At 47.2% G+C, this 282,502-nt stretch overlaps 10 protein-coding genes and 1 long non-coding RNA gene across 17 annotated transcripts; 6 read left to right on the plus strand and 5 right to left on the minus strand.

Annotated features, from left to right (window-relative positions):
* Nucleotides 1-7,415: 7,415 nt before the first annotated feature.
* On the minus strand, nt 7,416-14,418 carry LOC133206597 (tudor domain-containing protein 7-like). The gene is made up of 3 exons (XM_061342701.1): nt 13,919-14,418; nt 12,962-13,175; nt 7,416-7,626 (listed from the first exon to the last, which is right to left on the minus strand). The coding sequence occupies exons 1-3, from the start codon at nt 14,112-14,114 to the stop codon at nt 7,587-7,589; spliced, it is 450 nt and encodes a 149-aa protein (XP_061198685.1). The 5' UTR covers nt 14,115-14,418; the 3' UTR covers nt 7,416-7,586.
* A 12,384-nt stretch (nt 14,419-26,802) lies between these two features.
* Nucleotides 26,803-59,997, plus strand: LOC133206627 (tudor domain-containing protein 7-like). Its single transcript, XM_061342744.1, has 16 exons — nt 26,803-27,009; nt 31,558-31,699; nt 32,431-32,644; nt 36,403-36,488; nt 37,584-37,801; nt 45,240-45,820; nt 49,715-49,901; nt 51,271-51,382; nt 52,301-52,503; nt 52,643-52,777; nt 54,383-54,466; nt 54,626-54,760; nt 55,097-55,207; nt 56,294-56,784; nt 57,114-57,274; nt 59,512-59,997. Exons 1-16 carry the CDS (start codon nt 26,803-26,805, stop codon nt 59,730-59,732), a joined length of 3,288 nt encoding a protein of 1,095 aa, XP_061198728.1. The 3' UTR covers nt 59,733-59,997.
* TMOD1 (tropomodulin 1) lies at nt 57,139-95,046 on the plus strand. 3 transcript variants are annotated; one of them, XM_061342743.1, is made up of 10 exons: nt 57,139-57,274; nt 76,933-77,096; nt 78,959-79,115; nt 82,420-82,539; nt 86,429-86,518; nt 86,858-86,988; nt 88,942-89,049; nt 90,509-90,652; nt 91,379-91,523; nt 93,542-95,046. In XM_061342743.1, the coding sequence occupies exons 2-10, from the start codon at nt 76,977-76,979 to the stop codon at nt 93,604-93,606; spliced, it is 1,080 nt and encodes a 359-aa protein (XP_061198727.1). In that variant the 5' UTR covers nt 57,139-57,274; nt 76,933-76,976; the 3' UTR covers nt 93,607-95,046. The 3 variants fall into 3 exon arrangements, with proteins under 3 accessions (XP_061198727.1, XP_061198725.1, XP_061198726.1); XM_061342741.1 differs by lacking the exon at nt 57,139-57,274 and adding an exon at nt 65,060-65,172; XM_061342742.1 differs by lacking the exon at nt 57,139-57,274 and adding an exon at nt 65,067-65,167.
* TSTD2 (thiosulfate sulfurtransferase like domain containing 2) lies at nt 93,961-109,158 on the minus strand. 3 transcript variants are annotated; one of them, XM_061342740.1, is made up of 9 exons: nt 109,048-109,158; nt 108,621-108,922; nt 106,638-106,746; nt 104,395-104,520; nt 103,256-103,361; nt 101,687-101,805; nt 100,899-101,057; nt 99,772-99,910; nt 93,961-98,504 (listed from the first exon to the last, which is right to left on the minus strand). In XM_061342740.1, the coding sequence occupies exons 1-9, from the start codon at nt 109,135-109,137 to the stop codon at nt 98,245-98,247; spliced, it is 1,410 nt and encodes a 469-aa protein (XP_061198724.1). In that variant the 5' UTR covers nt 109,138-109,158; the 3' UTR covers nt 93,961-98,244. The 3 variants fall into 3 exon arrangements, with proteins under 3 accessions (XP_061198724.1, XP_061198721.1, XP_061198722.1); XM_061342737.1 differs by having other exon boundaries at nt 98,368-99,028; XM_061342738.1 differs by having other exon boundaries at nt 98,371-98,504; nt 99,757-99,910.
* Nucleotides 109,159-109,332: 174 nt separating this feature from the next.
* NCBP1 (nuclear cap binding protein subunit 1) lies at nt 109,333-143,514 on the plus strand. 3 transcript variants are annotated; one of them, XM_061342734.1, is made up of 23 exons: nt 109,333-109,441; nt 109,603-109,688; nt 110,496-110,596; nt 113,817-113,973; nt 115,886-115,993; nt 116,529-116,650; nt 117,138-117,207; nt 118,682-118,897; nt 119,906-120,003; nt 121,366-121,429; nt 125,316-125,426; nt 126,647-126,711; nt 127,426-127,488; nt 128,907-128,981; nt 130,349-130,452; nt 131,282-131,404; nt 132,773-132,875; nt 134,164-134,257; nt 136,933-137,036; nt 137,670-137,784; nt 140,095-140,238; nt 140,664-140,777; nt 141,628-143,514. In XM_061342734.1, exons 1-23 carry the CDS (start codon nt 109,408-109,410, stop codon nt 141,739-141,741), a joined length of 2,385 nt encoding a protein of 794 aa, XP_061198718.1. In that variant the 5' UTR covers nt 109,333-109,407; the 3' UTR covers nt 141,742-143,514. The 3 variants fall into 3 exon arrangements, with proteins under 3 accessions (XP_061198718.1, XP_061198719.1, XP_061198720.1); XM_061342735.1 differs by lacking the exons at nt 109,333-109,441; nt 109,603-109,688; nt 110,496-110,596; nt 113,817-113,973 and having other exon boundaries at nt 116,511-116,650; XM_061342736.1 differs by lacking the exons at nt 109,333-109,441; nt 109,603-109,688; nt 110,496-110,596; ... (4 more) ...; nt 118,682-118,897; nt 121,366-121,429 and having other exon boundaries at nt 119,467-120,003.
* Nucleotides 143,515-145,219: 1,705 nt separating this feature from the next.
* Nucleotides 145,220-152,480, minus strand: XPA (XPA, DNA damage recognition and repair factor). The gene is made up of 6 exons (XM_061342725.1): nt 152,139-152,480; nt 151,581-151,709; nt 149,397-149,502; nt 147,649-147,814; nt 146,872-146,989; nt 145,220-145,447 (listed from the first exon to the last, which is right to left on the minus strand). The coding sequence occupies exons 1-6, from the start codon at nt 152,335-152,337 to the stop codon at nt 145,299-145,301; spliced, it is 867 nt and encodes a 288-aa protein (XP_061198709.1). The 5' UTR covers nt 152,338-152,480; the 3' UTR covers nt 145,220-145,298.
* Nucleotides 152,367-154,389, plus strand: LOC133206607 (collagen alpha-1(III) chain-like). Its single transcript, XM_061342710.1, has 3 exons — nt 152,367-152,377; nt 152,416-153,562; nt 153,784-154,389. Exons 1-2 carry the CDS (start codon nt 152,367-152,369, stop codon nt 153,329-153,331), a joined length of 927 nt encoding a protein of 308 aa, XP_061198694.1. The 3' UTR covers nt 153,332-153,562; nt 153,784-154,389.
* Nucleotides 154,390-209,101: 54,712 nt separating this feature from the next.
* FOXE1 (forkhead box E1) lies at nt 209,102-211,472 on the plus strand. Its single transcript, XM_061342705.1, has one exon. It carries the CDS (start codon nt 209,102-209,104, stop codon nt 210,008-210,010), a length of 909 nt encoding a protein of 302 aa, XP_061198689.1. The 3' UTR covers nt 210,011-211,472.
* A 12,262-nt stretch (nt 211,473-223,734) lies between these two features.
* LOC133206595 (uncharacterized) lies at nt 223,735-228,931 on the minus strand. Its single transcript, XM_061342699.1, has 4 exons — nt 227,666-228,931; nt 225,567-225,660; nt 224,793-225,139; nt 223,735-224,089 (listed from the first exon to the last, which is right to left on the minus strand). Exons 1-4 carry the CDS (start codon nt 227,745-227,747, stop codon nt 223,983-223,985), a joined length of 630 nt encoding a protein of 209 aa, XP_061198683.1. The 5' UTR covers nt 227,748-228,931; the 3' UTR covers nt 223,735-223,982.
* Nucleotides 228,932-233,883: 4,952 nt separating this feature from the next.
* LOC133206629 (uncharacterized) lies at nt 233,884-236,047 on the minus strand. The gene is made up of 2 exons (XR_009723822.1): nt 235,240-236,047; nt 233,884-234,044 (listed from the first exon to the last, which is right to left on the minus strand). It is a non-coding gene; the product is annotated as an uncharacterized LOC133206629 (long non-coding RNA).
* Nucleotides 236,048-248,650: 12,603 nt separating this feature from the next.
* B4GALT1 (beta-1,4-galactosyltransferase 1) lies at nt 248,651-276,920 on the plus strand. Its single transcript, XM_061342719.1, has 6 exons — nt 248,651-248,948; nt 262,480-262,715; nt 269,743-269,930; nt 271,281-271,403; nt 272,979-273,083; nt 273,666-276,920. The coding sequence occupies exons 1-6, from the start codon at nt 248,684-248,686 to the stop codon at nt 273,799-273,801; spliced, it is 1,053 nt and encodes a 350-aa protein (XP_061198703.1). The 5' UTR covers nt 248,651-248,683; the 3' UTR covers nt 273,802-276,920.
* The last annotated feature ends 5,582 nt before the right edge of the window (nt 276,921-282,502 follow it).

A 282,502-nucleotide genomic window follows, 5' to 3' on the forward strand; every position in this document is an offset into this window, starting at 1 on the left:
AGGTGTTGTTATCAGTGTGGGCCCAGGGACACAGTGACTGTCTTTTCTCGCTTCGTGTGTGTGTGCTTCCCAGAGGCCATTCTTCTGTCAGGTCCTGTGAGATAACCTCTCTGTGCTTACCATTTGCTGAAGATGTGGGGATCAGGTACTTCTTTTTTGTGGGGATCTAGAACAGCTTCCTGCTAGAGACTGGCATTAGAGTAGACATGCTGATATGTCATTCACTATTACATACCTGCTGTCTGTGGCCATAGTTTTGTTGGCCTTCACTCGCATCTCTGCTGGTCTCATCTCACTGTGGTTCTCTAGTGACTGAACCTGTCACTTCAGGTCAGCATCATACACAAGCAGCCCTCTGAGCCAGTTGTGCTGCTTGATTTTGCCACATGTGTGCATCTGCTGCTTGGAGCTACTTAAGCTATGTTGCCAAAACCCCATTCACTAACCAGTGGGCTTACTTGTCCTCTATAACTAATTTATCTATGGATGGTATGAATTGATCACTCAAGCTTTAGGAGCATTCCTCTTGCCAGTGCCTCTAGGAAAACATCTCCAGCTGCTTCAGGGGACTGCAGTATAACTCTGAAATACGCAAAAGCTGTTCTGTGTTGGAGCCAGTCACATGCTGAGGCAGTTCTTGGTGGGTCTTGCTCAGTACTCTAAGCACTGTGCCAGTTTCATCTACATATGATCAGTACCTGTGCTTTCTGCTTTCCAGTCACAGTGCAGACAAGTGTGTCGATGTACGTGCTGCAAGACAGTTATCTATAGCAACAGAATGATACAGCTAAAGCTATAAACAAACAGCCATGCAAAAATGATATCTGCCTGCAGCTTCTCCGTCGTGTTCAGTGATTCCTTCTGTTCTCAGTGTTCTAGTTGAGATGCATTTAGAGGACTGACTCCTGTTTTCGGTGAAGGGTATTAATTGTTAAAATTGTTCATTTAATTTTTAGGATGTTTTTCATGTTCACCATGTGGATTACATGTTATCTGTTTATACAGCATGCAAACTAGAGTCATGATATGAAGGAGATAGTGTGGATAGTATAGAGCTAATATCCTCACCTCCTTGTCATTAAACACAGAGTTGTCTCTGCTTCAGAGCCTGGGCATGAAGGATCAGCTGGAGCTCTTCTGGCATCCTGGTACCAGCATTACAAATAAGAAGGGTAAACTGTTGTATTTCAGGGTATGCTCTCTCAGGATGAAGCTCACAAATTAGAGAGGAAATGTGAAATTGATTGCTGCTTGTAATTGTCCAAAAAGCTAGAGAAATTGCTTTGTGTCCTCAGGGCAGGAGAAAGAATGCATGGTCTTTTTTCCAGTGACTGACTCAGTAATGGAGAGGAAGACTTGACTTTCTGTTACAGAAAGCATGTGTAAGCTTTCAGCTTTCTGGTACTGACCATTTTCTGCAGCCTAAGTAAATCAACCTGTCTTACTGTTTTTCCAGACATACAGAAGCCTGCAGCAGACCATGTTTCATGTTCTTGGCTCATTAAGGACCTTGCTCTCTCTCCCTTTTGCTCAGTATCTGTTATCTGAAATAACATGAAACTTTTGGGTCACGGTATTTTAATCAGAGGGCCCCTTACTGTGGCATGTCCTTCCATGGGGGTTTTCCAGGTCTGGAACACTGCACCAGCATTGGGTCAGGTAGTGTCGTCATAGCAAGGTGACAGAATGGGTTCCCCACATGTTGTTTCAGCAGATGCCACACTGGAATGAAAACATGTCTTAAGAAAAATACACTTAGCATTTAAGGTCTCTGTGCATCATAAAATAATGCCTGGTATGTTTTGAAGACAAAACAGATTCCTGGGCAGTTTAGACAGAAAAGCTGCTGTAAAGCTTTTAAAAATGAGAAACTCAATATTTAACCCCTCTATTAAGATGTTCCTGTTTCAGGTAGTGTAAAGGCCTGTATACCAAGGTATATTTTTTTCTTACATTTTCATCACATACAGTATCTGAGAAGGTCTAGTATTTTCCTCCATAGTATGTTAGACTTCCTTGAAGAGAGGAGGTAACTCTTTGCAGTTAATATGAAAACATCTTGACTTATCCTTTACATTGAGCAAAACAGTGCCATATAATTTATGTGATAGCGGGCAGATAACTTGATTCTTAGCACTGAATCTTTGAGTAACATCGTGTGAGAACCTAGCAGTAACTTGTCCAAGTGCTTTAAATAATACAGTAACAAAAGTGCTGGGAAGAGGCTTGATTCTGTCAAGATTAAGTGTCAATCAGCACCAGGGACACAGGACCAGGAACCATAGTCTACAGACAAGGATGAGACACAGGGCTATTGCTGTTCTCAGCACACTCTCTGCACTGCCGTGCCCTTTACTTTTCATGTAAACTGTGGCAGGCACAAGACAGCACAGCTAGCATCTCCTACTGAGATACGAGCTCCAGACCTTTTGCTAGTGTCCTATAATTCTTTGCTAGCATGCGGGAGAGAAGGGTCCTGAAAACCATGCTGCATTTCAGATAGCCCACTACTGCAAAGAGAAGGTGGTCAGCTGGTTAAAATCTGTTTCAATGGGTAAACACATTACCTCTGTCTTGAATCAGAGCCCAAATTCGAAAGTTCATTACCAGGATACAGGGGCTACTTCAGAACATTTGCTGCTTTTGCACCATGGCTTTCACACTTTATTTGTATAGTTAAAATTGATACTTTTAATTGCATTGATTTTGAAATTAAACTGTTGTTACTTTGCAAAAAACTTTTTCATGTGCACATGAAACACACCCTTTAAAAATAAGCCTTATTGTATTTCCTTTCACAGTGCCTACCTGTACAGCTTTTGCTGCATTACAGCATTCTGATAGCACTTACTTCTGGATCTTTCTCTCACTAGTTTTGAACAGGAGGCAGAGCTTGCTCTCTTCCTGCTCCCACTGAGGTTCCCAGCACATATTTCTAATGAGCATGTGCTTTACAATAAGACATGATGCCAATATAGTGAAAGCACAACTGTGTTTATAGTAGAGTCTCTGCACGTGCACTGTTTGAGCTCTTCTTGCTCTTTTAGATTTTGATCAAGTCTCTGCATGTCTAATGGCAATGGCTAGAAGAAGCTGTAGCATAATTCACTGCAAGACTTAAGAGAGAAACCTAAATGAACTGGTATAGACAATTGTTCATTAATATTCAGTTACCCTCTTACAGGTATTGTACAGATTGCATTTATTTTTATTTCAAGAGCAAATATACAATATACTCACTTTCAAAATATCAGCTGTTTGGAATTGCTAAGCATTTACGCATGCACGTTAGTCTGCAATCTGTTGGCATATAAATGTGACATTATGAAATGAAGCCTCATTTTGTGGGAGAAGGTAAGAGGAGCTGTTGTGACACTTTAAAAGGACTTATGTCACTCAACAGATTTAGCTGCATAGGTGTTTTGTAACGTACTGACTGTGCGCAGATACACCCTGTGCAGCACAGCCAGCAATCCATACGCCAGCAATCCATACACCAGCACTGATACTGGGGATGTGCTGGAGGTGTGCACTTGAACGACCTGGCATTTGATACTCTTTTCAGTCTGAGTGTGTCTCATATCTCTTCCTTACAACCTTCACAGTAGCTGTGCTTTTCATCTTCTGCTAGGCTGACTCCCTGTCCTTTTGGCCCAGCCTTCATACTGAAACTGGTAACAAAGGCGGGAGTCTGTGGTGGTGAACGTGCGTGGAGAGCAGGGGAATGGACATCCTGCTCCAGAATATGGCCCTGGTGTTGGGCTTAGATTGTTGGTTAGTTTCTCCTTCAGCTTCTACTTCAGCCATTTAATAGCTCTGCAGCAAAGACTCAGCAACTATTGAACTACCTTGGATTCCTAGTGACAAGCATTGCCTCATTTTCAGGCTTTGATCTTATCTGCACCAGGGAACGTGTCACTTCCTACAGGTTTTGCACTTAACAGAAAATGCAGGTTAGATAGGCTTAAGGTGTGGCAAAATTGCAGTGTTTGTATTTTTTTGTAGATATGGGGATGATTCTACAGATACAAAGATGCACTTTCAGGTAAGGATGAAAACACATTTGTAGAATGCAGCTGTTTAGGACTTTGACTGCAGCATTCCTTGCTTTATATCGTGTCCTCCTTGAAAGCCTGCTTGGGAATGAGAGATGGTATCTTCCTCCCATCGCAGTATATATTTATAACTGACTGACTGAAAATTCATATATATATTTAAACAGTTGCAATTGGCTGCTACTCGTAAGATTTACTTTTATTAGACTGATATTATAATGCATAAAAGCAATGTTAAAGTTTTATATATAATGTCAACATATACTGATTTGACACTTGGCTTGCAGGAGTGATCCAGCTTAAAGCCTTCATTCTTTTTTGCTAGTTAATGTAATTAACAGTGTAGCTGTTGTATGTGTGCAGTGAAATGAGTGCAAATTACTAATCTTACCCTGCAGTTAGACCAGCAGTTTCAATGTTTACAGGAGAGTGACTATTGATTGTAAGTAAACCCATACATGCTTATTGAAACAGTACGGTCTCTCAGTGTTTTGGAAGCATTGTTTGTGCTTCCCATGACAATTAATGAAAAAATTGCCTTCTGGTTTAGATTCCTGGTTATATCCCTTTGGAGAGATTTAAATGGGGATTATGACTTTTCTGCCACCCAAAGGACAGAATTTCTACTGACACAAGAGTTGTACTGAACATGTTTTCTGAAAGATTGCCTTTTTTTTTTTTTGTGAAGATAATTTATGAGCATTCAGTGTTGCTGAAGAAGTTGGTCTGAAGTCTTGAAATAAACGTGTAGATATTAAACATTTATCCCAAAGCAAACTATTTTTTAATTGGGCACAGTTACTGGTGCGGGTTATCCCTGTGATCTCTCCTAGCAACACACCCACGGGAGTGTGCAGAGCTCCTGTGTGTTACTTAAGAGATGACTTGATTGCAGAAGATGTGGGTTCATTTACATTGTGTGTGTCCCGTATCACTCCTCTGGCAGCAACTCCTAATTACAGACATGGGGTGTAGAACGCAGAACCTCTTCCCCATGCACATCACCGCAAGTGAAAGAGCAGAGAGGCCGCCTGTGTGCCTGGCCACAGGGCTGTCTGGCACTTGCAGTCCTCTCCCTGTCCACACGAAGGGTGCGCCATGCATTAGTCAGTCCTTTTGCTTTCGGATGGAAGGAAGTTGCAAATCAACATGTTGCCCATGTGATCAGTTACCAGCTTGCCTCGCTGTGGAATCCCTTTCTTTGTGCTGCTGACCTTGCCAAACTGGGTAGGCAAGAGGTGCTTGAAGAGTTACTATTTATTGTGTATTTTTTAGGTGCTTATAAAGCCTTCACTGCTATTTTAAAGCAAAAATCGGGGGATCTGTAGCACAGCAATAGCTTTATAACTCCAGCTTTCTGAACATGCCAAAAGCAAGTTATCCTTAGGATACTTTAATTAGCAATGGTGCACATAGTAGTAATCATTACCTTGAAGCTGTACGTTCTGATTACTGAAAGAGAGCATCTCTGCTTTGAATGTAAAGCATCACAGAGTTTATAAATCACTGTAACATCCTGCATACCCATACATCACCCATCACATCTTAAGTCTTCTCAAGCTGCAGCTGCAATATTGCTTAAATAACTGTGTTTCTCACTGCTGATTATTTAAATAGCCCAACTTTAATAAGATACTGTGTCTTAAAGCATTTCCTGTGAATGTTCTAATACATTGGTAATAAGTCGTGTTGGCCCAAAGAGATAAGCTGACCATAGAACAGTTCAGTTATTGTCCAGTGCTTTTTCTTTGTGCATCTGCCTAATAATTCTCAGAAAAAAAAAAAGAAAAAAAAAAGCCTAAGTACAAGCATTAAAGTGAAAACTGTTTCCATATTGTGTGCCTCAAACCAGTAATGCATTATCACATGTGTTTACTTGGGGACTGGTCTCAGAAACAGGCTTTTAATGATGTAACTTGTTTCTTAATGTCTGCCTTGCAAATGAGACACATCACTATGCTGTGGTAACTTGTCTACAAATAACATACTGAGTGTACTAATTGGTTTAAAAAAAAGTAATTTATAAAAGATGAATTTTTCTCTTCTATTTAAACATCTGTTTGTCCTTGGGTTATGTTCTTAGCACAATTCTGTATATATTTTGCAATACGTGTGTTGTGTTTGATTGTACATTTTGCACTTGAAATTCTGTATTCTAAGTAATATTTACAAGCTCCAGAGATCTGTAACTAGAGTTTGTGTGTGAAAAATACAACATCTCTTCTATCCTGGATGTCTCTGGAATAGTCGTGCTATAAAAAACAGTGAAATACACTTCTGCAGAGACAAACATCTGTCAGCTGAGCACTACATTTATCAGTATTCTGTAGCCTTGACGTTCGAGACCATGTCATGCTTCCTGAGAGGAGCATGTGTTACTTTATAGGTTTTCATTTTTAAGATGACTTCTACACACTAAGTTTGACCCTTACAAGATTCAAACACTTCTTGAACCCTTATTTCTGTGGGTAGCGCTTATGGTAACTGGTAAAATCTGTAATAGCACTGTAGTGTGTTTTGGTTTGTGAGTTACTCTAATGATGATACAGATTTTCCAAGGTAGTTTTGTGCAATTGCTTGCCTTATTTGCACTCCTGTGTGGAAACACGTGGCCTTGTGTTTTCAGGCTGTTTTCAGGGAACAGCACCATGCATGTTCCCCACTGTGCTTGGCTCAACTGAGCAGTGGTGGGCCTCGCCTGCACAACCCAAGGACCAGGGCCTGTGAACCTTGGAGGGAGTCAGCTGGGGCAAGAGGAATGGCTGTCTACAGAGCTGAGCCCAGATGGAAGCTCAGCCCCACTGGGGGTGGACATCCCATCCCTCCCTGGAGGGCAAGACCCATCAGTTCCTGCTCTGCCTCTCAAGGCTGATGGGTCCATCAGCTTGACACCTCCATGTGGTATATCTCTGCTGCAGAAACCCTTCTGCCTTGCAGCAATTGTTTTTTCCCCACCCTGTTAACAATCGATTGCAGAACAGGGACGGGTTTGTTTTTGTCCTAGCATCTCGGAGTACATTACTGTTCCGTGCTGGGCTGCAAATCAAGAAGTTCCGAAGCAGCTATAACTACATTTAAAAAAGATACATAGAAAACCACTTCAAGACTGCTGTTCTGGGAGAAAAGGGGAAGCAGAGGGGAAAAAATGCTCCGCACAATAGATCCAAACCTTGAAGTGTTCATGATTTAACAAAGCTATAGGTGTACTAGCTTGCCTTAAAAATGGAAGAAAAGTTGCCCTTTCTTTGTTAACTGGGAAAAGCAAAGTGGCACTTACACTTTTTCAGGTCCTAGTGGTGGTACATGCTGCTCCTCACATTGCATGCACTTCAACTGTCACATGTGCAATCCAACACTGTTTCAACTAAAGCAATTACAGGACCCAGCCAGGCTGTCCAGTGGGTAAAACACTGCAGGTCTTGGGTTCACTGTGCGTGCAGATTGTGGTGAAATCCTCCCAGTGCTGCAGGTGGGCTTGTGGTGCATCTTTGCAAGACAATAGCATGCAGTGCAATAGGTAAACTTTGTTTTTCAAGCTGCATGACCAAGACATTCATCCTTGGACACAGTCCTAAAAGAGGAAGAGAGTGTGATCTAATTCTCCATACCTGGGAGGAAGCAGGCAGTGATGAAGTGATCCTCCTCTTTAGCAGAGCACTGCTAGAGGCTCTAGCATTGACATCTCGAAGTGGCATGCTGCCCCACAACCTGCCCCCAGGAGGCAGCCAGTAGCCATACGCTGTGGGGCAGGTGCCATGTGAAGCTTCCTGTAAAGTTGCTTAGTGAACATAAAGGCACATCCTCAATCCTACCCATCTCAGGGAGTCCTCAAAGCCTTTACTCAAGCCTAAATGAGAGTGCTCTGTCAACGGGAAGAGGAAAAGAAGGAGAGGAAATGCAAATGGAGGAGCTTCCTAGCTGAGGCTCCAGAAATTCACTGTGGGAGGGATTCAGGGAACAAGGGATTGTTTGAGCAGCCAGAGGGTTGCATCCCATGTTTAAGTACACTTGAAGTGGCCTGTGGTGGAAAAAGTACCAGGTGAAGTAACCTGACATCTCAGGGTGAGGCACCATAGGCTTCAGTTGAGGATTAGTATCTTCATAGTTCAATATGCATCCAGGAACTCAGGTGCTTTCAGGATGCCATGATGTTCTGCCTATACTGATGATGACTGGCCAGGGAATTTTATGCCTGCCCTCCTCTGAGCTTGAGAGAACAGCAAGGATCTGGTTTGCAGGCAGAGTGGATGATTTCCAGCAGTCCCTTCCCTCCTGCTCTTGGAGGCTTGTGCCTTGCAATGTGGCCATGCCACATTCCCATCAAGGGGAACCAGTGTTTCCGGGAAAGTACTGGCCCCACAACAAATCCCAGTTTGACTTTCAAGCCGATTCAGTCACCAGCTAGACAAATACACTTTGAAGCACAGCTAAGCAAAAAACCTCTTAGACCAATGATTGAGTCAGTAAACTGAGAGACATCTGGGGGCATTCTGGACATCAGATTGGCCATCAGAGGACAACTTTGGCCCTCTGAAACAGATGTGTTCTTGTGAAGAACTGGTGGGCAGTAGCATAGAGGGGATTCCTCCCGCTGGGGCTGCATGACCAAGTGCTGGGACACATGGTGGCAATGGCTGTGTTTCCTCATTCCCAGGACCAGCCTGTTGCAAACAACCCAGACATACAGCAGCCTTTGCAGACGCTCACATACAGGCAAAAGCAGCATCAACATGAATAATACAAATGGGCCAACCCTGTGCCTTCTCACCAACTAATGAGGTTCAAAATTCACTACTGAATTAATCTTTGTTCCTCTCAATTTTCCCAGGCCTCTCTTGTAACTGGCACTATACTCTTGGTGCAGACGAAAACCAGCTTAAAATTCTGCTAGGGGATCACAGAGAGAGAAGGAAAATGAACAAAAAACCAGTTATAGACAGAGTTTAATGAGGTAGAACAGCCTGCAAGGATCAGGCACAGAGTCTGGCCAGACAAATGCTCTGACCAGGAGCCTGCTGATTTGTAAATACAAGCCTGCCTTTGTAGTAAGAGGGGGTCAGGGCAGGAGCCAGAAAACACACCCAGAAAAACTGCACACAGACAGCACCTCAAACCAGACTGGGACATGGGATAGGGACAAACTTTGTCCCCTCTGGGTTTCCCTCACCCACCCTGTGCAGGCAATCAAATTGGTTACTTACCACAAGCAGCTACTCTCACATCAAGTGCTGGCCCTGCTGCTGGAGCAGTGCCCCGGCTCTTTGATGGCCACCCACAAAGCTGGTGTGAGCCCACCATTCCCAGGGATGCTGCTCACACCTCCGCTCATCTGCACACTGCTTTGAGGTCAGGACCTCATGGCTCAAAGTGGCCTTTCCCTCCTGCAATGCCCAAAGCACAGGCAACTACAGCAGCTCTGGGAGCACAAAATAACCCCAGCAGCAAGGACATGAGCCATGGGTCTTGACAGTCCTGCTTCAAACTGGTAAGTTGAAATAAACTAACCCATTTTCATGTGCCACTACACAACCTGATGTTGAAGGCCCTGTTCACACAGCTATCTGTCACAACAGGATGGCTTGGCATCCTCTCATCCGCAAATATAAACCATGGAGCAGAGCTGGTACTAGGTGTCCTACAACTCTCATAAGCCACAGTCCCCACAGCTGCACCCTGATATCTCTGGTCCAAGCAGAACTCCTGGACACCGAGGAAGCTGTCTGACAGCGTCTCAGCACATCTGCAACCAAAGTGTGAAAACAGACCTCAGTAGGAGATGCCAGAACTGAAGAGCCTCCGTCAGAGCCTCCCTGTTACACAAGGGAGACTGCTTCAGTCAACTGGGAGATGCCTTTTCTCCTGCATTCTTCCACCTCAGCTTCCCAACCTTTGATTCCCACTGAAGGACTTCCATGCTCCTCCTAACTCCTTGTCACCCATTCCCTTTCCACTCCTATGTCACCACTGTGTATGGCTTGCCACGTTTGCTATCCTCCAGCAACATTTAACCCTTCCCCTTCCCCCCCCCCGAGTTTTTTGGGGTTTATATGAACCCTGTGTGGATTTTTTTGCAATCTCTTCAAGTTTTTAGCTGTGCTGTGTCAGCAGCTCAGGTCATAAACTTCAAACTGCAACCTGCTAAAAGGTGTCCAAAGTCTGTGTTACATCTGCCTGTTTGTTATAGGGAGCTGCTTTAGTTTCTGTTAATTATAAATATCTTTCGGGATGTTTGCCAAGTTTCATGCTAAGTGCTGGCACAAAACAAATCCGTGCCATTGAACTACTAAAACAGGGACCTGCACTCTGGCAGTTGTTTTTTATATACGAACAAAGCTATTCCCTGCTGAGCATAGCTTTGTGATTTTGCTGTCAACTGCACTCGCTGCTAAACTGGAGGTTGCTGCCCTCTTGCTTTCAGACTGAGGATAGCAAAACCCACCTCTGAACCAGGAAAGGCTTTCAGGAGCCCCTGCCCAGTTGCTCGATGTGCCACTGCTGCAGGTTAAAAATTATTGTAAGAGAAATTGTGTGCTGTAGTTATGCAAAAATGCTTATGCTATAACTGGTTCACTGACAAAAAACCTTGTTCTGTTTCTTTAAAATCATCCTCTTCCAAAACTATCATCAGTTCTGGGAGGACAAGAAAGGCAGTAAAGGTGGGGTGCTGAGGGCACAGGTTTCTGTAGCTCCTCTCTCAGCGTCTCCAAAGCTTTCTTTGATGGTCCCTCATGCTGCCTTCTCCACAGTACCTTTCTCCATCCGCACCACAGGGTGTTTCCCTGCACCAGGACATGTTGTTGAACCCAGACACCCACCACACATGTTGGGAGCAGCAGTGGTGCCATGCCATGCTGCAGTGTGGAGAGCGTGGGGCAGCCAGCTGCTTCTGCTCCTACCCAAGAAGGAAGCGGGCAACAGGGCTGTCCCTAATGGAGACAGAAAGCTGAGCCTCCTCCCAGCAGTGTCCCCAGAGGCTCCTGCTTTGTCCTGCCCTGCCAAGAACTGTTGCTGCAGGAGCAGCAGGAAGGTGTGGGTACCATTCCCCTCTGGAAGGGGGCACAAATACTGGGGAAGCATTGGCAAGCTCTGCCCTGGGGGTGACCCACATGTCCATGTGTCCACACAGAAAAGGGAACAAGGAACATAGTCCCTGGTGGGGCATGGGGAATTTGTCTCTGAAACCTGCCTGCAAAGGGACACAGGGCACTCCAAGGCATGGCCCAGCAGCCAGGGCCATGGTGCTGAGCTTGAGGTGAGCTGGAGGAACAATGTGCCACACAGCAAAAGGGTCCAGACTGCACAGCATTCAGCACATGGAGATCATGGCGTGTCACAGCGTAAGGACCAAGCATAGCAGCCAGCAGTGGGGAACAAAGACCTCAACAGACCAAGAGCCAGGTCCCAGGGGCAGAGTCAGCACCATCTCAGCAATCAGTCTCACAGTGCTTGGCTTGAAGGGGACCTGGAAGGATCTGTGGAACAAATCTCTCCTGCACAGCTGGAAACGTGGCCCTTCTCCCCTCTGCACAGCAGCCTCCTCAGCCAAGGAGGGCACAGAGCTGCTGACAAGTTCCTCCCCTGCAGCCTCACCCAGCTCACCCAGGAGCAACAGAACGGGGGCAGCTCAGTCCAAACTCACGTCATTAGACCTGTGCTGCACACAGAGAGGCCCATCTGGAGCCTCCAGACAACTCCTGGGTGCATCGCTCCCCTCACCTGCCACATGCAGCACATCTCTCTTCCCTGGCCTCTGCCTCCGAACCCTCTACTCTTCATAGGTCCATTGCCAGCTCCTCTGGCTTCCTCCCCTCTGCCACTGCTCCCCTCTCACCCATCTCAGCTCCACAGCCTGTGGCTCAGGCAGAGAACAGCCACAGCAAAGGGCACTTTGGGGAGCAGCAGGAGGGCACAAGGCCGTGCTACCAGCCAACAATAAACCGAAACCTGACATGGCTGCTGCTCCCACGAGAGCTCTGAGCACATCCTCATCTCCCCCCTGGCACCCAGAGCCCTGGCGCACACAGGGCACATGAAGGCAACGGGCACAGGACACGTCTGCTTTTTGGGGTTGTTCCAGAACAAGGGGCACCGCAGCAGGATTAACCCATCCCTCTGCTCCGTGCCCCTGCACAGCTCCACCATGGTTCCCATTCAAGGCAAAGCTGGAGGCTGGCTCACAACCCAGCCTGGTGACCAGCACAGGATTACTGCCACAATCACGGCTCCAGCGCACTCAGCGCAGCCACAATGAGGGAGCAGCAAACGCTTTCTCACCACCATCAGCTGATGGCCCTGGGCGGCCCAGAACAACAGAGCAGAAAGCTGATGGGGCAGCACTGGCTAAGCCCCCCCGGATTAGACAGACTCAAAGGGGCTGAAAGCAGCGTGTACCACTAACCCAGCACAACGGCAGCTCCAGCCCTCGCCTCTTCCACCCAGACACAGGCAGGCAGCTGCTGGCTTCCAGCACCCCAAGAAGGGTCCCAAACACCAACGCTGCCAACAAGAAGTGGAGAGGTAAAGAGCAGCCACCTGCAGACAGCCCCAACCCTCAACACTCTGCATCGCTCGTCACTACACACAAACCTCCTCCCGCGCTCCATTGCACTGGCCACAGCAGCCCACTCCTGAGCCTGGGGATCAGCAACCTCACCCCTCCCTTGGAGTGCCACCTTTGCCCACGCTGCTCCCCAGAAGACACGGGAGCAGCCAAGAGCATAGGGTGGCTATGGCAGCATCCCAAAGGCAAGGGGCACCCACCTCCCTCTTGCCTTCTGACCCACAGTCCAACTTCAACTTCTGCAAGGCAGGTGCCTCGATTCCCATGTTTCAAAACACACTGTGGGCATGGCACCGTCCAGAGTCCACCACACTTCCTTTCACCTCACGCACACACATACACTGACCTGTTGACCACAGTAATGTGTCTCTGCATGGGCATTTCTTTAGGTGGTCCACTCCCAGCAGCTGGTGACAAGGCGAGACGGGCACTCTCCACAGTGGCTTTCACCACGCCACCCGCCACTCCTCTGCTTCGTGCCAAGCGAGGAACAGGCCTCTTGCTGCCTTCTTCTGGCACGCTCAAAGACCTGGGCTGTCTCAAAGTTCCTTTGGGCTTCCCTAAGGAGTTTGCAGATGTAGCTGTGAGTTCATGCCCTCCTCCACCCAACCCAAACAGACTTCAAGCACAGCAGGTAACTCTCCCACAGAATCCATTCTTCTCCAAAACACAGGTAGAAAGGATGCTCTCAACCACGGTTTTGGGTCTCCTTGATTCAGCACCATGGCTCACACCCAAGGACTTACAATCTCCATCACTGCACTGCAGCATGGAAAGAGACTGCAGACACATCTCCCCTTACACTCTCAGAAAAGACACTTACTGTGAGATGCCACATCCTTTCACCTTCCAGGTGTGACCATGGTCAGGCTGCTCTTTCCCACCCCTTTCCTTCTGGAAGGAAGCGAACCCCTCCTTACACACAAGAACAGGGGAACACAAACAAACTATGAGGCCCACTGCTGCTGCCAGCAATGCTGCCTACTCGCAAGCAGATGGGCCTTGTCTGGGCCTGATGCTGGGAGATGCCACTGGCAGCAACACAACAGCAGGGAGCGAAAGACCCAGAGGCTCTGGGAACACACCGCTGCAGCATCTTACTTGCTCAAGAAGGGCTTCCTACCCATCAGGGCTTGCAAGCACAAGCGCCCTCATCAACAACACTCCCTGCTCCCAGGATCTCTTCACCAGGACCACACAATTCCTGGCCATTACTGACACAGCCTCATGGGGAAGACTTCTGCTCCAGCAGCTGCACACCCCTTTCACAAAGGCAGACCCTTCACTGCTGCCTGCAGCTCACCTGCCAGCTTGACTGGAGACGTGTTCTTCAGCCTCATCTGGCAGTTCACTTGCCGTCCCGTCTTCCTCTTGGAACTCCTCTGCCGGGCCACCAGCTGAGCAATTGGCTCAGTCTCGCTGCAAGCAACAGCATGGCAAATGACCTGGGGGAGCAGGAAGAGGACAGAGGGAAAGCAGTCAGTAAGGCACAGGCTCATCCACAGCCTGCACAAGGATTTCCAGCCACTTCCATGCCTCAAACTGCTGCATCATGCCAGCCAAGGCTTCAGCTGACAACGAAGACTTGGAGACCTCTCTTGGAGACCTCCCTCTCCTTTTGCAGCAGAGATCAGCAGAGCAGCCAGCAGAGCCTCTCGGTCACCTTCCCACAGGAGCTAGGGCCCCACCAACAAACAGCCTGCTCTCTCACTCCCATCCCACAGCCTGACCATCTTGCTTTACAACACTGGCAAGCCTTTCAGCCTTTCGCTTTGCCATTGCTCCTCCTGCAAAGGCTCACCAGGGCCCTGGCACGGCCCTGACCCTGAAGGGGGGCCTCTGCCCCACTGACCCAAGAAACAGCACAGTACCTCTGGCTGCACAGATTGTCCCACAGTCACTGCGCTGGGCCCCAACAACAGCCCAACCTTGGGCATGCCCATGGCCACCTCCCTGGTCTCCTTCATGGTCTCTTGCCTCAACCTCCCCTCACTGCGGCCCAGCATTGCTGCCACAGGCCATCCACTGAATGGATGCAGGAACCCTGCATTGGCAACCCCCCAGAACACACACACAGTGTGCAGTTTACCTCACAGAGGAGATGTGAGCCCAAGCTTTTGAGCCATTCAACTGGCAACAGCCTGTAAGGGAAGCTGGATGCATTTTCCTCCAGGGCTCCAAGGACACAGGCAGACACACAAAAATCCCTGAGTAAAAAATGAGAGACTGTGGTCTCAGGGACTCTCCATGTGGGCCTCGGCCATGCACAGTGGTGGCGGTACCGGCTGGAAAGGGGGCCCTCAGGTACAGCACTGTTACCCTCATCACCATGGACCCCAACAGGCACAAGGGTTGACAGCTCAGCGCAGGACAAACTCAGGCACCTGGCCAGCACCAAACAGCAGCAACAATCTTTGCTCTCAGGGCAACCAAAGCAGAAAAAGCAAGTGCCAAGAAAAAAGCAAGCAATTGCTAAGCAGCAACCACTTGCTTCGGAGCTATCCTCAGTTTTCAGGCTGACCCAAACAGCCCCGGGAATTATGGGCAAGGGATGACAAACTTCAGCAACAACTCTTGCCCCCCAGCAGTGCTCATCCTTTCCCTCCTCTTACTCCTCTGCACACCCAGCATCTGCACTGGGCTGGCTCAACATACAGCCACTGGAGGGAGGCCCTCTCCTTGCGAGGAACAGCTCTGCAGCCCGAGGAGCTCCTGCTTAGGAATCAGACAGCCTATGTGCCGTGCAGTCAACACCTATGCAAAAAGCCTGCCAGTGGTGTCAGAGCTTGGATGGGCAGTCTTGCCTGTTCTTAAATGCAAATCGGCACATAGCAGATATGTAACATCACCTGGGGAGCCAAGAGCCCCTCTTCTGTCTCAGTGATTCACAGAGATGCTCCAGACATGCCTAGGAGCAGTCTCAGGCTGTGACAGCCCACAATTTCACTCACCAGCCCTGCTCAGTGTCCGCCCCTCCGCACTCCTTCAGCATGTGTTTCAGTAGGAAAAGGCCTTGGCATATCTGAGACTGTTGTCTAAAGATCCCCTCAGACAGGAAGATGCTGTGTGTGTGATCCTGTAGCACATCCTCAGACAAGGGGACATGGTTTGGTGTGACCCTCCTGTGTACAGACCACACTTGTCTGCCATGCAGGCCTTTTGCCCTGCTGAGCAGTTCTGTATCTGTCAGATCCCATATAGCCATATGCACCAAGAGATTCACAACAAAATGCAGAGTATCATGTCTATTATTCAAAACTAATAGCTTCAGCAGCCATTTTATCACTGCCATCCTGCTGCTCTGGGCCCCAAAATAATAATGGTCTGAGCTGAAAAGCTCTGCAACACCCATCACTCATACTGATCCACTTGCTCTTTCTACAGGAGCTCTGATACCTCAAGGCATAGGATTGCAGTCTGTCCCCAAAGCCTTGCAGTAATTGTTGTCTAACAGGACAGTCTTGATGTTGTCCCCACGCACATGCCTATGCCTTTTTTATGGTCATCTCAGCGAGTTTTGTAGTCCTCAGGCACATCCCAAATTCTCTGTGCCACCTTTTAGGTGGTCCCCAGACCCAACAGGCCAATACTTTTCATGCAGCCATGAAAAGTGGAGGGCCTGAACCTGCATTTTACTTTTCTTAATTACATTTTATCGACTTTTAATTATCCATTCCATTACCTCAAAAAAGTCTGGTCTCTATATTTTACACCTATTTTACAGTTGTATTTAATTTATATACCCCTGTAAGAATGTATCAACACATCTATATATAAATAAAAATGCATATTACTCTACTCCTTCACACACATATTTCTAACTATATACATATTGTGTGCATTGTATATAAATGTATATATTTTTGTATCTGACCGCTTCTTGGTACCAAGAAAGAAAGGTTGCAACACTGAACAAAATGGCAGCTACCTCACACAGAATGGTGGCATTTACCTGCCAGGAGGTGAACAGAGCTGCAGAGAGTGAGAAGAAGTAGTGGTTAGAAGAAAAAGACTCAGGAAGTCCACTGCACCTGTGTGGACCCACTCACTGTGGATATATTATGTGCTGGACAAATGTACACATCTCAACTCAGTATTAAAGGTTTGATACTAAAAGCATTCAAAGTCCTCTTCTGCATTTGTGTGCCCATCACCCGTGCTGCAGTAGTGAGAGCACCTCATGAACACTGCAGCATTAAGGGAAGTGTGCCAACCATCACTGCCCTGCTGCTGACAGCAGTGTTGGGTACCTGCCCTGCTCTAGGCACGGGGTTTAGCCCTGTGTGCTCCAGTGAACGTCAGGAGTTATGGGGCTGGGGAAAGGAGCTGCTCCCACAGCTGTGTCGAGTGCCCTTCCCACAGCAGGAACCTCCTGTCAGAGGAAGGTGGTGTACCTGATTACCAAAGTACGTAAGGGCACTGTTGCAAAATGTGTTTGGTCCAGGTTTCTGTCTCAGTCCCGGAGATGTGAGAGACTGCTCCCTGGGTGAACTTGTGCATACACCTGCTCGCACTGACAGAGGGCCACTGCAGCCTTTGCAAATCAAACCTTACCTTAACCTCCAGGCATTTACTGATTTTCTTGGGTGTGTTTACTGAGAACTGTGAAAACATTTCAATGTTGTGGGCAAATACAGGGCCCTGTATACTGTGTAGTAGTGCTCGATACTACCCAAGATGGTGAGATCTCCCCCAGGTTTCCATTGCTCTTCCGCTGTCTGCACAGGGCTAAGGAACATACAAAGTGTAACTAAATCACTGTGAGCAAGTAACTGTTTGTATTTGTTCCCCATTTTAGGCTTGGTCTCCAGCAAGAGCATGCTGCACAGCTGAGGGACTTGCACAAACAGATGTATTCCCAGAGTTCAGTAGAGCAAGACAGCTCACCAAGCTGCCCCTGCCTACCCCCAATTATCCCAGCCACCAGACCATGGTTCAGGCGAGGCTGAAGGCAAGCTTTCCCAACTCTGTGTCTCGTTTACCAACAGCTGAGAAGTGTCCAGGAACACTTTCCTGAACTGCCTCTCAGCTGCTGAGGTTTGCATATTGCAAGCATCCTCTGCAGTCTGCCTGAGTTACTCCCCATCTCATGCTCATCTTCTAGGAAAGCACTGGGAACAGGAGGTGAAAGTGTCAAGCTTCTGCTCCATGCCCAGGGCTTCACTACCATAACTGTGTAGACATGCCCAGAAGAAACAGAAACAATTACTGGGCTGCCTGGTGTGACTCACAAAGAAGCAGCTCTGTTCCCAGCAGCAGTCCAGGTTTTATCTCCTCATGTTCATCAGGATAGCAAACTTCAGGAAAAGTTTAAAGAACGACCTTAAGCAGATCAGTATAGCCCTAACTACTGTAACTGTTAAAATAATGCAGCTTGTGAGCTTGTGCATGCATTAGCTCTGTTTAATGCTATCACCATATGATTTCTGTAACAGGTATTTAGCTTATTTTGCACTTTCCTGTAGAGCCATGTCATTTTCTTAGCATAGGACTTTGCATGCTGTGGCTCCATCTACCTGGTGCAAACACCACAAACCGAGGCAAATGACAGGAGCTGAGCTACCTGTCCTGCCAGAAGAACCTCTCTCCACAGTGGTTTTACCTTCAAGTTCCATGTATGTATGGCTCACTTTGCCAGGCCCATAAAGTGAGACAGGAGTAAAGAACTTCCCCACCATGGTGCCTGTCGGACAGGTCTCTTTAGCTGCATGTGTTCGTGGCTTGGCTCTACTCCTTATCATAGTAAATTTACAAGTATAAGAGTTCTGTGATTTAAATGATATATGTGAAGCACTTAGCAAGTGATGGCTCAACTTTACACTGACTTTACAAGGCCTCAGCCTGGGGGCTGTGAAGTCTGCTCTGTGTGAACTTTTCTTGGCCTGCCTGCAAATGTATTTGTTTTTGCTGTGACAACTAGATGTATATGGTTGATAAGGCTGCTTGTTTTATCTTTCCTTATCTTTGTCCAGCGTGACCATAATTTATAAACAGAACAGTTGGAACCACTTGTTCTATGTCAAATGAGATATTTGCTGCACTAGCACAATGATTTCATGAGAGACGTACAGGCCTGGTGTGATACTGAACCACTTGAGAAGTTACAGCAAGAAGCATAGAGTACAGGCAGAAGGTGGGAAGAGATAGGACATAGAGTTCTTATTGCAGACTCCATGGCAATAAACTCAAGCAGACCAGCATAGGGAGACTGTATGTGCCTTATTGCAACAGTAAGTACAAAAATGCCAAAAGCAATGAACAAAGGACCTCTTTACAGAGAGAGCTCCAGGCTTCAGCTGACTGCAGCCCACAATTAGGAACAGCCAGTGTTGTGACAATTAACCTGTTCTACAGACCAGTAATAAGATTCACAACTGTACTGTAATTCCACAGTATACTGGAAATGCAATAGTCTGCAAACGTAATGTGTATTTATATTGTGATTACTGTATCATCCTACTAAATGACACCCCCTGAAAATGCAAATAGTCTCAAAGAAGTAAACTGCACTAAACACTGGACCATCTTGAAAAGCCTGGTCAGAGAATACTGGACTTTTGCAGGTTGTTCTGAACCCTGGAGGCTGTCACAGCTTGTGGCTGTCACCAAGTCTTTGTGGCAGGCATCACTGGGAACCTTTTCCAGGCACACCCAAAGTAACGTTAAGCGTCCCCACCTCAGCATGTGCCCTTACAGTCTCCCTCTGGATTGTAGTCTTCCCTCCCATTGTAGTCTTGGCTTTGGCAGCCCTCCATCTATCCACAATCAGACAGCTTGACCTGATGCTGCCTCCAGTCTGGCTCTCAGAAGTCGACATCTGCAGAACAGATGCTGCAAGTAAGCTGCAGGATGGCAGGGCACCCCGATGGCAGGATGGTGAGGGTCTTTCCACTGCTGGCAATGGGTAATGGAGCAGACTTCGTAAGGCCTGATGGCATATGGCTGGTGACCATCTTCTGCCCCTGTGCGTGGGACACTCATCAGCCACAATGGAGGCCAAACCTCTGGGATTCAAAGGTCTCAATTATGCAGCACTGTCTGAGGTGCCCACACAAATACTGTGCCTCTGGAGCTCCGCAGCTGCCTGGGTATAGGTTGCAGCAGGCAGAGCCCCACCAAGAGGCTGACATGAAGCCAAGGACACCTGCGCACCCACCAGTCTCTCCTCAACAGAGAGTGCGCCTGTGTTTTGGTTTTGTAGAGACGTCAGTAGAGAGATCATAGAAGTAAATTCAGTTTTCAGTGTTCAGAAATTGAGGGAATTAAGTGAATTAATTAAAAACCTGTGTTCTCTGCAGAAGAGACACACTTAACTGTCATTACTTAGTCTGTCACTCAAGCAGGTAACTTTAGCAGCTGCCTTACAGCAGGACCGAGATCAGAGTATTGCCGCAAAAGACTCAAAGAAACTCTGTAAGACTCGGTTTGGTGTTTTAGAAAGCAGACATCCTTTATTGCAGTGCTGGGTACACATGCAAATCATTTCACAAAGGTGAGTGCGCCTCGAGCCTGTAACAAACATGCCCATTTGGAATCATAGAATCATAGAATACTTAGGGTTGGAACGGGCCTTAAGATCATCTAGTTCCAACCCCACTGCCATGGGCAGGGACACTTCACACTAAACCATGTCACCCAAGGCTCTGTCCAACCTGGCCTTGAACACCGCCAGGGATGGAGCATTCACAACCTCCCTGGGCAACCCATCCCAGTGCCTCACCACCCTGACAGTAAAGAACTTCCTCCTTATATCCAATCTAAACTTCCCCTGTTTAAGTTTTAACCCATTACCCCTTCTCCTGTCACTACAGTCCTTAATGGAGAGTCCCTCCCCAGCATCCTTATAGGCCCCCTTCAGATACTGAAAGGCTGCTATGAGGTCTCCACGCAGCCTTCTCTTCTCCAGGCTGAACAGCCCCAACTTTCTCAGCCGATCTTCATATGGGAGGTGCTCCAGTCCCCTGATCATCCTCGTGGCCCTCCTCTGGACTTGTTCCATCAGTTCCATGTCCTTTTTATGTTTAGGACACCAGAACTGCACACAATACTCCAAGTGAGGTCTCACGAGAGCAGAATAAAGGGGCAGGATCACCTCCTTCGACCTGCTGGTCACGCGCCTTCTGATGCAGCCAAAGATACAGTTGGCTTTCTGGGCTGCAAGCGCACACTGAAGCCGGCTTATGTTAAGTTTTTCATTGACCAACACCCCCAAGTCCTTCTCCTCAGGGCTGCTCTGAATCTCTTCTCTGCCCAGCCTGTATCTGTGCCTGGGATTGCTCCGACCCAGGTGTAGGACCTTGCAATTGGCATGGTTAAACTTCATAAGGTTGGCATAAGCCCACCTCACAAGCGTGTTAAGGTCCCTCTGGATGGCATTCCTTCGCTTGAGTGTATCAACTGCACCACACAGCTTGGTGTCATCAGCAAACTTGCTGAGGGCGCACTCAATCCCACTGTCCATGTCACCGACAAAGATGTTGAACAAGACCGGTCCCAACACTGATCCCTGAGGGACACCACTTGTTACTGGTCTCCAGCCGGGCATTGAGCCGTTGACCACAGCTCTTTGCGTGCGGCCATCCAGACAGTTCTTATCCACCGAGTGGTCCATTCATCAAACTGATGTCTCTCCAATTTAGAGACAAGGATCTCATGTGGGAGAGTGTCAAACGCTTTGCACAAGTCCAGGTAGATGACATCAACTGTTCTACCCCTGTCCGTCAGTTCCGTAGCCCACCACAGAAGGCCACCAAATTGGTCAGGCAGGATTTCCCCTTACTGAAGCCATGCTGGCTGTCACCAAGCACCTTGTTGTTTTTCATGTGCCTCAGCATGCCTTCCAGGAGAATCTGCTCCAAGATTTTGCCAGACACAGAGGTGAGACTGACTGGTCTGTAATTCCCCAGGTCATCCATTTTCCCCTTCTTGCAAATGAGGGCTATATTTCCCTTTTTCCAGTCGTCAGGAACCCGGCTGCCATGATTTTTCAAGTACGATGAACAGTGGCTGGGCAACTTCATTTGCCAGCTCCTTCAGGACCCACGAATGGATTTCATCAAGCCCCATGGACTTGTGCACTTTCAGGTTAAGATGGTATCGAACCACATCCTCTCCTACAGCGGGCGTAAGGTCTTCATTCTCACAGTCCCTGCATCTGCCTTCCAAGACTTGGGTGGTGTGGTCAGAGCCTTTGCCAGTAAAGGCTGAGGCAAAGAAGTCATTCAAGAAGCTCAGTCTTCTCCAAATCCAGGGTAGCCAGTTCTGATAGCTCCTGGAGAGGGCTCACATTGTCCCTAGTCTGTCTTATTTGCAATGTAACTATAGAATCTCTTCCTGTTATCTTTCACATCCCTACCCAAGTTTCAATGTAACTGGGCCTTAGCTTTCCCAACCTGGTCCCTAGATTCTTGGATAACAACCCTCTATTCTTCCAGACCACCTGTCCTTGCTTCCACCTTTTGTAAGACCCTTTTTTCCCCTCAAATTTTCCTCAGCAGCTCCTTATCTATCCATGGAGGTCTCCTGGCCCTTCTGCTGCACTCCCTAAAATTTTCCCAAGAGGAGATGCACACACACTGCAGCACCTTCAGGTCTTATCCCAGCTCTGAAGCACTGCAGTGGGGCCAGGAGAGCGTCCCTGCTCTTCCCATGGGTAAGGAAATGATGTTCTCCCACCCACCCTCTGCACCAACACCTAGAAACCTGAACAGAGACAGGCAGTGACTACCAGAAACAAGGGATTTACGTTTCCAAGTAGAAAACCTCTCCCACAACTCTTTAAAAAACAGGTGTATTTTAGGTTCTACAACTGAAGTTTCTTTAGGAAGTGAATGATCTGTGCTGTGAGGATGCTCTGGAGTATCTCCTGCTGCTATTTTACCCCCCAACAAAAAGATTAAAGAAAATAAAATATAAAATAAAATAATTAGAAGAAAATAAAGTTCTCCAGACAAGTTCTTCAGCTACGTATCACCTGGCCCTTGCTCTTTACAACCTTTCTGGGAAATGTTTCACATATTCATTAGACTTCCCACAACTAATTGTAGTATTTGCATTTTTTAATTACACATGCGCTGAGTGGCGGTCTCAAGAAGTCACTGATGGTGGCTGACAGCCTTCCTCACTGTGTGCACTGACTGACCTCTGTGCTTGTGCAGATGACTCCTATGAATTGCTTAACAATGATGTCTGTGGTTTAGGTCAGTTTGTTCTGGTTTGTCCCTCATCTTGAAGAACCGGCCCAGGCTGTCTTGGTCACTCCTTTCTTATCTTCATACCCGGTTGTCTCCGGAGGGGTGAACCTCCCCATCTGTCACGGTTACTCCTGCCCTATCGGCAAAGGCTACCCTTGCTTTACACATGCCCCAAGGCGGCATCAGCCCTCCTTGCTCTCACAGAGCGGTCCCAAGTTACAACTCAGCATTTAGCTCATAGAAAACCACGGCGACACCGGCCCGGGGAAGGGTCCGCCATCCCCACCCGGTGCCCTAGCACAGCTCCCATGGGTCCCGGACCCCTACGCCTTCGGCTTGCCGCAGGCCGCACTGCTGTGGGAGCGGCGCATGCGCCGACAGCTGGCTCGGGCGGGGAGGGGGGGCGGGGGGCTCGGCGCATGCGTGCGGTGAGGGGTGGGCGGCTGGAGGCGGGAGGGCGGTCCGGGGGGGGGGGGGCGTTGGAAAAGGAGTGAGTGTTGGTGGTGAGGCCGCAGCTCTGCGGAGGGTGCTGGTGCCGGCCCTCGGGTTGGCTCTGGCCCGCGGCGGCTGCGACGAGGCGTTGGTTGGTGACTGAGAGCCGCCGGGGTGAGGTGGTGGTAAGGAAACAGGGCTTAAGCCGTGCCGTGCTGGGGGGAGAGGCAGTGCGGAGGGCCGGCTTTGCCCGTCAGAGGGAGGCTGCTACTCCTTGTGAGAAAGTGTCCCGTCTTCAGTTGGGTTCGTGACTGCGCTTTCCGAGGGGACTTGCGTCCCAGAGGACTGTGCTTGTAGCCTTTTAGAAGTACAATTATTAGGGAATTCATCCCTGTCAGCAGGAAAACTGTCCTCGCTTCCTTTTCTGTCTGTTAGACGGAGTAATGATCTGCAACACGGAGGCCGTTCTGGTCATCGGCTTTAACATACCTAAAAACTTTGAGTTCTGATGCCGGAACGGACTGGTTGGATGTGCCCTGCATTGCTGGTAGAGGCTGCCTGGGCTGTGTTTCAACTGCAGTGTCCTCTGGTCTGGAGACAGCCAGCCGCTGGGTGAGAGCCGTAGCTGCTGAATGGTCTAACCTTACATCAGCTGGCAACAGAAACGTGTAAAAAAGGCTTCATGAGCCACTCCGAGCTGTGAAGGTTTCTGCTAATGTATCAGTGACTTACTGTCACCGTTACTGCACTCCAAGCGTTCTGCATTATTGCTAGCTGTAGGAATCGGAACGTCATTAAGGTGTAAGCTGAAGACTGCATTCAGTTTAACCTTTGTACCGTAGTTACCTGTCGTCTCGTTTAACTGAGTGAATAGCCATCATGACTGCTCCTTGTTATGTAACTTAGGAGGATATATTTTATGGTATCCTGCTTGCGCTTTCTGATCTAACTCAGTTCTTTAGTATTGGTGTGCTACAGAGCTACCTGATTGTGGGTTGATTGATGTTGTCCCCCCATGTTTCTACCTTTTTATTAATGTTTCTTCTCTTGAATCAACTTTTTTAATTGCCTTCCCAGGTTATTGTAAGTTTTCTTCATGGTCACTTTTGCCCAGCTGTAATGTCTATTGTGTTAAATTCTCCTGAGCAGTTAACTTTAGGTAGTTCAGGTAGGACTTTCGAGAGCAGTATTAAGTAAGAATTTAAGTATATTACTTAAAAGAAAGACCAGAGAAAAAGGCCCCCAAACTTGTTCTAATTGAATTTTCCATGTCTCTTGTATGTCTCTGGCTTGGAACACAACTGCAGACAAAACTGCATTTTTTGGTTTGCTTTTCAGTGTTCAAGTGTCTGTGTTTTTAACATGATCAAAACTTTAAACCAATTACACATTTATTCAGCAGATGATGTCACATGACACTGAGTGGATATGGGCTTCCTGGGTCTTCCTGTTCTGGCAGGTGACCACCAGCTCCTCCCACTCTTTGCAGCTCTCTTCAGCAACTGATAAGTTTCTAAAAGGAAGAGGGAAGAATCCATATACCCAGCATAGCTTCTGCCCATTGCTGTCTGAAGGTGTGCAAGTACATGTGTTCAGTATGTGCTTCTTCTCCTGGATGCAGTAACGGTGTGGGCTGTAGTTAAGCAAGGGGTGCTGTGAAACCAGCTATGCTAAAGGTTGTTCCAAAGTCAGTCAGTGAAACACACAGCACGGGGAGGGCAAAAATTGCTGAGTCAGTGTAACATGCATGTGTAAATACACGTATACGCAGTGTACAGGTGTAGGTATGTGGGTGTACCTGTGGGAGATACACATGTACGCACAGATATGGTCAGGTTAGTAAAGTCCTGTGTGTGTGTAAAGTAAAACTGCTCGAGGAACCGTGAAGAATAGGACTTAATGCTGTGCCTACTTGCCTGGAACCTGAGCTGGGCTCTTGTGAAGTTGGATGCAGGAAGGTAGAAACACTGTTACTGTATGTGTATGGACTGAAACGTGTTGAACGGGTCTGAAATGGTCAGGATTGGAACTTCTATTGTTTTTGAACTTTGTATGTTGCCCAGGGTGATTTCGCTTAAAAAAAGGTAGGAAGATGGGAGACAGATTCATCAGCAGGGAGCAGCAGAGGCTAACTTCATGTGGAGTCTGGCATAGCAGTCCTGCATTTTTAGGCAGCTCTCTGGTGCTGCTGCCATTTGGAGTGGCAGTTCCTGGCCTTCATGTGCTTGGTGGTGAGGGATTTTGCTGCTGTGTCTGAGCTAGAGAGGATTGAGGAGGACAAGATCACTTTGTCCTGATCTACTGATTCCACTCATGTTGTACACTAGCTGCTGGAGTGTTCAGATGAGGTGAAGATGAGGTGTTTCAGGCACATGAGCATGCTCAGTGTTAGAACTTACACCACTGGCTTTGACAGCAGCAGGGTTGGTCTCGCGTTGTCCGAGAGCTGTCAGGCTTAGGTCCGCAGTCGTAGTGGAGAGGTTTCTGTGGTGGAACTGTCGCTGCGATGAGTGAGCATCTGTGAGAGGAGCGCCTGCCCAGGAGCACAGACGCTGCCGGCAGCACTCCGGCTTCCCAGCATTCTGTGAGCATAGCTGGCAGGCCCTGGAGAAGCACTGGGTGTGCGCACACCTGTGAGCTGAGAGGTGGGAGGGCTTTAGGTAGCTCTGGCACCCGCCTTGAAACCGCCTCCTGCCATGCGCTGCCTGGCTTTCCCAGGCAGGAGCCCTTGCTGGCAGGTAAATCTTCTGAAGCATCGCTCCAGCGCCTTGTCAGCCTCTGGCACTGTGAAACGTGCTGTCAGAGATGAAGCAGCAGGCTGCTTGCACCTTTGCCGTGGTGGTGGGCAGCATTTCTCAGGATGGGGCAGTGTCAGCACTGGCTCTGCGACACTCCTGCTGTGTGCAGTCCCACTTCTCGGCTGTGGGTTTCACTTCTGTTGGGTTTTTTCTTTGAAGAGGCATCCGTGGAGGTGAGGCATCATGCACCTGTGGTAAGATGTGGCATGGCCTGTGTGCATGTGGTTTCTATTGAAGAGCTGACATGTCCCCATGGTCACTGGCGCAGAGATGTTAGTTTGTGTGAGAGAAGAGCTCACTGCCAGTTTGTGGTGGTGAGTCACCCGGCATCACTGTGGGGCACCAGTGGAGGGAGCTGGGCACCAGGATGGGGTGGCGGGTCCCTGACCCACTTCTGGTAGCAGTCTTGGCCCTGCAGGCAGTGAGGTTGGCTAGTTGCCTTGTAGCCCTTCTCCCCTTCTGGCCACATGGTCTGTTTTGACTGGCCAGCAGGGCCAGCCCATGCACAGGGGCTGGTGCTCCTTCAGCTGCTTTTTCCACCCATGGCATGCCCCATATGTCTCATACCACCCTATGCTTGCATGGCAGGACCAGGATTCTGCAAGTCTACCCCAGAAGTATCAAAGCCTGCAGATGAGTCACTGAACTGCTGAACCCTTGCTTGTCTGGGGAGGGAGGTTGTGTAGTAAAAGTCAGTATTTTTTAGTCTGTCTAAAAATGCCTTCCTTTTTTTCCTTTTGGGGTGGAGAGGCCTATATATGAAGATGCAGGAGGCTGAGCTTATTGCAAAAACACTGCGAGCTGTTCTTCATCCCTTTAAAAATGGCGTACCTTTGTCAGAGCTTCAGGGTGAATACAAATCGCTGACTGGTGAGTGGATTCCCTTCAGGCACCTAGGATATGGCACATTGGAAGGCTACTTGGAAAGCATCCCAGGAGTGGTCAGAATGGAAGGGAGCAAAATGGGAGAGGTAAGAATCAGTAACAGTTCAGAATTGGCTTTTGTGTGTGTAAAGTGTGCATGGTTCATAACTTTTTCTCTGCTCGTGCCATTTCTGGAAAAAAGTACTGTGGCATGTGTGTGGTGCACTCATCCTGGGGGAAGAGAAAGCTGTGGCATAGACCAAGTGCCTCTTATTTTCCTGCTTCTTTATGCCAGCCATGAAGTTGTGCTTGCAAAAGGTAGAAGGTTGCAAGGCATTTCCTGGAAACATGAATTGTTGCCGGAAAGGTGGTTTTGGGATGCTGTAGAACTCTGTTCCATCTCTCAGCATTTCTAATTCTGGAGGGGATGTTTATGGATTGGTCTGGGATGTGAAAGGTTAACTTGTATGTGTCTTGATCAGCTCTTCAGGGTGGGGTTTAAGCATCACCTTTTTCTTACCATGAAACTGTTGTGAGTACATTTTATAAACCTGACAGCTCTTGCTTTGGTTTTAGCAGTCTAGTTTGTCATGAGTTTCAGTGCCACAGAACTGAAGACTTGCCAGCATGAGGAAGAGCCCATGCAAGAGAAGTGCCTTGTTTCAAGAGTTGCAATGCTGGAGCTTAACAAGTGTGCATGGGACAAGGAGTCAGTACAGAGGTCAAGGAGGAGGTGGAGCATTGCTCAGCAGAGAGTATTAGTGTGGGGGAGAGTTTTCTCTTATCTGTTGGCCTTGCTGATGTAGCCTTTATCTCCTGGTGGCTACCAGCTTGGAAGCAGCTTGCCAAGACCATGTTCTTCCTTGTCCAGTAGCGGTTTAGTTCCTGATTTTGAGTCAGAGCCATTCTCTTGATGTTTGGTGTAGCTGTGTGGCCCGTAGATAATCTGAGTAGAGAGCTTGGAGCCTCTCCCTCGCTGAAGTTCCTCGTCTGAGTTCCTGAAGTCTATATAGACCATGAGAAAGGAGAAAGCTAGCAGGTATTTGGCACAATGTATGACTGTCACAGCAGGTCTGGAGAGGCAGGACTTAAGGCTGAGCTCCCTTGCTGGCTCAGCTGAATTGGGGTGGCTTCTGGGAACTCAGAACTAGGACTTCTGTTTGGCTGTGAGGAGCGTGATGAGGGTGTCCAGGGTTTTGTGCTGATGTCTGGAAGCGCAGCTGCTTTTAAGCAAGAAATTCCTGTGCTGCATTTCTACAACTGTCAAAATTTGCTCTTTTGCAGCCTGTGTGGAAGTTTGGGGTTCTTTTTCACTTGTCAGCTGCAGCTACACCAGTAACATGAGCGCAGATATCTGGGAGTATTTGTGATGCTGCAATTTTATGCTTCGTTGTACTGGGGTTCTGGCAGGTAGCCATCTCTTTCTAAGGCCCTGCAGGGTGTAATCTGGTATCTTATTGCCTTGAGAGATTTGATTATCCTCTTAATGCAGTGTGTGCTGAGAGCCTTGGGTGGCTGTAGAGATGGAGTCTTGGGTGGCAGTAGAGGTGGTAGTTTCCCTGTGGCAGGTATAAAGAGAGAGCAAAACGTGCCTTTAGGAGGTGGAAGAGAGCTACTAAACAGGAGTTCGAGGTAGCTGAAGAGGGCTTGCTTCAGTTTAGCAGTGCTAACTATGCTGTTTGACTGAAGCAACTGAGAGCAATCACCCAGCAAACCTCGGGGGGGCAGGAGAGTCTTAAAGATATTTTTAGTGGTGGATTTGGCAGTGCTAGGTTAACATTCGGACTTGATTATCTTAAAGTTTTTTCCAACTTAGATGATTCTGTGAAAGCATCGCTGTTTGGTGACCCTCCTGTTGCTGCGGTTCAGAGCCCGCTGGGTAGACAGCCAAGAGTGGCAGTGTGGTTGTGCACGGGTGTGGGCTGGTAACTACCTGGGCTTTCCTTATTGCTAAGGCAGCCACCCAAAACATACCACCAAAAAATACATTCAACAAGCAATCCTGTAAAGTGGCCAGTAAATAATACAAATTGATTCCAGAGTGCTGAATGTTAGAGGCTCCTTGAAGGATTTGTGTGAGATGGGTATTGCCTGATGCTGAAGAGTCTGGTTGTCTTGGGAAGGCAATGATATAAATTGTCCCCTGTTCTTCTTACTACTGAACACTAATTTAGCCTTCTTGAATATAAGAAAGATGAACACTGACAGTTATTCATTAACACAACAGATATGTTGTCTAGTTTCCACAAACTATAAGGATTAATTTCATTGTACAGAAAACACTGCAGGGGGTCTAGAACTGAAACACTGTGCACGTGCAAGAGATGCTCATGTCATTTCAAGGAAGCCTGCTTTGCTTCACAATCAGTTACAAGCAGCATACAGTTGCACCTTTCTCTAAGAAAACTTTGACTTCTGCTTGAATAACTAAGCCTCTGCAAAAAGAGGAGTTTGAAGACTGCTTTGCTCTGGTGCAAATGAATTCATCCACCTCATCTCTTTTTCCTTCAAACTCAAACCATCATTTTCGCTAAAGTCATTATGATGTGAAAACAGTGGGAAAAAATGGTGAAAATAATTTACATTAGTGACAAGAAAAACCTGAAGTGTACAGAAGACGTTAAAATGTGCATCTATGAAACTGATAAACTATGAACCAAAAATCTTTTATGTTGAGGTCTTGAGAAAAGAGAAGGGTTGCAGGTAGTCCATCCTTCATGGACGTGCAGCCATGTTATAATCAGGGAAATGCCAGTTAGCCAGGAAATACGAGGAAAGGTCTCATACCTTTCTCTGGAAATGGGCATAGCTAGGCACCTCTCTGTTGTGACAGCTTACACAACTGGTGTGCTGCTGTGAGTAGATGGCTGCTGAGGAATGCTGGGCTGGAACAGAAAGGGAGGTGGCAGTTTCTGTGAGCCCCTCCAAGTGTGAGAGCAATGGTGACACTCAGAGCTCTCCCTTGGGATGGATGATGCCACATGAAGAGCTTGCAGCTTATGGGTAGTGGACAAACCAGTATATGGGCAGCATGGTGGCTGGCTCTTACACACACCCTTATCAGGAAGAAGTGGTAAATAAAGCAGATGATGTCTTCAACAAGCCTCACATTTGCAAGCTTTGATCCTCGTGGAGGACTTGAGCCACTGCCATACCTGCTGGAGGGACAAGACAGCCAAGCATGAGCAATCCAGGATGTTTCTGGGGTGTGCTGATGACAGCGTCCTGACACAAGTGAGGAGTTGATGAAGGGAGATGGTCTACTGGACCAGATTATTACAAACAAGGAAGAACTGCTTGGGAATGTAAAGGCTGGGGACAGCCCTGGCTGCAGGGATCATGAAAAGGTGGTGTTCAGGAGCCTGAAAGGAGAGGAATAAAGCAAATAGCAGTATCAACAAGCCAGAACATCAGGAGAGCAGGCTTTGTTCTCTTCAGGAATCTGCTTGGAACTCTCATGGGATACAGTTCTGGAGGTAAGAGTGGTCCAGGAGAGGTAGTGGATTTTCAAGGATTGCCTCCTCTAATCTCAATAATGGACCATCTCAACAATTGGGGCTGGGGGGAAGGCAAGGTTGTAGAAGGCACGCATGGATGATCAAGGAGTTCCTGGCTTACCTCTGCAATTAGAGCCTTGTGCATAAGAGGAGGAAGCAGAGTTGCATGAGGTGGAAGCAATGTAGAGATGCTGTCCAAACATGCAGGAATGGGGTTAGGAAAACTAAAGCCTACGTGGACCAAATTCTGGGAAGGAACATGAAGGGCAGCAGGGAAGATTTCTACAAGTACATCATCAGCAAAAGGATGACTAGGGAAAACGTATGTCTCCTGAGAAATGATAACAGGGACTTGGTCTTAAAGGACATCGGGAAGGCTGAGGCACTGACTGCCTTTTTGCCTTGCTCTTTACAGGTAAGACCAGCTGCGAGTAATGTCAAGGCTACTGAAACCAATGGAAGAGTGCAGGGCAAGGAAGACTAACCTCGGTGTGGCAAGATTAGTTAAGGGAACATTTCAAAGAACGGGAAGTGCACAAGTCCAGGGGTCTCTTGCAGAGTGTCTCAATGAGCTGGCTGATGTTGTTACAAGACCACACTTGATTATACTGGAAAGGTCATGGTGGTTTCTGGGAGGCCTGAAAGGGAGCAGGTTATCTCCCTTACTTGCCCAAGGTTGGGCTGTTGTTGGGGCCCAGCGCAGTGACTGTAGGACAATCTGTGCGGCCAGAGGTACTGTGCTGTTTCTTGGGTCAGTGGGGCAGAGGCCCCCCCTCAGGGTCAGGGCCGTGCCGGGGCCCTGGTGAGCCTTTGCAGGAGGAGCAATGGCAAAGCGAAAGGCTGAAAGGCTTGCCAGTGTTGTAAAGCAAGATGGTCAGGCTGTGGGATGGGAGTGAGAGAGCAGGCTGTTTGTTGGTGGGGCCCTAGCTCCTGTGGGAAGGTGACCGAGAGGCTCTGCTGGCTGCTCTGCTGATCTCTGCTGCAAAAGGAGAGGGAGGTCTCCAAGAGAGGTCTCCAAGTCTTCGTTGTCAGCTGAAGCCTTGGCTGGCATGATGCAGCAGTTTGAGGCATGGAAGTGGCTGGAAATCCTTGTGCAGGCTGTGGATGAGCTTGTGCCTTACTGACTGCTTTCCCTCTGTCCTCTTCCTGCTCCCCCAGGTCATTTGCCATGCTGTTGCTTGCAGCGAGACTGAGCCAATTGCTCAGCTGGTGGCCCGGCAGAGGAGTTCCAAGAGGAAGACGGGACGGCAAGTGAACTGCCAGATGAGGCTGAAGAACACGTCTCCAGTCAAGCTGGCAGGTGAGCTGCAGGCAGCAGTGAAGGGTCTGCCTTTGTGAAAGGGGTGTGCAGCTGCTGGAGCAGAAGTCTTCCCCATGAGGCTGTGTCAGTAATGGCCAGGAATTGTGTGGTCCTGGTGAAGAGTTCCTGGGAGCAGGGAATGTTGTTGATGAGGGCGCTTGTGCTTGCAAGCCCTGATGGGTAGGAAGCCCTTCTTGAGCAAGTAAGATGCTGCAGCGGTGTGTTCCCAGAGCCTCTGGGTCTTTCGCTCCCTGCTGTTGTGTTGCTGCCAGTGGCATCTCCCAGCATCAGGCCCAGACAAGGCCCATCTGCTTGCGAGTAGGCAGCATTGCTGGCAGCAGCAGTGGGCCTCATAGTTTGTTTGTGTTCCCCTGTTGTGTGTAAAGAGGGGTTCGCTTCCTTACAGAAGGAAAGGGGTGGGAAAGAGCAGCCTGACACCTGAAAGGTGAAAGGATGTGGCATCTCACAGTATGTGTCTTTTCTGAGAGTGTAAGGGGAGATGTGTCTGCAGTCTCTTTCCATGCTGCAGTGCAGTGATGGAGATTGTAAGTCCTTGGGTGTGAGCCATGGTGCTGAATCAAGGAGACCCAAAACCGTGGTTGAGAGCATCCTTTCTACCTGTGTTTTGGAGAAGAATGGATTCTGTGGGAGAGTTACCTGCTGTGCTTGAAGTCTGTTTGGGTTGGGTGGAGGAGGGCATGAACTCACAGCTACATCTGCAAACTCCTTAGGGAAGCCCAAAGGAACTTTGAGACAGCCCAGGTCTTTGAGCGTGCCAGAAGAAGGCAGCAAGAGGCCTGCTCCTCGCTTGGCACGAAGCAGAGGAGTGGCGGGTGGCGTGGTGAAACCCACTGTGGAGAGTGCCCGTCTCGCCTTGTCACCAGCTGCTGGGAGTGGACCACCTAAAGAAATGCCCATGCAGAGACACATTACTGTGGTCAACAGGTCAGTGTATGTGTGTGCGTGAGGTGAAAGGAAGTGTGGTGGACTCTGGACGGTGCCATGCCCACAGTGTGTTTTGAAACATGGGAATCGAGGCACCTGCCTTGCAGAAGTTGAAGTTGGACTGTGGGTCAGAAGGCAAGAGGGAGGTGGGTGCCCCTTGCCTTTGGGATGCTGCCATAGCCACCCTATGCTCTTGGCTGCTCCCGTGTCTTCTGGGGAGCAGCGTGGGGAAAGGTGGCACTCCAAGGGAGGGGTGAGGTTGCTGTTCCCCAGGCTCAGGAGGGGGCTGCTGTGGCCAGTGCAGTGGAGCGTGGGAGGAGGTTTGTGTGTAGTGACGAGCGATGCAGAGTGTTGAGGGTTGGGGCTGTCTGCAGGTGGCTGCTCTTTACCTCTCCACTTCTTGTTGGCAGCGTTGGTGTTTGGGACCCTTCTTGGGGCTCTGGAAGCCAGCAGCTGCCTGCCTGTGTCTGGGTGGAAGAGGCGAGGGCTGGAGCTGCCGTTGTGCTGGGTTAGTGGTACACGCTGCTTTCAGCCCCTTTGAGTCTGTCTAATCCGGGGGGGCTTAGCCAGTGCTGCCCCATCAGCTTTCTGCTCTGTTGTTCTGGGCCGCCCAGGGCCATCAGCTGATGGTGGTGAGAAAGCGTTTGCTGCTCCCTCATTGTGGCTGCGCTGAGTGCGCTGGAGCCGTGATTGTGGCAGTAATCCTGTGCTGGTCACCGGGCTGGGTTGTGAGCCAGCCTCCAGCTTTGCCTTGAATGGGAACCATGGTGGAGCTGTGCAGGGGCACGGAGCAGAGGGATGGGTTAATCCTGCTGCGGTGCCCCTTGTTCTGGAACACCCCCAAAAAGCAGACGTGTCCTGTGCCCGTTGCCTGCATGTGCCCTGTGTGCACCAGGGCTCTGGGTGCCAGGGGGGAGATGAGGATGTGCTCAGAGCTCTCGTGGGAGCAGCAGCCATGTCAGGTTTCGGTTATTGTTGGCTGGTAGCACGGCCTTGTGCCCTCCTGCTGCTCCCCAAAGTGCCCTTTGCTGTGGCTGTTCTCTGCTTGAGCCACAGGCTGTGGAGCTGAGATGGGGGAGAGGTAGCAGTGGCAGAGGGGAGGAAGCCAGAGGAGCCGGCAATGGACCTATGAAGAGTAGAGGGCTCGGAGGCAGAGGCCAGGGAAGAGAGATGTGCTGCATGTGGCAGGTGAGGGGAGCGATGCACCCAGGAGTTGTCTGGAGGCTCCAGATGGGCCTCTCTGTGTGCAGCACAGGTCTAATGACGTGAGTGTGGACTGAGCTGCCCCCGTTCTGTTGCTCCTGGGTGAGCTGGGTGAGGCTGCAGGGGAGAAACTTGTCAGCAGCTCTGTGCCCTCCTTGGCTGAGGAGGCTGCTGTGCAGAGGGGAGAAGGGCCAAGCTGTCCAGCTGTGCAGGAGAGATTTGTTCCACAGATCCTTTCACCTCAGGTCCCCTTCAAGCCAAGCACTGTGAGACTAATTGCTGAGATGGTGCTGACTCTGCCCCTCTTACTTCCCTATGTCTGAGCACCCTGGGACCTGGCTCTTGGTCTGTTGAGGTCTTTGTTCCCCACTGCTGACTGCTAGGCTTGGTCCTTACTGAGACTTCAGAGGGTTTGTGGCAGCAATCACTTGGTTAAGTTCATTTCATGAGCATGTTCTCTTATTGCTGCTGTGGACAGGATGCCTTCTGCTGGGAGCCGTTTCTAGGAGCTGAGAAATTTGAGGCAGCTGAGTTGTCCATACCTTCATGCTGGGGAGAAGTTTGCTGGGGTGGCCACTGCCTGTGTTCCGTCCCATCTTTGGAGAGATAAGACCACCATGGTCTATATGAGCAAGCAGTGTGTCACAGGATTCTTGCCTGATTGCAGGGCTGAAAGCTGGTGATAACTGAGCTCACTGGTAATGTATCACTGCTTTGTTCTATGGGGAGCTGTTGAGCCACAGTAGGAAACATAGGAAGGTACCTCATGATGTCTCTTAATACTGAAAGTATCCCAAATCCAGTTAGCTTTCACATTCAACATAAGAGAATCATCAGTCCTCTGCTACAAGTTTGTTTCTGAGGTGTTCCAGATAGCATGGCTAGAAAGGGAACATTTGCCTTCTTCCTCACTGAAACCTTGGTGCAGTTGCAGGCTTACCCTGCACTCATAGCATCCACATCACGAGTGGTAAGGTGGTATAAATGGTATGTGGACACTGAAGACTAGAGCACAGCTATAGTATTCCTACCGGAAAGCAGCAGTAGCAGAACAGTCTCCATTAGCTAGCTCATGGGATTGTTTCATTTGCTGCCTAGCAAACAAAACCGGTGGTAGACTCTTTTGAGTGTGTGTCCCTTAAGGGGACTTTCTTGTTGGGTACCTGTCCAGCTTAGAGTTGTCCATACTGGTAAATACATGTATAGGGAGGTGGGATCCTGGATTTCTTATAAGGTCTGCATGGCAGTCACATCACACTTTCTAAGAGGAGGTTGTTATGCTGCTTTGTGTGGAGATCTGAGTTGAGGCCCAGGAGGTAGAGGGTTTTCCTGTGAGGCAGGTTGAAGAGTCTTTCCAGATACCCAACAAGTGCAAGGTGTGAATGAGTATTTGGGGTTTGTGTGGATGAATTTTGTACTTTCCGAGTCTCATCACATTTGTTTTTCATAAATGTGCTTGTTGTTGATTTTCTGCTCAGTATTTCTGGGCATGCTTCTCCTGCTTTGGAAAATGCTGTCCTAGGCAGTGGCTGTCATCACTGCTATGGCAGTGGGACACGGCGCAGATAAGAAGTATGATTTTTGGTATGAATGATGCCCCATAGCTGATGAAGGAGCAGTAGTTTCTTCTTGCAGCAAAAAAAAAGCAAGGGAGACAAGTTCACAGCAGCCTGCTATGCTTCTGTGGAGAGCTGTTCTTGAACATTTGCCATCCTGACTTCTCCACTGCAGTTCTTCCTTGAGTGTGTCTTTGAGAGGTGCTTTGTCCTGGTCTTTGAACTCTTCTATCCAACTCTTGTTCCCTTACACTTGCAGTGTATGTAATTATTCCACAGCTTATTGTTTCATTTGCCATGTAGGTAATTATTCCATCGCTTACTGTTTCCAAAACTCGTAGTGAGCTACACACTGCTGTGACTTCTTCATTGTCAGGAGCTAACTGTGCTGCATGTGCTCCCTGTATAAGCAACTCCTCTCTGAGGGAGCTCAAAAGAACACCTGCAAACGTGAGATTTGTGTCCTTTCTATGGGTGACCACTTAAGAGGGGAATCTGTTGAACAGTGTAACAACAGCATCCACAAAAATACCTTGGGTTCCTGTGTAGTTTAGGTATTCCTCTGATTTCTGAAGCCACATGCTTTCAGAAGACTCTGTCATGATGCCCAAGAAGGTAAGCATAGTCATGTTCAACAGCAAGACTGGGATGCCATCCAGACTAACAGCCAGGAAGTGAGGCTGAATGTATCAACTGTAAGACCATCAACTGTTTTATTAGACCTAGGTGCTTTCCTTTTGCTAATGTCTCGTTACTGTGTGTTTCGTTTCCTGCAATAATTGGGAGAATAAGAAAATATTAGAAACCACCTGTTGATCTGTCTTGTTACTGCTAGTCAGATTGTCTTCTAAGCCAGGACATTGTGAGTACTGATCTTGTGCAGGGAGCTTGCTAGAAGCTTGTGAAATAAATTTTATTTCATGTACAGGTCTTGGAAGCAAATGGAATGCTGTTCAGAGGCAGGAGAATGATTTAAAGCAATTTTATTTCCAATTGTAGGCCTGAGAAAAGACTAACTGTCCCACCACGGTTTCAAAAGGAGTTGCAAGTCCACCTGTCCAGAAGCTCTTCTGTAGATTCAAATGGTATGTTTGCCCATTAAGAAAATTTTTGTCACCTATTCACATTAGATTGGGTGCAACCTTAAGAAAAAAAATCCATCTTGATACTTAGGTTTGGGTGAGAAACCAAGTTCTGTGAGTGAACCTTCTCACTCTGGATTTCATGGTGCTGGGGAAAAGTGTGTGTGTACTTGTCTGCCTCTGTCTTCTAGGAAAATCCTTGTGTATTGAGTGTCAAAGCTAATCACAAAGCTCGTGTGAGTAGCTTGGGAACAGGAGGAATATGCTTAACTTCACCCAGGGTAGGGGTCTGGTATACGGGAGTGAAATCCTGGCTTTTAGGTGTAAGCAACACATTTCTGGACCTACCTGTCCAGAAGATACTACTCTGTGCGCCTGGTTCCCAGAAGTTGTGCAGTTGCTTTCTTTGAGACCTGTGAGGCTGATCTGTGAAGCTTCAAGTCTGGTAGCAATTATATGCCTCAAAGGGAGGAGAGGAGTACTGATGAGGGAGCAGTGATACGAACTTCCAGCTGGGATAATGACTGCCCTACTCCTACACACAATGTTATACAGCTGTCCAAAGCAGCTGAATAGTTGCTGTCTCTTTCCTTGCTCGCCTGGCAGGTTTCCTTGGGTGCAGTAGCACAGGTCTGGGTCCTGGGTTCAAACTTTTCTTCAGGACATATATCTTAGAATGAAAGCCAAGTCTTTGGTCTGTTTTGTATCTCTGTCTGAATTTAGAGCAACATCCTTGGATGTTTGCCTGTGTCTTTGCTATGGTGTTTGTACTCATAATGATATTATCTTAATTCCCTCGTGGGATGATGCCTCAGTGAAGTCTCTCAGCAACAGCATGAATGAGAGTTCTGTAACCTCTTCCAGGATCCCATCAGAAGAAAATAACTACAGTGATTTGAAAATTCAGCTTCAGGTCAATTACTAAATATCTCAGGTTTCCATGGCTCTTTCCAATAGAAAGTGACTGGGAGGGAGAGATGTGTTTTGGTGTTACACTGGGAGCTCCCATGGTTTATTTTTAAGTAGGTAGGGAATCATCTGTATTACTCTCTGCTGATGAGTCTGTGTTTACTTCAAGGCTGTGCTTTTGTTTACCAGATAACTTGAATACATCCGCTGCGGAGACACATACTGTTGCCTCTGGCCCTTCTGCTGCTCCTGTCAATGAAGTTCAAGGTCGCATAAAGGAGATTCTGAGCAAGTGCGGCAGCGGTGTCTGGGTGTCGAAGATGCCACAGATCTACCGGGAAACATACTGGGAGGAGCTCAGCACAGCAGTACTCCGTCAGCTTGAGAACTGGCCTCACGTGTGCACAGTAAGTATTGGTAGTTTCTCCTTCCCACACCATTGTGTTTTGTGCTTTTCATTGTTAGTGGGTTTATCTCCTCTTAAATCTATAAGCTGCCAGTAAGTCCTGCACGAACAGTCTTATGTCTGTCTGCATGTAGACTTTTCCACAGGTTTTTATCACATCTTAGGTCAAGGTTATGGAATTTGCTGTGCAAGTTAGGCTTATGATATAATAGATGAGATGTGATAATGCTGGGGGGAGGGATTACAGCTCGAAAACCTCCGGCCACCCCCACCCCCAATGTCTGTTACCTTGTCTGTTGTCTGATCATCAGAAGTGTTTTGGTCCTTCATATTAAGAGCTGTGCTTTTACATCTTTTTCTGCATTTAAGGCATAATGCAACTTTGCATCAAGGCTTTGTTTAGCCTTATTTTAATAGGACATTTGTATCAATGGACACTTCATCAGCATCTGTCAAACTGTGGCAACAGAAGGATAGTGAAGTAATGAGAGTATCTGTCTTCTTGAAGTGACTTTTCATGTACATAAAAATACTTGTAATATTATGTAATAACTTTAAATGCCAAAAAAATTTCACTGTGATTAAGTAATTGCTCTTCAGCAATAACAGCATTTGCATGTGTGTATGGTATTGTGCATGTGTATGATATTCTAGCACATACATAAAAGGTGCCTGTGACATGTGACATCTTACTACGAATATAGAATCATAGAACAGTTAGGGTTGGGAAGGACCTTAAGATCATCAAGTTCCAATATCCCTGCCATGGGCAGGAACCCTTCACACTAAACCATATCATGCAAGGCTTTGTCCAACCTGGTCTTGAACACTGCCAGGAATGGAGCATTCACAGCCTCCCTGGGTACAGTAATGTGTGCAGACAGCAGTACTTTGTTTTGATGGTTGATGAGCTATTCCTGTGTTATCCACAGAGCAAGCTATTATGTTTTCAGTTACTTAATTCATGCAGCAAATTTTAGTCTTTTTTGTAGCTCCTGTTGCAGACAAAGCGTTGCTGTTAATCCAGAATCTTTGGTCTGTGTTCATTGTCCATTTGCTTATTATCTGTTGGGTGTACCTCTTCTTTCTAGCAAGCAAATAGTCATTTTAGTGCAAATAAGCAGTCCTTAAACCTTTGGAAACATTGTAATAGAGCAGGCACAGCACAACAATAATTAGAATGATCAAGTTGTCTTGACACAGCCAGTCTTATTGTAGAGAACTGTTAATGAGCCCGTAAGGGCCACCATCTTTTTCTGACTTGCGTAAACTGTAGTCATGGCCCTGGCATAGAGAAGTTTGAACAGGGACCCAGGCCTTCTTGTATGAAGGCTATCATATGTCTCTTAAATATAATCAGTATTTATTTCAGGTTCAAGCATATTGTCTGCAGGTGCACAGCTGTCTGCAGGTGCACAGCTCTGTAGATCCTTTGAAATGCCAGAGGGCAGACTACTGATACTGAAAGTATCAGTAAAGATGCTTCCATGATTAATATTTGACTTATTTCTGTCTTGATGGGTACTTACATGGGAGTAGCTGCCAGCCTCAGAACAGGAAAAATGCCTGGTGTTTCTCTCAGTACCTTCTTAATGAGACAGCATTGAATGCATGCTCATCAGTAGTAGCTTAGCTCCAAGCCAGCAGTCAGTAAACCTTGCAATATGCCTTTAGCATTGCCAAGCCAGTCATTTGAGGATTCTCCTTTGGACAGTCATGTCTTGAATAACTTGCATCCCTAAACTTTTCTCTGAAAAAAATGTTATTGTTTTACATCTGGGAAATTATAATTTCTGTGTTTAGGTTACAATCATCAGCAATGGAAACTTTTCCTATCTACTCAGCTGGAGGGAGAGAGAATATTATAGCAGAGATATGAAAGCTGAGAGGAATGCAGACTTGTAAACAAACAAGGTTTTTTGGTGAGGATAACAGTCTGAAATCTGTACTAAGCTACTCAAGTTATCTGGTGACATGTCTAATTTGGGCCCGAGCCAGGCAGCAACTTCCCTGAAAAGACAGTCCAATCTCTATTCTTATTAATGCAGAAGAAGAGGGCAAACACTGCACCACTGGAGAAACATGTCAAAATCGGGTGTGCTCCTCCCATCTTTATTCAGAAAGTACACAAACAAAAACTGAGAGATCAAGCAGAGTGAAATGGTGATTCAGAAGGTGATGGGTAAAGATAAGTAATGGATTCTGTATGGGCCACAATAAGTTAAATTATTTAAATGGGGAAAGATAGAGATATGGGGTATAAAATAATAGAGACCTGGAGAACGTAAATGGAGAAATATCATCATCTTGAATTCAGAAGAAATACTTTCACTGATGAATGGATGATCTCTGGCTTCAGTCATCAGGATCTTCTTTCCAAGGAAACTGTCACTAACTGATAGTGTCTGAAGTATGGAGTGTCCAGCATGGGAGGAAGAGGTACCACTACATTTGTCTTACCCACTATGCTTTTTCCTAGGCACCTGCTGTTGTCAAAGAGGATGTCAGGCTAGGAGCATCTGTGTTCTGACCAAGTACAGCTCTTCTAATGTGCTGATTGGAGCTGCCTGTAATTATTCCACAGGTGATTCTTTCTCACCAGTCTTGGTGCTCTCTTCGTTCTAATAGTAGCCTTTTAAATGCTTGTACATCAATATGGGAAGACAACAAAATCTGTCAGTCCTGTGTTTGTCAGGTGAAGCCGTCTTCTATTCTCATTTTCTCCATTTGTCTTCCCAAGTTCCTTCTTGTAGTTAGAAGAAAGAGAAAATAAGAGGCAAACATCTTTTAAGTGGCAGAAAGAACAGATCCATTCTTCCAGAGTTTTATTGTAGTAATGGCTGTCTTGTTCCTTCTGATTTCTCAAGGCGCTGGTAGAAAAATGAAACTCCCATTCTGAATTGGGAATTTTCAGTTATGCTAGAGGAAATGTACTAGCTTTTCAGCAGTTCTAGAACAAAGAATCCTACTGCCTCTGGCTTTCAATCAGCTTAGACATTGTCTGGTGTTATCAGAGGCCAGTTTCATCTCCAGTAATCCACTATTCCTCAGTCAGTTGTCTTAATGCTTTTTAATAAGCATATGGCTAAAAAATATGTAATACCTAAGCATATTCTTTACCACTCAGGGTCACCATGAGCAGCTTGCCCAGGGCTGTATCCAGTTATGTTTTAAAAACACTCTACAACCTTTCTGGACAACATATTCCAGTCCTGTTCCTGTCCTGTTCCAGCTTCCCATATGACAGAAGGTTTGGCTGAAGACAAGACTTTTAGTGTGTCCTTTTGGTGTTTGGGGTAAGAAGTTAGATGGTGTAGCTTCCCATGCAAAACAGCTGATTGTGTATTGGACTAGAAGCTGTAAAAGCTGAAGTGTGAAGGATAAGACTGGCAAAAACAGTGGGACTGGGAGTTCTGGTGATCACCTCTGACAGGGAAAAGACAGTCAGCCAACTTTATAGGTGCAAGATTCTGCTGATCAAGGCCAGGAATGTCTTCCTTGCTGGTTTGAGTTCCAGCTTGCTGGGAGTTGAACTTCAGGTACTATTGAGGAAAGTCAGAAAGATGAAAGCTGCCTTCACACTGAAGCATTTGTCTAAGGTACCTCAGCAAAATGTGCCTGTATGCAGTCTATGTATGTATGCCATGATAGCTAGCTTCTGTGTTGCATATTTAAATCAGATCTGAAAGAGTTAACACATCACACGTCTGGTGAATTATTCTTGCTGAATCACAGTGATAGTTCTGATCAGTGTGTTCTGGAGCAGTTGTTGAAGAGCCATTTGATACCAAGAATCCTTAAGCCAGACTTCTCCTGCTTGCCACATACGGTGATACTCTGTCACTGACATTCAATACTAACTTCCACTGTGTGTTTCCTTTCCCTACCTTGCTGAAGAATGGCAGAAAATAGCTGCATATGTTAGTTGTGAATGTAACGGCGAAAATGAAGGACACCTTTTCTGACTAGAAACACTAATTGCAAGGAGTTGTCTTCTCTACCCCCTTCCTGGAAGATACTGATGCTGTAGGAGTTTTCCAGTGTATCTGCTCTTTCATCATCACTGTACACACAATTAGGCAGGACTTTGCTCATTCTGGCATCACAAAGTGGATTCTCTCTTTGATTATATATATTAGTGTAGTGGTTTACTTGTACATCGTCAAGCACACATATACAAAACTGCTGTCTTAACACACACAGGATCATGTCTGCATTTGTCCTCTCCATATATGTATGCCAAAAAGAGAAAACTTGCTCTCTACTTGCATTCCACTGGATTTAATCAGTTGCAGCATCAGTGTTTATCTTGGGAGTATTTTTTCACTTGAAGCTTTACTTTTTCTGGGCTCCACATTTTTAAGAGCTCATTCTGTTACTCAGACCCAGAACAAATGTGTTTTTCTTCTGCGTAGAACAACATAAGTCTGTATTGCTTTGGTAATACATTCTGACAGCTGTGGACTTCGCTTTGTCCTCTGTAATGGAGAGGTGACAGTAGGCATGTTGTCATGGAACATTGGAACATGGAACAGCAGACATGCCAGCCACACTAATGGGAAGAACCTTGCAGGCAAATCTGTAAACCCAACTGGAAACCAACTTGAGACATTTGTACTAAAAAAGGGTGCCTGCTTTGAAGTACTGCTCACAAGTGAAACTCTTTGCTTCTAATTAAAAGTTTCTGTAGTGTTGTGCGTCTTCGAAGGTGTCTTGGCCATAGCACTGTTTGGAGGAGTCTGTTGCATCTTGAACATTAACTTCTATGGAAGAAACAGTAGCATAATGATGTACATCTGAGCTTATTTGTGCCTAAGCACAATGTACTGAAACCCTGTACTGAAAGCATTTTGCTGTCTCTAAACAGTTTGCTCAGTCAGCGTCTACAGTCTCTTCTAAACAGAGCTTCAGTGCCTGAAAAACCTCAGAGCTATTATTGGAATTAAGAGGTTTAAAGGTCTGTAAGGATCTTCTTTCTTTATTCTGCTGCTAGTCTTAGTGTGTGAGGTTTAATACTCCTGTCAGCTAAAATTTATTCATCTCTGTTGCAGCACTAGTTAAAAAGCTATGTAAGGGAAAAGGTACATAAAGGTAGACCTCTGCTTGTTTCAGGATGAACTGTGATACATTCCAACACAACCTTCTCAAACAGATTTTTGTCCTTATAATGACAGTATTTTCTGAAGCTAAACGTTTCCTTGGCTGGTGATTTAAACAAGTTCCTCAGTCTTGTATATGGACACTTGGGACATCCTTATCAGTTCCTCTGTATCTAGGATGTCATTACCTGCCAAGGAGTTGTGGACTGATTTTTTTTCTCTGAGCCACATGGTATGCTTTGGTCTCTTGACTGTGTATCAAAGCACATGTAAGGCCTTGATAAGTTTTTGTTTGTTTTTACCAAGCTCCTTTGTCTGTGCTTCAGGAGGCACAGTAATATTTCTTATACCACAGGGTACAAATGTAGGTTCTTCATGTCATAAATCATTGAAGACTTTTTGGTCCTTCTAAGTTGAATGGCCAGATATGTTTTGTCACCTCTTGTATCAAACTGATTAGCAGAGATGCTTGAGAACTTGGTGAATGTACATTGAAGTCCTTTATATGATTTGTTTATATTTTGTCCTATAGTAGATATGTATCCTTTAGTACATGGATGTCTGTAATGCACTATCTCTCCCCTCCCCCCAGTTAAGAAGAATGTCTCCTTGGTTTAGTGAGCCTACTTGGAAAAACTGAGTCTTTAAGCTTGTGGAATCTTTCACATGAATTCAGGGAGTTGAGGGTTGTTAGATATGTTTGTTTGCTTTCTAATGTCTTATTCTTGCAGAAAATATCATTACTTTAGTTTTCACTGATAAGGAAGGATTCAGACATGCCACCATGAATACATGACAATTTTTTAATGTGGCTAGAATTTTTTTTATCTATGAAAACTGTTCCCTTTGTCTGTATTTTAGATAGCACATATGCTAGTGTTCATGATAGTTGACCAAGACCTGTTGCCAAGAACCGTTTGATAGTCTTTTTCTGCACCAGTAGACAGTGTAGTGAACAAGTGTATGGATGTGCACTTGTGTCGTAACACTTAGGTGGTTTTGCTGACTCTCTAAACTCGGATAATCATGTGGCAGTTTGGGATGAGTGTAAGGAGATGCACATAGGAAAAAGTATGTGGCTCTTGACACAATAATGACCTTCCCCCCTCCCATTTTTTCAATGTCTTGTAACTAAATATACTTGTCTCTTTTGTGTTATCTTGATAATGAGTTACATGTATTAGTCTTGTTATGTAAGATAGTAATCTTCTTTGTTACACTTCCATTGTATGCTGCTAAGACAGAACAGCATAGAATGGCTTTAGTAACCTTTATAAAGTTCTGATGGATATGGACATCAAATATTGTAAGGTAAATGCTACCCCTGAGCAGTAGCAAGTAATTCAGCTAGTAAGTGTTTTTTTCAGTGGTCTGCCTCAGAAAAGGACTTTGGTGTGACGTACATCCAGGAAACTGACAAGAATTGTTTCTTCTCAGGAACATCAAGGTGGAGCTGCTTAAACCTTAATAACCTTATTGCAGGACTTGTTCTTGCTTTGGAACCAATATGGAAACACTGAGAGCTTTTGTTATCTCAATTCTACATAGATACTCCTGCTAACTTACAGTTAGGTCGATCTAGGTTGAAACTGCATAGCTTTAGGAACTTGAATTTATTGTAAGTTTATTTCTACAGTTCTCAAATGGTTCTTTTAAGGATGTACAGAAGTTAAGGAAGACTTCCGATCATGTGAAATGCCTGCTGAACTTTGCAAAGGGTAGAAACATGGACTGGCAAAACATAGGGACCTGGGGGGAGGCTGTGGGTATAGTTCAAAGTGGCCTAATCAAATTTATAACAAAATTTATTATGAAATTTATTACTTAATTTCAGAACCATTTGAAAGAAAAGAAATTCCATGAGCATGTCAGCAGATAGGCTTTCAACACTGCCTGACATGTGTCCTCTTGTTTCGGAAGGATACCATCAAACCCCCTTTCCCCTCAGTAAGATGAGACAGAAACTTTCATTTATGATCTGTTTACCTGTATGGATGACCAGGATAGGGGGCTGCTAATGTGCAAAAGACCTAAGTTTGTGGAGTGTGTCATCATCTTCTTGTCCTTCTAGGAGAAAAGAGAGATGAGACATCTTTGGAAGCAAGTCTTGAGTTGTATTACGTAGCTCAGATATTTGCCCTGTACTGATGTGGTCATATGCGTTTGGTATCCTTCAAAATGGAGGTGAAGCATTGCAAGAAATACTAAGCTGTAGTAACTACCTCAAGCTTACTTTCCCCTTGGATACCCACTTCAAAGTCTGTGATGTAAAATGTAACTAGCAAAATGGATTACCCTTAGAGATGCAACTGATTATTGACTATATTTTTTGTTCCCAAGGTGGAGAAAGTACACAGAGGTGATCAGGTGGATGGGCTTCTTTATCCTGCTGAGAAAATAACACCGATAGCAAAAAGTGATACAGAGCAACACAAAGCATCTCAGAATGTTACATCTTCAAAAGCAGACCCTTTGTTAAAATCAAGTATGGAGAACACGCCTGCATCACTTAGTAGTGACTTCAAGGAGAAAATAGTCAACATTTTGCTGAAGTATTCTAGCGGTCTTTGGGCTAATGCACTTCCTAAATTGTACCAGGACACCTACCAAGTAAAATTTCCAGAAGACATTCTAAATAATCTAGAGCTGCTCTCAGATATATGTATCGTGGACTATGTATCTGAAGTCCCCAAAAAGGCCATCCTCTATGCAAAACCCCAAAGATTCATTGACTCAAATCTGAATGTCACTGAGAGAGTCCAGAGGCATTGTGGCATGAAAGCTACAGCTGAACAACAGTATGAAGAATCCAAGGACCATTATCCAGAAAACATAACTGTTCCTCCTTTAACCATTCCATCGGAAGGATCTGTGTCCATCATGGTGTTGGAACTCAAAAACACTAATGAGGTTCTGATTAGGCAAGTCTGTACTTCAGAAACTCTTTTTTTTTCTTTATTTATGAATTCACATATTAATATTGTGCAGGTCTGCTGTAAGAGGACAGATGAACAGGAGGTTGCAGGACTTTATTTACTTATTTTGATAATGGAAATTAATCCTTTTGTTTGGGTGCTTAAATGAAAATTTTCTGTAACCTTCTCTGCTGATCTGTTCTATCATTTGCTTGTCTGAGAATCAAAGCAGATTTAACTTGCCATTGGAGACTTTTTAAAATAACCCAATTATAACACATAGTAGTATTCAGATATTGCTGCAATACTCATATTTTTTATTTCAGTAACTAACTTACTACTGACTAAGCATGACTTGAATGTATTCAGATTACACTGCAGTTTTCATTTCTGGGGACAGATGAGTTTCCATCCAACAATAAACTACTAGTGATTTTTGATTTGGTTGCTAATCAGCCCAGTCTTAGAGGACTGTATAAATGTAAGTCGTTGTGGCTGTCGTATGTTACTGTACTGTTTAAGAAAATACTATGATAAGCTCTCTATACGTCATTGCTGGGATAAAACACACAAATCCTAGCAGTTCTTTAAAACTAAAAAAACCCCAAGCAATCAAACAAGAAAAAGTCCCACAAAGGTTTTTTTATAGAAGATACTCCTTTTTGAAAATCATTTACATTGGGCCTAACCTTAAAAAGTTCTATATGTCACCTCAAAGATGAACTGAGCAACTGTGTGGTAATACACTGTATTGACAGCAGTCTGTTTTTTCCTGCTAGTCTTTGCAGTTTCAACGTTCATTAGGTAGTTTCAATCATTCAGAGGTCCTGGTTAGGATCAAAATAAGTATGTGTGGAGTTTAGTTACAGATCCTTTCATTATGAAACTAATACCCTGTTGTTTATTAGTCGTTGACAGTATTCAACACACAGGCCTTGAGGCTGAAATTTAGATATCCTTTTTCCCTCTAGCTATGAGTAATGTATTGGAATATTCAACCTTGAACTTTCTTTATGTGCTATTCCATTGTTCTAGTTCCCAGTAGTGATAATCTGTAGTGAAAATCCCCATATTTGGGGCTTATGAGAGACATTCTCATTTGAGAATGTTGCCATCTTTGTTTTAGCTCCTAACAATATTCCTATTTTGTGCTTTTTCTCAGATAAGCTTTTTTTGTACATTGCATATACATTGATTTTGTATACTGGCCTAAAAAAATCATAATTTAAGGCAAGATTCCTCATCCATCATTAACATGTGTACTGTCTCTGGCTGGATGAGTCAACCATTTTAGCAAAGAAGACACAGCTGAAGTTTGTGAGTGAGCCTAAACTTAAAAAAAAAAAAGAAATCATAGGAACTACATTAAAGAAAAGAGAGGCTTTATGTGTTTTGTTGTTCCTGTGAGAGTTCTGTTTGAATTTAGTCAAACACATGGAACATAATGAAGAGTAATAGTGCCAGGAAAGACAGCCAATTTAAAACACGTAGTTATCTATACTTAGAGATACAGAAGTAGACATGATGCGTATTGCATGTTTTGCATTGGGAAGAGCAGGAACAAATTATCTGGGTATTAATTCTGCAAAATTTTTTCCTTCTTACTATACACCTTTTAATCCTGGCAGCATTGATGACTTGCTCTATATGTGAAGTAATGAATGTTAGCTTAATAATGTTATTTTAAGGATGTTTCCACTAATTATCTGGGGAAATGGTTCAAGTCTCATGGATTAAAATACCATGTGACACAGATCAGATGAGGTTGATTATGTTAAAATTTCTCTAAATCAGCAGTTCCCAAATTTTGGACCAGGGTTCTTAGACAATATTAAAGTTTCTGAATTTGTCAGCACTGGGTTAGGTATGTGTTGGTGATTAGTGGTTTCTTGGCACTAGATACAGAAGTGACTTTTTAGGGTTATGTATGTACTACATGGGGAAGGTCATTTATCTTCAAGATGAAACTATCCCTGAACTGAGTAGTTCACAAGAAAATGTTCATGTGGGTATGTAGGAAGGAAACAATGCATGGACTCATCTTTCCTGTGCATGAAAGGCCCTGAAGGTGACATGCAGTCACCTTCTCATGATCCACACAAGAATGGTGTAGCTGGTTTTTTGTAGGATCAGTAAACTCAAGATTGTTCTTTTTGTCTTGGGGATGGAGCAGTATCTCTTTATTTTTTTGGTATGCAGCTAAGCATTGTTTGGCTGAAACCTTTCAACTGCAGCACTAATTAAGATGAAGTTGGAAGATTTGGTGCTATTTCAGTTTTGAGGCAGTACAGTTCTATAAGAATTCTGATGTCAGAAAGAGAGGAAATAAAACACTCCTAGATGTTTGCTGTATATCTACAACAGTGTGATTGCAGGAAAAGATGATAAGTAGGTGCTACATTTGAATTCTCACAAGAATTTGCTATAAGCTTTTATTCTCAACTGCCTTGAACTTCTGTGCTACAGTTCAGATGCTTTTTTTCTCTTTTTACGTTTTTGAATAGACAGAATTTTATAGCTTGTTTCACTATGGAAGCATACCCCTCTGTTCCCTTCACAGTGAAGCTGCAAGCCTTACTTGATATGTGAATCGGTTCCAGTTTAAGGGTAAGAGTGGTGCTGAATGCACACTTGCAGTATCTGGCCAACTGCACACCTGCTTAGTCTTTCACATATTTTTTTTATGTTGCTTTCGAAGATTATTTTCCAAAGAATCTGAACAATATTTTTTTCAGTTGGTTTTGAGAGGCTGAAAGCTTTTTCAGTGCAATGCTCAGGTATTATCAGAAAATAGCTAGTGAGGCAGGAAATTCTGAACGATTATACTACTTTCTGTTAAGATACTCCTACTATCTGTTAAGTGTATCCATAAAACAGATGTTAGGAGATAAATTTTTAAGTAGCACACAAGTGATTGTTGCCCCACTCCATGTCCATTATGAAGCAGATGAGTGCTTACATAGAAGGACAAGGGCTGTTATTCTGAAAAGCGATATATAATTGGATGGTGAGTAGTAGGCTGTGTTTAGGAGAATGAGGATTCCCTGGAATATGATCAAATTTAAGTTAATCTTTATAATAAAGTTAGCATAATATGTCATAGTACAGTATCTGCACTAATCTTGGGCATATAGCAAACCTTCAGAATAAACCCAGATTTTTATAGGATGATAATCTATGTGGGAGACGTGAGCAGTATTAATCACTCTATGAGCAAGTTAAAATAGTAGCTACTAATACAAATTTGGGATTAAGTTTTCCTTTTGTCTGATTTAATCTGACTTCTTTCTGAAGCATTCATCTTCCTAGTTAGAGTTTTCAGTAATTTTATGTACTTTATTAAAGAAGATCTATGCAACACAAACTGCTTCAGTATGAACCATTAGGTAGCTTACTATCAGGATTGTTCTGAAGGTGAAGAGTAAACAGCACATGGTTTGACAGCTGATGGTAAAGTTATTTTAGAGGTTTTGATCAACCTTAGTGATAATCAGATTAAGCTGGAGTTTGTATATGACAGAGTAACTTCAGAGATGAAATATTAGTCCTTTTATACTTGGTCCCAGGTACTACTGTGCTCTTGTGGTCAAGTTGCTCTATATGATTGTAATAATCAAGTAAGACCTCTTAGTAAAAATCTAGTGTAGCATGTTGGATTCTGAAGTGCTGAACCACATTTATCTGTCAACAAAAGTACTGAATTTTATGTCAGTTACTTTTCAATAGCCCTGTTAATGGGAAAAGAGTTTGGATACCTGTGTGCTTAGATTATATATCCATAATTTACTCATTTTCAAATATGCATATATATGTTCTTAGGTTTTTATTCAGCTTTTTGAAGTTGCATCCTAACTCTTGTGGTGGTTTGTTTTGGTTTTTTTGTTTTGTAAAATACTGTAGGTATGTGGGCAAAGATTATTCTTCTGCCCAGGAGCAAATGGAAGATGACATGAAAGCATACTATAGTCAGAATAGTAAAGTGTCACTAGCTCAATCTTTGAGCGTTGGGCAACTTGTTGCAGTACATGCTGAAGAAGATGCCTGGTTGCGTGCTCGGATAATTTCTCTAGAAGACAACAGAATAAAGGCAAGCAATTACTTCTTTTGGCACTTGGATAAAGACTTGGAACAATCTTGGCTTTTAGATATACAGTCAATTCTAAATTTGCTGCTCTTAGGGTTTTAATATGGGGCTTAGCCTTACAGCACTTGTGTGCTGAAATGTACCTCTAATAAGTCTTGCACGGAATGGATGTAATAGCACTATTTGGAGTGGTACAGAGGAAGGAAAAGGAAAGAACAGAATCCACTTGCTGGTAGATGTTGTTTGAAGTCTTACACTGAAGTTATCTATTACATGCACTAGATAGCAAGACAATTAGAAACATACTTGTGTTCCCTTCTGTGTGGATCTTGCAGCTCTGGGAGTTATAGGTAGATTATGTAACTCTTGTGTTACACTTTCCTGGGCCAAATAGACTGTACTTGCCGTTTGCAATGAAACCTGACCATACAATAGAACTTTCAAACTCATCAGTTATTTCTTGCTAGTCAGACATTTAATGATAACTTTTCATATTTTGTTTCTTCCCCGAGTTACATGACTTTTTACTCAGGTCTGCTTAATGTACTTCTAAAGTTGATCCAGTTCATAAATATTTAAATAGCACATGTATTAGAATGGACAGTTTTCTAAAGATTAGTGTGATACCCTTCAGCTGGAACTTGGAGGGGAGTGTCAGAACTCAGTTCTGTGAAACATTGTTGGATTTAGAGAAGTGTCAAGGACAATTGGTAGTATGTCTGCCTCCAATTTCTCTCTAGCTAGAACTGTCAGCCAAAAGAAAGCTACTGCTTTATTGCAGCGTTTGCTGATTATCCTCTGATGCAGTGTTCAGGCTCCCTTTTCAAGTTTGTTATGCATGATACAGTTTAGAAAAAAAGTTGTAAAAAGCCCTGTCAAAGCCTTCTTTCACTTCAGCTCTAATTATTTGCTGCCAATCAGCAGTTTCCTTACTGGTTTCCTGCATTGGCTATGGTATTTTTATCAAAGTTACTGTAAGCATAAATCAAAATTATTGTCTTTATAGTGTAAAAGCAAAATGCAGAACGTAAAATGGCACTTAAGTGGTGCTTGACTTTTCAACACTTTCAACAGTTTACAAATTACTTGAGGTAATTTGTGCTGTTCCAGTACTGTTCCTACTAAAAGCTGAGATTCCATGGAGCAGTTGGAGAGGATGATTTTTCAGAGATCTTGAGAACAGAGATCCCTGAAAATACAAAACATTCAAGCAGTGAAATAAATGTGAGCTAAATGGTGTTGCATAGTAACAAAGTGATTTGCTTGTGGCTGCACAGAGAATGTGGTAACTGAGTACATTTCCCCTGGACTCAAGAAAACATCTTCAATTGTATTTGTGATCTTACGCTTTTATTCCCTTTTTCATTATCAGGTATGCTATGTTGATCATGGCTTCAGTGACTTTGTTGAAAGCAGCAGTGTGTACAAACTACAGAAACAGTTCCATTCACTTCCATTTCAAGCTGCAAAATGTAAACTGGCAGGTAAGAGAAAGCCAGTGTTGACTATAGAGCTTCCTGCTGCACAATTTACAGATTGAAACACCTGGGAGTTATGATCCTTGTTCGTAATACCTCTATATATGTTAGATTTTGTTCAAGACAGCTAGTCTAAACAGATGCAGGTTGGCATGGAAAGGAAGGCAAAATAAGGAAGAAAGGAAGGAAAATTAAGAAAGGAAGGAGGGAAAGTAAGGAAGGAAGAAAGGAGGAAAGGAAGCGAAAGGAAGAAAGGAACGTTTTATAGAGAAACCTTGATGTTAGAATACATGTATTTCTGTAATAGAGCTTAGTTGTTTCTGCACTTGGCTTGGATGTCTTTTATCTGTGTAATATATGCGAGAAAAATAAGGAAATGGTTGCTGTTATGTGAAGCAATATATTAGCACAACTCCTTTTTTGCACAAACGAGGCGTATCTGTTGTAGCCAGGTCAGGCAGTACTCCTAAATATGATCCTATTGTAGAGTGATCCTTATCTTTTTAGTACTTGCATATTTGCAGACTTCCTAGACTCTACTGGAAATTATTTAGCTTCCTAAAGCTGGTAGGCATTTCTGATTTTTTAGAAATATTTTATTTTAAATATATAAAATTGCCATGAATTAGCTTGGATTTTGTTTGTTTGTTTTAATATTTGGATGCATTCCTTTTTTCCCTGCACATTTGCTTTGACTCTTTCTGAAGAGGGTCTTTTTCTTTTTTTTTTTTTTTTTTTTTTTATTCCCTGGAGGTGGCTTTCTGTCTTAAAAGGGTGTAAACTGAGCAGAATACAAGTAGCGGTGCAGTACAACTGTCCTGCTACATCCTGATTCTTGAAAAGATTCCTGTTGTGAGTACAGACCTGATCATTATTTTTCCTTTTTAGTAAAGTGATACATAGAAAGTGCTGTGTGTTTTACAGGACTGGAAGTCTTCTGTGATGATCCTGTCTTAGTGAAGGCTGTGGAATTGCAGACATGCTCCAAGATATTTGCTGTGGAAATACTGGAAAAGAGTGACATTCCTCTTCTTGTTCTCTATGACACTTCTGGAGAAGATGATGTCAACATCAATGCTACTTGTCTGAAGTCATTGTATGACAAGTCTCTTGAATTCCACCTACAGGTACCATTTTCCTGTTTCCTTCTAAATTCATTAAAAATCATTGACTGCTAAGGTCTTGAATGGACAAAACACTCAGAAATTTGCTGTCTGTGTATGCGGTTTGCCCCCCAACTTTCTTGTCAAAATCTTACCGTTGCAGGTAGATGCACTGTATAGACATGTCAGAGTAACCAGCGTTTTCTCTGATGGAAGCCTGTATTGCCAAGTGCCATCTAAAGGCATGTCTAGACTTTCTGAAATCTTGCAGAAACTGGAAGACTATTTCCGTTACAAGGTAGGTTCTATGGTGAGAGAAGTGGCAAAGTCATGTAGCCTTTCTTCAGAGTGTACCAGTAATTTTCCTTGCAGGTAAGTTGTACTGAGGTAGCAATGGACTATTTTAAAAGGCTACAGATTCTCTTTATATTTTTTTGGGAGAGCATCCATCAGTTTAAAAGGTGTCTTTTGATAATGTTCACAAGCTGTCTTCAAGGCTTGAGTAACTTTATGACTTCCCCTGAATACTTAGAACAGTAACAATATGGCTCGTAATGGGAAACTCCCAGTGGAAACTGCATCAGATTTCTACAAAGCCTGTGGAGACCCTGCTATGTTTTTTTCTGGAAGTTTTACTTAATGTGGTAGGGTTAAGGCACATAACCAGCCTGGCCCACAGCACAGCGTGCAAAGTGACAATAAAAGCAATGTAACCAAGGTCTGTCCTCTTTGGCCTGGCTTCCTTGGAGATTCAGTAGCTTTGATCTGATCTGTTGCATACCTTGTCTTTGTACCTTAGCTTTTGAATGTTCTGATTAATTTCAACTAGAACAGATGCATAGGAGTCATTTTTAAAAGTCTTAAGTTGCTTTAAGATAGGCATGTGTCAGAGAAGTATGACATTCTACCAGCCATTTACAGACACATACAACAAACCCTAGTGGACTCAAGAGACTTTATACAAAAGAGAAGAGAATCTAATTTGTTCAACATGCAGCTGAGCCATGAAATGCAGAGCTTTAAAGGTCTGTTAGAACTGCTGCTTGTAAAACCAGGTATAGAAGTTGAGCTTTAGACCTGTTGTGGAGCACACACCATCTGGAAATACTTTGTTGAACGTGCCTAAGTTATCAAGATACAGTTTCTAGTAAGCTAAACGCTTAAGGAGGGTGTAGAGAGTTCTGATTGTGTTGAACAACACAAAGGTAGGCAGCCAATTAGGTATTTCAGAAGCTCAGTTTTCTGGACAGAGTGTATGTTAGGCTCTTGTTGCTATTAAAGAGAGAACTTGACTCAGAATCTTTAATATCTATCTCTCTATGAGGGTGAAAAAAGCAATCTTAACATTGCAGCTTGTCACGAGGGGTTTTATCTTGCCTGAGAATTTAAGCAAACTAAGGTATTCATGGGTCTTCATATGGAGTTTATTCATGTTTTGTGTAGTGTAACTATTCTCATGTTATTTAGGAACACTGTGGTGAATGTCACCCCCATAAGACTTTCATTTGAGTTGGTATTAAATATCTCAACAAATGTGTTCCAGAATACAAGGTAGGAGTTTTTCCTGTTGTTTATCGCAGCTCTGAGCTGCTCTTGCTTTTTGGAACACTGAAGTCATGGTCAGTAATTTTGTATTTTGTGTTTCCAAATCTGGCTTGTTTTCCCTGACGGTATATATTTTCTTAGTTTCTCAGTGTAAGACACAGCTTGGAGTGAAAGCTTTATTGACTGGGGAAGCTTAAAACATGCTAAGAAATGCTTCTGAGGATGGAAGGAGACTTTATATTTGAAACAGTTTTTGCTTTACAGAACAGTTTATTCCATGTGTGGCTTTAGAAATGGTTAGTGGAATGTCAGATAGTAATAGCTCCATGCTTTTTATCTTCTGTTTTTATATTTGCAGCAGACATCTGAGTTTAATGTATCGCTTCCTTTCTGTGGCAAAATCTGCTTGTTTCCTTCTAAAGGAAAATGGGCACGTGTAGAGGTAAGAAGTATTCAAAGAACAGCTACAGTTTTCTCACATACAGGTGGCTCTTCTTTTCGTTCAGTTAAATCTGAACCCTTAGTTTCCATGAAATTTCCTATTGTGTATGTGTCCTTGTGTTTTTAGCCTCAAGATTATACTCTTGCTTTCTTCTTTCAGATAAGAATTATTCACACTAGACGGGCACTTGATGTGCAGTTCATGGATACTGGAACAGTTGCAACTGTAAAAGTATCAGAGCTTAGAGAAATCCCACCACAATTCCTGAGAGAAGTAATTGCAATACCTCCTCAGGTATAAAGGCGTCTTAAAGCTAACCTGTGCTGGATCTCTTTGCAATGTTTGTAGTGCAGCTTCTTTAAGGTTTATGAAATTAAATTTTGTTTTGTTTAATAGCATTCAACATTGGGGTGTATTTAGTTGTGCATCTTTGCCTGAAATACATCATAATGTAGTCCTGTGTATTAACAGAATGCTGTGTATGTGTAATGGTAATGGTTTTGCATGTTTCTCTGTCTCTGTCAATATATTATTGAATCTGTCAGAATTAATGAAGTTTATGTGAAAAAAAATGTGTGGACTAGTTTCCTATTACTAAATTTTACTTTCTGTACTTAACTCTGTTCTTAGGCTTTAAAATGCTGCCTAGCAGATTTACCTCCTAACACTGGCATGTGGACTCCAGATGCTGTACTGTGGCTGAGAGACGCTGTAATGAATTGTCCTGAATTTAGCATGAAGGTAAACAGTCAAAGGGCATGTGTGACTTGAAATCCATAAGCATGTGGAAAGAGAATTGAAAGAACAACTCCAGAAGTTTAACCAATCATCAATTAATTTTGTTGTAGAAGTTAAAAAGTTTATAGTGAGCTCCTGGACATAAATTCTATACCAAGTCCTTTTCTTAGGACATTTGGAAGAAAATTTACTTGCTTAAGCCTGCTAAAAGCTTCTCTTTCCCCTCTTTTCACATTATCCTTTCACATTTTGCTGTCCCAGTCCAAATACACAGCTACAGTTATTTTGCCAGCTGGTAAGAAGGAAACACATTTGGTAATGTTTCACCACGGAAAAACATACAGCTGTTGAGTTAATCGTATTTTTATGCCTCCTGTGACATAGCTTTTTCTCCTTCTGGTCTTGGAAAGCAGCTTTATTCTTTGTTTGGTTTTTTTCTAATCCAGTGTGATTTAGTATACGCTATTGTATACATAGAATTCCTGAAATTATCCTTGAGATAAAATTATTTCTGCTTGCAATGTATCCTATCAGTTTAATTAACTGTAAACACCCTTCTAAAGGAAATCTGTTAGTAGCTACAGACTAAACAAAGCTAATTTCCTCTTAAAAATCTGATTCTAAATACTGTCACAGCACTTTGAAAAGTTTTGTAGCTCTCACTACCTTTTTGCTTGCTTTAACACTGGAGACCATGTAGTTAAAACATTGCTCCTCTAATCTGGGATTTACGACTGTTGCATCTGGCTTTTCTAAACATACTCTTCCAAGATCATTTGGGTTTGTTACTAATTTTTGCTTGATTAAATAATAGACAACAGTTGTATGGTTAAATTATGGAAAGTTTTTATTCCTGGCTGGGAAAATCAACAGAATAATCTGTATAGCTGCAAATGCTGTTTTTTAGCTGTTGCTTATTATCCTACAACTTCATTAACATACTTGAGACAACCTTGAAAATACTTCTGTACATGTAGAATGCATTGAAGTATTGCCACTTTTCTGTTAAAGGCTTTAGTCTTCTGTACAAAATCAGACATGCATTTAATAGTTATTAACTGGAAGTTAAACTGTATTTTGTTTTCCAAGGTGGTTAAACAGGATGGTTCAAAGGGAATTGCACACGTTTACTTGTTTGCTCCAGAGAATTTCCCAGAGGTGGATCATAGCATAAATCGACAGATCAAAACTGCAGACTTGTGGAGGCATCAGAAAGATGTTTTCTTGAGTGTTACACCCAGTGGCACTAGCTCCCCCAAAATGACAAGTGATGCTGTTTCAGCTCTACGGGTAACTAGTGGGAGGCTGGAGAAGAGTTTCTCAGATTCACACAGAGAACCCAGCAGTGCAGTGTCCATGACTGATATGCCCCCACCTCTACCTTTGTTAAAGACTGGTGAGCTCATGGATGTCTATGTCTCAGTGGCCTGCCATCCAGGTCACTTTATTATCCAGCCTTGGAAGGAGCTACATAATCTGGAAGCCCTAATGGAAGAGATGCTCTTGTACTACAGCCGGGCAGAAGAGAAACCTGTGAACATTGAAAAAAACAAGCTATATGCAGCTAAAATTGAAAATCAGTAAGTAGATACTTACATTAAAAACAAAATCTTTGAAGGAAAGCTTACCTCTTCTAAGCTACACAAGCCTAGCTCTGCTTTGTCCACACTGTTAGCAAGATGACCGATGTTCAGTGATACTGAGGGATTATGGGAGTAAATGAGGTTGCAGTCTCTTCCATGCTTCCAGATTTTAACTGGAATGGTTGACTCTGATTCAGATGATACCAGATCTGAGAAGCCTCAGACATATTGGTTAAGATCTTTTGGTCATGTGTTATTTTTTCTGGTGCCTTGATAGTGTGTGAATATGAATTCAAATTGTCTGTTCCTGTTCTCTCCCTTTTTAGGTGGTACAGGGTTGTAATAAAAGGAATTCTTAGGAATGGGTTTTTGTCGGTGTATGAGCTGGACTATGGTAAACATGAGTTTGTCAGCGCAGAGAAAGTACGGCCACTTGTGGATACATTCAGAAAGCTACCTTTCCAAGCTATAACAGCTCAGCTCGCAGGTAGGTAGTAAGCATTGACAACTTTTTTTTTTTATTTTTAATTAAAGTCTTAACATCAGTGGGGATACCAAATGAACAGAAATGTTCAAGTGGACAAAGCCAAAGGTTAGTGATGAACCTGGGGTTTTTTTGCTAAAGTAAGAAAAGAACTTACTTTCAAAGACATGCTTAATGAATACGTTTGTCATTAAAGTAGCTCTGCTTTTCTTCCTGACATGCGTGGTGATGATTATTACTTGTTTACTTAAATGCAGCAGTTTTAGTTACCATGAATAAAACTGAAGATTTCTTTAACAGCAGCTGCTTTTCATTGTCATAAATACTTATTGCTTATTGTGTGTGATTTCTAATATGCAAGGGACACAGGGACATCAAAACTAAATGTTACTTGGATCCTTAAACATAACCTATTACAAAGTGTGAAAGTTATGATACACCTGTAGATAAGAACTTAGGTTCTTATTATCTTAATCTACATAAATTTAGGAACAGGATGCTGAGTTTCTGGAGAAGTTTTTCCTATGTATCTTGCCCCTATTGTAATTTACTGTTTTCCAGTGCATATTTGGAATCCAAAATATATTGGTATTCTCAAACAAACAAGCAAAAAATTCCACATGGGGGTGAGGGCCTTCAACAGACTTAAGTAAGATTAATTTCCTTGAGAATGTGGGGCACAGAGAGTGTGCAGACATCTGATAGAATTAAAAAAAAAAACAAAACTTGATCTCTGTTTCATGTCCTTTCCTTCTTTTTCTAAATTTTTCTTTCATTTCTGCATTGCTTTCAGTTGTATTTCAGAATGTCTCTCATTGCTGCTTTCTGCCACTGTTTGGTCAGCGCTAGTTTAGTCTTCAGTTACAGTATAAGCTTGCCTGAAGTGATAGGCCACAGGGCTGGTGCTCTGATTTAGGTTCCTTTCTGTGGATCTGCTTTCCTGCATAGCCTCTGGTGTGACCTTGAGAGGTTTTTAAACTAGTGACAATGGATGTGTTACCAACAGGCTGGGGTCCTAGGAATGCATTGCTGAAATGAAGCTGATTTCTAGCTGTATCTGTCTACTGAGCTAGTACAGGATCCATCTGAGCAAGCCTGCAGGTCATCCAGTTTACCTGCTTCACAGAATTCCAGGTAGCTAGTTAAGTTGGCCTCTGAGCTGATTCATATTACCAAAGCACGCCAGCTAAGTCTGGAAGACTGGTAACTATTATCTTGCTATTCTTTCACTTTTTTCTCTTTTTTTTTTTTTTTTTTTCTTCATGTCTGCTACTTCTCAGTCTCTGGTCAGTTTCCTTGTAAAATACCATAAGCTTCTCCACCAGCCTTTTCTAGCACTAATTATGCTTACTTAACTGTTGACTTCTCATTCCTCCTGTAACCTGCAAGGAGCTGTGTGCCTGTGTTGCCCTGTCCTATCAGCAGCAAGCTGCTGCTAACAGTAAAAGGGAAGTGTTGTCACTTTGCTATTTTGCTTCTTTTACCTTAAGTTACTGCTTGAGTATCCACGCACAATATTTGAGTGCCTTTGTGTCTAGATGCTGCACACCAGCAGTGGTCTGGGTAGACTGAATTTCATGTCTGCAGGAGCCACTTCTTTCTTGGTGGATTTCAGCCCTATTAAAAAACCTGTTTGGGTTCTAACATTACATTCCTTAACAGAATTGACCTTGTGGAGTGCTTCTTTCAGAACAAAAAAGTAGCAGCAGTTGTGAGGCATTTAGGTGGCACTTCTCTTTGTTTCTGCTCCCTTCAGATCTAGTTTGGTACTTGATGGTTTAGCAGATGTTTTTATAGCTGATGCTGCTTTGAGGTAAAGAAAACTTCATCTAAAGCAAGGCCAACAGAACAAATAATTTCAGCACCGTCAGGCAGAAGACAAATTGTTTGTTTTGAAAGGACCTTTAGTTTCCTCTGTGTCTTATTTCCTGATGTGCCTTGATCATGAATGACAGCTGATATACATTGGATTACTCAGTGCGTCAGTGCATTTGCCTTTCAGTTCTGCAAACCTGTCCACATCTTCAGACTTCAAGAAAAAATTCTAGTCTGTGTAATAGATCAACTTGTTTGTGCGGGAGACAAGTGAGTTTGTATTTCTTTTTGGAAGCTAAGCTGCATTTAGTACTGCTTGAACACCTGTTTTCTCAAGTATTTAAACTCCCCCCACTTACTTACGAAGTTAATCATTCAGATTGGTTCGGTTCATAAACGGTCTCTTTTGCTTATTTTTGTCTTAGGAGTGAAAAGCCAGCAGTGGTCAGAAGAGGCATCAATAGTGTTTCGGAATCTTGTAGAGAAGAAACCCTTGGTGGCACAAATACAGGCAGTTAACGAAAGCACTAACTCTTGGGATCGAAAGATAGTGACTTTTCTTGTGGACACATCTCTTCCGGATACTGATATTTGGATTCATGATTTTGTGTCTGAAAGTCTTGTGGAATTTTCAAAGGATGATTAATCATCACTTCTGAAATGTAGCAGCTCAGATTCGTTAGCAATAAAATAAATAACAGGCTTTGAAGAGAAATATAACTATTATATGGCCTTGAAGACATGAAGGTGATGAAAATTAAAAATCTGTGTTCTGTGAAAATGGTTCAAGTTTAGGTTCTTTTGACTTCAGCCGCCTTTCTGACAATTTGCACTTTGTTTACCATTGTAATGCTAGAATGTTTGGGTGAAAATATTAAAAAGTTATTTATCAATAAAAGAATGTTGACTTTTGTTCATGTGACCTTTCCCTAAATGGGGGAGGGAGATGTTTTTTATCTCATAGCTATTACTCAGAGTAATTACAGGGTACTCCTCCCTTCTACTTTAACTAGCATTTTTATTACTTGGCAAACATGGAAGCAGTCCTTGGTATTTCTAAATTTAGTGTCTGAGGCACGCATTGGTGCATTTCTCCTCCTTCCTTAACTTTTCATAAGAGTTGAACAGTTGAAAGTGCCTTGTTTGCTAGACTGCATTAATGGGGCTTAACCTCCACAGAAGGGTATGCACTTTGTGTGTTTACTAGTCTGCTTGCTGTTCTTTAGCAATGATGCCACTTTTCTGAATTCTTCACTTCCCTCCTCACCCCACTCCCCCATCCAGGTGCTAAATTAAGGCATTCCTTTCCTTCCTTTTTGATAGCTCATTTTCATGTATACTTCTGAGAAACTTTCCAGGACCACTGCTCCCTGGAGACAGGCGCAAGCAATGTCCTTTGAGCATGTGGATCGGTGCTTAAAGTGCTCTGAACATGGTATTTTCGGCCTACTTTAGGGCCTACTTTATTTTTGGCCTTAGAAAAATTTAGAGGAGGTGTAGACATGATTATGTTTCATAGTCTGCTGCCTAGATTTGAGTTTATTTGCCATAGTCCCTTAAAATTGTTAGAGTATTAAAGCTTTAGACAGTGAATGCCAGCAGAAGGAATTTTTCTTCACAGCTCTATGATCATAGCTATATGATCTTTCCAGTAATACATAAGCTGAGCTAAGAAATTCTGCTGGCATGCTGTCTGCATGGGTAAAGGGGGCTAGGTGGAAAGGGAACTGGAAGGTGCAGACCGTATGTAACATTAGAATGAGAGAAGTTCATGCAAGTACTCTAAGTAAACAAGCTGCGTAAGCACAGAAGACTTAGATTCGCACCCTCATGGACTAATTCTGGTGTAGTTCTGGAGATGCTCTGAGGTCATCAGCAAGGAGTCCTCCTGGAAGCCTGGCAGGTGTCTCTCTGCGTGGACTGTACACAGGATATAGCAGAGCCCTTGTGAATATACCAGCCAGCGATAAACTAAGAAACTGCTAATCTAAAGGAATTTGGTAGTTAACATGGTCCTGTCCACATTTAAGTGTGCTGAGGTGAGACATTCAAGTGTACTTTTTGAGAGAGATTACATTAATGCCCAAAATACCAGTATTATTCCATTTTAATGAATTTCTCCTTCCTCAGCTGAAGGTGAAGCATGAAGGCAAAGGAATCAATGTGACGATGAACTGCTGTAGGATAAATTTCCATGCAGAAGCTTCCTTCTGTGTAGGACTGCTTCAGAGCCTGAAGATCTGAATAGTGGAGGTCATTAGGATGAAGTAACCTGGGAACAGACAGAGCAGGTTTTGGGACCCTACACCTGCAGTGTTAGGGGAAGGACCCTCACAGATGCTCAGGGTGGTTTTTGAGCTTGTCTGCTCTTTCTGAAGTATGCCTCACCCCCCCTCCCCTTGGTTGTCCGTGGCTGCTTCAGAGTCTAAAACACCCCAGTGAGAATCAAAGACAATATTCATACAGTCTCAGGCATTTGCACAGCTCAGTACTGGAGTTCACGTAGGCAGCTTTGTGTGGGGGTAAAACAGTGCACCATCTCCATGTGGTGAGTCATTTTATGCACGCATTGAGCATACATCCAACCCCAAGTTAGTAACACAAGGCTGCGTTCAGTTCACATGCTGTATCCAGAGGCTGCATTGTCTCCCTGTCCTCACACCCACTACCCCCTACCACCCCTGTTCTAACTAGCTCCATTACTAGTGCATTACACTACAGGTGCTGTGCTGCTAGTTACTGACTGTCCTGGTTCCTGCTAGGGTATTGTTAATAAACTGTTTCAGCCCAAACTAGCACATTTAGCTACTGTCTCCTTACCCCCTCTGGGATTTTAGTTGGAGAGCTATGCTTTTACACCTGCTTTTAACGTTGGTTTCTCACCTGGTTGACCAGCCTGTAAGTTTCTGATAGATTTGTTACCTGCTAGGGCTGTTTGAGTATATTTTGTGCTCTGGCTTTGAAAAAATGTGCAGAGAGTGTTGGCTGTACACCAGTATTAACACTTTGACTTTGTTGAGGTTCGTGATCCATGAAGTAGTTAGCATAATTAGTAGTGCTAGGAGGCATTAGACCTGCCTGCTCTGTGCAAGCTGTGAATTCACACAGAATGCTGTGTGGTTTTTAACTTCAGTTTTAATGTTTTTGGGGTTGGTTGTGAACAGTTTCTCTGCTGTCATGAATGCATGGGTGCTTCTAGTGTCTCAGTTACGGCTTCATGTGATCTTTCCATTTCAACAGCTATTAGAAAGGCCTCCCCAGGAACCCTGCATGCAGTTCTGTGTGCTGTCATACAAGAAAGATGTGGATTAATTTTAGAGAGTCCAAATGAAAGCAAGAACAATGAAATTCTAGAAAACCTCTCTTAAATTAAATGATTTTGGGTAGAAGGCTAAGGAGAGTAACACAAAAGTTTTCACTCAAAAAGAATCTGCATTTGTATGTAGGGAAAATAGGACACCTAAGGGTTTGAGTTGCCTGGAAATTCACTGGAACTCCAGTTTCATTATAAATGCCAAAACCAGGTAGGATATATCTGTAGAAACCTCCCTTGGCTGTGGAGACGGAATCTGTAATCGTTGGAACCCCATCCAAGATAGGAGAAGGCAGCATTGTTAGATGTGTCTTGTGGATCACTGTGAATTTTATAAACTGGAAAATAAGCATGTGTTACCTAGGGGAAACAGACAACACTGACATAGTTGAAAAGCCTAAGCAGATCTCTTACATTCCCAAGGCTGTGGAGAATAGGCTCTTTCAAACCACCTCTTTTCTGTTTATTCTGCCTCAGCTGTATTTGTTAGGATTACAAAGGTCACCAGTTTTCATCTCCAGTGTTTTTATGCCACATCAGTTGAAGAGCTCTGTCAGAGAACACAATCACAGAATTGTTGTGGTTGGAAGGGATCTCTGGATAAATGCAAGAATGCTCTTTTCCATCCCAAAATGAGTTCCTATCTCCAACGTTTCCACTCCTGGACTACTCTTTTCCCATTTTGGTAGACTTTTGTTGCAAAGCTCTCTTGTATGTGTGTCCTTTGTTCTCACAGTAGCTGTGCATCAGGCAAAACTTCTAGAGCCTAGATTCTCATGTGGTGATCGTGTTAGACAAGGGAAGTCAAAAAGAATCATGCAGTAAAGCCCCCTTACTTTAAATGTTCACCATGACTGAAAGCTTCATTCTGTGTTCATTTGTTCATGGCGGTATTTTCGGACTGGAAGTCTTGAACAGAAGCTGTCCTGCTCTGTGAGGTTAAACATGGCATGGGCAGGGGAGTTTTCTGACCTGAGCGGGCACGTTTCCAGTGTGCTGAGCTGATGCACTCTAGTGTGTCTCGAGAGCTGTTTTGAAGAGAGGCTTAGGTGTAGTTGGAGTTAGCAGTACTAAGTGTCTTGTGAACAGGGCTGCAAGGTGTGTTACTTGCAGTATTCATAACTACCATGTGTTATGGCAGGCAGATAGAAAAGAAGGATCACTGATACTTACACTGAAAACAAATGTGCTGAGAACCTGGGTTAATGTCTTGCTTAATGGAGACAGGCTCAGTGCGTCCTAAGGGGAGTGCAGCACCCACCTTGGATGAGATTCTTGTGCCCACAAAGCTAGACCTGAGCAGCAGACAGATGGGATAAAAATGAAGTGTCTTGTGCATACCTCAGAGAGCAGTGCCAACATGGGCATGTAGGGAAGCTTGGTGGTGCTAGTGAAACCCTTCCAGAGCTGGTCACAGCTTCCACATCCTTGAGAAAGACAGTTGGCAAGCAGGTAGTGTAGATAGTGGCATCTGGGTTTATCTGATCTGGTATCCATTGAGCTGCTTCAGCTTTAAGTGACTTAGACATTTGTGCCAGGCAATGGGTGAATTGGGTGGCTCCAAGTGCCCTTTTCACTGCTGCTGGAAGCTGGGATGATGCCAGCATCTAGGGCCATAATCCTGCTCATATCTGCCAGGCATGCACCGAACCCAGTGCTCAGCAGGGTTCCCATTTCTATCCTTCATTTGGCCCAGCTGTGAGTGGTTTTCCAGGGTTAACCACATGTTGTTCTCCAGACACCACAGACAAGGAATCTCAGTGCCGGGCAGATCAGCGGTATGACAAGATGTGGAAAAAAAAGCCAGGTACCATCTCATGGAGACTGGGGCCATTTCAGATGAAGGGCATTACTGGACCTGGGAAGTGAGAAGTGTTAATGGGGACTGACAGGCCTGGGACCCTCTCTGCTATTGGTGTGTGGCTGCTGGTGGAGAACAGACAGCAGAGAGAAGGAGAAGCTTGGGACTGACACTTTATGGGAGAGTTATTAAAAAAGATTGTAGGACAAATCCAGGAGGCTTTATGGTGACTCAAAGGTGAGAGAGGGGACAGGAGATTTAGCAGCAACGCTGTTAAAACTGTTGGCACCATGAGGCTGGAAGGCTGACGGCAGGCTTGGAGTTGCCCTAGCGGGTGGCTGTCACTAGACGTATGGGGCAAACTGACAGGGAGTTAAAGTAGGATGTGGAATTAGTAGGTGCATTGATACAGATGGCATCTGTGGGATAAAGTGCCCATGCAGCCCCAGTCCCCCAGCAGCGTGTGTGGCTGGGCTTGGTGTGGCTGAGCTCCGAGACCCCAGTGCTGCGAGGAAGGAGCCTCACGGTGCTCCCAGCAGCCCGTCCCCACGAACGGAGGCGCGCACGCCTTAAGGCGCTTTGCAGAGAGAGGCACCTGGCTCGGCGCTCCGAAGGAAGTTTGCTGCGGGACAAGGGGCAGGCGGCGGCGTTAGCCCCGTTAACAGCAGGGCAGACCCTCTGGAAGCTAACTAACCCTGCCTGCGCCGTGCGGGGTCGCCTGCGCGCACCGCGCCCGTCGCTCCGAGAGCGCTGTGCAGGCGCGGGGTCAGCACCCGCGGCGGGGGCCGAGACGGGCACAGCTGTCGGCGGCCGGGAGGGGCGGCGGGGCCGGGCCCCGCTGAGTGACGGCCGGGACGGGGCTGGGGCTGGGGCCGCGGCCGGCCCCCCGCCCCCATCAGCGGCGCAGCCGGCGCGGGCAGGACGCGCCGCCCGGGCTCGGCTCGGCTCGGCTCGGCTCTGCTCACGGGTGCGGTAAGCGGGCGGAGGGGTGTCGGGTCCAGCCCGGCCCTTATCTGGGCACAGTAATTTGGCCGGCAGCGGACTGCACCGGCTCGACATAAATATGGGCCGCCTCCGCGCTGCGAGCGACCGGCAGCGCGCACGGTGTCCGGCTGCCCTGCCTGCTGGTCCGTCGGGCCGCGTATTCTGTCTGCCTGCCGGGTGGCCGTGCCCGCAAGCGTCGGGGCGCTGCGTTGCGCCGGGATGCGCGGAGCCGCCGGTGCGGCTGTGCCCCGGTGCAGCCTCCGGCACCCCGCCGGGACGCGATCACTTGTATCCGCGGCGGAGCGGGTCGGGGGGACCGCGGGCAGCGCCGGGAGGTGCGGGGCGGCCCGGAGCGTGTTGCGGAGGGCGCCGGTAGTTGCGTTTTGTTGCTGTTGCGTTTGTAACCCTGTGAGCCCTGGTGGGAAGTAGTTCTCCAGGGCACGGATCAGTAGAAAGCTGCGCTGCTTGTGTACGGGAAAAGTGGACATTAGCGCGGAGGGGGAAAGATTCCTTGAGTCCTTGTGGCGTGTTTTCCATGGGTCGGGCTCTGTCGGTCTTGAGTTAGTCACGGACTTGCTTTGGAAGGTGCTGCCTTATCTCAAAGATAACTTGCCTTCACTCTGCTGGACGCAGTGTGTGCCCCCACTCACAAACCGTCCTCATGTACTCATCTGCTGGCTTCTGCTTCTGAAGCCGTCCTGCATAGTTTGTGGGGCAGAACCCGTTGCCCACTGCCCCCTGCTCTGGACGCCTGGGCAGCGGTCCTGTCTCTCGTTGCTTTACATCTTTCCTTGAGAATCGGGCTTTGAGCCAGAAAGGTGCTCAGCCACGTGGCTGCAGCTATTTTTAGGTCAGTATAAAACCCCGTCCTGGTGTGTGACTCGCCAGCTCACGTGGGAATGAATTCCTCACTTCTCATCAAAGAGACAAGATCTGTGCCGAGAGGTGGCACCTGCTTTCACTCTGACAGGGGAACAAATGGTGAACAACCTTCTGAGCAAGCCAGCCGTGCTTCAGGTTATGGTAGAGAGCCCCTCGTCGTTGTCTGCTTGGAAGAACGAGCTGGGACACAACATTAAAGCCAGTCATTGTCTTGCCAGCACCCTGGTGCCCAGAGTCCAATGCCTTTAGCAGTGGTGTAGAAGAGCCTGCACTGTTGGCTCTTGCAGGCTTTCTACCTATTGTACCGTAGTGTACATGTATTTGGGCATTCCGACAGGCATGCTGTGTTGTACACTCACTGCTGCTCATTTCAAGGTCTCTGTTTTTCTCCTGTCAGAGCTCTCTTCTTGTGCTACTGCTACTTTTCCCCTTTCAGCATTGCTTTGTTTTGCAGCCTGGCTTGTCTTGCTCTTTTCTCCATAGAAGAGTCTGCTGGCTTTTCTCCAGGTAACACGGTTTTGCACAATATTAGGCATATATTGCTGCCTCCCCTCCTGCTTGTTGATTTGGGAAGATCAAACAGATGTGGAGAGAGCCTGATCTGCCTCATTCCTGATTTCCTTTGCTCGTGTTTTACTTTCATTCACCATAAGGATAGTTTGATTTACGTTTTGAGGTGATCCTGAATGATCCCTTTGTGAGAAGCATCTGTCCTGTTGCCTGGTGTGTAACTGCACCCCGCAGAGTGATGTGCTGCTGAACGCAGTGTTTGCGGATGGATTGTTTTTACTTTCCTGTTTGCTGCTTCACTGTTTTCCAGACATGTGAAGTTGTTGTGAAAGCCCGAGGGGAGGAGGAGGCTGGGATCTGCTTTCTGACTTTCTTCCTCTGTAGTTGATGACCATTTGTGAATTGTGAATGAGGAAGACTCTGTCTTCACCTCTTTATTCCAGGCGGGGCCTTGTAGTCAAAGTTTACTTTGACTCTTGGAAGAAACAGGCGATAAAGATTGTGTTCCGCAGCTCCATGTTCCTAAGCGGCCACATGTGTTTTGTCACAGAACCGCATTGCTGCTGGTGGCTCAGTGGTTCTCCGGTCCATCTGCAGCTCACAGTAGATCTCTCCTCAGCCATGGAGGTTGTGGCTTCATATGGCCTATGCTTAGAAACCCACAGAGGTGGAAACCCCATTTCCCCGGTGCCCTGTCTCAGAGCTGCATGGCCCTCCTGGAGGGAGTTCTTCCTACTTGTTCTTGGTGAATGAGATAAACACGTATCAGAGGCTGTCCTGGGTCAGACCAAAGTGGGTCCAGTCCAGGATACTCTCTGGCTGGCAGCAGTGGGTAACAGACGTGCTGGGAGAAGTGTGGAAAAGCAGGAATGCCTTCCCAGAGCTCTGTCCCATCCCAGCACTGTGCTGTTTATTAGCTTTCATAGCTGGAGGTGGTATCTTTGTTTCTTCAAGCCTTGGAGGGCTGAGTAAGGGTCCCACCTCTTTTAAATGTCTCATTCAGATTTGGTGCTCGGTATATACCACACAGTCATTGCTGCTGGAACAGTACTTGTTTGGTTCCAGTGTTCATTAAGCATCATCGTATCTCGGGTTTATTAGTGGCACCTTGAGGGAGCATTTCACTTTCAATTCCCCTGCCTCAGCCACATTAGCAGTGAGGTGGGATCAGGAATATGCAGATGTAGGTGTGTTACGAACAGCTCATAGTGCTTTGCTTCGGGCTGTCTGTCAGGGCCTTTGATTTACAGGACATTGCCATTGCCTGTGGAAGTGTCCAGGTGCCTGCTCGGTGCAAGACAGAAGCCTTTCTGCCCCTGTGTTCACATGGCATCCTTACGTTCAGCTGCTCCCTTCAGCTGGAGCGTGCCAAAGAGGCAGGAGTCCATCTGAGGAGTAACAGAAGTTCAGGCAAGGAACCCAAGGATCCCTTTTCAGAGAAGGCTGGCTGTGAAGTTTCCAAGTGGAAGGGATCAGTTACAGAGCAGGAACTGGTGTCACTAATGACTCAAGTGTACCCGCACGCCTTTCATAGGGATTAGTAGTTAATCGAGTAAGTACATGCCAGCTGCATCAAGAGAACCTCACCCCCAATAGGAGAACCCATAACTGTGTTTACAAGTGGGTCCTTTAAAAGTATGTACGCATTTCTAAATGGAAGGTGCAGCTGGGATGGCTTGTGTTTGTGTTTGTGCAGGGTTTGACACCATTATGTGTGGCCTGGTCACCAGACATCCGGGTGATTTTCTGGGTGGCCCTGATAAGATAGACCATGTGGTAAGAGTAGCATTGAATTGTGTGACCTGCAGGCTGCAGGGGTGTTGAGGATAGCAGGGCCAGGAGAGTGCAACCAGTGTAAGACCTCCCTTGGCACCAGAGGATGAAGGGAGAGGTCACAGAATCATTAGGGTTGGAAGGGACCTCTGGAGACCATTTAGTCCAATCCCCATCAAGGCAGTGCCAAGCCACTTTGGTCAAGCACAGGGAGCTTTCCCTACTGCACGCGTGACCTCAGAGAACAACCTGTTCTGTGTGGGACTGGCAAGTGCAAGAATGGGAATGTCCACACTGGCATAGGAATGAAGCTGCAGCATCAGTAAGTGTTGCCCACAGCATATTGATCATTGTTTTAGGCTTCAGTGGTGACAGTGACTCCAGATAGCATTATGTGTTTTGCGTGACTAACGTCACCTAGAGAGGCAGAAGTCACAGTGTGCTTTGATAACATCCAAGATGTCTCCTTTGAGACGTTTCTTTTCAAATAGAAATTCCACTGTGTCTTAGGTTGCTGGTTGTGAGGGTTTTAACAAACCAGAGTAAATCCAGATCTACCTTGGAAAAGTCCTGAGTTTCCTGAAGGGACAAAGGATTCCCTGTGAGAATTCTCTAGGTAGGAGCCTCTTGCAAGGAGCTGAGACAGCCTCAGTCTTTCTAGTTGATGGCTGGCTTGCCTGGTGCAATGAGGATGACTGCCGAGCTCTGTTTTCTGCATCTGATGTCAGAGCTTCTCACTGTTTGGAGCATTCTTTTCTCTGTCCCCTCTTCTCATCCAGGGCATGAAAGTGCTGCCACTGCCCAGCTCTGCAGGGAAAGGCTGAGGGACAAAGGTACGCCTGATGGACACTGCTTGCTGAGCAGAGGATGGGGACATCAGCCACCTCCTGTGCTCTGTTGTATTGATGCTTGTCTATTCCACAAGCTGCACAAGGGCTTCTCAGTGCGAGAAAACTGCAGAGCAAGGTGCTGTCTTGGTCTGGAGGTTGCGCGACTCACTCTCATGCTGCAAAAGCAAGGGGCTTAGCCAAGGTGACCTTCAACTGTATCTGAGCTCATGATGCTTCAACAACAGTTTGCTTCAGGGGAAGGCAGTTAAACCCCATTGTGTTGAACTATAATCAGGATTCAAACTTGAATCACAGCAGTGAGGATTTTGCTTCAGTTGGGTAAGTGAAGTGAGTGCGGAAAGCAAGTGGTTTTGAAATGTAGGGGATCAGCTTGGAGCCAGTTCCCATCCTGTGAAATCACCTCCAGGCATTCATGCCAGTTGGACAGACACGTGCGTTCTTCTGGGACCACATCACGTAAAGTTTAGATAGGCAAAGGACCTCCGGAAGTTTGTGATCCAGCACTGTCCTGTGAGCAGGAGGAGAACCTGACCCAGCCCCAGAGCTAGGTCAGGTTGCCTGGTGCCCTGTCCAGTTGAGCATCAAACACAAAGGATGGAGATTCCACCACCTCTGTGGCCCCTGTACCACAGTTACACCGCTCTCACAGAAGGCGGTTTTCCTGTTGCCACAGCTTGCTCCTGTTGCCCATTCCCTTCCCCAATGCACCTCTGAGGAAAGCCTGGTTCTGTCTTGTCTCAAAATCCTTTCCCTTTAGGCAGTGGGTAACTGCAATTAGATCCCACTGCATCCTTCTTCAGGCTGAAGAAGTCCACTTGCCTCCATTTCTCCTTGCAATTTCTGTGTCCCTGCCTCCTTGCCCATCCTGACATCCCTACACCGGAGCCTCTTCAGCTTTGTCAAGACGTCTTCTTCTGCGGGGGCATCAAACTGGACTTCAGTGCTGCTAAGCAGAGGGGCATGCCCTCTGTGGACCTCCTGGCTATATGCTTTCTAGTGTAGCTCAGACTGCGAATCCAGTGCAGCGTCTGTAGGATGTCTCTTGCGGCTTTAACAAGACATTTCAACATCTCGTACATTCAAGGTGGTGATGCAGAGTGCAAGTAGACTAGTGGTGCTTGACACTGCAGCCTGGTCTGTGTTGACGGCTTGTAAAAAAGACTATTTCCTCTCTGGCTGAGAAAATGAGATCAGCCTAAAAATCTACAAAAAAATGAGCAGGAGAGCATTCCTTTAAAAGGACTGTGTTTAGCTATTTATCTTCCTTTCATTTCTTCAAGCCGAAGTCTCGACATCCAGCAAGAGCAAAGTGTTCATTTGGAGTGGGGTAAACTTATGAATGCCTGTACTGCAGGTATGGGGCACGTGGTCACCTGCAAGGCTCCTGCTGGGCTCTGGGTTGTGTCTTCAGAGAAGGGACCACTGGCTCCAGTGTGGTGCTTGTGCCTGTGTGCTGGGAGGGGAGCATTCCTTTACCAGCATACCTACATTTGCTTTCCTTGTGACCAGGGGAACTAGCGGTAAGAAGCACCCAGCAGTTAAGCCTTTGGATGTGTAAGGCTGTGTGATGACACTGGGGACAGATTTAGGTCTTCCTGTACCCTGCTCTGGTTTCCTACTGAGTTTTGCAGAACTGGTGTAGACTCACATGTTTAGATACGGTCGCAGAAGGAGCCAATGCACAGCTTTCCCTCTGTTGTCGTTGGATCTGCCTGTAGTTTGTTGCTCCCTTCCTGGAACTTCTGGCAGCTGGGGATGTTGGAGTGCTCAGTGACATCAGGGCAGCTGTGGAGAGCTCAGGCTCTTGCACACCAGCACCCAGATACGCTGGGGTGTGAGCCCAGGGTTTGCAAGTTGTCCCATGAGCAGCAGAACCACCAGAGGCTCACTTTTTGGTGTATTAATGTCCTTCAGCCCTACATCCCCACTGTATCTGCCCCAGCACTAACACTTGCAGTGAATATCCCTTCTGCAGGTGCTTCTCGTACTCCTTGCCTGTACAGCTTCCTGCATTCACTGTCAGATAAAGGAGATGCTTAGGCTTGCTCCACATCACACCTCTGCTGACGAACCCTTTGCACACGTGTGCCCCTTGACAAGAAATCAGGGTTTGAGTCCTGCGTCAGATTTTATTGGAGTTAGCTGATGGCTCTGAGGTTTATCAGAGGACTGAGAGGCCATGCAAAAATACAGTCTTCGTTCAAGAAACCAGCTGCAGCTGATTTGCTCCTCTTACCTGCACAGCATGTGTCTCGGATTTACACCTGAGTGATTCACTGTGGTCTGAGTGTATGCACAGAAAGTCCTTAACTTCTCTTGAGCTAACAGGAGATGGTCACTTGAGGGATGGGTAGTTTCTCAAAAAAAGCCCTGGTGTTTGTCTTAGAAGTAAAAGAAAAAAATAAAAAGACACTGTGCAACGGCAGAGGGGTTGATAGAAATCAGTTTGTTATTTTCATCCTGTAAAATAATAGCTCTGAACTTTGATTGAGATTTATACTTCAGCTATGAAAAAATCTCATACATAAATCTCATAAATCAAAACCCTGCATGAGTCAAATAGGAACTCTTTTTGAGCCAGGATATTCTCACGAGGTTAACTTCTGCATCTGAGGCTGCTGAAGGACAGCTTCCATCCTGAATGCCTTTTTGTCATCAGACTTGGCAGAAGAATCACCGATACCTGTGCTGGTGACGCTGCTTGGCTGCCTCATTGTCTGAGACACCAAGCCCTCAGCTTGCTTTCCAAATTAAATGCACTTAAAAAGTTTCCCAGTGGATTTGAGGGTTGGCTGAGGCTGGGGATGTGCATTTATTTTGCTGTGGCTTTCACTGGGGGCAGAGTACACAGAGTTCCTGTCCTTTATGCCTTTTGCTGGTGATTCAGTGTGGCCGGTGTCTTGGGATGCAGCAAGCCCTCCTGATGCTGAAGCCTGCTGCAAAACACTGAAATTAGGGGCTGGCTTGGACTATAACAGAATTTATCACCAAAAAACCCCTGTATCTTGGCTGAGGTTTGTTGCTCTTCCTCCCTCTGCATGTATGGAAGGGGCTTTGTGTAGTTTCTGTGCTGGTGCACATGGGAGGTTGTGCAGGGTGGGCTTCCCAGCAGGAACACGTGTGAATCCACCATCACCACATTACGCAGCACCAAGGGGAAATCAGCCTTCACGTTTCCTCTGTGACACCTTTGTGTTTCCTTGGACTCTTACCTTGCTTGCTGCTGTTCCTGTTGCTTTACCCAGTTCTGCTTTCTTGTTTGTTCCTTTTCCTGGGGTTGCCAGAGCACGGGGGGGATGATCCTGCCCATCCCCTGACTCAGCAATACCTGTGAAGCTCTGCAGCCTCCCCAGGCAGCCTCTTGCAGCCTGAGCCCGTTGCTGCCCTGTGCTGGCCCTCCCTGCCTGCACACCTGAGAACCATGAGCATGGACACGAGGAAAAACTTCCTTACAAAGGGGGTGGTGAAACACCATCAGTGGTTGCCCAGAGAGGTGGTGGATGTGCCATCCCTGGGGACATTCAAGGCCAGGCTGGACGTGGTTCTGGGCAACCTGTTCTAGTTGAAGATGTCCCTGCTCACTTCAGGGGAGTTGGACTAGATGGGCTTTGAAGGTCTCTTCCAGACCAAACCATTCCATGATTCTATGACCATGGCCCTGTGCCTGCTCTATGCTCTGGATGGGACACTCTGATCCCATGTGGATCACCTTCCCAGGTCTCCACTGGTTCTCTGCAGGGGGGTCAGCGCTACTCTCAGGGTCCCATAAAGGCATAGTGCTGTAGGGGGCTGTACAGCTGTAGAGCAGTGAAAGGAGTATTTCCAGTGTCATATGGGATGCCTTTCATTGTCACTTGTTCTACAGCACTCATTTGTTCAGTGGGTTTGGATCCTTCAGAAAGAAACTGTCCCATCCCCGTCATAATCACAAATGTTGTCTTTTTTTTTTTTTTGCTGTTGATTTATTTTGTCTTCCTATATTCATGATAGGAAGAGTCTTCCGTGTGGTCTGTGTTCATCTCCCACATGATTTAATTTTCCTCCTTGAGCATTTTTATTGGTCTTCATGTGTACCAACTTGTGTGCTCTTCAGTCTCACCAAGTGCAAGTGCTTGGGCTGTCTTCTCATGTGTCTGATGAATACTTTGGACAACGAGACCTAATACCTTGCTGTCTTTGTAGTCAATATGAATTTCAATTTTTGGAGGGGTTAAAGTTGTAATAACATCTGCGGCTCCTGTATGCTACATATATATTTTGCTGTGACGCTTCCTTCATTGATTGAATTAAAAATGTAGTGGTAGGTTTAATGAAAATAGCACGAAATACAAGCTGCTGTCTCACAAAGGCATTGATAGTAGACTTGATGGAACAGATTTGTGGTGACTTAGGGTTGACTCTTTTGTGGATGTCCTGGATTTCACATTTGGATATGATATTGAGTTGCGCCGGAGGTTTTGGGTTGTTTTGGAGTGCAGGTGTGGGACAACCTGTGTTAAACAATGTCTGAACCTTAGCAGGGGTCAGGGAGAGCTGTTTGTGGCAGTGGCTGTTCCAGCATGTTGTATAAGTGAGAACAGTTATGCTTAGACAGAATTTACCCCCTTTATTATTTCCAGCAGTACAAAGCCCTCTGGCCATTTACAGCAGATCATAGAATAGCAGAATACCAAGTTGGAAGGGACCTCAAGGATCATCTAGTTCAAGCTTTCTTGGCAAAACACAGCCTGCACAAGATAGCCCAGCAGCCTTTCCCGCTAAACCTTAGAAGCACTCAACGAGAAATCCACCACTTCCCTGTGGAGATTATTCCAATGGTGGATTGTTTTCATTGTGACACATTTCCAAGGTAAAGACTAGACTATTTTGCTGACAAAAACTAGAACAGGAGTAGAACTTTCACATGAAAGATGGGCTATTTTGTGTTTTCTCCCAGCACTCCTTTACACGAGAGGGTAGGAGAGGCCGGGGATGTGGAGGTAAGGGGGAGCAAGTGAACATGCTGATGCTGGAGGCTGCAGCCAGCAGGGTTGGTCCAGTGGCATGGAGCGGTACCCAGTACCCTGCACCATGTCATGGTGTGCTCACTGCGGCAGCTCTGGGGTTGTTGGCGCTGCGTGGCTGCACCAGTGAGGCTAAGAACCCTGTCCCATCCCAGCAGCTCTGCTTGGGTTACATAGGAAACAGAACTCTCCCCATGGGGATTTGGGCCATGCTTCAGCAGGCTCTGCACCTGTCCTCACCCCTCAGGGCCTTTGCTATATGCAGCCCCAGCTTTGTATCTCTGCAGGATGCTTTGAAACCCGAAGCGCTTTCCAGAAGCGTCCCCTGTGCGCACTGACATCCGACGTCTGTGCCGCCTTTCACCTCTCGGTGCTGACAATCTCTGTCCTTCTGGCAGGAGGCGACAAGGTCAGCGCTGCCGAGCTCCGTCCCAGCCCAGCCGCCACGGCTAGAAAGCGGCTGGGACTTCTTCAGGAGTGGCTGTCCACACGTCACCAAGATGGAGGTTGCCATATGCATGGCAGCTGTGGGTATTTTAAGTCATTACAGGGGATTTATCAGCACAGGGTGGGTTATCCGCTGCCATCCTGCCTGCTCTTAGCTCTGGCTGCTTCTACAGCAAAGGGGTCAAAACTAAGACTTGAATATGAAATACAGGCTAGTAGTGGTTTGTGTGCTTTAAGCTAAGGTTGCAGTGGGATGGCACGTCTCCAGATCTAGGTCCAGGCTGCTTTTCTAGGCTCTCCCACATCAGAATAATGAATTGCTGTAATGACAAGTGTTTGTCCTTCATAGAATCATAGAATGGTTTGGATTGGAAAGGACCTTAAGATCATCCAGTTCCAACACCCCTGCCATTGGCAGGGACACCTTCCACTCGACCATGTTGCTCAAAGCCCCATCTAACCTGGCCTGGCCTCGCTGGGTGATCGTGATAAAGGCTCTGCTTTTTAATATGCCAACCAGAAGGGCAGCCCTGCTGGGGCTGAGCTGCCGGATGTGGCTCCTAGCCTGACCCATGCAGGGTTGCATGGCTGCTGCACATCAGTCTTGCAGCTCGAGGTGCCTTGCACTGACTGCTGCAGGGATTGGTAAAACGCAGGAGTGCTGGAGTCCCCACTGCCTTGCTTACCCAAACCCACCATTCCTCCTGCTTCCTCCTTCACCCTCTGCTACCCTTGACGCTGGTGCCTGCAGGTTGACTGTATGGAATAAACCATCCACAAAAAGCTGGTTTTTACCCTCTGCAGGAGCCTCAGGGGCCATTCCTCCCATCCAGGAGACTACATTTCCTGGCGCTCCACCTCCTAAGTGGTGAGTGGTAGGAATGCGAGTGATGCAAGAATTGCCATCACACCAGCGGGACACCAAAGGTCTGACCAGATGACAGCTCTAAATTTAAGGGCTTGCTGGCAGGCCATGTGTGTGTTAGTGTGCCCTTTTGTGACCAAGCTAAAGATAATTCTCCTATCTGGACCAGCAGCTGCGCTGTAAGTGGCATAAAGAGACTTCTCTATTAATGAAGAGTGATCATGAAAACATGATCTGCCCTAAGAGTATGGGCAAAGCTGGAGAGATGTGACTTGGGGTAGGGCCCTGACACTCTGCGGAATCTGAAAAGAGGCCATTTATCGAAACTCAGTTTGGCTCCTTGAGAAAATGAGCAGGCCTTGCTGTTATTTTAATGTAAATGCCACTTGAGTGAATAACAGGACTTCTTTAACTGGTAGGAAAAGCCAGTTTAAATTACCCAGAGTTCAATACCCTCTGCAAAAATGGAGCCAAAGACCCCTATATGTGCAAACTGTTCTATGGAAATTTCAGCAAAAAAGCAGAATTGAACATGGTTTTGTGTGTTGTAGGGAGTGTATGTTTAACCCATTTGTATATTTTAAACACATCGACCTTTGTAGGTCTACTACAGTCTTTTAGAGCTGGCAGAGGTCCAGTTACGTGCGTGTGATTGCGTATGGCAATTTATAGTAGGAGACGTGGGATGAACCCCTGGGTCAGAAGGGCTTATCCAGATAGGTCAGTTAGTACATTACTGCTGCTACTTGTCTGGAAGGATTGGTTTAGGTGTGCAGTAACGCTCGGGTCAGCTGCTTCGCTTATAGCAGCACAAACACGTGTTCTGTTGGGGAAGGTGGGTCACTAAACAGCACGTTCAACTGGCAGCTTCCTGCACACAAGTGGATAATACCTCCTGATCTCCTTCTGGCCTTAAAACATGAGGAGGAGTGCTGCACTGCAGCCTTGTGGAGGCTTGCAGGGCTCAGGGGTACTCAGTGATGCCACAAATCTGTTTTCCCATCTGGTGACTATGTTATCTGGAGTGCCATGTGCAGAGAGGTGTTACTGAGGGCTTGTAAGGGCGTGAGAACTGCAGTCTATGGTTTCTCATTTGTTGTCTTTCAAGGAAATAAATGCCCAGGACACTTTGTTAATATCTGGTATCATTTGACATCTGTAGCCAGGGTCCTGTACAGAGTACTTCCTCAGTGCTGCCCTGTAAGCCTGGGGCAATGTGCTAGTGAAGTTGTGCCACTCTCAGAAGCATGGGCATGTAGGATATGGACGGGGGAGTCTGAGCAATCCTGGCTTTGAAGTCAGCCACGCTTAAGACATAAATCTTCTGCAGTTCTGTGGTATTTGGCATTCCCCAGCCAGATGGGCCACCATGTCGTGTTTCATGTCCTCAGTGTTATGCTTCTTGTTTCCTTTTCAGGTCCTCTTTCAGCATAAAAGTGAGATTCACGAGACTCCTCTAAGATGTCTTACAGAAAGGAGCTAGAAAAGTACCGAGACCTGGATGAAGACAAGATCCTTGGAGCTCTGACAGAGGAGGAGCTCAGGAAGTTAGAGGATGAACTGGAAGAGCTGGATCCTGATGTAAATAATTTTTACATGGGATTTCTAGGTGGTACATCTCTGTATTTGTAGGGGAATGGGCTGAACTAATAATCTGTATCTAAGTGGGATTCTGTGCAGAGCCTGTACTCAGTGCAAGGATGGAGGAGGCTGGCCACAGGTGAGCAGCAGTTTTGCTATCACAAGCACGGGCTACACGTGGGACTTTGTTTCTGTGATACTGCTCTGCCCTGGCCCCAGTGTGCACACTCTGCTGTGATTTAGAGCACCAGTGTAAACCAGTACCAGTGCAGCATGGTAAACCTGCAGCAACAGGATCTCTTGCTTCTGATCAGGCCACCTTGGAAGGAATGTTTTGGGATTTGTGGATTGTTTGGAGGTTATTTTCATAGCAAACTTCAAACACTGTATTTTTCTCCATTTAGGCAGAAATCCAAATCCCAGAGTTTTGCGAAAAGGGACAACTGCTTTTTAGCAATCTCCCAGTATTAGCAAGAGCTGCACATATGCAAACACTGGGCCTGCTGATGCCAAGCAATGAAAGCTCTTTGAAGGCAGCAGTCCTGTGGCCCCAGCAGGGGATGCACAGAGCCAACTGGCAGGTCCCTGCATTACGGCAACATTAGATGATGAGGCTGAGCACTGCCAAGTGAGAGATTGTTCCTGCCACAAGCAGTTAGTGTTCCTGGGGGAAATGATGGACAGTGGTGGTTGCATCATCAGTATTTTTAATTGCAACACAGGAAAATAATTAAGAGGAGCAGGCTGGCTCTTGGGACTAAGTATATGCATGGGCTGATGGGCTGGTTACGGCTGACTTGGAAGACGCAGAGCCAGGCAGTGTGCAGCAAAGGGTGCGTAAAGGTAAAAACATCTGCCACTGCAGGTGCAGCCTGAGTACAGGAGTTAAAGCACAGGTATTGCATGCTCATCCCTCGCAGCATGAAGCCTGAGGAAGCAAGCTGTTTCCTACACCTCCTTCCTTGTGCATTAGCGCAGTTCTCCTCTCTTGTTTCCCAAAGTTACACAAGCCTAAATTGCTTCCTATTAGTCATTGTCCTTCCCAGGATTTTCACTGATAAAAATTCTAATTATAATGAGTTACTTTTATTAGGCAGGCATGGAAAGATCAGTGTGGTGTTCAAAATCACCTTGGATGTCTTAAAAAGTAAATGTTGACTTCTATCCAGCAAAGCTTTAAAGAACATGCTTAGTGCCAAATCTGGGAATAGTCTTACTTACTGCATTAAGGCTGTTCTATATTTACACATAAGCAGGTGCTTACGTGCTGCATGTGTCAAGCACAAAGCAACTTCCCATGGTGGCTAATGTGACTGAATAATGAGGCATTTGCAGAAGGGCTGAGGTTTGCAGGGGTTTTATTCTGAATGGAGTGACCTTCTCTGGAGTTCTGTGATGGACATGAAGGAGAGGAGACCACCTCAGCTCTCTGCTTTGCTCTGTGAAAGACCATGGATTTCCCTGAACTGTTTTTTGTTTGGACACACGTGGCCCCTTTGGCATGCACGTATAGGGAGAAGACCACTCGAGTTCAGCAGCTTGGTTCTGGTGCTGTAACTGTTGTGAAGAGGCAGCAGAAATGGTGAGGGTGGGGAAGAGGCTAGGAATAGCAGGAGGTGATGACTGAGAGCTCCCAGAGAAAGCTGCTGTTGTGGAGAAACGCCCACTTGGCAGCATGGAGATCTTTCAGTGGAGTCAGAATTTGAAATGGTAGGGGGAAGGAGCATTACATGTCTTAAATTATGTGGGAATTGGTTAGATCAAGGTGACCTTCTACAGAAGGACAAGGAAATTGGAGAGGGGAGATGGTTGGATGGATGAGGCCTGCAAAGATAACCTGTGTTTCTCCCCTCTCTGCCCAGAACGCGCTGCTGCCGGCGGGGCTCAGGCAGCGGGATCAGACACGAAAGCCGCCAACTGGCCCGTTCAAAAGGGAGGAACTCATGGCCCACCTAGAAAAGCAGGCAAAGGATGTTAAAGACAGAGAAGACTTGGTTCCGTTCACGGGTGAAAAGAGAGGTACGGTCATCCTTTGCACCACACTACGTGTGTTGTGATGAAGGGACAGCACGTGCACAACAAAAGGGCTGTGCCTGACCGGCACTGATAAGCACGACTTCATTTTGACACCACTGGGGTGGTGGATCTGCTGTCTAGCTCCAGCCCGTGTTGGCTGATAAGCTGGGGTGTGCCCAAGAGGTTGATGTGCTTGCTAATTTGGGTACCATCTGGTAAGTGATGGACAAAGGCTGTTACCACTGTGCAGCTTCTTTCCATCCCCATCCCCCTGCAACTGTATCAAGCTCTGGGGTAGACATCGTCTTCTGTCTTCTCTTGTTCCTCCTCTGCCCTGTGAGCTCTGGAGGCTGCACTCTGTCTTCCAACACTACCTTTCATCCCCCATCCTTATGTTCTGAACTTCATCTTGTTATAGAGAAACCCCACAGCTCCCCTCAGCTGTGATGATCCCAACAGTTCCTATCTAGTCTTCATCACCCCTTCACAACCGCAGCCCCATTTCCCAGTGTTCTGCAGTTTGCTTGTTTCCATCTCCCTGAACCTCTACTCTGTGATCCTGGGGCTTTTGAGAAAATGGTTTGCTCTGCCTCTTCTCTTGCCTCTTCTTCTGGCATCTCTTTCTGTTACCCTGGGACATGTTGTACTGTCCAAAGGACTTTCCTGATCCTGTTAGCCCTCTGAATATCATCTAATGTGAGACATGGTCCAGTCTAATCCTTGCCTCTGGGTTCCAGGAGCTTCTCAGCAGCTTTTTTCTGGTGTTGTCTCCCCTTGTACCGTGATCTCCCTGCAGCAGATTTGGTTGCATGCTGCTCTCACTACTAGCTGCCCCATGTCAAAAAGAGGTGCATGAAAATTTAAGCATGTGAGCATGCTTCCAAGTTGTGGTGTTTCTCAAAGCTGCCTCCTTACTGATCCACATAGCTTGCTGTGAAAGAGCTTGTGTTAAATCTGTCCATTTAATAAAACTGGAGGTCGTAATTGTAGGAAAAAAAGGCAAGAAAAAAAAAAAAAAAAAAGAAAAGCTCTTTCCTTGAAAGAAGTAATTGAAAAGAGTAAATTGAGTGCTATCAGGAAGAGCGATTTAGCAACTTCAAGCGTACCCTAGCCCAGCAGGTAATAGTAGCGCTCAGCAGGAGGTGAAGGTATTTCAGGCATTTTCAGCCTCCAGCTCCTGGCCTGAGCTAATCATATTTCAATCTGATATGATCTCAAACACATTAAATATATTTTACTTGTAACACACCGTTGAGTGAAGACCTTACTTACAGTGGCTGTGAGACAGAGGTAGCAAATTATATGTTCACAGCTGTGGAAATAAATCACCGCATTTGCAGTTCAGAGGGTGATTTACTAGCTTGCCATGGGAGGTGCTCTGCCTGGCCGTGCTGCTGGACAGGGTAGGAGTTGGCGCGTGCATACACGCTGCAATATGGTATATAACTCTGTGTTTGAATGCACCTATTAATTTAAAGTTCAAACTCGTAATGAAGCATGACTGAGATATGAGACTTTCTACAATTAAACCCCGTAAGTTTCAATGGTGCAGAGGTGTCAAGAGGAGTTGCTCTGTGATGGCAGAATTAAGCTGCCCTGTTTTTCCTGTTCCCTGCTGAACTGACCAGATGGTGTGCAGTTTGCTGAGCCACATGTCCAGTGGGACAGTGGCTCCAGGTGCCCACACCATGGCAGAGCTGAGGGTAACAGCCCTCCACAGGCAGGGTACCAAGAAAGTGCCTGGCGGTGCAGGCACACATGACACTGCCTATTTTTGTGAGAGCAGCTATGTCCCAGGAGGCAGATTCCTGCCCTCTTCATCAGGGTGGCAGTGTGCAGGCAGGAGATGGGCTGTTTTGGATAAGGCTCTTTATAGCAGCCTCTATTTCAAACCAGGGGAGCCTGAAGCACAGTTGCTTCTTCCTTGAGGCTAAATTTAGCCCCTTCTCTTTCTGCACATCCCTGAGCAGCAGGATCTTTTTTTCTCCCCTTTGGTGCTGCTGACTCTGGTTTCAGAGGGTGACAAAAATAGTCCTGGCTGGTATGCCAGGCTGAGAGCTTTGCGCTCGCTATCTCTCTGCAGTGATCCTGGATTATCTCAGGGGAGGGGACTGCTCTGGGATCCCTCCTCCCACCCTGCAGCAGCGATGGGTTTACCCAACAGACTGCTCCCTGTTGTGGTGGTATGAAACACCACAAGCTTCATCCTGTGTGTTCTTCAGTGGCAGCACGGGCAGGCGCAGGTAGGTGCCCCGCTGTGAAATCTCAGACCTTCACAAACAGATCTGCCCACCCGCTGGCACTGTGAACAGTGAGAGCTGGGAGCATTGCATGCAGTGCTGTGAGCCCTACCCACTGCCCCACAACTCCTTGGGATGCAGCCAGCTTTGGCAGAGAAAGCGTTGTGGCTTCCCTGGTGATCATCCTGGGCATGGGGTCTGACAGGAGCCCACGGCATTCAGAGCTGGACTGGAGCTGTGCCACTTGCTGCACAGCCGCTTATCCAGATGGGCAGGCCTTCATAGGAAAGGGCCTCAAACAAGCATCTGAGATGGCAGCTTTATGTTAAAAGCTGTACCTGTCGCTTTGCACCTCTGACCTGTTACTGGCCTGGGAGATAGCGCATGGAGGTCTCCATCTGGCATGCCCTCTGTGTCTCTCTCCCCTCCTGCCCTAATGTTGAGCTCAATCAACTGCCCCAAACCTGCTTCTCTTTGCACCCCGTGTGCTTGCCAGGCTGCCATCCCTGCCTGCTGCCAAACACACTCCACTACCTCTTTTCCACCCTCTTCTGGCTGATGTACCATCTGCCCAGTCACCATGTGTTTGGAGTTAGCAGCAGGAGCTGTCTCCCTGGCAGGACCGATGCTACAGAGTGCTGGCCCCAGGCCCCTGGCCTCTCTGGTCCATGTGAGAGCTGGCAGATCTCCATCCCTTTCCTGCAGCCTTCAAAGAGGTGAAGTCCAGGGTGGGGCTGTGCGTGGCTTTCTGACTGCTGTGTGTTGAACCATCATAGTCCTGTACAAACGGACTGCCGGGCTTTTGTAGGTGCAGCTTCTGTGCTGGTGAGAGAGTCCAGCCCCACGGCTGGAGGTGTCTGGCACGTGCCTCTTGGCTCACACCGCAGCACGGCTCAGGCCAGCCTAATGGGAAGGGATTCAGCATCTGCTCCAGTTTTTCTCTAGGTCTTTGTGCTCCCTCTGTCCTTTCCACTATGCAGATCTCACCCACGGAAATGCATCTGCATGGCTAATTGTAAGACAGGTGCTGTAGCTATACTGAGAGTGACCTTGTTTTGCGTTTATAGGAAAAGCTTGGATCCCCAAGCAGAAGCCGATGGATCCTGTTTTGGAAAGTGTGACCCTGGAGCCGGAGCTGGAGGAAGCCCTTGCTAATGCCTCTGATGCAGAGCTCTGTGACATTGCTGGTAAAATAGCTTCACTTGAGTCGAAAAGTTGATTGACTACTAGTTTCTTTTTGTTTGTTCTTTCGTGGTAAATGAGCCATTGAACGTTTTGCCATTAATCTGAATGCCGGCAAGTTTGGACAGGATTTATTTCTTCGTTAAAAAAAGAGAAGCGTGTGTTTAAAGTTACTCTCAGATCTTGTAATTTAATCAGCAGCATAGACCAAAGCTGAGGAGAGAGAAGAATCGTAGAATCAGCAAGGTTGGAAAAGATCTTTAGTATCATTCAGTCCAACCATTACCCCAGCACTGCCAAGTCCCCCACTAAACCATGCCACTGAGGGCCTCATCTACACGGTTTTTGAACGCTTCCAGGGACAGTGACACCACCACTGCCCTGGGCAGCCTGTTCCAATGCCTGATCAACCTCTCTGTGAAGAAATGTTTCCTAATATCCAATCTAAACCTCCCCTGGTGCAGCTTGAGGCCGTTACCTCTTGTCCTATCGCTTGTTACCTGGGAGTAGAGACTGATCCCCACCCCACTACAACCTCCTTTCAGGCAGTTGCAGAAAGCTGTAAGGTCCCCCATGAGTCCTCTCCAGGCAGGCCATCCAACCAATTTCCAACCCAGTAAAGCTTAGAAAGAGTCCTCCTATCCAGGCCGTGAGCAGCCAATTTCTCCAGAAGAACGCTGTGGGAGACAAGTGTCAAATGCGTTACTGAAGTCCAAGCAGACAATGTCCACAGCCTTCCCCTCATCAACCAGGCATTTATCAAGGGAACAGAGTGTGTTCTTTATCTCCTTTGCTGACTGTGCCACTGAATCTTGCAAATTGCAGCCTGTCACCTTCAGGAGTGTAGCTTTTTTTGAGCCAAATCTCTGGGAAACAGTCAAGCAGACCCAGTGAGAATGTGGATTTCTTGTGTAACCTATTATAAGAGCTGTCCAGGTAGAGTCAATCTGCAATGGATGCTCAGGGATGTGATTTGTTAAGAAGCTTTTCCAGCTCATTGTAAAGACGTGTTTTTATTGTGATTTGTGCGGTCGGTCAGTTTTGTGAGTGTTAGTTCACAGGTGGGAGAATCCAGCATTGAAAGGTTGGTGCACTTGACAGCTGCGAAGCAGGTTGAAATGCACAGCAAGCTGGAGATGGTGGCAGAGCAATTTCAGGCGCCCGTTCAAGCCCTGACAGTGAGCTGTCCCACCAGAAGGCTCAATGAGCTGAGGATGGGCATGGTCCCTACCTACCTGAGGGGCTTACACCTCCATGCTAGGCAGGTTCAAGCAGTGTCCCATTGCTGCTTTTCTAGCACTGTTGTCTGAATGGAGGTGACCTCCTGCAAGCTTCTTTGCTCTGCCACTTCAGAGATGACAGTATTGGTATCTTGCCGCAGCCAGCAGTGTGGACTTAGCTCTGTGACTGGGATCGTATATGTCTTGGCCAAAGGAGCATGTGAACACCCCTGTCGTGGTTCAGCATTACTCTCAGACTAACGCCAAAGCACAGCACTGTACCAGCTGCTAGGGAGAAAATGAACTCTGTCCCAGCCAAGACCAGGACAACCTCCTGTTGCTTTACTGAGCTCACACGTCCCTGCTGGTGTAGCAGTCAATGAGTATTTCGGTGCTACTGGTTCTTCTTCCAGTTCCATTTCCTTCAGACTTCCATACTCCCTAGCAGTATCCTCCTTGCCGGAAGTCTGTAAGATAGCCTGTAGAGTAACCAACCCAGCTAGACATCTTCTACATAATAACAGCACATTCTGCCTTAGAAATGTGCCTCTGCATTAAGGCATACAACATACATACCCTGGCCACGCACTGCATCTCTGGCTTTTGCTCTGTACTTCTAGAGCACTATGAAGCCCTGCCTATAAAATCTGCCTTTCTAAACTCCGTATCTGTGCAGCACTTATTTTCACAGAGAAACGCTGTTTTGGGGCACCTTGTTCTACAGTTGTTGGGAGAATGCACTTGAAGTGGCAGCAGAACTGATGAGATATAAGCTGTGCTGAAATCTCAGTATTGACAGTGGCAGTGTTGTTCCTGCCTGTTTAGCAAGGCTCACTTACAGGAGCTCGTTTTGCTCCTGCCTATTTAGCAGGGCTCATTGTCAGCCATGATGTGTTGGATCCCTTCCTTGGCAAGGCCAGTCAGATAGCTCTTGTGGGTGGCTCCCATCAGGACCTGGAAGGTCTCCTGGGTCTTTAGTCAGCTGGAGAAGGCAGAAATTCTCCCCGAGCTCTTTTGGATAATACACAGCAAACACCAGACTTTCAAACAGCAGGTCCCGTTTGTCTACCAGCACAAGTTCTAGCCCACAAAACCCTGCATGGTCATAGCAGCAGATCCTTCCCTCTCTTCACAGTCCTGGCTGGTGGAGAGATTCTGTTGTCAGAACAAGCTGTGTTTGGGGCATATGTGTGTTCCCAAAATGCTGAGCCTGCAAATGATTTCTGTGGGCTCTTTTGCACTCTTGAAAGCTTCATCTGTTGGAACGTGGCAGAGAAGGGGTCCAGCTAAAATACAAACAACAAACCCAATCTGCCCAGCCTCACTCAAACTTTGAGACAGAGGCTGCTGGGCTCTGTGAAATCCAGTCAGGGATGTGCTAGGGAATGGATGGTGGTGTTTGTTCGTGTCCTTTGCTGCAGACTGTTCTGCTTGTGCAATCCAGACCTGGACATACAGCGAGCTGACACCATACCAGACGTCATTCATGTTATGGGCCTCAAGAATAGCCTTCTCCTGCAACTCCTGGCCCTTCTTGGCCAAGCATTGAGGAAATGGTGATAGACTGATGCCAACCAAGTATAAGAGGAGCAGCTCATGGGAAAGCAAAGTGCCTTTGTGGTAGCATGTTTGAATTTTAGGGAGTTATGTCCTGTATTTATTTTAGCCACTGTGAGCATCTGGAGGCCAAGATTTCTTCAAATGTGTCTGTTTATAGCAAGTGTTCACATCTCTGCATTTTTCTTTAGAAAGTCATGTAGCTGTAAAAGAAAGGTTGATTAAAAAGCCAGTTTATTTCCAAACATGAGCTTCCTGTGAGTAGCAGAACTATTTTTAAAACAGACCCTTTGCTCAAACGCTCCTAAGCTTCCCACTGCTCATTTGCAGCTGGTATGAATGTCAGCAGATCCCCTTGTGCATTTGCATATTGGTTTTGCAGCTATGAGCCTGAGGTGCACAAACTGGCAGAAGTTCAGCTTTTGGTCTCCTACAGCCTTTGACTTTTGTTCATACCATCACTTTCTGCATTGTGTCTGAGCCAGCAGAGCTTTAGCTTCTTACACTGTCAACTTCCAAGCGTACACAGATCAGTTCAAAGCACACCACCACCACTGCCCTGCTCATTGTTGAGTAAAAACATAGAGTGCATTGCTGTGCTTCGGGTGGCAGTCACCACCTTGTACGTTGCTGCCTGAGGGGTCGGTTTGGCTCTGCGTGGGAAGCAGCACATCTCACACACTGACTGTCACAGTGAGTGGCACGTGCCCATGGGAGACGAGGATGCGTGGGCTCCTGCTGGACTGGACCCCTTAGGTTAAATCCTACCAATGGCAATTTTAGTGTTTTATTGTCTTCCCTTCACTATTTTTGTGTGATGCTGAATCAAGTTGGCTGCTGAGAAGCCTTGGCTGTTTGTCTGTTGGTTGTTCACAAGATGATGGTCCTCTTCTTCTATGAATTGTGCTACACTGGAATAAACAAGGAAGCATATCTGATCCCTGTTGTGTATTTATGACAGCTGGAAGGCTTGGTCCCTCCTTTGTATGTTGTCCTGTGGTTGTCCAGGGAAAGGTGATGTGCTACAGACCTTCATCCCGGGAAGCACAGCATGTATGCATCTCTTCCTGGCTTTGGAGCCCGTAGTAACTCATGTTCTCCTTCTCTTTTTCTGTAGCCATCCTTGGTATGCACACCTTGATGAGTAATCAGCAGTACTATGAGGCACTGGGAAGCACCACCATTGTGAACAAAGAGGGGCTCAACAGTAAGTGGTTTAGAGTGTCAGCAGGCTGCAGCATTTGGCTTTGAAGCTGCTAGCAGAGACAAAGTGGGAGTTATTTTAGGCTGAGTGCCCTCCATTACCCGGGTTTGGACCCGGAGAGCACTTAGCAGCAGGCACCCTGTCCTGTACCAGTTGGCCCCAGTGATAGGCAGCATTGGTGTATATACACGAGCACAGGTGGAGCTGATGAATGCTTGTTCAGTCTCTCATTTTGCATCTGTGTGTCCAGTCACGCTTCCCTTTCCCAGCACTGCTTCTGGAAGAGACAATGCTGCTGCTCAGGGTGCTCTCTGTTTCACATGTCTTGCTCATTACTTGCAGGTGTGATTAAGCCCACACAGTACAAACCAGTTCCTGATGAGGAACCAAACTCAACAGATGTGGAAGAAACTCTGAAAAGAATACAGAGCAATGATCCTGACCTTGAGGAAGTCAACCTTAATAATATTATGGTATTTGTTCCTTTCTACTCTCCTTAGTAACAGAACCAAATACTTGATACACAGAAGGCAGAAACCAAGCCTATTTTGCTGCACAGTGATACCGTAACACTGTATCTAGCCAGCCAAGGAATGCCAGTGCTTCCTATCTCTGTTCTGGGCAACAGGGATTGTTACCTGCTGTGGGGCAATGGTGTGGGGTTGGTAGCAGGAGGACTCCTGTAGGTGCCTGAAAGAGACAAGCTGTGTTTAGGGTAGTCTGTGAGACTCACCTCCAGCCTGTCTGGTTAAAAGCATTCTAGGTTGCTTTAGCGGTTTAGTCAGGCACATTTTGGGGGCAGGGGGCTGTTAAGATAAAATGGTGTGAGGAAGAAGGAAAAAATCCCAACACTTGCAATGACAATATGAAGAAACCTCCTTTCTTGCAGATAGCCCCATCCGTCTCCCACCCATCCCTTCTCTGGGACGCCTTTACTACTTGCAGAAAGCAAATCAGGGCACCCATTCTTAGTTGGCTCTGGGACACATACACATGCTCAAAAATACAGTTTCCACCTGTCCCGCCTGACTCCAAGACCCCCATCCCATGGGCTCTCTTGAATGGTGATGACATATTCAAATAGCAAGAACGTGGTTAATTGCACAGGCACATTAAAAATACTTGTGCCATGCCACCTGCACCTTCCTATAAGGAAAAGATTTTTACTTTTGTGTACTGGATTGTGGCTAGTGACCCTGAAGGCCCCTTGAGGACAGCAGGTTGAGGATCTGGCAGGCAGGCACTTTTGTGTGTGTTGGACTCATCACTTTGGGACACGGTTCGGAGAATCGGGTAGGCGTAGGGATGGTAAACTGCTGCCCTCTGTGTTACGGCTTTGACTATAGGTGATTCCACACAGTGAGATCCCGATGGTGTGGCAAGAACTCCAAGGTGAGGATACCACTTAAAATTGTAGACAGGGGAAAATTTGTGCATCCGAAAAGGGCATCTGGAGTGCTGGATAAGTGAAAAATACTCACTTTGCAGGAACCAGAACAAACAGCGTAGATACATTAGCCTGAAAGAAGTTGTGTAAAGCAATCAGTCAGAGGTGTCTGTGGTTTGTACTACAAGGAGATGGTTTCATATCTTTCTGGATCGAGCACCGTAAGTGGAAATTTTCCCGAACATGACATTAATATTGCTCAGTGCTGTCATTTGTTTTAAACGTGCAGGAGCAGCACTTTGTAGGCTCATGGATCTTAGTTACACACATCTCCGCAGCACCTGTGCTCCTAAGTAGGTGAGTTTCTGGGAGATTAAATTAAACAGCAGGGACACTGTAGCTTCAAATGAAAGCAGTGAGCTATCAGCAGAGTGGGAAATTGAACTGTCGAATCACAGGATGGTTTGGGTTGGAAAGGGCCTTAAATCTCATCCAGTTCCAACCCCCTACCATGGGCAGGGACACCTTCCACTAGACCAGGTTGCTCAAAGGCCCGTCCAACCTGGCCTTGGACACTGCCAGGGATGGGGCAGCCACAGCTGCTCTGGGCAGCCTGTGCCGGTGCCTCAGCACCCTCACAGGGAAGAACTTCTGCCTAAGAGCTCATCTCAATCTCCTCTCTGTCAGTTTAAAGTCATCCCCCCCTGTGCTGTCACTACAGGCCCTTGTAAAAAGTCCCCTGTCAGATTTCTTATCAGCCCCTTTAGGCACTGGGAGTTGCTCTAAGGCATCCCTGGGGCCTTCTCCTCTCCTGGCTGAACAAGCCCAACTCTCTCAGCCTTTTTTCGTTGGAGAGATGAGGAAGTTGCCATGCTCCTTAGGCAACACTGATTATAGCAACAGAACTTGTAAGAACATTTATCGACCCCTTCTTAAATTACTTCTGTGCATTTGGTGATTTGACTTGGGTAAGTAACGTAAAGTATCTAAGTGTATCACGTTTCTTGGCCTAACAGGTTTTCTGTACTTCTTTTCACAGAATATTCCCATACCAACCCTAAAAGCTTTTGCAGAAGCACTGAAAAATAACACCTATGTGAAGAAGTTCAGCATAGTTGGGACACGGAGCAACGATCCTGTTGCTTTCGTAAGTACCGTTGGCTCATCGTCTTAACGTTGTGACAGGAGCTGTTCCTGGGCAAGGTATTTTTGGAGTTACTGAGTGATTGCTTCTGCACCTCACGTCACGTTTGGCATGTCCCGTGCCTCTGATGTTTGGTGCTAGTGAAAGCGAGCGACAGACAGGACATTTGTGGAGATCTGGGACAGACACGTGGAGGTTTCAGGACGCAATTCTTTAATCCCATTCGGTCTCGTGTTTGTCCTCAAGGATCTCCCAGAAGGCAGGTGGGAGACAAAAACTGACTTCCTAGCAGCACTTTGTAAAAGCAGTGTGTCTCTTATCCTACACCAGGGCCACCCCTATGGTTTCTGTTGGTACAAAGCCATACACTGGTGTGTGCACACCATCCCCCCCCTCACACATGTCTACTCCAGCTCTTTCATATATTCCTTAGTGCAGACCTGTGCAGAAGCAGGACTGCATTTCTTCTGGGGGTGATAAAAGGGTCTTTCTGGCTGCTGCAAGTGGTCTTTCTTAAATATCAGTAGGGATGCAGGGCGGTGCTCACCTTTCTGCCTGTCCCTCTTGCTGCCTTCCAAGCTGCATCCTTGCACATGCCTCTAGCACCACTGCAGCTGATTTTTGCTCTTCTTCACCTGCCTACCTCCACACACATATGTGCACACAAGTTGCCTGTTAGGAAAAAACCTTCTTTTCGGAAGGCAGGTGTAGCCCTTGCAGTATTTCAGGCACTCTGGACTGGGGAAGGAGCTTGTGCAGGCAGTACTGATGCTGTTGAGGGCCCTTGGAACACTATGCAGGAGCCAAGTGCTGTGTGAATATGTACAGGCTAGCCCAGCTACGTGGACATTACCTGCTGGTCCTTCTGCTTCATGGCATAGATGGGTGCTCCCATGCATCTTACGAAATGAGATTGTCAGATCAGAATAGGGGGGTGGGGGGAAGGGTTGGAAGGTGCTAGCCCTCTTCTGGTCTTACCTACTGAGGGAGCAGAAGTGATTAATATGGTTGTGATGCTACTTGGGAAGATACCTTGGGTGTGTGGAATCCCTTGTTGCTCAAGAAAGATGCTCTTCTCTGTGCCTGCTGTGATAGGAAATATCTCAGCCCCACACAGAATGAGCAGTGAAGAAAGGAGGCAGGGATGAAGCTGGACAGCATCCCTGCCATCACTATGCTGGCTTTAGAGAGGTGAAGCTGTCACAGGGCATTCATAGGTGTGGACTGCTGCTTTTTGGGGTGGCCCTAAGGGTTTTTCCATACAAGGTTTCGCTGTGGCCTTCCACATGCTCATGTTCAGGAATCCCTTTCACCCTACACAGAGCTCTCCCATCTGGTGATGGTGAAACTGCACAGTATGCGGGGTCATCACAATGCCCTCTGGAGGCAAGGTGAGCTGAACCCCTGCTGCTGAACCCCTGAACTCTCACTGCCAGCTCTTCCTGCTCCCCTCTGCCCGCAGGCACTGGCAGAAATGCTGAAGGTCAACAACACACTGAAGAGCTTGAACGTGGAATCCAACTTCATTTCTGGGTCCGGGATCCTGGCTGTTGTGGAAGCGCTCCAGGGCAACACCTCTCTGGTAGAGCTGCGCATCGACAACCAGGTAAAGCCTGTGCCAGCAGGAACTGTGACCAAATGAATGTGTCCTGGGTGCTGGCTTGTCAAGGTGTAGGGTGGCAGCCACCATCACTGCCAGGCTGCATTGAAGATATTTCAGCCCCTGCAGTTCCTGGGCAGTATCTGCTACTACACACAGTTATCAGCTTCCCATGGTGCTTGCGTTGCCCTGGAGAGTGGTAATGCAGCTGTCCACACCTCTCCAGTATCACACCTTGCTCTGAGCTCTTGCAGAGACTTTAATAATGTCTCTTTAGTAAAACGGAAATGTACAATGGAAAGAGAGCTCCAGTGTGTGCAGTGAGCAGGTGCTGTGGAACGTTTAGGTCCCCCAGGGACTATGGGGTGGTAGTAAACCCATGGGGTTTAAAAAAAAGGCAAAAAAACCCCCAACAAAAGCAGCTGAGCTACAGGGAGCTCAGGGGCAGGTGATGGTGACAGGGAGTTCAAAATCAGTTTCTCCAGACATCTCTTAGCTGCAGATCTGTCCATGTCTTCGGGCAAGAGGACTTATGGGAATGTCTGCTGTGGCAGTTGGAGCCACTTGGTTGCGCAAAGAATAGGCCAGTGGTTTGTTTCACCAGCTCCAAGTCAGGAATGCCAGGTGGACCAACAGGTCTGAAGAGGGAGGGAAAGGATGGAGATGGCAGGTAAAAGTGCTCATTCTGAATCGCCCTCTGACCTGACGAGCTTGCTTTTCTGTTTTCTAAAGAGCCAGCCCTTGGGCAACAAAGTAGAAATGGAGATTGCGAGCATGTTGGAAAAGAACACCTCCCTGCTGAAGTTTGGGTACCATTTCACTCAGCAAGGTCCCCGGCTCCGCGCCTCCAATGCCATGATGAATAACAATGACTTAGGTGAGTTGGGGGCACAGGAAGGTCCTGTGGGCAGTTCCTGGTGGGAGAAGGGCAGAACTACTTGCTTGAAAGCTCTGGTGGATGCGCTTGAATCAGGAACCACCTCTTGAAGGGTGTGACGATGCCTTGCCTCTCGAGAAGGAAAGCAGCCTTCGCTGGCTGGTTCCCTAATGCAGCTGCTGTTGGAAAGGGTTGTGATCCAAACCTGGGGACACTGGACAGCTAGATCTCCCAGAGGCAGCATTTCTGGCAGTAACAGTGGGTCTTGTTGGGAAGGAGTGAGAGCTGCTAACATGCTTCGGCACAGCACATGATACAGCATATGGCACAGGGATTATAAGCTGCCAGCACTTGTGATTCCTGCCAACTGCTTGTCTTCCTGTAGCTTCATTCCCACTTTAACAAGGAGATGAAAAGTAGTAGAGTTGAACTTTGACGGTAGCGGGCGTTGGCCTGTCCCCTTCGGCAAAACAAATTGGAAGTGTTTCTAAGGAGAGGTGGGAAGCCGCATGGCTTTGAGTTATCTTTATACCCTCAATGAAGTGATGGGAACTGCTTATGAAGCAAAACGTGGGCAAGTCTGCAAACTGCCGTTTCAGCCAATGCATGCAGCAGGGGCTTCCTACTGCTTGGCTACAAGCTGCTGTAGAGCGCTGGGAATCAGTCCCACAGAGCAGTACTGAATGCAGCCAACACTCGGTACCAGACATACTGCTTACAGGCTTGACAGCACCAAACTCCTTCTGAGCAGCGGCAGACAATGTACCTGGGAGAAATAAGCAGAAGTTTGGAGGTATCCTTTTTGTACATGAGGAAGAATTGGGCTCCTAGGAAGCATGGCCAAACATAGGAGTATGTGCCAGTTCTTCAGGGACCACACTGAATACTCAGTATTATGATTCACTGCACATTTATTCTGCCTATGGCTGCATTCCTGGCCACTAGAGAGCTGCACCAGGAAAGGCTGACTGTTTTTTGTCCGTTTGAAGAGAGCAAGGTTTTTAATGACTCTGCAGCACCTGGCATTCAAAGTAATCAGCTATAAGATTTGAATCCAGTTCCTGCTGTTTACTGTTTTATTGTTCCTACTGTTAAAGGGAAGAATTCACAGGCTGCCTTCCAGGTAACAGTTGTGAAATTTGCCTTTATTTTTATTAAGATCTGCATTTTTTTGTCTAATCTAGTTCTTATTTGCAGCTCGTACTCATTGGTCAGATGGTGTCTGGCAATAGCATCTCAGCTCTACAACCGGACAATGTATAAGTATAGAAAAACTTTATTTTCCTCCCTATCATCAATAGGTCTCTGCTTGTGCTCCACTCCAGTGCTCTTGCTTACGGTCACCTGACGCTGGCAGAACTTGGGTTTTGGTCTCACAGCGTTTGTTCTCTAAGATGCTCTGTATGAACCAACTGTGAAGGCTTTTACATTTATCCTCATGAGCTAGCTTCTCCATCCCTTTATACCTTTTTTTCGCCTTTTTTCCTTACACATTTCTTGAAGAGTGAGTGTAGCTGTCAGAGCTGTACATCAGCTTTAGAAGTAGACAGGCTGCTGTGACTGTGTTAACCATGATCAGAGGGCTGGAGGCTGAAGGCTTAGGATAAGAAAAGAAGGTATTTTTTTTTTAATTTGAAAGGGCAATTGAGAAAAACTAGCAAAGGAAAAACTGTGACATCAATTTCTTGCTTTTACATCAGTTAGCATCAGGTGATGCTTTGGCCAAAGCCACATAACAAACAGTGTGAACTACAATTGGCTATAGAATAAGGGAGGTAAGGCTGAAAGTAGCTTCTGGCCCTAAGAATTTGCAGGGATGGAAACTTCATCTTACCTTCCTTGATTTTAAACTGTGTAAGGCTGTGTCTGCTGCTTAATGCAGGAATTCAGAAGCTGATGCTATCCTGTTTCTTTCTTGGCAGAAAGTAGGTCTCTCGGCTCCTTTCCACAGTGGGTAAGCCAAGCCTGCCATCCATGTCTTCCCGTTGTCATGACTGATTCCTCTTCTTCTTTTTCAGTGAGGAAGAGAAGACTTGCAGAGTTGAACGGGCCTATTTTTCCCAAGTGCAGAACTGGAGTGTAATTCCTGGCTGTGGAGGTCATTCCCGGTGATCTGTTCTACACTGTGGAAATTTAAAGGCAATAAGTGCCTTGACAGAGTATTTGTGGTGCCTCGGTTCTGTTTCATGCACTATCAATCAGTTTAAATTAACTAGTGGCTGTAGTTGAAGATTTTACCCAGTAGGACTGTTGATGTTTTCTGTAGAGTTCAAACTGTTCAAGCCAATTTTATGCAGTCTCAGTTTTGAGTACATCCCAGTGCAAAAGTGATTCTTAATTAACGTCGGACTTAATTTTTCTATGAACTTCCTGCACAGTGTTTCACACAGTCAGGATGTGGTATGCATGAGTGAAAGAAACAACTACTCCACACAAATTACAGAAGTGTTAAAAAAATACTTTATTTTTCTTCCCCCAAATTGATCTCGAGCAACTATGGAGGAACAATTAGTTTAACAAACACTTCTACTACCTGGAAACATGGCTAATTTAAAGAATTGTGAACTACAGGTTTTTACTGACCTTTGCTGAGGCGATTTGTTGGAGGTGCTGTTTCAAGCATATCCTCATGTTTCATTTTCTCCACCCCCTAATTATAAGGAACTTAAGGCCACCAATTATAAAACAAAAGTCTCAAAAATTGAGTGGTTTAGGATTGGCTAATAACTCTTCTATCCTATCCATGTCTTCTACCCTATCCATGCCTGAAGAAAACAGTCACCTTTAGAGAAGTGACGCAAATCCTAAGCGCACAGAGATGGCCAAACTAATTATCTAATCCTTACTCGTTCAGTTTCCTAATGTTAAAAGTGCGTGTCCAAATACTCAACTGGAAACAAGTCACATTCTTTCTCTTTGCTGTTTTGTCTGGATGACCATGTCCACTAATTAAATTTTGTTCTGATGGGGATTTTTCTTTTACTGCCATTCCTAATGTCTGCATAAGTGCAACAATAAATGTGCCCTAGAAAAGCTGGTCAATGAAATAGCCCAATTCTGAACTTGCACTGCATACAGTCTGATAGCTTTCTGTCAGACAGTCTACCACCCACCATCTAGCCTGGAATTCCCCATAGGCTTGTGTAGCTCCCAGACATGCAGTGGACCCAGCCCTATCCCATCCAAAACTGCTATTAACCTGGGTGGGATCCTGCTCTGTAGAAAGAGTCTCCTGTTAGAAGCACTGCCATACGAAAGCCTTATTCCTGGCCTGATGACACATCCTAGAAAATGTTTTCACTTGCTAGATATCTGTCTGTACGCATCTGTTAAGAGTGAAGTTTTGCAGCCTTTGATGCATACCCCTGCAAAGTCCCACAGATTCCTTTACAGCTTGTGCACAAATACCACCTGTGATTTAGCTCTGACCAGTGAAACAGAGCAACACTGTACTTTCAGCAGTGTGGGAAATGTGTTTGTTGCTCTTCAAAGCTTAATAAATGCACCCATGGTGTCAAATAAAGTGCTTCACTGTAGCTTCTTCCCCCTACCCTGAAAGTTCCTATCAGAAAATGAATACAACAGAAAAATACTTGAAAACATATTGAAGAAGAAAAAAAAAAAAAAAGAAAATAAACTGGCAGACAGCCTCTTTCTTCCGTATGTACTACAAAGACTTCAAAACGGTCAACTAAATCATCAAACCCAAGCCACAGTTTCAGTGGAGCCGTCCGCTCAGATCTGCATGCTACAGGCTCAGCTCTTCCATGGGCTTCCAACAAATATAAATGCACCTTATCCTGGGAAATCCTGACAGTGCTAAGACATTCAAGGAGACTCATCTGCAGAGCAAGGAGCACTACATGGATACTACAACAGCATTTTTTCCTAAGTGAAAAAACCCTTGAGAAGGAAAAAAAAGGCAAAAAAAAAAAAGCAAGAACCTTGTCCTATGTTTCACTATAGCAGCACCTAAATTAACCATGCAGCCCAAACCTATACTAAGGTGGCAGGACTCCTCAGCTGATTGATTCTTATAGAGCTGCTTTGCTGAAGAATGCATGCGAGAGCTGTGCGGAGATGGGCTGTGCTGAGAGGCATCAGGTTTTGTGGTGAAAGGCATCAAGCTGTGCAGTGATGGAGCTACAAAATGGTGATGCTTGGGAGCAAATGGGTCACTGAGCCATGAGCTCTCCAAGAAAAGGGAAAAGAAGCATCTTGCTGACTGCAGTATCTGGCAGTGACAGCCAATGCTTCTTAACTCTCACCTCTCCTGGAGCTGATGTGCCTTCTCTCAGGCACTACCCCTAAGTTGCCTGACATCCACCACACAGCATTTCACATGGCAAGTTCTTATTTGTATTAATCTGACAAAACTAACTAATCCAGAAGCACGACAGAGAAGCTGCTCATGGGCTAACTTGCAAGAGGGAAGCTAGGGATTTCTCTTACCCCACTTCTCCCCTCTCTGCAGCAGAGGGAACCTGGCTTTACGGGTCTCCATCTGCACACCTCAAACCATTCTCCTCCCTTGCCTTAGTGCAGCAAGGACCAGAAGAGGTCCCATGGCTCCCCTCTGACTTTGAGGTAGAATCTACAGCTGCCAGGAACTCTCAGAATTGTATCTTATAGCCAGGCCTACCACATGGCAGACCGCTAGCTAGGTTTCAGCATTTATTTCTGCAAAATTAAGCATCTCCAACATACCAGTTGAAATATGTTTGTGCAGTACTTTAAAAATTACAGTGGAAGCACTAAAGGTTATTTATCATCACAGGAGTTTACATATAAAATATAGTTGTTGCCATTCTGTACTGACAAGTGGTATACAAACAGCCTTCCAAATAGATTACAGTGTTCCAGCCTTGCTGACAGACTGAGTTATAATCTTGTGTTCTTTTCAGCCTACTACATGAACAGAGTACAGTATGCAAGCCGGGAACTCCCAGCAGTGCTCTAGACCAGGCCTGCATGTATAGTTTGCATATTTTTCCACAAGTATTCCAGTCCTCGAAAACACAGAGGTTAACTGGCCAGCAAAGCCTGGCAAGGAAGATAGATCCAAGGGGACCTGCTTAGACTTCTGCTGAAGGTGTCTACTGATGGGAATTTTCCAGTTTCTTCTCCAATATGGCTTGTGCACACATTTACTATTAAATACCATCCTGGAAAGCTCTCCAAAGGAGATATTCATAAGTTTCAGCTTTGCTTCATGAAGGGAAGGGTCATAAAAACAGTTGCTGAACCACTGATTTCATGGTAACAATACTGGAAGTCTGAAGAAATGCTTGCTATGGCTTTAATGGAACCAATGCCCTGTCTCTAAGTTGCCAGTCGAGCCAACAAATGAGACTGAATTAATAGCACTGAGGGAAGGTTACAGTCTGCATGAAAATAACCTTGCCCTAATTGTCATTAAGGACTGCAGAAACCTGAGTAAACTGTTTTCTTGCTCTGAAAAGCAGCTGCAAGTAAAAAACCCCCCCAAAAACCCAGCAGTGTGACTTCACTTCCTAGTGACTAACTACTATTCAGTACCATGAATGACAGTAAGTTTCTAAGAAATTTTTTAGTCCAGACATATCTTCTAAACTATTAATAAAACCTTTCTGTACATTCTACGGCATGAGGCACACAAAGCAGCAGGTGGACAAGTACTCTGAGCTCATGTGCTGTGGATCCCTTCAAAGACAACTTCTTCACTCACAGGAGCTGGGAATCGCAGACATCTCTACGGGCTGAGTTTTTTCAAAAGCTTAATCACAAAGCACAGATGCTCCCCAAATCTTGAATTATTTAACTTGAATAAGGGATCCTGTATTCTCCTTATAGTCGCTACTGACATTTATGCACACGTCAACATCACTTCCAGTGTCACAGTGCTGGTATTTTGACAGTCTCTGTGCTCCCTTCTCTGTGTGTCTCAGTTCCAACATGCTTCAAGCTGTTGTGTTTTTTTTAATGCAAGCAGAGCTGAGCCCTGGATATTCGATGTACAGAGAAGTTAAGGAATACAACAATTCCTGGGGAAACAGAACACTGGAATGAGGGTTGCTTTTGCTGCTCATCCTACAGGTCACACCCAAGAAGTATGTTGGGACAAGACATGTGGGCCTTTGCTCCAGTTACCAGAAGTATCCTTACTCTGCCTTCAGCCAGTTTTAGGCGGGAGTCGTCAAGTCAGACTTCGTGTAACTACTCCTTGCTTCTCACTGGTATAAACCAAGTGAGGCAGGCAGATGGCATGTACATGGAAATATCTTCAGCTCCAATCCAGTCACGTACCCACACCAAACTGAAGCATCTGCTGTTTTCACACCCTAACTGCTGAAGCAAATGCACGATCAATGGAGAGGCTGGACAGATCAGTCTCCATGCAGGAGGAAAAGAATGGAATTCTTCTTACGTCCTTTCAGTTTCTTTTGAATTGTGAACATCTGTGTCCCATCACACAAACTCCGCTCCAAAATTCCCATGATAGAGGCCACACTACAAGACCCAAGAAAGGGAATCCTGTAGTGCTAGTGGTGGGTTGGGCACACTGGTAATTTATGGTCAAGTAATGGATGGTTTCAGCACATTCTCTAAGTTTAAAGGCAGCACATGAACAAGACTTTCAAAGCCAACACATTTCCATGATTTCCAAACCTAACCGAGCAACAGGAATCTGGTTATTGAAGCCCTTTGCATTAACACGTGTCAGATTAGCTAATGAAATGGCTTAATTTTTTCCTGCCACCAGCGTCCTTTGCGAGACATCTTCAATAGGTACCCTTAGCCTTCTCCTTGTACAATCACATTCCTCCTTAAGTATCTGTCCTGAAGCCCTTGAAGTCAATTTGAGCTCTTTATCTTGACAAACAGGACAGCAGGCTGTAAGACCTTTGTTGCGACAATTCGGACATGCCAGGACAAGCTGCCGGCAGTGCTGGCTGGAACAAAGCTTATACTGGTCCCACAGCTCCCCACAATATCTGCATGCTGGAGGGAGGAGGAAAAGAATAAGTTAACACCCACACTGCCCTATCTGTCCCCCTTACAGGGGGTTCTACATGGCACACGGGGCTGCCAACTCTCATTTGAGTAGTTATCTATTGTCTTCCAGGCTTTTAATTCCTCGTGAGCTTGATCTTCTAGAACCTAGCTCATTTTTAGACTTCTGATTTTGTTGTAAGGTCCTTGTTGCCAAGAAAAATATACTGGTGGTAATTAAGCCAGCATGGAGGAATGTTGCCTCCTTGGGAAGGCAGTGCCATGGGACTTTCTTCCACCTAAAAGCAATGGGTTGTGCAAATGTGGTGTCATTTGCAGTCCTGGTAGTATCCTTCCAAAACGTCACAGGTTTTAAGGCTTTCACTGAAAGCTACAGCCCAGTTTAGCTGTACCATCAAGAAGGTGCCTACCCCAACACTTCCCCTTGAATTTTCCGTAGGGATGGCTGTGATGTATGCAGAGAACATTCTGTTTCTACACCAAGCCAGGCACCTTCAAGATATATATGGTAACTGCAGAGGAGGAATAGGAGGTTAGGCTCAAGAAGCTACCCACTCAAAGGAAAAACAGCACTGCTTTATAAAAGGGGCTGGGGCAAATTCCATCTACTTGTACATGGCAACTGAGAAGAAAAAAACCAGGTAATTCATTTGCAGTATCTGGAAAGCGACCCCAGCCAGAAGTCCAGGCAAAGATCTTAACAGCTTCAACTAGAGGTCACTGAAATTCTACAGGGTACAGAAACTTTTAAAACATGAAAATAAAGTGCTGTAGAGCTTAGTGCCCCCAATCCTGAAGTGCCTGGCAATCAGTGCTGATGTTCAGTAGATTACAGAGAACAGAGGAGCAGAAAACAGCTGACACCAGGAGAACTATTTAACGCTTCAGTCACTCAGCCAACCACAGGCTGATCAGCACTGTGGGCAACAAGTGGGTAACAACAGTAGTAGTGCTTGATGTACGTCTCCATTGCTGCAGACGGCTTGTTACAGCACCTGTTCTGCAGGGGATGCTTCCTTTTACTGCTCCAGTTTTAGGGAACTCTGTTTAGTGACCCCCTTTTCTCTCATTTCTGTTTTAAGTGTTAAAGCCATAGAGTTGGTAACTATAATGAAAAGAGATAGTACTAAAACAAGAAAGCAAGTATCAAGAAAAACCATACAGGCTACTACTACAGGCTGTCCCATCCTGGACATCAATGTGGGAACCACTGACATAGCTTCCCGCCTTCCACACTTACATTATCTAGTCCTACCTGAGATTATATCTTCATTGGAACAGATAGCATAACGATCATCAAATACGAACAGCTTCCCCCTGTAGAATCCATCTGGGAACTCTTCCAGGTATTTGTGAATTCCACCTTTCAGCTGGTAAACCTCTCTGCACACTGCCTGTTTAAAGCATATTAGCAGAAAAGCTGAAGAACAGGTCACTGGTGCTGTGCTACCACTCCCAGAGCAAATGCTTTAAATGCCAGGATCAACCAAAAGCAGCAGCTTCTCAGTGATCATCAGATGATCTGTACCACATGCACCCACAGCTCTAGGCAGTGCTACCAGAGATTACATGGCAGCTCCACAATGCTGAATTGTTCACATGAACCCAAATCTGCATGTAATGTTACAGTCCAAAAAACGCCTGTAACCTCCTCAGCTGAGGGAGGTTTAATGCATCACAGATCAAATGCTTTTGAAACTCTGTGAACCTCTACTTATTCTGCTTTTACATGGCAAGCTGACAGCTGGGGCAGGATTTCTCAGAGTTCATACTGATGCAGCAGAATAAAAAAAGAAAAAAAAAAAAAAAGGAAAAAATCAAGGTTTAAATCTCTGGACAACATTGGAACAGTCTCTGGAGCTGTTCCCTTGCTCCTTGAGGGAACGATCCAGGAGAAGAGTGGGACGTAAAGCGCAATTAGAACAATGTAATGTGCTGGATTTAGTTCCACAGCACTGCAAAAGCACTAACTGGCTGATTTTCACCACTCTGAGGTGCTCAAGCTGTGCAGTAATGACCACAGAGCATAACTGCATAAGACAGAGCTTGTGGAAGCACTGCAGAATGCTCTCAAGCTCCCCTAAAACACCGCTACAATAGTTAGGGCAGACTTAACGTCTTCTCACCAAATGGGTTACATAATTATTTTCACAGAGCAATCACTGCTGTGACACTAGTCCATGCAAACTATCCTGAGCTGCATTAAGCTGCCCATGTCCTTGAGAGACAGCATGAAGCAAGTGTGCGTCAGAGACATTTATCTCCCCACCTGCTCATTGAGCAGTTTGTGCACATTAAGAATTTACCAGCAAAAACGAAAGACAGCTGCTCTTAGAGCAGTCTCAACTACTTGACCCTTGTGCCCGCAGAACAGCTTCTCACCTTGCTTCGTAGATAAGCAGAGCCTCTTTCACAACGAATCCCTCCCGTGCAGTACATCAGGACACGCTTGTCTTTAAAAAGCTCCAGGTTTTCATCTACATAGCTGGGAAAATAGCTGAACTTCCTGATATCTGGAGCCAGGCAGCCCTGAAAATGCCCCTGCAATAACAACAGATGGCCGCGTGAGTGGTTATAAAGCAGGCTTGCATGGTAAGGTCTATGCCTTGAACTAGAGGAAGTAACAAACATTTGGGCCACAACACTTGGCTCACTGCAGGTACTTTAGGCTGCATTCACGCATAAAAATACCTGTTGAATCTCTAAAAGGATTCCAGGGACAGCATGTCTCCTCATTCAAACATAAAAGAGGGTGCTAAGCAGAGCAGAACTGTCAGAGAGAGGATAAGCCACAACACTGCAAGAAGGTTGGTGGGTGCGAGAGCAGGATGCCCCTATTCTTTTTGACATGCGGGACAAGACAAAAATGCTGGGAAACATCCTTACATGTTATTCTACTTTTAGTTCAAACTATATGGTATTCACTGCTCATGCTGTATATACTGCTTTGTCTTCTTCCAGCCCCAAGCTGTGTAAGCCCTTAGCCAGGCAATCTCTGTAATGAGTTGCTGAGCAGGTCCTCTGCTGTTTGTATCAAATATTCATTACTGAACTGAACTTTGCACATATTACAGTCAATCTGGAATCCAGTAAGGTTGCACCCCCACAATGTGAAATGCTTCTCACCAGCCCCTGTAACACACTGCAAGAAGCAGGCAAACAACACTTACTATTTTACTTTCATAGAAGTTCCTACAGTCCAGCAAGATGGTATCGCTTTGTCCTAGACTGGCCTGAGACAAATAATGTTCAACTTCTTTATGAAATTCCTGAGGGGATAAATGGATTCCTTAAAAAAAGGAAAAGAAAAAGGGGGAGGAAGGAAGGAAGAGAAAAGGATGTGAGAAGCTGAACTACAAAACAGTTATGTACGATCTAGCTGATACAGATTCTCCTCAGATTTCCAAACAAAATTTTCTATGACAGTTCACAGGCTTTTCATCCCAACTCAACAAGCCAAGTATATCCATCTTTGGCTTCCTATTGGCAAATGAAAGAAAACACAACATTGCTCCACATTACAGAAGCAGCAGCAGACAGGCGCTTGTCTTTATGATCTTTGTTACATCCCCTTGGCAACTCTTACAGTTGCAAGAGTGAAAAATGTCTCCCTTCCCTTTGCTCATCTTTCATTACATTTGGAGGCACAGAAGCATACAGAAATGCAATTTTTTTAAAGAAACCCTGTTGATAAAAATAGAAAATTTCCATAACAATGTATTAAAGTTTCTCAGCTATCAGGATGCTTAGACTTAAAACTCCCAACCTACTGAAAACCAAAAAACCTCACCCACCAAATCCTGACAGAGTAAAGGGAACCATCTCCATAAACCACTCTAAAATAAGAGGAAAAAAGGAAAAAAAAAAAAAATCTAAACATACATCCCACAAACTGCCAAAAAAAGGGGGGGAAAAATAGTCCTCTGTTAAAAACACAGAAAGATACTGTAGAAATTTACCACCAACAAAACGTGTTGGTAGAAAAAAGGACAAAACTGCTCTGTTAATTGCTGTTTGCTGTGCTCCCGCTTACCACCTACGTAAGTGCCCTCATAGCATACCCAGTAACATCTTACTGAGCATAATCCATACTAAGCGGCTACAGGTAGCAGAAAACAAATGTGGCTTGTGTTAGGGGGATAGCATGAACCTGACACAGGAGGTCAAGTTCCTTTTTACTCTGAAAGGCAGGAGCATGGCTGTTAACTCCAACACAAGTAAAGCAGTCAAGTCAGCCATAACATGTTATGTCCCTAACATATGAACATGGATCCACTGTAAGACTCCAAGGAAAGCTCTTCCTATACAACTTGGTTTTCACAGCAGCGTAACAATGAAAGAGCATTGAGGCTCTTTATATGGTGTCACTTCTGAGCAGTCTAAGCACCCACAGAATGCTTAAAATAAATACAAATATATTCAAGCATTGAAACGTCTTTCCTAAGCATCACAGTTTCACTTTACATCTTGCCTTTAGCAAGAGCCCGATAACTTACTCCCTGACAAGGTATGTCCCTATCCCAAAACGAAGTAACTGCTTGACATATATTAAAACTATTACTGTTTTCCACAAAATAGAAAGTTAATTCTAACATTTTTCATGGCAGCTCGCTTGGCAAACCAAAACCTAGGCCAGTGTCCTGACCACTGCAGAAGGCAATGTCTCTGATGAAGGTACTTTATTCTTCATTTACCTCTCACTTGGATGAGAGGCTTTATTTTTCATTAAATGAACTTACCAGTTTCTTTATAAGACACTATCTTTGGATCAATGCCCATAGGTACAATTTCTTTGAATACTCCAACTCGAAGGTCTGTGAAGCAGTGAGCTCCTCCTGCACTGCTCTAAGAAATTAAACACAAAAATAATCCACCAAACCTTGTCAGGTGTTAAGATTAAAATTACCCATTCATTTAACTTCTAAAGCTCACTAGAACATGAGTGTGTCTTGGTAGCTGAGGGCAAGAAATGTCTCTCCTGCTGAAATCCACATTCTAAATGCTGAGGTTCAGGCAATGGACCCCTACCACAGACTGCAGACAGCTGTCTTGGGCTATACTGCAGGTGAGACAGGCACCATTTGGCATGAGGTGCAGACTTACTGTGGAGTGGGAAGGAGGAGAGATCTTAGTCAGAAACAATGTCACAAGCACTGTCACGAAGACAGTCAAGGCCCCTGCAGAGCATGCTGCAAATAGAAATGTGTGGAGAAGGAAAATGCTGTAAGACCAGAGACCAGTACCTAACAATGCTGAGGCAGCAAAAGCCTACCAGAATGCCATATGGTGCCAGCCACAGCTGCCATCACCATCTGAAGACAGCAGTATACACATATGTTTAGGCTTAAGCAGAAGTTAGCACTTCTCCCTCCAGTCAGGCACTGCAAAACTCTTGACTCTGCCTGTGTATTTTCTCTAGAAGGCGTCCAATTCATGAACTCCTAAGTGTACACCAAGGCCCGCAAGAACTTAAAGCAGTAGGCTTCTAGGCAAGCATCTCAAAATAGGGCAAAGAGGAAATAGTGGAAATCTTTTGTGCAGGTAAGCATACATTGTGATGGTTTTGGTAGTCAAGCTGGAGTAAATGTCTGTTGAAGAATGATGGAGATGAAGGACACTCCCTCATTCACCTGTATGGGGGCTTTGCAGCTGCACCCATAGCTGCCAAAGCTTGTAGCTGGTGCTATCACTGGTCATGCTACCTGCTACTGCTGGTGAAAACTGGCAAAGATACCTAAATTAAGCAATATTAGGAGCCCCAGACTTAGATCAGTGCTGGGAGATCAAAGTACAAGGCTATTGTGAAGCAATGTGCTTATTCATCAAAAATTAAATGTCCTACATTAACAGTGCCTATGTAGGAATTACTTTTTCGTACCTTGAAATCCTCTTGGCACAAAATGTCTTTGAACAGAGGATGGGAAAGCATAGCTTCAACGTAGAGATTAGTAGCTGCTTTGCTTCCACCAACTGTCCCATTAATCCCTTCCGAAGCAACTCGTACCTGGGAGGCAAGAGGAGAAGCTGTCGCTAAGGCTTGGTAACAGCAAAAAGGGATCACAGTGAAATTAGGAAAATATGCCTGAGTGACAAAAGGCAGACATAGAAGTATGTTCCAAAAGGACACTACGGGGGGGGGGGGAGATGGTTTTACTGGAGCTGAACATAAAAAAAGACAGTAAATAAAACAAGAATATAAACTTAGTAATCACTTTTGAGCTGTTTCAAAAGAATCACATTAAGACAGCCAGAAGAGCTTGTGCCATAAACAGCTAAATGCTAACCGGCTGACAGGCAAATCCTGCAGTCAGCATGAAAATCCCCACTGGAGGTCTGCCTCAGGAAGAACAATAGGATTGTGCCCAATGACTCACACAGCTCACAGGAAAATGTGAATATGCATAATATCGCATGTAATATTAAATTTCAGTGAGTCATTTTATCTCCTGCACTGAAAAATGCACAAAAACTCCGAAGTGGTAAAAAACCCAAAAAGATTGAATATAAAAGGCAAGCTAAAAACCAACTGGTTGATCAGGCAAATGCTGTACCAGTCTTGGAGATGAGAAAAATACCAACCACCAGACAACACAGCCGAGCAGAAATACAGAAGTGAATGAGTCAAGACACTTCACCCTCAGACTTGTGCTAGTATAGAACAGGGTATGTGTCTACTGTTGGTAGAGAATAAAAACCGCTTAGGAAGACAAGTCAAAGATAAAACTGATCTCCTGCTTTTGAGTTGCCCCTGAAAAAAAATCCTCCCTTCCACTGACAGCCTTGTGAGGCTGAAATTTACCTTTGCACACATCTTCAAAATGCCAGCTAGATGGAGCCAACTACCTTCTTTAGACTAGTCTGCCAGAAAAGAACAGACTGTGAGGGATGAGCACTGCTATCCTACAGTGTGGTCTTAGGTGTCAGCTGATTTTCTCTTGTTCCTGAGAATACGGATTACAGCTTGGTGTAGCAATTCTGACTGGAAGACGCACTGAGGAGCTATTGATACACACAACAGTTAGTCACAGCCAGCCCAGACTTGTGCTGTATGGCACTGCACCTTCAGCTTGACCTTCAGGCTGCACTGTGCTGCACATATCCTTAAGCCACAGGACAAACCCAGCCCAATAATCCTAACAAAGACATATGCACACATCTCCCTGTTGATACAGTGGTGATTATGCCACCTGTGTGCCCTTGCTTTTATCTGAAAGTGCATCAAGACATTCTCTTGTGTATGTCCTTCCTGTTTTCACAGTACAAATGATGTTTAAAAAGTAAGTCTGACAGTTTGAACTATGGAAATGGGATAACAATTGCAAGGAGAGGCCTGCACGATGTCCTGGATGTGGATCAGAGGTTCACTCAGTGCTGCACAACCTGGGGCTCCCAGCATCAAAAGGGATCACAGAATCATAGAATTATTTGCGTTGTTAAAAGCTCATCCAGTTCCAACCCTCCTGCCACAGGCAGGGGCACCTTCCACTAGGCCAGGTTGCTCTAAGCCCCGTCCAACCTGGCCCTGAACACTGCCAGGGATGGGGCAGCCACAGCTTCTCTGGGCAGCCTGTGCCGGGGCCTCACCAGCCTCACAGGGAAGAATTTTTTCCTAACACCTCATCTAAATCTCCCCTGTCAGTTTAAAGCCATTTCCCCTTGTTCTGTCACTACAAGCTTTTGTAAAAAATCCCTCTCCAGATTTCTTGCAGGCCCCTACAGACACTGGAAGCTGCTCTAAGGTGTCCCTGGAGCCTTCTCTTCTCTAGGCTCAACAAGCCCAACTCTCTCAGCCTGTCTCCACAGGAGACGTGCTTCAGTCCCCTGATCATCTTCATGGTCCCCTTTGGGATTGCTCTTACAGGTCCATGTCCCTCTTGTGTTGGGCACCCCAGGGCTAGACACAGTAAGACTGTGTGTACTACTTTATCTCTGTAGCACTAGCTCTTAAATAAATAATAGCATAATCTTAAATTATACTTTACATAGCCTCAGTGCCTTTCTTAATGGATCCTAACAGACCAACACCTTCTCCTGCAAATACTTTGCTCTCCACATCACACTGCCCTGCACTCTGCAAAGATGTTTCTTTAATAAGAACATAACTGTTGCTTAAAACCTTACCTTTCCAGTGAGATGCAGATGCTGGCACAGAGCCTTTTGCCAAGCACAGAGTTCCTCTGGATTCTTCACCTCACAGTAACAGTAGTACAGAAGTACTTCTCCCACCTTGCTGTCCACAGCATGGCAAAGATGAACAAATAGAAAAAAGGATGTTAGTGTTGAAAACCACAAAAATATACTATTAGCAGTAACCATTAAAAAAAACCCAAACAGTTTTCTTCTAGCAGACAGAAGGAGAAAAAGCACTATGTAAACATCAGAGGAATTAGTTCTGCTGGGTTTGATTCTGGGACTGGTTACAAAATTAAGTCATCACGGCCAGTGGCCTACTCAAGTTTCTCTCAACACAGGACACAAGAACTGCTTGTCTTCTGTGTTCACAAGTGTCCCATTAAATGCTTAATTTGTCCAACTTGCAACTGACAATTTAAGCGCTTGCACTACCTGGCTTTAAAACCTCAAAACTTTTAGAGCTCATGATTCTGAGCAGCACAAACTGAATTCTCTCACAGTCAGAAACATCGTTGTGAACCTGCTTGTAAGTAACAAATGAGCTCTGAAAGCACTTCGGTGAGGGACCTGCAATTCTGCTCTTTTCTGTTATGGTCCTTCCTTATCGATAGACCCTAAGCCATCAAGTAACCTGCACAAGTCTGCTGTAAGAATAGGGGATGATATGGCTCTGGTAACTCATTCCTCTGAAGTTCCTGCCTTTACCCATTTCCCATGAAAAGAAAAATACAGTGTATCTACTTCTTTATGAGCACAGCAGTAATTTGTATGTTTTGTACAGGACTGAGTAGTTGGTTGTGGTTTAAGCCCAGCTGGTAACTCAGCACCACGCTGCCACTCCCTTCCCTGTTCCCCTATACCCCCCTAGCCCAGGTGGGATGTGGATGAGAATCAAAAGAATGTAAACTCCACAGGTTGAGATAAGAACAGTCCAGTAGCTAAAGTATAATACAAAACTACGACTGCTACTACTACTAAGGGAAATAACAAGGGGAGAGAATATAAAACGGGAAAGAAAAAAAATACAACAAAAAAACAATAAACACAAGTGATGGATACACAGTACAATTGCTCACCACCCACCGACTGATCCCCAGCCCAACCAGAGCAGCGATCTGCCCTTCTGGGTGACTCCCCCCAGTTTATATACTGGGCATGATGTGCTGTGGTATGGAATAGCCCTTTGGTTAGCTTGTGTCAAGGCTCCCTCCTGGCTTTTTCTGCTCCTCCTCACTGGCAGAGCATGAGACTGAAAAGTCCTCGGTCAGAGTAACCACCACTTAACAGAAACCAGAACACCTGCATGCTATCAGCATTATTCTCAGATTGAAGCCAAAGCACTGTGCCACCTACTAGGAAGGAGAAAAATTACTGTTACAGCTGAATCCCGGACAGCAGGTGTGAAATGAATTCAAATAAGCCAAGCGACTCCTAGAGTCACCTACACCTGCTCATCTAAAGAAGTATCTCAGGAATGTAGCCAGAACATATGCTGATCTAAAGGAGTATCAGGGAAGACTCAAACTGAACTTTGTAAAAGGTAGTTCTGGCAGAAGATCACATAAAGGTCTCTACAGCTGCCTGAAAGGAGGTTGTAGTGAGATGGGGACTGTTCTCCCAGGTAACAAGCGACAGAACAAGAGGCAACAACCTCAAGCTGCACCACAAGAGGTTTAGATTGGAGATTAAGAACAACCTCTTCACAGACAGGGAATCGGGTATTGGCACAGGCTGCCCGGGGAAGTAAGTGGTGGAGTCACCGTGCCTGGAAGTGCTTCAAACTCGTGTAGATGAGGCCCTCAGTGACATGGTTTAGTGGTGGTCTCAGCAGTCCCGGGTTTAACTCGATCACCTTACAGCTCTTTGCCAACCTAGCTGATTCTGCGACTGACGCTCTGATTTTAAAGCGTAAGCAGCGCAATATCCCGCTACCGGCCGTACCCGACTCCAAACGGCGGAGGTCTTTTTTACCTCGTCAGATCATCGTGGCCAACGTGGCTGGTGTCTGGCAGCGCCCAGGCGATCTCGGGCGCTCCCCGGCAGTGCACCTGTGTCCCGTCCACCCTGGCCGCGGGGTCCGCGGGGTCCGCGGGGCTCCCTTCAGCCGCTGATTCCTGCCCGACGTCCCCGCCATGCTGCAGAGCCACATGCCGGTGAATACCAGACAGCTCCTCAAAGCCCTGCCGACAGCACCACCACTGCACGCCCTCTCCGCCGGCGGCACACCGGGCTGCGACCGGCACCTCCTTCGCTTTGACGAACAGGGAGAACGCCTGGAACGCACCGCAAGCGGAAAGCGCCGGTTAACAGCTCTGCCCGACACCTCCCCGCCGCCGCCGCCGCCGCCGCCGCCACGGCCCCAGCCCCGGCCCCGCGTGTCCCACGGGGGATGACCCACCTTCCTGCGGGCGAACGCGCGCTGCTTCCTGGCGGCAGCGCCGTCGGGCGGAGCGGCGGAGCCGACCGCCGGGGCCTCGAGCGGCACCATCTCCGCCTCGGGAGAGGGGGGAGGCGGTACCCCGCCGGACGGGAGCCGCCCGCGAACTTTCTGGTTCGCACCGCCCCAACCCCCCCGGAAGTCCCGCGGCCTAGCGCGCGCACCGCCGCGCGGCCCTGGTCCCGGAAGAAGAGGGGCGGTGGGCCGGAAGCGGGCGGTGCGAGGGGAGCGTGCTGGAAGCCGCCCGCGCGTGGTGTCCCGCGCCGCGCCGCTCCGCTCCGCTCCGCTTGTCCTGTCTCCTCGCGTCCCCCGCCAGCCGCCATGTCGCGGCGGCGGCACAGCGATGATAGCGATGGTGAGCGCCGCCGCAGTGCCGCCAGCCCCGTTTGAGGCGGCGGGGGCGACGCGGGTTGGGCAGGGCCGTCCCGCCTTGGGAGCGGGCTGTTGGGCGGGATGGAGGGCGGCAGGGAATGGGGGCTCTCCGGCCATAATGGTGTGCTCGGTGTATTGGAGCAGGGCAGCCGCACAAAAGGCGGAGGACGTCTGAGCCATCAGAGATCGAGGAGAGGCTCGAGTCACTCATCTGCAGGGTCGGGGAGAAGGTAGGTGGGCTGGGTAGGGGCCAAGAGGCAGGCAGAGTTAAAGTGGCTTTGGGGTGGGTATTTTGGCGCGGAGGTACGGCTGGTGGTGTGTCGTAGTCGTCATGCTGTGTGTGTATTCTTCCACCCCCCACCCCCCTCCGCCCCGTTTGTTCCGTGCGGGCGATTTAAGTACTCACCGCCCAGAATTAAAAGAATTGTGTTATAAGATCGTTGGAACGTTATCAACTCTTACAAAAATGTGCGTTAAAGCGGACACTTTCGTAGTGTTATCTGGCGAACAGCGATAAACGGCCAGCGAATAGTTATTGTTTCGCGTCTGCAGTATATTGGAGCTCCTTGTAGCGTACCAGAGACATGGAGGAGTTAAACTTAAGACTGCATGCGCTTCGCGGTTCCAGCGCTGGCGGGATCTGAGGCTAGTACAAAGGGCATTAAATGCATGATGACAAAAATGATGGAGTGCTGAAAAACAAACGGCAGAAGTGCTTTGTTTCGTTCATTGAGTCTCGGTCACCTTACCGTGGTGACCTTAAGGTATTGTTAGATCTTGAATCCCGGGAGCGCGCTGGGAGCGCAGGGAGCTGGGTGATCGGGTGCAGCTCGTCACAGGAGTGGCTGCTGCTTCTTTCCGGCACGCCAGCACAGTTCTTACCTGCTAACAGAACTGAATCGTCGCTCTGAAAAAGGTGACATAAAAGGATGCTCTTGCTCAACTCCCTTGTTTTCCACGCGAGAGTCAGGGGCTGTTTTTTACTGCCTGGGGGATTATGAAAATTCGTTTTAATATCTTTTATTTTATTATTTTAGAGTAATTCATCATTGGAGAGCAACTTGGAGGGTCTAGCTGGTGTTTTGGAAGCTGATCTGCCAAATTACAAAAGCAAGATACTAAGAATACTATGTACTGTGTACGTATGCAGGGTCTGGGCATGTGGGAGGTGCTTTTTTGTTCTGTGCATAAGTTTGAGTGTTTAAGGTATTTAAATGCCAGGAATGGCTTTAGTTCCTGAGGGTTATTATAGGGTAAAGTTTATTTTACTACAGACGAAAAAAGAGAGGAAAAAGGTTTATTACGTAGCAGATGTAATTGAAGAAAATACTTCTTTGCATCATTTTGACTTGAAATGTATACAAAGGCTCAAAGCAGGTAGAAGAAATTTAGAGCTGCTCTTCAGTAACAGTGAGAGTGCAGTGGTGCTGGGCAATATCCTGTTTCCCAATGAGATGCATAAGAACACCAAAGCTATTGCTGCTAACACTTACTTAGTCTTGCCTGTGCTATATTCCTTGCCTGTTCCTCTTCTCTGGCATGGAGATGATCTTGTCTTATGAGCCCACTGGCTCAGGGAGGGGAGCTGGGAACACAAAGATCTGAAAGCAGGCTCTGGCAGCTGACAGCTTTCCTTCCTCCCTAGCAAAGTGCAGGAGCAGAGGTGCCCTGTGTCTGGGTCACTGAGCGGTGTCTGAGGGAGGGATTGTGCAGGCAGTAGGGACGAGAGGTGTGAAGAAGTGGTGTGGTGAAGAGGGAGAGTGTTCCAGCCCTGTCCTGTGCCATGGTTTTGCACATTCTTTAAATCTATTTTGTAGCAATGTTTAATGTAACACAAATAGTATGGGGTTACAGTAAGATACTTCTGAAATTTTAGGGTTAGCTTATATGCATGCAGAAATGGTAGTTTAATATTAAGTGTTTATAGCAGGACCTGGCCTTTCCTACACTGTGCTTAAAATCAGTTACTTTGACTTGAGAAACGTGGAGTCAAAATTAGTAGTCTAAAATGTGTGTGCCTTTTGTATGATTTCCTGATGCTGTATAATAAACGTATTTCTAAATTATGGACTTAAAGCAACTTTTTGCATCCTTGCCTAAGTTCTGTCAGTTACTATTCGGTCAACCCTCTGAAATACTCAGCAGTTAGGTATAAATAAAAAGCAAATACCTTAAATGTACTTGAAAGTGGCACCTGCCACTTCTAAATTACTGTAGTTAGCAAACAAAAAATTGTCTGTAAAATATTAACCACAGGGCAGAACTTTAAGATCACATTAGCAATTTTTTTCTTAACTTCCTCATGAGGCAGGTTTAACTTAGTAGAATCATAGGATGGTTTGGGTTGGAAGGGACTTTAAAGCTCATCCAGTTCCAACCCCCTGCCATAGGCAGGGACACCTTCCACTAGAGCAGGTTGCTCCAAGCCCCGTCCAACCTGGCCTTGGACACTGCCAGGGATGAGGCAGCCACAGCTTCTCTGAGCAACCCACGCCAGTGCCTCAACACCCTCACAGTGAAGAATTTCTCCTTCGTATCTGATCTAAATCTATCCTTTTTCAGCTTAAAGGCATTCCCCCATGTCCTATCACTCCATGCTCTTGTAAAAAGTCCATTTCCAGATCTCTTGTAGCCCCCCGTTAGGTACTGGTGGCTGCTGTAAGGTCTCCCTGGAGCCTTCTCCAGGTTAAACAATCCCAGATCTCTCAGCCTGCCTTCATAGCGGAGGTGCTCCAGCTCTCTGACCATCTTTGTGCCTGTGTATGTATATGCTTTTGGTGTATATATATATATATTTATATATGTATATGCTGTGTGAACTAATACATTCTTTGCTCTTCTCTCCTGCAGAGTAAATTTCAGATGCTAGCTATGCTGTCATTTATTATGACCTAGGGATTTTCCTTAAAATTTTGGCAATTTTGGCCACTACACTGTTACAGCAACTGTCTTGCTATAACTGTCTTGCTGTTCCATTTCATTAAGAGTTACCAACAGAAACGCAGTTGCTCTCTGACGGCACTACACCCCACACCCCCTCCAATGCAGCACAGGCTTCATTCCCCCACTTAGGGAATTCTTTTTTCTTTAAATACTTTACACACTTTTAGTATTTCCTTCATATCACGAAAACTCCTTATTGCAGATTTTTTCAGCAAAGTTAATGCAAGCTGCCCCATAATTAGAAATATTACCTATGTTTTATTCACTGCGTTTGCATTGTCAATGGGATTTTTTTCTGGCTGGGGGTTGGAGAGATGGGGTCTAGAATATTGAATATATTTGGAAAATTAACCATTCCTTTGGTTCCTTGTCAGTCTGGCTTCTACCACAAAAAAAAAAATACCCTTTTTCCTTGTTTTTTGTGATTTGTGGTTTTTGTTTTGTTTTGGTTTTTTTTTTTTTTTTAGCAAAAGATGTTACTGGGTTTCCTACTGGTACTGCTATCTCCCTAAAATGATTTAAAACAGTACTGTGTTAGTTCAGCTCTATTACAAATCATAGAATAGAATCACAGAATGGTTTCTGTTGGAAAGGACCTTAAGATCAAGTTCCAGCCCCTCTGCCATGGGCAGGGACACCTCACACTAAAGCATGTCACCCAAGGCTCTGTCCAGCCTGGCCTTGAGCGCCACCAGGAATGGAGCATTCACAGCTTCTGTGGGAAACCCATTCCAGTGCCTCACCACCCTTACAGTAAAGAATTTCCTTATATCCAATCTAAACTTCCCCTGTTTTAAGTTTTAACCTGTTACCTCTTATCCTACCACTACAGTCCCTAATGAAGGGTCCATCCCCAGCATCCTTATAGGCCCCTTTCAGGTACTGGAAGGCTGCTATGAGGTCTCCACGCAGCCTTCTCTTCTCCAGGCTAAACAGCCCCAACTTTCTCAGCCGATCTTCATATGGGATGTGCCCCAGTCCCCTGATCATCCTGGTGACCCTCCTCTTCACTTGCTTCAACAGCTCCATGTCTTTTTTCTGTTGAGGACACCAGAACTGCACACAATACTCCAAGTGAGGTCTCACGAGAGCAGAATAAAGGGGCAGGATCACCTCCTTCGACCTGCTGGTCACTCTCCTTTTGATGCAGCCCAGGATACGGTTGGCTTTCTGGGCTGCAAGCGCACACTGAAGCCGGCTCATGTTCAGTTTCTCATTGCCCAGCACCCCCAAGTCCTTCTCCTCAGGGCTGCTCTGAATTTCTTCTCCACCCAACCTGTAGCTGTGCCTGGGATTGCTGCAACCCAGGTGTAGGACCTTGCACTTGGCTTGGTTGAACTTAAAGTATGCAGATTCAAAGATGCCAAATAATGTGATGAAAAAACTAACACCGTGTCTTTTTCTTTCTGTGTCAGCGCACGTCTGTTACCAGAAAAGCTTACTGTTTACACGACACTGGTTGGGTTGCTGAATGCCAGGAACTACAATTTTGGTGGAGAGTTTGTAGAAGCCATGATTCGTCAGCTTAAAGAATGTCTGAAAGTCAATATGTATAACCAAGCTGTGCATTTAGTAAGTGTTTTTTTGTTTCTTTGATTGTTTTGCATTTTTCCTTTTTCTCTTACTACTTTCATCACTTCTTCCATCTTTTTGTTCTGGAAGAGCTGTGCCTGTCAGTGTGTATTACAGCCCCTTTTGGCATCACCTGCACTGCGATGTAGATACACCAAGAGGAAATGTGTGTTACGTGAGCAGTATTTATTTCCTCGGGGGAGAGAAATCATATTACATTTGCAAAATTGACTTCCAATGGTGTATTTTCCCAATGATGAATTAAATCTGCAGTAAACTGGCTGTCCTACAGTCATGTAAAAGACAGACGAAAGTCGTGCACTTCTGTTGTGTTCAGAGGTGTATGATCTTCTGGCTCCCTTGGGGGAAAAATACAAAATAATAATAAAAAAAGAACAACCTGGTTCTTAAAAGCTATTTTTGATGGCTCTTATCAGGCCTGTGTTTTCAGCCTGCTAAGGAGGGATGGAGATCAAGCAGGCAGTTTTAAGTGCTGCCTGTCTTTGAAATCATTTTTGCAGCTCTCACTGCTTACAGATTTTGTTTGTAAAAATGTGTTAAGGCTTCAGAGGTGTCTGATTTTGAAGCCCAGTGCCAACATCCTCAGCTTCTTTTGAAGCCCACTGGTGAAAGTTAAGATTGTAACATTTCAGCGTATTTTGTCAAGAGAATGCTGTTCAGCTGTGGGATGCTTTACTATTAAAATCCTCAGTAGAACTGTTGAGTGTGCTGTCCCTTGTCTTTAGTTTCACCTTTGGTCACGCTTATATACACATGACTTGTGAGAGCAACAGCTAAGGGAGTGGCAGTGGAAATCCTTGCTCAGCTTTGTCTGACTTTTCAGAGGCTCTTCACAGCAATGAACATCTGGAGTTTTTTGCTTTTCTCTACTACAGTTGCTCTTTGAGCACTGAGCTGTCTGCTTAGCCCAAATTACTTTCCCAAGACTTCTTCCCAATGATCTGCCTTCAGATCAAAAAATACCTTTGTTGGTTTTTTGGAATACTTTTGATGAAGGTACCCTTAAAAAGAAAAGAGCCTTTAAGAAACAATATGCAATATTTTAATTGCTAAGATTTCAGCCTATGTTGTCTGTTAAGGCTGTGGTGATACTGGGAAAGCTTGGGTCCTACTAGCACCTTGTTTAAGTCTGAAGGCAGAATATAAATCAAAACAGAGGGGAGAAAAAAAGGGCACCTGCTTTTCCCCAGGTGTTTTCTACTTAAATTCCCATTTCTGTCAGTCTGCATTTCTTACTAGAGTGCAGTCAAATCAAAGATATATTCCTGTCATGGAGATTTCCTTCTTTCCAGGAGAATAAGGCCATTTGATTCCCAGCATGCCATCAGTCTGTCACATTTCTGAAACCTGAAAAAGCCAGCAGTTTTTAGATAAGCTCTCTGTATAAATAAGTATTTATGGATAAATAATTACAGAAATTAATCATTGTAATTGCATACAGATTTGGCACCGCTGTTTCCTGGTGTACATCTGGACTCATGAAGCAATGGATCAGTCCATCTTCAGCCTGAGGAAGTTTTTTCCATCCACTTCTGTACTTTTGTGTAGATAGAAGCACAAGGTTTTTTCTGTAGTATCAGTTCACATGTCTTTGAATCCATACTGGTGTTTCCCACCCTTCCTTAATTAGAAATATTATCCTTGCAGTGTTAATGCAAGGAAACAGACTACAGGCATTATAACTAATAAGTTAGGCAACACTTGTGACACTTGTTTCCCAGGGTTGGAAAGCGGATCTGTACCAGTGTGCAGTATTTTTCCCTTTGGAGTACTGAATGAATATCATGCTCATATTGATGATTAGTTTTTGTTATTAAAGTAATGCTTACTTGTTCCTGTGCGGTCAGTTTAAAAAGTATCTATTTAAACATTTTTTTCTTGACCTTTTTAGGTTCGTTTTCTATCTGATCTTGTGAACTGTCATGTAATAGCTGCACCTTCAATGGTGGCTATGTTTGAGAACTTCGTGAGCGTGACACAGGAGGAAGATGTACCCCAAGTAAGGCAAAGATCTGTAGACTTTTCTAGTGCTGTTTTCACTGTTGTTCTGTACCGTTACTCCTGTATTTATGCTTAGAACAGGGAAGCTTTAGATAGAGCCAACTAAATGGACTGTCATCTGTGGTTTCCTTAATGTGAGTAAAAGTAGCCTGTGGCAGTTAGAAAAAAAACATGCATACACCAAGAAAATGCCATCTTTTTATACTGAGGTAGCTGAAGTGGATATATTTTACTTTACTTTGGCAAGTGCATAGTGCCTGGTTTGTTCTGCTGTATCAATAATCTGCAGAAGGACTGTGAAAGTGATTCTGTTATTTGAGCCTGCTTGTCACTGTCCACGTTAAAAATTATACATTTCAAGGAAGAATATTTTTTTTTCATGGCTTGTCAATCTAGTCTTTAACTTTCGGTATTTACATCCCCCAAAATCATAATTTTGCTAATGTTATAATTTAAATTAAAATAGAGTCTATGTTCAAAAACTTTAGGAACTTTCTTGTCTACTTAGATTTCAGTATATTTCTTCCCTCTAGGTACGATGTGACTGGTATGTATTTGCATTTCTATCATCTTTGCCATGGGTTGGAAAGGAATTATATGAGAAAAAGGATGCTGAAATGGATCGTCTCTTGTCTCAGACTGAAAGCTATTTGAAGTAAGTTGTAATCCGTTAAAAATACTCTTGGTGGTATCCAATTAGGGATCAATAAGTTTGATTATTGCTCACTTAAAAGTATTCTAAAGTCTTAGGACTGAACCATCCTGTGGGGGTAAAACCCCTGAAAATAGAATAGGTGGAGAGAGTTTTTAAAAGTTTTATTGACTTGTCTAGTTCTAGGGTATGTTGAAGATCTTGTTCTGCTCATGCTGGAGCAGGTGCAGTTGTAAGTGTGCTGTGAATACAGACAGGTTGTTGCATCAGTGCTCTGCAGTGTGACTGCTTTCTATCTGTGTGCTTCAGTTTAACATGGCTGTCAAGATACAATAATAGATATATCTTAAGTAATCACAAACCTGGTTTTTCTATACTGTAGTCTTCATCAGCTGAAGAGGTCAAATAGTAGTATGCTTGTAGTAAAGAAAAAAAAATGCTGTCCTAAATTAGTCTTTTAAAAGTCAGGTTTTCTTTCCTGTGTAAACAGGCGCCGGCTGAAGACTCATGTACCCATGCTACAAGTTTGGACTGCTGATAAGCCACATCCACAAGAGGAGGTGAATGGACTTTACATTCTTCATGGAAATTTGGAAGTTTTTGTTAAGATGGTCTTTTATCATGAAATTAAAAAGAAGTCCTACACGAGAAATTCTCTTTTAACTTTTGGGTCTAAATATAAGGTTGTATGTATTTTGTAGTTTGTTGAAAGACCCTTGAGGAAATCTTACGACAGGAATGGTTGTAGACTGTACTGTTTGTTTTGGAACTGCAGATACAGGGCTTCGTGTTAAAAGGACCTTTGTGAGAAGCAAAATGTAATTCCTTACTTATCCCTCAGTGTTCTCCCTCTTCAAGAAAGCAAGCTTTGTAGTGGCTTTGGTTTATCAGCTCTGGGAAGTGCTAAACAAACACATAGAAACTGTGTGCAGTAGTCTGTACCACTGTTCACAACTGAGCCAGAAAAACTGGAGGGGAGAGGTGGCATCTGGCTGGTTTTGGGGGGAATTTGCCTTTTTAGATAGTCCAGATACAGGGTTTTTTTTCTTTCCCCTAAGTTTGAGGATGAACTTAGTTGCAAAGTGAGATCTAAATTGATCTGGGAGTTTTGGAACATGGCCCTTTTATGTGTTGTTCACTGTTCACATTAAATCACAGTCTTAACAATTGTCTTGTTAATCATAATTTGGGGAGATAGGCTGTCTGATTTTGACTGATTTGTCAACATGGGTGTTCTGCCTGCCCAATATCTGAATTTCCTTATTTGGTTTAGTAGAGGAGAAACTAGCAGAGTGCATCTGAGACCATGTGTTACCCAGAGTACTGCAAGCATGACTGTTCACTTCAGGTGCCAGTTGTGACTAGTTTTGTTCCCATCTTGTAGAGCGATAATTTCAGTAAATGCAAAGCAGTTCTTGTGTCAGTTATAACTTGAAACTTGTGTTCAGTAAGGTCACGGGCCTCCAGAGTTCTTGGACTGCTTTTAGGGAGAGAGTAATTAAACAGGGCAAGACCATTGCCAGTTTTCACAGGTGTCTGTGCCATCTCTGGGAGAATGCCGGGACTCAGAATTTTGTTGAAAACCATGGCAAATATGTTTCATATTTGATACCATTATATGTGGCTTGAATATGCTGATAGTTTTGTTTGTTCTTGGAAAAGCATGGCAGCCCTATGGAATAACTTTCCAACGTAAATGTTGGTATTGTGTCTGTTTTAATACCACCAATGAGCAGTGACTGAAGTGATGTTCACTGCTGCAGTTTCCCTGGCAGATTCAAAGGATGGCCATCATGCTAGGACTCCTGGGTGCTTGGTGTTTAAAAACCTGCCAGTGGTTGCTTGAAGCTAGAAGCAGCTCTAGTGTTTAGAGTTCTTTAAATTATTCTTGGTTTACTGAATCAGTAGCTTAAGACTTGAATTTTTTTCTGAATAGAATACTGAATTTAAGAAACACCTTTCTGATAGTTCACAGGACTCCCAGCTGGGTTACACAGTTTGTCACATCTGATGTTTCTCACCTTTCTCCTTCAGTATTTAGACTGCCTTTGGTCTCAGATCCAGAAGTTGAAAAAAGACCGCTGGCAAGAGCGACACATTCTGAGGCCCTACTTGGCTTTTGACAGTATTCTTTGTGAAGCATTGCAGCACAATCTGCCTCCGTTTACCCCTCCGCCTCACACCGAAGATTCAGTGTATCCCATGCCAAGGGTTATTTTTAGAATGTTTGACTACACAGATGACCCTGAGGTATATGTTTGCTGTGGGGTTGGTGAGTGGATCTCACAGTCAGGTTCCTAGGCCGATACTGGTGGAAATGTGTTGTCCTGTCTCCCAGGATAGCAAGTTGTTTGAAGACATGCAGCCGTTCTGCTTTGATACTTCTGCGGAAGTGAACTAAGAGACCAAGTTATTGTGCAAAGTAAATCTGTGAGGAGCAGAATTTAGGGGTTGGGGTGTTTTGATGCTTTCATTTAGAATGACGGTGTTGATTGAATTCTCTAATGTCTGTAGTAGAACTGTTGAGTGAGACTTTCCTTCCATGCAAGTTGCTGCCTTTTCTAGGCTAGGTATTTATTGTAATGTTTAAAGATTGCTGCTTACTCATCTGTTAAAATCCGTTGATGCATATTGTGGAACAAAGGAGTGCTTAATTGGGGTGGGTGAAAGATCTGTCTGTCTTGGCAGTCTGTCTGCAGCATCAGTCAGCGACAGATACATAGACAGAAGTGTATAGGAACAGGAAAAGAATATATGCTGCTTTCCCGAGTGCTTTTAAAACTCCCTTTAAGTCTGTTGCCTTTTACCTTCATTTATTTGCATTTATTCTATTTTTGGTTTTGCAATGAACAAAACCATGACTGTTTGTTCTTTCCACTCTGTTCTGGCCATTCCTGGCTTTATTTCGTCATCATACTCAACTGTGATTTTGTTTTTTCTCCAGGCTGCATTGTGGTAGCCTTCCTGATGGCTCCACAGAGCAAAGGAAAGAGTGGATTATCCATGAACTTACGTTCTCTAATTTTGACACACTGCTTTTTGTAATGAGTCCTAGTAGTCATTTTGTTTTAAACAACAATCTGAGGTTTGTGTAGAACTGTGTCACAGCAGCTTTTCAGTCCTCAGCTGAGACCTCACTGTATTTATGTGGAAGTTGGGCTATTTTTAATACCTTTAGATGTATGTAGGATAGCTTGCTACCTGTAGTACCACTGTATTTGCAGTGATCTTCCTTGAGTTTTAATTCTTTCTTACCAGGGCCCTGTCATGCCTGGCAGCCACTCTGTTGAACGATTTGTGATAGAAGAGAACCTTCACTGCATCATCAAATCCCACTGGAAAGAGAGAAAGACTTGGTAAGAACAGCTTAGCACGATGGGGCCTTGGCACTTTTCATATGCTACCATGGATTTGGTGCCATCAGGGATATGCGGAATCCTGCACTGGTTAGACAGGGGCTCAAGAGTAAATGTTTTCTGGAACATTTGATAAATCTTGATTTACTGCATTTAAGTATATTAAAAATGTTATCTGGAATATCCAGTAATATCCAGATAATGGAAAGTTTGTATGATGACAGTGACTGCTTGAGAAGGGGTTCCTTGACAGTACAGGTTGTGCTGAAAAAAATACACAGACATACCTTATTCATGGGAGCACTGTGGAGAGTGTGGCTGTATTATGCTTCATGGAATTGTGAATCAGCTCATCTGTTGGGGCACAGCAAGCCTTGAGGTGGTGCCTTGCAGCTGACCGCACCGGTGTTTATGAACACACTTCTGCTTCCTACTGTTCCTCTTGCATTCATCAGTTTGGGGTTACCCAGCAGACATAATTGAGCGCTCTCTAGGGAATCATTGCAGGACCAGCAGATTTCATCAGTTTAAATTCAGCTGTTTCAGGGAGCGGTCAGGGCGCTTCATTTCTGCCTCAGCAATATCTGGTTTGGGTAATCAGTAACCGAGATGGTTTGCCACAGGTAATTGACAGGGTCATGCTTCCAAATAAAAACCACCAAATTTCTTGTAGTATGACAAAAAATGGGCAGAAACAATGATTTTGGTCGTGGCATATGATAGGTTTTCTGTTATAGCTGGCTGATTTGGCAGAAATGAGAAATTGAGGATTGTTGAAGTTACTGGGATAGCCTTTGTTAGTTCTCAGAGAAGAGTAGAAGTCTAGAAGAAGATACAAGATTTGCCAGAGGTAGCAGTAAAATCAAGGAAGTAACATTTGTTTGCTTTGTAATAATGATAGGTGATAATGAGCTGATTAAAAAGGTGAATCACTTGAAGCCTGTGAGTTTCTTTTATAATCTATTAGCTTGATTGTGCTTTCAAGTCATTCAGAGCATCAGTTTTTTGGGGTTTGTTTTATTTTTTCTTTTAATATATCCATGTCATAATTGCAGATCACCATGACAATGCAAAACTATTTTGCATAGCAGAACAGTGTTCAAGTGATGTAACTGCATAGAGATAAAATACATCATTACAAATCATACTTCAGGCGATGCTCATTGTGCTGCTTGCAGTGTTCTTGTGTTGCTTCTAAATGTTCTGTGGATTGATGAATAGGCTTCAGAAAGATTTGAATTCGTGCTGCTTTTGTCTCACCTTTTGCCCAGAATTATGCACTTTCTGTAACTTTGTTGCTCCATCTTTACATCACATTGCTGCATTACGTTCTGAACTAACTTAGTATCTATGGTTTTGCAGTGCTGCACAGCTGTTGAGCTATCCAGGCAATAACAAGATCCCCTTGAACTACCACATCGTAGAGGTATGGATTTTATACATAACCTCTTCTGTAGCTCAGTTATTTCACAAGTAATGTGTCCCAGTTAGTTCCTTGATAAGTCCCTTAAATTGCAGTTTGACTTGGGAGTCAACAGGACCTTTGTTAAATTCAACAAATGGCTTTTAAATGAGTGGGGTATATGCAGTTGAAAGTTTGAAGCTTTTTGTTTGGTCAAGTACAAGGTTGTGGCATTTCTCATACTTTTAAAGCTTTACATGTGATGGTTCTAATGTATGGTGCAGTCTAAGAGATGGCTACATTTAGTTCACTTTTAGTTAAAAAAAAACCAAAAGAAACAAAAATACAGTTAAAATACAAGAGAAAATGGACACAAATCAAAATACATGAAACTTCATTTAAACCTAGTGTCGTGGTTTAAGCCCAGCCGGTAATTCAGAACCACACAGCTGCTTCCTGGGGGAATGGCAAGGGGAATCAAAAGAATGTAATTCCCACGGGTTGAGATAAGAACAGTCCAGTGACTAAGGTATAACACAAACCACTACTGCTACCACCAATGATAATAATAAGGAAAATAACAAGGGGAAGGGAAAAAAAACAATAACCAGCAGTGATGCACAATGCAATTACTCACCAGCTGACAACCCAAGCATGACCCACGCAGTGATCTGGGCCTTCTGGGTAACTCCCCCCAGTTTATATACTGGGCATGACATGCTGTGGTGTGGAATACCCCTTTGGCTAATTTGGGTCAGGTGTCCTGTCTCTGCTTCTTCCCAGCTTGCCATGCTCCTCCTCACTGGCAGAGCATGAGAGACTGAAAAGTCCTTGATTGGGGTAAGCATTATTTAGCAACAACTAAAGCCTATCAGCATTGTTCTCAAACTAAAGTCAAAGCACAGCACTGCACTAGCTACTAGGAAGGAGGAGAGTAACTGTTACAGCTGAACCCAGGACACACAGGAAAAATCTTTTTTTACTGAGATGATAAAACACTGGAAGAATTTTGCTGGAGAAGTTGTGGAGACTCTGTCCTTGGAGAAGTTCAAAACTTAAGAGGACACAGCCCTGAACAACCTGCTCTTGGTGATGCTGCTTTATGTACGAGCTGCTGAGTAAATGATCTCCAGCCAGACTCAGCAGTTCTGCATGGGTTTTTGGATTTTCTAAATGACATTGTTCTGCTGGCCCTGGAAAGAACTTGCTGTGAAATAATGGTGTTTCCTCTGGGGCATCTTCCATATTAGAGAGTTTTAAATACCTGTAATGTGTATCAGAATTGCAGCATAGGTTTTCTTTTGCTGCCTTCTTTGAAGGGGCTTGTTTCCAGCCTGCAGAGATGTACAAAATTTCATTAATTTCCGTCAAAAGTTGAAAGGGATGAGATTTCAGTAATAATGGCAACTTGTCATGTGAAGGCTTTTTGAAGAAGTAACTAAGTAGGTATTTCAGAGCTAATTATAACAAGAAATAACCTTATGTGGAAGATTTGTCTTGATAAAAGTGAAATTGAGAATTCCTCTTGGCACCAAAATGTCAAATATTCTGAATGCTGTAAAGTTTTGTTACTTTGGATCAACTTCTTCTTTTTGTGCTTTCAGAGAAGAGGAATCTTAAAATTAACAAAAAAATTCTGCTTTAAGATCGAAGTATATTCATTGGTCTTATTTTCAGTAATCTTAAGGTGCTGTATATGCCTATGTGTCTGTGTGCTTTATGCTCAGCTCTACACTAATGCCAACAAACAGTTGCTGCAATTCCTGATGATATAAATTAGCTGGGGCCCCTGGAAATTCTTTAGGAACTTGAAGGATGTGAAATAGCAAAGGTTTGTGTAGGTGAAATCACTGTAAAGAAGGGCAAGATGATCTCTGCCTATGGCAAGGGAGTTGGAACTAGATGGTCTTAAAGTCCTTTCCAACTCAAACCATTCTGTGATTCTGTGTTTGTACAAGTTCTTTGACTATTAATGCAATGATTTCCCTTTTCTTGCAATGTTGAGGTATTTCAGAATATTAATTTCATTACTTGTCTATGACTGTTTGCTTTTAATGAAGCTCCAGAGGTTTTTTAGGCTTAGCATGTTTTTTTCAGGCTTCTGTTCTTTACTTTTCTTAACAGTCAAGTTGATGATACGTTGCTTTCAACCAGAGTTTATCAGTTTAATCTGAAATCTCATGAACTTTTCAGTAAGTCTATAGAACTGTGGAAACAATATGGTCTAACAAATAAATGATAGTGTTAACATAAGGTTCAGAACATACCACTTAGGTAGAAGTAAATGTAGCCTGAAAGTGGTTGTCAGTCCCTTCCCAAAGGTGCCTACTTTTGATGTCCCTGAGGCTCCACGTTATAGTTTGTCAGGCTGAGCACAGAATACTCCATGTGACCTGGAATCTGTGTGAAACACTGAAATGCGGTGCCTTCCTCTCAGTTGCTTCTTGTTGATGGAACGTGGGTATTTCTGATAGCTGTGAACAAAGAATGTCTGGGCAGCACCATTGGCTTGTTGTGCTCCTACAGCTTTTGGTACAACTTGCATTTATCAGAGCTCAGACATTCAGCTCACCAGTGTTCTAGTCTTTCTTTGGCCTTGTTAGTTATTTTCACAAACTGTGATGTGCCAGTTTGAAACACTTAGTTTGAACATTAGATAATGAACATGTGATGAATATCATAAATATACTTTTATGATATACATAAATACATTTTTATGTATCTCAAACAGATAATGACTGCTCAACCAGTTGTTATTTCCTATCTTGAGAAAAGGAGCAGGTTTCTACCTAGTATTCTACTTAAGAGGGCCTCCCCTATTTGTCTTAACAATATGTCCAGGTCATATTGTCATGGAAAGGTTCTCCAGCTTCTTACAGTCTCTTCATGCTTGTAAGTCCTTCCTTAAAATAACAAGTTCCAGTCAATATGTTTTCATATGCTGTTTGTCGAGTCTATAAATGCCAAGTAATACTGTCATGGAAAGGTTCTCCAGCTTCTTATAGTCTCTTCATGCATGTAAGTCTTTCCTTAGAATAACAACTTGCAGTCAATGTGTTTTCATGTGCTGTTTGTGGAGTCTATAAATGGATGTCGATCTCTTACAGTAAGATCTTCTAAAGCTTACTTATTTAAACCTCGGTTCTTCTGTGTTTGTTTAGAAGTTTAAGGAGAAAATTGACCAACTATAATGAAATCCTTTGTTGTATTTTAAATCTAGTTAAGAATGGCATGCAAAATAAAATGAACTCAGAGATGGATGTTGTACAATGATACTGAAGGCTATTTCTGTAGCCCTCAAAGATTGGCAAACTTGAAAATAAAACCACGAATGCTGACTGCAGGATTGTTTTCAGTTTTCTTAGAAGGATCCTCTACCAAGGGGTACCAAGCATACATTTTTGTTGTGTGAAATGATGGTTGTAGCTTACAGTTGAGAGTTGTGGCTTTATTTATGTAAGGTTTTATGTAGGAGAAAAGAGAATATGATGGAAAAGGTAGAGATGTAATTTTAACGTAAACAGTCTTTCATACTACATGCTTAGCTTCATCTGATATGCTTGTATTTATTACATACTGTGACGATTTCTGCTTTTCTCAGATAGTGGTAGCACTGCAGTAGGTCATACTGTAACTATGCCCATTTCTACAGTTACATGGTTTATTTGTTAAGACATATGTATAACGTTAGTGTTGTGTTAGTATGAAATGCTAAGGGCCATTAGAGTGGATGGTGTTAGTACAGTGAACAGTTACCACTATGTTAACAAGTTTCTCTCCCTTCTTCCTGGAACTTAAATTTGACAGAAAATTCTGGGAGTATGTAATTGTTTAAGATCGATGGCCAAAGTTGATGATCATGCAGGCTGCATTGAGCCATGCTATGATTCCATGCCTTTCTCTCCTACAGGTAATATTTGCAGAGTTGTTTCAACTTCCATCTCCACCACACATTGAAGTCATGTACACAACGCTACTGATTGAACTCTGCAAGCTTCAGCCTGGCTCTTTGCCACAGGTTGTATCCTTTCTGTGCTGCTGGAGAGCATTTATAAAATGCAGTCTTTATTTTGTTTGTTCTGTAGATGATGGGATAGCAACAAATACTGGCAGTGTTAGTATTTTATAGCAGCAGCATGAAACTCTGCCTGTAACACCCATGTGAAAGAACAGCACGTCCCACTTAGCATAGGAGTAGACTTGCCAAGTGAGCAAGACTCTTCAGCTTTCTGGATGGTGTTATGGTACTTCTGAGATTTCTAAGAAGTGCTGTCTTGGTGAGGGGATAAAATACAATACTCCTGTTCTTCCCTGCAGCCAAGATAGGTCTGGGCAGTGTATGGCATGGTCACAGACATATGAAAAGCTGAGAAAGAAAGGAAGTGACCAGCTTGATCTTTTGTCCTAAAACCTGTGTGAGTATTCCTGTTCTTTTAGTAAGAAGTATAGCAGGTAATTTAGAGGAACTTGCCAAGTTCCCCCTCAGTGTTCTCGCTAGGGAGTATTCAAAAGGTCAATAATCATCTGTCAGCTTAGGGTGCCCAAATGCTGAGGAAGGAGGTATGACTCCCATCTATTTCTGGCTATTACATTGTCCCTACTTTGCTACCATTTTAGATCATGTTAGATCATTGTCTTGGATCAAGTGACAGGCTGAGAATGGAGGGCAGTTAACAGATGACTGTCCACTGGTAATTTCATGACCAAATTTTATTCTACCTCATAATACTACTCACAAAATCTCAGTGATTAAAGTCTCTTTGTAGAATTGGGCAGACATCCATGCAGAAAGTTTTTTACATTAACAGGGACACCATAAGAAAGATAAAGGCCTTGTTGGGTAAAGTCACTGTAGACATACTCTCTCAAGCCTTTAGTGATGATCACAGATTGTCTGTGGATAAGCATCAACAGCAGCCCGTGAAGGTGAGATCACGGAAGTACTCCGTAAGGACGTTGGTGTCTTTTCATGTGTGGTGCAAATTCTGGCTTTCGGTGGAAAAAGCCAACAGTCTCGTTGCAATAATGGAATAAAAGCAGACTGGGATTAGAGGATGGAACTCACAATATGCTGCTTCCCTCTTTCCCCACCACTGGATTTACTGTGATTTATCTGATTTTGGAGCTGACGCAGGAAGCTTTCAGTAAAGTAAAAAAAAAAAAAAAAAAGTGTTCTATTAAAAAAATGAACATCTGTCTCATCTAGTTCTTTTCTGTCAACCTTAATAAGAAACTTCCCAGCTTGCACAAGCCACTGAAATGCTGTACATGCGTTTGGATACAATGAACACGACATGTGTGGACAGGTAAGCGTGTTCTGGAGACAGTGGAATCAATATCCAATGTTCAGGATATTGAAAGGCTTGGAAAAGAGCAGTCAGAAATTCAGGTTAGACTGGTCCTATTCAGAATGGTTTCTGGGCTCTGGCTTTGAGAAATCTGAAGAGAAGTGTGGAGGACTGACTGCTTGCCTCTCCTTCCCAGCAGCACGGCCCCAAGAGGTCACAAGTCTAGCTGCCTGTACAGGACAGTTCTGATTAGTGACACCTTCTCTGTGTTCAAGGTTGTTCATAGTTCCATAGTACTTCTATCTGGTACTATGCCTGCTCCTTAGTGATCTGGGAGGAGACTTGGAGTGCAGTTAATGGTGCATGCGCCACCAGAAGAGGAGAATAGTGATAATTTTTCCCTTTAAGTGAGGTCTGCATTGTGTAGGAGGGCTGTTAATTACTCATTGAAAAAGTGAAAGTAGCATATTCACAGTAAGTTTACCCTTTAATTGTTAGTTTAATAGGTCATATTTTTGTATGAAATGGGACATGACAGGCTATTTACCCGTAAAAGCTTATTTCTGACTCTCTGAACCCAATCTTGATTCTGTGAACATAAATGCTTGTTTAATGCTGTAATAGCTTTAGAGTTTATGTTTGCCTTTGAAAAGTAGAATGTATTTGTAAGATAATCTCAAAAGGCTTTCTTGCTCTTCTTATGTCTAATGGAGCTTTTTTCTTTTAATGAAGATTTATTAACTGGTTTTCTCACCACTTGAGCAACTTCCAGTTCCGTTGGAGCTGGGAAGATTGGTAAGTTTCTATTCTTTTAGTTCAAACCTGATACTGTGAAAACCTTGAAATGTTAAGCTTATTCAGGAAATGCCACAGCATAGTGGCCCTGTTGCTTTCCTACAGCTCTTCAGCAGATACCTCTCTTAATCTGTTCACCACTGCTCGGTGGTAGATTATCTTGGTAATGTCACTGTATTGTCCCTGGTGAATTTTGTGGTAAGTCATGTAAAAGTTCCCTAAATAGGGGAGGCAGGAACGTTATTTCTCTAATCTGTCCCACACCCTTAGTTAGTTGCCAGCACTTCTAAAATGACTCCCTAGTTTACATTCAGTAGTTTGCCCTGACTCTTGTTTCCTATGTTCATACTGCAGTCTTGCTCCTTGTCCTGCCCTAAACCTTCATTATAATCTTTATCCTTGACACTTTGTGATCTCTTTCCCTCCTGCTAAATCCTAGCATCTGAAATTCTGTCAGAGCTGGCCCTGCCATCCATTCTTACCATGCCAGATCATGAATTTGCATCTCTGGCAGGAGCTCCCTGGACTCCATCAGTGTCTAACCAGAGGTTCTCCTGAGCTTTCCATTCCAGGCACCATGTAGAAAGAAACGTCACCTTGGAGTTAAGTCCTCCCTGCTTAACTTCCACAGCCTACTACCGTTCATGCTTTCTGTAGCTGATCTGCCCGTGTCCTGCTGGACGGGGAGCGTTCACTCTTTTCATGATAACATTTTTGTGGCTTTACTTCAGTTTCTTGCCTTGTCCTCTGTGGAGTTTGGAGTTAAGTGCTTGCTGGCTGTCCTAGTATGTATCCGTGTTGACTGACCAGGCAGCAGTCTTTAAAGAGATGAATTTTCTTTGCCTGGATGTTCCTTGGCAGTGCTTCTGTGGGTCTCGCTCGCTCACAAGCTGCCATTTTCCGCAGGTCTCACAAGTATCACAGTATGTTAGAGATTGGAAGGGACCTCAGAAGATCATCTAGTCCAATCCCCCTGCTGGAGCAGGAACACCTAGATAAGGTTACACAGGAACGTGACTGTATTTGAGACTTTTATTCATCTGAAATGCGTTTGTAATCATCCATAAGTTCAAAAACTCTTGTGAAGGAGGAACAGGGTATGAAATCACATGAGGTTTCTTTCCTAAGAAGAGGGAAAGCCAGGTCACCATAGGTGCAGATTATTTCTAATCTGGTCAGGGAAGGGAATCCACTTGAAAATACTTCCGCAGAGATGAGATTCCAAGAATGCTAACGGCCAGTAAGAAAATAGTGATAAACTTACCTCATTGTCTTAAAATTGCCTACACTTTATAATGTCAAGCACTGCAGTTGGCCTTACACCGTGATTGGTTTGTACCTATTAGAAAATTATTAGCCAAAAAGAGACTAACGTAGAATTGTTTTGCTAAAAGCGATCACATTCTGTCTTTCGATAGGTCAGATTGTCTTACTCAGGACCTTGAGAAGCCCAAACCCAAATTTGTGAGAGAAGTTTTGGAAAAATGCATGCGGTAAGTAAGATGTTTTGATAGGCAGTTGGATTCAAGGTGGTTTGATTTTTATTGTTTGTTTATTTCTGCATGGTGGTGGGACAAAGAGTAATGGGTTCAAACTTAAACAGGGGAAGTTCAGGTTAGATATAAGGAATAAGTTCTTTACTGTGAGGGTGGTGAGGCACTGGAAAAGGTTTCCCAAAGAAGTGGTAAATGCTCCATCCCTGGCAGTGTTCAGGGCCAGGCCGGACAGAGCCTAGGGCAACATCGTCTGGGGTAAGGTGTCCCTGCCCATGGCAAGGAGGTTGGAACCAGATGATCTTAAGGTCCCTTCCAACCCGAACCATTCTGTGACTCGATGTATCCTGTCAGATTCCTTTTTATTTGGCTTGTTTTAGGCACATCTGTTCTTGCAGTTCAGTTTCAGTTATGAGGTGAGTGTTTCTGGCATGATTTTAGTCTGGTTTACCTGTTGTAGGACACTTAGGACAGTACTTCAGAGAGAGGGATAAACAGGTGGAGCAAACAATAGGGAGCTGCATATTCAAGGTATGCACGCCTGTAGTTACATAAAGACATGCTTCATCATAGGCGTGGAAAGAACTAGAGTTTAGGCAATGTTCTTGGAAAGCGTTCAGCATTCTCAGAAATGGAGGGAACTGATCATAGGTTATAGTAAAAACTTACAATCTTGATTTTTCTAGGTGCCTTCGATGTTCATTGACTTTAAAACAACCAACCAACCCACCCTCCAAGCAAACAGAACAAACCCCCCAGCCACAACAAGAGTAGACAGGGCTGGACTTAAATTTGTTGAGATAGAAGGATACAGGAAAGAGAGTAAAATGTTCAAAAACCCTATGTTGTTCAGCACTGTACATGAAAACATTCATCCAGTTCTCAGTGAATTCAGCATAGAAAGTGTGAAAGTCTTGTGCTGCAAAACAAATGCATTTTTTCTGTGGCAGTCTTCTGTTAAAACCTCTGGTAGCAAAATTAAGCCTTTGTGGAAGTGAAATAAGCTGAAAAGTAAAATTAGGATACCCAGTTTAGTATTTTTTCTACTTTGAATACCAATGTTTTACTATTTTTCTGCGTCGCATCTTCAACTTTTGCATAAAGCATCCTACCAGGCAGCCTCTACGTCTTTTCACAAGCTAAATTAACTGTATGAGGTTGAAACTCTAGCATCACAGGCTTAAATTAGAAAGCATCTACTCGTAAGTTTCGTTTACATGAGCTCCTGCTACCCAGCAGAAATTACCATTCTGTTACTGATCTATGAAAGTTAGATACAGGAAAAACATTGTAACACAGTCACTTTAGAATTAGCCCTGATGTTATTCCCGTTTTAATTGTACTGCTGTGGAACTTGTTATTTCCAGACTCTCCTACCACCAGCGAATAATAGACCTTGTTCCTGCAAGTTTTTCCGTCCTCAGTCCTGCTAATCCAGTGTGCATGTACAAATATGCAGATGAAAGTAATAGTAAGTATGAAGGTTTCTGAGGGATCAAGTTGAAAATAGTGTTTCAGAGCACGATAGCGCACTGTGTTGACACTAATACCAGTTGCCGTAAAGAAGGATACAGCTGAAGTAAATATGCATGATTTCTATAGGGGTAAATATGCTTCACATGAGCAATTAATATATATTAAGCGTGAATCTCTGTAATAAAATCATCTTGGTTACTTTGTGAAGAAAAGAAAATCCAGATACATGAAGTTACTGTTGCTGAGGTGGTTGTGTTGGTGTACAGCGTTGTTTGCGGGAAGTCTAAAACTGGAAAATCGATCTGTTTCCCCTGTTTGGGCACAATGCAGAAGTCAGCATATGAAGTGATAATGCGAGTTTATTTTTTGAGCTTTGTGTAACAATAGAAGATTTTACCAGTAAACTTGGTTTAATGAAGTATACAGAGGCAGCAGATGATGTTAAGCTTGAGGTAGATAAGGTAGATACCTTATTACTCCTTTTATTACTCAGTGTAAAGACAGTCCTAAGTATGAAAGTGTTATCAAAGATACAGTGAGAACAACCAAGAAAGTATTGTATTTTTAGGAAATAGGTGACATATGGAGTAGAGGTTTAGAGTGATTAGCTGAGCTTAGCTGTAAATACTCTGCTCAAGGTTATGTATTAAATGTGAATTAAATTGTGCAGACAAGGAAATGTGTTGAGTGATGTGGACAGTGATACTGAACACAGCTGATCTTAGGTGTAGGTGGGAAGTGTACTTGTTTCTCTGAGGTGCAAGCTGATGTTAAAAACAGTTGCTTGCCTTCTACACGTTTGTGACATCTTTGCTTTTGTTTAGGGTCTCTTCCTGGATACACTGTGGCGCTCTGTCTAACAATTGCCATAAAAAACAAGGCCAGTAATGATGAAATCTTCGGCATTTTAAAAGATGTGCCTAATCCAAACCAGGAGGATGATGATGGTAAGGTATATGCTGCTAGGCTTTGGCAGGTTGCAGTTTGTTTTGTGTGTAGGCTCTCTGCCATCCTTTGGGGAGCTGTGTATGTGGTGGTTAACAGAACTGTGTGCTTTTCCTTCTAATAGTTGGTTTCAATTTATCAGTAAATGGAAATAATACACCATTGTTAGGGGGTTTTGTAAAAATCTCGCATCCGGAGTCAGCTCTGTTTTTCTTAACATGAAATGTGATGATTGAGGTGTGTTTTCTTGTGATCATTTACAGAGATAGCATGAAAGAATTTAATGTTTCCTTTGCCTTCGGCAACAGAGGGCAGTTTATGCCGTTATCCCAGATTCAGTGCTTGTCCCGCATCCTAAGAGCTTCCCTCCCTTGGTGTAGACCCACAGTGGATAAGATAGCCAACCTGCTGGCTGTAGCCTTCTGTGGATATAAACTTACGATGGGACTCCACTCACGTCCTTTCTAGCTTTGGAGCCACAGACAGCATTGGTTCCTAAAACCCATGTGGTTTAGGGAGTGAGGAGTGCAGAACAGAGAATTATGAGGTGACAGGAACAGGTTGCCCAAAGAAGTGGTAAATTCTCCATCCCTGGTAGTGTTCAAGGCCAGGTTGGACAGAGCCTTGGAGGGGACCCTGCCCATGACAGGGGAGTTGAAACTGGATGATCTTGAAGTCCTTTCCAAGCCAAACCATTCTATGATTCTGTGGTCTATACAATGGGGATGGCTTCAATATTTCCGTAATATTTGCACATGTTCTGTTATGCAAGCAGAAAGCAGCAACAGTCTGGGTTTGGTTTTTTTCCCTGGGATCCACTCTCACATTTCCTGATTTGCTTTAGACGTTACCCACTAAAGCATGCTCTCCCTCCTGCCAGGCAGCTGCAACTATGGAAGGGGACTTGGCATCACTCACCCTAGTATCCATATTTGCTATTCACGCTTGCTGGACCCTTCTCCAATGTCATAAATAGCCAAACCTCTGTATTTTAATCATCCTTACCTTCCCCTCTCCTCATCCACTCTCCCTTTTATATGGTTTGCCAGGCCTTCAGCTTGATGCAGAACTCTGCAGTTTACTTTTCTGTCTTTCTCTGCTGCTGTCCATCAGTGCTGTTACACCTTGATAGGCTAGCTGTGTCTCTGATAGTTTCTTCACTGACCTGGAGTTCTTTCTGTGTGTTTTCTCCATGGCAAAATGGAAGCCTGAACATCTGCACATTTTGGAATCTCTGTACTAGCCTCCTGCTCAGGCTTGCAAAACCCTGCTGATGAAACTTTTTTCTAAAATGAATTAAAACCATAAGTTATCTCTACAGCTAACTTTGCTTTCCTTGAAGTACTTAAAGTTTTAATTTTAACTTGCAGATGAAGGATTTTCCTTCAACCCTCTGAAAATAGAAGTTTTTGTTCAGACTCTGCTCCATCTAGCTGCAAAGTCTTTCAGCCATTCTTTCAGTGCCCTGGCAAAGTAAGTGTAATACGTGCTTTGTTTTGGGGCTGTTTAATTCTGACAGCATGAGAAAAGAACTGGAATGCAGGCTCAGCAATGTTTTGGGTGCTCCACAATGCAAATTATTAGGAGAAGAATGATACTGCTTACTGAAGGAACGGTAGTATAACTCGTAAGTTATAGATGTGAATGGAATCAACAGAAATGCGTACCTTACAGATACATGATGTAAATCAAACAAATGAGACAGGTTTGGAACATTACTTCATTTTAGAATTACTCATTTGCTGATTATGGTGAGGAACAAGGGTTTCTCCTTACATTCAGATGACTGGGTAGTTCCCACCACAATACCTTGTACTGTGAATATGACTCTAGAACAGTTACATCTGTATAAAAAATGAAGAGAAAGGAAACATGAAACTTCAAAGAAGTCTGCTGTAAACTTCTGCCTACCAAAGCACAGAGAGTGCATCCCTTAAAGCGTATATTTAACTTCTGAAGAATTTGGTGCAAGAATTTTGCTACCTTTTTTTAGCAAAATGAGATAACTGGTTTTTAATCCTGTGTGGTTTGGAGTTGCTTTTAAATGCCGTTAATACATGGAAGGTAGTCACGTGCATCTTAATTATTTTTCTATCTGTGCTTAAAGATACATAAAACTATTTACAAAACTTGTATTTGGGAGCTTTATAGAGGCAATGTTGATAAAAAGCTGTAGGTAGTAACCTTAAATCAGTAGAATAAGAGGCAGGGTAATACGAATACTTAAAGCCACAGTATTTTCTCTGTTGCATGCCAACAGTGGCAGCCGTGAGATCAAAAAGAGCCTCTTGCACTTTGTATGACAGTAATCTGGGTTATGAATGCTGTGTAGCAGCCGATGTAACTGCTAAAATAGAGGCTTTTAGAAGCATTTCCTTCAGAAAGAGGCAGACTGGGTAAGTGTATAAAGTTACAGAAACACATATCAAGAGGAATGTCTAAGGCTGAAAAGGCAGCAGATTTTGCTCCAGCTGTGTATAGATAAGTACCTCCTGCTTCTAAGAGTATGGGAAATGTAGCCCAGCCTCAGGGAGCAGGTTCACCACTAAGATTTATTTAAGTTGCCTTTAGGAGTGGAACTGTCATGTCTTTGTAGCCTATTTTAGCTCATGGTCGTTACATTTTCCAAGGAATATTTGTCAAGAATTGCTGCAGGTAGCCCAGAATAATTTTTGTTTGCTATTTGAACCACTTGGGTTGTGTCTGCTTCTCTTATGGCCTGATCCCAACCGCTCCGCTGACTGCTTGCATCTATTAAAAGGTTTCATGAAGTCTTCAAAACACTTGCAGAAAGTGATGAGGGCAAACTCCATGTTCTGAGGGTTGTGTATGAGGTTTGGAAGAATCATCCACAGGTAAGAAGTTACAGTTCAAAAGTCTTTGTAAGTTCCAACTGACAGTGGTCCTATTTAATAAAACCCATTATATTTTGCTTAATAGCCTTTAAAAATAACTAGTCTGTTGTCACCTTATTTGAGGGAAAGTTCAGATTTTATTTAAATAAATAAACTGGGTTGCCTAGGGAAGCTCTGACTGCTCCATCCCTGGCAGTGTTCAAGGCCAGGTTGGACAGAGCCTTGGGTGACATGGTTTAGTGTGTGGTGTCCCTGCCCATGGCAGAGGGGTTATTACTAGATGATCCTAAGGTCCTTTCCAACCCTAACTATTCTGTGATTCTGTGAACTGTATTTACTGTTGTTTGTGATGCCTGAAATGAAGGCTGGACATAAAATACACCTGTCCCTGAGGCCACCTCGTCCTCAGAGTTCATTGTGGGAGGGCAAAGGCTGTCATTCCAACTTGGATTTGTATTGCACTGTTTGTCATACAAGAGTATAACTTCTGCTAAAACCGTGTTTCTGTTCAAGATTGGAAAACAGTGTAGATGTGTAGATCCAAATAAAATGTAGATCTCTTATCAAAAGTAGGCGACATTCTTAGAAATGTGGAAAGCTGGGGAGGGTTTAGGGATTTTATGGTGGGGTTTTTTGTCCTTTTAATTGCTGTTGAAGGCCATACAGTTATTGCACAAAGCTCATGTTGGAGTCACTGTTGTGTGTGAGCAGGGGGAGTGGAGCTGCAGTCACTGGCTGTTCCGAACAGATCTGTCTGACAGTGCCATGATTATGTTCATTCTTGAGCCAGAAGAAATAATGCCCTGAAAGGCTGGTGAAGAATGCGTCAATTGTTTAAGCTGTTCGGTTTCTTCACAGCATTTGTTTTCTGCCTCAGCTGTCATTCTTCTATAAATAGAAATCGATAAGGAACTCAAGATGAATTTGCCTGCATTAATTATTTCATGTATTCCTTACTGATGTGTTGTGTTTGAAAGTGGGCTGTACCTCACAGATGCATAGGTCAGGCTTCTGGAGGTGATGCTGCTGAGGACGGGGTAGTCCTTGCATCTGCTGCTGGACCTATGATTCATTCCCCATGGGAAAAACTGAGCACTAGAAGATAGCTATGTGACATGTCACCTCTCTTCTAAGTACACTGAAAATACTGAAGAAGCAGGATTTTTTTAAATATATTAAACTTTGCCCAATTTACTGACCTTGAAAATGTGGCAGTTACAGCCTGGCCTACTTTTTACTGCCATTTAACTGGATCAGAAGAAATTACATTACTGCAATCAGATACCCATATCCTCTTCCTTTTGTTCTTTTGTATTGCATCATGACCAAACTGAGATGGAGGTTTCAAACTCAGATAAACAGCCGTATTAGATTTTTATGAATAAATGAAGATAGCTTTAAAAAATACCAAGTGCAGAAGTTGTGAAGGCTGTTCCACTTAATCATGGAACTTCAGATTTTCGTCTCTTGCATTTATTGCAATTCAGTCTTTTGCTTCTGCTCAGGCCTTTTATTCTTGAGTCCACAACCTCCCTAGCACACAAAAAGTGGTGCCTGGACAGCAGGACAGTTGTCCAGAGTCTGCTTTCATGCCTCTCATCCTGCTGCCATGTCTGTGGGAATGTCTTCTGATGTGGTTCAGAGTATCAGTATTCACGTGGCATATAGTGCTAATGCATGATGTATGCTGCAGGTAGTGATTTAGCAATAGGAATTGGTAGTCCCTGGACCAGCAAGGTGGTGAGGGTGACTTCATAAAGAGAAGCTTTTAACACTGAGGTGAAGTGTTTTCTCAAAATCCTGGGTCTGTGTGTGTTGGAAGATGAGGATAGGTGATCAGAAAGTCTTCCTGGCAATACAGAAAGAAAAACAGAGCATAGGATGCTATCCTGAGACTTGAAAGTCAAGTGCTGAGTCTTACGTATGATTCATTCAGTTATTTTAATTTTCCTTCCTTAAAAGGAGCTTTGTTACACTTCCTTATTTGACAATGGGTGGTTGTAAGGATAAATACAGCGCAGGCTGTGGTTCTTAGATACCGTGGCGTTCAAGCCCATCAGTAACCAAGATAAGCTTTTTTTCTGAACAGCTTGCAACAGCTTTAGTCAGTAACTCCCCTCTGCAGTTGCCTGCTAGATTGCTTGCAACCCGCAGCATCACGACAGTGCCTGTACCTAGTAAGAGCTTCCATTGACTGCACAGCGCTGGCTCTGTGATGGAATGAATGGGTCCTGTAGAGAAGAGCTTGCTGTTACATTTGAAGGCTGTTGCACTTCAAGGAGAGCAGGCTAACAGTAGCTCCTTCTATACCATGATCCGACAGGTAGATATGCTCTGGTTTGAGTGCTTTGATGTCAAAGACTAGGACTGTGTCTCTTAAGACCTCACTTCCCATTGATGCTTGTATTTTGCTTCTGTACGGAAGTATGTATGTTAACAAAAAATGATCCATAACTTTCACAAGAAGTAGAAGAGGTTGTTAAAATCAGAATGCTTTATGTAAATTGATAGTCCCTAATTTGAGCAGTTTCAGGCTAGACTGTCCAGCTTCCTAAAGTATTTGAAATCACCCAGTAATATTACCTATGTAGAGTTGCATCGAACTATCTCTGGTTTTGTCAGAGGCTGGAATATTGTCCGTAGATTGTGTGTGTGATGTCTTTCTCAAAATATAGATGATTGCTGTGCTCGTGGACAAGATGATTCGGACACAAATTGTTGACTGTGCTGCAGTTGCAAACTGGATCTTCTCTTCAGAGCTTGCACATGATTTCACTAGGTAACGAGAATTTGTCTTGGATTGTTACTTGTCTCTGAATTACTATTTTAAGTGGCCAGTACATCGTTTAATCTATGAAAGCTGAGCAGTAGAAGGAAAAGATACAAATAAAGCTTTTGCTCCTTCTAAAAGATACATACTTTAGCATTTTCCTTTCTGAGCTGGGATATGAATGTTTATATGACGGTTCCAGGGTTGTTCTGCTTTGGCAGGCTTAGAGACTACTTGCAGAATCACATGCTAGCAACATTTTTGCACTATTTCTAGACAAAGTCTGTTGCTGTGTGTTACAGAGCTGCTAGCTTAGTGTGGTGTCCTGGTCTTTGGCAGAGGTGTGTAGCTCGTATCACCATTGAGAATGGTAGAATTCGATATTGCTAGTCTTGCAACCTATGAAATACAATGCTGGTTTGGAAGTGTACTGCAAAAAATGGATAAAGAAATTACAGTTAAGCTTTCTTACATTGCACACGTTCCTGTGTGTTCAGTGTTCACTTAATGTAATAGGTGTTTAAGTGTCATCTGAATTGTTTAAAGTCCCCCAGCTACTTTTTTCTCTAAGAATCTACTTTCAGTTTTCTTTCCCAGACTAGGGTTTTGAGTGTAGTGTTTTGAGCTTTATGTCTTTCCTAGGTTTTACATCTGGGAGATCTTGCATTCCACAATTCGTAAGATGAATAAGCATGTTCTGAAGATTCACAAAGAACTGGAGGACACTAAGGCAAGATTGGCCAGGCAGCACAAAAGAGTGAGTAATTTGTTTGTAATTTTTAATTATGTAAACCTGTGTTACACAAACCTGCCTGCTGTCAGACTGAATATAGTTAGGTTTGGGAAGAATTGAATATACATGTTTATCAGGAAGCATGTTGGCAGACACGGTCACCTTTAGCACTAAGACATCGAAAACTGGATGCACTTTCTGATGGTAGTAATAACCTGGTAAAATCTTCAGTGGAATTCATTTGCTCTGCTCAAGTGCTCTCTTGCAAGTGGCGCTTTGAATACAAGCGTGTTTTCCACTTGCCTTATAATCTCAATTCCAATTACCCTATTAGATAACAATAAGAACAGTTACAAATAATAGTTGAAGAGTACTCTCATGGCTTCTACGCAGAAGTGCACTGAAATAGCTATTTCCTATTGAAAAGTTGGCTGTTCCTGTGCTTCTCAGGGATGCTGCTGTATTCTGACACTGGCAACTGTCACTTCCTTCTTCCACCTTAATTTTCTGAATGCCGTTGAGTGATCTGGGTTACTATATACCATAAATAGATGAGCAAGCAACTGCTGTGGTGCGCTGTTCTCCCAAGGAGGGCAGTAGAATGGGGTGGGAGAGTACCTTCTGTGGCAGCTGCAAAAGACAGGGCTCAAGGAAGCTTGGCTGAATGCAGTGCTTAGTTGTGACAGAAGGAAGTCAGTTTACAAACATGTCGAGATTTGCAGAGAGCAGGAGAGAATTTCCATGTTTGCATGTGGTGTGTGAGAATGATTGCCTGCATAAAACCCTCAGCTAGCTCCAGAACTTTGAAGAAACATGCACAAAAGTCAGTCTTTCTCCCAGAAGTTCCTGTTGAGAAGTCACTAATACCTCAAAGTTTGCCAGTGCCAGATCATCCCAGCCCCTTCATTCCTTCACTCCCAGCAACAGCCATCCTAGTTGCTTGCATCCTCAGTCCACATTGATCAGCAGTTAATAAATGCCTGTGATTATTGTAGACCTACATTCAGCCATTGATCTTACAGTGAGGCAAAATGCTTCCCTGGCATGTCTAAACAAATACACCAGTGTTTTCATTTCTATACTTGTCTCTTGCTGCAGCTCTTTATTACTCAGTACTCTAAATTACTGTCGTGCCAGGAAGAAGCATTTGTATGCAACAGTGAGTAGTTCTGCAGTATGACCATTCCTTCTAGAGGAAGTAAGCCGTCAAGTTTTGATGTCCCCAGCATGAATTGGATTCCTTACTATGGAATGAGTCCAAAGCTTTCACTTAGGTCCTATTGATTCTTTAGCATTTTGAGTTTAGGAAATCCTTGTAGATGGGGAAAAAGCAAGTTTCTATAGAGAATGCAATTCTCACTTGCTCTGGTAGGTCATTTCTACTTTTCATGCTGATTCAGAGCTGTAGCTAGGTTTTGATAGCGAGTTTTATGTGCTGTGCATAGGCAAGTTAAGATGTGGCCATATACTTGTCACATGTTACACGTGACAAATATTTGAACTTTTGAGCTGCTAATTTATAGGGATTTTTGCACAGAAACAATTCTATGAGACTGAATCACTATATGTACCATAATTCATAAGATTCTGCCTTTCCTCCTATATCCCTTGTAATCTTGTGTAAGACTTTGTTGCCTGAGCTCCCAAGTCTGGTACTGCTGTGTATTTAGTATTTTTGCTGTAGTTTTGCTTTCGTTTTGAGGCAGTGAGAACATGCCATGTTCCCAGTTAGTAGTTCAGCTTCCATGCTGACCCTTTTGTAATCTGAGAGCATCTCTTTCTATCATGCATACAGGGAGTCCCCACTTGAACACAATGGGCTGCATTTTCTCGTCTTACTTCTGTGCTGACCAACCAGATTCGTCTGAGTTCTTGCACAGAGTGTTTTACGTTTTGGAGCCCTGAGATCTCAGAACTGTTCATTGAATGAATTATCTGCCCTGCTGCAGTAGACACAATTTAAAAAAATCTATGCCAGATTTCTTTTTTAAAGCTGTTCATTATCTGGTAATGATGGAAGTCAGCAGGGGTATTACGTTTTACTGTGTTTCCACTAAATAAAGGACTGATCAATCTTCTAAGCTTTGTTACTGTTAGGTTTTTTCCCAGGGCTTTCCCAAATCGGCATTTTTCCTTCCAGATTTCTTCCCTGAATTACGTTCAAAGTACATGTCCTTCAAAATACAATACTTACCCAAGCTGCCGAGCAGCTTCAGTTGGTGCTCTTAAGTTGCTTTGCAGACTGTTCCTCATTCCACATGGAACCGTAGGGCATTAACAGTTTCCACAGGTAGCCGGGTTGCTTAGTTAGTCCTGTGTTGTTGTCCCTTACAGCGAGACAGTGACGATGACGATGATGATGATGACCGCAGCACTGACCGGGAGGATGGGCCACTGGAAGAGCAGATAGAGCGCCTGCAGGAAAAAGTAGAGTCAGCCCAGAGCGAGCAGAAGAACCTCTTCCTCGTTATCTTCCAGGTGATGGGCACTCTTGTTCTCCCTCTCAAGCTTTAATGTGACAGGATTTATAAGCTTTCAGTGTCAGTGGAATCTTGGGCATCTTCTTGGAGTAAAAACATGGGAAAAGGTTGAAGGGTTTACTATGGGTTAGAATCAGTCCAGATGATCCCCTTGCAAAGACTGCTTCTGAGCAGAAACCTGCTCAGTTTCAAGTGCTCGGGCCCAGGTGAGCTCTGCTAGTGTAGTTTCCAGAACAGTCAGAAGGTAACTGAATTGCAGTTGTTTACTAAACTCAGTGTTATCCAAACAAATTAACTAAAGATAATCATTCTCACATTGCTGTCAAAGCTGCTGTCCCTCGGATCCTCTTAGCTGAGTTTAGGGTCCCTCATTTTACGGAACTTAAGGTTTGTTTTTCTTCTTTTCTTTTTCCTCTGCTGCAGCGTTTCATTATGCTGTTAACTGAGCACTTGGTGCGCTGCGAGACGGGTGGAATTGATGTATTCACACCCTGGTACAAGAGTTGTATAGAGAGGTTGCAGCAGATCTTCCTACAGGTAGGTTTATGGAGGGGGTGCCGATGGAAAGCGCCGTGCCTTGAGCAGGGCGCGGCGCCCGGAAGAAGCAGTAGGTGGCAGTAACACGCTGCTGTGGGGGCTGGTGTGGGGCAAGGACGTGACTGCCTCTGGCCACGTCTCTGACACAGATTGGTGGAGAAACTGGTTCTTGATCAGTTCCCACACTGAGCGCACGCTGCAAAAAGATACCGAGGTGTGATTAGGAATTTTGCCGAGCCCCTCTTAACTGTGTTCATGTACGGGCAAAATGGAGAGAAAACTAGGATAGCAAAATAGATGGCTTTAAAATAAGTGGATTACTGCAGAATTCCTCCTAGTAAGATGCATAAATAGCTATTAAAGGTCATTTCTGAATTCTTGGCGGCTCTGTATTAAATCAGGTAACAAGCACAGGTGGCTGCATGAAAGTGACAGGAATGTAAAATTACACCTGTATGAGGAGTGGAACTGTAGAGGAATGGGACTGGTAGTGTAGTTCCCCTCTGAGCTGAACCCTTCATGGATAGTAGGTCTGTCTCCAGAGGAAAGCAAGTATCGTGATTCTCTTAGGAATCTCTGCAGTTGCGTGGGATCCAGTGCGCAATTCAGGATCCAGGAATAAGGAGCTACAGGAGCTCTTCAAACAGGACTTCCGCACTTGCTTTCTTCTTGCAGTCAGTGTGGCTCAGCATCAGACTTTGCCTTGTCAGTGGCTACTGTGTTGTGGAAATGAGAGATGCTTAGCAACTTCAACGAAAACGTTTGACGTGTGATTCTTGCATGTCTTGATCGCTCTGCTTGTTCTTACACAAATACAAACTAAACGTGTTTTGTTTGTTTTATTTGCCAGCATCACCAGATCATCCAGCAATACATGGTTACCCTAGAGAACCTCCTGTTTACAGCTGAACTGGACCACCATATACTGGCTGTGTTTCAGCAGTTCTGTGCTCTGCAGGCTTGAGGATTATTCACGGGCAGAGTCTTGCCTGCAGGACTTTAGTGAATTTAATGTTTGGTTTTTTTACATTATAAAACTTGATATGGGGATAGAAAAATTTTTTGACTAAAACTGGCTTTCGTGTGCTCCAATATAAAACAATACAATACTCTAACCAACAGCAAACTGTGTAAGCATCATAAGCCTTATAAGAGGTGGCTGATAGGGGATAGATGTGAAGTAAGAACTATTTTCTTCATCTTTTAAGTTGGTTTGACTTTATGATAGTATTTTCATTTCTTGTTTTTTATTTGTATAAAAGTCAGGAGAAAAAGAAAAGCCAAAAAAACCCACCCTGACATAAAAGCCCTCGAACAATAGAATTTCTTAGCCTGGCCCTTAAATCATAGGAATTACAGAAATGAGAAACAGTTGATACTGGTTTGTGAGTATGAAAGGGATGCACCTTCTCGGTGAAGTGTGGTAACTTCTCTAGTGTGGCATAGAAAAAGTGTCTTAACTTTGGGGATGTGAAACACTTGAGTTTAAGCTTTCAAAGTAGTATAGAGCATTTGGATTTGTTACCAAGCCAGCTAGATTCTCAGTTTGGAAGAACATGGTTTTAATACAGTTGGAATATGTGTTTTTAAACTTATTATGTAGAGTCTTGTTACAGCAGCTACAAGGAAGTGGTAGAGGAGCTTCATGGGCAGCGTCTGAAAAACTCAGCCCTCCTCACAGTGTGGTCGAAGAGTCATGCATTGCTCCTGTCAGGAGTCTTTACTGGTGCACAGAGACATCAAACCAGGGCTGGAGCGGAACAGACCAGGGACTTCCGTGCTTCAGCCCCTACCTGGGTGTTGGGAGCTGCAGCACCTGGTGCCAGGGCAGCTTCTGGCAGGACCTGCTTCAGCTTCTTCCTGTATTTCAGCCTCTTGGGCTGCCACACTTGCACTAGGCTGGACTGCAGGGATGCCAGAAATCTTCCCAGTAATGGTGCTGGATGAACCAAGTGCTCTCCCTTTATCTAGCTCAGTAACCGCAACTTTGCAGTATCTGCATCTGCGGCCGTGCCCTTGGTTTAAACATGTGGTAACAGCAGACAGTTCCCATGTCTTCAGAAAACATTTTAGCGCTGAATTAGGCGATATCTCACAGTGGAGGCAAAACAACCCGAGAATAGAGTAGCCTCAGTTTTGAGTTACACAGATAACATTACGTACATAAACAGCAAGCCAGTGCAGTGTCTGTTAGGGTAAGCAGTGACAGATGGTAAGGCGCTGCCTTAGGTGCTCCAGTTTGCTAGCATACAGGGCATTTCCAGGCTGCTCTTAGCCTCTTGATTTTTCAGGTGAATATTTAAAGGGTTGCATAGCCATTGCTGTTCAGTTTAAGCTTAGAAAGAGACGAGCTTTGAGCAAGTCTGTTCCTGTATGATTTATTTGCTTTCTAAGCACTGTACCTATTAAGGTATTTCAGCAATACTTCAGGATCAGCTGATCTCCTGATCAACCAAGGGGGTTAGAAATGGAGCTTCCTATTTTTACCTAAGTTTGTAAGTGGCCAATAGCATTCTCATATATCCTCATAGAATTAGATTTGTTGCTTCTTTTCTCTGCTTTACCTTTTCTGGTTCGGTTCTTCCTTCCGTTACTTCAGGGTTATACTGTTACTTGTTGTAAATTTGCTTTATGCAAGGGTTTTGCCAGCCATGCACAGGCTAATACTTCAGATATTTTTTTTTTTTGTTACTGTTCTTGAATAATAAAATAGCTGTTTGGGTCTTTTTTAAAGAAACATTTAATACTGTAGAGATTTTAATTGGGTTTTGATAGTTTCTTCACTGGCTTGGACCAGTGTCAAGAGTTCTGATACTAGCTAATGGTGGGGGTCTGACTATAAATGTGACTTCCATAAAACTGATAATGCAGTTAGTTAAGACTTACAAACCTGTAACTTCCTCTGAGCCTTGACAAATACGGGTGCTTGAGATCCAGTTGCACATGCCTGAGCGCATAATCCTACAACTTAAAACCACCTAGCACTGTCTTTCAGAATCGATTTGATTTACATGGCGTTCATGGGCTGTGATGACATTTCCTGCCACCTTCCCCTCTCTGTGGGTCCAGCGCTGTACACCTGACATGACCGGCACACTGGGGACGCTCACAAAGCAATACCAGCAGCTGACTGGACAACCCTGCAACTGCCGAAGCGTGGGGGGGTGGCGGGTAGTGTAAAGATGCTGTAGAAATGTGGTGCGGTTGGGGGAAGAAATGCACAATTAAAAATAAATGAAGGTGAACCAGGCTGTTACTGCAGTGTTTGTCCTGCTGCTTCTGGGGGCTCTGACACAACGATGATGGGGGGGGGGGGGGGGTTGCGCTAGTTTGGGGTTCATGCGGCCGGGGTGGAGCAGTTTCCACAGGGCCGTGGCTGGTCCCCTGACTAATACACCGCCCACGGTTCTCCTGGCACTGCGGGCTGCTCCAGCAGCCTCCCGTGCCCTCCCGGGGGCCGGGCGAGGCAAGCGTGGTGCTGACAGTGCCGTGGGGGCTGGCGGGGGAACCCTCCTCTGCCTTCCGCCTCCCGGCTGCGGGGCCGGGCCGGGCCGGGCCGGGCCGGGCTGGGCGCCTTTGCAGCGGCATGCCCGCCGGCCGTGAGTCAGCGCCCAGCACACACCGGCCCTGCAGAGGAGGTACGGGGCCCAGCGCTGCGCCAGCACCGGCCTTCTCCAGAGGTGCCCCGGTCCCAGTGGTGGGGGGAGGCCGGTCACCGGGCGCGGCCTGCCTGGAGAGGGCAGTGAAGGCTCGTTCAGGGACCATCGCCGCCTGCCCACCCCCCGCTCCGGCACCTCTGCCTTTAAGGGTTTCAATTCACAGCCGCGGGGGCCCGGGCTCCCCCGAGCCTCCGGAGACTTCGCAGGTTTTTGCTATGTGCATAATGGCAAACAAACGCAGAGCGTATCCCCTCACTTCGGTCACTTCCATCAGCATTCCACAACAGCTGTGAAGACCCGAAATTTGCACCTGAAAGCGAATCCACCCTCCATTGACAGCGAACAGTTGGGTGCACTTAAGAGATCTACCTTGGAATGCCACTTCCCTCCTGCCCCCGAGGAAAGGCATTTACCCTTTTCAATTGCAAATTTCGGACGGAGCTGCCATGTGAGAGTAGCCTCGGTCTCTGGCCCGAAACTTAGGGGGGTGAAACGCTGCGGAGGATACCGCTAACTACTCTGCCTTATGAATCACGCCGAGACGTGTCAGAACCTCCCCAGAGCAGGCGCCGTTTCTCTTGGGAACGCTCTCCTTTAATGGAGCCGAATCTCCCAGCCTAGGTCTCCCACCAGCAGGGAAGTTGTTGTATCAGCCAGAGGCCCCCTCCCCCAGTAGCAGCAAACCGGACCAGCCAGATCCAGCGTAAAACCCAACGCGTATTGTTTGTGGACTGAGCTGCTTACAACCAATGAACCCCATTCCTGAGAGAATTCGGCAACAGCTTGTTCATAATCTGCATTTATTTGACTTCGATACAAAATACAATTAAAAAGATAATTAAGGCGGGGGGAATGATTATCACTACATCTTCTCGTAAGTTAATTCATGGCCACATACAGTACATGTCTTTTTATAGGTAGATTCGTCAATGTTTTCCTCTGGTCCATACTCATGTTCGTGGATACTGGCTTTTTTCTTCCACAGACTACTCCTCACTGCACGGCGGAGTTCTGTTGGGAAATACAAGAACATTTTAAGGTTTTGGTAAATCTTAAGCAATAGTTAATTACACTCAAGCTAACCAGGACTAGAGATGCCAATCTGCCTGTTGCCTGTCTTCCGCACATTTTGGTGAGAATCTGCTACTGCAGGAACAAGCTCTGACTTGCCTGGCAACCTTTGCCTTGTTTGCATCTTTTAAAGGAGGAGAACTAGCCTGACAACGCTGTCTCACGGGGGAAGATTTTCCATACGAAATACATACACGTTGCCCGCTGCCTTTTTACACAGCGCCATTCCAAGGTATCCAAGAGGGGTCAGTGCAACGCAGCAGAGTTTTCGCAAGAACACCCCATTTGTTTTACCCGGGCAGGGCAGAGCACTTCTCATTCTAGTCACAGCAAGCCTCCTGGATGAGCTGACACTCTCAGCTCCAGGCCCAGTGCTGGGAGCTGCACCGCAGCAGCCGCAGCGAAGCCGGCGGGTTCCAGGCGAGCAGGGCCCGCCGAGCCCGGGATGTTTCTCCGGATGTTGCAAGCGCAAGGAGCAGCACAACGCCGCCATGTCGGAGCCAAGCTGCTCGGGCTGCGCACCCCATCATGTTTAGGCCTGTGCTTGTACTCTGCTCCGGCATCTTGCCTACACCGAGGCCTGGTCCCCCCATGCGCCACAGCCAGCACCGCACAGCACACACAGCGCGGCACAGCACAGCCGGGTTATTTGCTCAGCCTCACGCTGGGCCCCTGCCAGACAATACCAGTACAGCCAGTATGAGCTCTGCCCCGAGACTGCCGACCCAGAGAGAAGCACAGATGGGCAGCACAGACACCATGGTAAGCCACAGCTCTTATGAAGGAGCACGTGGTCTTCCTTAAGATTTCAGCATGTCTGTGCTCAAAGTACTTTTAAGAAGTTCCACTCTCTTAAATACTAATTTTTCAGGAAAAAACAAGGATAATGAGCAGTAAAAACAGCAGCTGGGGATGCTGTGAACAGTGGGAAAAGGTATTTTCTACATTCATTTACATTTACTCCACCTGAAAGCACATGCATGACAGAATTATAACCCCCAGTCTCCCCAAATCAGAAAATGTAACAGAAACAAACTATGGCACATTCTGGGTAATAAGAAAAAAAAAACATTTAAAGCACCATAATGAACCATTGTAGTTGATTTCTCTCATACCATGTCCACAGGAGAACAGGGTAATTCAGGTTGGAAAGGACCTCAGCTCCCTACCAGAGGTCCAACCCTCTGCCCAAAATAGTCAGCTATGAGGTCAGACCAGACTGCTCTGGGCTTACCCACAGAGCTCCTGAAAGCCTCCATTTTGCCACACTGAAAGTATTCTGAATACTTTCATCAGATGCAGAAACAAATTCAAGCAGAACTGTACTTCAGTTCAGGTACTAGAATATGTAAGCATCTCTTTACCTTTAACTTTCTTATCGAACTTCTTCTGTTTCATCTTCTCTCTGTTACCACGGCGCAGTTCCTTTGCTTCCTGCAATGATTCTTCACTACCCCAGACTTCAAGGGAACGCTTGATTACCTACAGGATGGACATAAATGTTTCTTTTTGCCCTGAAATTATAAAAGTAAACTGTTCTAACTCACAAATGGAATTCTTTTCCCCTACACAAGCCAACCCAATCTTGCCTCAGCCTCCCATTTGTCTCTCACTTTTGACTGCAAACATGCATTCCTTCCACAGTAAGAGGCAACACTGATTTTTAGTATTAGTAGATGAAACAATTCAAACCCAGATCTAATTTTGCACATACTCAACTAAAGCAGAAGCACACCTACAAAAGTAGCAAACAAGACAAGAGCCCTGAAAAACCTACTAGCTTTTCCTGCTGCCTCTGAGGGGAGAGCTGCAAACACGAGGCCACAGCTACAAAGGACTGCACACAGCAGCAGCTGCCCCACACCATTTCAGTGTCACTGAAAGGCCATGTGCTTCATGACCTGCAGCTGTGCACACCACCGAGCTGTGGGCCATGAACATCTTTACAATGCTCCCAAATCATAGACACTTCCATGAGTTTGGACCACAGCTCTATAGCTATACAGAAAATTTACCCCAGCTACCCAGAATATACTTCATTTTGACAAAATCATTCAGAAATCAGAACCAAAGCACAATATTTTGGCTAACGAAGTTGTAAGAAGGTAAAAAGAATTCTGAAATATACTAAGTTTCTGTACCTGTGGTTTTAAATAAAGTTTCATGTCACCCCATCGTGGATTATGAGGGTTTTTCTTCACAATGAATCTGAGCACTGGTTCCCTCTTATCCAAATCACAGTCTTTAAGAAGATACTCTTCTTTTGCTTCTGTCCTTGTTATAAGCTTATGCTTATCTTCAGTGTCTCTGGAAAGCAAAAAAGCTGCACCTGAAAACCCTGTTATTAACATCTAAGTCCCCACCATTTCTAACATTCCTGAAATACAGGCTGCCCTCATCCTTTCAGTTTTTTATTTATGCAAATAACTTCAGATTCTGACAATGTACAGCTAAACTCCAGGCTGGGTCTACAGGAATTAAAAGTTCTCCCATTTGAGCACACGTAGGCCGAGAAGCCTGTTTTTCTAGAAGTGCTTTTCTTACACATTCTTGTAAGAGGGAGTAGCTGAAATTTAAAAAGCATGAATAATTTTAGGTATTCACCTAACCCAGATGCAACTCAAGAGGAAAAAAGCACTAGCCTGACACATGGTCAAAAGAGAAAGAATACGTAATGCAAGACAGGTCAGATCACCTGAGAATATACACACTCCATATGCTTCTAGATCCCAGAATCAGATTAGCAACACAGGCAGTGCACTCACTTCCAAATGCAAATAGGCGGAGGAACCATGCAATAAAGACTTTAGATTTTACCAGTCCGTGAAAAACTCTGCAGCCACAGCAACGTTTATGAGTTAATGAAAAAAAAAAACCCTACATTTGCGCAATCCTGACTGAAGTGTAACTTGAATTGCTGGAGCCGGAACAATCTGCCAAACAGTAATTGCTAGCAACGGCCATCAAGGAAGCACTGCCGCCAGTGCAGCTTTACTAGAATTCAAAGTTCACTGTAAAAGCTAATGCAGCAACAAATCGCTAGTGCTCAGCTGCAAGAGCTCCGACAGAAAACCACTCCTCAGCCTCGGAGCCCTCTGCTTGACAAGCTCCATCCACCCACTTTATCTTGGAGACAGCACTTTGCCTCTAATGACTGAGCTGCCCACACCATGTGCACACCCTGGCCGCTCCCTGTAGTAAGCAGGGAAGCTCTCAGAACAAACTCCCAGCTGCTTTGTTTTTTTTTCCTCCCCCATTCATTCTGACACTAATGGCTGGTTGGCTGCTGCTTCGGAGTCCGTTTCACTACCCCGGTTATCTCTGCGGCTTTTGGAGCATTTTCTGTTTGAGATAAGTGTCTTCTGCCCAAGGTCGAACTCCTGCTTACCGTGCAGCTCAACCCACTAACGTCGCACGGGGATTCTGCCCTTTGGCTCCCTGCTCCCGGCTCTCTTGTGCTGATCAAAGTACTAACTTTACTCAGGTTAATTCCCGAAGACTGCAAATACTCTCCTAATCCCCGCACTGCTTCGGAAAGCGGGTACTCTGCGTTCTATCAGCGTTTTGCATAGCCGTGGTCTGCCACACCGAACACACTTCCACGCCGACAAGCACATTTTCGCCCTCTAAGACACCGTGTTTCCACCACGGTAACGCCAGAAAACCCACCGATGCTCCTTAACCCCGACACAAGCTCACGAGACAATGTGCTGTTCTTCACTCCCATAAGGGGAAATACAGGTAATCCCACAACCCGTTTACTTTTTCAGTAAGTATTTAAAATTACTGATAAACGTCTCTTCTTTGATTAATCAGCACATTTGTAATTAACTCTATCATAGCCAGCAATCTCTACATAAAGCTTTCTTCTGCTGATTATTTGCAATACCTGCAATTATCACATGTTGCCCAATCAAAGTGCTGCATAAGGTACGAATCCATGAATTCTTTGCCACAGTCTCCACAGATGAGATAGTCAATTTCTAGCACAGGTGCTAATGGAAAAAGAAATTGTTTAGGGAACTGCAACATTAAAAGCCAAACATCTGGAATTGGTATTACAGGCAACTTTACTAAAATTCACATCATAAAGGTATACGTTACAGACTAGTTTCACTCCTCTACTTTAGTTTTCCCTGACAGATACAAGTACAAATTAAAACCCATTATCATTTAATCCCGTCTCTGCCGGTGTATTTTTGTTCTTGCTGGAAGGTTAACTGTACAAAGTATTCGATTTCAACATTGAAATGCACACATTTGTTTCGACTTAGCCATTGTTAAATATAATAAACACACCCGTCCGAAAAAAAAAAAAACGTTCCCCATTTCCTCATGAACTGCCTCATATCCCCTCCTACAGCTTCCTCCATTCTGGCCCTCCAAAATACGCCCCGATTTAGAGAGGACGTGCAGGCAGTAACAGGAAGAAGCAGAGGAGGGGATGCAGTCTGAAGAGGGTGGCGTGAGCAGGAAGTGGCACTGGAGCAGCACTGGTATCATAGTCGTCTCAGTCTGCTCCAGTTTTTTTCCTAGCTCAGCCACACCTGCCTCTCCCCTAAACGAGCTCAATGGAGGCATGGGATGGTTGGAAAAGCTCCTTCTTGTCTGTTCCGGGTGGCAGAAACGGAGGAGGATGGCCAGAGAGCTGCTAGGAGTGGAATGGGGATGGAGCTCCACTACAATCCTCTCCCCAAGCCCTCTCAGCACTGCTCCAAGCCCAGACTCATTTCACTGCCGGCTACCGCTGCTGGACGCTTCCTCGCCGGGCAGATCACCTCCAGCGTCATCGCCATCCGCTTTACGTTCCGTGGGACACCGAGAAACACCGCAGCTATGGGAATCGCTCCTCCAGCAGTAACATTATAATCTAACAAAAATTCTAACATTTTTATACAGTTTCACGCGCTAGAAGTGAGGCAATGCCGCAGAGTTTTAACAATACCTGAAAAATAAGATTAATGCTTGATATGCACTAGCATACATTTTTAATTACGGTTGCATATATAGCAGATTCGATCTAACAAACGCGACATTTTATGCCAATTCAGCCCCGCAAGCGACAGGGGGGGATGCTCAGTACTTTACATAGTCATGCTCTTACATCACATTTCATCATTTCAGGCAGTACTCCCGACCGTAGAGGCATTTTATTAAGACAATGACATCAAGAATTACACAGCAAAAAACACCTCCCCCCGTGCAAAGGCATCCCAGATCCACTTAATTTAAACATTTATACCTCAAAAGAAGTAAAACTGCTCATAATTTACAAGCTTAATGAATCTGGTGGCGATTTCTAACAAAGAGATACTGCATCAATAGCCCCGCAGCCGATTCAGAGCAGAACAAAGCAAGACAAAGGCAATCCCAAAGAAAATGGGTCTATTTTGGGATCCTCACTTCTCCATTTGCTTTTTGGAGAGAGAATATCACTAGACAAATGGGCTGAAATCCTCCACCAACCGATCAGCAATTTGGCGTCAGAGTACGTTTTATAACGCTAAAAGCTGGCACTGCAGCAGTGCTCTCATCTCAGCATAAACGCCATCAACCTCTAAATTCCCAAAACCAACGAAATCCCGCGGATTCACACTTACTTTGCTCTCAAAATTCCAATTCCCGAAAGAAATCGTAGAAATAAGATTTATCGAAGAAAAAAAAAAAAAAAAAAGAAACGTGCTATATATACCCAAGGGCACTGGCTGTGTCCCACTTCCGCGGCTTAAAATTCTCCATTTTTAATTACCGCGTGCTTAATGCTGAAAGAATTCGGACGCGCCAGGAATTCAGCACATCCAGAAAGGGGGAACGAAAAAAAGGAAAATGAAGAGGGGAGAAGAAGCGGAAAAAAAAAAAAAAGAAAAGAAAAAAGGAGAAAAGAGGGGGAGAAGAAAGGGGTGGAAAAAGCCCGGGAAAAAGAGAAAGGCGCCCTCTCTCCCGCGCCCTCCCGCCCATGCCGCCGCTCGCTGCTGCCCCCGCTCCTTCCTGCCCTCCCGCGCCAGCCCCGCGCACTCGGCGCCGCCTCTTTCCTGCTCCGCTCCCTCCCCCGAGGGTCTCTGGCTTTTTTTACCGGGGGGATGCACGATTTTCCCGGCGCCGGCGCCGGGCCCTTCCTCCAGCTCCTCCTCCTCCTCCTCCTCCAGGAAGAAGCCCCCTCCCGTATCGACGACCTTGGCGGGGGCCCTCACCCGCTGGGCGCCTGCGGAAGACAAACGAGACACCGCGTTAAGTGCCGCGGCTGGAGCCGCCGCCAGCAGGGGGCGCTCCTGCGCACCCTCCTTCCCCCACACCATTCCTCTCTTCTCCCCCCCACCCCCCCCTCCTCCCAACCCCCCCCCTGCGCGCGCGGAGCCGGGGGCCCGGCGCGCGCGCGCCATGGACCTCCTTTCCCCCCCCCTCCCCCCCCATCCAGCAACGTGGGGGAAGGGAGGGGGCCCTCGCGCCTCGCGGTTTATCCCCCTTCCCCCCCACACCTCCCGCGCTCCCCTTCCCCCCCTAGCCGTTCCCTCTCCAGCCGCCCCGAAGCTCGCTCTCCCACCCCCCCCCCAGCCCCCCACCCCCCCCAAGGAAAGAGAGAAGGGCGCGGGGAGCTCCCCGGCGAAGCCGGGACACTCCAGCGCCGTCCGACCTGCGGCAGGATAAGGCCGAGCCGCCAGCCGCGCCTGCCGCAGTGCCAGCGCTCGTTGCCGGTTCCGTTCCATCTTCGCCAGCACTGCCGTCGAAAGTGACGGTCGCTCGACCGATGCCGCCGAGGTCTCCACTTTCTCAGCCGCCGGGTCGGGGGCTGGTGCCGGTGCTGGGGCTGGTGCCGGTGCCGCGCCCGCCATGGCGGCGGAGGAGGCGCGGAGCAGCGCGGATGCCCCCCTTGCTCCGACAGCCGCGACTCGCCCTTCCCCTCGCACGAGTCGCGCCGCACTGCGCCGGCGCACAGCGCGAGGCGGGGGAGGGGGCGAGAGGGGCGAGGCCCCCACGCATGCGCACAGCCGCCGCCTCGCCTCCCCGCACCGCCACGGCGGACCCCGCCTCTCCGCCGCGCGGGGCGTGCCGGGATCCGCGGCGGGTGGGGGGGGGTTGCAAAGGAGGGGGGGGAAAGGGGTGCGCGGGGCCTGGCGGGGCGGGGGCCTGCGTGGCGTAAGGCCACGAGGGGCTGGGGTGGGGGGGTGTCCGGGAAACGGACGGGGCGTCCGAGGGAAGGGGACGAGGAGCGGGGACCGCCGCAGCGGCGGACCCGGTTTTGGGTCCCAGTGCGGGTTTTGGGGTGGGGTGGGGTGGGGAGGGGAGGGGGAGGGGAGCCATGACCCTGCGATTTCCGCGCTGGGCCGCGTGTGCCGCTTCGAGCGCTTTCTGCAGCACCCCCCGCTGCGGGCTTGGGCAACCCTGTGGAGAGGAAAAAAAGCAGATACCGCACCGCCCGTTCCTCCCTTCCCCCCGCCCGGCGCGGCGGCAGGAATTCCTGAGCAGCGTCACCCGCCAGATCCCCCCTTTGTCCGCCTCCCCGCGCCCTCCGCAGCGACCCCGCAGCGCGCCGCGTCCCGGCGCCCCGCCGCCCGGGACGCCCCGGTTTTCCACACGCGCGCCATTCCCCGTTCCTCTGCCCGCAGACAGCGCGGCCCCGGTTTCCCCGGGCGCGGCCGCGGCAGCGCCTTGCCGGGCCTGCCCGAGCAGCTCCCGAGCACGTTTTACCGCCCCGAAAAAAAAGAAAAGACACCGAACTGGTTCGGCGGCTGCTCGGGGCACCGGGTGACCCGCGCCGCGCTCAGCATGGCACCGGCGGACTCGCTTACCGACATTCCCGCCGCTACCTTTAATGGTTGCGCGTGATGCGAGAGACCGGAGAGAACAAATGCAGCCTGTAGCCTTCCTTATTGATGAGATACACGTAAATGGCTTTGTCATGCAAATGTGGCTCTAAGCCACTTTCATATAAAGCCAGCTTAATGCCCAACAGCCAGTGACCCTCCCTCGTCCGTTAGGCAGCGTCTGCCCCGTCCTTGAAGAAACAGGGACGGCGGCGCTGGGGCAGATGTTGGCTCCGGCCACCATGCCGAAGTGGTGTGACCTTACAGCGCTGAAAGGAGTCGTGTCCCTGTAGTCCTCCCCACCCCCCAAAAATAAGGTCTCTCACGAAACGAGATTTCCTGCCAATCCGTTCCCGCTGCCCTCAGAAAACACCCCCAGTGTTTCTCGGTCCCGGTCCTCCCTGATCGCAGCGACTACCCGGCATAAGCCGGGCTTCTGCTATGCCGAAAAACACATTTTGATTTCCTTTGCAGGCTGGTACTAACTTTAGGCAGCAGCCGGCAGAGTGTGCTGTGAACGCTGCAAAAAGGACACCCCACTTCTGGGATTTTTTTAAATATACGTACATATTTTATATATCTATATATATAAACGCGGATGAAGACATCTTAAGTGGTTCAAATATCTGCATGAGCAGTTGGTAGTTCCTCCTGTCAATTACAATACTGGTCTCGTCACAGATCACAGAACCTCCTCCTTAAAAATTAATAGCCGAGTCATACTAAACTGCCCGCTTCCAGCAAGATTGCTTTTCAGTGTTTGTGCAAAGTTGGAAAGTCGCCACAATGAACGTGTCCGGACACCTTTCACGGTCACAGAGAAGGGTCTGCAGCACGAGGTGTTTAATAGATGAAAATTCAAATTGTAATCCTGGCCTACCGGAAGCAGCTTACGAAACGGAGCAGCATGAGCATACATTTCTGCAGCCTCATTACGCTCTCCTTTGGATTTACCGACGGTAGAGTTACAGAGAGATTAATAAATGCATTAGAAGTAAGTAAAATAGAAGTAGTTTTAAGCAAAATGTTTGCTACGTGGCTTGGAAAGTTTCTGCTTGAAAAGTAAACACAACTTATCTGTGGATTCCTGATTTTATTCGGGTGTCAGTCTTTTCTCCCTGGCTCTCTATGAGTGGAAATTTCGGGAATAATGAACTTTTGAGTTGTGCTGGGGGTTAACAAACAGTTCATTCACAAACCAAAAACTGAAACTGTGCTAAACTGAAGTCAAGTTTGGGACACTCTGTGAGGGATTTAAGTGCAGAAGGTCATTATTAATTACGCAAACAAACTGAAAATGAGAATTAGAAGGAAATCAGAAGACAAACAAAAGCAGATTCAGAGGCAAGGCACTCAAACAGAACTGGCGCTGGGCAGCAGCTATCTGTGCAGTGCACTAGCGCTTTATTGAGTGAAACCGTTTTAGAAATTTATGCTGAGGAGCCTCTTTTTTTTTTTTTTTTGGCTTTTTCTCAGGGTCATTATGACTGGGCAATCACAGCAGAATATTCTCCCCATCTCTGCTTCAACCAGAATGAATCAAATACAGCGCTTACAATTTTCATGGTCATGAGAAGGTAATAAAATGATAAGTATGCATTAGAGAGGGGTAACAGACTATCTCGCATGCACTCCTCTGCTCATGGAATAATACCCATATTTGATACTAAACACACATCGCTCAGTGGGTGCACATGATTTAATAATCATAATGTCACCTGTGTTTTCAGTAGTTTTTCAAGGTGCTGCATGCCAAGTAATACTCGAGATTACTTGGCTGCTGGTAGCCATGAATTAAAAAGTAGCTTCATTAATTGGCAAGTGGAGACATGCATTATTTCATAGCCACAGAGAACAGCATCAGTGTGAGTAGTTGAGTGCAGGGAGGCAGCTTAGCAGTGCTTGGCAACTCATCCCTCCCTTTGAGAAAATGGCGAGCAGCAAGACGAGAATGTTTGCTGACTACACAAAACTTTCTCAAGTTAGCAGGGGTGAGGGTCATCTTTAAAGAATGTGGGTGACTCGGCAGTAAAAGCGTAGATTAAATACAGGGTAGATAAATGCAAGATGACGTATGTGCGGAAACCTAGACCTAACTTTACAGAAACAATAGCGATATCTGAAATGGCTCCTTGCCCCTCAGGAGGGGGACTCTGTGCCCCGCAGAAACACTAGCTTGGTGTTTGGAAAAGCAAGGCACGTTTTAAGGAAGGGGACAGAGAACAAAACAGGGAACATATTTATGGCATTCTACAGATCTGTGGTGAGCTCGCACCATTAGAGCTGTGCCTGGTTGTGCTTCCTGCTTCTTGAAAGGAAACACTGGAACAGGATAACAAGGATGCTCGGCTATCTGCCTTTGTGTCCCTTGAAAGGAACAATTAAGTAGGCTCAGAGTTCTCATTCAGAAGAATTTGCTGAGGCAGGATATGCCTAAGTAACTTGGAGAGGGTAGGCAGCAACTGGCTTTTTTGAGTACAAACCATCAGATTTGTGGTAGTGGGAGAACAAGAGGTGATGGTTCTTCGAGCAGTCACATAGGAGTGGATGTGAACAGTGCCTTTCAAATAGCACTCTGGGTACAGGGTGTTTCTCTGGGGTGCAGGGGAGATTTGCCATGTATTTGGGAGAGGGCTGCATTGAGAGTTAGGGAGCCAACACCCCCCCTCAGACTCAGGAAATCCCCAGAGCTAAGAGCAGTTGGAGGCTGTGGGAGTGTTGCAGAAGAGGTATCTCATGTATTTCCCTTGTATTCCTTCTTCCCTTGGTGTTCCCTTGTGGAGGAAACAGGAAGTTGGACTGAACCAGTTCGCCATCCCAGGCAGTACACCTCTTCCTCTGTATTCACACAGGGTCACACTGCAACTGATACTTAAACACCTGGAGCCACATAATAGGAAGTAAGCATGTGTGATGGGGTCTTTCAAACCAGATTCAGTGTGCATCTGTACCAGGAGTTACTTACAGAGCAGCTGCAGGGCTGTGTATTTTTCCATTTGGCCTCATGATACACTTATTTTCCTGTGTCCACAAAGTCTTAACAGCAGTCTGCATACAGTTGCATTGCCTACAACCAAACCATCTTTGGCCTCCCTCAGTAAAAATATTTGTCCCATGAGGAACAGATCTAACTAAGTCTTACTTTTATATAGGTTTGTCTTCTGCAGGGAGTGGCTGTGGAGAAAAATCTCTTTACTGCTCTCCTTCCCCACCCATCCCCTCCCTCCCCTTTTCCCTCTCCTTCTCCCCCTGATGGCTCAGATGGTAGCATCAATTTTAGCCGCATTTGAATTCTGTAGCCAGCAACTGACCATCCAATGCACTCAGGCTGTTGGCTGCTGCCTCTCAGCATGACTAAGACATTGGATTTTGCCCAAGGATTTCAAATGCTTTTATGGGAGAGAAGAGTTCAGTTGCATCCTTAGAGATGCAAATCAAAAGACACCGTGTCCTTTGTGATTATATTCCCATCAGGTTTTTAGTTTGATGCACCCATTTTTTACATTACCTTAAGCAAATAGATTGCAAAGTATTGCTGGCTTCTTGGTGAAAAAGAAGCATGTGACCCGGCAAAGATGAAGGAAACTTGTTAAAACCAGAAAGTGCACCCGCTTGGATTTGTATGTCCTCCTCCTAGATTCACGTATGCCGTAGCTCATGGATCAGAGATACACCTGAGTCATCCTGTTGGGCAGAATGGGACATGCAGAGTAAATTAAGTTTGCCATCTCTGTGAGATTTTCTCCTTTGCTTACTACCTGTAGGAGGGGATTTTCATGGTAATGTGACCTGTCTTCACGCTCCATTTATCATCTCCCAATTGATGTATATAATCTTGCTTGAGCAGATAGATAATGGAGGAAACACATAAAGTGTTGAATGCTTGAGCAACAGATCTGAAAAGAACAGGTAGGCAAGATCTGAGGTGCAAATGGTAAAGACAAAAATTGGCATTCTTCCCTGACAGAAGGTCTTAATGCAAGTTTGTTATTATTTTCTTGTTACAGGAGATGTCAGAATGTGAAATTACAATGTAAATATCTTTTATTTGCTAGCATTGTACATGACTTTTGTGTTTTATTGCTTTTACTGAGTAGTACTTTAATATGTTTGCTTTTAATATAAATAGAAAACACTGGTTTCGCATCTGTGAACAGGAAAATGTCAAAGCATGATGAAAAAAATGCTGCTTTTTACTGTTTCAGAGATAGCCACAAAGCTGCAGGCTTTTGTTGTTGATTGCCAGCCCAAAAAGAGAAATTCTCTTTTGCTGTTTTACCAGGAAAATGATCTTCTTCTTCCTTGTGCGTAAACAGTGGCAAACTGTGGCAAAATGACAAACATGTTCTGTAACTGTGGCATACCAGCCTTCTGACAGTTCAGTATCTTCAATGCAAGGAATAAAAACACTGTAGGAAAGTAGGAATGTATGTATTTTTCTGAAACTAAGGTATGGGGGGGGGCGGGTGGCCTACTTGCCCCACCAGTGGCTGGTAGAGGAGGTGTTACGGAAGTGGCTTTGAAGACTTGTCTCAATTGTCATGAAGCTGAGCTCTTCAAGCTTTGGGGCTTTTTCTTCCAAATGTGTGAGGCTTGTCATGTGTAGGGATATTTGCATATCAATAAAAGGGATGTGTGTATTGGCATTTTTTTCTTCAATATTCCTGTCTGGCCAGTTACTTAACCCATGCAAGAACCTTTCCTCTAGCAACTTAGAAACATTAAGAAACTGACTAATGCTTTAGTCAGTTTTTTTCTATTAAGAGGATCTTGGGCATTTCTGAGACAGAAAACTAGTACATCATAGAATCACAGAATGGTTTGGGTTGCAAAGGACCTTAAGATCATCTAGTTCCAGGCCCTCTGCCATGGGCAGGGACACCTCACACTAACCCATGTCATCCAAGGCTCTGTCCAACCTGGTGTTGAACACTGGGGATGAAGTATTCACTGCTTTTCTGGATAACCCATTCCAGCACCTCACCATCCTCACAGTAAAGAACTTCTTCCTTATATCCAGTCTGAACTTCCCCTGTTTAAGTTTAAACCCATTACCTCTTGTTCTGCCACTGCAGTCCCTAATGAAGAGTCCCTCTCCAGCGTCTTTGTATACCCCTTTCAGATATTGGAAGGCTGCTATGAGTATTTATCATACTAATCTCTAGGACATGAGATGTAGCTGCTATTGATGGTAAAAGGCTGAGCATTCTGGAGAAAAGTGTAAAATCCTAGTCTTCCTGAAGTATTTAAGGAGATGGGGAGTGTAGGTATTGAAAATAAATTCTTCATATTTCTGCTTTACATCATTCAGTGTATTATACTTTTTTCTTTTTCCTCCTTTTTTTTTTTTTCTTTTAAATTTTGTTTAAGCAATACCATAAAGAGAGATTGTTTCCAAGTCAGCCTGACTTGTTCCTGTGTGCAGAGTAAGTGGAATGGAAACCTGTAAAACTGATGACCAGGTCTGCTGTAGTAAGAAAATCATGTCCCATTTACCAGCATTTTAAGCAAGATGTATCTCTTCCAGTACTTGCAAATCTCTGCAAAACATTTTGGTGCTAGTGTCCACAGGTTTGGTCAGATCTCTGTCCAGAATTTGTTTTCGTTATGTTAGCTGCAAACATGTGAGGAGAAGTTCATCTCACAGTGCTGGCTATGTGCGCCTCCAGGCTCCAGTCCTGCTCTTCAGGGCCACCAGGAAGGGAACTGCCTCTGGTTCAGTGCATTGAAGCACAGGAGAAGGAGGATGTGGAATTGATATTAATGACTGGACCATGCATTTTAGCTTCACACCATCCTACCTGTGAGAGAAATACGGGGCAAACCTATGGCTTAAGCCTCCTAGGAATGCAGGACCAGCGGGAGGCACTTCTGAGGCAAATGCCATCCACAGCATTTCAATCTTGTAGGTGATCTGAATGTATCCTCTCAGCATGACCAGAAAACAGTTTCTCCTCAGGGTCTTCACTTACCTTGATTCCTTCAGTTAGCAGATTTTGTTGTCTTAGTTTCACAGGTTTTTTTTCTTCTTAGGGGAAAAACTTCGCTTTGCTGTGCTGGAAAGGTACCAGTGACCATAGCAATTTAACACACAATATGAATAAGTTTCTCTCTTTGAACACGAAAAAACGTGGTCCGAAGGTTTTAATACCCCTGATTTAGTTGAAATCGTTTATGAGAGAAGGAGAACGAAAATGTCCCTATCTCTCACAGGTGTGGGACGCGTACTAAATTCCTGTGTTACTACATCTTCATCCAAGTGGTCAGTCTGTTCAAATCAAACCTTTTCATAACAGCGGCAAGGTAAAGCCAGATCCGTTTAAGGTTGGTTTGCTCTATCGGAATTGTTTTTCGTTGTGGTACGCATATGCTGAGCTTTGCCGTTCGCTGAAACCCTTCCGAAGAGCATAGTATGTCCAGTTACTGCCTAGAGCCTGGTAAGTAATTTGTGAAGAAAAATTAAAAAGAGAGGGGGGAAAAAGTGTTTTCTTTTCCTAACCAGATTCAGGATCTAGTTAGTGAGTGATTTAGTGACGCGGCGCTTTTGTTGCAGGAGACCGCGCTTCCTCAGGTTTTGCTCAGACAGAATTTTAATTGCAAGGAGGTCAAAGGAATTAGAAGGTAATGAAGTGTTTTTTAAGGAAAGCATCCTTACCCCTGTAGGAAGTGTCCCGTCCAGCATCTGTCCGTTTCGTGGTTGGAGCTCCGGCACGTGCCGCGCCAGTCACTGCCGCCGATCCACTGCGAGTGCCATCCCGTGCTGGGACGTCAGAGCTGCGTGTCTCCTGACTCTGGTCCTGCTCTGTCTCTCCAGGGGTATTGGCAAGGACAGTGTTAAAACTTAACCAGCTTGGATTTTGACCTGTCAAAGTTTGCATCTTCCCGACGTCACTTTTTTTTCCACGTCTTGTTTTTCCGGTTTTGGAAGAGTACTTGGTGGTTTGGGGTTTGTTGGTTGGGTGGTTGTTTTCCTTGTTTGTTTGTTTGTTGTTAGTTTGTTTTTCCTGGAAATTTTCAGGAAGCTCTGAATGTTGCACATTTTCCTGGGCTACGGTTGAGGTTTTTGTAGGAGTTTCACCTCTCCTTTCTACCCCGCTACTTCCTCCGCGCTTTTTGGGGAAAGCAGGAAAAAAAAACCTGGTGAAGTTCCGGCAATATCAAATACATTAACATTTAGGTAGACTTGGTGTCTGCCGAAGTCTGAAAGCACCTCAAACATCCATTGATGAGGACCATTTATCTGCAGTAGCCACTTCAGCTCTTCCCTGAGCAATGTAATTCCTCAGGGACATTCAAAGGCACTGGAATGCTTTGTCCCAGCTTCTTTGTTTTCTGAGCCTGTCCCTCCTGTTGTCCATAGGAGTCGTCTCCAGGAACATTTAAGTGCTGTGATGCTGCAACCTGAGCTTCTGCCCAAATGCCATAGTAATTTAAATACTTCCCTTTTTTCTGATGTAATTTCATTAATTCGCTTGATAGTGTGAAACTTGCTTTCTTGCCACTTCCTACCTTTGCTGAAGTGGTCGCTCAGGATTAGACACTGCAGTAAAACTCTCTACAGCACAAAGTCATCTTAGTTTAGGCAGAATCCTGGTTGGAAAGTTCCTCACAGAGGACGTCAGTTCTGTCGTTTACATGGCAAATACCAGAGGACCCACCCGGTAAGTAGTATATTTTCATGGCAGCAGATAATAACAACTTTCTAATTTAATCACGCAATATAATGATTAAATGAAGACCAGTGTGATACTTATATGATATGTCAAATTCTTGCGCTGTGGTACATGCCTAGGAGGTGTGATTCAAAATGTAATGCAAACAAAGCATGCTTGCTAGCTACTTGGCATTCAAGATATTCGTCTAATCTTTTGCTTCTGGAAAGACTCAATTTATCTGTCCTATACATTTGACAATTTCTGATGTTCTAACTCCTGCTAACTAAAGCTAACTTGACTGAAGCTGCCCGAAGTTATCATACGTTCCAACATGTACTTATGCTCTGATTCTAGTTTTTATGTTTAATGATAATCAGATACTAATTTCTGTATTATCTTACGGTAAATTCTATACTTAGGCATCTTTCAAAAGTTGTGTTAAATGTTTCATGATTGCTTGGGAGTACTGCAACAGATCTGTAAAGTAATGATTTACTCCCTCTTATGGTAGCCGCATTGTTTTCCTCTGAACAGATCATTTTTATGCCGGTGTACATTAATTCCGCTTTCTGTTATAATTTTTATCAAGGTTTCCTTCATACTAAGGTACAGAGACCAAACTTGCTGCTCTGTCAGTTTTTTTTAACCCTTCCTGAGGGTTTCTGTGACAGTTTTGAAAATTGCAGATAAAATAATTGTTTTTCACGAAGCTACGGAAAGTTTTAAAACGTTTTCATTGAATGCATAGCATTTTTGATGACTGAACAAGATAAAACCTTGTAGTTGTGTCTTTTGGACTGATACAGCGTGAATAACATACAGCGTATTCACTTGGAAATGTTAATAAACTTTATGGGTACCTATCTGCATGATAAAGCGGATACGGTAACGGCTTACTTAAAGCGGTTTAATTAGTGCCTGCGATAATGACCACAAGAGGGTGCTCTTACTACTGTTCCACGACCGCCGTTGGACTTTCCCTCCTCCCAGGTAATGGGACAACCTATTTTAGCACTGCAAAAATCCAAGTGGATTCTTAGTGGAATCGTGCTAAGTTATTTGAAATAAGCAACGATACTTGTCTGTATAATCCCCACCCAAATACGCTGTCCTCCATCTTGATGCTGATCCAGGCAGTATCTTCAGTTGCGCAGCTTCATTTAACGCACTGTGGGTTTTTTTACCTTAACACAGCTGCAAGAACGGCAAGAATCTTTGTCTACTTAGTGACAAAGCGCATATTAGACCGTTTCATATTTGATGCAAAAGTTAATACCTCTTTGCCAAAAAAGAGAAGAATTTCCATGCATGGCACTGCAAATACTGCAGTCAAGTTTTTGCACTGCGTAAGCTACAGAAAAGGACTAGATTTTGCTTTGCATCTTGTTAGCAATTTATCCAGTGGAGCTGGACAAGTAACTTACTGCCCTGTTTGCAAAGACGCCTCATTTACCACCCCCCAGAACTGACAACTTCGGGTGAGTTGTTTGCTGCTCTGCGTGTATAATGAGAGTGTGTCCATCTTGGTTTTACAGCGCCGCTTACATTCCTAGCAGAGAGTAGATGCTGTGTTCATGCGGCACTTCCCACTTGACTGCCAGTCGGTGAAATATGTGTGCTAAACACGATTCCATTTGCGGGTAAGCCACTTGGCTAACCTGTTTTCAGATGCGGTGGTCAGACTGCTGTATTTGCACACACATCACTGATCTTTTGTGGCGGTTTGTGCTGACACCATAACAGCTTCCAAGCAGACCACCCACCCTGCAGTGCAGGAATGCTTTTTACACAATTGTCGGACCTTGGGTTTTTTCCTTTCTTTCATTTTTTAAATCCCGTTCCTCTGAATCTGTCGTTTATCAAACAACAGATGCAGACAGTGGTAGCAGCGTTCAGTTTTCTGTGCGCTCGCGCTGCTGACAAAAGAGCATCGAGACTAGAGGAGGGAATTTTGACTCTGTACAAGCTGAAGCCGATGAGATTTACTCCCTCTGTAAGTCACATTGTGCAGTTTTGAATGAAGCAGCCAGCTTCTGGCTGATTCTTTTTTCTTTCTCGGAAACTGAAAGGAGGTGGTCCTGAGAGTCACAGCAACTGAGGCAAAAGCTGCTGAACTGATGAATCAACCCAAACCACAGCTATGCCACTCTGGAGTCAAAAGTCCAGGGGCTTGTCTGCACGCTAGGGCTGCCACCCAGCATGGCAGTGCAGTGAAGCCCCTGTCCCATCCTTGTGAGAGGACCTGCAGCAGGACCAGGTTGGCTGTGTAGGAATGGTCGTGCATGTGCTAGGGCTAGCAATGTGGACTGAGTTGCTCTGCTATGTTAGAAATGGATCTTCTGACCCCATGCTACCTCAAAATGTCCATTCACTGAAATCAGTACTTTCTGACCTTCGCAGCTGTAGTTTGCTTAAGTGCATTTCCTACACTTTTCTAACTAATTTCCTATTTCCTAACTGTTTCCTGACTTCCCTAAACTAATGATTAAAGATACAGGTCTGTAAGGCAAACAGCTAAGAAAAGTGCATCCTTTCCTTTGCCCAGGGCAAACAGTGATGTACTTCTCTGTATTTAATATGACTTTCAGTCAGCATAAAAATCATGCCTAAATCATGGGCACATGTTAGAGTGTCCTCAAGCCCCCAGTGGTATCTCTTCAATGAACTCTTTAGGGAGTATGACTGGTGAAGACAGCTGCTAGCAAGATGGTACAAGATCACATAAAAGATTAGGAGGACCGTTCTAGTAAAACTTTCTGGACACTTACCAGAAGCAAGGAACCAATGAATTAAACAGAGCCTGCTCCAGGTGTCCTCCTGCTGGCGCACAGGGTCTCACAGCACTTGGAATCCTTACATTAAAAACCATCAAGAGAAGGAGGCTCCCTGCTGGACCATCAGGCGTGATTTGTTTCTCTTCATACCCCAGCTCTGCTGACTGGCAGTGTGTAGTCCCGCTACAGAACCACTCAGAATGAGCTAAGTAAGTATAGCTGTTCTTCAGTTTCGGAGACCTCAGTGTCAAGGGAGCGGCTCTGGAACCAGGATTCTTGAGCCTTTTGTCCCTTTTCTCCCATGCAGAAATTTTGTCCAAGCCAAACAACAGAATCTGGGCTGCTTTTTCAGTGTTTTTGAAAGTCTGGTAAATCTATTCAGAATAGAGAGCAGTGCTGTATAGTGTGGCAATGAGCATCTCTGAATGCACAGTTACTATCCAGTCATCCTGAATGGCATCCCCAATATGTGTACAGACCTATATTTTCTGCCTACAACCAACTGCATACGACAATTTTCTGCATACAACCGAGTCCAAAACAACCTGAAAGCTTCAAAACCTTGGTTTTCTATGATTTCTGTGGTAAGCCTACTTGTGCCCAACCAATCCGGGGTGTTCCAGGCACACCTGTAGAATCATCCTCTGTGGTGCTCAGCAGATCCAGCACATGTACGTAGTGCTCACTGTGGAACTCCTGCACAACACACGTGTTGAGATATCATCTGGTAGAAATATGTGAGCCTGGTACAGAAGTGTTTGTGATTATTGTGTCATACTAACATATTATTATGCCATTACCCCAAATGAGAGTCTGATTCAGGATGAGAACTCCTCTGTCAAATTTCTGCTTGAGATCTTTTGGCTCCAGCCAAAACATATGGCTCCAGCCACAACGTTTTATCACTGTTGTAAGACATTGCTGGGTCAGTTTTTACTACTTTTAGGCCCTCCAGCTCACAAAAAAAAAAAGTGAATTATTTAAGTTCCTTGATTGCAAAAGGGACAAATGTTCATTTAGAGTTTGCCTGCTTGAGTAGTTAGATCTGGCCCATCTCAGTGCATTCAGTACTGAACAATCGTGAATTTGCTTGGTAAATACTGAGATGTGGCAGAAACTGGAGAAACAAGTAAGATAAAAGAGGGACATGCTTTGAATTGCTTTCATGCCTGTATTTTTAGCCAGTAAACGAACACATGGAGAGTGTTTCCAGGTTCTGCAAAGTTCTTCTGTCAGATGCATGTTCTGCTTCCTAAGGTTTGCTGTTAGTGACAGAAGATGCTGTTCAGGCCTTGTGGGTGTTGCAATAATTTACACTTCCTTTCCCTTCCAACAGGAAGAGCAAATTACAGACAGAAGGGAGACAGAAAGAGATAAAACTGGTATTGTTGTTATTACTGAATTCTTATGAAGGAATTCAGCTAGGGCTGCAGATCTGAGCTCTCATGTCTGCGCTGTACCTCTTCTGTTAGTTCCGGCAAGTGTCTCTCTGAGTGATGACTTTCTTCATCTCTTACAGCCATGAAACTCTGACATTAACTGGGTCACAGGAGACTTAGGACTCAAAGTGAACCACTCCCCAGTGTCCACCTGACCCCACTTAGGACAGCAAGGTGTAGTGTATTGCCTCTTCCCACCTTTTCTATTTGGGCAATGGAGCTGGTGCTGTAGAACCTGGCGTGCCAGGCTTAAAGGAGCATTGAGCTTGGGTAGAGCTGGTAGGTGATACTTTTGTTTAAAGAGTAATTAGGAACAAGAGATATTGCTTCTGTTTTCTTTAAGACCTTAAGGTATTCCCCAGAGGGCACCACGTGAAGGCTGCTGCATGCAGGATCCTAAGGATGACTTTTGATGGCTTCCTACCCTTATCAGGAAAAAGGTGACACTTGTGAGAATTGTGGGAATTGCTATTACACATAATCCTTCAATGAGATAGTCAGAGAAGTGGCTGATGGTGCTTCAGCATGTGTACAGCTCCTCCCTCACGTAAATCCTTCCCAGTCCTGCAGGGCAGGTTGCAGTACAGAGGTGTGGCTGGGCACCGAACCACCCAAGAAGTCTGTGGGTTGGTGTCTGAATTGTGCATGGAGGATGTAGTTCTTCTGTCAAAAAGACTTATTTGTTTAAACGTGGATGATCAGTCCTGGCTTGCAAGGCTGGTCACACCGGGTGAGATTCCCAGAATCTGACAAAGGTGTATGTCAGAAGGCATCTCTGGAAGTTTCTTTTCCAATCCCATGCACCCAGCAGGGCTCATCACAGTGCTAGTTCAGGTAGCTCCAGCTCTCATCCTACTGAGTGCTTGCTGTCTTCAAGGCTAGAGATCCTACCTCCTTTTGGTGCCTGTCCCAGTGCTGCACTGCTCTCACCACAAACATCCAACTCCTCTTGCAACTTGTGCCCCAAAGCCTTCTGCCCTGTCACTGGGCACCTCAAGAAGAGTCTGTCTCTGTCTTTGTAATGCTTTTTAGGCAGTGGGAGACTGCAGTTAGGACCCCCTCAGCTGTCTCTTTTCCACACTAAGTAAATCTTCCTTCGTACAAGGCATCCACAACATTTTGCAGAATGGCTTCAGCCGAGAGCATCTAACACAGACAAGAATACATTAATTAAGTCAGGAGCTGACAACGGGCAGCGTGAAGGCAGGGCACGTTTTCTTCAGATGGTACAAGGCAACACACTGACAGGACAACAAAGTGTGGCCAGTTCCAAATGACAATATTAATAATTTAATGATGCGAGGGGATGAGGCAGGGCAACAGAGAGGTGTAATTCCCTCTGTGTGCCATGGTTTGCCATACTTGGCTGCCCCCAGAGAGGGTCCCATGCTCCTCCTTACTCAGCACTGCAGCTTGTCCCTGTTTGCTGGGCCAGGGCATGCTCCTCCTGACCACAGGGCTATCCGCTTTGGTGGCTTTTCTCTTCTGCTGTTACTTTGTCTATCCGCTTCTGTGAGCTTGCCGTGTGGGGTTTTGTGCCATGGAAAACTGCCGGGTCTACTGTAATGAACAGTAGTGGGTCACACAGCTGGATTATGTATGGTAAGAAGAAATACCTGCTCTGGCTGAATGTGAAGCTGCTGTCTGCTAGTTTCATTCATTGCCTCTTTGTTCTTGTAGTTATTGCCTATGGACCTTCTTACCTCTTACCGTTTCCCCCTAGTCATCTTTTTTCTAGACCACTGTGCCTTGATATAGTTGGCTGATGAAGAAACTAATCCTTACTTCTCATCATCTTCCCAATATCTTTGTCTCTTTTTCCAGTTCTTCTTTCTGAGCCAGGGAGATAAAGGTTAAATATCACTTTAGTGGTGTTGTAAGAGGTGTGTGAAAGAGGAGACTTAAAATGAGGTGTTTGGCTGTGTTTAGCAAGGAGAGAATTGGCCAGTTGCTTGTTGTTTATATGTTGTTTTCTCTGGTTGTCTGGATGTTTCTCAGTGATGTAGGCAAAAATTACAAACTGGACAAACTCTTAGCAGCATTATTGTTTGTCCTTTGTCCAGGCCTTGGTCCTTTAGGCATCTCCAGTAAAGGTCCCAGTGGTGTTGTAACCATTTCCACGCTGCCTAATTTGCTGCCTGCCAAGAGACACTTGAAAACAGAGACAGTCCCTTCCCTTGCCCTGAAGGCAAGAACTGGATTGTTATGAGAGCACTTCTGGAAAAAAAACCCAAAACTGCTCATTTTATTCCTCTCCTTCCTGCCTACAATGGTAAAATGGTACTGTTCCAAGATGGCACCTGAAAACATCCTCTCACTCATTTGCCACTGGGAGGCTAACATAGATTACCTGTCCCACTGCTGTTATCTAGAGATGGTTTCCGTATTTTTGCCTGGGCTGGCTGTGTGGAAATGGCTTTGTCAGGTCCAGGCTGGGACGAGACAGGACATTTCAGTGACAGCCTCTAAGGCAGAGGCACCCACAGGAGTGACTCTGTGATGGAACTAGGAAGACTGGAAAATGGTGATGAAGGATGATGTGAGCCATGAAGTAAGGCCGGTGGAGAAACACCTGACAGGAGGGGAGAGTTCTTGCAGTGACCTGCAATGGACCCTGGACGCCCCTCAGCAGGTAACACTGGAGTTATTCCCCCCGTTTCTTGTATGACAGTCGCAGCAGAACCATCAAGCTCTGAAAGCTATGTGTGTCAAGCTAATACCATAGTTACTAAAGTAGCTGGACCCATTGGTTTTACTGTGAGAAAAGGGCTTCTCAGACATGCCTGGAAGAAATGGAGCTGTTTTCTCCTCTAAGTTGCCTTCTTCAGAGGAAATAGCCATGGGAGCAGGGTGTGTGTGTGTGTTTGGAGAGAGGAGTGTTAAAGCTCAGCTCATGAAAAGCACTCGGGATTGCAGACAGGGTAAGGCTGGCAGGATTTTCTGTCTGCTTTCAGCCTTACTAAATGTTTATAAATACATGGGTCTGGATTTGGCCTAGAAGTCAGCCCCCACTCTTGCTGGCCCAGCCCAGTTCTCAGAAGCTTATTGTGCAGGGTTTATGGTGCCCGGAGCAAAAGCTGCTGTTTGTGCAAATGTGGCTGTCTTAAAGTAAGCAACGGGCACACAGGAGGGCAGCAGAAGAATGGATGAAGCAGTAGTCCGTAATTTTCTTCTAGGAATGATATGCTAGTTAGATACCCTTTGCTTTTTACAGGTATCGTCTCTTGCTGTTGGAATATAAAATACACTTGGGAAAAAGAAAAAAAGGCTGCTTTAAGAACAGCCCAAAGAGCAGCAAAGAGTGGACTTTTGCAAAGCATTTTTTCAGACCATTGTTCTTGGTCTCCTTGCCCACAAGCCATCCCCACAGTTCAAGACACAAGTTCTTAGGTGATAAGAGAAGATATAATATGTATGCTGCTTTGGTCTTAAATCCCATGGCATCTGCCATTCCACATCCCCCCAGTTCTGGTTCTTGACCCGAATCTTCACCTAAGTACCACCTCTGTGCTTTCTTTAACTTCCACCAAATCCTGCAGGGATCTTGTACGTACGAGAGCTTCTTCCTCTGGGTGCATACCCAAGAAAGAAAGGGTTTTAACAAGAAGATGGATAGAGGTATTGTTCCCACTTTTTATTCCTTGCAGTAAATGCATGCCCACTGGGGGAATCACGGTGTTTTCTTGTTCAAGAAGTCTTTAGAGATGGTGGGAGTCCTGGCACGATGAAGCTGTTTCTCCTGGCAGCAACTGAAACACATGCCATGAAGGAAACACTGCGGTATGTGACATCCAGACTCCCAGGGGTGGAGGAGAGCTGACTGGTGCAGGGAGACACATACACATGTTCATTGCAGCATTTGCATGGATGTCTATCTGACCATGTGTTGTAGCACCTTTCCCAGCTTTATTCAGTCTGTGGAGATTGCTGGGGTGGAGGAAGGGAGAAGAAGCCCAACTCTCCAGGGTACGGATGTTTTACACTGTGGGTACAGTGCTGCTGGGGAAGTGTCATGGTTTAAGCCCAGCATTAAAGCATCACAGATACTCTCGCTAACTCCTTCCCTTCTCTCCCTGCTCCCAGTGGGACAGGTAGGAGAATCGAAAGAATGCCAACTCCATGGGCTGAGATAAGCACAGTCCAGTAACTAAAGTAAAATGTAAAACCACTACTGCTACAACTAATAATAATAACGATAAGGGAAATAACAAGGAGACAATGTAAAGCTAAAAAGGGAAGGAAAAAACCCAATGAACAGTAGTGCTGCACAATTGCTCACCACCCACCAACTGGTCCCCAGCCTGACCCAAGCAGCGATCTGGGCCTTCAAGGTAATTCTCCCCTGTTTATATACTGGGCATGATGTGCTGTGATATGGAATAGCCCTTTGGGTCAGGTATCCTGTCTCTGCTTCCTCCTGGCTTCTTGTGCCCCTCCTCACTGGCAGAGCAAGAAACTGAAGAGTCCTTCACTGCAGTAAGCATCACCTAGCAACAACTAAAACACTGGTATGTTATCAGCATTGTTCTCAGACTGAAGCTGAAACACAGCACTGTGCCAACTAATAAGAAGGAGAAGAATAACTGTTACAGCTGAACCCAGGATAGGAAGATGGACAGGAAGATGCACTGGCTGTGTCAAGGCCAAGCCATGTCTGCACTTGTCGGTGCAACAAGATATGGGTGGTGCTCTGAGCATAGTACCACCATCCCTTCTGTTCCTCACTGCCCTTGCTGCTGCTTTGGCTCAGGAACCACCAAACAATGCCCAGGCCTGGGAGACCTCCCAGTCTGCATTCGGGACCTGGCCATATGGTGTGGTGCGGGAAAAGAGGGATGTAACCCCTCAGACATAGCTAGAGCTGCACTAGGTGACCTCCAAGGTGTGGAATGGTCCTTGATCCTTTGGGAAACTCCCATAACCATCCTCACCTACATCCCATCAAAGTCAGTCCAAGCCCAAGCACACAGGTGTCTCACCACACTACCTGCACTTCTGGCCTTGGGCACCATTTTTCCTTCACCCTTCATTCCACTGTGCGAAGGCAGCCCCAAGTTCCCAAGCAGCAACACTGGCAAAGCAGGCAGTATGGATGTCTATACATATTTAGGTGACACATCACTTGGAGGGGTGCCCTGCAGACAGCATCACACAGGAGCTAGGACATACTCGTGCCAGGGCTGTGGGGAACAGACCTACACCGATGTGCAATAACACAGAAGAACGTGGCCTGCTGCAGTGCATCCTCTGTGGGTATCCTCTGGAGCTGGCTGAGTACCTCTTGCTCTGCTGTCCATCACAGGGGATGTAGCCACGAAAGGCAAGGGAGCCTGGAGCCTCTATGCCTTTGCCCAGGTAGACACAGGTTTGGTGCCTTCTGCTGACATAAGAGTTGCCACACAAATGATCCAGCTCCCAGATGGCTTTAGCTCTTCTGCCATGTACCCCAGCTTTCGGAATACATGGGAAGCTTCAGGAAAAGTTAATGATGTGAGAACAGACTTGTTCCGCTGGGAGGCCCCAGCAACCCTTTAAAGTGCAGGACTGGCGCAGGGCAGGTTCCGGCTGGCTGCTTGGGCAGGCAGAGGTGCTCTTCAGCTATGCCCAGCAAAGAGAATGGAGCTGGAAATCAAAAAGAGAGGGAGCTTGGGCCAGCAAGGGAGAAGAAGGGCCAAGGAGGATATGTATTTCTTTGATATTGTACTCTTTGCTCCTGGTGAGAGATACAGTCATGGGAGTCCTTCTGCCGCGCTGGTGCAGCCGAGTCTCTGTCGCAGCGTTCATGAAGGGGAAGCAGACAGTTCTCAACCTGTCTGATTGCTGCTGTAGGCATGGTTTGTACTTGCTTTATTTCTGCCTGTCTCATTGCTTCATGGTTCATTTGGCTGAATTCTCCATACAAAATAACATGTTAGACGAGCTCTGTGCAGGGAGCATTGCAGGAAGGCACTGGCTGTCTGGGGAAGAGATGGGCAAAGGGGCTCCGCTTTCAGCATCCGTACTGACCGCCTACCAAGCAGTTGTGTTTCTTTGCTTTGTCAACCCATCTAAAGTAATAGTAATAATAATAGCAGTAGTAGTAACATGTTTCAAGTCAAAGAAACACACCTACAAAACTAAACCTTTCTGGCCAGTGGCTGTGCCCCCAAGTCTGCCGCAGTGCGTGCTACCAGCTTGTTCCAACTCTTTGCTTTGTGTTAAGCAAGGAGGAGCAGGACTAGCACGTGCCTGATGTTTCAGCTGAAAAAACTTCAGCTGCGAATGAGTGGAAGAGGTATTTCCTTTCCAGGCCTTCAGTTTTGGTCCCTTTCAGCGGTGCCCTTAAGTGGGTTAACGAGCTTACCAGACCAAAGGGTCAGTTGCTGCTTTGTTCATTTTGAAAACAGCATGAAGGGGTGCTTCTGCCACAGCAGGGCACAGAAATGCATGAGTGGGTTTGAGGGAAGAAAGAGAGTAAGGCTTGGGTAAAGGCACGGAGCACAAACACTAGCAGAGATACGGGGAGGGATGGTGCTGCTCCATGCTGCTGTGGTGCACCTTGTCCTGCCTCACTGCTGAACATCTGGGGTGGGGGGCACTGGGGTCCCTGTCCTGGTTTGGGCCGAGGCTCTAGGTCTGGTGGCAGGCTGAGGTGCAGACAGCCGCTGCAGAAGGCAGGGACTGCAGCCAAAGATCAGAGGAGGGCAAACAACTTGGGTTTTTTCGTGCTGTTAGAGGAAGGAGTGAGCTGAGGTCTTTTAAGCTTGTGTCTCGTGTCTGGTATCACTTGTTAAGTTCTGGCTCTGACAGCCTTATGGCAAACTGTGATGGTGGCTAAGTGAGAGGTACCTCGCAAGGGATGCTTAGACCCCAACTGAGTTCAGGCATGTTAAAGCAAACTGTGTTTCAATTGCTCCAAAGGCGATGATGCTGAATACCTCCTTTCATCCCCAAATCCAGCAACTGTAAAATCCACACCTGAGGGTCATAAAAATAATGGAAATCATTAGAAGAGGAACACATGGAAGCCCCTGGTCCAACCTCCTGCTCAAAGCAGATTCTCACCAAAGCTAGGCCAGGATGCTGAGCACCTTGTACTGTGAAGATCGGAGTATCTCCTAGGACCAAGGTCCCACTGCCTCTTATCTGAACCTTATCTGCACCACTGATGGTAAGCAATTATTTCCTTATGTTCGATCAGAATTTCCTATGCCTGTTGTCTCACCCAAGTGCATGTCAGAGAAGAGTCTGTCTCTGTCTTCTGTCTTGCTCAAGTAGGCAATAGTGGGCTGCAAATAGATCCCACTGCAGCCGTGTCTTCTTCAAGCTGAACCAGCCCAGTTCCCTCCACTTCTTCCCAAAATGCCCTGTGATCACATCTCCAGGCCACCTTTGTGATCCTGTGTTTGAACTCTTCAGTTTATCAACACTCCTCCTGTCCTGGGAAGCCCAAAACCTGCCTTTTAATGCATGTGCTGAGTGCAGAGGCACAGTCTCTCTCCACAAGTTCTGGGTATGCTTCATGCTAGCCAGTTCTCAAGGTGCATGCTGACATTGTCTTTTGTTGCTGCATCTAGACTCTGTGCAGAAAGGAGGGTGATGGCACACCCACACAGTGTATGTATGCCTTTTACTGCTGGAAACTGTCTAGATGACTTGAGGACAGCGGAGTATGCTTGAAACTGTGCACTACCATGAGACTGTATCAGAGCTCTCACTGTTTGCAGTCTAGCTGCACAGGACTAATCTGTGAACCAGTACTGTTTTTAAATACCCTCTGTGGAAGTTCAATATGCCTGGCATAATCCCTCTGTCTTCGTGTTTAGAAGCATTCCTTAAAGGCTTTGTATCATTTGATATTTACATCATTTCACTCTCTGTTCCTGCAGTTTCTAACTGGTGTTTATTTACAGAACAGAGTGCAAGAAGTTCTTTTGACAAGCACATGTAGTGACTGGTTTCAGAGAGATGGGGCAGGGCTCACCTTACAGACATTTTTAGACTTAATTAGGAAAGGTTGTGGGGAAGAAATAGCTGCACCTACATTCTTTTGTTCCCCACTGGTTTTAGCTGCTCTAGTGTGGGATACACTTCCCTGTGTGCACGGTCAGTTTGACCGACTCTTCACAGGCACAGACGTCCAACACACTGGAGTCTGCTCCCAGCTTTCAGTTGGGCTGCTCTTCCTCAGAGCGTGCACAGTGTGAGGAAGAGGAGCACCCCAAGCAGCTGTGTACTCGCCGCACTGTTGAAGCAACAGGTGCTGTACCAGAGTCACCCATTTTAGCACACAGATTTTACACAGGCACAGTGGCCGCCTTAACTTCTGCCTAGGAAAAATGGTCTTTCTGCTTCAGTATGTTGCGACAAATGGGTTGTATGAAGAGATAAAAACAGCCTTTGAACAGGGGTCTTGCCTTTTCTCACAGTTTTCAGTTAATTTGCTCCTGTTCCTGCAGCGGTCCAGGGCATGGAAAAGAAAAGGTTCTGAAAGATTCAGCTGTCTCTGAGAGGTGAAATGTTGTTCATCTGAGCAGAAACAAAAAAGAACAAAAAGAATCCAGTCACTTTTACAGCCTTCCTGCTCCCTTCATCTACCAGAAAGATTGTGTTGGTTTTTAATGCAGAAAACTATTTATTGTCTAGCAGAAACAGCATAGAGGTTTGACTCATCACTTGCACTCCTCCAAAACCAGAAGCTGCTCCTGTAAGATGCTAGCTGACTGAACTCTGCGCGCTGCAAAGCGAGTTTGCATTTCCCCAGAGGTGATTGGAAGCGATCCTGCTGAGCTCTCCAGTGTTAGACTTGATGTGTATTTCCCTGCATCCAAAGTTTTTTTCCAGGATTGCGCAAAGTAGGCAGAGTTTAGGAGCAGCTTTATTCCACCTTTTGGAAATGAACGACTTCTGGGTTATTTTTAAGCTCCTTGGTAGTCAGAATAGCACATTACTCATCTGTTCTCATTAAACAGATTTCAGGAATGGCTGAAATCCCAGGAGCTCATGTATTAAGAATATATAGTAAGTTGATTCTTTTACTTCCTTGTGCTTTGACAGTGCATTGTATCTCTGAATGGCTTTAAAATGGCAGAAACAGATCAGATGTCCAGAAGACAGGCGTGTCAAGCTGTGGATGTGTGTTTGGGGTACTGAATTTCTATAGAGGCAGGCTTCAGAAATAAGCAGCAAAGGCATTTAGGGTGAACTTCAGAGCTATGCATCTTCCCAGCAGAGTGGCCACTTACACATAATGTAATTGCTTGTAGTTAAATTGGATGTGTGTGTCTTTACTTTGTAACGTAATACATAGCCATATCTGATTGTGGCATTATGCCCAGTAATGCCTTCTATGAAGTATTAACAAATTGAAAGGCAAGGTGTTGTCTTATAATAGTAAAATTTTAATGAATAATGAAAGTCAAATTCCTTTTCCCCCAGAACTTTGGGTTCAAATGTCACATATTTTCCCTGCTGCCGTTACTGCCATTGTTCTGGTTGACAGCTGAGATCCTCCTGTAATCTATATAATCTATATAACCCCATCTGTGAAAGCAGAGGCTTTTAGAAAAGAGTGGAGCAGATGCAAACCTGAGATATCCAAGGGAGCCTGTGGCAGCACCACCTCCCCATGCTGGGTGCCCCAACACTGCAGCACATTTTGGTGGTTGGGTGCTAAAATGAGCTGATCCCCACTGAGAGTCACTCAGCTCACAAGAGATGTGCCAGTGCACAAGGAGACGTCATTTGCAAGTGACCTGGCTCAAGCCATAACTATCAAGGTGCAGAAATCTCTTTGGGCAGGGAATGGACACACACTGCTGGTGACCCAGTTCTCAGGTGTGCAGCAGGAAAGGGGCTGACCTGCAACCCCAATCTCTTACTGAGAAAGCAAAGGTGCTTCTTATGCTGAATTTTGCATGTTGGGTGCTGCACACTAAACAAAACCTTGCTGCTGTTTGTATTGGACATTCCAGATCACAGTTAAAATCCCACGAGGCTTTATCCCAAAGACAAGGGTGGCCTCAGGGTCAAGAAATTCCTTTCCTCATGCCTTTGTGCCATGGTGGTCCGGTGATAATACTCTAATGATATTATCAGGTGGACCTTAGTAGAGCCGTGTGAGCTCTTTGGGACCTAAGGATTACTTCTCAATCCAGGAGCATGCCTCTGCCTCTGGGGTTTGACACTCGCATCTAGCAACATTGCAGGCACGTTGTAAGAAAATATTCACCATGGGTTTTGTATTAACTTTTGCCTGGACACAGAGAGGAAGGTAGTGCTTGGCTCATGCCTGTAACTATTCAATAATCGCTAGGTCTCTGTGACATTTTGTGTCATCTTACTTTATTCTGAAAGTGCTCACATCTACATGCCTGAGGAGACAGATACATGAGCAGGCAAAAGCTAAATTCCACCTGTTTGGTTACAAGTATTTAGCTCCTGGTGTTGCTCACCTCTGGCTCCTTTGCATTCTGGTTGCAAAACTGAGTGAGGATTGAATCCCCTGATGCTTGAGATCCTCGTTGTGTTTGCACCTGAAAGAGCCTTCCCAGAAGTGCTGAGCCTCAGAGTTGTTGCTCATTTTGAGGAATGTGGGGTTTTTTTGGTGATACACCAAAAGCCCCACATTTATCAGGCAGAGAAAGCATGGAGGAGTAAAATTCCTACGCTCACAGACCATACTAGCATCCTGTCCTGAAGACTGCCCAAGGGAAAACACCATTTCAGTTCAAACTTCGCTCACTTGAAGAATAGGTTTAGTTCCTCCAGGGTGGGTTGTTTGTTTTTTAAATACATATCTAGCTTAAATATCTGTTATTTTATGCATCTCTTAATAGAAGCAGGTTACAGGTACACTAGAAAGGCACTAACACATTTTCCATCATTGTTAATCCTGTTACAGAGTAAGATGGGCTACCTGCTGTTCCGGACTCACCGGGAGTGCAGGGCAAGTTGTAAGTGCCTGTCTGCCTAAGTAATCCTTTCTATTCTCGTATTTGATTGGTATGTTCTGGGCTGTTTTGTTTATGAGGCATATATAGTATCGCAAATACAAAAGGCTGTCAAGAGGGAGTGGTAAAATTGCCATGGAATTACAGTCCTTCAAAATTCTAATAGTTAATGTGACTGCTCAATGCTTCGGAAATGGCTTGGGTGTGATAAAGCTTTCTGTGCACATGGTAAGTGCATATAAAAGATAGAATCTGGATGAGGGGGAAAGGGTGCAGCTCCCTCGTTTTTGGTGTAGGGTGTCCATGACATGACAGGGCATGTCCTGCTATTTTCTGTTCTGATAGATGTGAACTTGAAACCAAAGCCTTCAAGCAGCGGGGAGGGAAGGCAGGGGAAGGAGGGGAAGGAGGAGGAAGAGGAATGCTTCCAAAGATAAGCAAAAGAGATATTTCCACTACAACAATTAAACCTGGTAAATGTGGTAAGCTTAATGTACCCTTAAAAGTCATCACAACCCAAGTGCAGGGTCTGGCTGGGGTGTGAACTCCTCTGTGATCTCTGGCCACTTTTGTGGCCACGAATCACTTCCCTGATAGAACCTCACACACACAGGATCACTAAAGCAAGTAAACTTTGGCTTTTATATCTTCAGCTCACGAATGTCTGAGGTGGGGTTTCTTGCTTCTAGTCACCAGGCACACGGGAGAGCCCACACCTCACCTGAAACCGGCAGGAGCTGCAGCCCATTGGTCTGCAGGGGGCCAACAACTGAATGACTTGTCCGTCCTTGGGCACAGGAGCTGCCTACCTGTCTACTGGCAGTGCCAAGCAATACCACAGCTGCCGAGCACAGCCAGGGCAGTTCAGTGCTATTCCCTGCAATAGGGTTGAGCTTGGGGCCCAGAAGAGAGAAACAAGTTGAAGCTTAGTCCAGGATGTTGGCTGGTTCCTGGAAGATGGGGATAACGCTTATCTGCTTTGTAGCCAAAGGGTATCTGCCTTTGCAGCTGCAGCTCTCTCCGCGTGAAGGAGCTAGGTTCCCTGTAGCTCCTGGAGGACTGAGTATCAGGGAGTCTGGAGAGACTTTCTTCTCCTTCCTGCTGGCCAGCACACTGCAGCCACAGCTTTTGGGTGCTTACATGGCTTTTCATCAGCAGTGTGGTTATCACCTGGAGATCCAACATCACAGTCATTCCACATCAGCTCCACCTTAAATCAGCACAGAAGTTTAAGTTGGGGCAGGATATGGCAGCTCCTTGCTAAATTGGGTATTTTCCTGTATGTGCGTGACACCATAGCGTTGCTTCTGGTTTCAGGGTGGAGTTGGAAATGTGGCTTCTGATCAGCAAAGCCTTTGCACCCTCCCGTCTCAGATCTATTAAGTAAGCTTTCAACAGAGAGGTAGGTCTTTTGTTTTGGTAGGGGTAAGCTGCTCAAGGTCTGTGTCCCTCAAACAGCTCTTGACTTCACACCTCTCACAGCTCTGGGATCTGAACCAGCAGAGCTCAAATCTGTGACCCCAAAAGCATGATACAGAATTGGGGTTGTGATGGCCCCACTGAAATGTGGGGTTGGCTGTGGAGCAAAGCAAGTCAGGAAGGCCCATCCACTGGCAGGTGCAATGTTCCTGCCAGATCCTTTCACCAAAATGTTTTGCACTGGGATAACATAGACACTGCATTGATTTGATGGTAAAATGGACTCCGTTTAAAACACATGCCTGAGCACTCCAGATTCTGTCCTGTACATGACAGTAAGTGAATGATCCAAGCAATCCAGGTCCTGCCACTCCAGGCAGTGGAATAAGCAGAGATCCAAAGTTGACTCTGCCCTAGAATTACTTCTTTTCTGAGAGCAATTGCAAGGAAGTTCCCCATTTGCTATCAAGTGGATTTGAAATGTGTTCTACCCAAGCAGTGACTGAGCCAATGGTTTCATTTTATCAGCTGTGAGCACTTTTTCAAAATTAGAATGTACTTCTTTTCTGAGCTGCGAGGATGCTATGACAGCACCGTATCTATGGTGACATATCTCGTTAAGTTCCCACAGGCAGGAGCTTACATTTGCTTGCAGTGGAGTCATTCTAGGTATGATTAAATGTGTTTGTCTTTTAAAATAGATGAAATTCACAGCCTTTAGCTACTAGCAGAGATTCCTAGCTATTAATGTAGCTCACACAATGCTAACACCTTGTTAAGGGAATAAAGGTGACAGAAGTGAGAAACTGGTAGGAAAAACCCAGCAGAAGGGCCCTCCAGGAGGGACGTGGTGCTGGATGTTCTTAAGGTCTCCTGCAAAGGATTCTTTGAATGCTGATGGGGAGGGTCCCCTGCCCAGTAAGCACCAGTATGCACCAGTAAGCATCTACAGAAAGAACCAGGTGCAGAGGTAACCTCTTCTCTTAACCTTTATTGTGCTGTAAGAACAATTCTGGGTACATTTCCTTTAAAGCTAAAGTAAAGTTTTCATATATCTCACTTGGAAAAGCATTGCTTGGTCCACATCTCGTAACTTACAGTGCTCACTAGTTATTTGAGGTACAAAGGGATTTGCCAGTATAATGCTTTTTGCTCAGAAAACAGCAAAGCACTGAAACCTGAGCTTTTAAAGAAATGTGCACAGAAACAGTGTCTGAATTTCCCCCTTAATACTTCATCAGGGCAAAAACCCCCTCTTAGTAATACGTGGAGGTGCGGGGTCATTCTGAGGAAGATGAGTCAGTTTCTGTTCTGAAACTCCATGGTGGGCAGTGAACTGCAAATGCCCCGGGAGTTTAAACATGTTAGTTTCTATATCAGATCTTTAGCTAATCCCAAGCAAAGACCAGCCACCTCTTTGTCTGCATGTGTGTGAGCTCCACACCTGTAGTAATAGGGAAGGAAGCATCAGCTGCTCCCGACTGTAGCAGCCAGATGCAGCAGGCTGTGTGGTGCCCTAGGGATTAGTGTCCTGCTATTCATTTGGGCCTCTTTGGATTGACAGGTAGAGTTGTGCTTTGGCTGCAGAGCTTTGGCAGGCATACTCCAGGTATTACTCACCATACGGCTTTGTTAGGATGTCAGATTAAAGCACACCCAGACTAAGCACAAAACCAGGTTTCTTTGCTGCGTGTAACTCATTCCAATAGCTCACTTTTTGTCCCAAGATAAGAGCATCAACAGTCCTTTTTTCTAATTAGTAAGACTATGTTTACAAGACACTGTCAGTCCATTTCCTTCATGCTATCTGTTTTATTGTCTGATCAACAATACGTGAACTTTCTAACTCTAGGGGTTTACAAAAGATGGATTTCCCTGCTAGTTTTCACATATGACAAAACCTTTTTGCTGGTGCCAGTATGAAATTACAAGTGGATGCTCTTTCTTGCAATAACAAGGTACTCAGAACTGCAGGCACAATACCAACATGCTGATTCCCAAGTTGGGCCAACGGCAAAGCACCAAATTGGTAAAAAACAAAAGTTCCTGTCTGCAAATTGTGATGTTTTAGGAAGGGAAATCATTTTGCAAGAGTTATTTTTGCATTTTCAAGCAAACTTTTGTGGCTAAACTGAAATTATGGATTTCAAAGGTGAACTACAAAATGGGTGGAGAACTGGATGGACCAACACGTTCAATGGTAGTGGTCCATCAGCCACAGAGTAGCTGGCCTGCAGTTACAATTGCCATTTCTCAGTGGTCAATACCAGGCCATATAAAGGATTTAGAAGAGGAGATGTAGAACACTGAGGATGGTACCACACAGAGGGAGCAGCTGGAGGTGATGAGCACAGTCCTTCAAAGGAGCCTCAGCAGGTTGCAGAAATGGGCTGCCAGGAGTCTCCCAGTGCACAGCCCAGGCAAATGAGCCCAGCAATGGTGCAGGATGAGACCCCAGTGTGGAGAGCAGCTCTGCAGACACAGAGTAACAGCAAGGGTCACAGGCATCAGCTAGAACCCTGTGGCTTCAGTAGCTGACCAGGGTGGTCCTTGGAAGCCAGTGGAGGGAAGGGCTTCCCCAGTGCTACATGGCACTCACCAGGCAGCATCCAGAAATAAGACCAATTTGGGGACATCCAGTCCAAGAGAAGCTTTGAGAAAAGAGAGACAGAACTTCCCCACAAGCATGATGCAGCCCTGGGACAGGGCCTTTACTGTGAGGGTGGTGAGGCACTGGAATGGGTTGTCCAAAGAAGTGGTAAATGCTCCATCCCTGGCAGTGTTCAGGGGCAGGTTGGACAGAGCCTTGGGTGACATGGTCTAGTGTGAGGTGTCCCTGCCCACGGTAGGATGATCTTAAGGTCCTTTCCAACCCTAACTATTCTATTCTATGATTCTATGAGAGAGCCTAGAGAGGGGATAGGATCTCCATCCTTAGAGACAACCCAATACAGCTTTGTGATAAGCCCTAGGTCGTTGGACAAGGGACCTCCAGAGATGCCTTCCATTCTACATTTTTCTGAGCTCCTTTAGTTACATTTCACAAGACTTTTGTAGCAGAACTGAAGTTGGGATGGAGAATTTGTTTCGACTGAATGCAGCTTCTTATGCCTTACCCAGGAAGCCTGTGCTTATGCTAGATGGTGACTTACCAACAAGAGACTGTATGCTCTAAAAACAGAAGGATGGCAACAAGGTCCCACAACACACCTGTGCCTTTCCTCTTTCTGATACCTTAAGAATCCCAAACCAAGGAGAAGCACTGAAGCAAGCAGAGTTCTGAGGCAAAACTATCAACCTGTATAATCCCTGGATCCCCGAGAGTACACAAGACCTGCCCAGAAACCAGCTTACCATCAGCAATCAAGAGGGGCCCGGGAGGCTCAGTGGGAGTTTGGTAGCTCGCATCCCTCATTCACTGTGTCATCCCAAGTGATCCTGGCCAGCTGACACCTCTCTGTGCCTGTGAACACATAGCTGTGAGGGGGTAGGGGAAATCTGTGAATGAGTAAGAGGAAGTGAAATCAGCTTTGCTTAAAATTGAAGTGGCTTTCCTGCTCCTTAAGACCTGCGGCAGATCAACCGGTTGCAGAGGTGCTGAGAAGACCCACACCCAAGAAATTACAGAGCTGAACTGAGGATTCCACATCTTGATAATACAGGGATCTGCAGGAGGTTCACAGTGTGAAACTTAGTTTCTAGCACTCCTCTAACCTGGAAGAAGTGAAATACACACTGCAAGTAGACCTGAAGACCTTTCTTCCTACAGAAACACATGGATAATTGCCTGCCTAATTGAATCATTTTCCTACATAGCTACATGGTGTTGGAGAAAGTGCTGTTTCAGAGCACTATCTGAGAAGGAATGGATGGAAAGCATGCATGCCCATCTGCCAGACATTGTTGCATTCTGAATAATCCCGCTGGGCTGCTGACTTACTTTAGCTCTTCGGTTATGGGCAGGTCCTACACTCGGTACTCATGTAAGCCCCAGGGTCACATAAATAATCCTTAGGATTACTCAGAAATTAATTTTTAAGACATGATTAACACATGACTGGGAGCTGCAGGCTTTGTGGATGGGATCACAGGAACACTCAGGGGGAAGGCACATAGAATAGTTAGGGTTGGAAAGGACCTTAAGATCATCCACTTCCGACCCCACTGCCATGGGCAGGGACACCTCTACACTAAACCATGTCACCCAAGGCCCTGTCCAGCCTGGCCTTGAACACTGCCAGGGATGGAGCATTCACAACTTCCTTGGGCAACCCATTCCAGTGCCTCACCACCCTCACAGTAAAGGATTTCTTCCTTATATCTAACCTGAGCTTCCCCTGTTTAAATTTAAAACCACCGCTCCTTGTCCTGTCACTATAGTCCTGGATGAAGAGTCCATCTCCATCTGGAGGTCTTTGCTCCAACACCCCTCTACAGGCAAACCTGACTTCAAAGCAGGATCAGGTTGGTCAGGGCCTTGTCCAGCTAAGTTTTGGACAAGTCCAGCAGTGGAGATCCAACCACCTCTCTTGGCCCTGTCCCAGGGCTGCCCTGCTCTCATGGGAAGGAGTTTTTCTCCTTATGTGGAACTGGAATTTCCCATGCTGCAATGTGTCCTTTTTGTCCCTTATGACAAGAGACTAAACAAGATGTTTTAAGACAAGTTGTCTCTGTGCACATTCAAGAGGAGGTTGGTAGCCACCTGTGAGGCAGTGGATATCTGCAATTAGATCTACCCTGAAACATCCCTCCTGCAGGCTAACAAAGCATGGTTCCTTCCATCTCTCCTCAGTACATCAGGTGCTCTAGCCTCACCAGCCATCTCCATGGCTTCACACTGAGCTCTCTCCAGTCTGCCAGCAAGTGATGTTTACCTTTACCCGTGACATATACACAGGAACTGCAGCTGCCCTGGGAAGACAAATGCTCCTCTGATATTTTAATGCTCATATGGCTGTACCACTCTGTTCCCTTCAATGATGCTGCAACCTGTGTCGTCTCCCATGTGAGACGGAAAGAGGGAACAGCGTGAGACCACACGGGAAAGAGGTGCTGTTTGCCATGCAAGGTGTTAAGCAACACAGTGTAGGCAGTGCAGGACCTTTTGGTCAGCTGGTGATGGCCCTCTGGACTCTGGCTGGGTTAGAAGATGCTTAGAGGCAGGATTTCACCCAGCACTTTGGTATTATCTTTGGCTGAGAGCCCAGGCTTTTTCCACATCAGTACTGAACAAATGTGTAAATAAAGCATGTTACATTTCTGTTACGCGTGCCCTGCTATCTCCTTTATTTGGCTTTTTATCTTTTTGCTTTACTTTATTTTTGCTTACAAAATGTCTGGCTTATTTTTCTTTAGTAAGCGTTGACTATTGGGGTCATGATGCTCTGGCTTCAGGTACTGCTCAGCCACACAGAGATCTCCCTGCCTCAGACAAATGGCTATTTGCCTGCAGTATTGCTGCGTATCTGGGACTTTCCAGTATAGGTACAAGCTCCAGACAATGACTGTTGAGCAATGCTGCAAAATCCATGGGCCAGATCTCTCCCAGGGCCTACTCCAGCCAAACAGCACAGTCATATCAGATATGAATCCACATTACCATTTGAGCAAGACTACACTGTGACACTCTGAAATACATTAATACCACTTAGTGTCTGAGGGATGAAATACACTGAATTGCTAAGGGAGAAAACCATTTAGCATCAGCCTTTGAAATGCCACATAAACTCTTGCCTATTCATGAAGCTCTTTGTGCTCATCCCAGCACCAGTGCTCAGGGGTTCACTAGCTGGGGTATGGACAGTGTTAACCCTAAGGTGCTGGTTTCAGCTCTCGCTCAATACCGCAGTTTTAAGTTCACCACACTGCATCTGTGTGCTCCACACAGCACATAACTGGAAATCATTTACTCCTGCTCAATGCTGCATCTTCAAGCCTTTTTGTTAGGCTCAGGGCATTGTGACTGGAGCTCTGCAGACCACCCTGGGCTTTTGCTGCTTCCCCTGAGGCTCTGACAGGAGCAGTCCAGCCTGCAGGGGAAACCATTTGCACTTCACAGCACCGTTGTGACTTCCCACTTAACCCAGTGGCCTCTCAGAGAGATGCAGCTGAAGTTCTTCGGCCTTTAATACCTGCTCTTAAAGACCCAGGAGCCCCCACAGTCTGATTTAGGGTTACAAACAGCTCTTCGCAGTACTCAGCTATGCTTTATGTAAAAGGACAAGCCTAAAGCAGGGTGTAAGAGTAAGGTGAAGTACATGTTGAAAAACACACCAGCATTTCTGATTTCTGCGTGAGGTGCTGGGGAGCGTGTGGGTGTCGGTGGTTAACCCAGAGTTTACAGGAATCAAACAGAAACGTGCTTCCGAAAACCAGGGCTAGAACCCCCAGGAATGCTCCGGCATTTGTTTCTCAGCCGTGCTTGTTTAGGCAAACCAGACAAAAAGTACCTGGTTTAGTCTGAAGAGGGAAGCTGGAGTCCAAGGTAAACATGTATGGGCAGCGCTTCTGAGTAGCTTGACTTTCAAGTTTCCTGAGAGCAGTCATGCCCACGGAGTCAGTAATGAGAAGGAATGTGTTTGCTGAAGGATCTCTGGGGCTCGGTGCTTCTTTTCCAGGTGGGGGCATTCAGACAATTGATGAATGAAGCGTTTTCTGTCTGGGACAGCAAATATTTAACTGGAAAGTTTAGAAAGATCTGTGCTTCTGTGTTTTCAGGCCTCCCATGAAAGGTGCCTTCCCTGCAGTCACAAAACAAAGAACACAAACAGGAGGACACAGGCTGGGAAATGCAGGGGAATCAGAAAAGCTGTGCCCCTCTGTAGCGCACTGAAGTCGTGCATCACCTTCTCTGCAGCATGTGCAAGAAACCTGCTGCAGATGCTCCTCTCAGAAGTCTTGCAGCGTGCTGCAGGGCATTTCTGACTCCCTATTCATTTTATTTAAGCACCCCCAAATCCCATTCATCATATTATATCTAATCACTGACTGTTCAGTGCTTTTCTTTCCTTTGGACACAAAATGTGACCTGCCTAGAAATCCCAAAGTGATGGTCAAATTTTTTACATGGAAGTGTCTTTCTCAGGTTTTTCCAGTGTTGTGTTTGGCAGCTTTTGGACATGAGGGTGGCACCAGCAAGTACTCAGAACTTTTTGGCATGCAACCTTTAGCGGCAACGTAGCCAGGCTGCCAGGATGCATCTGGATGGTTTGTTATCGCATCCTAGCATGGACAATGGCAGTCTGTGTGTGGAGGCCTGATCCAGGTGACAGCACAGTTCCAATGATTTCAGCAGAAACTGGAGTCGGTTTCCAACATCAAACCTAGCTAAATCTTCCCATTTGTTACCTAGGTTATGTTTTGTGGTTCACCCTGGAAACACGGCTCAAGACAAAGGGTCTTGAGAGTTGTTCCGTGACTGACTTCACTGGCTCAGAAAGGGCTGGGTCTGCCATTTCATTCTACGATGTCACAGATGTGAGCTGTGTGCTCTTGGGGCTGTGGCACACTTGGTGGTCAAGCCCAGTGTACAAGAGCAGTCCCTGAGCTCTGCACGCTCCAGAGCTGCAACTGACTCAAGGGCTTCTCCTCTCCAGCAGGATGCACATGATGTGGCAGGTGAAATGCCTGCCCAGCAGAGCTATGACAAGGAGGCTTGAACCCACACTTAACCACTCCATGGCTCGCCCAGGTGGAGACTGCAAAGAGCATCCGCTGGGGACAAAGTGTTCTTAGCCTGCAACTTAGCCAGGTGCCCTGAGAGCAGTGCCTCTCATCAGAGCTAAGCACCAGCAAGAAGAGTGTGGGCAGGGCAGGATTAAAGGAGCAGAGAAGAGGTCTAACAGGGAGGTAAAATGGGCTTTCTTGTGATTAGCACTTCTCTGGAGCACATCTCTGCCGGTCTTGATGGCAGGATGTTAGCTGGTTCTCTGAGCTGCTTCTGCAAGGTGATACACTTTCTCATTGAAAGTGGTCAGAAGTGGTTTTCTGCACCACCAGATCTTGAGTGGCCCGTAGTGGGAGACACATTTAGGAGAAAGCTGCACAAGGAAGTGGTGGCAAAAAAAGAGAATACTTTGGTGTAAGAGAGTGTATGCCCAACTCAGTTAACAGTAAGGGGCAGAAGAGAAGGATGCTGGGCTTACTCAGCCTGGGGATAAGAAGGTTGAAGGGGCACCTAGCTGCTGTCATTCAGCTGCTGTCGTTCATAGGATCACAGAATCATAGAATAGGGACCTTAGGAAAGGACCTTAAGATCGTCAAGTTCCAACCCTTCTGCTATGGGCAGGGACACCTCACAGTAGACCATGTCTCTGTCCAACCTGGTCTTGAACACTGCCAGGGATGGAGCATTCACAGCTTCCCTGGGCAACCCATTCCAGTGCCTCACCACCTTACAGTAAAGAATTTCCTCCTTATATCCAATCTAAACTTCCCCTGTTTAAGTTTTAACCCATTACCCCTTGTCCTGTCACTACAGTCCCTAATGAAGAGTCCCTCCCCAGCATCCCTATAGCTCCCCTTAAGATACTGGAAGGCTGCTATGAGGTCTCCACGCAGCCTTCTCTTCTCCAGGCTGAACAGCCCCAACTTTCTCAGCCTGTCTTCATATGGGAGGTGCTCCAGTCCCCTTTCTTCAGGAAGCTCTACAGTCATCCTTCTGACACAAAATTGTGTCATGTATGCTAATGGTGTTTGATTTCTGTCGGGTGAAGCCTGTCACATCCTGATCTTTGGAGGAACAGCCATGCCATTGCTCAAGTAGCCCTAGATCTGAGCAGCTGGCAATTTCCTCATGCCCTGCAGCAGGTGGGAAGAGGCATGAAGGACACAGGTAAAGCGTGCACAAACAGGGGCTCAGCACAGTGGGAAAGGCAGTAATGAAGTTGGAGAGCTGGAGTGGCTGGAGGTGCCCACAGGCTTGGGAAGGATCTGCTGAGCTATCAATGGGATGCTGCACTAAGAGCTGCATGGAGATGACAAAGGAAAAGCTCAGGAAGCCTAGGCAGGTTTTGGCTCCACTCAAAGACCCCGGAGGGAAGTTGTTCTGTGAGCTAACTGGCTAAATGGGAAACCTGGTGGTAGGCATGTGCTTGTGCCCCTCCACTCTCTGAAAAGGCCTTGAGTCCACAGACTGCTTCTGAGCAGAGGTGAGCCCCTCCTGGGCTCATGTGGTGTGAGAGGAGCTGGTGGAGGGGCCAAGCTTGTCCCTCCTCAAGAGGGAGCTGTGTGAAGTGCTCTTTCCTGGAAGGACCCTTGGGGACCAGATGTTTAAGGGACAGGGCTTTAGCAGCAGACAGGGCAGCAGGACCATCACTGCACACCACTGGAAGGATGGAGGCAAGCAGAGAAGTGGAAGTGGGAGACCTCAAGCGTGGCTGGGAGCACAGGTGGGCTCTGAAGGCCTAAGGAGATGGTCTGGAGGTGAAAGGGGCTACCACCGGCAGAGTATTCCTCAATTCTTCTGCCCCTGTGGCTGTGAGTCACCAGGAACCTGGAGAAACAGCTCCTGCAGGAATCCCCCCACGCAGCAGTGTGCGAGCAGTCCCTGTGCAGTGCAGAGCACAGCTCCATCAGGATGTCATTGGCAGTACCTGGTTGCAGCTAGCTCTGCCCACCCAGCTCTCTGTGGGGGTGTCAGCCTGCATCCAAGCTCCACGTTTTTTCAGTAGAGAATTGCTTCCTTTTTTTCTTAGTCTTTATACATTTGTCTTTCAGCCATAAATGGCTTTAACAAATCCTTCACAAAATATCTCCATTATTTTTCAACAAAAAAAACCCAACCCATGTCTCCAAATTTTTTCACCTTTCAACAAAGGGTTTGCTGTTTTTGAGTGGAGCTCCCCTCCTGTCAAAGTGACAGGTTTCTCTCCCTCCCCCTGAGCTTTTCCTAGACCTATCTGAATCTCTGTTCCTCCCCCTTCCTAGCGAGGGAAGCCAGGAAAAGCTGTAGGATGTTAATCTGAAACATGTTATGATCTCAGCCTTATGAGACAAAAAGGGGAAGTAGTTTTGGGGGTCATTTTGTGGTGTCCTGATACAGCAGAAAAATGGGATACAGCGTCACTGGAGATGGAGAATGAGACATGTGGAGACCTTGCCAGGGAGGCCCAGCACGTACAGCAGAGCATGTGCCTTGCTCGAGTGGGCTGGTACCCCCATCCGTTATGCATGGAGGACTCTGCACTTACTTTTGGTGCACTGCAGTGATGCCAGCAAAGGTCAGATTTTAGGACTGGTGATGTATGCTGGCTTCAGTATCCACTCAGAGGCTCAGGGGAATTAAAAGTTTTAATGGCACCGTGTCCCAGAAAACACAAAGGAATTGGACAGCAGAGAGACAAGGCGAAATGAGTAACCACTAGTCCTGGGATCAGCTGTAACAGTTATTTTTCTCCTTCCTAGTATCTGGCACATTACTATGTTTTTGCTTCAGTCTGAAAATATTGCTGATAACACACGGATGTTTTGGTTGTTGCTAAGTGATGTTTACTCTGACCAAGGACCTTTCAGTCTCTCATCCTCTGCCAGTGGGGAGGAGCACAAGAAACCGGGAGGAAGCAGAGACAGGACCCCTGACCCGAACTAACCAAAAGGGTATTCCATACCACAGCATATCATGCCCAGTATATAAACTGGGGGGAGTCACCTAGAAGGCCCAGATCACTGCTTGGGTCAGGCTGGGTGTCTGTGGGCAGGTGGTGAGCAATTGTATTGTGCAGCACTGCTGTTTATTGTTTGCTTTTCCTTTTCCCCTTTCAGGTTTATATTCTCTCCCCTTGTAATTTCCCATATCACCATAATTATTATTATTATTAGTAGCAGCAGCAGTAGTCTTGTGTTATATTTTAGTTACTGAACTGTTGTTATCTCAGTTGAGGTTTCTACTTTTTGATTCTCCTCCATGTCCCACTGGGAGCTGGGGAGGGGAAGCGGGAGGTGAGCGAGTGGCTGCATGATGTTGAGTTACTGGCTGCACTTAAACCACGACACCAGTCCTCTCCTGAAGTTTAATAACTCCAAGTTCCCCTCACCTGCTTCTCCCGACTCCTCCGGGCAGGATGCTGCTGCATCCCCAGTTGCTGTGCTGGCTGGTCATTGCAGATTTGCTGCTGGTTTCTTTTCTGCAGCTCTCTGGCACAGGGACACACACAGTAGTCGGTACCGCTACAAAGGGTGCACTGAATAGATTATTTTACTTCTTTTGTTTTTCAAATGTAGGGAGTTTGCACCCAAGGCAAAGGTTAGGGGGGCGACCCACCTAGAAGGGCTTCAGTACATCTAGCAGGCTTTCTCTTCTGCATGTTATCACAAGCACAAGCACCCTTCTGCTTCCCAAGATATCTCCCCTTGTAACAGAAATGCCCCAGAAATTACGATCACAAGCTAAATATACTGCATGTGTTTGAGGCCTGCCCACCAGCTCCTTTCTCTTCTCTCCAGCATACATCATCTGAGCTTTCGAGCCTCTCTCTTTTTAAAGCCCAGAGAGCTTTTGCCAACAGTCCTTATGTAAATGGAAAATTTATGCACACACCCCCACGCATGTGCAGTCCTTCTGCTTGCTCACATACCCTCACCCTCTCAAAAAGGCTGTCAGGCATCTCAGTTTTCCAGTCAAGGCCTCTCTTTCCAGATGCAGACTTTACTGGGCAAATGCTGAGGACTCAAACATCTATCTGCTAAATCCACCCCTAACCTCTAACAAGGCCCGCGTGGAGCTTGGCACCAGTCTTGTGCTGCTCTTATCCCTGCTGTATGTTCACTGATTTTAAGAACTGCCTTCCAGACTATATCCCGTTGCTGTGCACCCACATGGTACCCTTAGGATGGTAGAACGGGGACTACATCCATGCACTACAACCACATCTCCTTTTAAGCTGAACTGTGTCTTAGCATGAAAGATATTGGAAGCTATAATTTAGTCTCAGCGTGCCATTTTCCATCTCGTCACCCTGTCATATCATCTGACATCTTTGTTAGCGTGGGCTGACTCTGAAGAAAATTGTATTCGATATCTCTTATACCATGATGAGTGATGTTTTACTCGTGTAGATTCAGCCAAGCAAGTGCTACCTGAAGTTATTCCCATAGCACGCTCCTCAGTGGGGTCTGAGATCCCCATCCTTTGAAAAGAAACGGCAGCTTTCATACTGCAGTGAAGGCAGCCAGCAGGTCGCATTTGAAGACTGACAACAACCTCCATGACATTACAAGCTGCCCCGAAAGTGCTGAAACATCTAGTCTATATAAGAGATGCTGGGTTGGACGAAGCAGTGCTAAGCTTCCTCCCCTTTCTGCCTGGCTTCCATGTGAGACCTGCAGCAGCCATACAGGAAACCAGGGAAATGTGACTAACCCTAATTTACACCCATGAGTGATCCTGGATTCTCACCAGTCCTGCCCAAACTCCAGCTAAAGGCGCAGTGTAAACAGGAGAATGGTAATTATAGCAGTCAGATGGCTTTGCCAGCATCTTCCACTTAATCTCAGTTTAGGTGCCTAATTAGTATCCCTTGAAGATCTGTGATGTACTTGTCACGTGGATTAAACAGCAAGCAACTGATAAAAAATAGCTCTCTGTGGAAAGTCCTATTTCTGACTACTCCTGACACAGATCCAGCAGGCATCTGTTCTCAGCACATCACTGCAAAGCAAAGCAGAATCACAGAATCAAGTAGGTTGGAAAAGACCTTTAAGATGATTAAGTCCAACCGGATGGATAACCCAGGATTGCCAAGACCACCACTAAACCATATCCCTAAGGGCCTCATATACATGTTTTTTGAACACTTTGAGGGATGGTGACTCCACCACTGCCCTGGACATCCTGTTCCAATGCCTGAGCACTCTCTCTGTGAAGAAATTGTTCCTAATATCTAATCTAAACCTTCCCTTGTGCAGCTTGAGGCCATTGCCTCTTGTCCTATCACTTGTTACCTGTGAGAAGAGACGCATCACACCTCACTATAACCTCCTTTCAGGTAGCTGTAGAGCGATAAGTAGCCAAAGATCTAGAAGATGCCATTTCTTGTGAGGTTTACAGCCAATAGAGGCACAAGTGAAGCGATACCTCTCCAAGCACACAGTGCTGTGCCATGTCTCCTGCCTGCACATGGGGCATGCATGGCTGTCAGCAATTTTTGGAGAGTGGGGACTCACTGGAATGCATAAGAAAGACTCAGTGAAACCACCTGAGCACCCCATAGAGGACCAGTGCCTGGGAGAGTTAATCACCACAGGCAGCCACGGGAATGGGTGGTCCTCTCTGTGCAGCTGCAGTTAAGAAAGCATCATGGTTTGGCTCTTTAGCGCAGATAGGCCAGCCCACTTGTAAACAACAAGGGATTGCAACCAGAAACCGTGTCCCTCCACTCCTTAAAGAAATTAGCAGTTAAATGGGTTTTAAAGAACCATTTCTACAGGCCCCTGCCTGAGAGGTGGTGCGCCCATCACCCTCCTTCTCTGGAGCTCCGTCCTGACTGTGAAGAGAAGACCCGTTCACCGTATGCAAATACCCAGTGAGGCCAATTTTATGGCCGTGCATAGCAGCTGGCAAGCCAGAGCATTTGTTCCACTTCACGTGGGCCAGAGGGAAACCTCCCTCTTTCTTCTTTTTAGAGAGTTTTCATGCAAACTGAAAGCTCCTCATGAAACAAGAAAGCAAAGGAATTCACTTGGAAAATGTGGAAACACGTTGTTTCAGCTTTCAGAAACTTCTGCCACCCTCTTGTCAATGAAAGCTACTTGTCACTTTGGATCAAATTCAAGAAATAATTTAGTTTGCTACCAAAGCAGACCTTTACTGGCCAAAGTGTGCATCCGGGAACTCCAGACACAGTGCTAACCCTGTTTGGCTGCCACCATGGTGTTCCTATGTGCAACAAAGGGGTTTGTGTAGGAGCATCATTGTATGTGAAACTGTACAGTACGGTACTCCCTTTACCAAACCCATCCACTTCAGCTAGAGCAGATTTTTCAGAAGACTCTTAAGGCTGCATAATGACATTACTGATGGACCAGTAACCAAGTCATCCATGGCATGATTCCTTGCTGACAGGCTTCTGTCTCAAAAATGCAAGAAATCCCTAAGTAAACAGTGCAGAGCTGTCATCAAATTTGGAGATGTGTAACTTTGAAAGTTACAAGGAGTTCTTTTGCTTGTCTGCAAAGGCTGTAACAAGTCACTTAAGCCTCCAGTGTGAAAGCCAAATCTGGATAGCCCTTACCAGCAAAGCAGAGGTCCCACCAACACTGGCATTCGTGTTTATCACCAACTGGGTTTAGTGTGGGTGTATGAAGTAAAAAATCCTGGGGTCCTTAATGCAGTCTGTTGAGCTGAGAGCATGGATCGCACCCACTGGGCCTCCCCTGCATGCATCCTTTCCCCTGTGGCTGGGGATCCTGAGAGGTGCCCAGCTCCATGTAAGGTTGGTTTAGAGCAGTACCAGATTCATCACTAGCATCTTCTCCATCCCCAGAAAAATAAACTGGTTTCTTGGCAGAGTCACATCATATAAACATCAGCCTGTTTTTTACTTTCTGCTTTTATAATGCTCTCAGTGTTTGCCTTCTCAAGAGACAGCTGACTGCCAGCACAGGCAGCAGGTATTTTGTATTAATTCCAATCAAATCACAACAGACGTGTTTTGCCCTTCTCAGTAAGAAGGAGAAGCCCTGAATGGTGTCAGTGCTGAGCTACAAGTGCTGCACTTGCTGGTGAGCCCTCCCAGGCTGTTTCTGGGGACACCCTTCTGTGATAAGTGTTGCTGCTGGAATTATGTGTCTGTAAAATCAAGGTAACTAGAAAGGACATGGCAGTCAGTAGCTTTCTGAATGGAAACGGGGGGAAAGGAACAGCCTTGCTTCCCTTCTAAGGCACTGTTTCACTTTTATTTGCTGTGTTCAGCTCCTGTATAGAGATGTTGACAATACTGATGAGACCGGTGGTTAATTATTAATGCAACACTTAAGAGGCAGAGCTGAGAGGTCTGTCCAGGGAACAGACACAGAAGAGAAAGGTGGAACAGGCACTGAGCACAAGGAGAAAGCAGCCAGAGAGCTTTGCTGAATTGATAACTCTCAACTATTGTTTGTGGATTTTCACAGGTACTTCACACAGCAAAGCTCTAAAGAGAAACAGGAGGAGAATGATAACCTGTGAATAAAAATCTGAAAAGGGAGAATGATGCTTAGCTGGTAGAACAGACAGAGCTGTGGAAAATGTTTGTTTCCTTTTCTCAAGTGTATCTCCTAAAAGTCAGACATTTTAGAGTCTGTATAGGAAAACTACCTCTGCAGCTCCAGACACGTCTGCAGAGAGATCCTGCAAGGTTGGCTGGGCTGCTTTTAAAGGTTTGGTCTTTAATGTTACACTTTGTGAAAATCATGAAGTTGAGTGGAGCCAAAATTCACAGATGGGAGAGAAAATGACAGCAGTCTGTTCTTCAGGGAGGATTACTCTGTCATGCAGGACACAATAGAGACCTCTTCTTTTACTACTTTTAACAAGTTTTGCTTCATGCTGGCATTCCTGCTTTAGAAAGGCACTGTCATGGGAAACGGATTCTGGCCAGAGACCAGACATTGTTCGGGATATCCCTTCCACCTCCGTGTGCTATTCAGCATTAAAAACCCTGAGACTATTGAAACTTCTTTCTTCGTCCGCCCCTTTCTCTTTGACAAATGTGTGACAAGGATGCAATTGTTTGGGAGCCCAGTGATGGAGAAAACAGAGCGCGAAGCCTTCAGACGTGCCTCGGTAATTTAGAATTCTGCCCCCAAGACTTGTGAAAAAGGTCACCAGAGGTCTGCCACAGGGTTCAGCTTCCCAGCAGGTCTCTGGATACCAATGTAAAGGCACTTAAATGCCTCTAACAGCTGACCCTTTTGCGGATGTTTCCACCTAGGATTATCCTGGCTCTTGGGCTTAAGAATAGCCCTTAGCCAACTAATGGATCCCAGGCTCTTCTCTTTGAATATCTGCAGCTTGTGTTGGGCAATCGCACATCCAGCCAGCAGGAAGTTGTTTCTTCATTAAAATTGCTAAAGCTTTTGAAACGTGAAGATAAGGGCTCTTCTGATGAATCACTGCAGGGCCACATTTGAGGAACAGTATTTCTTGTTACCCAGAGGTTACTCAGCAGCTGGCTGGTAATGGAGCATGAAGACAGTGATGACACTCAGGCGTTGATCGGTGAATACATTCCCCTGACAGAGTGCAGCACAGCCCCAAAGACAGGCCTTTTTTCTGCAGCTGCTAGGTCACATTGTGCTCGATGTGCATGCTGGACCTTTGGCCCTTCTTGGTGTGAGCAGACGTGCGTGGACCCAGCCTCTGGGAAGCACTGGGAGTATATCCCAAGTGGAAACATGCATTACCCTGCCACATGGACACCGTGCCCCTCTCTCCTCAGGGCACTTTTGCTCTGCCTCCTAAATACAGAGCACTCTGGCTCCTGATGTCAGCTCTCAGTGAACTGGGCTGCCCATGCTAGCCCCTTCTCTGTCTGAGGGGTCACTCCTCCTCCCTGTACTGAGTCACTCCTGCTCCTCCAGGATACACGCTTGCCCTGTGATTGGGAGGGTATGGGGAGAAGGCGTCTGAGTTCATTCTGCTGTTATTTAAAGATCAGTAGGGCAGAAAGAGGCATCGAGGGTCAGCATCACTTGTGCTCCGGCTCAGAGGAGTTTTAATATGTTCACATATTTTACGCACTGGCTGTTCCATGTAGCAGCCCTCCAGAAGCCCATGGAGCAGGACAGGCACAAAGGACTCCTTCCACCAGGTGATCCTCTTGGAGTTCTGTCCTCTTTTGGCTGCCTCCACAGGCAGCACAACCCATGATGGGGTGGCTTGGCTCTTGCACCTCTGTGAACACTTGCACAACTCAGGAAGATGCTGCTGGCCCGTCCAGGAGAGTAACAAATGTACCCCACCAGCTCTGTAAGGGACTTAACACTTCCCAGCAGTGCCACCATGGTCAGTGAGCATACAGAGCTGTGCTGCCTGCTGTCCCCATGCCTGCTTAATGCCGACAGCTGAACATGTTGCTGGGCTCATCTTTATGCATATGGTGTGCATTTCCTGCTGCTGCCCTGGATCCACGTGGACCCCAGGGGCCATGGAACCTGGCATCCATCCATCCATCCTACAGTCTGTGCACAGGGTCAGAAGCCCCAGAAGCCCGAGTGTCTTGCCTTCTAGTCCTTGTTCCTGCAGGTTCAGAGGCGGAGGCTGCTGGCACCAGGCACCCCCAGTAGACTCACTCTGAGCACTAGGAGCAGAAGGTCTCTCCCAGCTCATCTCTAGTTCAGTGAGCAGTGGTAACTTGCCCTCCATCTGACTGAGAACTGCCCTGAATGGCCATACAGATACAGCCCAGAAGTGAAATGCCTATAAGCTTCAGGTGCCTCCATCACTGGGCCAAGAGTGGCATTTGGGCAGCAGACAACATCCGAAGACCTTTCATGATGTCTGCACCAAGCCTCCTACTCTGACTCAGAATAAAACCAGAAATGTCTTTCTGCTGCCTCTCTCCCTAAGTGACCCCTCCTGAAAGCTTTCCAGGCTTCCAGAACAAACAAACAAACAGACAGACAAACAATATCGAAGAAGTGGAGGATGATGAAAACCAAAAGAAAATGAAGAACCTCAGGCATCACTTGGGAAATGCACAGTGTCTTGCGCCATCTATGCTCAGTGACTAGGAGGCTGGGAAAGGTTCTGGGAGAGAAGTCCACTGCACTGGAACACTTTAAGGGCCTGGGTGGTCATGAGTCAGTGCTAAGGCTTGGATTCAGGTGTTTCCTACCTAGTACCTGCCAATATGCCTCACCTTGCTGGGGAAGGACACAGAATACCATTATCCCTGGTTCGCAGGGAGGAAACAGGAGGTGAACAGAGGGAATATGTGCCCAGGATAATCCCAGGAATCAACTGAGGGTATGGGTTGAAAACCATACGGGTTTCAGGCTCCCTGGGGCATAAGATGCAGGAGATAGAAGACCATTCATCTCAACCCCATAGCTGTTGCTGTTCTGTTGGTTTGCAGGAGAGGCAAGGTAGGGTGAAGAAGGGAAGGTGACAGCATGCTTCTGATGCAGAACCATTTCCTAATGGTGAAGGAATGAGGGCAGAGCAAAAGAGCAATGCTAGGCCGCTGAGGTCAGTCCACACCCCTGGGGACCAGACTAGTCCCTCGCTCAGCCTCTCTGTGCCCTTGCCCCAGCCCTACCAGGCTTTCTTCTGCACGTCAGTATGAATCAGCCTCTCTTTGGCAGTGCTTGTCAGGCTCGAGGGCCAGGGACTTCAAGGGGCAGTTCAGTCCAACCGCTTCTGTCACCAACAGGTCTCAGGGACACCTCTGACGGTGGGTGCTTCAGATTAGGGCAACAGCAGTTGTCCTGTGTTACTAGGAAGGGAGAAGGACAGCACAGTGTTCCTCCTGTCAACACACAGTGGGAACGGCAGTGCCTGGTCTGCTGTGGCTTTTCTGTGGTGCCTTCAGACCATCCTTCCTTCTTTTCCCAGCTCCTTCTCAACAGGTTTCCCTGCCCCAAATGAACTCTTTGTGGTGAACAAAGAGCTGGCGATGGTCTCAGCCAGATCGTGAGCCACGTGTGTGGGTTTCCATCTCACAGGGTCTCCAGGCTATTAGCTGAGACTCTGCCCAGGAGCTGGGCAACTGAGCCAGATCTCACCTGGCCCCATCAAGCAGGACAAGTAAGCTGAAAACCTCCGGTTTCCAGAACATTTAATGCTGGACTAACTCCTATGTCTCTGCTTTATATAAGCTGCAGGTCAAGCTATAAGCTGGGTTAGCCCCATGCAAAGCTGGGTGCTGCCAGGAATACACCTGCTGAATGGCCAGCGATAAGGGGAGAGCATCTCTGGTCATTGTAGTTGGGTCTGGCTGCCCTTCCAGACAAGGAGCAGGAGCAAAACCCAAAGAGCTACTGCTCGAGAAAGCATTGCCTGGTAGCTGAACCCGGACAAATGCCTTCACCTGCCACATATGGCGGCTGCCCCTACAAGGAGGTTGAGCAATAATCCAACAGGAATTTGATCAGGAGCTAAATCCCAGTTACCGCATACGGGTTGCATCGGGCCAGCGTGTGGGCGCAAACCCTTTTTACGCTCCGTTTGCCCTTGTTCTGGCGCTGACCCCACCGTGAGCTCATCGGAAAACAGCTTTGTGCACGGCAGCCCCACGGAATGTGCTTCCCTCCACACCCAGGCACAGCCCCGGAGGCTCAAGCAGTGCCGAAACGCCCGTCACTCAGCGGGGAGGCGAGGCAGCACCTCTGACTGCCATGCGAGCTGCACGGCGCCTGCGGCTAGGCAAAGGTTTGGGATCAGAAAGCTGGCTGTGGTCATTCCCCTGAGCCAGCACCATGGGAAGAGGATGAACTCTGCGATGGAAGCAGTAAGGACAAGCACCGGAGCTTGACAGAGTTTTACTGTGGACTCCCTAGCAGCGACATGAACTAACATTGCTTTCCTGGCCATGGTGGTGGCCCTCTTTGTGCAAGGGGTGTTGTACGAAAGGGCACACGGCAGACACACCTTTTGATGTCACACGCTGGTGGCTTCAGAGCTTGGTCAGCATCTACACTGACAGCTGTGCCAAGCAGCTGGATGTAAGAGGGAGTGAGGAGGGCCCTCAAGCCCAGGGTGCCAGAATGAAAACCCATTTCCCCATAACCAGCTCTCCACCTCACTCTGCAGAGGCAGTGAGCCTCGGTGACCCAGACGTACCAGGAGATGAACCCAAGCCTGCCAACGGTGCCCTTACCTGGGATCCCTCACCACTGAGGGATGCTCCCTCCAGCCCAGCCACACAGCAGTGCAAGGCTACCACTGTGGTCCAGGTCCCTTGGAGTCCGGACACTAGACAGCATCCCCTGTGACACAGCCGCATCCCAGCACCAAGGGTCATGGTGCTGCTGGAGCTGTCACCACAGCACACCCAATATTTCAGGCTGCAGCAGACCACAGGTTTCAGGCTGTTCTGGATGGGCATTCATCCGGCACCACGCTCCTTGAACAGCTAATCTGCTGGGGAATGTGCCAGCATGCATGGCAGCCCCATGCTGTGCCGGTCTGGATGGAGGTGGCAGCAGCTGCAGCCCGCACTAGCTTCACCTGGCCTGGGGCGTATAAGGGACCGGATGAGGTGCCCACTAAGTTCCCTCCCAGCAAGGCTCGTCCTGTTTGGTGCTGCTGGAGACCCTTTGGCAAGTCAAATCTGCCCACAGTGAAGTCTAAAGAGCGGTGAGACACCAATCGTGTCTGCCGAAGCCCTGCTGCAGGGACTGCAGGATTCCACTGCCTGTCACATGTACGCACCAAGAGATGTATGAGGTTTCAGCTCATCCATAAAGGCTGGCTGGTTTCCCCCCTCCTGGCTTACAGAACACAACCTACATTACTGGAAGGCTGCAGCACTTCTGCTAATGTTCTGGCCATTTGGAATCATAGAATCACAGAACTGTTTCAGTTGGAAAGGACCTTAAGGTCATCAAGTTCCAACCCCCTGCCATGGGCAGGGACACCTCACACTAAACCATGTCACCCAGGGCTCTGTCCAACCTGGCCTTGAACATCACCAGGGATGGAGCATTCACAGCTGCTCTGGGCAACCCATTCCAGTGCCTCACCACCCTTACAGGAAAGAATTTCCTCCTTATATCCAATCTAAACTTCCCCTGTTTAAGTTTTAACCCATTACCCCTTGTCCTATCACTACAGTCCCTAATGAAGAGTCCCTCCCCAGCATCCTTATAGGCCCCCTTCAGATACTGGAAGGCTGCTATGAGGTCTCCACGCAGCCTTCTCTTCTCCAGGCTGAACAGCCCCAACTTTCTCAGCCTGTCTTCATATGGGAAGTGCTCCAGTTCCCTGATCATCCTCGTAGCCCTCCTCTGGACTTGTTATTTGGAACTAATTTCCTTTAAAACTCCTTAAAGTTTTGTGCCTCATAGCATATGATCTTAATTTTTAAGTGATCTCTTCATCTGAGCACAACTTTTCAGCAAGTGCCACATCTCTTCAACAAACAGGTGTGGGAAAGGCTGGGATGGAAAAGTGTCCTCTTCCCTGTGACTCCCTGATGCTTCTGCTTTTTGCTGTTACCACACCGATGTCCTTATCTTACAGTGTGAAATGTTTTAAATCATAATAACATAATGACCTTTAATCCACACTCTGGAGGTGAGCTCTCTTCAGCTACTCTGCAGCCAGCTGGCTGTCTTGCAAACATTTCAGGTGAAGAAAGCAAGGTAAATGGTTAAAAGACCTCCCAAAAGATGCAGAGAAAAATTGTTTTTAAGTCTGCAACAGCTGCCACAAATCCAGCCTCCCTTTCCTCAGCCCAGATGTTTAGGCTGAGCTTGTGCTTTCCCCCAGCTACCAGGTTGTCACCACTGGTTGCAAATAGCCTTAAACCCTTGTCAGAGCTCCAGTGCTGCTCTGTTTGGACTTGGCCAGTGTAATCCCTCCTAAAAAAATGCAGTGAATATTTCAAAGTCAGACTTTAAAGGGACAGCCATTGTTTTATTTGTGTTTAATTAAAAATAATAATAATTGTTTTCCAGTCCCATGGTAATTAGCAATCCAATCTGCAGCTCCCATGGGAAAGAGCCTCTGCTTCTGGAGCAAGTATGCTCAAACATTGACTTGCTGTAGACATTGCCAAGGTTTTGAGTACAGCAATTTGTTGGGAGGGGGTTTCCAACTTTGACTCCATAGCAGTTAAACTGTCATTCTCCAAACCACAGAGTTTTACTATGGCCTCCATTTCCCTTTGTTTTACCTGAACTTCTCGTCCCGCTCTGCAAATCCTATGCCAGAATGAGTCATTCCTGCAGGATTAGCTCTCATTTTTCAACTCCTGTGTCAGTGTTGCCCGGACTAGTTCTGAGGAGAAAAAATTGACACTCCCCATTCAATAAAGCTGTGTAACAAGTGACTGAGAGAAATTACCTCCCGTGCTCAGCTATTTACACTGAACTGGCAAGGACCACCCCATCTTACCGGGGTAACCAAGCCCTCTGCACAGCACAACGTTGCTGGCAGTGAAGGGGATGCACCAGCACCCCACTCCTGTGAGCCATCCCTCTTGCTGCTAATGGTCCACGCAGGGATTGTTGTCTTGCTTCTCACCCCAGAAGGAGGATCACCTGCAAGGACCACCAAGGAGGATCAGGGCTATCGCGTGCTGTCCACGTTGGCTTTGCTGTCTGAGCATCACCGGGCTGGGCTGAGCCTCCTGGTCCTCCTGCCTTTGGGGTAGACATACCTTCTGGAGGCACCCTCTCTCTACTGATTGCCAAGGTGCCTCTTGTATTAACATGTACCTCAGGCCAGAGTGTCTTCTGCTCTGTGACTTACTTGCTGGAAGCAGATCTTGGCCTGTCCATGTCCTATGGACCTTTTCTTGTGTTCACATTCAAATAAACACTTGTTGCACGAAAAAGCAACCTTTTATTTATTTATTTATTTATTTTTACAGCTCATTTTCCACCTTTCCCTTGTTCTCTATTTTTTAAAGTAGTAAAGACACTCTCTGCTGTGGTTTAACTCCAGCCAGCAACTGAGAACCTCACTGAGCCACTTGCTCACTCCCCTTGCAGTGGGATGGATGAGGGGAAGAGAACTGGAAGAGTATAAGTGAAAAAACCCATGGGTTAAGACAAAGACAGTGTAATGGGTAGAGCAAAAGCCACGTGCACAAGCAGAGCAGAACAAGGAATTCATTCACCACTTCCCATGGCCAGGTAGGTGTTCAGCCATCTCCAGGACAGCAGGGATCTATCACACTTACCGGTGGCAGGGGAAGACAAACGCCATCACTCCCAATGTCCCCCTTTCCTCCTTCTTCCCCATCTTTCTATGTTGCTCATGACACCATATGGTGTGGGATATTCCTTTGGTCAGTTGGGGTCAGCTGTCCTGGCTGTGTCCCCCCCAACTTCTTGTGCACCCCCAGCCTGCTCGCTGGTGGGGTGAGGAGGAGAACAGGCCCTGGCTCTGTGTAAGCACTGCTCAGCAGTAAGGAAAACACGCCTGTACCATCAGCACTGTTTCTAGCACAAATCCAGAGCCCCGTACTAGCTACTGTGAAGAAAATTAACTTAATCCCCGTCAAAGCCAGCACACTTTCACGCAGCTCAATTGTATTGTCTTGCAGCAGAATAAAGAGGAGGGGCATTTGAGGGTCTCAAAAAGATGCCGCTCTCCTTCCCTTTTCCTGTCCAAAACGTGTTTCCAGAAGTGATTGTTTAAATAAGTTCCAGAAGATCTGTTTTCTGGTAATGGCCCAGCATGGTGGCAAATCTCTGATTTGCATATGAAGACCCGAACTGCATAAGCAAAACTATCAGATCTAGCTGGGAGAAACAAGATCTGAGCACCTGGCATTTTGAGAAGGCATTTTGCTTGTTGTCCATGGGTCATTTTCCTACAGTATCAACAGGACTTGAGCTGAGTGGACAGAAACTCCTGGATATCATGTTTCCTCTACAGTACCAGAGAGAACTGCAGAAATTACAAGGTTTCTGGCCCAGCAAAAGCTCAAAGCAGGGTACTGTCACGAGTTAGATCAGCTCGCTCAGGACCACAAACAGCCCAGTTTTAAAAAGCCCAAAGGAAAGAGACCCCACCATCCCTTTGGGAAACCTGTCCCATAGCACAGATTTGTACTTGAAATGCACACTGATCACAGCACAGTTAAAACCAGTCCGAAATAAAAAGAGATTGATGAAACTTTCTGCTGCCCCTGGAAATACAAACAGCACCTTGTGTAGCTTTAATAGCACCGTGGAACTTAAAACCAGTTCTTTCTATCCAGACTACCATGAGCTACACGCTTCTGGGAACATGTATGGCCTCAGGTAAACACTGGGCAGATGCTTGTCTAGTGTAAATCCCCACAAGTCTGTTAACTTCATCAGGACTCCAGCTACTCACAGCCTTTGCAGTCTTGTTAAAGAAAAGTTCTTAATTTAGAGAAATAACCTTTTCTTCATGTGGGCCTAGACATTTTGCTATGGGATGTCAAGCAAAACTCCGGTAGATTTCTGTAGGCACTTCTAAATAGGGCATTATGTGGTAATTATCATGGTGATTGAGAGAACAATGAGCAATGAGAACAAAAAGGCCAAGGGAAAAAAATGGGAGCCTTCTGTGAAAGCACTCAGATTTTATCTGCCAGTGCAAATAAGCTTAAACTACCCTCACCTTTCATTTTGTTTTTAAATAAAGGCTATTTACACTCTTCACACATGGTGTTTCAGCAGCTGGTTGCACCAGTCCCTTATCAGTGTCTACCCAACAGCTGAATTCACTTGTGGCAGTGGTGCTCTCAATCCCTTTGCCCCTCCTCACAATCTCTGCTGTGGACCCTCATCTGCTTCATCACTGAGGACTTCCCCAGGAAACCTCAAAGCACCAGAAATCTGACACCAAAGTGCTGGGTGCCTGGACCTGCCTCCTGTAAGAAGCACCTTATTTTTGCTAATCAAGTTGTGCAAAGTGTGCTGAAATCTACGGATTCCAGGGAGGGAAAGGCAACATCAGCTGTGTTTAATAATGCTCAGTAATGCAGTTTAATCAGTGATTTTCCTTGGTTTAAAGAAAAAAAACCCAACAAAACAACAAAACATAAAGAACCCAGCAGAGCAGTTCACAGCACTAAACTGCTTTCATGATCTGTGTAGGCCAGTCCTAGAAAGCTGTGACATTACTTTTCATGTTTATTGAATTGCACCAAAGTGACGCCGAGAGTAAAAGTCTTTGATTCCAGGCTGAGACCTGTAGGAGAAGACATTGTGGTGGGCGCACGTATTTTGTCAATCCCTTCAAGATGTCCTGCACAAAGCCAACGTCCCAACCAGCGTTCCAGAAAGGCTCTTCATCTCCTTCCAGCTCCAGCGCCAATCCTTCCTCTCCACATTCCCTGCTTTTCTGCGGTGATTTTTCTCCCCTTTCTTCTCCTGCTTCACATGTTCCCAATCTCCCTCTGCTGCTCCCATCTACTCGCTCCCAAAACCTTTCCTTTCCTTGGCCTCCCTCCTTGGCTGACCTACTCTCCATAACCGTGGGGAAAGTCCTCTGCAAGAACTGCAGTGCAGAGCATTAATGGGACAGGAAATTGGTTAATAAATTATAGGACAACTCCACTGCAATTTGTTGAAGGACTCTGCAATATCCATATTTGGGTGTAGCAACATGAAGAACACTACCAATATGAACACCACCAATACATTTCTGTGGCTGTGTTGGGAAATCAGTCTAACAGTAAGGTTTGGCCAAAATGACCTGTCACCTCTCCCTTCCATGCTGAAGTGCTGGTTAGAAAAAGCCAGTGTCTAGGACAATGTGGTCCTGTCTGCAACAAAGGACAAAGAAAACAAACAGCATTTATTTCAAATAACTTACTGAATTAAAGCAGGATATTTGCAAAGGTATTTTGTTCATAGTAAGGCAATTAATTAACTTAAATAATTCTTCTTGGATTAAATTCCCAGCTTCCAAAGCAAGCAGTAAACAATTCTCCCTAAACTTAATGCTGCATCCTCCTGTTTTCCACCAAGCATCGGTTTCACCACTAGCTGCAGAGGGATAAACGAGGGCTGCAGCAAGCAAAATCTGGCTTCAGATGACAAATGCTCCCCTTCCAGAAGCCTCAGGGTCTTTATGGCCCTGTGGGCTCCTGTCAGACACCAGTGATACCAGTTGTGAGCCAGCAGAGACAGATCCTAGCAGGGGACCTGAGAGGCACCGAGTAAATGATGCTCATCCTGCAAGTCCTGAGCCACCACTATGTCCTGCATGCTTGTCTTTCACCTGCTGTACCAAAGTTAGGGCATGGACCCACACTGATGACAGTGGCCCTGCATGCAGAAGTTGGCTGGCTGGCTTCCCTACTGCTGCTTTCTGAAACAGCCTTGCTTCTGCTACCAGCCAGGACACAAAGAGTGGAAACTAGACCCGAAGCTGTGTGCTGCAACCCCTGGAGGCTGCGGGTGGCGGGGAAGACTCGGAGGGGAAAAGTGAAGCTCACTACAGGGAGTGTGAACACCAAAGACCTAGGCCACCCCTAGAGGGGATTAAACCTCTTGAAACTGTTGAATGAGCGGCCAAATAGGGCATTTGATAGGCAAAACAGAAAGAACTTATTTCCATGCCAACAGAGCCTGATGGCTATTCAAAGATACCCATCCGGAAGATTTTCATGAGCTCCTGAAATGCGCAGGCTTTGGGGGAACAAGAGCCATGCAAACCTCGCAACACCTGCAAAAGAAAAAAAGGCATACCAAGTGATTTTTGGCTTACAGAAGACAGCCTGACTCTGCTTTGCGTGTTCCCAGAAAAAGCCAGCTCCTCCTTTTACAGCATCTGACAGATCTGCTCAACTCCCAGGGATTTCTTGGCAGTGCAAGGGCAAGAATGGGCAGCTTATTGTCTTGCAAACCACCTCTAAAAACTGCCTGAGCAGGAGGACAAATTAATGTGTCATGGCCCACCCAGCTCAGGCTGGATCTGCTCCGCTTCCACTGCGGAGGTGTCTGCTCCTGGCTGCCTACATCACATGCAGTGTTTTCTACTGCTTTGGCTTGTGGCTCTGTATCTTAGCTAAATGAGTCTACCATTGCCAGGTTGCACAGCAAGGTTACATGTCTAACCTGCTGCTTAGGCAGTGCTGGAACAGACCTAGGCACACATGACAAGCTGTGCTCCTCCTCATGAAACACAGGACAGAGTGTGCCTTACCCACAGCAAGAGTCACTCCTGGCACATGTTCAGTCTCATGCACACTGTGCTCCAGCTCCACTGCAGCAGGGCCCTGGCTCTGCTGGTTGCTTCCCAGCTGGGACCAATGCATAATGGTTATCCTACCCCATGTCCTGCCCCACCAGCACATTTGCTGGGCTTTGTGAGCTTCCTGCAGTCCAGTGCTCCCATTTCTGGTGCCCCTCCAGGTTGGGGCTCTGACGCTTCTTATGTCAGCCACTCCCTCAGTTCATCCCCTACCCACCAAACTACATCTACAATACCTACATCCCCCATCCTGTATGCCAATCCCTCTGCTACTGCACTCACGCCGAATTCCCCACCATGGGGCAGGGGATCCCAAGAGAGCAGGCAGAGGTGAAAGCCTGTCACAGAACGCCCTCTGCAGATGCTGCTCACCCTCCATCAGTCAGGGGACACGCTGGGCTGTCAGACAAGCATGCTGTGTGGCCTCTCTTGCTGCCCTCCAGACTAGCCCACATGAAGCCATGCTGGATGGAGAATGGGGTTGTCAGACCTCTCTCCCCAGTTGCATTTCGCCTCCCAAAGCCCGTGGTCATGGCCTGTTTTAAAACCACCATGGGTTTTCTTTTGATCTACAGAAGAATGACCACAACAGCTAACTCAGACCTCTCTCATGAACCTGGCTATATCCATGTGATGCTCCCAACAAGCAATTCTTTCTGTCTTGCAGCCCCAAGTTCCCATAGAAAATTCAACCAGGGGATGAAAAGCAGCATTAACTTGGAAAACCAGGATGGATGATAAATAACCATCCTGTTGATTAGGTGAAATTTTGCTCTCACAAGACAAGGCATGTGAACATCTGATGCAAATATGCAGTGGCCACATCCACTCGTCTGTTGCTTTCCAGCCCCTCTTCTGCCACATGACAGGGCTCCATGTGGCAGCTGCACACCATTTCTCCCTCAGGAGTTTCATCTGGGTCCCCATGCCACACTCTGGGTATAAAGTGTTTCCAAAATCCATGCAATCACCTCTCTGATTTTCCCTCCCACTAATTCCAGTCAGGTGTGAGATGTCTTAAGTTAAGTGGCTTGGGATATTTTTTTGCAGACACATGCTCTGAAAGTGAATGAAGGATGTCCTCATCTTCTGTCTTGTTCCAAGGCTCAGGCTTGTGGTCCCCTCCCAGATATCAATCATGAGCTGCAGGTCACAAAGCAGCATGATGGTGTGGAGACCATCTGACACATGAACAGCAAGGTCCTTGCACCAAACACAGAGCCAATAAAAAATATTACACAAACAAGCAAAATAAACAAAGCCCCAAACAAACAAAAAAGGCCCTTGCCATCCCACTGCAGGGGCAATGAGCCTGTGGTGAAGGCTGTGCTATGGGGTGTGTGCTCTCGCTTCATTTGCATTTACCCAACCTCATATCGGATTTTGGCTCTACTTAGCCCTTGCCTTGGAGCACACTAAAGACAGCTCTGTTCTTCCTGGGACACAGAGGTAAAGCAACACGTTTCCTCTCCTCTTTGAGGAGAGGAGTCCTGCTGGTGGAACCAAAACTATGAGTGTGCTACACGTACTGTGCAGTGTGATGTGTCCACACATTTAATGTCTGCTTCCCTCTGCTTGCAGAAGCAACTCAGGTCACAGCGCCAAAGGAGAACAGAGCTTTCAAGTAGTTTACTCTCAAGGAATCTCAATGGTGCAGTTTGTTATATGGGATCAACTGTGCAGGGAATGAAGCCTGAACGAGTGGATTTTTTCCATGAGTGGAAATTGCTCTTGGAGACCCAAGCAGATGGGATTTTGGGTTGGCTAACTCTCTGGCATCTACTGGTGCTCACTCCAATCTTGAGAGGCTAAGGCACAATGCCCTTATGCAGGGTACATTCTGCAGTGCCTGGTCTCAGAATCGGTGACCATTCTGGTCAGCTGAAGGCTGCAGAGCTCAGTGAAGGCAGCATCTGAGCTGTGAAATTTACACAAGAAAAAATGCTGACCCTGGACTTCATCCCAGAGACCGAAAGAAAGTCCGAGCTATGAAAGAAGTAGCTTTTATATTTTTAACACTCCTGTAGATACCATACATTTTCTATTGCATTATGACCTCAAAATATTTAGTCAATGCATGGCATTTTCTATTTTACATACCTTTGTCCCCCCTCCACTGTAACTGAACCAAAAGAGAAAACAAAATGTTCACAAACATGAAAAGCACCAACTCTTCTGCTCCAGGAGCAGGCAACACTTTGATTTACAAGTGGAAGAGATGTGCAGTCTAAGATTCACCCGGGTGAGTCTGAGTTTCCCATTTCCCATAGTTCTTTCCCCATAGGAGATGGTATTCAAGAGAAACACGAGTGCTTAAAAAGGGACATATTCCTGCTCCCAGAGTGCAGAGCTGAGGATGTTTTTAAACAGGCTGATGATAATGTCAGTTTGAGGACTCTCTCCAAGCCACCACAGTATACAACTCCCACTTCACTTGCAAACACTGGCGTTACAGTTTTACAGTTTAACCTGCCTGGTGTGGGAGCGTGAAGGCACAAGAGCCAGCGCATGCTGTTTGGGTATCCGTTTCACTCTGCTTACACGCTGGGGTCTGCCAAGGAAAGCGTCTTCCTGGAAAAGGATTCTCATCCCTAGCAGGGAGGGCAAACGCAGCCCCTCGTCACACCATCCCGCTCCAGCGCGCACCTCGCTCGTTCTCATCCTTCCGCAAGCGCCAAGCGCATCACGATCTGACTTTGCCCTCTGGAGGCACGGAGCTGGCATGGCGCAGGCACATACACAGCGCCGGAGGCGACTGGACCACCGCGCTGCCTCGTGGAAAATCTGGTAGGAAAACCCATCTCCGGCTGCCGCGTCCCGGGAGCCAGAGGGCAGCGCAGGGCCGCCGAGGCAGCTCCGCTGCTCACCTTTCACGCTGAAGGAGCCGGTTTCTTGGTTCCTCCAGGGTAACGGTATCCTGGCGCTGTGTGTACTTCAGGAGCAGCAGCGTCAGAACGGAAGGCCGGTTTTCCTTTCAGTACAAACTGTGCAGCGTGGGATCTGAAATCTGCATCCAGCTACTGGGACTGCAAGCACGGGTCCTCAAGAGTGCCGCTTCATGGCCTAATTCTGCTAGCTCCACGGTTTGCTCGGGCGCTGGGAAGTTGCACAAATAAGCAAGTGGCAAAAACAGTTCTGCGGTCCCCTTATCTAGGTAGAAACCAGGGCTGGGTTTTGTTTGCTGCATGCAAATAGATCCCCACACCCCCACTCCCCAATTTTTCTGCGAGCAGAGAGAAAACTTTGTTGGGAACCCCTGAGGGAGCCCTGTTTCACTTCAATAAACATCTCCCACTTCCCTTTACTCCCGTCAACACCCTTTGTGCAATGGCAGGGGGCTTTGGGAAAGCTTTGCCCACAGAGAGACTCAGACCGAAACTCTGGGAGAACTGACAGAAGGCACTAAGAGACGGGCAGAACTGGCTGTACAGCCACGCAAAGAAGCTGCACATGCATGCACATCCACCTTGCGCACACAGCCGTTCCTGCATACCTGTGGACACTCATGCCATGGATCCAGCATACTGGCACATGTTTGTACACACACTCACATGTCAATGCACAGCCACAAGCTCTAATGGACATCCTCAACCCCACACTGCCCTTGTACACCCAGGTACCCGTGCATGCTCACCCTGCCATGCCCACACATCCCTGTGAACACCTGCACACACTGACCCTTTTCACCCCACTTCTAGGACCTCCTGCCATTCCCTTTATCCCAGGGCTCCCAAGGATGACCATGACAGCAGGCAAGGAGGCTGTGCTGCCTCCAGCCCCGCGGGTGAGTGCTGCAGGGGTACAAGTCCTGGCCAAGCGTGCACTTATGGCACTTGTTCTAACCCACAGGCCGAGGATCTAACCCTCATCCCCAACTATCTGAGCAAGCAGGGGAGAGCTGACAGGAAGGTAATATCTCAGCCACAGCCAGTGTGAGGATCCTTCCTAGCTGGAAGGATCATGTACCTGGAGATCCTGTGACACAAGGATCAAGGACAAGCAGGTCTGATCAGGGGTGAAACAACGCACGAGAGTCCAGCTGTGTGCCAAATTGCCATAGGGGACCGGAGGTGAGAGCCCCATACTGACCGTATCTTACATAGCAACTCGGCACTCCAATTGTGCTGTGTAAGCCCACACTTACTATCTCTCCCCACACACATCTGTCACCGGGTTGAGGGGGTAGCAACGTTTATTTCGTTTCTGCCTCTTCACTGCTGTGAAGAAGCGTAGGGCTGAGCAGGCGACCCTTCCCAGTGCCGCGGACCGTCAGCATCCCCGCGGACAGCGGCGGCCGCGCACCGCACCGCACCGCACCGCACCTCGCCTCGCCTCAGCCGCCCGCCAAACCGTCCCGGAGCCGCTCAGGAGGGGATCTGGAAATGCCCATGCCGAGACACCGTACCGGGACACCGGAGACCCTCCTGCTCCCCACCGCTGCCTGCCGCTCCGCCAGAGCTGAGCGCTCCTAACGACAGCGAGAGGGATAGCGGCGCCCCGATGGCGCTGGGGTTGGGGACCGCGGGAGGGGAACGGGGACCGCGGGAGGGGGGCTGGCGCTGCCCCTGCCCGTGCCCGCGGCGGCGGCGGCACGCCCGGCCCTGCCCGCGCCTCCCGGGCTGCGGGGCGTTGCAGGGGGAGTGCCGGCCGTCCGGGTGCGGAGCCGCCGGACACCGCCGCATAAAAGCCGCAGCGGCGCAGAGCTGAGCCTCTTCGGCTCGGCCCGGCGCGGGGCCGCCCCGACGGCCGCATGACCGCCGAGAGCCGGCTGCCGCCTGGCCCCCCGCCGCTGCCGCCGCTGCCGCCGCTGCCCCCGCCGCTGAAGGCGGACGCTGCGCCGCCGGGGCAGGAGGCGGCGGCGGCGGCGGCGGCGTTAGGGGCGCGGGGCGGCCGGGGGCGGCGCAAGCGCCCTGCTGAGCGGGGCAAACCGCCCTACAGCTACATCGCCCTCATCGCTATGGCCATCGGGCAAGCGCCCGAGCGGCGACTGACGCTGGGAGGCATCTATCGCTTCATCACCGAGCGCTTCCCTTTCTACCGCGACAGTCCCCGCAAGTGGCAGAACAGCATCCGTCACAACCTCACCCTCAACGACTGCTTCGTCAAGGTGCCGCGGGAGCCCGGCCGCCCTGGCAAGGGCAACTACTGGACGCTGGACCCTCACGCCCGCGACATGTTCGAGAGCGGCTCCTTCCTCCGTCGCAGGAAGCGCTTCAAGCGCAGCGATCTCTCCACCTACCCGGCCTTCCTCGCCGACCGTCCCGACGAGCCCTGCCCCCTCTTCCCGCTGCCCGCCCCGCCGCCCGCCGCCGACCTGCCCCCGGCACCCGCCGCTGCCTCCTGTTCCTTCGCCGCCGCCGCCGTTGCCTTCCCCGCGCAGAGCTGCGCCGCCGCCCTGCCGCACGGTTACGCACCGCTGCCCCCCGGCCCCGCGCCCTACGCGCCGGGCGGCCCCGGTCAGCTGTACGCGCCGTCGGGGCGCATCGTGCTGCCCGCCTCGCCGCCAGCCCCCGCAGGGCTCTACGGCCGCCGCTCTCCCGTGCCGTACCCGCAGCTGCCACAGGTCTACGGCACCGGCGGACAGCTGGGCGCTGCCGATCCCGGGCCGCTGCACGGAGCCTACCCCGGCGGCCACGACAGGTTCGTCCCCCCGCTCTGACGCAGCGCCGGAGAGGCCGGGCGGCCCGACGGCGGGGACCGGAGCCCGGCAGACAGCCGGCTGCGGGGTTCGCCCGGCGCTACTGGACCCGCGGCCGTCCGGGAAGATGCTGGAGGACTTTGTTCTGCGGCTCTGCCTCATGCCACCTGCCCGAGACTGCCGGCGAAGAGCGCTGCCGCCAGCCGTGCGGACCTGCGGGACCCTGCTCAGCCCTGTCTGCTCTCTCCAGAGAAGCCCTAGGGGCTCCCAAGTGCCTGGATGGGGCAAACAGCCCTTTCCTTTTCTACTGCCTTTTCTGGGGCAGGTGCCCACTGCTTCCTGACAGGTTCTCACCCTTCCAGCACACCCAGCTGGGCTCCCTGGTCTGTCCAAGATGATCTCACTTTTAACAGCCTCCTCGCTGTTAATGATTTTATTTACAGAGCTAAATGTCTGCTATGGTAGGGGACGAGGGAGGCAGGAGGAAGCATTCCCCAGCCTCTCATAGCCAGAGTTGTAAAGGTGGGACGTGTGGCATAACGCGGTGGCTTGTCCCTGATGGTGCGCAGGGCTATTGTGGTAATGCCCGGCTTTGCACCAACAACGAACAGGAGCAGGGCTGGGAAAGATTTGGGTGCTGGGGTTGCAGCCAAACACAGGAAGTAAAATCCTGACGGGAGTCATGCTCTGTGCTGCAGCGGTGGGACAATGTGGGATTGGAAGCATAAAAGCTTTTACCATGAGCATGTTCAGCCCCTGGAAGAGGGACCCAGTGAGGTCCTGGGCTCTCTGTCCTTCAGGGTCTTCCCAACTTGATTGCACAGAGCCTGAGTGACTTGACCTGTCTTTGGAGTTGGATCTAGCATTGAACTTGGACCTGCTTTGAGTGGAGACTAGTCCAGAGGTCTGTCGAGGTCTGTATATCCCAAATTACTTTGATCTTAAGGTCATCATAGCTCTGTCTGTGACCTAGAAGAAATCAGCACCCGGGGGGAAACTCTTCCTTCCTGAAATGAGTGAGAGAGGCAGGACATGGTGCCTTTTTATCTTTGGTTGCTCCCTTGTTAAGGGATAGCTGGAAAAAAGGCTAGAGGAAAACACGGAGAGGGGACAACTAATAGCAACAGCTGTTAAGGGCTTGAAAACAGATCCATGGGGAAACCCATGAAAATCCCTCTCAACAGATCCTGCCACCCCAGAAAGGTTCCCGGTGACATGGTGCGTGCCCTGGGGCTCTGTCAGGGGCTGTGAGTGAAGAGGGGCAGATGCAGTGCTGCTACCATCCAAATCTCTTTAGACAGCTACTTTTTCCTGTGGAGGTGGGACCATGTGTGATCGGGTCCAGGAGGAGGTTGATGAGAGGTGCTGCAGAGCGGTGGGAGCAGGAATGAAGAGAGGTAGGTGGAAAGTGCAGTCAGAGCCTCAGCAGGGGCTTTGGAAGAGCAGTGGGGGTGCACAGAGACCAGGGTCTCTTCCCACCACAAAAGGGTACAGATCATGGTATAACTCAGGCTGGGAGAGGCGCTGGGTATTTTCTGTTCCATGCTTGTGTTCGAAGGATGGTCAGCTATAACCTGTACAGTTTGCTCAAGCCTATCAAGGTGCGTCCTGAAAACCTCCAGGGATGGAGACAGTGCTGTTTCTTCAGGCAACCTGGCCGCCCTCGGGGGGAGAAGTTTCTCCTTTTATCCGCCCGGCACCTCTCTAGTCTCTTTTCATGTCCACTGTCTCTTGTCCCGTTGCTATGCACTGCTACAAAGAGCTCCGATCCCATGAAGACACCTGTACTTTCTGCTCCATGGAGAATGTTTCACGTGAGCTCATCAGCAGGATGAAATGACACAGGTTCTTCTCTGAGTGCTATACTCCAGCTATCCAAGTGGGACATGAGAGGGAGGAAATGGAGTAGGGTGGGAAGGTGTTTGTGTGTCCCTGCAGAACAGTTTGGGGTTGGGGAGGCTAAAGCTCTCTGCAGCAGGTGAACAGGAGGAGTTGTCTCTCTGCCTTCCCTTGGGTTCTGAAGTAGGAAATGACTTTTGGATTCAGGGCACCCACCCGTCTCTCAGAGAGATAGGGGTGGCACATTCTGGGTGAGCTACCTCATGGGCTGGGAGGGTGGTGCTGCTGACCCTGGTCCATCTGGACCTCTTCTGTAGTACTGCAGGAAACTGCAGCCTGTACACAGAGCTGGGGAGGTCACATTGCATTGCATTGCATTGCTGCTGGGGGGGGGGGCCCAACAAAGTGGCAAGCGCAGGCATCATTCCCATCCTCGGTGAGGTGAGGTGAATCAGATGTTTTCCATCCTTGCTTTCTCTCCTTCTCTCCTGAAGAGCTGTATTGTCTCTTTCAATGTCCTTCCTGGGCTTGGCATGTCTATAGGCTGCTTCCACCCTGGGTAGAGCAGAGTCCTGCCTCTGCAGCTTGGCTACCTCAGCGTGGGGCAGGTCTCCTCGGCTGCTGTGCCAGCTCCTCTCCCAGTTTCCTCTTTCCCCAGCTGGAAGAGAAGCAGCTCTGCCAGCTCTTAGTTTTGTGACAGCTGCCTACTGGCTCTCTGCCTGTATCTCCTGCAAGAACTGCACTGCATCCCTTTGTTGGCAGGTTTGCTAGCTGCTTTGGGGGGTAGCCGGGAGAGGAATTGTCCTGCCTTAATGCCTTCCTTTCTTCCTTCCTTCCTGTCAGAGCAGCTGTCAGTGTGGACCGGATCGTTTCCCTGAGTCTAGAGGTCTTCTGGCCCTTGTCCCCTGTTGCTTCAGCCTGGTTTTACTCTTTGCACCAGCTCTGGTGCTAGTCTAAGTTTCAGTTTAAAAGAAAGGCACCACTGTTGGGTGATACACGTCTTGTGCAAGCTGCTCCTGAACTCAGCATCTGCAGCAAGTTCAGGGAGCAAAACTCAGTGTCTGGAGGACGTGCATGGTAGAACTTGATGACTCAGAAGGCACAAATTGGGTAGGTTCGGTTGTGTATTGTTTGTGGATAAGGTCTAGATGCTTGGTATTTCCCTCCAGACCTTTTATTACCTACAAGGTAGGGAAACCAGACATACACAGAAAGCATGCTTTCTGCAGCAGGTACAGTCGTGAGCCTGTTGCACAAGGACCTGAGACACATGGCCACAAACTGCTTAAACTTCAGTCACAAGCAGCTGGAAACCATGGATAAGAGCTTTGTGCTTAGTAATGAGCTATATGGACCCTTTGAGGGACTCTACATCCATGCGAGGTCTCCCCTTTGGGGTTTTCAATATGAAAATTGACTGTGCTCTACCTGCCCTGTGCTAGTAGTGCTGGCAATGCTCCAACCTCCTGCTTGCAGCAAGCGTGGAGGCTCCAGAGATCCATTCCCACCAGCGCCGCTGTGGTTTCGTGGCTACTGCAACGTCCCCAGGCTGCCGTGCAGGCTCAGGCGCAGCGGGTACGCTGAACATCACACGTCTGTCCAGGCTCTACACCGTGTCAGCGGGGTTTGCTGACCCTGTGCTGGTGCATGTGGCTGTGTGTCTCCTGCGTGACCGCTGACAGAGGAAGATACAAGCTGTTGTGTCCCTGGGGAGCCATGGGGCTGAGCCTGCCTGTGAGGATATGGGGATATGCCGTGGGGATATATTAGACAATTGCATCTCAATGTATGCATGTGCCATGGGGATATGTTAAACATTTGGATCTCGATGTATTTTTGCCCGGCACTTTGCTTGTAATTTTCAGACACTGTCCAAAATTAGGAAAATTGTGATTTCTGGAAGCTATATTATAAATATCTGAGGGCCTTCCTTTTAGCACAGTTAGTCTAAGTTTCAAACTAATCTTTTGATTTTTGGAGGAAGTGTCCAGTAGGTTTGGGTTATAACCCTGAAGGAAACACTAAGTGTAAGCACTGATGACAAGAGAGAACGTCCTTGAAAGTGCTCCTTCCTTGAAGGACAGAGCCTCTCAGTTCCTGTTCTGCCTGAGGAGTTCTGGTGTGGTCAGGCCCTCTGCTGACTTTAAGAAAGGGGTGGATGGTTACAGCCTAGGAGAACATTTTATTATGTATCAGAGGGGTTTTTTTTATTTACTCTTCTACTTGCAATGGAAATAAATCTTTTTATCCTGTTGTTTGTAATAAAGTGTCTTTGGAGTTTTTTTTCCCTACACTCCTAAGACCCGGAGAGTGAGGATACAAAGCAAGATGCATGCCACATATTGATCCTTGCATTTTGCTGTGTCTGCTTTGTGTTGGCTTTTCTTGATCTGCTGGGATTGCTGAAGACATCGGAGGGAGGGGATGGCAACGCCAGGCCGGAGGTGGCTTACCAAGCTCCTGCAACCACTCAAGTCACCAGTCTGCTTCCCGGTCTCCCACCAGGCAGTAAGTGTGCCCCACACATCAGTGCATGAAGCTGCAGCCCAGCCATGTGCCTCTGCTAAAAAGGGGCAGGTATGGAAGCTAAGGTTGTTACCTGCATAAGGAACACAAGCTAAGAGGTGGGTGAGGGAATTGTGGTTGCTGTTACTGACTTTCTGATTGCTCCAGCTTGGAGCCAGGCCAGCTGGAAAAGATTTACTGCTGGAAACAGCATTGTGTTACCTGTCCTGTGGCAGCAGCACTAAAAATGCTTGGTCTTCCTCCCTGCACCCCAGGATGGTGAGGTTTGTTGGCTATGGAGCTGCAGTTCCTGCAGCTGCAGGCTGACACCACATTCACCTTATGCAGCAGCAGCATTTGTAGGAGCAATTCACCAAGCAACAACTGTAGCTAATGCAAGGTGCAATAGGAGCAACTCCACACCTTGGGGCGACGATCTGGCTTGCACATGGCTAAGATACTGGCAGATGCTGCCCCTTCTCCTGCTGAAAGGGTGGTGACCTGCTTCCCGAGGGGTTCTGGGGAAAGCGAGCTCTGCAGCTGGTGCTCTGTCAGTAGCCCAGGCTGCCTGAAGGGTTATGAATGAGACAGAAACAAGTAGTTTAATCTGCTAAGTGATCAAAAAGCAGATAGGAGTATCTTCTTCAAGAGCTGTAGGACTCCCACGTATGATTTATCTGCCTTTGGAGGAAGCCAAGAAGTGCATCAAATTTATGAGGAGTGTGCAGGGAAGGCAGCTGCCATTTGTCCAGGAGGGAGTATCTTGGAAGGATACCAAAACTCTGTAAGTCATAGTTGGAGGTCAGTCTGTGTGGCTGGAGAGGAGCTTTAGCTGCATGCTTTAGCTGCATCTATTACCGAGGACTGCGATGCTGGGTTAGTGGTGGCATAGGGACAATGTCACACTCATGCAGCACCTGGATATGAACTCTTGTGGGCACAGGAAGGCTGATGCTCTCTGGGAGACTGAATGTGCAGAGTTTTGGTGTGTGGGGATACAGTGGCCCAGGCTGGCACAGAGAATAGCTTCACACTCTTGTCTTGACATATGCCTGGAGCCCAGATTCATAGGAGGCATCATCTAGACAACAAAGCTGATTTCTCAGCTCATTTTTTCTGTTTGTGTTTCTGTCTTCTCCGTGTCTGAGGCCAAGAAGTCAAGGTGGGAGATGGTGGCATCAGCTGTACTTGGAAGCCGGGGTTATTTCTGGGAGCTACTTGAAGATTTGGAGCAGTCACCTCAATGTCTATGTGAGCACACTGAGAGGGAAGGAACAGGCACCTTCTATTGCTCCCTCAGGAAGAAGGAACACACAGTTTATCATCCTTCATCCGTGGAAAAAGAAGGGCATCCACAAAAGGGACAGGACCCACTTCTAGTGGGATATGGGTCTCAGGGGCTTTTAAAATCCAACACCAACGTTATCACCAGAGATGCTTAACAGCTCTGGACCAGGCTGAAATACTGATTCAACATTAATCTTGGTCTTGGGGTTTGTTTCTGTATGTGTGTTGGTTTTCAGTGGTTCCCAAATTGGTTTGGTTTTTTGTTTGGTTGTTGGCTTGGGGGTTTGTTTTGGGTTTTTTTTCTGTTCTTGTTTTCAATAAAATTGCCTTTACTTGAATAACATGGGTTTGCACTCCTACAGCAACAAGTGACTGACTGCTGCAATAGGCTGGGACCCATGCAATTGCCATGGAGTCACAGGCAGTTCAAGCCATGAAGAATAAATAATTGTTATCAGTATAAAAGAAAGCAGATATAAGTGCTAGCTATCTGGTCACTGACTCCTGTCTTAGCCAAGCAACCTAAAATCAGCTCAGGCCAAGACAAGACCAGTTAAGTCCTAGTCCTCTGCACTGTGAGGTCAACACAAAGCCATGTGCCTGAAAAGCAATATATTTGGAAGCTGCATTCAAGACCAGGTCCTGTGTACAATGACAACCAAAGACCCCACACCAGTGGGCTGGGAGAGGACTGTCTCTTGCGATGGGCCAAGTTTATTCTTCTTTCTGTTGTGTCTCAGGGCTCCTCATCTGTGTGGCCTGATCTGCTGTGCTGCAAGCAGCAGAGCTTGGGGGGGCTAAGTGGGACAGATACAGCCCAGGGATGGTGCTTCTCTGCTGGGGCTGTGTCCATTGGCACCAACCCAGACTCCCTGCTGTGAGGTGTAGGCTGGGAGCAGGGCTGGAGGCGGGGAAATATGGAGAGGCAATGGACATCTCAGCACCTCAACTGTTACTGAATGATTTCTGCTGACCAGCAATCAGCTAAGTGTGTTTGCCAAAGAAAGGGTGGGAGAAATCTCAGTGAAGCCCTGTATGTGAGAGCTCGCACCAGTGTGGGAACCTGACAGCCTTAAACACCAATGCAGTGGGAAGGAAAAGCAGAGGGGAGACACAGAAGTTCTCTGGAAGACCTTCCTGATCTTGTGGTTGCTGGGGTTTAATCACAGAAAGGGCAGACTGTCCTTTTCTTTCACTAAGTGAGCTCCAGCTAATGTAAATTCTTTGCCTGAGCACAGTCAGTGGCACAGCACAGCCTGAATTGTGCACTGGAGCACTTGAGCATGAATGCTTTTTAGCAAATGCACTTTATATTGACCAGGGTAATTATCCTAAACGCAAGAAAAATTGCAGCAAGCCCTGGCCCTTTGCCATACACGTAGCACCTCAAGATACTCTGAGGGCTTTAGCAGGTGACATTTGGCTGCGTGAAAGGGAAGTGGACTGGTGGTCACATAAAAATCCCCTATTTTCCAGGTGTCCTCTCGTAAAGGCTGACCTCACCATGGCTCTGTTCTCTAGGCAATAGCAGAAATGACTGAGTTGGCCACAGATGCCTAGTGAGTGGTCCCACTCTGTGTGAGAGGCTGTGCCTGGAGTGCTATTGTTAATACTGGTGGCTTTATTCAAGAACAAAGCACAGGAATATTCATGGCTTGGACTTTTAATGCAGGGAATCATAGAATCACAGAAAGGTTTGGGTTGGAAGGGACTTTAAACTTCATCCAGTTCCAACCTCCTGCCATGGGCAGGGACACCTTGCACTAGACCAGGTTGCTTCAAGCCCTGTCCAACCTGGCCTTGAACACTGCCAGGGATGGGGCAGCCACAGCTGCTCTGGGCAACCTGTGCCAGGGCCTCAGCACCCTCACAGGGAAGAGCTTCTTCCTTATATCTAATCTAAATCTACCCTCTTTGAACTTAAAGCCATTCCCCCTTGTCCGGTCACTTACATGCCCTTGTAAAAAGTCCCTCTCCAGCTTTCTTGTAGGCCCCCTTTAGGCACTGGGAACTGCTCTAAGGTCTTGCCAGAGCCTTCTCTTCTCCAGGCTGAACAAGCCCAACTCTGTTAACCTGTTTCTATAGCAGAGGTGCTCCAGCCTTCTGATAATTTTCATGGCGCTCCTCTGGACTTGATCCAACAGCTCCATTGCTTCCTCTGCAGGGGTCCCAGAGCTTATCACATTCATTTAAATTAAAAAAAAAAAAGAAAAAAGAAAAAAGAAGTCATGTTGTGAAGAACAGTTTTCCCTCTTGGGTCACCTCTTTCCTATTTCGTCTCCATGGAGGGTGAAGACCCCTTCTCTTCTAAATTAAAGACAGAAGAAAGCCTCACTTGAAGCAACCATAGAATCATAGAATGGCCTAGCTTTGGTGAGCCTTGCTTTGAGCAAGGAAATGGGCTGAAGACCATCAGATGTAAAACTTTCTGTGATTTACAGAATCACAGAATCACAGAACAGTAAGGGTTGGAAAGGACCTTAAGATCACCAAGTTCCAACCCCCCTGCTACGGACAGGGACACCTCACACTAAACCATGTCACCCAAGGCTCTGTCCAACCTGGCCTTGAACACCACCAGGGATGGAGCATTCACAACTTCCCTGGGCAACCCATTCCAGTGCCTCACCACCTTAACTGTAAAGAACTTCTTCCTTATATCCAATCTAAACTTCCCCAGTTTTATTCTGAACCTCTTGCCCCTTGTCTTATCACCACAGTCCCTAACAAAGAATCACTCCCCAGCATCCTTGTAGGCCCCCTTCAGATACTGGAAGGCTGCTATGAGGTCTCCACGCAGCCTTCTCTTCTCCGGGCTGAACAGCCCCAACTTTCTCAGCCTGTCTTCACATGGGAGGTGCTCCAGTCCCCTGATCATTCTCATGGCCCTCCTCTGGACTTGTTCCAACCGATCCACGTCCTTTTTATGTTGAGGACACCAGAACTGCACACAATACTCCAGGTGAGGTCTCACAAGAGCAGAGTAGAGGGGCAGGATCACCTCCTTCGACCTGCTGGTCACACTCCTTTTGATGCAGCCCAGGATACGGTTGGCTTTCTGCGCTGCAAGTGCACACTGAAGCCGGCTCATGTTCATTTTCTCACCAACCAGCACCCCCAAGTCCTTCTCCTCAGGGCTGCTCTGAATCTCTTCTCTGCCCAGCCTGTAGCTGTGCCTGGGATTGCTCCGACCCAGGTGTAGGACCTTGCACTTGGCATGGTTAAACTTCATGAGGTTGGCATCAGCCCACCTCACAAGCATGTCAAGGTCCCTCTGGATGGCATTCCTTCCCTCCAGTGTAACAACCGAACCACACAGCTTGGTGTCATCGACAAACTTGCTGAGGGTGCACTCAATCCCACTGTCCATGTCACCAACAAAGATGCTGAACAAGACCGGTCCCAACACCGATTCCTGAGGGACACCACTCGTTACAGGTCTCCAGGCGGACATTGAGCCATTGACCACAACTCTTTACATGCGGCCGTCCAGCCAGTTCTTTATCCACCGAGTGGTCCATTCATCAAACTGATGTCTCTCCAATTTGGAGACAAGGATGTCATATGGGACAGTGTCGAGTGCTTTGCACAAATCCAGGTAGATGACATCAGCTGCTCTACCGCTGTCCATCAGTTCTGTAGCCCCATCATAGAAGGCCACCAAATTGGTTGGGCAGGATTTTCCCTTAGTGAAGGCATGCTGGCTGTCACCAAGCACCTTGTTGTTTTCCATGTGCCTCAGCATGCCTTCCAGGAGAATCTGCTTCAAGATTTTGCCAGGCACAGAGGTGAGACTGACTGGTCTGTAATTCCCCGGGTCATTCATTTCCCCCTTCTTGAAAATGGGGGTTATATTTCCCTTTTTCCAGTCGTTGGGAACTTCACCTGACTGCCAGATTTTTCAAATATGATAGACAGTGGCATCAATCTCTCAATCATAACTCAATAATCAAACCAGGGCAAACGGTTTCAAGCCTTCCCACATGTGTGAGTACAGGATACGCCACCTCTCTGCCACATCAGGTCTAGACTCCGGCACATGAACACTGCCAGCACAGCGATTACAACTGTTAGGAAGGGAATCCTCCCTTCCGCATGTCCCACAGCGCCCGGTACCCCTGGTGCGGCGCTGCCGCTAGAGAGCACTGCCGGGCCGCGCTGGGCTCGGGCTCGGGCTCGGGCTGGGGCCGGGGCGCAGCCTCTCGTTGCACGGTGCAGCTTTGGCGCTCGGTAATGCTGTCACACAGCGGGAGGCTGAGCTGCGCCTCCGGTCTGCGGTTGAACACGCTGGCAAACGAGGGGTGATTTCCAGGGACACGCAATTCCGCGCTCAAGCCACGTTCCGTGCTTTTGCAGATGACGTGGAAGATGGTGTGTACAGAAGAGAGCTGAGAGTAGAATCAAAGAATCACAGGATCATGTAGGTAGGTTGGACAAGCCCAACCATTCACCAGCCAGCACTGGAATTAGACTATCACTAAACCATGTCACTAGGGGTCTCACCCACACCGGTTTTGAACACTTCCAGGGATGGTGACTTCCCTGGGCAGCTCTTCCAGACACGTTTTGGTGAAGACATTGTTCGTTCTAGCCAATCTAAACCTCCCCTGGTGCAGCTTGAGGCTGTTACCTCTTGTTCTGTCGCTTATTACTTGGCAGAAGAGACCGACATTTCCACCCTCCCCACCCCCCCCCTTGCTACAACCTCCTTTCAGAGTCATTATTAAGGCTACAAAGATCAGATCGCACTGTTTACCACACGGGCCATGTCGTGATTTCTTTGTTCTGCATTTTCTATGTTTTTTTAGTGAAAACCTCAGGCATCCTGGGGGTGACAAAGGCACAATCATGCTCAAAGCCCCAGATCCAGACAGATGGATTGAGTTCCAGCCAGTGGGCTGAGGCAAGTGGCCATTCACCCTGCTTGATGTGTACAAGCCCACACCTGGAATACTGGATCCATTCAGGGTAACCCAGTACAAGAAAGACATTGTTATTCTGGAGCCCAGCTGAGGCCGTGAGGTACAGATCTGGAGCATAGGATAGGCTGAGGGCATCAGACTTACCTGAAGAAGAGAAGGCAAGTGTGAAGTCTGCCTTGCAGTCCCAGAGTTACAGGGAAGATGGAGCTGGTGGGGTCTTCTCTGAAGTGCACCATGGTGGGACACGAAGCAAAGAGCAAAAACTGTGATGAGGGAAACTCTGGCTCTACTAAAGGAAACCTTTCTTCCCTTGCAGTGCCTGGGATGGCCACTTGGGGATGGTGGTGTCTCTAATGTTGGAAATGGTAGGACTTGGCTGGAAAACCCTCTGAGCAGTCTGGTTAGAGCTGGATGGGCTTTGAGCAGGGGTTGGGTTCGAGATCTCCAGGTACCTCTTCACGCTTTTCCTACAGTTGTATGGTTTCCTGGTGAAACAGGAGAGCCAGGCCAGCAAGAGGAGCACTGCTGAGCCCAGTGGGCACATAGCTACAGTCCTGGCAGTCATAGAGAGGTATTTATTCAAATGGTGAACACCGAGCAGGAAGGATCAGAGCTTGCACACTCTGAGCAAGAAATGATGCTCAAAGAGGGAGTGGGTATTTGCTGTCACCAGGATTTACTACTTGAAGTCAATATTGGTAAATCAACCATAAAGTTTTCTTATCTCTGAAGGACCAGGTTCTTGTGGGATGGAATGACTTTTCATTGACCTCTGTCTCTGAGTTCCTGGCCCACTTTTTTCTACTGAGGCTTACCCATGACTTCACTTCTGCTAATGTCCAGAAAACGACCCCAGCTCGAAACACCACCCATGAGCAACAGTCTACCACAAATCACTGACTCTCTGTGAATGTGGGGGATTCTGTTTCACAAGAGCAGTTTGAGAATCAGGAAGCAGGTTGCACAAACCCAGCAACATCTCCCAAGGAGCTGGAAGCATGTTTCCTGGGAGGATATCTAAGGGTAATTAGCTGTGGACAGAGGAGAGTCTGGTTCTCCTGAGTATGATGTCAACTTCCTTCTCCTTAGATGTCCTGTCAGCCCTCAGGGTGGCTCCCATGCTCTGTAGCCCTGAGATCACCTCACAGCAGTGTGGGCAGCTCAGCCCATTGACAACACCAAGCTGTGTCTCATGAATAAGAAGACAATCACAGTGGTCATACCCACTGCACATCACAGCATGCCTGCTTTGGTCTGTGTGGCTCAGGTAGCAGGTCAGAGCATCCTGGAAAAGCCTCATGCGGCCCTCTTACACTGCAGTACAGCACAGCAAGGGGGAGAGCATTGTGTCAGACACTGACCCAGCTCTCTGTGCTTGCCCCACAGCTCAGAAGCCATCTCCCTGCACTTACTCTTCATCATCAAGAAGGCTATAGTCCCAGCCTTCACCTTCAAGTCAGACCCACACCCTGTTTGTCATCCCAAAGGAAGAAATATTTCTTTATTGGACAGGTAAAGACACCTGTCTGGGGCTCAGGAAGGAGGGAAGAGAGGGATAAATTAATGCAGTGTTTGTGAGAAGCAGCAGCCTCCTTCTCTATGCACAGATCCATTCAGAGAGCAGGACCTACCTCAAGGATGGACGCGCATGGACCTCTTTGTGTCCAGCTTTGCACCTGCACCCCATCTGTATACCAAGAGCTCTTTTACCTGCCCTCTTATCAGAGAAGGAAACAGTGTGTTGGGAATGAAAGTGCTGCTAAGGAGTGCTTTATCTTTCTCTTGTTTATTTTACGATAAGGTTAGTTGCTTGCAGGCACATCCTTCTCACTGGTTGCCAAAGCAGTCAGTTAGAGTGAGAGCAGCTCTAAGTCAGAGTACACAGGACCTGGGGTGACTGCCATCTCTGCAGAGGTGCTTTCTCTGGTTCCTGGGAGCCCATGCTCACAGAGAGCTCCCCAGCCTTTGTAGCGCAGGACCATGTGTGTTTCAGCAATGATCATTGCCCCGTGTTCACCCTGCCTCACCCTGCCAGGCTTTTGCCACCTCCTGCACCTCCACTTAAACGCTGGAGAAGGAAGGTTGTGGTTGTTTTGTGCTCTCCATGACTGACAGGAGGGTTAATTTTCTTCCTAGTAGCTGGCACAGTGCTGTATTTCAGCTTTAGTCTTAGAACAATGCTGGTAACACACCGCTAGTTTAGTTATTGCTCAGTAGCACTTACCCTGATCAAGGGCTTTTCAATCTTTCATGTTCTGCCAGGGGAAGTGGAAGGAGAGGATGTGTGAGTGACTGTGTGGTGCTGAGTTACCAGCTGGGCTTAAACCATGACAGTAAGAGATCTTGCTCTTTTCCCAGAGGTACAAGTCACGTTTTCTTGCATTAGCTGAGATGTCTGTGGAGACTGAAATGTCACCAGGACACCTGTATAGAGAGATCCATCCCTCCAGGAGCTGCCTGTGGTGAATGGGCTTCATTTGCTTCGTTATGGCACTGCTGGATGCCTTCTGTTTTGACACCCACTGAGTGCTTTAGAGCTTCTGGCGGTGTAACATCCCAGGGTTTCAGACTGGGGAGACTGTGCCCTCAGTGTGATGTCCCTTGGACCAAAGCAGGGGCATGAGTCAGTGATGTCCGTCCTGTCACTGGAGAGACAGCGTTACTGGTGGCATGTCACATCTGCTGAGACACACAGACATGCAGGGCTCTGGGACAGCAGGGGTAACATCCCTGGAGCCACAAAAAATCCTTAAATCTCCCAAAGAGAGGCCTGGCCAGCATGGGAGACAGGCCCTTGGTAAGAGACCTCCATCCCACCTCAGGGGAAGAAAGATCCCCGGTGTCAGCATATTACAAGAGCATAAGAGAGCCACCTCCCTAGCTAAGCACAGAAGACAAGACCCGAAATGGGGGCAGAGAGGCACCCCATTCCTTCCTGGATTTAGGAGAAACCCTGGTTGTGAGGCTGGGGAGCCAGGGGCACAGAGAGGCTCCTTTCTTTGCCCCAGATGCCATTTCCCAGCCTGTTGCACTCAGATGTTTACAACCATGTTTTGTTTGCTGAATGCAGTGGCTCACCAAGGTTGCAGTGAGGCTGCCCAGAAACTGAAACCAAAATGGTTTCCAGGCTTTAGGAAACCAAGCTGTTTACCAGGAGGGAAAGAGACTGTAAGAAAGACTTCAGACTGAAGATGATGAAACATGTGCCTGTTTTATTGTGTGCAGGAAAAAGCCCAAGCTGAGCAGCTCCAGCTAGCTAAGAGTGCAGTGAGTAGATTTGCCCTAATTCTAACTTGAAAGAAGAACAAAAAGAAGAGTGACAAGGAGCGCATGGGCTTTGTTACACGAAAAGAGCGGGTCAAAATCACTCTGCATTACCTATTGGAGTTTTTTAGGCAGGAGTCAAAATGTCCTGAACAGGACAAAACCTGATCAGAAAACTAAAAGAGAAAGGGAATTTGTTCATTATCCTGGCAGAGGCTATTCAGAGGAGCATTCAGATCGTCAGGTGTCTCTGCTTCGGTCAGATTCAGCAGCTCTTCATCACCTGTAAGACATGTCCAAAACAGGTTATTTCATACTGCGGTGTTCTTGCATGTTACCCCTCCGTGCTGTGCTAAAGACCCCATGGACGGGCTCCTGAGATTGCCTGTTGTGTTAGGCAGCTCCTGGTGGCCTGCCTGCTTTCCAAAGGACACAGAGGCACAGGGATAGTGGAGGGGAGTTGGAGAGGGTAAAGCCCCCGTGGGTTTCAAAGGGGTTTCTGCAGGAACCTGTTGCCCTAGTGACAGCCCTGAAACTGGGTGGACTGTAGACAGAGCATGCCCGGGTTTTGGCCCTCCCTTGCTGACCAGCTCTGGCCTGAAGAGACTGCGTCTTCCCTGCACAGCATCTCTGCCCTAACCTGGCTTTTGGCAGAGCCACAGAGGTGTCTGTAGGACAAGCAGCCATTTAGGACCAGGGACTACAGGCCCCATGCCAGAAACTCTACTGACAGTAGTGGGCTTTTTATCACTCCCCATGACTTGGAGAGTGGTATCTGCCCCTACAGCCCCAATATTCCCCCACCCATTCACAGTGTTGTGGTTTAAGTCCACACAAAGCTACCCAGGTCATCACATTTGGTGGGGCAGGGACCTGTGCCTTAGTGGTGCTGTGGGCTGGCTGTTGATAAGGTGGGTAACCTTGGCGAATAGTCCTCAAGTGTGTCTCTGCACTGATCCTGAGCCCCCACAGAGCCAGCAGCTCACCCACAGCATCCTGGCTACTGGCTGCCAGCTCCCCATCGATGCCTCCCATTGGTATCCCAGCACCCAGGCCCTGGGTGGTCAGCACAGGCAACTGCTCCTGTTGCACTGGCTCAGGTGGCACTGGCTTGGGTGCCACTGGCTCAGCCCTCTTCTGCAGCTTGGGCTTGGGCTGGACATCTTCCAGTTCTTCCACCAGTTGTTCCACTGGTTCCTTTGACGATCCTGCCTGTGATTCCACTCCCAGTTCCGCCTTCAGTTCTGCCGCTGGTTTGAGCTCCATCACCAGCTGGTTGCTCATTCCTTTCTTGTCTTCTCTGGCTTTCCTCTGCTTTTTGATCCTTGGCTCCCTGCAAGGGGATTTCACATGAATGACAGTTGGGCTTGGGGAGGAGGACTTTTGCCTCCTGCACCAAGGCCTCTTGCCTTTACTGTGATTGTGCCCCAGTCCATCCCAGCAGAAGCTGCCCTTCCCCAGCCCTCCTCCCCAGCCCTGCACAGCAGCCTCCTGTGGCTGCACTGGCAGGTGGGATCTTGGCACCAAAATCTCCCCCAGCTCCACACTGTGGTTGAGGATTGCTTGCCACCCAACTGAGCACCTACATAACCACCCCCATCTGTCTCTGCCCCTCAGCGCCTGCCTAGACCTTTTTTAGCTTTCCCCACTGAATACTGATGGGGCCCAGCTTGGCTCTGTCCCTGTACAAAGATCGAGCGGCTCAGGGCTCAGGTTAAGTGCACCCAGAAAACAACCCCACAGCATAAGCAGGTTTTTACCTATAAATCCAGTAAGCTGAGTTCTCCTCATGGGCTTTTTCCTTTCTTTTCCGGAGCATCTCACGGTCCCTCAAGCGGCGGGAGATGGGGATTTCTGCAAGGAAAAATTAAGTGATGACATGACAATTCAACACCTCCCTGCCTGGTGACAGAACACTGGTGCAAGAAGCTGTGCTCTTTTTGCCATGAAGCAGGTCTTGATGTGAAACTGCTTGGGTGCTGTACCTCCAGCTCAGCCTCAGTGGGTAGGATCTCATGATAAACACCCCCAAAGCTCCTGTGCTCCTGTACTGAAAGTTACTCTAGACTTCTAGTTGCAGTTTTCCTGCTGTTGCTGCAGCTCTGAGGTGAGAAGGGGATGAGCCAGAGGGCATAGGCTTTCCTGTAAACAGATGCTTGTGTGTATTAGGATGAGACATTGTGGGTGATGCTGACCCAATCAGAGACCAGGACAGGACTAGTACACATTGCTGTGAGTGAGACTGGTGCCTCAAAACACAACAGCTGCCCCAAGCTGGTCTGCAGCTCTGAAGAAGACCATATCAGGGCTGAAGACAGACTGACTCTTGTGAATCAGACTGGCTCCAATGCTGACTTTACCATTTAGGCAAGATGTGCAGTTTACCTACAGCCACCAGGAGAAAGGGGCACCCCCCTGCATCCCCATCACCCCATGCAGGGCCAACTTTAAAATTACATCAAGCAATCCAGGCCCTTGTCCAGGGAAGCAGGAATACCTTAAAGCCCACATATCTGATCTCTGCACGACTCTCAACCCTCATGTTTTTTCTGCTTTTCTATCCAGCCATATCTGCAATGTGGACCAGGTGCCTCCTGCCTTTCCCTGTGCACCCCTAAAAGAAGTATGGCTCTCCCTTCTCTTAGCCCCTGTTAGAGTATGACTGCAATGAGCTCTCCTCAGTTATGTTTTAATTCTTAGGAGTCTGTTCAGGGCTATGTTTGGTTTTAACCTCAGGACAATGCTGATAACACAGTGATGTTTTTGTTGGTGCTAAGGTAGCGCTTGTACTTCTCAAGGACTTGTCAGGGTCTTGTGCTTTGCAGTGAGAGAGGGAATTAGCCGTTCTAGAGATGATTTACCACCTTTTGCTCTTAGCACGGTAGTGCCATACAGGAAAAGAGGGCTCCTCTCCTAAAAGATTCCAGCCTAACAAGAGAAAGGACACAGCAATACACACAATTCTGAAGGCAGCATGCAATGATGGTGCCAGAGTCCATTAGTGATGACAGGATCACCTCAGCATCACCCGAGAGAGTGTCAGCCTCTGAGTGCAGTCCAGCACTGAACTTGGTCTGCACAACGCAAGCAGATGTTCCCCAGTCATGAGGCTGTTCCCCAACACAAAGCAGTGTAAGAAGCAACAGGGCACAGCCAGCACGAGGTGACCCTGCCATCCGCATAACAAAAGGCAGAAAAGAACCTGGAAAAATGAGGTTACAAGGTGCAGTAGCAGGATCTGCTTCAGTTTAACTACCGAAGTACTTAATCCCTTGCACACCCCTCGCACAGCCAAGGTAACTAACTTTCCCTTTCAATAGGTCCTGCGAGCCATAAAAGCACTTTTAGCTGCTTGCAATCAGTTTCCTTCCCTACTCATCCTAAGCAAATTGTTTCGCATGAGTAGCAAACACCCCTCACTCATTTCTGACTGGTCCAAGAGAGCCCTCCCACAGATGCTCTAGAGCTGTCAGATGTTAACACTAAGCAGGAAAGATCACAGTAAAACATCTGTGTCCTGGTGAAAAAAAATCTAGGTAAGAACACAAAGGTTGAGTTGAAATTAAAAGAAAAAAACATCCATCAAGCTGAAAGAGCAATGAGACAGTATTGCCAAGTCTGCAGAGAGGCATTATACTGATGCTGCCAGAGGGATTTTGAGTTAGAAAGTGTTTATAGGTGCTTCTGCCTCTGTGATCTGAAACACGACACAGAAAAAACACCTTTGTAGTTAAGTCTGCATCCTCCATCCCCCAAGCATAAACTGTTAATTATTAACTCCTTTTTTAGAAACCACTGGTGACAAAGATCGTCCTCTCTCCTCCCCAAAAACTCAAGTTAGGAGTGTTCTCAACCTTACCTTCCTCTTCATGCTGTTTATGGGCCGCAGCGGGTGGATCAGAAGGTTCAAAATTAGTATTGTATTGTTGGGGATTAGCCATTCCTCTTCACGGTGTTGAGTAGGAAGCAGCCTAACTCCCTCAGAAGAGCATCTGGAGATACTGGTGCAGCATAATGAGGGCTTGAAAAAAATGCAGACTGCCCGCCCAAAACCTCTTATCTGGCCTGGCCACTAGTAGAGTAATAATATTCTCCTTATCAGAGTGCAAAGGTATAGAGAGTCTCTGCCCAGGATCTACTGTGGATTGCAAAAGATCCACACAAAGTTAGAACAAAAGTTAGTGCTTTTATACATAAAATAATTATAGTTCAGATTAATTTACACTTATTGCTGCTAAACTGTAACTCAAATGCCCTCCTTTATAGTAGAAAGGAGCTGCATGGCAGGGCAGGATGTGGCACTGCCTTTCTACTGGTTTCCATACTGGGGTTTAGGGAACTGTTGTTAGTCCTTAAGGACCCCTTGTGAGGTCTGAAATGGGATGTTTGCTATTTGAAAGATGTTTGCACAGGACCCTGGTAGTGCTGGTGGGAAGGGACCTCTGTCTCCACTGCAGCCCTTCTCTCAGCAGGAGTTTCTACTGCACAAGGTTGGAGCCCTTGTGGCATTGTACACTTTGGAAACCCCTGCAGATGGAGACTGCCAAATTCGTGTGACCTGTCCAAGGGCTGCACCACCTTCCTGGGAAATCCAGACAGAATAATGAATCCAGATTGGCACTCCAACCAAATGCCTGTGTGTGTTGAGGGCTTCCCTGTGACTTGTTGGTCCAGGCTATGAGCAAAGCACTTCTCTCAGGAAGCAGGATGGCAATGGGTAGCCCCAGTAAAACTAGTGAGAAGACCCAGCTGTAGCCTTGTCCACTGCAGATTACAGGTTACCTCCAGAGAGGTGGGGCATGTTTAGCAGCCCCAAAAGGAGCAGCAGGGTGGTGGCAGCAGAGCAGATACAGGAAGGCTCTGATATGGACGGGTAGGCCAGGATGTCATAAAGAGATGTGAGGCTTCCAAGTCATTCACAGGAAAGTTTCTTGTTGCTCAGTCACAAGTGAAGGTGTCCTGTGCTGGTGAGGATGTCCATGTTCTAGTACTGTATGATGATGCTGCACAGCACCGGAGTCATGCAGACTTCTTGAAAACTGTCTGGCAAGGTGCTCTATCATGCAAACACAGAGCTTGGGGAGGAAGAAAACACATCACATCTCAAATGCTGTATTAAATTCTGTGCCTTTCACTACAAGACAGACATTGAGGTGTTGGTGTGGTTCCAGAGAAGGGCAACAAAGCTGGTGCAGGGTCTGGAGCACAAGTCTAATGAGGAACAGCTGAGGAAACTGGGGGGGTTTAGTCTGGAGAAGGGACAGGGGGGACATTATTGTTCTTTACAACTACCTGAAAGGAGGTTGTAGTGAGGTGGGGCTGATCTCTTCTCCCAAGTAACAAGCAGTAGGACAAGAGGTAACGGCCTCAAGCTGCACTGGAAGAGGTTTAGATTGGACAGTAGGAACAATTTCTTCACAGAGAGGGTGGTCAGGCATTGGAACAGGCTGCCCAGGGCAGTGGTGGAGTCATTGTCCCTGGAGGTATTTAAAAGATGTGTGGTGTTTAGGGACATGGTTTAGTGGTGAACTTGGCACTGCTGGGTTAACAGTTGGGCTTCATGATTTTATGGGTCTTCTGCAACCTAAATCATAGAATCGTAGAATCACAGAATGGTTTAGTTTGCAAAGGACCTTAAGATCATCCAGTTCCAGCCCCCCACCATGGGCCTCACACTAGACCCCGTCACCCAAGGCTCTGTCCAACCTGTCTTTGAACACTGCCAGGGATGGAGCATTTGCCACTTCTTTGAGCAACCTGTGCCGGTGCCTCACCACCCTCACAGTAAAGAACTTCTTCCTTATAGCTAACCTGAACTTTCCCTGAATAAGTTTAACCCATTACCTCTTGTCTTATTGCTACAGTCCCTGACGAAGAGTCCCTCTCTGGCATCCCTGTAGGCCCCCTTCAGATACTGGAAGGCTGCTATGAGGTCTCCAAGCAGCCTTCTCTTCTCCAGGCTGAGCAGCCCCAATGTTCTCAGCCTGTCTTTGTATGGGTGGTGCTTGAGCCCCCTTATCATCCTCATGGCCCTCCTCTGGACTTGCTCCTACAGCTCCATGTCCTTCTTATGTTGAAGACACCAGAACTGCGATTCCATATGCCTGGCCATAGCAAAACTTCACATCTAGAAGCATTCTTACAAAAAACTTGATATATTCTGGGCTGCTTGCAGATGATATGAAATATAGAAGATGGGATGGAAATCTCTGGGTGTTTCAGTGCTCCGTGGGAACCGGCTGCGTGCTCAGTCTGTGGCTAACTCAGCTTCTCACACCCTCCATCTACTCAGTCACTCCAAAGCCTGGTGGGGTCCGATAAGTGACTCCTGACTCAGCAAAACATTGCCATATGACACTGCAGAGATGGTACTGTCAATATTGCTCCATTCCAGCAATCTTCTGGCTGGGTAGAAATGAATAGATTTGTAAAGAACATTTGTATAAGAAGGAGTTGGTGTGCCTTTAGTGTCTTTAGAGGTGCTTAATGGAATAGATGGGCTTTAAAATCTTACACAGCCTGCATTTGCATCTTTTCAGAACTGAAATCTCTAGAGAGGCTCTTAGGTGCAAATTTCCCAAGGAAGTGATTTTATTACCCTATGGGGAAGCTTTGGTGTTGATGACTGGAAATTACAGATGCGGCTGCCTAGTTTTGAGTTGTCTCTGCTCTGCAGTGGAGGCACTGAGAGGCAGAGACTCACCTGCAAGACCACTGACACTGGGCTCATTTTAAAGCCCAGATTACCTCCCTGTCCACTACCAGCACCAGTAACACAGAATACTCTTCTTTTCCAGCAAAGCTCTCTAGCTCATGTGGCCAAAGCTGCATCCTTTTTGCTATAGAGATGAATCTGTACAAGTAGATTAACCTTTCCTGACAGTCTCAGTTGCATGAGCTATTACAGCTGGATACTTTACATATGCCAGGTGCTGCTTCCCTTCGTTCCTCTCCACATTTTGGTTCAGGTAGCTCTGGGATACCTTCACTGATGCTTCGGAGGTGAGGAGCTGGAGGAGCTTAAGCAGGTGTCTAGCCTATTGAGCAGCACCAGTGTCACAGAACCCTTGAGTGTCAGTGGAGCTCCTTGGCAGGGGCACACTCCCAACCTTGGGTACCTCTCACTGTGCTGGTCCCCCACATGGCTTTTACTACCCAAAAGCTCTGAGCATGCTTAGTCCAAAGGACAGCTGGACCTAGGCCAGGACCCTCTGCCCTACGCCCATCTCCTGACACTGTTGGAGCTGTCACTGCAGACACCAGGCTTTGGACCTATGCATAAGACAAAGCCCTTTACGAGACTCAGTGTATCTCTCTTTACCCCTATCTGTCATTTCTACTGCAAAGCAATATCCAGAGACTTGCATATCCCTCCCTGCAGTTAATGGATGCAGCCATAAACCCAAGATTATCACATTGAACATGAGCAGCTGGGGAGCTGGTCTGCTGTCACTCTAACAGGGTGTCAGGGCACTTCTCCAGTTTTGTCTCACATGACAACGATAGAGAAGCGATTTTCAGGCTTGAACTTCACTCCCTGAATTGAGACAGGTTTGGGGGCAACTTTACTGGTTGCAGCACGCTTCTCTGGGAGCTGGGCTACCAGCGAGTAGCTCTGTGTGTTGAACTATGGTGCCTGTGAAAGCAGATAATCCCTTCCTTCCCCTGCCCTGACTGACGCATGAAAAGACGGGAAACAGGTGGATAAATTCAACAGGCAAAACTGCATGCAAAAGTACAAATCCATGTTTATAGCCCCTGCCACTGACCAGTGCAGTGCACATGTCTTGCTACCCACCAGCTGCCTCCTTAGTCTTGCCTGACCTTGCTAGGCACAGATCTGTTAGGCTTCAGGGTTGGGCTTTCTGCCCAAGGTCTGTGGTGGTGTTAAATCAGCACCTCCCAGGGTCTGCCTCTTGCTCTTGAGTCATACTGAAATAAGCAGACAAATCCAGCAGTCCCTGAGGGGGTTGGGTGTCTGAATCTGCTGCATGTATCATCAATACTAACAGGGTCCCAAGGCTGCTCAGTCTTTGACCTTGCATGTCAGGCTCACAAGTGTGTGCTTTAGCTCTGTAGTTTCTAAATAAACAATCCATGTTGTGCTGGAGGCATGCAGCTTTCCTCTCCAGAACAGCCCCTAGATTGTCTGTGTTGTTTTTTCCTAGCCTCTGCAAATAAATAGATGCGGCTTTAAGGGTATACAGAATGAAGGGCTGCAGCCACTCTGCGTGTGCGGGGGAAAATGGGTTCCAGTTATGCATCATGTTATGCTATATCTTCCCTCAGCCCTGCCAGAAAGCTGGGACAGAGCTGTCCTAATATATCCTGCGTGTGGGTGGGCTGGCAGCAGGAGGAATAGAAAACTCCATGGGGAAGGTGCATTTGTGTTGTTCACTATGGAAGTGTTTTAGGGATGATAACCCCACCAAAATCCATCCCTATGGTGCATCTGAAGGTCTGCACAGAAAGACTGGCAATACAGAGAACAACATGCAGGCAGACCAGCCCTCCCTTGCTACCTGAGGGCTGGAAGGGAGCAAACAGGCTTGCAGATCCCTGGGACAAATGAGCAGATGGTGTAGTAGCAGTAGCTGTGGGTAGGTGGGCAAGCTGTCTCCCCTCCTCTGCAGAAGTGGAAAGGGTCCAGGCATGGAAAACAGAGATGATAGAAGCTATGGACAACTCCGAGCAACTAGCCAGCTGGGACTTTCCAGCCTGGGGAAGAAGTTTCAATGAGAGAAAAGCTTTCAATGACAGCAGCCAGCTCTGAGCCAAGAGGCAGTGGACATCAGGTCAGACGCATCTCTCATCAGACTGTTATATAACAGCCATATAACATGGCTGTTACATGCTCTCCATACTATTTCCAGCTGCAGCATTAAAATCTACCAGCAATGGCTTTGTTGCGCATCGTGGTGATGCCATGTCCCATGTTATGATTCCAGGAAGGTGCAGAGCTGGAGGTGCGTGGGGATGAATTACATGACTAGCTGGCCAAGCACCACAGTAGCCATGACACTGGCACAGCTCCTGGACTCTTGGGGTGGTCACTGACTTCAGGGAGCTCGCTTGACCATGTCTGTGCCCTGGACTCTTACCCAGGTGCCTGCAAGGGAGTTGTATGAGTATAGTAGCAAGTCAGAGCAGCATGATTCCCTATGGGTGAGCACAGACATGTCCTGGAAGGGTTTCAGCTCACACTGAAGTTCTTTTAAAGGCTGATCAGAAATATTAACCAGTCATTCTGAAGAAACACAACATCTGGTGCACAACACAACAACTGAACTGAATTCAGCAGGCAAGTCCTGGATTAGCTAGCGCCTGCTGATCTCTACCACTGCAAGGAAAGGGATCCCCTTGCATACCCAAGTTGTACAGTCTCGTTACAGCTATCTCATGAAAGGTTGGTTGTGTTCCACCTGGGAGACAAAAGAGCAGAGGGAGCCCCAAGGACTGCCAAGGCACACTGTCGGGCTGTGCCAGTCCCAGAGATGGCCCTGACACCAGGAGCAACCTAGACCTGAAATTTGGCAACCAGACGGGAACCTGCAGTTCCCAGAGAGCAGTTCTGGGTAATTAGTGAAGTTTGGTGGCTACTTTCAGGAATCAGGAATCCTTGATGAAGCAAGAATCAGGGGTCCCTTGTGTGCAGGGTCTCCCCTTGGGCTCTTTCCAGACTGCTGTTGTGAAAAGCTCTTGGATAAGGAGCTGAATAAAATCTGCACTGAGAAGCGCAGATATTACTATTTTCAACTTACGCCAGCTCTGTAAGCTGTGGTGTTTGCTAGGGAGCCAGGAAGACGTTTTCTCCCACGCTGGAGAAACTCCTTTTGCTAAGTTGCCATCCTACAGAAAAAAAACATCTGCACCTTCTTCACTGGAATCTGTGTGCTTCTTGCTACTCCCACATGGCCTTTGCCGCAGGAATGTGTATGAGATAATATTCACAGTGCAGAGCATCGTTTTACAGGGGATTTGAAATGAACGTTTTGACTGTACACTTTTAGTAGCCCTTTGTAGGAACCACCTTATGCTGTTTTCCCTCAGCCCTGCATAAAAGAAGTTCTGTTGAAATAAGACTGTGCCCATCATTTTATTATTCACCATCCCTAACTTTAACGTGCAATCAGTACAGAGCACACAGGATCAATTAATCACCTGTTCCTGGGCTCATGAAAGCTCAGATGTCTCGACAGTTCCCATTTTTCAAAATCTGGATGTCTTGCCTGGTTCTCCTAGAATAACAGAGGAAAAAAAGCATACGCGCTCAGAAAAATACTTGCCACATCATACTTTGGCTCCTGTCCAGCCCATGGAACAGAGCTGACTGGTATAAAATTGGCTTACTATCCTGTCTAGAAAGCTGCTGTGGCTGCATGCCATCATGGCCCACAGTGTCCACTCCTTTGTGGGTGATGCTTGTGGTTGCTGCCCCGTTTTGCATCACCCACTACCATCAAGAAGAGTGTGGCACCATCCCATCTGCAACCATAGGCTGCTGCTAGATCCCCCAAGCCTCCCATGCCCCAGACTAGCTGGACACAGCTACCCTGTACCTCCCTGCAGCTTCCCTTGACAAGCTGGGCACCCCTGTCCTCCTACAGCCTAGCACACAGTTTGTGTTACCTGCCGTGCAAGTGCACTGCTGACCTGTGTTCAACCTCATCTTCACCCTCTGTCCCTTTCTAATGGGATCTCCTGCTCAGTCACTCCCCAGTCTGGGTAAAATCAGTGCCCCAAAGCAATTTGTGCTTCTCTTAGGGTCCCTGCTGCCCTAGTCCTAAAGTTTATGGTGGTACCTTTTGTTTGAAGTTATGCCAAAAGAGGCATGAGGCACGTAATCGGACATGTGCATTTGCAAAACTCCCTTTGAAGGATTTAGTGGTGCTGTTTGACTCTCAAGGCTAGATGCTTAGTCGACTTTCTGCCCAAGTTCCACTCTGCCTTCTCTGATTGCAGGCAGCACGAACGGTGGGCCTTTCTCCCATACCTGACAGTGTCCGGTTCGTTGTCAGCTTGCCGGCACTTAGGTCGGAGGCCTTCTGGCCATGGGTTCCTGACCTCACCTTTTTCATCTGCTGATCATGCAGCCACAGATGGTCTGACTTAGCAAGCTGATGCAATGGGTGAATAGTCAGCTTTTCTGTGAGATTAGTCCCCTGCCAACACAACAACCTAAATCCCCCCAGCCTGCAGATGAACACTAGTTACTGAACATCGTGCTAAGAATGGGGCAGGAACCTTCAGGCAAGGGCCCTAACCCTAACCCTAACCCTTCAGACACGCCTGCACCTATTTTCAGGCACTACCAGTGCAGGACAGTGAAGCTCCCAGGCATAGGGGAGCTTGAGTGACAGTATTTCACAAGCACCCAGTTTCAGATGGCCAAAATTAGGCACCCGGAGGTCTCTGTCAAGGGCATGAGCTTACATTCGCTGCACACAGAGCTGGCATTCATTGGCATAGGTGTTCCCATCAGTCCCACAGACAGGCAAGTACACGAGGGGGCAGACCTGCAGCTCCACCATCTCTCCACACACCGGCTGAAAAGGAGAATCCACATCACCCATTTCAGTACCAGAAGCACCCACTTCTTCCTCCCACGGCACCTGGGAAGGAGCAAGTCCCACCAGCGACGTGGCTCCCCCAGCTCTGGGCAGGGCACACAGAGCAGGAAAGCAGAGGGCAGGGGCCACCACGTCGCTCAGTGGGACTCACAACCCATCCTCTGGTGTGGGTTTGATGCTGGAGCACCAGCACACATGAGGCTGAGGATGGTTGCTGGCAACAGCTTTTCTCCCAGGCATGCTAAGCACTGAACCTAATCTCAAGCCAGAAACCATAAAACCAGAAATCTCTTACCTTTCTCAGGCCGTTCCCTTCGTTCACCTCTGCTCCTGAAACAGAGCAGAGACCCATGAACATGGCAAACCAGTGACTGGTGGCAGGAGCATGAGATATCAATAGGGGTCACATCCAGACCAAAGGAAAGGCAGGGTTGTACAGGACCCACTCAGGATCCAGATCAGCTGTGTGGGTTTCATGAGGGGGGACCAATTCCTGCATGCCACCCTCCCAACAGCACAGTGCACAGCCTCCATCCGCAGCTGAGCTGGCTGGGACAAAGCTGTCAATGCCTGTTCCTGCTCCCTAATCGCTCTACTGACAGCCTTCTCTCCCAGTGTCTGGACCAGGAGCTCCACACTGCATCCAGCACATTCCATGAAATGTGAATCCATGGAGTGCAGCACAAGGGGTGTCTTCAGAGGGCTGAGGCTGGGTAACTCTGCACAGCCAGACAACAGCCACCCCAGAGACAGCTGCATTCTGTGGGTCCTTCTGCAGCCAGGAAGAGCAGTAGCAACAGCTCACAGCCCATTTGTGCGGTGCATGAATATCCTGGGAGCAAGAGGGCTTATACACAGGCTGCTGCGGGACCACTAGTATGGGCACCTAGGTAGCATCGATTTTCTGGAGTCTACAAATAGCCGCCTCCCACATGAATACGCTGAGCACACAATGTTCTTGTGAAGATCTGCAGCTTTTCATGGAAGCAGGAACAACAGTAGCTGCCATCACAGTGTATGTGCTGTCCCCACATATCCTGGCTCCCACCTGCATTGCGGGCTGTCCCCTGTCCCACCACTCTCCTGAGGGCAATGCAGTTGATGAACCAGCCTATAACCCTTGCCCTGAACTAGCACAGTCTGTTTGCCGCAATCCTTCCTCCCTACAGCGCTGCCCCTGTGTGTGCTTGCCCTCCCCACCTCCGCTCCAAACAAGAGATCCTGGTTCTTTCTGCCCTCCCACCCATTTCTGGTCCATCGGTTGCTCCCAACCCACCACCACAGAGCCATGTACCAGCAGCAGAGCAGGCTTACCACCGGCAGTGATGAGAGCAATCAGTGCTGCTGCCACCACCAACACCACTGGCAGCTCCTGCATGGGCATGGCTGGTGCGGACGCATGCACTCGTGCACCTTGCTCTGAGCACAGCTGCCTTTATAGGAAGGGCATCGGCTTATCTCAGCAGTGCCGGGAAAAGCAGCACTTTGATCTGCCCTGGGAGCAGCTGCCCTGTGAGGAATCACTTGGGTGTTCTCACACCACTGATAAGCCCCGGCGGTGCCACTTGCCGGCCTCAGGTATTGGAGGCTGCTTTACAGTGCCGTGCTTTGTTGTCTGGGTTGGGCGATGCTGCTCTTCTCCCCTCCTCACAGCCAGCTCACCCCTGGGTGTATCTCATCCAAACCATCCCTCCAGCTTGGCAGCTGCTGCTCTTCATACATAGCAGGTATGCCCAGTGGAAAAGAGGAAACTCAGGCTCATTTGAACGGCTGTGCTGTGGCCTGAGCGTTATGAGACACAGCCAAGCAGATACTCAGCTGCCTGATGCATAGGGCAGGACCACAGGAGTGGGATCTCAAATACATGGGCAGGAGACCTGCTGTCATGCTGCAGCAAGCACACCCCATCATCAGAGGGGTGGGATGGGAATGGCTGGGGGTGGAGAGGGCCTGGAGGGAGTGAAATTCAGGAGTGGGAGCAGGGAGCTGCAGCTGCAGCCACTGTCTTTGCTCCTCTACCCATCATCATGGGCAGTTTGATACTTTGCTCTGCTCACCAGCTTGGTCACGTAAATGGTTGCAGCTGAGACTGACAAAGCAAAAGTATCATAAGATTCAGTGTGATGGAAGGGGTCTGTGTGCATAGAAAACCAGCTTAAATACTCAGAGAGAGGACAGAGAGCGTGGAGAGGATCCTCCATGGTAAGAAAAGCCAACTGTTCACTGAAGAACTTTTCCACAAGCATCAGCAACCCGGAAGATCTCAGCCACTTTGCCTGCAAGGCGGGATGCTCAATGTCATTCTTTCCATGTAAGCATCGTCATCACCCCTTTCTGAAGATCTTAATTTACCACATCCATCCCCACCTTCCTCTGGTGAATCAGTGGTAAAGGGTAAAGGATGGAAACAAAGACCACTGTGTGGAAAGTCAGTGTTGTAGCTGAAGACCGGTGTTGACTAAAAACTCCTTTGGGACAGACTTGGTGGGGTCAGAAGTGACAGAGGGTCTCCTTCACTCTGGGAGCAGGCAGCAGGTGCTGTGTAGGCAAGGGGCAGGAAGGGGGTAGGTGTCCTACAGAAGCCACCATCAGCCTGGGAGAGCTCCAGACACCCACAGCAAGCACATGTGCCCTTGCTGAGGAGCTGACCATGACTGTGCTCAGGGCATTTCTTCCCCACAGTCTACCTGAGGCTTAGGAAGGTACAGGCTAGCCCTAGATGTCTGAGACAAGGAAGCAGCTTGGTGAGCATCCCTCCTCATCAGAGGGGTATGGGCACTATGCAAAACTGCTTTCACCCTTGCCATTGGGAGGTCTTTCCACCAGCTCAGCAGGGCTGTGAGCAGGTTCTGGGAAGGAGGAAGGTGACTGATTCAGGGTTCCCCTTGCAGAACCATTCCTCCGCTCTGCCAAGGCAGCTGTGCACATGTTTTATATTCCCTCTTCACAGAGTTTACATAGCTCGGTAACCTTTGGCTGTTATTATTATTCCACTTTGGAAATCCCTCAACTAAAGTAAATACTTAACTGCATTAGTGGTTATTCCTGAGGCACATGGGAGCCTGTTGTTCTTTTTTAATCTAGTACTAGGAAGGCCAAAGTGGGATCAGACAGTAGACTGATAGCAGTAGCCATTGCTCCTGAAGCTAATGAGGGCCTGTTGTTCTTGTTTAGTCTAGTACTAGAGTCCAAGGTGGGATCTGATAGTACCCTGCCAGTAGCAGTAGCAGCTGTTCCCAAGGCACATGGAGGCATCTTGGTCTTGTTTAGTCAGGTACTAGAGAGGCCGTGGTGGGACCTGATACAGCCTCTTGATAGTGCCAGATAACAGAAGAAAAGGCAACAAGCTCAAACTGCAACCCTGAGATATGCAGGTCACAAGGTAGGAAATAATCCCTACAGTGGAGATCAAGCAGCAACCCAGACCAGCAGGGAGGTGGGAGATCTCCATCACTGGTGGCCTATGTGCAGGGGCACAGGTGGCCTGTCCAAGCCCTTCCATGCACAAGGGTTAGCAAGCTCACCAAACCAAGATTTGGAGGAGCCCACCACCAGTGTGTTGGGCCCTGGGGACACAGGAGCTCTCATCTACAGCACATGTGGCACCCACCTTTCAAATGTGGTCCCAGCCAACACTCAACTACATGGACACCGTGGGGCCACGTCCTGCAAACTGCTCCCACACCAACTCTCAGGCTGGGAGCACAGCCCCAGTGAAGGGCTATCATGGGCCTTTACAATATTCTTCAATGCTTTTATTACCAAAAAACCCCACACAAAAGCTGATGGCCTCCAGTGCCACCACTGCAGAGAACCATGCTGTGTCATGAGTCCCAAGCATGACCTGGCTCTTTGGGTCTGTACCAGAGGCAGCAGGTTATGTGATGCCATGGAAAACCTGCTGGCCGACACACGGCTTGATCTGCCTCCATGTGGTTCTTTAGTGATTCAGACACTAAGAGATGACAAAGAGGAAGTCACCTCTTGCAAGCTGTTTTTGTCTTTTTCTGCTTTTCTGTCAAGCATAGGCTTTCAGACCCTGCTGAAAGTCCTGCCTGCTCTCCCCATCATGGAAGAGGTGGGTGGAACTGAAGGTTTTCTGATGGCTGTTTGCCCTCACACTGGCCCCACAGCTACAGCTATGTCTGAGACAGTCATGCATTTGGGTCTGGGCTTTCCTGCTGTGTGTTGCAGGTGTCATGAAGTGGGCTACCTTTCTGCTGTCCCAGCCTCTCAGTGCTACAGGAACACACGGGGGAGCTGCTTCCCATTCCCTTTGTCAGGAGCTGTAGGGATAGGACAATGGGTAATGGGTTCAAACTTACACAGGGGAAGCTCAGGTTAGATATAAGGAAGAAGCTCTTCCCTGTGAGGGTGGTGAGGCCATGGCACAGGTTGCCCAGAGAAGCTGTGGCTGCGCCATCCCTGGCAGTGTTCAAGGCCAGGTTGGATGGGGCTTGGAGCAACCTGGTCTAGTGGGAGGTGTCCCTGCCTGTGCCAGGGGTTGGAACCAGATGAGATTTAAGGTCCCTTCCAACCCAAACCATCTCTCTTGTTGCCTCACGGTGTTGCCCCTGACTTTGCACTTGTACCCACAAGCTGGCTGGCATCCTGTGTCTGTGGTGTGTGCCCGGGATTGCTCGTTGCAGCATGGGCCTTTACCATGGCTATGCCTCCCGGTAACCATGGTGCTGTGTGCAGGTTCTCCATCTGCCGGGGCACTGGTGGCTGCAGGTCAAGCTGGATTACATCACATTACTCTTTCTCCATGTCTGCCAGGTGGCCTTATCTGACGTGTGGCCTTGGATTTGTCACCGCTCCTCCCAGCACCTGCCAGTTCCTGGCTGTTATCTGCTGCCTTTCCTGGATTTTACAGCTGTTCTCAGCCTTACAGCTTCCTGCACTTGCACCAGTGTTTTAACTCCTCTTCTGCTGCTCCTCCCGGGGCTTTTGCATAGCAGCAAAGAGCCCCAAGCACCCAGGTAACTCAGAGCAAAGTGCTGCCAAGCTCCAAGTCCACTGTCTACCTGCCTGCTGCACAAGCGAGCAAGTAAAAAAGAGGAGGGCAAGTACCACGCTCACTTCCATCCTTAGCTCCCTCCCTGCTCCAGATGTTTCTTTTACAGAGATAATGAGAGCCTCTGTTCTGCCTCTGCTCACCCTGAGGTGTCTTCGCAAGTAGAAGGGAGAAGGTCTGATTTGTTCCTTTGGATGGAACAAAAACCCCACAGAGATGCAGGTGACCACAGGTTTTCCTTTGGCTATAGAGGGGAACACCCCATCACACCTGAGATTGTTACCTTGCGTAACCAGGGCAGGGAGCAGCTATCACCACTTCCCAGAAGTTTTGCCAGAATATCTGGGTTCACACCTCACCTCTGGCTGTTTGCATCCTCTCTTTATTGCTGTGGGTAAATACTCCCACGTGGCAGGCAGTGAGTAACGCTCACTATTTCATTGATGATTCAGAAATATCCTGGTGACACCACTGCACGCTGCGAGAGGGCAAGACAGGGTGAGTCCGTGTGCAAGTCCTCCTGCCTGCTGACCTCCCCACCAGCACAGGGTCAGTCAGGACCAAGGTGGCATCGGTCTGGACAAGACTAGAGCTTCTCACCAAGCCAGGCTGTGCGCCGGACCTCAGAGGTGCAGCAGGCTAGGGGCCCATCCACTGCACACCTTTATCCCCTGCTTTAACTGCAGCTGGGCAGCAGTTGCTGCAGCTTGTCCCAGTCCATGGATACCTGTGTCTCCTCTCAGATGTTTGCCTCTGCCTGTTTGGACCTCTGGACTACAAGACATGCTCTGAGTGCATCTGTGGTATGCAAATGCCCTATAGCTCCCTGGCAGCTTAAGAACAGAGTTTACCTTCTTTTTCCCATGTGCTCCCACATAAGGGATGGGTGTTTAAACTATCAGTGGAGCAGATAATACAGCAGAAAACCATGGATTTACATTTTCTCTAGTGAATGCTCAGCATGGGTAAACCAAGCCACCATGCTGGCATAATGGAGGGGATGAGACTGTGTTGTCTGGGCTGGGTGGGCAGAACTCTGAGCTAGGTGGGCTGGGACTGCTGCATACTGTGCCCTCTTACTCTGAGCAGACAACAGTTGACCTGGATGCTGGCAGCAGGGGCAGGTGTATCTCTGTCCCAAACATGCCAGTGTTCACTCTTGTTTATCTGACAACTTGCACTCACTGTGACTTTAAAAAAAAAAAAAAAAAAAAAAAGGAAAAAAGAAAAAAAAAAAGTCATATTCTGGAGCCTCTTTCTCCCTGGAGTTTGTTTCTAGGTGAACAAACCTATACTGGTTTGTTCATCCTTAGCCTTTTTATACCTTCTGAGAACAGTGCTCCTAATTCCATCTTGTGTAGGACTGAATGCAGTCATCAGCCTGCATTTAGCACCACACTGGAGGAAAACAGGTAGCACATATGCTAGCTCTACTCTTCAGAATGACAGCTGCTCTTGACAAGTATTTGTGGAGGAGGTGCCTTGGCTTCTTCAGGAAAGGCCTGGTCTTCCCAGTCTGCCATTTGCTAAAGCCCCCACAGCTACACTGGGATGAACCGACGTAAAGAGGGACGCAGTGTAAGAGAATTGGGGAAGTATTTTTGTTCCTCCATGCATGGGGGGGATGTTGCTCTGTAACACTGCATTTGCATGGATTGTTGGCAGCAGGGTCTCCCAATTTTCCACGTTGCTGTTGATAACATTCACACTTGTCTCCAGTTTCTTCTACTCATCCAGGGGTGCAGCATCCTTCTGAAGAAAACTGGAGGAATGAAATGCTCTCCAATGCACTGTTTATACAGTGACTGCAGGCACACACACTGGTAAGTGCTCTGCCTGTAGCTGAATTGCTAGAGAAGGAAGAAGCAGGTCTTACACATAGATGCTAAAAGCAGAACTGTGCGTCCTTGAAACTGTGGTCTGCTTCTGAGTTCAGAGCCCACCTACTATGAGGTATCATTTTTTCCCAAATGACCTATTAACTGCTTGGATGTGTACAAATTAACACCAGGAGTGAGCCATGACAAATACCATTGAACACTGAAACCCATCCTGTTTCTTCCAGCACATTCCTCCAGTTTCTGGTTTCTATTCCTCTTAAAAGTTGCAGAGTGAACTTTGCAGTTTGCAGAGCATAGTTCTCTCTGAAACATCTCATTTGTGTTGAGATAGAAATAGCCTCAAATGACTCACACCTTTGCTTTATCTTCTCCTTTCACATTATGGCTATACTTGCTGATCAGAGCAGAACCAGAACGCTTGCCAACAGCTTACTTTTATGTGCCCGTGCTAATGCAGTTTCTCCTCTGTGAACCTGTCAGACACAGAGTTAAATAGCAGCACCTAAACACACCTTTGCGTGTAACCTTCATTCCAGGTTCTGCTCTGCAAATACACTGTCCAAAGACCCAGCCAGGTCCTGGCACCTCTGGACATTCTTGCTGTTGTCTGCCCCAGGAGGCAAAGCAGTGCGTAAGGAAGAGGTGCACTGCTAATAATGACAAGCACAAAGTTTGAGCACACTTCTAGTGGGTTTAAGTTTAAACTGCTGTAACACATGATTTGGCCTCTATGTTATAAGAATTACTTCCCTGCCAAGGTGAGCACACAAAATGGGACCTGATACGCACACAGCTTAGCACATCCACTTAAAAAGACGCCCACATGGGTTAGTCACAAGATTGGCTACAGCTGAAAGGAAAGGGGGAGTCAGCCCTGTGGGGGTGGTAGGGAGGTCTAGGATCATACACCTTTCCTGTCACAAGTATGGGACACCCTCTGTCTGCAGCAACCAGCTTAGCAGATGCTGGTCTATGTCACTTCAGAGCTGCTTGGCACCCTTCCCAAGTTGCTGCACTGCGCAAAACCACCCCACAAAACCAACCCACTGCTGGCAGGAGAAATTAAGGAGGAGCTGTGCAAAAAGGCTTCCAGGTCTGTAAGACGATGTCGGGTGTGAGTCTTGCGCTCTTCCAAACTCAGCCAGTTTCAAGCCTTTATTTCACATAATGAGCAGTGCGTATTGTAGATGAAGTTTGTTGTCTGGTCTCTCATGAGACTTCTTTCTGCAGAGACAGTGCTGTCCCTTATTTGACTCTTCAGCACCTTGGCAGAAGAGCTCTGCGTCCCACACAGGTGAGCAGTGGCCTCACAGAGCCAGATCCTGCCATGCTGGGCCATGTGGCAGTGTGACCTCCAGGCGCCATGGGGACATGTCCTTGCCTCTGGCTCCTGCCCTGTGGAAGTGCACTGCTCCACACCACAGCCCCTGCAGCACTGGAAAACACCAGAGGAATGTGGCTGCACGGGGCGGCACAACACCCCAGTGATGCTCACCCATACACCTGCTCATCATGGCCCAGAGTGGAGGAGAGACAGAGCGGGGGGATTCAGACACCGGGGATAACCCTGGGGTTTTATGTGCCTTGAAGGAAGTAGTGAACTCGAGAGGGCCCCCCCCATTCCATTCCAGGAAGAAGAAGAATCTGTCCTGCTGGCATGCCTGGAAGCAGCATTTCCATTACAGCAGCCACACTGAACTTACTCTAGAGCATAGCTGCACAGCACCACACACAGGCTGGAGCCCAGGGTGTGCATGCACACACAGGGTCCGTCACCATCACTGCGGGGGCAGGGACTAGTAGTGGGCACTTGTGAACGCAGGCACCCCACACAGCACAGGGTGCACGGCTCCATGGCTCCCCTGCCACTACCCACTAGCCCCCTTCACGCAGTCCCCACCTTGCCTTCCTGCCTCTCATCTTCCCTGCTCCCTGTACACTCTGTGCTCATCCCAGGCACTGCTTTCACGCTGTGGAGATGTGCAGTGCATGTTCTTTGCTCCTGTGCGCAGCCTGGGGCTGTGGGCTTCACCCCAGTGCAGTCCCAGGCTGGACACATGTGCAGAGCTGCTGCTATCCCCAGGGATGTTCAGGGCTACTGCAACCACACTGAAGAGTGGGGTAACAAGCACAAACTGCCGCTTTTCATAGAGAAGCTGGCATCATGTATGCTGGGCTTGGGGTAGGCTGGCAGGAGAGCTGCTGTGCTTCTTTGTACCCTCCCTGACCAGAAAAGCGCTTGTGAGGCTTGGCAAAGACATCTCAGAACATCTGCTGCACCTCTGTTGTCCCAGCAACCATGTTTTGCTGTGGGACAGGGCATTTCCATGTGGATACACCCCTGCAGTGCTGGTAGTGACCACATGCTGCTCTTCGGGGGGGAAGTGGTTGCCCCATGGCAGCAGTTGGCTGAAACATTGACCTCAGCGTGGACCTGGAAAGCCAAATCACACTGAAACAAATCCTTCCTTGAGCTGCAGGATTCATAAACCTCTGTTTGGCACATATTCACATCCTCCCCTGGGTTCTGCCATGCTCCTCAAGAACTTTGCTTTTCTTCCAAGTGAAGAAGGGTTTACAACCACCCTCTTCCTGCTCATACAAATGTCTTGTTACAATACCAGCAAACTTGTACTCTGTTGCACCCTGATGGCTTGTTTCGGCAAGTATTTGAGATGTTTATGATCTCTTCCGACTGCCAAGTGTGATTACAGACTTACAAGTTATTAGCCATGGTGGGTGGACAGATCTATTCATGTGCACCAGAACAGTAGTCACTCAGCAGGTTTTTGGAGGGAGAAGGAGGCTAAAAATTAGCTTCACTAAAAGAAGAGTATCACCCCCACAGTGAAGCCAGGGAGCTAAATATGGTTCAGGTATGACTGAAAAAGTGAGATCTCCAAGGACTCTTCAGAGGTTGCACTGGGTGGAGATTGCAATGGTGAAAAGCTGGAGAGGGCTGATGTGCAGTGTGCACAGCTGGACCTTGCCCGAGGATTTGCATGTATTCACATTTCCTTTAAGGTCTGTGTCTCTATTTCCTCATTCACAGGTACTGTAGGACATCTGACCTCTGTAACAAAAAAAGGTGTGCCACTACATAATTAGATGTGGATACCTATATTTACCCATACATACGTGGCTGCATACTTGTGTGTGTCCAGAGTACAAACGATTGATCTCTGACTGCAACAGAGGCTTCTTTCATCACAAAGCCCCTCTCTGCTTCCAGATCTGTGTTGAGTAGGAGCAAGATGGTGGTCCCGTAGGAAAAGCATCAATATTTTCATACCATTCACACAAAACATAGCAGGCATTCATGGCAGGGTGCCACAAAGGACCTGTGGAAAAATGTGCTGGACACTTCCCGTCCCTCGGGTGTTTGTGTGAGCACTGTGTTGCAACTTCTTTTGCTATTGCTAGCTAAACTTAGTAAGTGACGTACATAGCAGTGTCACAGGAAATTTACCTTAAGTCACAGTTGAGGTCTGACTCTCAGTGCTCAGCAGGAAACTTCCCCTACAAGTGCCCAGTTCAAAGCTGAAAGAAAGGGAGGAGATTTGATGAGCACAAGTCCAGATACTTGCTGGCAGCATGAAACATGGGAACTCTGGGCTGATTTGTGAGTTCTGAGGACCAGATTATCTGCTGAGAGTCGCATTGCTGGGTTGCCTCCTGCTGACTGATTCATAAAAGATGTCTGGAGAGCCTGGATGCTTAAAACTGGGTTTGCTCATTGAAGTAGGCAATTCATGAGCTGGTCATTAGCTGAATGTTGACTAAAAGTATCAGCAGTAATGGCATTAGTGTCATGGACACCAGCATCTTCATTGTGATGCTTACAACATCAGGTTTAACTGAAGCACAAGGTGATTATTTGACTTACTTGACCTTGTGGAAGGTGTCAGAAAGAACCGAGAAATGTGTAAATGAACAGAAAAGAGGAAGCAGATTTTTCTGTTCATGTGCCTTGACTGCAGGATAATTCTCCTTGAGCTTCCTCATGGCAGAGGTGATGCCCATCTTTCAAAGGAGGTTTCGGGGGGTTAGTGAAAGTCACTTAGGAAGTGCAAAGAGACCCTCAGACCTGAAGTCAGATCTTTGTCCTGCCAGAAACAGGAAATCCCTTTGTCCCAGAGCAAGGTAGATTTGTCGAGATTCACAAAGATCACTGAACATTTCAGCTTTTAAAGATGGGTGCGTCCTCCCACTGGTGGCAATAGCCATACTTCCTGGGCACTCTCTTCCTGTTTCTGCTCTCTTATCACAAACCAAGACTGTGCCCTGCTGGTTTTCACCATGGCCAGTAGTAAAAAAGTATATACACTTGCTTGTGTGTAACACTGAACAGCTGTAGTCCATGGGACCAGATAACAAAACAATCTGTCAAGGTCCAGCCAGTCCAAACCTCAATACAAGCCAAGAGAAGCACGTGTAGCATCTATCTCACAAAAGAGTGCCAGTCTTGAGACTGAGGAACAGAAGTGTTGGCAGAGGTCGAAGGATGGGACATGGTATGCTTCTTCAAAGACCACAGATGGCATAGTAGCCTGGAAGAGTACTTGTGAGCAGTCACTGAATGAGCACTGAAGGAGCATCCAAACTCCTGGACGGGAGCCCAGCTCCACAGACCAGCACTTTGGCGGCCCACCAAGCAGCACTGGAGGCCACTGAGATCAGCGGACCACAAGGGCTGAGGGCAGTGGGAGTGCTCTGTGTGTGTGTTGGGAAGTAGTTTTAACCAATGAGAAGAGGGTAGATTCACTTCTCCTTTCAGAGACTTGGCTTTCATGAGACCAAGTAAACAGTAACATTAAATAGTAGCGTTAAGGACTACTGGCAGAAGTCCTTATTTGTAGCACTTAAAAACCACTTGAGTGTCACCGGGTGTCCCTGAAGGACTGTGAGGCCCAAGGCTGCCAGACCAGCAGGATTTTGCCTCATCAGCTGTCAGCCTCACCAATGCCCACTGACTTCTCTCCAGCCAGCCGTGAGCAAGGTGCCTGCAGCACTAGGGTGAGTACTGAATTCCTGGCTGTCACTTCACACTTGAGGGCAACGCTAAACACGCTCGCCTGCTGTTGGTTGAGACAGGGTTACAGGGCAGCTCCAAGGAGGCTTCTTTCCATGCTGGTGAGCTTACCACTCGTAAGAGACACATATAACTTTGAGGGATGCTGGATGGTGCCCAGACCTGCTTGCCCAGGCTCTTCTAGTGACCTGATGAAGGACACAAGGAAACTCCTGCCTTAGGAATGTGGGGCAGCTCTGGGACAGGGCACCAGGGAGGTGGAGATCCCCATGCTGGACAGCATTCAAGGCTCAGAGGGATAAAATACAGCGGGCTTTACCTGCTGCTGGCAATAGTCTTGCTCCAAGCAGGATGTTTGGCAGGAGACCTGCAGAAGGCCCTGCAGCTGGCACTGCTGGGGTCCTGTGATTTATTCAACAAGAAGGTGGTCCTGGCCTTTTTCATTTGGCAGAAAACACACTGAAACAAGCTCTACTGAGCTGACAGGAAACTACAGTTCACACTTAGCTGTGCCTAGTGAAGTCTACCTGCAACCCTCCAAGGGGCAGGAGCCCAAAGACAGCCTGTGCTATCTCACAGCAAGCTCACAGGGGCCTCTTAACTCGCTCTGCTATAGCACAGCTGTTTTCCACGCTGCTAGTGACCTGCACGAACCTGCAGTCACCATTACCACGCGGTATCACCGGGAACGGTGCTGGAGAGCCAAGCTAGAAGGGAGCGGTGAGCTCCCACGGACCAGAGCTGGCAGGGGCAGGCAAGGGGACAGCGATGGGGATGCCGGGGAAGGGAATGCAGAGGAGAGACTGGGGGGGGGTGGGGGGGGTGGGATGCCGGGGAGGAGATGCCGGGAGGGGGGATGTCGGGAGGCGGATGCCGAGGCGGGGAGATTGCCGGAGGGAGAGACGCCGGGCAGGGAGATGCCAGGAGAGGATGCCGCCGATGGGGAGAGGCTGGGGCGGGATGCGGTGGGGAATGCAGTGGGGTATGCCGGGGAGGGTGAGGTGGGGGGAATGCTCTGAGGTATGAAGGGGAAGATGCTGTGGGGTATGCCGGCGGGGGATGCGGTGGGGGATGCCTGGGGAGGCGGATGTGGTGGGGGATGCAGTGGGAGAAGCCGGGAAGGGATGCGGTGGGAGACGCCGCGGAGGGGATGCGCGGGGGGTTGCGGTCGGGGATCCCGGAGGGAGATGCGTGGGGGATGCCGGAAGGGGGATGCTGGGGGGATACCGGGGGGCTGCGAGGGGGCTGCGAGGGGGCTGCGAGGGGGATGCCGGTGCTTCCCCCTGAGGCGGGCGGCTGCGGGCGGGGCGCGGGTCTCGGAGCCGCCCCCTACGGGCGGAGCCGCCGCGGTCCCCTCCCCGTCCCTGTCTCCCGTCGTCGGCGCGGGGCGGGCGGCGCACCCCGCCAGCGCAGCGGCATGAAGGAGTCGTCGTTGCCCGGCACCTCGCTGCAGCGGGCCTGCCGCCTCCTCGTCGCCTTCTGCGCCCTCCACCTCTCGGCCACGCTGCTCTACTACCTGGCGGGCAGCGCCCTGGGGCCGCCAGGCAGCCCCGAGCCGCCGCCGCGCCGCCCTCCGCCCGCCAACGTCTCGCTGCCGTTCTCCCGCCCGCCGCCGCCCACCGCAGGGTCCCCGCCCGCCTCGTCGCCGACGGGCCCTTGCCCCGAGCCCTCCCCGCTGCTCGGTGAGTGCCGTCCTGTATGGGCTTGGGGCCCCGCTTCCCTTCCTCCTGCCGCCCGACGGGTGCCCGGCGCCGTCCGCTCCGCGGGGAACACGGGGCTGGGGGAGTGCCGCGAGTCCGCGCCCCTACGGCAGCATCCGCTGTGGGGTCCCGCCGCCGTGCGCCGTGCGCCGGTGTCCCTGGTGGGCGCGGGGTGACAGCGGCGTGGCTGTCCACGCGTGTCGCTGGCCGCAGGGGGATTGTGGGAGAATCCCGGGGGAGCTGGTGTCGGAGGGGATGCTCGCGCAGGGAGTCAGCGAAGAGCGGAGCCGCGGCGCTTTCGGGGAGCGCGCCCTCCCCGTCCGGCTGGGTTTCTGGTTGCCGGAGCGGTTGGGTAATTTCCTCTGGGAACTCTACCCAAAATACTGCTCTTGCGCAATCTCACAGGAAGGCTCAGACGGGCTGCTGGCGCTGTGTAGGCTCCCGCAGCCTTTTGTGTGCGCGGACCTGCTCGGTGAGCAGCACGGATTTACAAAGCGCTGTGAGGCAGGGTCATGAATACAGTTGTTATGCATCCCAGCGGCGCTTCCCACGTATTTGGTGCTGTGATGCGGTATCCTGATACGTGGCAGCCTGGCCTGTGTTTTATCTGCACTGGAGCTGTGCTCCCCCCAGGACAGCCTGGGTGCTGGCAGGCGGTTGGCAGGTCTGCAGCCGGCTGGTGGTCTCCGTTTCTACACTGAGCACCTGTATCTGGTTGGATCCACTGCCTTTGTCAGGAGGCGGCGGTGGAGGGGAGGTGGGTTTCGGCTTTTTCCCTACCTTTACAACTCTCTCGCCCAACCTCACATTTTGAGCTGCTGCTCTTGAATAGATCCTCCTGTGGCACAGGTAGAGTTCACTACCACAGCCTGAGCCATCCCAGTGGATAATGACCCAGCCACAGGCTAATCGGGCCCTGCAGCTTGGGGATCATCTCCCTCTTCATCAGTGTGCCACGTTAGCACGGGCACCTTTATTACCAGAGATCACAGAGGGGGAAGAGACTTTAAAGAAGCTACCTGTGGTTTTCAGTTTACAAAACCAGCACAAATTCATAGATTCTCTGGGTGCTCACTGGTCAGCTGTTTATGGATCAGTGCATCTGCATAACAAATGACTGGCTTGTTATTTTAGGAAGGTGGTTTTGAGGTTGCTAAAAGGAACTGTGCTATGTTTTTTGTTGTTGTTTTTTATTAGTATCTTTCACTTTTTTTCCCCCGATCACTTTAAGTTGAAAGTGGCTTTTCAAGCCTGTCCTCATGAAGTAGATGTGGGAGTCTTTTATGAATATGGCTTTGCTTTAAACGGTCTCCACTTACCCTGATCCTCTCAAGAGGGAGTCATGTGCTTTTTAAATGCCTGGAATTCAGAGAAATGCTCTTAGTGTCCTCAAGACTGAAAGCATTTATCGGAGTTACTGGCTGAAGGATCTGTTAAAGTATTTTACATTGTCATTGTAACATCTTCAGTGGGATTTGCTGAATCTGCCAAGGGCCAGATGAGGCTATTGGAAGTGGTTACAGATGTTCAGAGAGCTTCAGAGCCACGTAGAAAGCAGCTCTTAACAACACAGTAGGCAGACGGTTTCTGTCTGTGGTACCTTCAGTACTTGCTGGGGTGCAGTTAGTTGGAGGCCAGCATCGTCAGAGCTTCAAGGTTTGTAGCCAACGTGTAGGTGACAACCTTGAAGCCAGTGTGTAGGTGAGAGACCTGATGGGTATTTGTTTTTTCCCCTGCTCATTTCAGGTTTTATTAGCAAACAGCATTTGTAAAGCAACGCAATCATGCCTCAGATGAGTCTGCCCTGATCAGCATCTCCTGTTTCTCCACGGCCAGTGTGGGGATGGAAAGATCTACCCTCCACAGGCATTACTGCCACTTAATTCACCCACACAGAATTAAAAGAAAACCCTCTTCTTTTTTATGCACAAAGCTCCTTATTGGTATGAACGTTCACAAGCAGTAGCCAGCCAGCCCCTTCTTGTAATGCCCACCTTCCCAAAGCTCTGATGGGAGCAGGTAGCTCCAACTGACCTGTACCCTCAGCGTAAACCTAAATTACAAATGCACCTCACCCTGGTTTTTAGTATTTTCTGTCCTCTCCCTCCCCCGTCGTTGGGGAGCATGTGATGAATCACACAGGATATGTGTGACTGAGCTGATCGGGCTTTTTGAAAGGTCACATAGCCAGGTACTCATTTCAGAGGCACACAGTTTTCTTCCTAGTGATGTTTAGAAGAGTAGTTTACAATCCCTGCTTTCTGGCACAGCAGCAAACTCATTAGCTGAATGAGGTTTAATCTCTACAAGGAGCTGCCAAATTTAAAATGCTTTTATGGCTCACTTGCCTCTATTTGTTAAGCATAAATCAGGGCTGGGCAAATAATACTATAATTCAAGTTTGAATTAAAAGTCCTTAACAGCTGTGAAATTCTCTGATACAAGTTAATATAAGCATTGTGGATTTATGCTCAAGTTCAGAGCTGTCTGTCAATGAGTATTTTAAATGGTGTATTGAGAAGCAGAGCCTGCTTGCTGTGGTGAGATTGCAGCCTTCAAGAAGCCCAAAACCAAGTGAATCCAGATATACTCTGTACGTGTCCATTCGCCACACTGTTGTATTCTTTAGGAGCTGTAGAAAAGTAGTGCTTGTTTATTTGGTTTTTAAGAAATTTTGAAGTTGCTCTGTAGAAGCAGGATGTATGTTGGCCTGAATGCCTTCAAAACAGTTGAATGCTTTTCTTCTACCTATTCTACGAGGTCTTTGTGTTTTGATGATGGCATAGTTTATGTGCCTGCTGATTTTAGGAGGGAACATGGGAAGAGACAGCTTCATTGGTAGCAAGATCCCTCTCCAGAAGAGCTCATTTTAAAGCAGACTGTATGCTTTCTGCAGAGCAGAGTCTCATGGCACAGGCTTACCTGTGTAAGGGATTTCAGGGATGTCATTTTCAAGTCCTGCTTGATCAAAAGCACGTGTTGTTTATGAAGGTTATTTTAGAAGACAGCTGTCTCCTAGCCATTTTTGACCCTCGTTCAGATACCAGGTGTGGCTGGTACGGGATGGCAGGCTGAAGAGATCAGTTCATATCCTCAACTCTGTGAGCATCTCATGGCGGAGACAACCCAAGTGCCTTAGACATGTTGCCGTTAGGTGTCTGGCTCAATAGCTTTTCAGCCCCAGGTTTCAGTTTCAGCCCCCCTTAGCCACTAGAAGCTGCTCTAAGGTGTCTCTGGAGCCTTCTCTTCTCCAGTCTGAACAAGCCTGGCTCTCTCAGTGTGTCTTCATAGCAGAGGTGCTTTGGCCCTTTGATCATGGCCTCCTCTGGACTCACTCCAGCAGGTTCACATCCCTCTTGTGTAGTTGTCCCCAGAGCTGGATGCAGGACTGTAGGCAGGGTGACACAAGAAGCAGAGGGTCAGGATCACCTCCTTTGACCTGCTGGTCACGCTCCTTTTGATGCAGCCCAGGATATGGTTGGCTTTCTGGGCTCTGAGCGCACACTGAAGCTGGCTGACGTTGAGCTCCTCATCAGCCAACACTCCCAAGGCCTTCTCTTCAGGGATCTTGGGCATGCAGGAAAAACAACTGCTTCTTTGAAATGCCAGAGTTCTGGGTTCAAACTGAAGCTTCCCGCTGTTGGCAATTCATGTTTAACAATAAAACAAGAATCAAAATGAACAAGCTCCTTTGACCAGCTTGTGGGTGAGCAGCTGTCAGTTGGTTGGTGGACTTACGGCATGGGCTTTGTCTTCCATGCACTGCTTTTGGTGCCTGCATAGTCAGTGTGTGCAGTCACTCTAACCTGTAGATTAGATGAGGGTATTCTGATGCTTTGAGGTTTGGAGGAGGCTTGTGGTGATGCTGACTGCCTGTGTTGCAGAAGTTTTTAGAGGTGGTATGCTGCCTGAGAGAGACACCAGCAAGTTCACAGATAATCTAGATTAAGGCCTCTGTATACATGGACATTTCATGTGCAGGAGTGGAGGATGCTTTAGCACTGGCAGAATCCTAGCAGAGCATAATTTGGGGCCAGAGAGTGGAAAACTCAAGAGGTGCTGGGAACGCTAGTTTTTAAGGAGACTCAGGTGGTGGCTGTGCCAGAGGGGTTTGTTAGGTTTGGCATGCCTGGGGTCTGGTTCCTGTCACATTGCCCACCTGGAGTCATGGGCTCTTGTCTTGCTGGGGAAGATGGATTCTGCCCCAGAAACTGCAGGCTTCTGAATCTGTGAAGCCACTTATGATACCAAGTGGTGGAGAAGGCATTTGCTTTACACACAGCATCTCACCCTCCTCTTACCTGAGCCTGCTATTGTCTGATATGCCTTTTTTGGCTTGTTATTTTGAACCTTGCCAATACAGCTGCTATCTCTGCCTCTTCCCACCACCCCTACCCACCCAGCCTGGGTGCTGTGGGCTTTACTTTGGTGGCTGCAAGTTGGGGTTTGTGCAGTGTCCCCCCACTGCCTTGTGTTGAAAAAGCAAAACAGAAACTCAGAAAAGAGAGCATGGAGAGGGCTGAGGGGAGGGGGAGCTCACATGTGGACTAGTTTGCTCAAGTTTAGGCTTTCTTGGCCTCAAAAGAGGGGTTGAGAGACTGTGTTGAACTCCTCCAAAGGGTATGTTTAAGCTATTTGGCAGGGAACAGATGTGCGATCCGCACAGAACAGCTCCGCAGCTACCCGTGCAGTTGGGAGCACTTGCACCTCTGAAGCGCAGGCTTTCTCTGTGGCCAGGCAGCAGCCTCTGTGGCGAGAGCACCCCTAGCATCCTCTTAGCTGGTCAAAGTGGAGGCCAAGGACTATTCATTGGCCTTGCAAATGGAAAGGTACCGTGCCTGCCTGGAGCGCAGCTGTTTCAGGGATACAGCACCACAGATGGAATGTGCTGGGGAGGAAAGGAAAGTTTCCCGTCTCATGCACGTAGAGTTTTATAATGTGCTCATTCCTCTGCCAGCGTCAATCTGAAGCAACAGCTAGTTTCCTTGGAAATTGGGCCAAGTTTGTGTTTGGAAGGAGACAGGCACTCACAGCTTCCCGAACTGCACCGGGATGCAGAATTCAGTTCAGTTCTCAACTTTACTGCTCTGGTGTGGAGCTCCTTCATGTGACTTCACTCAGCAGATGGAGGACATTGTCACTGTGTTAAGGCCCCCCTGCACCCCAAAGGGTAGAGTGCTGGGGGTGCTCTGGGTATGGTGGCCTCAGAGGCAGCCTGAGGAAGCTGCTGTGCTCCACTGCTCACCTTCCTCCTCTCCCTGGCAGCATCCTGCAGCCACTGCTCCACTCACTCCCTCCTGCACACTCTTCTCCATGGAGCAGGAGGGGTTTGGGAACGCAGTGAGCCAGCCTACAGCAGTGCTGCAGTGGTGGTGCCAAAGATGTGAGTTTTCTGGGATGCGGATGGAGGAGCAGTGTCAGCTCACTGAGCACGGTCTCTCTGGCCTGTGGAGACAGCACACAGCTCAGCCTGTTGCCCCTGCAACAGCGTTTTCTACTGTACGAATCCGTGCCCAGAGCCCCTTGCCTGCAAGAAGTGCTCAGTGAGCCAGGCACGGGTTAGCACCTCCGGGCAGGTAAGCAGTGGCACGGGGGAACTGCAAACAGCCTTTCCAGCTGCCTCTCAGCTGCAGCTGAGCTGCCACGGCTCGGGGCAGTCCCGAAGCCCCTGCAGATGTTTGCCTGAAAGCGGGCGGCTTTGCCACCTCCCCATGTTGGGCTTGCTTTGAGAGCGCTTGCCTGCAAGCACATCTTGCTGAAGCTGAAGGCTTTATGGGGTGGGTTTCCCTGTGTGCTGGGGCAGTGGGGTTTGGGCAGCATCTCCCCAGGCATGCAATGCCCTGATCCTGTCCTCACCTCCCTGCTGCTTGCTGGCAGCACCCCATGCTTTTAGGGGTGTGCCAGCCCTGGCATGGTTTTATGCAGACAGAAGAACCTCCACCCCACCCAGGACAGCACCGGGATCTGGGTGCAGGCACTGCTAATTGCATGGGATGAGATAGGATGGGATGGGGCAGGAGAGCTGGGGGCTGCCTTGTGTGTTGGGGCTCCCCTGGCAGAGCTGTGTTCCTGGGATGCCACTCATCCTGGGATTGCTCCTGTCTTCCCATCCCACCCCACAGCAGGGTGGGGGATTCCTGGTGGGGGGCAGCTCAGCCTTTTTCTGATCCAGGCCCCTGTGTTTATTTGTTTTGAATTTGCTGTTTGAGGGCCTGGAATTTAATTTCACAGAGGCAGTGAGAAGGGCTAATCACATGCAGATTGCCCGGCTCAAAGGGAGACAGTTCAAAGCTGCCTTCCTGAGCTTGTGCTGGATTTCAGCCACCGATGAGGGCTCTGGTTCTCTCCCAACAGTACCTTCTTGTGGAAACAGCAAACTTTTTCCTTTTCTCTTGAAAGACACCATGTCCTGATGGTGTGAGACCTTGTGTTGGAATAGGCAGTGTTTGGGGTTGGATTAAGATGTGTTTGTCTCTGTTAAGTGCTCAGTTAATCGTACAAACGTGCCATCGTGCAGACCCAGTGCTGCCAGTGTATGTGATGCACCCTCATGGCTTTTTCAGCCTGTTTCCCACAGTCTAAGATGACACAGTGTGAACCTGCCTAAGACAGGCCCTGCACTGGTGTAGCAACAAACTACAAGGCTCAAGCCTTGCACTGGCATATCTGACATCTGTAACAGGATGCAACTTTGCCTGTGTAGACCAGCAAAAGAAAACGTATCCTAGTCCTTGGGAAGGCTTTGTTTCCTCACTGGGGTATTTCTAGCCAGACCTAAGGATTATTTTCCTTTAAGAATACTCATGGGGGAGTGAGATGTGCAGGCAGCAAGGGGCAGCAGCTGCCATCCAGTCTGCAAGGAGGCAGAGGTGTTTTCATACAAGAACAGGAGGGTTAGGGCTGGAAAGGACCTTAAGATCATCTAGTTCCAGCCCCCTGCCATGGGCAGGGGCGCCTCACACTGGACCATGTCATACAGTGGTTTGCACGCCAGGACAGGGGCTGCTTGGGGAACCAGTCCCATCCTCCACCACGGGGCTGTACCCCCATTTCAAGCCTGGCTGGTCCTGTCTGCGTAGGTGCTAGCATGGCTCTGAAGTCGAGCTGATTTTAATGGGAAATGCTTGCTTTGGTGAGCTGTGGGATGCAGGTACCTGCCTGCCCTGGAGTGCTGCGTGGGTCTGAGGGACCCCTGCTCCACAGCCTGGGGTGGGGAGACGTGCCCCTGCATTGTCTGGGGTGGAGCGGGGTTTGTTTTTCCCAGCCGTTCCCTTTTCTGCTGGGCCCCTGCAGAGAGAGGTTTGGGTTGGGGTTTTTTCCTTCCTGAAAGTTTTGCTTCTCTTTTTCCAGCTTTCTTTTTGCATGAGGTTTGTCTGAGCTCAGCAGTGCGGGTGTGCACATGGCTCGGCGGCTGGAGAGCACTCGGCCACGGCAATGGAAACGTTCTTCTCTGCACTGTTTGGAGAGGCATTCTTTCCAACCTCCGTGCTGCACGCTTTTGCTTTCATTCTCATCAGATTAAATACCTGAGGTTTGTGCCTGGCTTAAGGCGTGCAGGTGAATTGTGCCGCTTTTCCCAGAGGAGTGCTTGGGAAGGCAGTTTACTCTGATGGGTACCTCTGCAAACTGACCCATGAGCCCAGCTGCCCTCCATCACATCTCCTTCTGATGGGGCTGCACTGCCCTCCTAGGGAAGGGGTTCTTCCCCAGCCCATCCCACCTGAACCCCTCTGGGCTGCCCTTCATAGCTGCTGCCCCACCTTGTATTACCTGCTACCACCTTGGATGGAACGTGATGCTGCCCCCCTTGGGATGGAAGGGTATAATTCTGGGCATCACTTCTTGGGTTTTCTGTTCTCTTCTAGTATCTGTGGTCCAGGGAGACTGGAGCAGCTTCTAAATTTGTTCTAGCATCCAGCCAAGCAGATTCTGGGCTGTTGGTGCAAGGTTCTCTCGTTTGAGTCAGGGGGATGCGCACCAGCGAGAACGCGTGCTGACAGCCTCATGCAGCAGGAGGATTAGCTGTTGTGGCACGTGTGGCTGCTGCAAAGTAGGGGATGGGAAGATCACCAGATCTGTGGGGCTGGTTACTGAGGCTTGAGTGTTGTGCTGCCTCTGACATTTCGCAAGCCTCACCTTTTGCTTCATGTGAGAAGCTGCTTCCTGTTTGTGTACACCGTGATGGCCACCTCAGCATCTGAGCCTACACAGTACTTTTCCTGTGCACCTTCCCTTAGAGCAGAAATGCTTCTGAGTGTCAGAGATGGGGGGGCAGGAGGAGGTTGGCTTGTTTTTGTGTGCACCTTTCCTAATACCCTGCCGCTGCCAGCTGTAAATCCACCTTTCACAGTCTCTGAAGCCTTTGCTTTGGGTGCATGCTTTTGCCAGCTTCCGGTAGCTGCTTACTCATGTTTTCGAGGTCTTCTTTTGCTAAAAATGTACAGTGGAGGCTTGCAGAGCTGCTGCTGGGACTCCAGAGGAGGCCACGAGGATGATCACGGGGCTGGGAGCACTTCCGGTGTGAAAACGGTCTGAGAAAGTTGGGAGAAGAGAAGGCTGCTTGGAGACATCATAGCAGCATTCCAGTATCTGAAGGGGGCTGTCCTGGGTTCAGCTGTAGCAGTCATTTTTCTCCTTCTTAGTAGCTGGTGCAAGGCTGCGTTTTTGACTTTCAGACTGAGAACAGCGCTGATGACACTGATGTTTTTAGTTGTTGTTCAGTAATGTTTCCTCTGACCAAGAACTTTCTGAGTCCCATGCTCTGCCAGGGAGGAGGGGAAGCCGGGAGGAAGCAGAGACAGGACACCTGACCCAAACTGACCAAAGAGGTATTCCATACCACAGCACGTCATGCCCAGTATATAAACTGGGGGGAGTTACCCGGAAGGGCTAGATCACTGCTTGGGTTGGGCTGGGTATCAGTCAGCGGGTGGTGAGCAGTTGTGTTCTCTCCCCTTGTTATTTCCCTTATCATTATTATTATTGGTGGTAGCAGCAGTGGTTTGTGTTATACCTTAGTTACTAAACTGTTCTTATCTCAACCCATGGGAGTTACATTTCTTTCCATTTTCCTCCCCATCCCTCCGAGAGCAGGGGAAGGAAGAAGAGAGGGGGAGTGAGCGAGCGGCCGCATGGTTCTGAGTTACCGGCTGGGCTTAAACCATGACAGGGGCCTATAAGGATGCTGGAGGTGGACTCTTCATCAGCGACTACAGTGGTAGGACAAGGGGAAATGGGTTCAAACTTAAACAGGGAAAGCTCAGGTTAGATATAAGGAAGAAGTTCTTTACTGTGAGGGTGGTGAGACACTGGAACAGGTTGCCCAAAGAAGTGGTAAATGCTCCATCCCTGGCAGTGTTCACGGCCTTAGGCAACATGGTCTGGTGTGAAGCATCCCTGCCCGTGGCAGGGGGTTGGAACTAGGTGACTTTAAGGTCCTTTCAAACCCTAACTATTCTATGGTTCTGTAAACTCTGTAACTCTGAACCCAAAGGGTGTCTGCCTACAAATCCTAGGCCGTATGGGTGACCAGAGTCACAAGTCTGCATAGCTTGGTCATGCCTGCCTGTTTTTAGCAAGGGGCTTAATATACAGTGACTCCTATGTCAGGCAGTCACCTTGACCAGGAGCAGAAAAGACTGAAATGGAGCAAATTGGGCTGAAAATTTTACCTAGTAAAAACAGATAAGGATAGAGTTTTGGCCAGTGGGACAGCACACGCATCAAACTTCACATGCTTTCATGGCATCAGCAGATCATGTCCTGAGTTGGCATCCTTGTGAGACAACAGTCTAGGGGCTGCTTGCTATCCAGGCAGTCAAATTTCAGTAAAAGTTATTTAAAATCAGCAACTGGAACCATGATTCTGATCCCCATCTGGAAAGCCCGTGTTTGCAGATGAAGCTTCAGCCTTGTCCTGCTTGGGAATTGAACTGGAACCACTGATGGGCAGCGGGTAGTATGGTGCTTTTCATCAGCCACATTGCTTTACCAGGTCTAGCTTGTTTTAGCCATTCCTTATTTGAAAACAGCCTATTCAGGTTTTTCACCTTTTTTGTATTCTTACTGACGCCAGTGGGTGTATTAACCGGGTGATTTGCATCAAGCCTGCCTCCAAAGCGGCTGCCTTCCTGTACATGTACAATGCCAGTGCCTGGGGTCTTCCCACTGACCTTCGTGTAGGCTGCATCCCTCGGGGCGGCATTTGTAAGAGGGTGTGTTGCCTTTAAGCTGATTTGATTAACTGGAGGTCAGAGCAGCACAGATCATCTCCCAGCAGTGTCTGTCAGGACCCTGAAACTGTTAAATGTCTGTCTTCTGCAGCTGGTTTTTATCATGAATGTGTTTTCCATCTTTTCCCTGCTGACCTTACAGCCTCCTGAAGGCAAACAAGAGCAAGCACTGGCAGGGTTAGTTGTCCATGTTTAGCCCTGGGGGGCTGGTGAGTGCCAGCCTGCAAAAAGCCTTGCTTGGAGTGTCCTGGATAGCTTGTGGCTATCCTTGACCAGCTGGAGCTCACAAACCACCAGTAGAAGATTTCACCCCTACATTTTCCTAAATGGGAAACTTTTGTGCTGTGCGAGTGAGTGTGATACATTAAAGGAGCCTTTGTTTGTTAAACCAGAAAGCATCCCCTGGGCTGATGGGGCTTGCAGTTTCCTGGGAGTAACTGGGAGCAGAGAGCTCATCCCTCTGTGGCAGGAAGGGGCTTGCTCCATGGGACAGCAGCCGCCCGGAGCCTGGGAGCGGGTAGTGCTGGCAGGGCCCTGTGGAAGGATGTGCTGCTTCCGCTCTGCTGCTTCCTGCAGTGTCCGGCTGGGTCGGTCCCGCTGCTGGCAGCAGGGCATGAACAAGGCAGGGAAATAGCATCCCTGGGCACAGATGCCCGGCATAATCCCATTTGCTGGCTATGACCATGGTTAAGTGAACCATGCCCACTGTAACACCCTTTGCTATAGGCATCATCCTGGCTGTGAGTGCCAGTCTCCTATTGGAGGTAGCACTGAGGGGCAGAGGGATGGGCAGGGGGAAGCAGGCATGGATGTATACTGAGGCCAGAGGCAGCTCTGAGAGAGCACTCACTGCAGGGAAGAGGTACCCATATTCAGAGGAACAGATGCACTCTCCCATCTCCTACTGTGCTGCTTCAGTGCTTGCCCCCTGCCTGTCCTACTGCATAAGGAAGCTGTGCCCCATCCCATGCCTGCTCATGCCACTGCATGTTCCTTCCTGCGCTGGTTCCTCTCATTCTTGCCTCTTCCTCCCACTGCAGAGCGCCCTCCAGGCTCTCCCTGCAAACCGCTGTTCAGCCGGGGCGGTTTTGGCCCTGGCTGCGCAGGCACAGGCGCAGGGCTGGCCTCTCCAGGACCCGTGGGGCAGAGAGGGTGGGGAGCCGAGCAGGCACACTGAGGTGAAGCTGGGAACCGTGAGGATGCTGAGGGCACGGACAGACTGATCCCACTGCTGGAGCCTGAGAAATCACTGCCTTCTTTCTCCTTGTGCAAGAGAAACGTGCAGGCTTACCCGTTTAACCTGAGATCAGGAGATCCCTTTGCATCCTGCCTGTGATGCCAAGTCATACAAGGTCTTGCCTCCACTGTGCTGGCAGCAAAGCCTCATCTCCTCGCTGCCTCTGGGGATACACCAAGCACCTCTGCCTGTTTGGCTGGTCTCCTTCTTGCCATCTTCAGCCTTGAGGAAGCACACATTTTGTGGAGTAGCACAACTGAGCTAAAGCAGCTTCTTCTAGATCTGTAAGCAGTGAGTGACCTGTACACCTGGAACATTGTTTCTGCTTTTAGTGCAGTCACATCCTGGGGTACGCACAAGGTTGATTGGTACTGCCACTGTCTTTCAGAGCACTAAAAGTCACTTGTGTCTTTTGTCACAGGGCTGTGAGGGCACTGTTGACACACACACACACAGACATGTACATGTGTGTGTCCTCAGAGGTGCACTGGGCATCTCTTCAGCAAATGCAAAGAAGAGACAGGAGCTCTAAGACACGTGTGCCAGTGAGTGCGTGCACACACATATGTGTTCACACCCATGTAGAGTAGAGGCAGAGGGTACAGCAGCCAAATCTCTAAGGAGTGATCCTCAGCCTGGTGTTTATGGTGAAAACCTGCTTTATGTGCGGGGCCCTCAGCATCCCTGCCCACTGCAGAGGCTTCAGTGGGAACAGGGTTTGCCTGCAAAGCCCACTTTATTAGCTCCCCGTTACTGGGAGCAGGACATGACAGCAAGAGAGGTCCTTCTGCAGACCACTACCATGCTCACTGGGTTTTTGCAGCCGGCCTGTTCACCAGGGCTGGGGCTGCTGGAAACAGATACCGTGGAAAGGCCAGCTTGGATGTAAAGAGGGGGCATGCACAAAATGTCTGTGATCCAGTGCTGTAGAGCCACGTGGCAGAGCAGAGAAGCCCTGGCAAGCGATGAGCACGCGCATGCAGGCGCATGAGCCAAAGTCTTGCAGAATAGGTCTCATTGGCCGTATCAGTGCCTGGGGCTGTCGCTGCCCTTTCTCAGTGAGTTTGGCTTTGAACAGCTATCTCAGTGGCTGCTGTCTTCTCTGTGGTGCCAGGGGGTTCTCAGTTTTAGACACCAGTTTTGGCACAGATTATCTTGGCGGTTTCAAAACCTGCCACTGTTGAAACCGTATGCAGGAATTGCCAACCACCATGCAAATCTGGATATGCTTTTTATAGCAGTTCTAATGTGGGACTTCTAATAAATAACAGGCATGCCTACAGAACACGGAAAATAGGAGAGAAAGAAAAAACAAGAACAGGGGTTTTGTTCACTTTGCATGTGTCAAGCCTTGGTGTAAGTAGTTGCATTGGTAGGATAGCAGGGTTGTTTGAGGAGTGCTCTTCTCTCAATGCTGTGTGGGATGGGTGAGAGCCCAGAGGTAACACTCCTCAGTAGGCTGCTTTTGTGGCACACATGCCAGTGGTAGCACCGCTTTTGGTTTGCCAAGAAGATAGGATTGTAGTGATAGGACAAGGGGTAATGGGTTCAAACATAAACAAGGAAACTTCAAGTTGGATATAAGGAGGAAGTTCTTTACTGTTAGGGTGGTGAGGCATTGGAATGGGTTGCCCAAAGAAGTGGTAAATGCTCCACCCCTGGCAGTGTTCAAGGCCAGGTTGGACAGAGCCTTGGGTGACATGGTTTAGTGTGAGGTGTCCCTGCCCATGGCAGGGGGGTGGAGCTGGATGATCGTAAGGTCCCTTCCAACCCTACATATTCTATGATTCTATGACTCCGTTGGCGTCAGTGACTTGGTTGGGGTCTGATACCAATAGGCTACAGCACTTGCAGGTTTGCTCTGAATTCTGTTGTATGGCTGCTCCAAGCTTCAGCATCTCCGTGCACTGCTGGGATGTTGTGTGCATCCATTCCTCTGTGTTTAAAGAACAAAACAAACCAGGAAAACAAATGTGTAAAGGATGGGTGCTCAGAGAAGCAGATCATGTGTGCTAAGTTGCTTTGTGCTGTGCCTCTCTTCCAGTTGGTGCGCTACGTGTGGAGTTCTCCCAGCCTGTGAACCTGGACGAAGTGGCGAGACTAAACCCAGAGGTCAAAGCAGGAGGTCGTTTTGCTCCAAAGGACTGTATAGCACTTCAGAAAGTAGCAATAATCATACCATTCAGGAACCGAGAGGAGCACCTGAAGTACTGGCTCTATTACCTGCACCCAATTCTCCAAAGGCAGCAACTAGATTATGGAGTGTATGTTATTAACCAGGTAAGATGCTCAAGGCGTAGACAGGCCTTTATACCTCTATGATTAATAGTGTCTGTGCCCCATGAAACAGAGGAGTGGTTTCTTTGTCCTCAACAGCAGTGGTGTGGCAGGCAGGGGTAAGGTTGCTTTAGAAAATAAATAAGAAAAAAAGAAAAGTGAAAATTAACGTGAGCAATTTGAGCAATTCTGCATCAGTGATTCTGATGGAAAATCTGAGGTCCCTTCTTCTGGTCAGGCACAATAATTCACTCTAAAGAGCTTCTGCTTAAAGAGCCCACCTGGTGAGGAGGGAGAAAATCCCGGGTTGCACAACCCAGTCTAACAATCTGCTACATCTTTCCAAATGGTCCTTTTTCCCAGCTGCTGCAGGAGTTGTATACAGAGATTTTTAAGGTGACACAGTAGCATTAATGCATAATCTGGCAATGGGTGTGCCATAAAGCCGTAGGATTTCACTTTCTTGAGCAACTTCTATTCTTGTTAGTAATAGTACACAAAGTGTCAGGATGAAGAAAGAAAAGCTGTGGCAGTGGAGTCAGGTGAGTGATCTTCAGGTAAACAGAACAGAAAAGAAACAAGGGGATTTTTTGTTGGTTTGTTGCTATTTTTCCCTCAATATCTGATGGCCTTAGACCTGTCTAAGAAAGAAAAGGGCATGTTTCGTTCCAAATAAGCTGTCTTAATTTATACTGTAATGGTGGTTAAGTAATTGAGTGTTGTTCACCCCTAGAGAAGCCTAAAATGTGTAGGCATTTGCATGGGCTGCAGCGTGAAAGGGCAGGTGTAGTTCTGAGGGCCCCGGAGGAGATTGCCAGCTGAACAATCTCACAGCACAGTTTCTCTTTTGGATATGTATTTATATCCTGTTTTCTCAGCTCTGTGAAAACGGGTGTGAAATAACATGATTCTTTAAATGTAACTCCTTAAATGTGTGGACCAGCTGATGTGTTCATGCATATCAAACACCATGAATACTGAAAGTGGTCGCCCAAGCGATAAATTTCTTTACAGAATTGAAAGTAAGGGGAGACCTTTTTCTAGAGAGGAAACCAATACTCAGTTACTACTATTTCTCTTACTTTGCTCATTTCCTGGGTGCCAGAGATCTGGGCAGAAGTGATTTGGGGGGAATTAGTGATAGCTCCCAAGCACAGCAGCCAAATTGCTCTGGTGTCTGCAGCCAGCTGTGCTTGTGGCTGCGCTGCTGAGGACACAAGGTGTTTCTGCAGCACACTGTGCCCTAAAACTAAGTCCTATAAGGTGTCCCTTCCTGTGTAATGCAAAGAGCATCTGATGCTGCTGTGGACCAGCAACGCAGGGCCAGCCCCAGCCCTCCATCCTTCAGGCTGCCTTCCTTGCACAGCAACATTTGTCTGTGCAAGGTACTGGTGCCACAAGGCTGCTTGAGCCATGGTCCCCACCAGTCACTGGGTACAGGTGGGTGATGGTGGCAGGGCAGCGTGCCTCCCTTTCCTGAGTGTGGCTTGGAAGCAAGCTGTGTTGCCAGCAGTGGTCCTGCAGTGGCTTTGCGGAGGACCTCGGTCTGGGGCCAGTGGTTGTGGGTGAGCAGCCATCTCTACTGCAAAGAGCCAACAGGGCAGGCATTTCCCCATCAGTGATGTTCAAGGGTAAGGAAAGCAAGGGGCCCGGTCCCATGCGGCTATGCTGGTGCCTGTAAAGGCAGGCAGTGTCTGAAGCCCTGTTGGAGTTCCTGCTGCTGCTGCAATGCTGCGTGCTGGCTTGCATTGCCCTGCATTGCTGGCTCCTCCTCTTCCCTGGTCCTGTCCTCCAGCACTAGGGCTGTGGGGCTGTCTCTGTGCTCTAAAGTAACACTCACTAAAATTACTGAAGCAAATGCTGTTTTCAGACGCACCCCTTGAGCAAAGTTGGGAATGAGAGAGAGTGATATGCAGTACACAGGCTATATACACCCTGGACACATCAAGCAGTCAGATCTACGTTAGTAAGTGAGACTACTTGATCTGTAAATTAAACATGCTTCTTCTGCATGCCCCTAACAAGCTATGTCTGGAAGAGGCAGAGTGATCAGGTAGTAAACCCACTGGACGTGTCTCTCGAGGGTGAGTGGAGCACTGAATGTAGAGTTGCAGAAAATGTATTAATTCTGCCAGAAATACAGTAGGAAAATAGTTTTATTTCTCTGCTGTCTTGACAATTGCTTTTCTCTTTTTCTTGTCTGTCCTTCCCTTTGCATCTGCCCTCCTTTTTTTTTTTTTTATTTTATTTTTCCTTCTAGTGGGGAAATATTACCTTTACTTGTTAATCCTGTCTATATCAAAGCAATCACTGAAGCAAGGAGACTTACTGTGTGATCTGGTTCTTACACGCTGCCTACGTGCTCTTCTGTGCTCTGCATCTCATAGAAAGAAAGAGGAGCGCTGAGCCCTGCTACTGCTGCACTGGTAATGTCAAACTTCTTCCTTTCAGCGCAATGTGTTTCCGTCACGAGTCTGTCCTGTCTCCACCATGCTGTTCTTGCGTGCCTGAATGCCTCAGGGCAGGACTTGGCTGAAGTCAGGGGGATAATGTTTGTAAATGTAACAGGAGCCAGTGGAAAATATATATATTATGCTTCACCCTCCTCACTCGCCCCAAGCAAAAGCCAGGCCTGACACATGGAGTAGCAGTTATAGGATTTTCCAGAGACGTGGACATGTGGCTGTACATGCTTTCTGTAGCATCCACTTGCTGCCGAGCAACCTTGACTGCACTGAAAGAGAAGGTAGTGGTGACTGTGGTGCTGCAGATGGCTCTGCAGCCAGACTGAAGTTGGGGAGACTTAGCAAATTCCCTAAAAAACATGCAGGTCATCCATATTCCACTGCCTCCTGCAGTGTCCTCAGTAGTGATTTTCCAGAATGTGTGTGTACATGTGCCTGCAGAGTGGTTAGGCCATCACACTGATCCATGTTATTCTGCAGGAGGTATCAGGACCCCTCAGGTATGTGGGCAGAGGAGGGAAGTGTGCTCAGCTCCTTCTTACCCTCTCAGTGGTGAGGGAGATGAGTTTCCTCTGCAGCTCCTTTCTCCTAAGCATCTCCTCATGTCTCTGTAAGACCCTGGAAATCTGTTTCTACCTACTCCTCAAGACCACTGGAGCATGGTCTTTAACAGGGACGTTGTGGATCAGGTTGCTGTGCCAGATCCCTGACATAGCTAGCAGCTTCCTGTTGGAGGTGATGGCTCTCTTCTAGCTGGCCAGAAACATGTATCCTCACCAGTACCATCCTGAGATCTGGAGAGCGTAGGATTCAAGTGAGAGAGATGCAGCTACGGGTCCTGTGCAGTCTGCAGGAGGACTCTCAGAGCTGCCTTCTATATGGAAATGGGTGGGAAGACAAAATTAGGATGGATGGCTTCTTGCTGATTTTCAGGTGCTTTAGCTTGAATGACAGTTCCAAAACTTCAGTTTTATCTGGTGCTAAAAGAAGGTAGCATCCTTTGGAAGGTCTGGCTGAGCAAACCAGAGTCAGCAAAGGTAAGGGATGGGAAGTAAAAAAGCCTCCATGTTCTTTTGCTCGGGCTGATTGTCTCTGGGTGTGAGAATGACTTAGTGTCAGATCCTGTAGGACTGAGGCAAGAGGTTGTCCCCCTTCAGCCGGTCTCTTGTGGACCACAGAATGGGGATGGACTTGGATGTATTGGCTGAGACAGGGAGAGTGAAATCAGGAGCCACAAACTGGTGCTGGGTATCAACGCTGAACTCGGACATGGGCTGAGTCTCAGGACAAGATAACATGGGGAAAAAATTATCAAGGGAGAAAACCAGCAAAAGTGTTCTTGGGCTATATCTCTTCTGATTGAAAACCTAGGAAGTAAGCATGGATGTTATGTTTAGAGCTTGGCTGCACTGTCAAAGCAGCAGTCAGTCCCTTGTGCACTGTCTGGCTCTTCATATGGTGCTCCTCTGTCTAAGCAAGTCCAAACTAATCAATTTCCTTGTGACAAGTAACAGGGAGCCTCTGTGGGATTACTTGCTGCCAAGCAGAGGCAAGGACTGGAGGTTGCTTCAACTCTGCTTCATCTGTTCGCTGAAGGAGTGGTACTGTGCTTTGTGCTTTCCTGGCAGGGGCAGCAGCACAGAAAGGAGATTTCCCAGCTCTGCTTTCTTTCGAAAAGCTGTGAATCAGTCAGAGATGGAAGGCTACAGCATGTGTCTGAGTTTTGGAAGATGTGAATCTCAGGTACTGCAAGCACGCCAGTGCTTCCACACTGCCTTAGGTAAAGAAACAGAGCTTTCTCCAAAAGAGCAAAACCTCTTGTCAGTCTTCTTTCACTCCGATGCATGCTGTAGAGCCCTGCATACCTCGACAGAAAACATGCCTCTTGCCATCAGAGGAGTCACCACTAATGCTAGCATTGCAAGGCTTGCTGCATGAGCTACCTGCTCACTGTAAAGTTACTAAAAAATGGCTTGGAAAGGAGTTTTCTTATTTGGTTGTGATTTTTTTTTCTGCCCCCCCCCCAGCCTTTTGGATCCCACAGTGTGAACCTGTGTGTCCATTTGGGACAGTGCCCACATGAAGTGTTTGCTGTGTGTTTAGTCCATCTCCACGCAGGGGGTCCTGGTGTGGGCTCTGATGGGTGAGGGGACAGGAAGGGTCTGAGGTACCTGTGGTCTGGTCACTGCACTGTCCTTTGGGTTTTTTCAGGGAGAGGTTTAAAATCAAAGCTCCTCATAGCACTGTTAATCCCCAGGTGTCACCTAGAGGAGTTAGAGGCCACCTGAAGGCACGGTTTAATTGTGGCTGAGCCTCTGCCTGTAATAATATTGGCGTGAAGCACCCTTTGCCTTGAAATTTCATTATGAAATGAGCAGCCAAATGGTATGAAATGAAGACAGTCATGTAGACTGGACCCCAGCAGGTGCTTTGGGGTGTGAGCACACTGCATTGTGCACCAGCACCAGGAAAAGCCCCCCTTTTGAGTACGGAGCCAGGGCTGGGTTTGATGCCATGGGACCTGAGGAGCACAGGGCAGATGGGGCTGGGCAGCCCCCTTTGCTGGGGGAAGAAAACCCTCCGATCCCACAGCCTCAGCTGCTCCCTCTCACCAGCCTCTTTGCTCATCTCACCCTCATTTACTGCACTCAGGTTTTCACTGCTCTTACTTACACATGATGGGTGAACATCTTCCCACCACCTTAGTAATTGTGTGAACCCTTTTGGGTTTTCGGGTGAGGAGGCTGAGAATTTGCTTAGATCCTCCTCCACGAAAGCTCACTCCTCCCTGTGAAATCAATTTATGCCTGAGGCAGGTGATGAATGCTTTGAAAACCTAGGTTTGACGCTTGAATGTTAAAACCTTCATTTGAAAGGTATTTGTGGCTGTTTCAAGAACCTACCTTGGCTCTCTCGCCGCAGGTCCCTTAACCAGTCTGGATTAAACAGTTTCCAAATTGATTATTTATTAACCAGGCAAAGGCAGCCGGGATGAGGTGATGTTTTAAGCTGCTGCTCCTTGGGCACAGTATTTTGCCTGCCTTGATTTGTGTTCCATGCTGGTGTGGGTACCACAGGTTGTGGGGATGACTTGCCCAGTTGGAGGAGTGGGGGGTCCTTTGGCTCAGCACTGCTCAGAGGATGTGGGGGAGGAAAGGTGAGATATGGTAGAAGAGAAAGGACTTGGCAGTCTTGGTTTCCAGGCTGGCAAAAAACTTGAGCCTCTTTCAGTGATGTCCTGCCTTCTGCCTGCTTTGATGCTCTGAACAGGGTTTGGGTTTGAAGCTGCTGCTGCAAAGTTGAATCGTGGGTTGGAAACCCTTACTCTCAAACCACTGGTATTCTTGGGTTTGTGGGTATGATGTTTTCTCAAGAGTACTCGAGCAGTTTGCAAGCCTGTACTTGTGTTCAAAGCCGTGTGCGCTTTTGAAATGTGTCTGCCTGAGAGAGGCCAGGCTGATTCTCCTCAGGCACCTTGTGGCTTAGGGGAGAGAGCAGATACTTTCCTGCCCTGCTCCACAGGTCCCTTTGTAAACTGCGCCTGTTCTGGGGCATAAACGTGCACTGCTGCAGTGTCATCTCTGTTCAGTCCTTCCCGTCGTGGTGACTGCCCTCCTGGTTCCATTTTCCCTACGAGGCCCCTGGGACAGGGGGTGGGTTGTGCTGTACTTGGGCTGGCAGAGCAGCAGCAGAGCCGGGGCTGCGCACCGCAGCAGATGATGGTGGCTGGTGTGTAAGCCGTAGCCCTTGTGAGAAGCAGGTCACACCGTCCTGCCATCCAGTAAACACGGCTGTGTGTCACAGCACTGCCCTTTCCAGGGCCCATGCAGCGTTCTGCTCCCATGTGTACACAGCTGCACAGGGCTCATCACAGGAGCAGGAGCTCCTGGTGCCACGCAGTGCTTTGCAGATCAGGTCAGGCATGTGCTGCTCAGCCGAGGCCATGCCAGTCCTGCAGCCCTGTTGTGGCAGAGCTGAGGAGGAGGGTGCTGAAATCCTGGGCACAGAAGGGTTTTTGGTCCATGGTCCTTACCCTATCAGTAAGCTATAGCACTGCCGAGGTTTCTCTCTGCAGCAAGGGTTCCATCTTCCAGAGGGGCTCATTCCTCTTTGATTTTCTCAGCTGCTATGGGAAGTCCCAGCCGCTTGCCCTAGTGGTCCATAAATCACTGAACTTTAATCCAATTATCACAAAACTCACTCTTGAAATGCCTGTGTGTGTGGTGGGATGGGGGGACTGCTCAGCATCAAACCTGCCCTCTTGGAGCCTTTCACCAAGAAACAGGAGCTGAGCCAGGTCCAGCCTTTCCTCGGCTGTTGCGGCTGCCCCTGCAGTTTGCAGCTGGCTCGGATGCTGTTGTCTCATGGGCAACATTCCAGGGGGCTCCCTGTGGATGGCCTGTGGGATGCTGTGGGGGAGATGCTCAGGCTCGAGCTCAGTCCATCACAAGCACACCAACTCCGTGCAGCGACACCGGTGTCCAGCAACAGGTAAGAAACTGCTGATGTTAACTGTTAAATTTAAGTCACTTAACTGCTTTTTTCTTGTTTCTGTTTTAATTTAGGATGGAGAGGAAGAGTTTAACCGTGCTAAACTGCTGAATATAGGATTTGCAGAGGCTCTGAAAGAGTATGACTATGATTGCTTTGTGTTTAGTGATGTAGACCTCATCCCAATGGATGACAGGAACACCTACAAATGTTACAGCCAGCCACGGCACCTCTCTGTATCCATGGATAAATTCGGATTCCGGTGAGATGCCTTTTGGAAGGGTTTTTCATTCTTCATGTTGCTGTTAGGCTAGCGAGCCAGGCACAGCGTTACATGTCCCCACCCTCTGTGAAAGCATGGGAAAATGTCTCTTGCAAAAGCCTGTCTTGGCTTGGTGTTCCTGTAGGGAGCGGGTGGCTGTGAGCAGGATGGGATCGGGTTGGATCAGCTGGAGGGGAGGAAAGGGGGAAATGCAGCTGAGTGGTTTATTAACATTCACAGCTTCTGGAAAGTGAAATGCAGAGCAAGGGAAAACTAGGAGCCCATAGTTCTGCAAATGGCCTGCCTATCCCTTCTTGTGTTTCAGGCTGGAAGACAGCTAGTGTTTCCACCCAGTCTGAAAAGTGAGACACTCAGGCAGAGAGAATTATGCGCAGCTTTAAAAAGACTGCATCAGATGCTATTTTAAGAGCAAAATGAAGTATTTTTTGCTGTTCAATATTGGGCCACTGAGGGAACTGCCCTAAAGTCTGAGAGCAGCACGAACAAAATGCCTTTCAGCATACATTTGTACTCGGCAAGCTGCAGTAGACAAAAATGTGTGTTTTCCTTTCTGTGTTTTCCTTTTCCTACCCCAAATCCCCCGTGCGGAGTTCAGAAGCTCATCTGTAAAGTGAAAACCAGTCGTGGCCCCTGGTGTCCGGTAGTGCTAAAGATGGTGTTGGTGGCAAGACCCCTGCACATCCCCACTCCAGACCCTGCTAGCTCTGCTCAGAGCAGGACAGTCACCAGCACCACAGCAGCTGCAGTTTCTTTTTGCAGCTAGGTGAAGCTTAGAGCAGAAATGCAGGGCCTGGGAGTTTCTTCTGCTTGTTGAAGCAGAGGCAAGGTCTGCAGTAGGTCCTGGTGATCCCTGTGTGGGCCCTCTCCTCGTGCTGTGGGTCTGAGTTTCGTAAGTCCCCAGTCCCTTGGTGAATTGTCCCCTGTTTTGAGCAGCAGCTAGTTGGCTTTGAGTGTGCAAGGTCACACTGCTGGCTTACTTCGGGGCACTGTGGTGCCCCAGGAGCTGCAGGAACAGAAGGTTCTGCAGCACCTCCAGCGCCTTGCTGCTCCTGGGGCATGCCTGTCATCCATCTGCCCTTTGCTGAGGCGATGTGCTTCTCACCAGCCTGTCCTTTGAGGACAGCATACTTGTAAGTGAAAGGCTGTGGCCATTGCTGGTTGCCAGCTGTATCTGGGACCGAGCCCACCAGCTCATTCTGCCTTGTGGTGGGTGCTGGCTGATTGCAGGCTGGGGTGAAGGAAGGGGTGTGGCAAGCCCTGTTTGGGTGGGCAGGCTGCTTCTCAGCTAGTGCCTCTTCTCCTCTAATGTCATTTTCTCTCTGCTTTCAGGCTGCCTTACAATCAGTATTTCGGAGGTGTGTCTGCTTTGAGCAAGGAGCAGTTCACAAAGATCAATGGGTTCCCAAACAACTACTGGGGCTGGGGTGGCGAAGATGATGACATCTATAACAGGTAAATAAATACCCTCCTTGGCACCTGGAGTGCTTCCAGTGTGGGGATGAGCACACACCTGCTGATCTCACCCAGATGAGGGGGTGCAGGATGTCTTTTCACCCCAATCAGGGGAGCCTCCCCTCTGGGTGAGGGAAAGAGGTGGCTCAGTGAAAGCAGGCTCTTCCTGCTGCGTGCTGGCACCCCATTTTGCAGCTCCCAAGGTGGGTCCAGGTGACAGATATCCCACCCCTGACCCACACACACATCACGCTTTCACCACACAGCTTTGGAAGCATCCGTACCAATGCACAGGTTGGAGCAGCATGCTTATGGGTCTCCCAGCACTGGCTGAAGAAAGGGGATTCAGGGCATGATGAAAGGAGAAGTCTTTCACCCAGTGCAGCCCAAGGCTTGCCTGTGTCTGCAGCCTGGTGGCGGATCCTTTTGTTCCCAGGAGAGCTTTGTTTGTTGGGCTGTAAGCAGTTCTAAAGAACACCATGAGCTGTCACTTCCTGCCCGGAAGGAAACCAAGCAAGGCTCAGAACTGCAAGAGAGGTGGAAGGTGTTTGCATGGGGCAGGCTGAGACCACCCCTGCCTGAAGACCAGGGCAGAAGGTGGACATGGGGTTGTGCTACCTTATGGATGTGAGTCCCTAGGGCAGTCACTGGGAGTGAGAAGTCATTGAGGGAGCAGATTTGGGAAGCCATCTTCATGTTTCTCAATGAAAAAAAACACTTTGCATGGTCTTTTCTCAGGGCTTTCCAAGTTTTTCTGGAGTTCCAGAAGGGTCTTCCTAAAAATGCTTTTACCTTCCTGAGGTTCAGCACTTCTGTTTGATAAACCAAGTGAGAGACAACCTTCCAGTGGTGCAGGGCATTCAGAGCAGGGTGGTGGTCCTCTCTTTTTGGGACACTATTTTTGAGCAGCAGAGGATGCTATGTAGAAATGAAAATGCAGACACAGATGAAGGATCACAGAATGGTTTGGTTTGGAAGGGACCTTGAAGCTCATCTCCAGTTCCAACCCCCTGCCACAGGCAGGGACACCTTCCACTACACCAAATTGTTCCAAGCCCCATCCAGCCTGGCCTTGAACGCTGCCAGGGATGGGGCAGCCACATCCTGTGCCTGTGCCTCACCTCCCTCATGGTGAAGAAACCAGGTCCTTCTCTAGCATTGGTGTGCATGAACTGCAGGTGCCTTGCGAACAAAGGCAGCTGTCACTGCAGTTTTAACATCCCAAATGAATGCTCTTCTGGCTCTTTTCCAGATAGGTTAAAAACTATGTGCCTCCCATTGGCATTCCAGCCTTCAGCCTGGAACAAGATTAACGTGGCCAAAGGCCACAGTTGGTGTAGGTCAGCATGCAGTGAATTAGGTGTTTGCAGGGAGACATCTCTTTTCCTCATGATGATGTGCCAGTGTGGAAAGGGTCTGTCTTTTCCTTGTCTTTCAGCATTGGCAATCCTGCAAAAGGACTAGCAACATCCTTAGAAAAAAAGGGCAAATCCCAGTGGTGGTTTATGGAAAAAGTGGGAGAGCATCAGACATCTGTTGCCTGTCACAGGTGGTTAATACACTTGCTTTTTACAGGCTGGTGTTTAAAGGCATGGGGATATCGCGTCCAGATGCCGTCACTGGGAAGTGCAGAATGATTCGGCATTCCCGGGACCGGAAGAACGAGCCCAACCCTGAGAGGTGCGTGTCCCCGTCCCATAGCCAGTTCAAGAGGTGCCTCCCACCCTTGTTGCTTCAGCTACTTGGCTTCCTCTTTGCCAGGCAAAAAGCCTCATCACGGAAAGCCTGCGGCCATCCGCTCCCTTGCTCACCTTTCTGTGAGCTGCCCCCTTGCTCTCCTCACTTTATTACATTACTAGAGACCTTTTACCCAATATTTCTTCTTTTTTTTTTTTTTTTTTCCTTAAATGCAGCAAGTTACTCTCCAAGTAATTGTTTCCAGCTTGTCTTTGGCATATAAAACTTGAGCTCCATTGCAGAGCTGGAAAAGGACCCCTGTGATTTAAAAGCTTGTCTGCTTTTTCCCGGCTAAAATTTTACCCCCTAGAGATGCCTTTGCCCACTGCTCAGGCTGCCCAAATCTGGGAGTTTATGGGACCCGTACTAATAATACTCAGGTTGTACTTAAAACACAAGAGATGCTGCCTGAGAGGCTATAGAAATGTTGTGCAGAATTCAGGTAGTTGAAATGGGTTTTGTGTTTTTCTTTCTTTGTTTCTCTCACCCCTTCCTTGTTTGCGTTTTCCCCACCACCTTCTGCAGGTTTGACCGGATTGCTCACACAAGGGAGACAATGAGCTCTGACGGCTTAAACACACTATCCTACAAGGTCTTAAGAACTGACAAGTACCCTCTGTATACAAGGATCACAGTGGATATTGGCTCACCAAATAGCTAACATCACAGACAGGAGAGAGACCTTGCCTGTGTGGAACAGGACTGATGCTTTATATCTGCTGGTTTTCTAACAGTTGCAATGAACAGCAACAACAACAAAAGGCCTCTTTTGGCATGCCAAAGTGTCTCCCTTATTGGTTGGACAAGTGCTTTTATTGGTTTTTTTTTAATTCCAAACTTGACTTTACACAACTTTCTAGCTCTCCGTTGTTTTGTAAGTCCAGGAGCTGTACATAGTAGTTGTAAATACTTATTTTGCCAGAAAACATTGAATCTGATCTGTTTGCTGCAGTGCTCCCCATGTTGAGCTAATTACTGGACCCAAATTGTACTGATTACAACTGTGATGCATCAGCAATTACTGCCCATGACATTTGGTATTTTAAATGAGGTTGTTGAAAACATTCCTTTTAATTCAATCCTGGTTTTATTTTATGAAGGACTGTAAAATGCTGCTAAAATTGTTCAAGTTTATGCTTTGCATTAGATTTGGTTCGGGGTATTTTTTGTTTTTTAACGGGGACACCACCATATTTTTTTCCCTTATAGTGACCAAAACAAATATCTCTGAGTGCAGAGCAAGTGTTGAACAACCTGAATTCACTGAATGTCATTTCTTTTAGCCTCGAAGGAGGCTTTGAATGACTTGAACCAGAGTTTGCCAGTGATCTCTCTGCATAGAGTAGGAGCTACACCAATGGCATCTGCAAAAACCACTGGCTTCAGACAACCTTGCTTCTGGATGTCACACTGAGTTTGTGCCTCACCACAACATCACCTGAGGTCCTTTTGGGAGGGGTGGGGGAGGGTGGTTGGATTTTCCCCCCCTGGGAATAAAGGGTTAATTGGATTGTGCAAAGAAATTCTGGCCTTAAAATCTGCTGACACCTGTTAACAGCGGTAAATGGTTACCATTTAAACATTGTCTAAAATGAGTTTTCTTTTCTTGCAAGGTCATGCATAAAACTTGAATTCACTTATTACTCTTGTTATTGTAACATTTTAATAACTTTTAAATGTTTTTAAAGTAATTTGTATATCATAAGCAATATATTTAATACCAGATTAAACTAGGGTGCAGCATAATAGGATATGATTCAAGGCCTCTTTTATCTTCAGATGAGTAGGTTCTTTATGTGCGTCATTATTATAAGACATGTATTATATTTGCTCTGTGTATGTGTCCATAAAACCTCCTGCGGTGCTGAGATACTTGCAGCAGGGCTGACATCCAATTGGTCTTTCTTTGCCTTAAGCCTGTTGCAATGTGTCCTCTACCAGGAAACTCCCTTCTGACTTTCTCAGGGCCTGAGGCTCACGCACGTTCGGAGTACTGTTTTTTGTCAGACACCCTGCTTTTCCTTCCCGTGACCGTGTGAAAGCCTCAAGCGCTGACACCCAGGGAGCCGGTTTCAGTGATTTAAAGCTCTCAGCCAGAACCGAGAACTGAATTCCTTCTGGCGAGTATGCTGCCAGCAGCTCTGACCACAGCAATTTGCACTTCCTTGGCCCGTGCTGAAGGCTGTTAAAATCAGGGACACTCGTTGTTGCATTGGGGATCGTCTTCAGCACTGCCTTTCTTTTTGCCTCTTTTTTTTCTTTTTTTGTGGCTTGGATTGGATTTTTGTTGAGACCCAAAGGTTTTGCTGAGCCCTGCGCTGCAGGGGTGGGATCCTGCAGGGGACAGGGGACACTGCGTTTCTCATTAGGCTCATTGTGCGCATGGAGACTTCAATTACTAGGGAGACACCCACTGCCTTTTCAGTCTTGCTTTGGAAAGCTGTTCACCCCTTTTGCTTAGAAGCTGTTGCTGTCCAGACGTGCTGCTTCAGTCATGCTGGGAGCTGAGCAAAGGTGGGCTTGTGTGGAGCAGGAGCAAAGCACAGGGAAAGCATACACCGTGCAGAGCTGCTCACTGGTGTTTATCATTGCATTAAAAACCTGACTGTGCTTTGGCAGGTCAGTCTCCAGCTCTTGCAGGTACAGGAGGGAGTATAGGAAGAGGATGCGTGGCAGAAGTCAGGTCAAAAGTCTACCTGTAAAACAGCGGTATGGATGTAGTCTGAACCAGTAATGGAGACACGGATGGGGACTTCGGGTCTGATTGGTTCGAAGGTGCCTTAGAAGCAGGGCCCTGCTCCCACAGGCAGCACATCAGCACCAAAACTCACCGAGGCTGGCTGAAAATGGCAGGTCTTGGCAGAGAGCACCTCGGGTTTGCGCTGAGCCCTTTGCAAGTTGAGCAGTTGGGACCTTTGGCTGTAGTGGTGTCTGTATGTAACAGGCTATGCAAAGGGGCTGCCTGCTGTAACTGAGTGGTTGACTTTGTTGGTTTTGGGTTTTTTTTCCTTGCCTTGGGATTCTCTGAAGATTAGGAAAGAGTTAGTATAACAACTCGTTCCGCTGTTTGCTGAAATCATTGGATACTGTGGTGGTGGTCTGAGCACTTGTTTCTGGCTGTTGCAATCAAAGGTTTCTACACATGTGCCTTGAAAGAGGGGAGAAAAGGAAACTGGAAAACCAGGAAACGTGAAAACCATTTTCAGCAGAGAGGCACTAGCGAGTGAAGAAACTGTTGCTTAGTTTCTCTTCTGCTGCTCAAGCTGCAAACCATGTAAAAACAGAAGCTGCCTTTCGTTACTCATTTCACCTTTTGGTGCTGACCCGTGATTTCCAGATACCCCCATGTAAACTATATCAAACTCATGAAATGTCCTTGACTCAATCTGCCCATGAAATTTCTTTCACTGGGATTTTCAGGGGCCTTTCCTACAAACCCTCATGTTGACACAAGTGAATTCTGGCCATAGCCTGTGGTGAGTGGTGGTTTTTCCTCTCTCATACTGGTAACAGCACTCAAAGTGATACCGTGTGTAACGGCTGAAACCCAGAGCAAATAGCTGCAAAGGAAATGGTAATGCTCGGTTTCTTTGGGATGACTGTTGGGATGAAGGAGGGTCCTGGAATGCAGCTTTTCCCTGGGATGTTACTTGTCTACTGGACTGCTTATGGGTTTCCTGTAGATGGTTTTGCTTTTGCATTTTATCATTTCTGCATCAAGGGATGTATAATCCAGTGTTCTTACTTTACTATTCTTGTCAAATAAAGTATTTTCACTTATGCTGTCTGCCTGTGTTGCTCTAAATTACCCATCTGGCTGGGTGGGAGTCTGCTTGATGGGGTGGACTGGGCCATGTCTTAGCTTCCTTGCAGTAACTTCCATAGGTTGGGAGGGACCTCAAGGATGATCTGGTCCAACCTTTCTAGGCAAAGCATGACCTAGACGAGATGTCCCAGCACCCTGTCGAGATTAATCCAAGTGTCCAGTCTTTTAAGCTTTCTCTAGCTTTCCGCCCCTGTGGCTGTCCCACTGAGTGAATTTCTGCACTGCAGTGTTTTTACTGGCATTAGAGGAACAGGGATCCCCACATGACACCAAAAAACCATGGCATACGCCATTTACCAGTGGGTAGGGGGACAGCACACAAACCCCTACTGAAACCAGGCAGGGGATACAAGCCCTCACCCAGGCTGTTTGTCGGCTGCTTGGGGGAAACAGGCCACTGCTTGCTCCCCAGGTGCTTGTGGGTTTGGTCTGAGCATGGAAATGCAGAAGTCATTCCTGCGAAACTGATGCAAACATTTTCCTGTGTTACTTGGCACTTTCTCACGAGCAGTTTCCATGGAAGAGATCCTTCTGGCTGAAAGGCAGTGGCTAAGGCTAGGCGGCTAGAGGGAGTGCTCAGCAGAGGGAGATGAGCTTGGTCCTAGCTGGGGCACAGTGGGCAGGACATCCCCAAGCCTCTCAGTTGATGGAGGTATGATACTGACAGAGGGCTCTGGAGCAGGTTACTGGCCTCTGCTGTGTCATCCCCCCAGGACTGGGAATGGGGACACTGGGCACAGTGCAGGAGAATCACTGTGTGAAGTTGTTATCAAACCAGGATGCAACAGAGGGCTGGGATGGGGATGCAATGGAGCAAGGTTGCTAGGCCCTGTGGCATCTTTCATTGGCTTTTGGACCCTGAAAGGCATTGCATGGGAATTGTGGCCATTTTATTCTAATGTTTCAAGGTTTGATATCAATGGACCAGAAACATGGTCCAATGGGGAAGTTCCACTTTCTCCTGCTTCTGTCCCCAGACTATTCCATTCCTGCCCATTTCTGCTCAGGTGGGTGAGGATCGGGCAGGACTTGCAGAGCTCAGTGGCTGGAGGAAACCCTCTGTGGAAACTGGTCCCTGCTGAAAGCAGCAGGTGGAAAGTGTCACCCTTCTCCCCACTGGTTACCAAGGCTTCCCTGGACCAGATCAGTACGTGCCTTGTAAATGATCCCTCCACTCCTTTGCTGTGAGACCATACTTACTCCAGCAGGACTTCCTTTCCTACCTCCGGCTCCAAGTGCCTGCCAACAGCGAGGATGGAGCAGAGGTCTCTGACATTTATCTCACTTGTTTAACCTGCCACACCTTCCAGTTCTCTGGCCCATGGGGAAGGAAAATCCCAGTAAAAATGAAGCTGTTGTTAGAAGGAAGAAAAGGGCTAAGCTGGAGTTTGCTGACTCCTTTCACCCCCTTGGAGCGAGCCTGAAGTGGGTGTGCTTGCCCTTTGCTCTTGCTCTGTGTCTTAGCACAGCAGTGGTGACACTGGATCTGTTCTTATTTGCCTATGTCCCATTTACAGGATGTCTGTGCACACAAGTATGAGACCTGTTTTCTGTCTGTTCTCCCCACTCCCGGAGCCTGTTTTTCTTTCCCATCTCCTGCTCTCAATATTACTACCAGCAAAGCAGATGAGCGCAGAGACAAGACCTCTGCAGCGTCAGAGGTGGCTGACTCCTCAAAGGCTGCACTAGATCTTGCAGTAGTGGGGAAGACAAGGAGCTGGGGCTCAGTCCAAAGCCTGGACCTGTGACTCTTTCCGGTTACCTTCCTGCCCTTCACATGCTCGAAAATGATCTCCAAGAGGTCTTGATTCATGGTTTTTACAACGACAGAGCTTACAGGCTGATGCTTCCCACATCAAGCAAGGTCTGCTACGTTTTTAGCTGTCTATGGGCTTTCCCCTTTCTTACATGCATCCTTTTTTGCATTTTAGTGCAAGAAGCTCCCTTTTTAGTCAAGCAGGACTTCCACTGGAATTCCTGTCTTCCTGCAGAAGGGAAGGGTTGTCAGATTCAGAATGGGCACTGTGAGAAACCCCCTCCTCAGGAAGATGGTGCAGCCCCAGGACAGCATCCTAGTGTGGCAGACATCTCCATCCTTGGGAGGTTTCAAGGGTTAGTCAGCATTTCCCAAGATGTGTGGCCAATACAGTGACAAACTGACCCCTGGGAGCACCAAGGTGGAGCCAGTGGAAAAGCAGGAGACTGCAGCCCCTCTGCAAAAGGACACTGCAGGAGACAGGGACAAGGGTGATGCCAGCAAGCCTGAAGAAGCCTGCAGGGCACTGCCAGCGGAAAAGCATGGAGCCAGATGGTTGCCTCTGCTTTCCAAACCCACTTTACACTGTCTTTCCAAAGCCAAACCTCTGTGGTATTTACCACTGTGAACATCCTCCCAGTTGCAAGAGAGAAAAGGAAGAGCCGGGAAGCTTTCCGTGCTTGAGCCTAACTCATCCAGAGGTGGCAAAGGGACCCTGAGCCCATGCCTGTTGCCCGTTTCTTCCAGGCACCTGAAGATGTGCAATAATAAAAGCTCACATTCTGGGGGGGGGGGGGGGGGGGTTTACACCGTCCTGAGAGGGAGAGAAAGAGCTTGGTCAAGAAATGCAGAACGTTGGCAGACTCCCATGTGAAACACAGACAGGCTGAAGTCATGCCCCCAGCAGCAACCCCACCTATCAATGACCCAGTTTTCTTTGCCCAAACCACCAAAAACCTCATCTGAAAGGAAAAATGGGAAAAAACGTTGTCATCACCATATCTCTTTCCCATGGGATGTAGGGACTGCTCTGAGGACTGAGGACTGACGGGGTCTCAGAGGGAAGGGCAGGGCTGAGGAAGGGGGTCACAGCATCACTCTAGGGCAGGATGTGCTCCAGCATATCCTGGGAGGAAATGTCTTTACAGCATAACAATTATAGTCCCCATATCGAGAAATACTTTCAGAGGTACTTGAGCCCAACAAACAGCATGATGTGCCAGGGAAGAGACTAGCACTGGGGAATATCAGCTTCGAAGGGAAAAGAGGTTATATTTCTGCTGGTGGTCCAGCTCCTTTGCCTTCCTGACTGCAACGCAACCAGGGCAGATGTGTTCTTACAGAGGAGGCAGCGAAGGCACTGGGTTCTGCATGCCGTTCATCCATTCACTCACTAAGCATCAGTGCCTGGGGACATGCTTGAGACAAGGTAGTGCCGAGGCTGTGTGAGATCATCAGTGGCAGAGGTGAGACGGATGAAGCATGGAGGTGAAACAAGTCCACAGATGCAGTTGCTCTCTCAGATTGCCTGTTTTGACAGTTTCAGGTATAAAACACTGACTGGTGCCTGTGTCTGTACAGCTTGCTTTTCCTCCAGCTCCTGAATGTCTGCACCACATGTTTTCTAGGTCTGAGCAGTCTTCCAAAGCTTGGTCTGAGCAGAAGTCCTACTACAGAGCACAGAGCTGAGGGGATGGGTTAGGTGTCCCTGGACTGACTGAGGGATTGAGCGAGACCCCTCCAGAGATCCCTTCCTGCCTAAATCACTCTAATCCACTATCACTCCTTTACAAATCACAGTTGCTGTGATTTGGTTACCTCTACATCCCACAAACATTGTGGTACCTCTCACCAGGAATTCTGTAGACACAAGGACCCTGCGTGCCTCATGGATGTGGTGAAGATCATCCAGACACCATGTGGAGCATGAGTGGAAATAGGGTTTCCGTGGGGAGGTCCACCTGGCAGCCTTAAAGAGCTGTGATCTTGCTGAAGTTAGAATTTCTGGTGGACAAGAAGCCAGGTGATTGCAGAGGTGATGTAAAATCGTCGAGGGTACAAACCCTTAACACGTAAAGGGCAGCTGAACATCAGAGTTGGTGGTGGCACCTGCAAACTGCAGTTGTACCCAGCTGAGGCAGCACTCTGCCTGCGAGTTTGCCCTCTGCGAAATCAGCTGCTTTGAAAATCAGTGTGTCTAAAACACTGCAACTGGCCTGCTTTTGAAGCACTGTGCTAAGGACTGCCCTGTTCCACAGGTGCTAGGATGGTAATGCAGCTCAGAACTGTGATCTCCAATCACAGTTGAGTTGATACATCATAAAGCTTCATTGAAGACTGGAGCATTAGACAGGAGAAATGTGCACAGAACCCCATGCTCAGATACACTCATAGCACCACGCACCCGCCTGGGTGACACTGGTGACTCAAAAGGGGTTTGTCAGGGTTTGCAGCCAGGCATAGTGAGAATCTCCACCCTTGCAAATGTTCAAATGCAGCCTGGGCATGGTCCTGGCTCTAGGCAGCCATGCTTAGGCAGAGGGGATGGAGAGGATAGTGTGCAAAGGTCCCTTCCAGCCTCATCTGCTCTGTGGCTGTATGTGGTCCCCAGGAGAGCAGGACTGCACAGAGCAGGGGCACTCAACAGCCCCACCCTGGTCCTGCAGCAGTGACTGTGGGGACAGGAACCCACAGGCACACACCACCTTCAGCATCCCATCACTCCTTCAAGGGGTCTGAGTTCCTAGACCGCTCTCATCCCCCATCCTCTTCCTGCACTGCACTGATGGCTGTTGCTTTCCCAGGGAGTAGCAGGTGCCTTATCCTGTTGCTCAGATGTTTCTCAGGGCTCAGCTGCTGCTGCTGCTGCTTTAATTTGGTACACTTAACACAGGCTTTTCCCAGCTTTTGAGCCTGCACAACTGATCCACCACCAGAGAGCTGTTTATAGTCCTGATGCCTCTGTGTGTGACCTGTTCCAAAACTCTCAAGACCAATACAGCTATCGCACTTACATCGCACATTAATAACAAGAGACATCTGGTACCTTGGGCCAGTTCACACACCAGACTCGTGACAAGCAACAGAGAGGACAGGTCAGGACGGGGGTTTAGGGACTGTTTAAGGGTAAGGACTGAGGCTGCTGCCAGCAGTGGCAGTGTCCTTTTGGGGTAAGCCCTGGCCTACAGCAGCAGTAGAAAAGCAAATCAGAAGTGTCAGAGCACCACAAAAATGCTGGCAAAAGGTCATCCTGCAACAACGCATCAGAGCTCACTGTGGGGCACAATGGGAAGGAGGACTATTTTGAAGGTAAGCCAGTTTCCTCACTGCCACCCCCCACATCCCTTTACTCACAGGGAGGTACAAGATGGGGCGTCTGAGCGGTCTGTCCAGGATGCAAGCACCAAAATGAAAGAAGTCTGCCCAGGGACACTTAATGGTGATGCAGAGTAAAAGGCACACTTGTTACTGAGGTTTCACCATGGCTCCTCCTTTGCTGTCTCAGGAGCTGAATGCTTCTCCCAAGGTCCTGCCATTTTGTACCCCTTAGGAGCTAATGGTGATTGTGGTCTCCTGCCTCTTCATCCCGCATCCCCTCTGGGAGCTATTAAGATGCACTCATTGCTTTCTGCCTCCTTAATGTCTCCTTCCCTTTTCCCTACTTTCCAAACACTATTTTTAATGGCTTCAGTATAGCCTGCCTAAGGCTCTCACATACTTAAGACCATTCCTTCTCTGGGGTGGTGTGGAAAGCACTAATCATCTAATGCTTGGCTGCCA

Source organism: Neopsephotus bourkii, unplaced genomic scaffold (genome assembly GCF_033783945.1).
Source record: "Neopsephotus bourkii isolate Nb327-2 ecotype Australia unplaced genomic scaffold, CSIRO-AGI_Nbou_v1 NB_1814, whole genome shotgun sequence".
In the NCBI taxonomy this organism is placed as follows: domain Eukaryota; kingdom Metazoa; phylum Chordata; class Aves; order Psittaciformes; family Psittacidae; genus Neopsephotus; species Neopsephotus bourkii.

Bases quoted from the DNA above. Each gene is read 5' to 3' on its own strand.
- LOC133206597 (XM_061342701.1), bottom strand. From the start codon at position 14,114: ATGAGCCTGTGCCTTACTGACTGCTTTCCCTCTGTCCTCTTCCTGCTC. The intron at 13,176-13,918 runs GTGAGCTGCAGG...CAAACTCCTTAG, and splicing joins GTCTCCAGTCAAGCTGGCAG to GGAAGCCCAAAGGAACTTTG. The intron at 7,627-12,961 runs GTCAGTGTATGT...TTCCTCTTTTAG, and splicing joins CACATTACTGTGGTCAACAG to GACTGTGTCCAAGGATGAAT.
- LOC133206627 (XM_061342744.1), top strand. From the start codon at position 26,803: ATGCAGGAGGCTGAGCTTATTGCAAAAACACTGCGAGCTGTTCTTCAT. The intron at 49,902-51,270 runs GCAAGCAATTAC...TTTCATTATCAG, and splicing joins TAGAAGACAACAGAATAAAG to GTATGCTATGTTGATCATGG. The intron at 55,208-56,293 runs GTAAACAGTCAA...TTGTTTTCCAAG, and splicing joins GTCCTGAATTTAGCATGAAG to GTGGTTAAACAGGATGGTTC.
- TMOD1 (XM_061342743.1), top strand. From the start codon at position 76,977: ATGTCTTACAGAAAGGAGCTAGAAAAGTACCGAGACCTGGATGAAGAC. The intron at 77,097-78,958 runs GTAAATAATTTT...CTCTCTGCCCAG, and splicing joins TGGAAGAGCTGGATCCTGAT to AACGCGCTGCTGCCGGCGGG. The intron at 86,989-88,941 runs GTATTTGTTCCT...TTCTTTTCACAG, and splicing joins TCAACCTTAATAATATTATG to AATATTCCCATACCAACCCT.
- TSTD2 (XM_061342740.1), bottom strand. From the start codon at position 109,137: ATGGTGCCGCTCGAGGCCCCGGCGGTCGGCTCCGCCGCTCCGCCCGAC. The intron at 108,923-109,047 runs GTGGGTCATCCC...GGTGCGTTCCAG, and splicing joins GCGCGTTCGCCCGCAGGAAG to GCGTTCTCCCTGTTCGTCAA. The intron at 104,521-106,637 runs GTAAGGTTTTAA...CTTGCCTCCCAG, and splicing joins ATCTGCATCTCACTGGAAAG to GTACGAGTTGCTTCGGAAGG.
- NCBP1 (XM_061342734.1), top strand. From the start codon at position 109,408: ATGTCGCGGCGGCGGCACAGCGATGATAGCGATG. The intron at 116,651-117,137 runs GTAAGTTGTAAT...CTGTGTAAACAG, and splicing joins CAGACTGAAAGCTATTTGAA to GCGCCGGCTGAAGACTCATG. The intron at 125,427-126,646 runs GTATCCTTTCTG...GAAACTTCCCAG, and splicing joins CTGGCTCTTTGCCACAGGTT to CTTGCACAAGCCACTGAAAT.
- XPA (XM_061342725.1), bottom strand. From the start codon at position 152,337: ATGGCGGGCGCGGCACCGGCACCAGCCCCAGCACCGGCACCAGCCCCC. The intron at 149,503-151,580 runs GTAAAAAAAGCC...TTTTTCCATTAG, and splicing joins GAAAATCGTGCATCCCCCCG to CACCTGTGCTAGAAATTGAC. The intron at 147,815-149,396 runs GTATTGCAAATA...TTTGCTTTCCAG, and splicing joins GCAACATGTGATAATTGCAG to AGACACTGAAGATAAGCATA.
- FOXE1 (XM_061342705.1), top strand. From the start codon at position 209,102: ATGACCGCCGAGAGCCGGCTGCCGCCTGGCCCCCCGCCGCTGCCGCCG.
- LOC133206595 (XM_061342699.1), bottom strand. From the start codon at position 227,747: ATGGCTAATCCCCAACAATACAATACTAATTTTGAACCTTCTGATCCA. The intron at 225,661-227,665 runs GTAAGGTTGAGA...TTTTCCTTGCAG, and splicing joins TAAACAGCATGAAGAGGAAG to AAATCCCCATCTCCCGCCGC. The intron at 224,090-224,792 runs GTGAGCTGCTGG...CATGTCTTACAG, and splicing joins CAGTAGCCAGGATGCTGTGG to GTGATGAAGAGCTGCTGAAT.
- B4GALT1 (XM_061342719.1), top strand. From the start codon at position 248,684: ATGAAGGAGTCGTCGTTGCCCGGCACCTCGCTGCAGCGGGCCTGCCGC. The intron at 248,949-262,479 runs GTGAGTGCCGTC...CCTCTCTTCCAG, and splicing joins CGAGCCCTCCCCGCTGCTCG to TTGGTGCGCTACGTGTGGAG. The intron at 273,084-273,665 runs GTGCGTGTCCCC...CACCTTCTGCAG, and splicing joins AACGAGCCCAACCCTGAGAG to GTTTGACCGGATTGCTCACA.